Consider the following 288,358-nt stretch of genomic DNA (forward strand, 5'->3'; position numbering starts at 1 on the left):
GTCAGAAGTGGTCACCACTTATCACAAATCATTTAACACCTGTTGGCTGGTGCAGACATTAGCACTGCCACCTAACAACAATACAGTCTGAATCCAACCCAGGTGACTTTGTGTGTGGAGTTTGCATATTCTTCCTCTGTGTGTGTGGGTTTTCTCCCACAATCCAATGACATGCAGATTAGGTTAATTTGTGACAATAAATTGGTAGGCGTGATTGTGAGTGTGAATGGCTGTCTGTTTATATGTGTCAGTCCACTGATATACTAGCAACCTGTCCAGGTATACTCCGCCTCTCACCCAGTGTGAGATGGAATAGACTCTAGCCCTGTGACCCTGCAAAGGATACTTGGGTAGAGATAATGGATGAATGGATGGTCCTGCACATCCTCCAATTCCAACCTTGCCCCCTACAAATTACATTTATAGTCAATTAAACTGCAACACCAAATACATTTTGAAAGCAACTATAGTGACCAAATTACATTTGCTATTAATGTAACAAGGATATGTTGTTATTTTCCTAATTGACAAGTCGCAAATACGTTGATACTGAATGTATCAGTAAAATATTCACAGATAACTTATTTGTTTTCCACCAAAATATGCGATCTTGAAGTACAATATCCACTTGTCATGACTCCAGCATTATTAAAATGTTGGATGGTTCTGTTTAGACTCTCACAGCATTTCTTCTTAATACAGAAGAAGTTCACAGTGACTTCAGACACTGTTTATTTACATTTTACCAAAACCACCCTCATTCCCAAACCCTAACCAAAGTCTTCTTGTTGTCTAAACCACAGTCGGAACTATGGATTTGAACCCTGGTCGCTGATGTGACAGTCGTGCATTTTTTTTGCCCAACCTGGTGACTCCACAGCCGTTAATAAATGTAGCGTTTCATTCATTCAAAGAAAACGTTACCTCTGAACATAATCCAGCCAGATGATCGTTTGCTAGAAAACATATTTGCTGTTGCAGTTTAGTTGTATATATAGAACTTCCATTCCCTTTTCTTGTCAATTTATTATATATACAAAAAACAATAGATGAAAGTTGATGCTGACAAAGTGTGTTTGTTAATTTTGTTCATCCTTTGTTCATTGACCACAAGAGACATCCACAGATACAGGAATGCAAAGATAAAGGAAGGTTCACTGATTCACTTACATTTGAAATCTCGGTTAATTTATACTTCAAGGTTAATAGTGGATCAAAGGTTCAAATGGCTGCCTGTATTGTGAAATGGTTACTTGTTCTGCAGAAATGTCTAAACTCAGTCCCAACGCTCTCAGATGCTTTCAGCTTATTGTTGTGGGAACTGTGAATCATCAAGGGTGCCTTTTGTGAGTACATTGAGTTTATAGTATCTCTCAGTAATCCAAATCCAAGATGAGGTCCAGCGGTACATCCTAAACAGCTTGTTTTACAAAAGTCCTTGTTGCACAATGTATTTTTGACATAGAGGGCTACTTTCTTAAATCATTACACTTTCCTTCAATCCCCCCACACATTAGTGTGACTCTATTCTGCTCTACAGGCCTTAAGAACAGTGCCCTACATTTGTATACTTACAGTCAATAGTATTACTAACTGCACTGTATACTGCTGATGTGTATTGAGTGGGTGTTTGTCTACTTCGTAAAGAATAAAGTCTCAAACTATGTGTGTGGTCTCACATATGATATGCCTTCAAACCCCCTCTGAATACTTCATAACAGTAAAAGGAAACACATTATACATTTTAAATCCTCAAAAATAGAAGATTTATTAACCAAAATTGGCCTAATTATTAAAATTACATTATAACTGCCCAATAACTGGTACAGACAAATCCCACTTAAACCAATACTCCAGTTAAGGGTTTCACTCTTTTCCCTTCTGTGGGGAAGTATTCTACTCAACATCACATAAACACCAGTAGAGATACAGCCAATGTGCATTAAAAGCACAACAAACACTTGCACCTTCAATTAACATTCTCAAAAAGTTTTAACAATATAAAAATGCATAAACAATATTGGGGGAACCTGATCATGGCTAGTGTGCGCTTGGCCACCCATAAGATGACGGCCACTGAATGTACCCCTCAGGTCCACGTTATCACAGTCTTTTATCCATTGGAAAGGCAATTCCACACACCAATCCCTAGACAAATGATGAAGAAAGTTCCTCCTCCCCCATTGCCAGAGGTGCAGCTGGGCTTTGCCTGGTCACCCAGTGTGCTATCTGGTTTCTTCCTGTCCGTTGTCAGGACTGATGATATCCATTAGGGTGTTAACTGAAGGTTAGCACCAAAGCTAATGAAGTCCGCAGTCCACATATGCCACACATGCCCAGTAAACTGTAAGGTTAGCCAAAAACACAGTAATCTTCGACAATCTGAAAACACTGCATTTAACTTAAAATAGCAGCGACTGCAGCTCACTGTGTGCCTGACCCTCTGTTGTTGTTCTCTCGACCCCCAGCCAATCAGTAGCCAAGGAACTTGACATTGCCTCATGACTGACTACTAAGAAGTAGAGTGCAACAAACAGCATTATAGGATGCAAAAACGGCAGGCTAGGTTTTAACACCTCACCACATGTAAAATTGTACCTTTCAAACAAACCTTTTATGTTGCATTCCCTGTCATCAGTAAATTACACTCCCCCCAGTATTGTACATATTGTATGGCTAAACAAATAGAAAACATGGAAAATATGCTAGGGTTTGTGAGCAAATAACCAAGGTGGTTACATCTTCCTCCTTCTAGATGTCTAGATGTCTGATGGTGATTCTCAGTCCACAATGTAACACTACTATTGGCTGGTCAGTGGAATGTCCAGGTTTGTCATTGCTTAGCTGGATGACTGGTTTCACCTCTCTCTGGGAAGGATGGTCACATATAGGTTCTGCACTCCTTTCGAACAGTCTAGTAGAGGGGAGCTCTCCCCCTTCTAGACCTGTGTCTGCCACAGGGTCCTCAGGCAGCTGCAGCACATCCTCTGTTTCCCCTCTTTCCTGAGTTGTTTCCATCAGTACCTCCTCAACATCTGAAGTGTGGGAAGCAATGTACAGTTGTTCTGGGGCAACATTGTTTTGTTATATGTCAGAGACCACATTGTTATGCAGTACATTCTTGCTGAATTAATCTGTGAGAAGATCAAGGGCTTGGAAGACATTTCTTCGAGCAGCTGGTAAAAGACTTTCATCTTGTCGCTCCGACTTCTCCATTTCCTGCTCCTCCTCTGATTGTTACTCCTTGGTCTTATCCACATTTTCATTAGACTTTTATTGGGCCGAGTCACAGATCTCTGTTGCCCATTTCCCTTCTGGACCAGCAGGTAGCCTTACCAAAAACCCTATATGCAAGAGGTGATCTCGGTGCAGCGTCTTGACTATGACCCTTCCCTTTTCAGGCTTTAATCTGTACACTAGCAGTTTTCCAACCACCACTTATTACCAAGTTTGTGCCTCCCTGGCAAACCAGGGGCTCATACGAGCACATGGTCCCCTTCCTCTATAACTTGGTTTCTCACTCTGGTGTCATAGTCACTCTTGTTTCTTTCATGTGTTTTGTTAGCTGCTTCCATCACTAACTCGGAGACCCATCTCTCCACTCATGTTGTCAACACACTGCAAGTAGGTTATATGGTCTTCTCCATCAGGTGATGTCCTGAAGCACAAGCTAATGGGCAGACAAGCCTCAGGACCAAACGTTAAGGAGTACAAAGAGTAGCCAGTTGCATCATTCCGTGTGCAGTTGTAGACGTGGATGAGCAGATTGACATATTAGCTCCTCTTCTGTTTCTTGCCGGGGCTGAGTGTTCGGAGCATGGACAAGAGAGTGCCATTAAACCACTGTGGCTGCAGGTCACCTTGGGGATGATAAAGGGTTATCCTGGATTTCTTAATGTCTAGCATCTCCCAGAGTTTTTTGATGAGGCAGCTCTCAGAATTTCTCAACCACCGCTTTGTCCACCATTGATGCTCTCTAATCTTTGGTTGGATAGGCCTGGGCATAGTGGATAAAGTGGTCTATAACCACTAGGAAGTTGGCCACTCCCTTTGAATCTGGCTCAACTGACAGGTCAATATATACTAGGTCCAGGGGACCATTGCTGGTGATTTGCTTCAAAGGAAATGCCCTGTGAGGCAAGGTCTTTTAGATACTGACAGATATCAGAAACCATCTTGGCCAATAATATTTGTCTTTCACCTGCTCAATGGTGCATTCAACTCCCAAATGACCTGAGTTATCATGCAATGACTTATGCACTTTGAGGCAATGCTCACTTGGGAGGACTAATTGTAACATCTGCTTCCCTGCTGGTGGCTAGTGGCCTTCCTGTACAACAGGCACACTTTTATCAAGAGGTTATTGCTCTCTCGCTGTAGTAGAGCCGGATTGCCGCTTTTGCTCGTTGCAGGCCAGATTCCACCTCTTACTGCCTGTTTGGTGACAATGATCGCTGGTTCCCGATCCTGTGCTTTGCTTATTTCTTCATTATTTTTGCTTTTCCAGTGAGCTCGTTTCCAGATGAGTAGTTTTGGTTGAGGACAGCTCCAAGCCCATCCATCCATTGGGCTAAATCCTTAATTTTTTCAGGATCAGTCGCAATACCTGCTTCTGATACAATGTGCAATATTTCATGTACAATATTGACTGGTCGAACTGACACTTGTCAATGGAGAGTTTTAAGCCAAACTCCTCAATACGGCCAAGAACTTTCAGAAGACGTTCTTCATGTTCTTCCAGGGTGCGACCAAACACAGGTCATCCAGATAGACAAGACACTACAGTAAATTCATATCTCATAATGCCTTTTCCATTAATCTCTGGAAAGTGGCAGGGACTCCTGTGATGCCTTGGGGCATGCACATTATATACATCCTTGGGGCCACTGCTGAGATCCAACATGGAATACCAGCAGCTTCCTGTGAGGCATGCATCATCGGTCCAAGGAAGGGTGTCTTGATCTGGGATTTTTTTTTTCATGTTAAGGGTGCAGTAATAAATGCACATCCTTATTTTGCCATTTTTCGTTCTGACAATACAGTGGGTGAGGAAATGGGGGCTGCAGGATTCTTTGATGATTCCCACTCCAAGGAGATCTTGCAGTTGTCGGTGGACATCATCAATATCTGCTGGAAACCCGGCAACGAACTCTCTCTCTAAAAGGGCTAGGGTCTTTTAGCCTGATGTGATGCTCAACCTCATTTCACCAGACCAACACCCCACTCTGATGTGGAGAAAACGTCAGGACAGTCCACCAGTTTTTGTGCTTTTTTTTTTGTGCCGTTCTCAGAAATGGGGGAATTACCAAAATTGCAGAGAGCTGAATCAAGTCTTTTTGATGTGGGTCAAGTCTGCTGCAGTTGGGTGACTATATCTGCTTTATGAACATGGGTGATAGCAGTGCCCTTTGCAATGGCTTTGGCCTTGAAAGACTCATTCCTTAACAACATAGAGAAACAGTTGGGATTTATCTCCTAACTGATAGGAGAGTGGAGAGCAGGACACAAGGTGGCATCAGTGCCCCAGCTGGAAGTGCTACCATAGATGGGGATTCAACTATGAGGATACTGTTCTTTAGCTGCTATTTAAAACAACACTTTGCAAATGGCTGACCACTCGCTATAAGGAGGTATCATAAGAGTTCAGGTTCAGCCCACTTAACAACAGTCACAGGATCACTTTGGGTTGATAGTGATGTGAGCAGTGGTTTGGGTGCACACTCGCAGGTCTGATTTAACTTGTTGTCTCCTTCAACTCTCTGGGGCTGGGGCTCATGACTGAAGGCTCAGGCATTAATAACTGGCAGCTGATTTGGGTCTTCTGAGCAGACCACGGCTAGCACTAGCTTAGGCTCACACTGGTCCTTATGTTCGGGAAACTGTATCTCAGCTGCAATGAAACCTTTATATGGGTAGCTAGTCTGACCAAGGCTATACTGGTCTAAAGTAGAAATAGAGTGAATGGGTAGATGGGACAGGTGTTGGGAGTACCACCCTTCAAAAACTATTGAGACAGTAGAGCCACTATTCATTAAAGCATCACAGGTCTTGCATTCTATTATCCATTTTCCATCAGTGGGTTTCCCTAGTAAGCCTTTCGGGACGTGTTGACTGATGAGACCCAACTGTACTTCTTGTGACCTGGCCACCCTTGTCCTTCTGCTCTGGGAAACTGACTGAGGCCCTTCTTTGGCCTTGCTGGGGCTTTTGAATGGATTGAATTAGCTTTCTAATCAGTTTTGAGGAGTTCTCAAGACCAGTGCAGCTAGTGGCAATGTAGCCATTTTCTCCACAGCAATAACAAAATACATCCTGTCAGTCTTATGAAAACTTTATGTTGTCCTTAACTTTGCTTGGTATCTGTCTGCTACACCTTTTGGTCTCCTCTAGTATCACTGGGGTGCTTTGTGTTACTGTCCTCTCTCTGAACTAATTTTGCAAACTGGTCACTTGTTCCCTTAGAGCCTGCACTTCAAGATCTGTCTGGGGTGCAGGTGTTTGCCTTGTCTCTCTGTTAAGGGGATGGAAGACTTGTATTTGACTGTCAGCTGCTGGACCTTTTCTTGTAATCTTAATCTGACTTTTGAGATTATTTATTTCAGAGGATTTGGTGGTACTGTCCCGAAGTGCGTGGTAGTATCCCAAGAAATAAACTCTGTGTGCCAAGGTATATTAAGAATATATTGTGTGTTACAGTACAGACCAGAATGTACTGGACATTGATTTTAACTTTTAACATTGATTTTAATGATAATCAGACTCAATCATTGGGCTTGAAATGAGTAATAGAAGTATTGTGATTAACCTGAGTTAATAAAATGATTCCTATAATACAGTTTGGAAATATTAAGTTTTAAAAAAATGTGGCCTAAAACACCTTAGAGATGTCAGGAGGTACCCAGACTTACCCAGGCAGGCCGGGAGAGTTGGGGATTTTCAAAAGAGACTGACACCATTATTTCCAGGTGGATATGGAGGATGTAACCAAATATGGAAGGCATGACACCATTATTTCCTGATGAAGTGAAGTTCATTCTTTAGAAAAGAAGGTGGAGAACCAACCAGCAAGGAGGAGCGATTTGGGGTATAAGAAATGATGTATTGCTATGCTATCTTCGGATGGTTTCCGGAGCTAACTCGGGTTTATCTCTTGTGAAAGAATAAACTCTATTGTATTGAACTCTGATCATATACAGTGATTTTTGTGAACTTTTAGAGACTCCAGTAACTCATCACCTTCACTGAAGTTAAGTGTTGGAAGAGAGGTCAAGAGATACACTCTGGCCCGGATCTGGGCATATTTTTCTCCAACAGTGTACATGGTGCACGCTGGTAGCCGGGTTTTGTCTATTCTCTTTCTGATCTTCTTCTGCTCAAATTTCACTTACCAGTTCGATAAAAGAGGGCGGTTTAATCAATTTCTCTCTCAAACACAACTGCAACAGCATGTTGTCAGACTCAGTCATAGATGGAAGAGTGCTGAAATTATGTGGTCAGTGTTATACGATCTCCTATCACAAGATGGGAGATGCTCATAACTCAGCCTTTTCACAAGCAAAACATAGCAATTCAATAGTTAGTTCATGAAAAAAATACTATAATTATATTAAAAACATCCTTATGTAGACCCCAATTTACCTAATGTGTGTCATTGGAACACTCAAAAAACAGAAATAAACCACTTACAATATTTGTGCTAACACACTACTTTAACAACTTTTATTTGTGTTTGATAATGACGACTTCTAGAACATGCTTATGAAAGATAATGTAACTTTGGTTCATGCCAAAGTGTTATCTACTTCATGGGTCTCAGATTTGTTGGGCAAATTGAAAAGACTTTATAATATGCCCTTCATGTCAGAATGTCTGCAGCATGCCATAATCAGCCCGTCCCCATCTATCGGAGGAACCAAGGGAACTTAGCCATGTTGATTTTGCTGGCCCATTTGAGGAGAGGATGCTCCTGGTGGCAGTACATGCTCACGGTAAATGGTCAGAGATGTCCATAATGAGCTCCACCACAACAGATCAAACCATCGAGAAACTGGGGGAACTATTCATATATTTGGCTTTCCTGAATAGCTGGTGAGCAATAATGGGCCCCTAGTTATTTCACAAGATTTGAACAGATTCCTTTACAAAAAAGGAGTGCAACATATCCACGCTATTCCTTTTCAGGACATTTTCTAGAGGTCACATGAGGGCTCTGCGCAGTATCTTAGCTGTACCTAGGACTGCGTTCTTCTGGACATAGACCTCAGATGTTGTACTCGGAATCTACTGGAGCCATTCTCCCAGTTTGTGGGTCACAGCCTCCAGTGCTCCAATTACCACTGGCACCACTGTTGCCTTTACTCCCCACATCTTTTCTAGCTCCTCTTTCAGCTCTTTCAGCAGCTATAACTACTGACTTCTTCTGTTGTTTGTCGATCAACACAATTACCGGTTGGTTAGCCATCACCAGTTCGTCAGTCTGGATCTGGAAGTCCCACAGGATCTTGGCTTGGTCATTCTACACCACCTTAGGAGGTGTCTTCCATTTTGACCTTGAGACCTCGAACCCATACTCAGTGCAGATGTTCCTCTACACTACACACTTGGTTATGGCGTTCCATGTACGCTGTTCCTGTCTGCATCTTACACCCTGCTACTATGTGCTGAACTGTCTCAGGAGCATCTTTGCACAGCCTGCACCTGGGGTCCTGTCTTGTGTGGTAGATCCCCGCCTCTATTGATCTTGTACTGAGTGCCTGTTCTTGTGCTGCCATGATTAGTGCTTCTGTGCTGTCCTTCAGTCCGGCTTTTCCAGCCACTGGTAGGATTTCTTGATATCAGCCACTTCTTCTATCTGTCGGTGGTACATGCCGTGTAAGGGGCTTGTCCCTCCATGATGGTTTCTCCTCCCCCTCTGCATCATCGGGCTTCTGCTGCCTGAGGTATTCACTTAGCAGTTCATCTTTGGGGGCCATCTTCCTGATGTATTCCTGGATGTTGGTTGTTTCATCCTGAACAGTGGCTCTGATGCTCACCAGTCCTCGGCCTCCCTCGTTCTGCTTAGAGTACAGTCTCAGGTTGCTGGACTTGGGGTGAAACCCTCCATGCATTGTGAGGAGCTTTCTTATCTTGATATCAGTGGCCTCTATCTCCTTCTTTGGCCAGCTTATTATACCAGCGGGGTATCTGATGACTGGCAGGGCCTACGTGTTGATGGCCCGTATCTTGTTCTTCCCATTCAGCCGACTTTTCAGGACCTGCCTTACTCTGTGTAGGTATTTGGCTGTGGCTGACTTCCTTGCGGCCTCCTTAAGGTTCCCATTTGCCTGCAGGATCCCAAGGTATTTGTAACTTACCTGAACATCTACAATGCTGCCTTCTAGTAGTTCAACCCCCTCCATTCTGATCATCTTCCTTCTCTTTGATACCATCCGACCACACTTATTTGGTCCGATTGACATTCCGATGTCGTTGCTGTAGATCCTGGTGAGGTGGATCAGTGAGTCGATGTCTCGCTCATTCCTGGCATACAGCTTGATGTCATCCATGTAGAGGAGGTGACTTATGGTTGTTCCGCTTCGGAATCGGTACCCGTAGCCACTCTTTGAGATGATCTGGCTGAGGGGGCTCAGGCCTATGCAGAACAGCAGCGGGAATAGTGCATCACCTTGGTATATGTCGCACTTGATGGTAGCTTGTGCAATTGGCTTTGAGTTGGCCTCCAGAGTTGTTTTCCACAGCCCCATTGAGTTCTTGATAAATGCTCTTAGTGTCCTGTTGATGTTGTACATTTCCAAGCATTCCAGTGTGGCATTCAGTCATAGGCTTTCTTGTAGTCAATCCAGGCGGTGCACAGGTTGGTCTGCCTGGTCTTGCAGCTTTGGGTGACTGCTCCATCGATCGGTAGCTGGTGCTTCGCACCCCTGGTTTTACTACCAATTCCTTTCTGGGCCCTGCTCATGTATTGGGCCATGTGCCTATTTATCTTAGCCGCTATGATGCCTGCCAGGAGCTTCCATGTTGTACAGAGGCAGGTTATTGGCCGGAAGTTGGATGGCATCGTGCCCTTCTGGGGGTCCTTCATGATCAGGACTGTCCTTCATGAAAAGGACTGCCCTTGGGTTAACCTCCCATCCATCAGCAGCTTGTTCATTTGTGCTGCCAGGCGTTCATGGAGTGCTGGGAGGATCTGTTCTCTTGTTATTACCTTGCCACTGAGTATACACTTTGGATGGTTCGGTGAAGAACATCCTATTTATTATCCTGGCTTCTACTTCCCCTGTGTATCTCTTCAGGCAGGTAGCCAGAGCTGTGAGCCTTTGCTTCGCAGTCTCCAGTGCCTCAAGTATAGACAGCTTGTTGTACATCTTGGGTATCCCTTTCGTTTTGCCGGGTGTCCAGCTTGATAGTCATTCTTAGGTCAGTTGCCCTTGTGTTAAGGTCATAAGAGCTTGTTGGGGCTTGGTACCCAATCTTGGAGTGTGGGAAGGATGATGATATCTCCCCTCTGAGCGCTCGTCCTGGCTCCCGTTGTGTCTCAATCAATCTGTGGTTGTCAAAGCAGCTGCCGTTCGCGGATGTTGGAACAAGGAACCAGTAATTGTTTCTTCTCTTCAGCTTAGATGTTGGGTTTCGAAGCATCCATATATCCCACACCCTCTGCATGTAGCCCCTCTCATCGGGGTTAATTGTACAGTAGCATTCCAACAGATCACTATTGTCTGCCCTGCTCCATCTATGTCCTGTTCCAGTAGCCCATTTCTAATCAGGTTGTCCTGGTTCCCCAACACCTGACGTGGACCCTGTTGACCCGGGCGACATTCGGGCTGGTATCACAGTATGTCTCTCTTGCGGTTTCACTCATACTGAACTGTACTCCGCACATATCCATCTACACACATATATATTCACACATATACACACACACACACACACACACATATATATTTACATATACACATATACATATATACACATATATGTATATACATATATATAAATATATATACATATATATATATATATATATAGTTATACACACAGTGCATTCAGAAAGTAATGTGAAAATCGTTTAAATTCATTTTTTCCCCTCAATCTACACTCAATACTCCATAATGACAGTGAAAATAGAATTTAAAAAAAAAAAAATTACATTGACATAAGTATTCAGACCTTTACTCAGTACTAAGAGTCTTATTGGGTATGATGCAACAAGCTTTGCGGACCTGGATTTTCTCTCATTCTTCTCTGCAGATCACCACGACAATACAGGGTTTGTGATCTGCAAGCTCCGTCATGTTGGATGGGGACCATTGATGGACAGCCATTTTCATGTCTCTCCAGAGATGTTTGTTTAAGTTCAAGTCAGGGCTGTGGTTGGGCCACTCAAGGACATTAACAGAGCTGTCCCTAAGCCACTTCTGCATTGTCTTGGCACATTTTCCTGTTGGAAGATGAACCTTTGCACCGTCTAAGATCCTGAGCACTCTGGACCAGGTTTTCATTAAAGACATCTCTGTACTTTGCTCTGTTCAGTTTTCCCTCAACCCTGACCAGTCTCCTTGTCCCTGCTCCTGAAAAACACCCCCACAGCATGATGATGTCAACATCATGCTTTCCACCGTTGGGATGGTATTGGGCAGGTGATGAGCAGTGCCTGGTTTCCTGAAGACTTGATGCTTAGAACTGAGTCCAAACAGTTCAGTCTTGCTTTCACCAGAGAATCTCGTTGCAAATAGTCTAAGAGCTCCAAGCAGCTTCCATGTGTGAGGAGAGGCTTCTGTCTGGCCACTCTGCCGTAAAGCCCAGATCGGTGGAGTAATGGAGTTATGGTTGTCCTTCTCGAAGTTTCTCCCATTTCCACACAGGATTTCTGGAGCTCAGCCAGAGTGACCAACAGATTCTTGGTCTTACCTCTTACCAAAGCCCTTCTCTCCTGATTGCTCAGTTTGGCTAGACAGCCAGTTGGCTAGTAAGAAACTTTTTCCTTTGAGGAATTATGGAGGCTACTGTGCTCTTGGGAACCTTCAATACAGCGGAAATTTTTTGTAGCCTTCCCCAGATCTGTGCCTCAACACTATCCTGTCTCTGAGCTCTGCAGACAGTTCCTTAGACCTCATGGCTTGGTTATTGCTGATATGCATTGTCAGCTGTGAGACCTTTATATAGACAGGTGTGTGCCTTTCCAAATCATGTCCAATCAATTAAATTCACCACAGGTAGATTCCAATCAAGGTGCAGAATCATCTAATAGATAATCAAGAGAAAGGGAAGGCACCAGAGCTAAATTTCAAGTGTCATAACAGAGGGTCTGAATACTTATGTCATGAGATATTTTGGTTTTTCTTTTTTAACAGATTTGCAAAAATGTCTAAAATTCTGTTTTCCCTTTAACATTATGGGGTATTGAGTGTAGAGTGAGAAGGAAAAAATGAATTTAGACAATTTCAGCATAAGGCTGCAACATTACAAAATGTGAAAACAGTGAAGGGGTTTGAATACTTTCTGAATGCACTGTGTACCAGTCCATCTCCACTTGCACTCTGCCAGATTGTCTATCCAAGCCATTACTTTCTAGCATTTTTGAATGTGCCTGTTTTTGACCTCCTGCATGTTTTTGGACTTCGCCTTTTGCTTGCCCCTTTTTGCCTTCCTACTGACTTTGCTCTTCGCCTAAGCCCTTACCTGCCCTTGCCAGCATTACTTTTAAAAGATGATGAAATGGTTAAACCTTTCATCTGTGTCCCTGAGTAGCTGTGTATGTCATAGCTCAGAACACAGTGTGGATCCGCTGGATGGAAGTGGTGTAAGTTGACACCCTCTGAGGGAATGGCAGCCTGCTAAATGTTTGAAATTGTAGTTAGTGACATACCCAGAGTAATGGGGCTAAATACCCCCTGAGGCAATTTCAGGATCAGAACAGTCTAGTCCCTCAGTTGGTTAAAAGAACATTTTTTCATAATAAAACACAAAAAGGACCAAAAATTGTTTATCTATTGCATCATGCTTTCACACGATTAAAGTTAAGATACATTCCATGATCCTTAATGTTGATTGTAATTGGGCTGTTATTAATTCCAGTGAAAATTTGTTTTGTTGTAGTTGCTGTGCTAATTGCCTTATTGTTTCATTAGATTTCATTCTGTCTTTGGTGCCTGCATGTTCATTATGTCAGAAAGGGTATGTTTTGTAGTTTGATTGATGGGGTCTGTGAATGAAATAGGAGATAACACAAGAACACACAGAGCTTTAGAATATGATGTTGCATAATTATGCAACCAGCAGCTTGTTGACAAAGCCAAATGTCTCAGTTTAATCTGTTGCCTCTGCATATAGGCTTACTGTGTACATCTAATGTACACTTTTATGTACACAGTAATGTACATAAAAGTACCCTCGGTTTTTACAGCCTATGGAGTGACATTATGTAACAAGCAGCCACCTTCTACTCACTCTGAGATGACCAACTATTTCCATGATGCAACTGAGGGATCTGTAATCAGCAATCTGTAGCCTTGGCTTTGTCACAAAAATAATCAAATTACTGTGAATCAGTGCTGAATGTTTGAGCTAGGTCCTGTTCAGGTCCTTTGTGAGCTGATTCATTGCAAGTGTCAATGTGACATGCAGTACGGTTACATGCACAATAATATTCCACTATTATTAGAATATGACAATATTCAGAATTTGGTACAGTTCATGTACCAATTTGGCCTTATCCAAATTTTTCCAATTAGGACCTCTACGCCAATATTATTTGGGTTTTAGGAGCATTCTTTGGACATGTATACAGTGCATTCAGAATATGCGTCTCAGCTGGGGTTTTTACAGCAGTTTGCGACACATGTCCTCTTGCCTGTTTACGGTCAGCTATGTGCATTGTACACAAACTAATTAGACAACAGTTTGCAAGACTGGGGTACGGGGTAGGGGTATGATAAGCAATGGATAATACCCAACCAGTTGTACGTTCCATGATGGTAATGGATGACATGGGGGCTCCATTAATCATGGAATGTACAAACCTGGAGGGTATTACGCGCACCATGCCCATTTGCCAACAAAAAGCCATATAAATCAAATTAAAACTATAATTTGTTTGTTCACTTATACAACTAATTTTGATCTCGCTTGGTTGTTCCAATCATCATGAATTATAGTTCCTGTGCCCTCTATCTCCCCCTCCCTCTGTCACAGACGTGTTAATTGGTTTGCTTTGTATCTTTCCCTCTCCTAGAGTGAGTCTACACTAAGCCATCTAAATTTTAAAACGCTCTTTTTGTATGAACAAAATTTTTGTCCACATTAGCATTTGTAGTTCATTTTAGTAGAGACCTCGGACTAAAGTGAAACACTTGAACAACATAAAAACGGTTGAATCTCTTCTTCTTTGTCCTCTTTCCAGGTGGCAAACAACAAAATTGCATCACAGCCAACACCTGGTGAGGAGAGATACAGACAGCTGGCGGATTAAATCAACAAAAATAGAACATGATGACAACAGCTGCAATGTATCAGCAGCTAACAGTTTACTGATGTTTAAAAATGCATGATTACAGAAAAAGTTAGATAGAAACTTGTTCTCCCTAACTTTGATGCCACAGAGCGCCTAACTAGGCTACAGACGCAGCCAAGGTTATTTTGCAGAGTCTCAGCCCATAACATCTCCCTTCAGTCATTCCTTTAAAATAAAGACCATTATTTTAAATCACCAGTTTCATTTGTCATTGTCAATATGAATCCAGGTGAATTACAAAAGCTCATATGTATTTGGCTATGTTGGCATTTAAAGTGGGCAATCAGAGAGAAAGTAAGAGGTGACTAAAGGTTGTCTTCTTAAGTGACGCTGTGACATACAGTCATCATTTTGGAAAAGCTCTGTTTGGTCTGTACCTACTGAAACACCAAACCAACATTTTAAGATTTCTCTGGAGGCTGTATTGGAAAAGCTCTGTTCACAGATTTAACTTGCTTAATGTGGATGTATTCTCAGTTTTACTGCGACTTCTCCACATCTTTTTATTATCTTTTTAGTTTTGGTTGCATTTCCTCTCTGGTCTCCTCCCCTGCAGCTGTCCCTCCTCAGACCCAACAGGCTACAAAGTTTGTAGCGTTTTTAAGACTCTTGTGTTTCCTTTTCTTACTGTTATTCAGTTTGGACATCCAGATTCAAATTAAATTTACATGGTTCTGAGCACTTCAACGATATCTTTCTTTTCTTTTTATTTTTGGTTGTTGTTGGTTTTGGCTACACAACTAACCTTTGCTCCAAGCTTTGCAACTCAGTCTCCCTGTTGCTATCTTTACCTAGAGTTTAACACTGGTGCATTTATTTAGAACAACAAACACTCACATCATGGGTGTCTGGTTACTAAGTCATTTCACATCTTCCAGCCAATTTTCAGTGGCCAAGGTATAATAAAAAGATAATCATTTAGTAAGAAAAGTCAAACAATAAAACCACCACACAAAATAAACAAATTGAGATCCCCATAGCACTGGCCAAAAATAAATAAACTAACCTTTTAAACTGATACATTTGTTCAAGACAATACAACACCTTGGAGAGTTTTTTTGACACATTTTTGGCATGGCTTTGTAGTATAGATCTCAAAATAGAGTTTCTATACCTTAGACATTCCATTGCAAGGCTAAACCAAACAGCTAATACAAGGAAAATATTTTAGAAATAATTGGAGTGATTGTCTTTGGTCTGTGTCTATTTGTTTGTTTATTTGACTCTAAATAAATACAAAGATAACATTATGGTAAAATTATGCTAATGTTCAGTGTTACCCACCAAAATGAACTGTGTAACAAATGTGTCAAGTGCACTTCCTCATAAATGGACAAACACTCACACACTGATGGCAGTAGGCTATTATGCAAGGGCCTGGACTAGCCACTGGGAGCAATTTGGGGTTCAGTATCTTACTCAAGGACACTTTAACTCAACTTCAATGGCTGACCTGCGCTACCTCCTGATCCACAGCTGCCCAGTATTTCAGTATTTTAAATCCTTCATTGTTTATATCCATGTTTATTAGATTGCAGTCTTTTTTTTCACAGTCTTTGTTGGCGCATTGCTGAATATCTTGGCATGTTACTGCCCTCTGTTGATTAGTGGAATAGTATAACATCATTGGCAGAACTGGGCATTGCCTAACCTGCTTGTGTGCATGCCTGTAAATACTCATGCATGTGCAGAAAAAAAAGGGGGACTCACTCATATAAAAAACAGCTCCTTAGTGCCACTACAGGTAAAAAAAAAGGGAACTTTTAATAAATTGGTATTTATAAGTATAATAAAGTATTTATATATAAAGATTAATGTGTGATTCTGACCACGTCTGTAATCCATGACAATTAGTAGCCTATACTAAAGGCCTTTACTCTGGTGGCTCGTTTTACATCCATGTGAAGGCAGTAGGTATCTGTTCCATCTGCAGTCTGTAATAGGGGTGATGTGCGCTGTCAAGCCACAATTATGCACTGCATATCCGCTGGTTAGATTCTGCGCAAAAAGCACCAGTCTGTTACAAAATAACCACAGAAACCTCCTTGTGCTCATGTGCACATCAAACTTGTCAGCTATGATTAATTATTCTACAGATGCTCATGCAAATCAAGGCCTGTTGAAGTTTGACACACTGAAAACAGTTCACACAGTTCCATGAAAAATCGAAGATCATTTAAAACATCATCATAAACACTGGGTAACTGCGAGGGTAATCTTTTAAAGTTTTTCAGTTACAATACCTGTGGTGCGGCTCTGATGAGTGACATCCTGTAATGAAAACAGTTTCAACATCTGGACAGAGACATAGTAGTCCCTCTGCATCTCATTCAGGGAATCCACGCTGGTCTTCAGGTCTGTTTTTTAATAAAATCCATTAACATTTTGACTGCCCTTGTTGGTGTCCTTATGTTTCTCTTCACTCTCCACTGAGCTCTTACATTAGCTCTTTTTGCCGTTTCTCCTTGGATTTGATATTTTCCATTTCTTGCTCTCAAGCAGCGTCCCAATTTTCAAAAGTTGAAAGTCCACCATACAGGTTAAATGAGATATTAAAATTCTCAAATCTGTGTGTATCTCTTTTCAAGAGTTGTTTTGTGTTAAATAGCCAACTACAAAAAGCCCTTTACCCTAAACTATTCAGTACTGTTGCTACAGTTAAATACAGTTTGGGTAATATAATAGGGGTGCATTATTTTAGAACAGAAAACAAACACCTACTGTATGTCAAAGGTGTCTGGTTATACTGTCTGGTTGCTAAAAGTTAGTAAAACATGTTTACGTTGTTCGCCAGTTTCACTGATTGTTTTATTATTGTCTCTACAGAGTTCTGTCAAATGTAAATCAAAGCCACATTAATGAACTTAATTTCAAATAACTGTTTACGAGTGATGAATTCATAATTCTTTTTATATACATTTGAGCCATTATTTCCCTGTCAATGATCTTAATTTTATCATGAATTGTGAAGCACTTTGTAAAGTCAGTTTCTTCCAGTATCTTTCTGATGTTTAATATTGATCATTGAGATGTCACCACTGATGATGATGTATAGGTACATGTGATTTATATGAATTAGTAACATAAGTGCTCCCAGCTGCTCTGGGGCCAGTGAACCATACTGCTTTATATATCTGACGAATATGCATATTTCTGTCTGTGTGCATACACACCGTTTTAGTCGTGAGTCTACACTCGTCTTATGCAGCTGGCCCCTGGTTACACTCTACTTTTGACGATCTCCAGAAATCTTTTATTAATTTAAAGCTAAACTCCAAAAAGACAAATGTATGCATTTCACAAGAGCACAAACCTTATCCTACACATTGTCATTGTTAGCATGATAACAATTGTTAATTAGAACAAAACAGGGTTAAGGAACAGGAAAACCATTTACCTTGCATGTTTGGCAAAGGCAAATGGGATGAATGATACTGTTTGAACCAGCTTTGATTCATATAAAGTACAAAAGTATGTCAGATGTGTGAGACTAGCCAATGCAAAGTATTATTAAAAAGTATTTAACATGGCAGCCAGTGAACAGCTGTGCTGATCTGTCAGGGTTGATGTATCTCAGACTTGAGAACAGTTGACATGGTGAGCAAGAACCTTTTTATTTTCTGCACTTAATTAAAAAAAAAAAAAGTTTAAAAAAAGCACTCACTGTATGCCCAATTACTGCAGATAGGGGACATATTTTTGACACTGCCTAATATCTTTGAAAACAAACAGATCTGAAAAAAACATTAGAAATTCATCAAAACATCCCAAATGAAAAAAAAAAATGTACAAAAAGATTCCCTCATTTCCATAAAATGTTTTAACGAAACAAAATACAAAACATCTTCTGGGATGTAATGTCTGGACTTAATACTGTGCAAAATTCACCTATAATATTGAAATGGCATTCGTGTGGAATTTAAAAGCAATACTAAAAGAGTAAAAACAACTTGGAGCGAAGAGTCAGTGGTAGAGGAGGAATGATGTGAAAACAATTGATATTCCACAGTCTCTTATTGTCCACATTCACATCAAACAGTCCAAGAGAAAAACTCAAAGGCAGTTCAAGATTGCAATTCCTTATCTACAAAATCTGCATTTTAACAACCTAGCTATGTACACTGTACAGAGATTTAAACAGAAACATACATCTTTTACAATGAAAAGAGGAGCTGCATGCCCAGGTGGATCAGGCAGATTATAGTACAATACAGTGATCTGAAGAAGTTGGATGTGCTGTCTGTCCTGGAGGCCAGATGGAAACTAAGCCATTATTTACCCGCATAAGGGTTTGACTTCTGTCTGCAGACATGGTGAAGATGTTACAAACTAACAGAAAACACTGGAATGCAATATCACTAAAAATGTATATGCTCCACATGGCTTTTTGAAAATAATGGTGTGACAACACTAAACAAATCAAACAAATGGAGGAAAAACAAATAAAAGATGGACATCAACTCAGGCAGTATTATGCAGCTGGTGTTTGTCAATTATTTTTGCCAAAGGTTTTCAACCCTAAACGTCATTGTATCTTTTACAATGTCTTTTCACCATTTTAAGAAGAAAGAACAATTACATCATAAACCGCCACCATGGCCTGCAGGATTTGTGAATATGGCACAAAACTTCATCAAAAACATCATGACAAGCCAAAAGCAAATCACTAGTGCAACAGATAACACAATTCCAAAAGACAAAATGATTGAAGCTAAGAGTAGCTGTGGTTGCTAATATACATTTTTTAGGATTTCCGTCTTTTTAAAAAAAAACATAAACTATATTTTTGTGAAGCCCACATTAATTTCAAAGACTGTTATCCAGTTGTGGATATTGTTAAGATCATTTAAATCCTTGACTTAAATAAAAATATGAAAAAATTACTCCATTGCAATTAAAGGTCCAACAAAATGGAGCAGTGTTAAGCAGTGTTAATGTTAATTCATGCAGTTCACTGAAGTCACACTTGAATGAACTGGTTGGCAGCTACATTATTTATGCTTAACAATAACTGGCTGTCAGAAGTCCTGATCACCTTAAAAGAGCTTTGGGGTAATATGAGAATTAAATATTTATCCTAGGATAATAGTCTTAAAAACTAAATATAAATACTGTGTCTCGTCTGGAGATAAGTTTAATTGATTTGCGATCTTGAGATTACAGGCCTTGAAATACGTTAGCAGCTACAGCAGCTCTTAGCTTCCACACAACACTTGGTACAAAAAAGAAAGATGGAAGATCTATGACATGTTGAACATTTTGGGCTAATGAAGGAAGATTGCTGAAATGTCATGGCTTGATATTTCTGGGAAAGAGTAAGCACATCCACATCAAAACAAATAAATGACTTTTTGAAATGTGGCCAGGACATTATTTCATAATTATTCACATGTAAGGTCATCCTATTTTACAAAGTCTGTACAAACTTGGAGCGCTACAAAGTTTACAAATCCAAGGAGGAAAAAGGGAAAATGGGGACTCGTGTCTTTTTTAGAAAGAAGTGGTCCGATGAGCTTCTCGGAAGGAGCAGGGAACCATACAACCCTTTCACTTTCATGATTGTTCCTTCTCTTTTTTCAAATTTTCTCTACCGCATCTGTAAATTTTAATCTCTTTTGGACTAGTCTTTCTCATTCACATTCTCTATCCCATTCTTTCACGTTACAAATGACACCCTATTGGAACAGCACAGTTCTGTACTATGGATTGACAACATGCTGAGTCTGTTGTTCTTGGTACTTTAAAATTCAACGCTCCCATTTCTGGACAGGGATGCATGGCAGGATAGTACTTAAAACATGTGAAATGTGGTTTTAAATTTGTGGTTTCAAGGTCATTCTCATAGTATATGGTTGTAACAATACCAAGTATTGCTGAAAAAGCATTTCTTCCCCTGTGATAACATCTCCTTCCATCTGCACTGATCATATGCTCCTTCTGGCCCATTCTACCCCCCATACATCTCTGTACTGGTCAATCAATCACACCTCAGTCTGTTGCTGTGAGTCAGTGATGATGGTCACCCCTCGACGAAGCTCGTCCATACTGTCAAAATCGCTGCCATGTTCAGAGTCATCCAACCCGCAAGGGGCTGACATGTCTGAGGCTGATGATGCACCAACAGACAATCGCATGTTCAGTGACACAGAGTCATCCGTGTCTCCACTTCCTGGGGTTTCCCCATAAGTGCTGAAGTCCACATGGGTCGCCTCCCCAAGGGGCAGCTGGTGCGGAGGCAGGTATTGACTGGGGTGGAAGTTTGGCCTGGCATGCTGACGCCCGGTGCTGCCAGAGCTCAGGGTGCTCTCCTTGGAGGCCGGTGGGTTGATGGGCAGCGGTGAGTAGGGCTCAGGATAATCTTCACCTGTGGGCAGCGGAGGTGGCAGTTGGTCTTGGCTCAAGAACTCTTCTTCCTGGGGAGGGGGGTAGTCGCTGTCGATGTCATAGCCCCCCAGGTAGTAGTCTGACTCCAGTTCACGGGTGCTTCCTCCAAGGCGGGGGGCTGAGCCTGCTACTTCACTGCCAGGACCTGCTTCATAGCCTGGCACCTCTTCAATGTCTGACAGCCTGGTGCTTGGCATCCAGTCTGAAGTGTCCCAGTGATAGGCTGGACATTGGAAAGGGAGATAGTTAATAATAATCTTCACAGTGAAAATCAACAGCCCCCAATTTGGCTGAGCCAACAAACTGGTCTCCACAATGTAGAACTGCGCAGCAGACATGCCTTGATGCACCAGGCACACTGAACTCAGTAACATCAACAATACACATTGTTGAAGGTCAAGTACAACCTGTACAGAAAACATATTAGATCTTTGGAGGGTATGTGACATGCACAATAGGAGCCTTTGAGGGTCGGGGTCACAGGTGTCACAGCATGCTGAGATCATCATAAAAAATTGCAGCACTCAAGCCATGTTGAAGGGCTTAAAACACAGCAACATTTGATTTCCGGGTGTTAGAGTGATACACCAAATTGCTGGGAGATTTTCCTCTTGTCAGCGTAGCAAAGTGATAAAATACATCTATGTGTCGTCAGTGGGTTGCTGGCTCTGATGCAACCTGCTACCACTTAAGTACATGCAAATACTTAAGTTTGTAGTAGGAATACAATGATTAAGCTTAGTAGCTGTGCCCCAATTCAGCAACCATAGCAAGACTCCCCTAAGCAGAATACTCACAGGATTGGTTGGTTGCCCTATTTTTACTTTTTCCTGATAAGTGACCTATTGTGGTCTTGCAGATAATGACTGCAAGACCAAAACAGAAGCAAAGGTAGAAGTAGCAAGGAGGATGTGGGGAATGGTAGGTCTCTGACTGTGACACAGGTGACTGAATTTAAGATCCTGTCTGCGACTAACAGTCAACATTGGTTTCCTTTAATCATGACCACAATCTCACCCTAATTTTATCCAAGTGGTTTTTGTCGCCTGATCAACTTCACTAAACTGCAGCCATAAAAGTGATAGTTTATAGAACAGTCATATGGGTCATTTTGGGGTTTTATGTGTTGTTTTTGAAGGCACTGACAAACAATTTTAGTTAGGAATGAGGGCTTGTTGGGTATGCCATTCTGTAGGGGTTAAAACTAATGATTTGATGAATGAATTTACCACCAGGAAGCTACTCTCAAATGACCCACATTCCTACCATTTTTCTATCATAATATGTAAAAGAGATTTCACAGCGTAGAATCAGTTAGTGATGAACATGTTCAGACTACTGACAACAGCCAACGGTATACTCCTTGCTTCCATTATTAACATCCAATCGGTCCAGTTTCTGTGAAGAATTTACTAGTAACAGATGACCACTAAAATGCAAAAAACTGGTGAAGCAAGTTGATGAAGACTGACCCACTGAAGCATAAAGAAGTGTCAGATATGCAGTGAATTTTGGGATCGGGCAGTCCTTCAATACATTGTCTCCTCTAAATTCAAGTTAAACAAGGCTGCTCTTCTTGGCCACATATGTCAGAGCCTTTGGAAAGGGAGACACTTCTTGACCCATTAGAGCAATGCATGTCTTAAAATGAAATAAGCACTGGAGCCAACGATCTACTGACACAGCATTAATGATGATTCTCATCACAAAGGTTTGGCTGACCAAAAAGATAATCTACCAAGAGTTCTGTAGATTAATTTAACGGAAGGCAGATTTCATTGAAGAGCACACGGTGAGTGAAGATAAAACAAAGCAATGAAAAATCAAACAAAAAGACATCCATGCACAAAACCATCTGAAAACTTAGGATGTGAAAATTTCATCAAGCAGTAACTGATGCAGTACCATCACTGTGCTGGAGATAAAAATCCAAACAAAGTGGTATGGTGGGATGCAGTAAGGTGAGAAGTGGCAGGCAAAAGAGGGGGATTCCAGTGACTGACCTGGGCTGCTAAATCAGCTAAACATTACGAATTGGGTTGTGTGTGTGTGTGTGTGGGCGGGGTATCAAATCACACATACGCACAATAAAGCTCCAGCTAGGTAAGGGTATGAGCACAGGAATTTACCTGTGACAGAGTATGGAAATATGAAAGCACAGCTGGGTATACACAGAGGTAGAGAGATGCAGGGGGTAGACAAAATTATTTCAGTCAGGATAGACTAGCTTCGAGATGAAAAGTGGTTTTTGGAGATTTGATTTTCACGCAGACTTTATATGGGGTCAATGCATGACCATTGGCCTGACAGATGCTTGGAAAATTAACCCCTCATGACCATCTGATTGTAGATGGCGTTTTGATGCAGCTGATGTTGGAGCAAGGTAGATGTTGAATATTGGTTTCATTTTTAGGAGCTCAGAGTATTATTATGAAGGTGCAGCTAATTTGATGTTAATTAGTGATTGGCTTCCTTGCAGAAAGATGAGAGGAGCAGTAATTTTAGGCATAAGGCTCCCTGTGCCCTGTTTTCTTGTAAATAACCTCAAGTTATGTTTACATTCAGTATGAGTCACCAAAGCTCATTTTGTGAATTCTTGAAGTCTAACAAATCTATTGAATGATTTTCCTCTCTCATAAAACATTAGAAAAGCTGTTTTTTTTTATTTGAAACCTGCATTGTTTACATCCATGTTTAGTAGCCAGCAGTCTTCTTCTTCCCTGCCTTTTCATGGTGCATTACATTTCTTAAGAATTCCTTGTAAATGCTAGTGTGACTGGGCCATTAGGCCCAATGTCCATTGGACACAACTGCATCATGTTCTGGTTGCACCGCAGCTGCCAGAGACCATAACAGACACTATCGAATGATTCAGTGGGAAGCAAGTCTTCTCTCCACTATCTTAACATAGCTGGTCTGTTTTTACATTTTTTGGTGTATTTTTAGAATGGTTGTGGCCATGTATTAATGAAAAACAACAAACCACTGGCTGTTTTTAGTGGGGACATTGCAGGTTAGCGTATCGAATGATCAAAGAAGTAAAGGGAGAGTCTTCCTGACATAACTTGGACTATAGCTCAGAGCTGAATTAATCAATTTGCACCAGGGGTTAATCATATTAGGTTGAATGCCACTTAGCATAATTTGTTAGCTATAAAAACTGACTGGAAATCAGCACTTAAAGTATCTGAATACAGTCTACAATTCAAAGTAATGCAGGACAACTATGAGCTCCAGCGAGGCTGCAAGTTGAAAAATGTGGCCAATTAAAATACAGCCTAATATTACACACCTTTTTAGCAGTATTTACCATGTAAATTTTGTTACTGCAGAATTCAAGTTAATTTCATTTCATGATTGCTATTTTGTCTACTCACTGTAGATAGATAGATAGAAGGATAGATGGAGAGGTAGGGGTGTGGTGGAGGAGAAGGGGCTGGTAGTCACCTCTGTTGTAGGTTTGACCTTGGTCCATGACTGACACTGTCAGATGGAAGAACAACATAACACAGACGCCTTTAGCAATGGATTCTGAGTATGTCTACTGATCTAAATGTAGTCTTATGGGATAGAAAAAGATTTAAACTGGAGGTGCTGTGGGCTCTCTTCAGTGTATTTGTAATTATACCAATGTAAAATTCTTGATAATTAAGTTGCGTTTCCTAAGGATTTCAGTCCTGATTGACAGTGCTGCTGATCTGACCCCCCTGATTTTGTTATAGGAACTCAGAGGTAAAAGTGTGAACAAGCACCTCATCAATTTACCCAAGATAAAACAATGACTGGCCAACCGTGTGCCATGAAGACCCAACAGCCTGCAGGTTTTCATTCCAAATACTCCATTCACTGATTAACACACCTTGAATAAGCAGAGTAAAACGGAGGAACTCATCGGCGAAATCACCTACTGAAGTGACTGTTGGCTCTCAGTGGAACATGGTTAGCCATCACTGCTCTATGAAAGAAATATACTGAGAACTAAGAGCTAATGGGATAGAGAAGCTATCCTGGAGGTGGGTTGGACCGATTGATCACTGACTGAATGTGTGAGAAAGGAGAAAAGAAACCCATTAACATAAATCCTGACGTGGGAGCTAATCTATGTTCAGAGCCCAGAGGGGTTCACCTACTGAAAGATGCAATATTACACACACAGTAAGAGTGTATTTAGCTTAGGTACTGTATATAACTGAAGACACCTATTTAAGAATAGATACTGCAATGACAAGACTGAGGTAAGAGAAAAGTGGAAGAGTGAGAGGAGAGACACAAAGGGGATGAGACATGGTACCTTCACTTTCGATTGTGTCGACTGCATCATTGACCAGTCGAATTACGGTCACTATGGAGGCTTGTGGAAGGAAAAAAAGGAGGAGATAAGATTTGAAATACAGTCATTCAAAGTGAAAAATGCTCATCATGGTGCTGGTCAGGGGTGGCCCCTCACATCTCTGGCATTTTTATGGCTGACACGCCTGTCCGCAGAGAGGATTGCCTGGTCTGCCTCTGACACAGTCAAGACTTCTTGCTGATTTTGATGTTTGGGGGCAATTTACACACAATATCGTTAATATATATGGAGATAGTTTGCAATACTAAACAAAGAAAATTAACTTCACAAATTCAAAGAAAGCCATGTGAGAACAAAACAATATAAAAGCAAAAAGCCAATCAAACTAAAACATTTCTGCTGCTTTTTGTCATTAAGGTGCAAACAATCTCTCATCTGATGACACCAGTCAGACTTTAGCAAGCACAGGAATGACGATGGCAACAGTGTTAATACGACTAAGGCAAAATTCACACATCTAATCAATTGATGATTAGGGGCAAAAAAGCTGAAATTTTTAATTATGATCATTCTGAAAAGTAAAACAATAAATCTCATGAATTGCAAATAAAATCCAGTGAAAACAGCACAATGCAATGAAAATTAAAACACGAAACAAAATACACAGCTCCAGCACAAAGACCACAACCACCAAAAACACACAGTGAAGCTGTCAAAACCCTTAAGCCTCTTCGAGAATGCTTCCAATGATGCTGTAGAAAAATCATTATAAGGACTATATACAGTTGTGAGAAAAAGCTTGTGAATGCCTAGGATTTCATCCCTACAGTCAGGAAACCATGGGAGAGAGACAGGTTTATGACACACAACAAAGGTCCTCGGCTAGAGTAGAAGTGAGGATGGTTCAGCCATGTGGCATGTAACCCAACTATGCCCTAAATAATCATAAATCATTCTGGAGGAATGACAATGTGGTCTTTAAAATCAGGAGTTTATAGCCTTCTAAACATGAATTTGCTCAACAAAATTCAGTGAAGTCTGCAACATTTGACCTGATTGTGTTGCTAGAGGAGAAAATAGGGCTCACCTCTGGGAACAATGAATATCCACATTAAAGTTTATGTGAATCAAGTCATTACTTTCAAGATACCATTGGTCTTACTAAATCTACATTCCTTTCTGCATTTCTTGTGGCTCGTCATCACGGCTGAAATACTGTCGCAATTTCCAAGTCTGTACTTAGCCAAGTATTGTCCAAAATGCCCAGAGGTGTTGCTACTCTGCTGATTTCAACCAGTAATGCTTTGGAAGCTGATATGTGTGAATTTAGGGTAGACAAGTAATCCCAACGTCTGTTAGTGGTGATGAACGAGGAAAGCACACCCATCAAATTTAGTTTTGAGATTTCTTTAGGCAAGAAGTTAAATTTTTATATTTAAATATGCAGTCAATTTGTCAAGAAAATGCCTGGATGAATATTGCTCCAACATTTTCAGAGACGTGAAAACCTGCTACTTGGGCAAGACGGGCAGGTCTTTTCAGGAACCATTCCCTGAAACGACTGGTCTGTCAGTGTCCATGGTCATCCAAGGAAAACAAACAGTCTTGTCTGAGCAGAGACAAGACTGTTGTTTTCCAGGGAATACAACCTTGGCATATGGGGCCTCACGTGTACCACAGTGTTGCTCCTGTGGTTTAAACTAAAACCTATCATACTCTATTTCTCTCCCTCCCACTCTTTCTGTCTTCTCTTCATTTGCCTTTTCAGTGACACATATCCAAAATGTTTTGGTTTGTAGCAGTGTAAACAAACAAAGAAAATTAACCTTACGGGTTAAAAATACAAATATTTGAGTCTCAATGGTTTATTGAGAGCTTGTCTATGTATTCTAATAACAGGTAGTAGCGAATGCAGCATTTCATAGGCAAGTAATGCAGCAATCTAAGTTACTCCAAATAATTACCCAAACTTTTTCTCACAAATCTATGAAAACTAAGTGTGAAGGATAGCACTGGTTTTGCATGGATCTTGATGAGCAAAATTTTCAAACAGAAGACAAACACCCGGTGTAACAAAATAATAAACAAAGCATTTCAAAACTACCATATGACAAAAAAAAAAAAAAACTGAAACACTGGAACTGTATATTGAGAATCCTGACCTACTCTTGCTGTGAAGGGTGTGTCTTACCATTGTCATCACAGGAGTCAGACTGGAAGGAACTCAGCGATTGGACCTCTGAGTTACTGCCTTTGTTGCTGCCTGAGAAACACGTTACTTCTTCTGCCATGTCAACCATCTTACCTGTGGGGAGTGATTGGGGGTCAGGAGGGCCAGATTCCAAAACAAGTGTAAGAGTGTGGAAAAACTGCCTTTTAAAAAGCTGAAGCTATACTGTATATGATATGAAAAACAGTACTTATGCATGCTCTCTATTTTATACTAATGGCAGAAATAAAAATTGATTGGTAGACTACTAAAGTTTTGACTATTAAAGCAAACGAACGCTTACGTAAAATGCAAGCGTTCATTTGCAGGAACTGGCATCACCAACAAATCAGTAAGTCCTACTACTGATGGCTTTTTTACAAGCTTATGGCTTGTGGCGAAAAGTATAGGCAGAGATGAGGTTGTACGGTTGACATTACTCCACTTGTCTCTGGTGCCTCTGCTGCCTCACTTGGCAAGTTAGCAGGTGAGTCCCCAGATTTATTTTCATTGCAGAGTAAGGCAGCACTTTTTACAAAGTTGGCAAACAAACTTATCTTTGTTAGTAATTTTGCCATCTACAGTAAAGAACCAAAAATACATTTACACACCTGCTTCTTAGATGCTTTGGTGTTGTGATTGTCCAATCAGCGCTGCTTTGCTTGCTACTGCTAGCTTCTCCATTTTTATTAATTAGCTTAGTTTACTGATAGCTCATTAGGGCTGCAATAGGTCAATTTAAAGAGCAGCATCTGCTGGACCACAGAGGGAACTACTTCAAATGCTTTTGACGTTTTGAGTGCAAACAGCTCATTACTCTTCGAATATTTAATTTTGTCCCACATTAAAAAAAAAAAAGTTCCAATTTTGCATAAAAAGCGACAGCCCTAGTTTGAGGTAGTACTGAAACCTTTCTCTGCAGCAGGTGAATCAGGGCTTGCACAGCTAGGCTACTTAATCACAGTACTCAAATGATTTTGTATTCCTATTTAAGTTTGTGATTCTTCCAGTGGCACAAGTTTGTAATATGCCAAATCCAGTAGACTGGAGAAGGTAACAGCTTATGTCAGTAAGGCTGTTTCTATTTCCTGGAAGCAGTCCATATAAGTGCAGGCCAAGTACAGATAGTATTGAACTCAAAAAGTATCAATAGTAAAACTAAGGCAGCCTGACAATGTTGTACAGAGGATGCAAAACTGCTCTTCTTCACGACAGTTGCTCTCTACAGTACTGCATTTCGGAGTGAAAATTAAGAGTTTTTAGGTGCGGGCAATTCTAAGTTCTCACAACTGGATAAATACAAAGATTCCCTGTTCAGTAACAAATCTCTTATCTAATCGTTTATTTCGACCCACTTCTTTAATAAGCAAAGATCAATATACAAAACATTCGGTTAGCAGCTTCTTATTTTTAGCCGGCACTGATCGTCTCTTCCGCTGGTAATAATGACAAACATCTCCAACAGCAAATCATTTTAGCTGTTGCTATTTAACGGTAATTCTGTCAGTAACTTGATAACATTACATAAAGTTGATAAAGATGTCTGCTCTCAGGTTTGGGTGCTCTCTGCACCAGGTGTCTATAATAATTTATTTTCTTTATATACTGAGCATCTCTGGCACAAAAAAAACTTTTAGGGATAAATTCTGTTCTATCTCATCTTATTTTCAGGTTGTAGTTGAGTTGAGTGTGCACAGGCCAGCTGTGTCATTTAAGTAAATATAAGAAGTGGATCTGACTCAACAGATACCTGTTATTAAAGGAGTAAGATCAGGATCGGGGCCAAACAAACTTGATTAGGACATCACTTGTCAAGACTGAACGTCCATGCTCAATATATTAACATTTTAACTTACAGTATGTTAAAGGTATGTCAAAGATTACACAATGTTGTGTTTAACACAAAAAATCTTAAGTATATCTATGTATCGCCATCTAAAATCAAAATGAAACTGTATTAAATCCAAGCATATCATTTAACTGAGACTGTCCATGGTATGACAACTTATATTTTGCACTGCTTTAGGCTAGACAGCGGTTTGGGCAATGTCTGAGTGTTTAACTGTGCAAAGACTCATGAATTCAGTGTCGCTAATGAAATACCAAAACAGAGAGCTAGACTGCTGCTAACACTCTCCCCTGAAGACACAAAATGTGGTAACTTTAGTTTCTACTGCTACAGTAACTTGATGCAAATCTGAGATCACAAATTACAAATTAAAAAAAAACTTCCTGATATCTGCTGGAACATTTGTTATTTGGATTGTAGTTAGTACGTTTCTCCATAATGCATGTACTGAACCTCTATGGTACTCACACAAACAAACTGTATATGCACATAATATTACTTGATTAACCCTCACTTATGGCAGAAAAACACACACACTCACCCTCATCACTGTCCCATGGGCTCTTGCGTATAGAGTCAGAGTCTGAGCGACAGGGAGACACTGGTGGCAGGTTGGGAGCCACACTGCACACTACAACCCCTCTCCTGGTGGTTCCTGACAGGATCCTTGGTGACTCTGGGTGAAAGGTGCTCATCTCCGTATGCTCCACACTGCGGCCATCCACCATCTTTTCCAGCGTGGAGCGTGGGTCTCCTTGGAAACAGGGCGTGTATGCCATGGGCCTCACAGGGACCTGTGGGGGTCCCATCATCCCACCCCCTCCCACCATTGTGGGCCCCAGCCCCGGCTCTGAGTACAGGTTGAGAGGGTCTCCTGGTGTGCAGTGTAGGGTCTTAAACTGAACACCGTTGGCCTTGTTGAGGAGTGCTGCAGTGGCCGGGTCCTGGACCAGAGACAGGTTGTTCCGCGAGTAGTTCTTCTGGAAAACCTTCTTGCGGAAAGCAATGAAGAGTATGATAAGAGTGATGATGACAAAAAGCACCACAGCGATGCCAATCAGCTCTTCTTTACCAACCACAGCATGACCCGCCTGCATGTTGGGGACGACGACAGGTCTCAGGCCGCAGCGCTGTCCAACAAAGCCCGCCGTGCAGTTACAGTAGAAAGAACCATGAGTGTTGACACAGACCCCACCATTCTCACACTCACCCTCTGGATTGTTGCGGTCGCATTCGTTCACATCTTCCTCACAGCTGCAGGATGGAGGGATGGAAGAAAGAGGAGAAGAGACTGGTTTGAAACTATAGTTTATGAATAGCTTTAGACTGCTCAATAACCTGCTCCCAGATGGATCACTTTCCAAAAGCCTGAGGACAGATTGCAGAAGAAGTAATCTCTGTGCGGGCTCACAACACAATTCCTTTGTCTTATTATTCCTTTATAGTATGATTAAGATGCTGTGTGTGGAATTTCAACAAAGTTTGCAGTGCCATTTAGCTTTTCACAAATTCAAAGTGAATGTAAAAGTCAGTAGTGGAGGCTGATGAGGAAATACTTATGATAATGTTGATGAAGTGTTTCGTTCTTGATTTAGGAAAGAAGAGTTTTTGCTCACCAATCCAGTTTTCTAAAAGTTCTTAACCTCTTTAACCTTATTTACACATTAGTAAAACAGTCATTTCAAACTCCGTGAAGCCAAAAAACTTAATCTTAAATTCTCGTAGAGATTCCAAAGTTCCCAAAGATACCAAATCTTATATGCTGAATTTTGGGCAAATGTGTATAAAATGCATAAAAGGCATAAGACATCTTGAATGTTTCCATTTGATGAAATGGTGCAGTCATAAAAACAGTGAACTTCAATGAAGATCTGGAATAACGTGACACAAATATATATGACACTTTGAGACCATGTGGAATGAAGAAGATTTTTTTCAACCTTAAAACTACTTAAAGGTTAAAACAGTATTTTTAAGTTTTAACCGGTCTGTGCAGGAATTAACAACTTATCAAATTGGGCAACTGCCCCAGGACCACAGTCCTACAGAGGCTGGGGCAAATTTGTGCCACTGAAGTGCATTCAACTAATGTATGTCTAGGACTCTAGAAGATTTTGTGCCCATGTCTTGGATGGTACCTTGGTCAAAATCGAGTTTTTAGACCATTATTTTAGTTTATACTTTGCCCAGATGAAGCACATTCCTAAATAAAGTTGTGTTTAATCATATAACCAGTAACTAACTGACACACAAAAAACCTGGGGCCTAGTAGTAGTATTCTACCACAAGAATATGGCTTGGTCTCTGTGTGCATCAGCTTATAGAAACAGTTTAGCATTTTGGGAAATAATTTCTTTCCAAGATGAGATGAAATAAGATGATAGGATGGTTGTCACTATTATAGCTATGCAAGTGCAGAGCTAAAGGCAGGATGTGGTTTCCCGGCTGGATGCAGTGACTGTAAGCAACTTCATGGAATCTTGTTTTCACAGTTGTTGGGTTTGGTACCATTGTGCCTCTAGCATGTTACTCTCCCTAAAACTACAAACTGAATTTTTAACATTTCTGTATACGTATTGGTTAAACAGCAGTATCATGTAAATAACACAACTACAGAATTACTGGTAGGCGTATTTCGACAGAATCACGTTAGCTATTTCCCCTAATCCCAGTCTTTATGCTAGCTATGTGCTTAACACACAGAAATGAGACAGAACTCTTTAATGGGAAGTTGGAGGTGACTGGTTATATAAAGAAGGAAAAGAGGGCAAAAAGTGGAGGTGAGGGTATTGTTGGAGACCAAAAGCTAAATTTTTCCTCAGTGCCCCCTTAAAATTAATCTGATCACGAGGGTCAGAGATGGACAAAGTGTCAGAGTTCACCAACAACACTAAGCTAACTGAATTGTAAGGATTTTGCTGAAATGTCAACAGATAGTCAGACTGCTGCTGCTGCGAAGAGCTACAAAAAGTGAGTATGTTTTAAGGGTGCATAAGAGGTGGAGGACCAGAGACATGATGCATTTTGTGATGTGGGACGTTTCCAGATCTGTGTTGCCTCCTGCTGGTTTTTCCCCTTTGAGTTTTCCAGATGGAAAAAGAGGATTATAATTCGCTTATAAAATTTATTCGGATCTGAATTCATAAAGGATCAGGCTTTGATTAAATAAGTTAATCAGTTTGTGTTTAATTGCAGTGTGTATACAGTATGTGTTCGTGTGTGTGTGTGTGTGTGTGATTAAATTCATCTCAGTGTGTTCTCCTATGTTGTCAGCTGTCACACTGCATTTAATTTGAAGGCAAGGGAATTCTAATGGTATCTGCAAAACGTGACAAACAGGATCAAGTGTTGCGTATGAGAAAGCTGGGAAGCAGAGGACAACATGATGCCTCCTTGTGGCCGTCAACAGTTTTTGCAGTCAATAAAATATTCTTTTTTAGAATATTCTCAAAATGTGGGCTATTACGGCTTGACTGATGAAAAACGTTTTCTGAACTAAATGATCTAAATGTACTGAACTGTCAATTGTAAGCATATTAAAACTTTTTTTTAAAGCAGACTGCAGAAATTCTAAATAATTGAAGAACTGAAGACCAATTCCAGTTTGTTAAGACTCTAACCATAGTTTGTGGTGTTGTTGATACAACAACCTGGATTTGGGTAAAAGCAGCTGTCATACTGTCAGAGTGAGAAAAAAAAGATCTTTTCTAACATTTAATCTACTTAAGGGTTCAGTAGGTACGAAGTCTGACTTACTTATACATTAAATGGGTTACAGTTAATGTGCAACTAACCAGGTGATACAATCACCTGAAATAGGTCACAACCCCATGATAAATAGTGATTGTACAATATATATACTATATACCAATCCTCATAGTATATTGCATTTGCAATTAGTATACAGAAAATCGATCTATGTATTATAATGTTTTACAACTGTGCTCCACAACATCCACGCAAAGTGCACACAGGTCACTTTTCATGTGCGAACTCAAAACAGAGTCAAAACCTTCTTAGAACATGTGTGTAGTCTGGAACTGGGACACAGCTTTGAAGTGTCATATATGATAACTATTCACTAAAATTGCACACAACACTCCAGTATCTGTAGTTATGCAGATAGTTTTACTCTTTTAGTATCTATTCACATTTTGTCTACCAAATTCTAAATTATCTGATATTTTTCAATCATTTAAAAAACAATAGATGTTAATGGCATTTCACTTAAATAAATAAATAACTGCAACATCTTGTCCCAGAATCATTCTCCCTATTAGACTGGATAAGCCACAGAACACACTGTCAGGGTTTTCAAAGGCATTGTTTCTTCCATAAAAAGTACTTCCACACTCTGTAAAAAACAGTCTGCTATTGATTTTTTTAAATGTGATTTTTCAGTGAGCAGTACAATCTACACTGATTAGCCACAACATTAAAACCAGTTACCGGTTTTGTGGCTGATCCATGTATATGTGTGTATATACACACACACACACACACACACACACACACACACACACACACACACACACACACACACACACAAACATAGATATATACATATAACTGGTTTTAATGTTTTGGCTGATCAGTGTAAATTCCATCACCTCTGTTGTATTGAGGTGGAGGCAGAAATATCTGAGAAAGATATTGTATCTCCAAACCTGGATGAATAAATCTAAAACTATGTGCATGGAGAGATACTACTGGTGGTGTCTAACAAAATATAATTTAACAGAATATGGGTGAATTGGCCCTTGAAGGACTTTCAGTTCAGTTTTGTTTGTTTGGACTGGAACTCACGTAAGGCCCTTGAAGCCTCTCCGGCAACTGCAGAGGAAAGCGTTTCCAATGGGCTTACACACGCCACCGTTCTGACATGGGTTGGGAACACACGCTGTTATCTCCATCTCACAGCGCCCTCCGGTGTACTGAGGTTTACAGCTGCACGAGAACCCTGGAAGACAAAAAGGGAGGAGAAAGGGAAGAAGACAGGCTTCATTAAAAAATCAGAGCAATGCTGCTTGGCCAAATGCCAAATTTACACAAGTACTCCCACATAGCATAATGAATGGTAAATGGACTGCACTTATATTTAAACTAATAAAACACATATAAAGCATACTGAGTCACCAGAAAAATAGAAGTGCCTTTGTAATGCAAAGCAATATAATACAGCAGCCCTCTACTATTTTTGTGCTTTATAATATTTAGTCCACCTAATTTACATACAGTGTGAAAAGGAGCAAAAATATTAAAAGCACCTCCAGTTATAATATAGTCTAATACAACACTAAGAATAACTACTACTCAAAAATTGTTAAATCATCAACTTACCTCCACAGTGACAACAACATTAACAAATTATGCCGTACAGTCCTACTTCCTGAAGCACAGTATTATCTTAATAATGCATCAGAGGGTGTAGTAACACAGTTTGTTCTAACACTGTCTTTGTACAGACACAGGGTTTGTAAGTCATCAACAGATGTTGGGGAACTTGTTTGCATTAACTTTCAAGGCTTCTTATACTTCCACTGCTTCATGAAAGCTGTAAGTGAACCAGTTTCTTCATCTCTGAAAAAGGCCTGTTTTCCATTTAATTTACAGGATTTTTCAGTTTTTTTTTAGGATATTCGCTGGAACTGGACTGCTTAAATTTCAATAAAACTTGAAAAATTGGGGTTTTTATGTTAGGTTTGGCAGGTCTAATTTCATATTTCAGATACAGTATGTTTTAGATAAGAAGGGGACCTCAGCTTTACATTATCTAATGCCCAGTAGCAGTAAAAAGCTGCTGTATTTTCTTTTACTTACCACCAGAGGGCAGACTGGTGCAAATGGCTCCATTGCGACAAGGCTGCTGCAGGCAGGCATCGGGGTAGAGGATGCAGCCCAGCTTCAGCTCTGTCAGTCCCACCACCTCTGCATAGCGCGAGCGTTTGTTCTGCAGTGGCAACTCATTGTTATTCAGCATGACCGAGTCCAGGCAGCCCTGGAAACCCTCGAACACCTGTGGGTCCCTCTGGGAGTCCATGAGGCTGCGCGAATTGGGGTGCTGCACCTGTAGTAAGAGAGGTTAGAAATTCATAGACAAACTTCCGAAGACACCCTTAAGATGAGAAAACTGGACAAAATGTACCCAGACTGTTTTTCAGAGGAACAAAAGACAGCTGGCTCTTATCTTCAGAGTTTTGGTCATCATTCCTGTGAACACTACAACCAGAGACCAGTTCCACAGCTCAAGCGCATTCTAATATCCAAACCACTTATTTTAGAAGGGAAATAAAGGTGAACTTTAGTACTGAAAACGTCATCTACTATGCAGTGAACTTGCAGAGCACATGTTAGTTTTTTTGCTTCCTAATGATATGGTACTTAGGTGGTTCCCGCAACACCAAACCAAAACCAAAGTCCAGTTTATTATCATTATTACTATTATTATTATTACTATTTATTCTGTTGTGTTTACATTCTGTATTACTTGTTAAATACATTGTCTGTATCCTTGAAGTCAAACAATGTGAGGGAATGTATTCCCTTCTTCATAAAACACAGTTGATTTTCTCAAAAGTTTGAAACCAGCACACATAAGTGTGCACACATGCATATGTGTGCACATATATGCATGCTCCTGCATGAGACAAACAAAACGGGGACCCACTCATGGAAAAACTCCTCCATACTGCTGGTAGAGGTGAAAGATTCCACATGGAATTTTTAACTGCTATAAAACAGCAAATACACCTTGCTTGAGGAGGCCATCTACGTCCAACTGGAACGACCATCACCAAACAGAGGTGGTGATCTATGACACCACTTATCAGCCACTTACCTTGCAGTCTTAAAATCCCTCCCCAGCAAGCTTAACATCCATTCACACCATTACTTATGTTACCATAAAGACTCAGATGATGGCTGGGTAGGTCAACGACTCACGTGATCTCAACGACTCTCAAGGTGTTAACAACCCCACAAGAGGTTAAATGCCTGGGACTCCTAACCAGTCAGTTAGAACCAAAGAGGCCTTTTGGGTGAGAGATGAAACATCTTCAAGAACCTCAGGCAAGTGCCGTTACATTCGTATAGCACTTCCAAATCCACAAGGAATCTTTAAAACAATCTACTTTTGCTCTTACTATAGGTAAAAAAAATATCATGTATGGTATGTTGAAAGTGGTTATTGCATTTTCTATATCAACGTAAATATCAAAAATTGATAGAGACGACAGATAATGTTGTATTTGTATGTTGTATTTGTATCTCTACTACAAGGAGCTGTAGCATGTTTTAGGAGAATACTAACTGTATTGTTCAATTTAAAAAACATGCAGATGAGGTGGAGGTATGTCTGCAGGTACTCCTTTCAAACTGCATATAGCCCCAAAATATTCAACAAAAAATGTAGGGCAGCCTGTATGAAAGTCTGCATTAAAAGAAATGTCTTGTAGTGTGACAAGTGCCGCAATTAACACACACTTTGGTTCCACATCAAAATAATGAGCATGATACGAAAAACCATTCAGCATTTTACTGGTGCCCATTATAAACTTCTTCTACTAGGTACCAAGTTCTACCAGTTAGAAGGTGTGCTACAGAAATTAAATATGTTAAAAACATCTCTGGATGCCCAAAATGTGAGGAGCCTTAACATGGCCACCATTGTCTTCTTATACAAACCCCCATATGGCAGCTATAGCTACTCATGGACTGACCAGTGCTCCAAAGTAGATGGTTCTGTCTGGAGCGAGTGGTTGTATGAATGGTGGTCCACGGCGTTGCTCAACATAGCTGTCATCCAGTGCCAGGCTGCTGAAGTTGCGGTTCAGCTCCAGTGCCACAGTGTGCCAGCTGCCATCACTGATACGACGACCGGAGATGCCTAACGTGTTGGGACTGTCATCACTTCCACCTCCACCACCGCCAAAGCCACAGGCCAGCTGAAACCAAAGCTTCCCATCCTCCAACTGCTCACACACACACACACACACACACACACACACACACACACACACACACACACACACACACACACACACACACACACACACACACACACACAGAGCTTTAACGTTGCAGAGTATATCCAATCAGGAAATTCACCAAAGGAATTTCATTTTGTTTACTGCACATCTTCTATCAAACTCTCATACAAACATTTCAAATCCCTTGTTAGGATCATTTTCATGCGAAAAGTGTTCTCTTTCCCTTTAATGAATAGCTATGACTGTGCCTAAAAAGATTGATCTATAGTGCATGCCAAATTACTTTAACATAATTTTTCCTTAATTTCCTTCAATTTCTTTTTTCTTTGAAGAATTCAGCCCCCAGAAAGCAGAACAGCAGTTTTATGCCCCTTGTGATAGAGCACTGATTACCCCTTAAAAATGTAAGAGTCTAGACCAGCACCTGTGTGTGTATGTGTGTGAGTGTGTGTGTGTGTGTGTGTGTGTGTGTGTGTGTGTGTGTGTGTGTGTGTGTGTGTGTGTGTGTGTGTGTGTGTGTGTGTGTGTTTGTACCTTGAGCACAGTGCAGGGCTCAGTGTGTGTGTACATGATTATTCCTCGGCTCTGAAGTGTTCTGATCCTCAGGCTGAGTTTCAGATCTGTCTGCAGCTGGTCAGACAGTCTGTACTTGATGTAGCTGTTACCTGAGAAACTCAGAGACGAATGGCCTGCACCCAGAACAATGCAGATGTAAATACATTAAAGAGGTATTTTTCTGTTGAGAAGTTGTTGTTGCATGTATTATTGTCAATAATTAAAAATCACCATTGAGACTTCAGAATTTTATGTGTTTCTTTCTTTTGCTCTCTGAAACACACACCTGCACATTCTCCCAGTTTGCCCGGTGGACACTGGCATGCATATCGCCCTCTTGTGGCCTCAACTGAAACACACTGCATGTCTGCCGGACACGACTGGTCCTCACACTGTTCTGATAGGACACCACAGTTGGCCTCTATACATACACACGCACAGGGAGAGAAAGAAAACACATTTATCATAACACTGTGGAGATAATGCCACGGAGAACATGAACTGATAGTAAGATGGCCACTTTAAACAGTCTTTTCAATCATTTGTATTTATCAATATTTAATATTTATCTGGAAATCAGTACGAACAAATTAAGAAACAGTGAATGAAATAATAAACTGTGTGAACCAATTCCTCAACTGATTCTAAAGTAAGATTTCTGGTATAAGCATCTGCTATACTGTATAGAAGCTTAATTAATCCATCTGCAGATTTCCAAATCAATATATATATATTTTAATTTTAACCATATGACCTTTGTGGGGCTCTGTAGATCATGAATTGATTAAAGCATGTATTTAAAGCATGTATTTCATGCACAGTAAGTGACACTGTCACTTACTGTGTTTTATGCACCAAATGTATGTTTTGCCACAACATGCCTTTTTTTGGCATGAACTGTATTATGTACACAAATGCACTTTGCAGCACTATATGAAAAGTGACACGTTTTTTTGTCATGAAATTACTTTGTATTACATTATGAATATGAATTTTGGAATAAGTATATTACAACTACAACTGAATTGACACCATTTCATTACTATTTGCATCACTATTACATCATTACACTTGACAGGAGATGTCATGGCCCTTAATCAGCATTTCATGCATTTCTGTGACTTTCAGGCAACATTTAATCTGCGAGATACATCGCATGACATGCCTGAAAGTGCAGTTTGTGCATGAAATAGAATTTCATGATTCTTGACAAGCAGCTTGTACCATGAAAAGTAGTCCCATTATTACATGGGAGGTACATTAATACATACATTTCGTTACATATGGGGTATATTTTTTGGCACAGAATACCTGCCAAGTTTCCATTTCATGCACAAAATGTTACAAGTCGACACAGTAATGTACTGTAATGTACAGGTATGATATTGTCAATATAATCAAATCTCTCAAATTCATTTTCTTCAGTATGTGGTACCAACTGCATGCCAAGTGACATCTGGCAGCTCTAATGGATCATGACACTCCTGGCATCTAGGAGGCACATGAAACGTTACACCCACCCCTGCCCTGTGGCAATACACACACATACATACAGTACATACTAATTACTCAATCGGCCTTGTAGCAATCTGTTGTAGTGGGGTGAAGCCATGGCAGAAATAAAGCTCAAATTAGGATCAAAAGATCAAATTAGCTTGTCTTAGTAGGGACAGGCCCATCGTGGCCTTCAGTATTGTATTGCTGCAGGAACAGAGATGAGCCTGACCTGATGACACAACTTTGACACTCAGTCATGAGGCCACAGTCAGGGATGCATTTGCCCTGAATTTAAAAAATGCAGGTGGCTGTGTTGGTGGGGGTGTTGTTTCCTGTACTGGATGATGTCAGGTTACGTTGCACCTTGGTCAGCTTTTTGCTGCACGATGCAGCGTCATTTTAATTTGTGGGCAGAGAGAATTTCTTATGAAATTTTTTTATGTAGTGCTGTGGGAACACACGTCATCACAACATGTTTTAATCCACACCCATAAAACTCATCAATGATCTTTTCTAAAGTAATTTTTCCTGTTTTCTAGTAATCTCCGCTGTCTAAAACCTTCTACACTGCTTGGTCCTCTCCTTCCTGCTGTCATTACAAATACGCCCAAGCTAACCTGCTAACTGCGACCCCTCCACTCACCCATGGACTCTACTCTTTTGTCAAGCTCTGACGTTTGTTAACCAGAAATGTTAATAAACAACAAAATTGCATCATGTTTTAAAAGACTACCCTTCTTATGTAGACATACTAAGCGAGCCACATGAGATACTGTTGAGAAAAAATCTGTTCCAAGGCATGAGTTTTAGTTATCAGCATAATTACAAATGGCAACTGAATTTTGAATGAGGTCTTTATGTTCCAGTTTCACTTCGGCTCTGTATTCTGGGACACCGTAAATACATTTATATGAATACTGACTGAGACTTCAGACTTCCAAGGCCTACTCACATCAATGAGATTCTATCACTCACCATTGCATGTGCAGCGTGAGGTCCGGTGGAAGCGTGGTGAGACGAAGCTGACCCGTGGGGTGCTGTATGTAGCCAGGTTGTGTGAGTCCAGGATGATGCTCTGTTCACACTGTGCCCCACGACACTCCAACCCCGAGCAGTTCTTATCTAGGATAGCTGACACTCTGAGGACCTCCTCCAGCTGCCGCCGTGATGCGCTGAGTTTCTGGGTGAGGTAGGCCGCCTTGTAGTAGCCGCCACCTGCTGTTTCCACAGCAACAAGCATGTCCAGTTGTTGCGTTCCACCGACCGGCTGCAGACTGAGCAGGTGCAGTGTGTCCTGACGCTGCGATGCGGCGGCCTGCTGAAGCACCTTCACCACACTCTTCAGGTGCAACGCCACAAAATCTTTTGGTGCCACGCTCTCAAAGCGCACCGTCACCGCCTCACGCAGCATGTCAGGTGTTGCCTGCTCCACATGCACATTTACGAGCACAGGAACAGCAAAGCGGCCGTCACTAACGCTTGCATTGAGGGAGTACCTGCCTGCATCCAACCCACCCAGGGCGATGATCTTCCCATCACGAGGACTGATCTTAAAGAGACTGCGCTGGGCTGGGGGGGCATGGCCGAAGGTCAGTGCATCATAAGTGTCAGCGTCAGTGGCGTGCAGCTGGCCAATCACACCACCAGGAAACTCGTCCTCCATAGTGATAATATGAACCTCCAGTGGTAACGCCACTGGCCGGTGAAGGCTCTCCTCAATCACCCTGACTGTCAGCATGGAGGAAGAGGACAGGCGAGGCTTCCCCGAGTCTTTCACCTGGAAGGAGGAGGGAGAACAGGGAGAGAAAAGGAGATCAGAGGAAAAGACAGATGACTTGGTAATATCTGGCTTTGGTGATTTCTCTACATCTATTTATCTCTATCTTTACTTGTACTGAAAGCTGATTAATGGCAGGTTACAGCACTCAAATGGTTTCCTGAGGTCGGGGTAGCTTTATTAAAAACTTAAACCCTATATAGCTTTAATTACAATATTATAGGATTATTACAGCCTTACATTTGTTGTTATGTATTACCTTCTTCTACCATTGCAACTCTCATTGTGTAAACAAAATCAGAAGTAAATATCTATCAATGTTGCTGAGTTTGGGATTATCTCATGTACCATGTGAATATCAAAAGAGTTTCTGAAATTTCATCTCCTTTCTGCAATTTTACTTGAATTGATGTTTCAGCTACTTTCATCTCCTACTCTTCAGCTGATATTTCAATTGCTTTCAGTGTTTACTACTTAAATGACACTTTAACCTCTATTCAGTGCACTTCCACTGACACTTCAACTGATACTTGAACATCATTCAGTGCCAACACTTTAAATCTTTTCAGACCTAACATTTTAACTGCCATCTTAACTTCTTTTAGTAAATCTTTTTTTCAGAGCATTAAACTTCGGATGCAACTTTTTTAGCTTGAAAGAGAGACTGTGCAACTTTTGCTGAACAGCAGCCACTGCAGCCACAGGTGACAATAAGGAGATAATGGTAAATGCTAAAACATATAGTAACAGCAGCACAGGAAGACAAGAGTCATAAATCAGGAAACTGACTCAGTAAGGGTAGTTACACAGCAATATTCATCTAAGGTTTGCTGACATTAGCTAACATTAGCCACTATAAGCTACTAGTGATACCAGTTCAATTACAGCTGTAACAGCAAAACCCCTGAAGGTATTGACTTGAGCAAATGTGCGTGTTTTTTTTTTTGCTAATGAATTCAACTTTTTATTTGTAAGACTGATTTTTCTTCATAGTATGACTTTGATATCTTTAATATTTTTTTTTCCATTTTTTTACTACTGCCATACAGATATTTCAAAAGCTCCAATCACTAAGCATATTAAGACACTGAAAATATTTCATGTCAGATTATGCTTGGCAAGAAAATACTCTTATTAGCTTGGCTGAACTTGGCAGTCGATTTTTACACAGGACAATGGACTGTGGATTTCATCCTCCTCCTACTTTGCAGTTGCTTTAAGAGGGTATTTCTTCACAATCAGATCTGTTCAAATCTGTAAAGGTGTTACCACAAAAAACAGACCTACAACAGTAGGTTTGTAGACATTTTGTAGATTATGTAGTGATCGTAAAGAGTAGTTTAACTCTACCTGTATCTGAATAATATATTCAGTTGCCAGGTCCCTCCTGAACACCTGATTGGCCACCAGTGTTCCATCCTTCTCCAGCATAAACTCTCCACCTTCATTTCCTGACAGGATGCAGAAGTCAAAGGGTGGGCCATTGTGGGAGGAGTCCTGATCAATGACAGATAACTGCAGGATGCTGGTGCCGATTGGCTTGTTTTCCTGGGGGAGGAGACAAACCATGAGAGAGAATCTGCCTATTTGGGGGTATATTATGGTGATGTTTTATTATTATCATGATGTTTGTTTCGGCAAGATCATGACGTTCAAAGGCAAGGCAAGTTTAGTTGCATAGCACATTTCATACACAAAGGCAACTCAAAGAGTTTTACATAATACATCAAAACTTCAAACTTAAATAACAGAGACATAACTAAAAAGTGTGTGCGTGTTTGTGTGTGTGTGTGTGTGTGTGTGTGTGTGTGTGTGGGGGGGGGGGGGGTCTGTCAAATATCCTCTGGAAATTTGTAGCAGCTCCGTGGTGTAACTAAATGCTGCTGATGACCTGTTGACCAGCAAGGCAGAGAGAATTCAGATGGTAATATAGTGAGACATTTGTAGACAAGTAGCAGTAAGTGAAACTCTATTCTCTGACACACTTGAACGCTAGTGGACAGACTTGAGAACTGCTGTAAAGGGTTCACTTTTCTTGGTCTTTGTTAAAACTCAGTAGCCGCTTTTTGAATGACCTGAAGTTGCCTCAGAGTAATTTGCGGGAGACTTGGGAAAGGACCAGTAAAGACATCAAACTTGCTGGAAATTAGTGCATGGGTTAGTTTATAATCTAATTGATGTCCTGTGTGGACATCAATCCTCTGATTCTTGCTGTCTTTAAAATGGTAGAATGCAGACTTTGTAATTGATTTGATGTGGCTGTTGAAGATTTCTGACTTGGTTCTGGGTTTTCAGAGACAGAGTGTCAAGCTGAGTGCAAACTTTTAGACTTCCTTGTTTTGCACCAAAGTTAAATATGTCAGTCTTTTCTGCATGTAGCATGAGCAAATTCAGGCCCATCAGATCATTTATTTGTTCAATTCCATTGCAGATAGCATCTATGGGACTGCAGTTACTTGGTGACAGACAAAGGTAAATTTGGGTGTCATCTGCATATTTATGATAGTTGATATTGTCTGTGAAGATTCTCAGTCATCCAGGTCATGATATTCTGTAAGTGCTACGCGAAAGCAACTGGACTTGCTTGAAGTTCTTAAAGACGTTTTGCCTCTCATCTGTAAGGGCTCTTCAGTTCTAATTGACTAGTGGGGAGTTCCAGGTATTTATCCTCTGGTGAGATCAGCAACACTTGTGAGTCGTTGAGGTCACATAAGTCATTGACCCGTCCCGCCATCATGTGAGTCATTGAGGTCACATGAGTCCTGGTGTGGATGGGTGTTCAGCTGTCTGGTGAGTGAACTTAGAACTGCATTGTAGGTGGCTGATAAGTGGTGTCTCAGACCCCCCTCCTCTGTTTAGTTTTTCCAGATTGATAAATATGGCGTCTTTCACTCCTCGTTCAAGCCATCGGTCTTCTCTGGCCAAAATGCGTACATCACTGTCCTGAAAAGAGTGTCCTTTGTCCTTAAGATCCAGGTGGACTGCTGAGTCCTGACCTGAGGAACTTGCTCTCCTGTGTTGTACCATGCGCTTATTTTGTGGTTTTTAATTTCCCCAATGTACTGGTCTGTGCACTAGTTGATATTATTGTGTTGTATATTCAGCCTAATGCAATGTTAAAATATTAAATAAAAGATGTCCAAGGATTGAGCCCTGGGGAACCCCACATATCATTTTGGTCCCTTCAGATGCATAATTACCAATTGAGACAAAATAGTTCATGCCCTGAAGATACCACTTGAACAACTTTAGCGTTTTGCCTCAAAACCCAACCCAGTTTTCCAGTTCAGTAGTATTGTATGGTCAAATGTGTCAAAGGCAGCACTGAGATCTAATAATACTAGAACTGAAATCTTGCCTTAATCAGTTTTCTAAACGAATATCACTCAAAATCTTAGCTGTCTCAGTACTGTGATGGGACCAAAATCAGAACTGAACAGTCATTTAATCTTTAGTGCCATAAAAATAATTTGGAAAACCAGAAATTGTATCACCTGGTCATATAATTGAGTCACTGGTGTTGATAACTAAACTGCCCCACTCTCAAAATGTATCATTTTACTGATTTCCTCCAGGAAATCGTGACAGCAAGCTTGCAAACTGATTAGCACAAATTCAGCCGACCTCCAAATATTATTAAATTGTGCTCAGTCCTTGCAATTTCCACCTGAAATGTCTTTGCAATTTCTGTTACACAAACTTTGGATTACATTTTTACACATAATGAGGACTGTCGAATTTGTATTCAAACACTTACACTGAAATGGCTTTAGGAAGGAATCTCTTAACAGCCAGTATGGACAGGAGGAATGACTATAGCGAGCCAAAATCTATGTACCAATGGACACCTGACTATTATTTTGAAAAGTTGTCAGTCTTTTACTCCAATTTTATCATATTTCATTGTCACACCAGTACCTTACTCAACACATCCCTACCAGTCCCCAAACAGTAAATCATTCAGGACATAAAAGAAGCCAGAAAAAAGTAATCTTCACAGCTAGTTATCTAAAGACTACTAGCTACATACAGTCCTGGTTGACATTATTGGCACCCCTGAATTTCAAGTTCAGGATTAAGAATATCTTAAGAAATAAATGCAAATTAACCAATATTATATAATCAAAATATTGTCTTAAAATTTACAAAGTTACTCAACAAAAGAAAATAAAAAAACTTGTATAATAGTGAAACAATACAAATACAAAAAGTACCCCAGACACAAATATTGGCAGCCTTCACTAATTTCAGAACCTTTGGTTACAATGACAGCCTCTAAATGATTCTTGTAGCCATCTAGAAGCTTCTTGCACCGGTCTGCTGGCAGTTTCTGTAACTCTTCCATTGCTATGCATTCAAGCTCTTTTAAGTTTGCAGAGTCCTTTTTGCAATGGCAGAGTTCAGCTCTCTCCAAACGTTTTCAAGGGGATTTAGATCAGGACTCATTGCTGGCCAGTTTATAACAGTCCATCTTTTCCTTTTCAACCATTCTTTGTGATGCTGGATGTGTGCCTTGGGTCATTGTCCTGCTGAAAGACCCAAGACCCTTGCCTCAAACCTAGTTTTCTGACACTGGGTCACACATTTTGTTCTAAAATGCCCTGGTAATCTTCTGATTTCATCATTCCTTTGATACATTCAATGCCTCCAGTACCAGAGGCCGCAAAGCAGCCCCACTGCATGATAGAACCTCTACCGTCTTTTACTGTAGGTAGGGTGTTCTATTCCTTATGGGCTTCATTTTGTCGCCTGTAAACAAACTGATGCACTGCATTCCCACAGAGCTCTACTTAGGTTTTATCTGTCCATTTATCATTGTCCCAGAAAGACTGTGGCTTATCTATGAAACTTTTTGCAAACATTAGTCTTACATTTTTATGCCTTTCTTTCAGGAGTGGTGCCCTCCTTGGCCTTCGCCCATGGAGCCCTACTAGGTTTAGTATGGTACGGGCTGAAACCACCGCTCCAGATTGGTCTAGGTCCACCTGAAGCTCTTTAGATGTTTGTGTAGTTTTTTTTCCACAATCCATATCAACCTTTGCAGACTTCTTTCATTGAGTTTCTTCTTAGCACCGCGTTGTGGAAGTGTCTTAACAGTTTTATGAATGTTAAAGTTCTTGATGACATTATGAAGTGTTGAAACACAGATTCCAAGATCTTTGGTGATTGCCTTGTAGACTTTGGAATTTTTATGTTTTTTGATAATAGCATTTCTGATGCTCTCAGACAGCTCTCTTGTTTTTCGCCTTTGTGAAAAAGAAACTGGAAACAATAAATACCTTTTTATCCAGTAAAATAGTATTTTGTTTGAGGAACTGATTTATATTCATCAAAAGGGTGCCAATAATTGTGTCAAATGTAAATTTCATGTCTGTATCTTTTTTTTCAGTATATGAAAGCATTTGTTGTTGTTGTTCAGTAGCTTTGTACATTTTATTAAATGTTCTGATTATACAAAATTGTTTAAATTGCATTCATTTCTTAAGATATTCTCTATTCTGTACTTAAAGGAATGCCATTAATTTCAACCAGGACTGTACTAATACAGGAATTACCAATAGCCACTTACATGTACCTACAAAAATAAAACATTCTACACTGAAATTATGTTCAATATATAGTTTGTGGTACAACTCATTACATATTATGGTTAGAGAGATCTTCATTTTTCTCCCATTTAAAAAAAATGCTGTTGCAAATTTTGGCTGCAATAATAACAAATAACAAAACTATGTGAGATCCAGCTGGACAGGGTCTGCAGTGTGGGGAGTAGAGGAACTAAGTGCCCACGGCCCCAACTTGGGGAGGGCCCCTTTTTTTGTATCCTCAATTTTTAATCGTTTACAATGTTAGCATTACAAGTAAATTATTACAGTGAGAAGCGAAAGCTTTACAAAGTAATTACATTATGCTGAAAAAAAAACTTTAACTATAAACACCTCTAAACACTTCACAACTGATATCTCTAATAACCACTACAGATGTATGTGTTTATTTACAGGTTTTACAATGGATACATTAAAAAGGGAAGGGGGCCTACTGAGGCTGTATATTTTGTGCAACCTATCCAACTGCAGTTGGGATTATACTTATCAATGGCTGATGGCTGAATTTTCGGCAAAACTTTCATGAACTAATACTTCACATTCTTGTCTTTGTGTTGTAAGTGAACATCATGTCAATCGTCAGGTTTACCTGTATGACAGTAGTGAGGTTGGCCGGGGAGAAGGTGGGCGGGTTGTCATTTATGTCAGAGATGTCTATATTGACCATCACAGTGGACGACATTGGTGGGATTCCACTATCCAGAGCTCTGATCGCCAATGAGTAGCTGGTAACCTAGAAGGACAGATACAATGGAAGATATATAAACCATGAAAAAAGAAAAATTATCATAGACATAGTGTCGGTGATATCACCCATAGGTTTCTGAAAGCATGACTGGTAGCTTGGATTTTTGCCATTATGGCAGTTAGTAGAGCCAGAAAATCCAGGTTTGATCAAAGTAGCACAGCTTGTGTTGACCTGAAGTTGGATAAACAGATAGCAACCATCACATTATGTCTTTGAGGCCCTTATTTTTTGAGTAATATGAGACTAAGGCTGTGTAGGCTGTCACGTTAATTACATCCCACATTTTAAAAAATGCCTAACAACAACAAAAGTGATGATTTTACTATTGTTAGAGCCTTTCCTTGTGGTGAAAATGTAAAGTTTGTCCTGTGGGTGGCAGTAGAGAATAGGCAACGGAAAATTAAAATCTAAAGCAATTATCCCCGAAGGAGTATAAAGGTGTTCACGACATCTTCCTTTAAAATTTATCCTGTTTAAAAATGGGCCGATGGTTTTGTTTGAAATTCTGTTCAAAATGGTACTGAATTTTTAAAAGTGTCACTCCATTCCTCTACAGGATAATTCCAGTTTATTGCAGTTTGGGGCTTATTTGTGCAAATCATTTTCATCATTTATAATAACATTTTTCTGACCAAGTTAATCAGACAAGTTGAAAACAAGCCAACAGTTTATTTATATTATCTAAACCGCTTTATCATGAGGTTAAACTGAAGGTGAGCACACCTGAAATGTTGCTAATAATCCCTCACTGTACAGGAAAACTGTGTGTACACAAGTACAGTAAGTACAGCAGGTCAAAGTTCCACGCAGATATTTGATCTGTAAACTGTGATGGATGTACATAAAGGACACTTTGGGTGATACTTTTAATGTTCACCTTCATTTTGTCAGCTGAATAAGTTTTTCTAACCTGTTGGTTTGTTTCTAACCTGTCTGATCATCTGTCTGCACGTGTTTCTTCAATTGCAAGGCTTCTTAGTGACTTAGTAACCCTTTCAGTCAAAGGCCAAAGTAGCACCTCCACTTATCTGCATCTTAAAGTATCTCATTAGTTTCTAATATGGATGTTCCCAAATTTACTCTTTAACATAACAATGGGTCACCGGGGGCAAGTAAGGCCCCATAGTGGGATTTTAGTGGCGCTTCTACAGGAAATTAATTATATTCTGGATAAATGGATAAATTCATGACTTAAAAAAGCCTCAACTGCTGTTATTATTTATCGTTATTATACAATTTAAGGTCAGTGGCTGATAGAAGAATTTTAAAATGATGTTTTTTTAAATTGCATTTGGCTGGGAGAGGTCTCTTTATGGGGACATAACCATGCTCATAATGTAAAGAGCCCTGAGTGGGAAAACAACAATACATGTTCAGTCATTGGAAATGAAACAGATGGTACAAGTTTGATGCCAGGTGGAGCTGAGTGCCCGGTGCCACACTGCTAGTGGATTGGTTCTTTGCCAAAGACTGTTGAGGTAATTTGCTTGTAGTTGGTAAAAATTAGTATCTCTTTGAAAGAAGAGAATGAACTCCTCGGTGCCACTGGCCACAGGATATGATTTTTTTACTGGTAAAAATAATCACACATTTAACGTGGAGTAGCTCTCCAGGAAAAAAATGGCTGACTGCTAGCTTGTCAAAGAAAGAGCTTTTCTACGTCCCATGTGTGTTATTGTGTGTTACTCTTGGCTTTACAGGGCTTTAAAGTGAGTTTCAGCTCATCGTTTATCCATCTGGACCACAACTGTACTGATCTGGTTCACAGTCACTGCTCTCGTAAGTTCTTTTTCACCCGAAGCAGACAGCTGTTTTCAAAGAAAAACAGCTGTAAAAAGCCACTGTCCACTACCTGTTCAGTAGCAAAGAGCAGACAGACACAGAGACCATCTGCTGAACATAGAGGAGCATTTAGCAGCTAAAGAGCCAGATATTTCCCTCGGGAGCTGGCCAAGACCAAAACAGAGCTTAAAGAGAGGGAATACTGGACCTAGATTCATGAGGTGGACACAAACACCACTCCAGATGAAAGATCATGTTGCTATGTAACTGCTGGTTGTGGAAATAAGCAGCTGATTGATCACAAGTTCAACATATCAACTTAAAAGCTGATAATATGACAGTGCTGTGCTCAGAGTTTATCCCCACTGCCTCCCAGTGGCCAAGAAATCAGTTATTACAAAAATAGACGGTAAACAGATTGCCAGTGTTCCACAACGGCTGATAGGGTTAATATTGCATACCCCACCAAATCTGTAATTTCACTTCTCCACATATAACTTTATTAGGATGAGATATGTAATCATCTCTTAGCTGGCATAATAGGGTACATGAAGTGTATATTGATTTAATCACATATTAAGCAATAGTAATAGATGCTAATCATGTTTGATTTATCATTGCCTTTCTACAATCACTTGGATAAATGTCAAACAAAAGAGCTCTGAGTGACTGACTGGTTGATTGGTGTGCGGCTTTTTTTCCTTACAGACTGTGCCTGAGATGACAGAGACTCAATGGATTGATGCTTTCATACTATAGAACATAGGCAGTGCTTATGTATGTGGTTTTCTAAAGGAGAGATGAGAGTGTTGAAGTTCACACACACACACACACACACACACACACACACACACACACACACACACACACACACACACACACACACACACACACACACACACACACATACACATTTACTACTTGTTCCACTGCCTTAGTCTTCCCAAAACCTGCTGCAGGATATTTTTCTGCTGTATAATAAAGAGGTAATGAAGCTCACTGAGGAAAAATGCAACAGCAGCAACAAAACAATATTCTGCTGCCTGAGATGTATGAAAAAATAAACCTCAGTAGTAAACAACTATGACCTGCTTAGCAGAGAGAGGGGCAGAGAAAACAGAAGAACCTGTATGAAAACAAGTGGGGGATACATATGTAAACACACACACAAACACACACACACACACACACACACTGACACACAAAGAAAGCTGCTGCTCTTTGTGTGATAACCCCAAACACACTTTCATCAGCCAAAAGCTTTGATCCCTCACAAACCCTTGCACTCGCTCTCTGAACACGCTCAGACGGCTCATCGACCGCACTCATGAATACTTTATGATAGGAATATGTACATTTCTGAAGTTTTCAAGCACTGCAGAGAAGGAGGTGAGGAAGAGGAAGAGTGAGAAAACAACTCAGAGAAGGGGGACAGGTGATGGTAGTGTGGCAGCTGTGGTGGTGTTTTGGGGGGGTTGGCAAACACTCATAGCAAACACTACAGCAGCTCATTTCATATTCTGACTGTTCATGCCTGCATGGAGATGGTCAACTCATATATACAGATGCATATCATGAGAACTATACGGTAGACATTACTAGAAACATGATGCATGAGTAAATAATCCACTGACTAAAACAAAGTCAGAAGCTAGATTTTAGTGAAAGTTTTGACCTTGCAGGTTATAACAGCTTAGCTTGCTTCAGGTTTAAATATTTCATGAAAAAGAAGATTATTAATCCTAGACTGCTGAAATGATTTCCATGTAACTTTAGAGTTAGGTTCTGATGGTTGGACTTCCAGTTTGATAAAATATGCATATTCATTAAGCTACAGGGCTAACAAGTCTCTTATCATTCTTTGTAAATCTCTCGTTGCTCCTTGATCTAGTTAGTGCACCCTCTGCAAAGCCGGTGTCTGTGCTCGGATCATGTGTTTTAGACAAATGCACATTTGACATTTGACGATGAAATCAATATTTGTGCCAATAAATATGACTACATTACACAATCGAGTGTTTACAAGTGTTTTTGCAGATCAACAAAAGAACAATGAGTCTTCACTACTTCAACCGTCAATTGATTGCATCATGTCCATTTCAGGAGTTTGAGTCTCTGCATGCATATCATAAAAATGACTGAAACTGATCAACTTAAATGTTTTCAATCAGGATCTCCAGTATTTGGATTTTATATTTAACATTGACATTACATATGTCCTGCTGCTCATCTAGATTTCTGATTGTATCTATTAACCAAGATTAAGGTTAAATCGTTCAAATCCACATGAAGCTTTTCATACAAAACTCTACTTCACTGATAAAATAAAGTATGACTGTGATGTAGTGATGCTTTTTAAAGCTTATCTGTGATTTTTTCTAGACTTAACGTTGAAAGCATGTGTGTGTGTGTGTCCTCACTGTCTCACGGTCCAGTTGCTTGTTGACCTTGATGACCCCACTGAGCAGATCAATGAAGAACTGGTTGTCTCGGTCTCCACTGACGATAGAGTAGAGGATGGCTCCATTCAGTTGACTGTCCACATCCTCTGCTACCAGCTGCACACACACACACACACACACACACACACACACACACACACACACACACACACACACACACACACACACACACACACACACACACACACACACACACACACACACACACACGTTTTAATTTGTGGGGACCCGTTATGATATAATGCATTCCCTAGCCCCTTACCTAAACCAGATTCTAACCTGAACCCTAAAAACAAGTCTTAACTCTCAAACAGCTTTTTAAAGGCGTGAGGACCAGACAAAAAGTCCTCACGATGATCATTTCAAACCAAAATTTGTCCACACAACCATAGAAACACATATACACACATACACACACACCCACAGGTAGGTGTGGAGTGAATGTTTCAGTTTTCATACAACAGTCACATGTTGTGACCACTTGTTCCTGTCCTATACTTAAAAAACAAATGAAGATTGGATGAAATGTTTTACATCCATATATTAGCAGTTACTTAATAAGCTGTACAAATATGAGCCTTCTCTGTTCCAAAGCTCAGGTTATTTTGGTTACAATTGATCTAAACTTTACCAACTCAAATGCAAACTCCTGAGGTGATCAGAATAGTCTGTGTACTCAGGCTACAAAATACTCTAACATCAGACTTTGTCAATGAATGTCATTATTTTATTTCATTTCAACTGTAAAACTGACTGCAAACAAACACAGTCTTGAGTATGTATTCTTAACAGGACTCAACAGATAAGAGCAGTGCAATATTCAGGGAGTTTAAAGAAATGCTAGGAGACTAACAAGGATCCAAGGAAAAATGTGTGCCTGTTGATGTTTTTTTTTCTTTCATTTGTTGATTTATAAATATAGAGAACTCTTTCGGAAAGTGAATTTGTGTGATGATGATTTTCTATTAATTTACAACTAAATATATTATTTATGCTGCTTTGTTACAACATCCGTATATGTTTAACCCATTTTCCATTACTGCTGGCCATTTTCCTAAGCATGCTGTACTGTTTCTGACTGTGATTTTCCGATGGTATCATCCAGGCAGCCATTAATGTGAGAACATTATGAAAAACCATTTGCACCAGGTTGAAATATGTTTTAGATAAGTAATCCATCATAGTGAATAATGAGTCAGCTTATTTCATATGACAATGCTCCATTATTATTGTGTTGTAAGACTAAATTGATTTTTAAAAGTGTACATTACAAAACAAGGATAAGGTAACTATGACACAAACAGAAGTAGATATGTCAATTGACTGAAAAATACATTAAAATTGTAAAACACTGTGGTATGCCTTGGAAAATGGTCAGCAGTGATGTTCTGAAGTCATAAATGGGCAATAGCATGCAAAGCAGTATTTATTTTAGGCCTAGCCTACTACAATTTTATGAGTTGCTTATATTTCAAATAAATTAAATAAAACATGTAACCTGCATTTGTTTTTTGTATTGTCAAACAACAGTTACCACCCAAATCTCAGATATACACAGTTTCTTAATATTTTCTTAATAGTATATACAGAAAAATAGAGTAATTACTTTAAAGCTGTAACACATTTTTCTTGAGAGATAATAAATCAAATAACAAAAATTAAGTTATGACATTATAAAAGAGCATCATTATAAAAAAAGTTTAATGCTGCCGTCTATTTAAATAATGTCATTAATTAAAACATTAACACATTTTATTATATTATGATCTCATCCAAAAATATTTTTTAAATATATATCCCGAAATTGGTTACTTTAACTGGTTATTAATTATCACCATATCAGTTGATCTACAACTTGTTTTGCATAAAATAAATTTAGATGGGTAATGGTAGCAGCATTGACTATGGTGAGCTTTCATTAGAACATTTAAGGCAATTTAAGACATGCCTTTCTCTATTCTGTTGACAAAAGCAAAAATAAAGTGTATCCAGTTCTTTTTCACATACACAGATCAGCCACGACATTAAAACCAGTTACCAGTTTTAATGTAGTGGCTGATCTGTGTAGAGTGATACTTTTACTATTTAAGTCTATCTTGAGTTTTTGGTGTGCTGCAGTGGATCTGAATGCTGGAAAGGACAGAAGTTGAAGTCAAAGAATTTAGAAAAATAAGAATATGTGACACCATCTCACAAGCTATCATTTTATACCATATAATAGAATATTACTGCATTTTTATAAACAGCGAATACATAAATTAAAGTAGACATCTGTAAAAATGTGATTCTGTCACCTTTTTAATAGTTGAAAACTCACTTAGGCCTGCTGTTGTGTCTATGGAGCTCACTAAATAAAGCTTAAACCAGTAAAGCCTATATATGGAAGATTAGTTGACATTGGAAACTCAGTCATTGCCAACATCTACATTAAACTGATGATAACATCACACAGAGCCACTATTTTACTCTCATGGGGGGCAGTCTTAAAGTGCACAACCTCCACACTAATACAGTGTATACCACCATCTACTAAAAAAACATCGGTATATAAAGGCTCTCTTGCACAAGCACATTCCATTTAAAGTCTCACCACATATTTCAAGGCTTATTACTGAACACTGAAGACAAACCGGAAAGTCTCACTGTATTTCTGTGAAGATTCTGAGTCATCCAGGTCATGGTATTTCTAACAAAGTCAATTTGCTTGATGTTCTTGAAAACGGTTAACCTGTCATTTTTGAAAGGCTTTTTCAGTTCTAACTGACTGGTGAGGAGTCCCAGACATTTAACCTCTTGTAGATTCATTAACAACTTGAGAGTCGTTGAGGGCACATGTGAGTCATAATATTAAGAAATCATGCGCTTTGGACCATGAACAGCCATGTCAAATTTTATGGTGATATGGCCAGCAGTTAAGATATCTTGTTCTGGATGAAGTGTTGCGCAATTCTTTTGGACCACTTCCATCCTCAGGTCTTCCATGCATGCAGGGAAAACCTGACTCTGACTTTGAACTTACCTGGACTACAGATTCTCCAATTGTGGCATCCTCTGACACCACTGCACTGTAGAGGTCACGGCTAAACATGGGTGCATTGTCGTTGACATCGGTCAGGTTTATGTTCACTGTAGTAATTGCACTCAGTGGTGGTGTGCCACCATCACGAGCCTCCACTGTCAGGAAGTAGTCTCTACAGGTCTCATAGTCCAGAGGCTGGGCAACTAAAATGGCACCTGAGGAAGGTGTGGAGAGAGAAGGAACAGACAAGTTTTTGAATAAATGTAAAGAGTAGAATTTAAATCAAAATATCAAATGGGGTAGTAAAGAAAATGTTCTAAAGGTCTACTGTCAAATGCAAATCCTATCCATTTCCTGTTTCTGGCTGCTTGGAGAAGTTAAAGGTCTGGCATTCTTCTATATTTTTATTAACATCATCAACAACTATGAAAAGAGTCAAACCAACAATGAATGTCTCCTACTAATAAGTATTGTGTGTTTATCAAAGCCTGATATATCTTATACCTCTGAGCCATGATGCTCTGTTGCCATCCAAAAACTATTAAAAACACATCAGTGAACCACACTGTTGCACTGGGTGACATGTTCCCTTATTACCATGAACACACACTGTAGTTTATTTGGACTCAGTCCCACACAAACCATCCTGCTGCCACAAATACTCACTACAGCACCAAATGTGGATTAATCCCCAACAAATGCACTATTTCCTCCTCTTTGAATGATTTTTGATAAAAACTATAGTAACCAGCTGTTTTAGAAATTACTGAGCCTTTTTAAAAATGAAACTATATATTTATGAGCCGTTTTTTAAAGATCTACATCTTCATTAGAAAACAAGGGGCTAGGTGTTTAGAGCCACAGACAAGGTAGGGAAGTCAGAAAGTATTGAGAGCTGGACTAACATTTCAGCAAGTGTAAACCTGGCATAATGACATCTGATTCAGCAGACTCGAAAAGGAGGAGTTAACCGTGATTGCAGAACACGAAGAAGTTGAGATGGAAAAAAGATACGCCTATGTTATATCACTGTGATTGGTAGACACTCAAAAAAGAACCGAGAAAAGAGAGAGAAAACACCAAGAGGATCCAAAAGAAAATGAAGCAGAAAAAGAAAAGGAAAGAGCAGAGAGAAAAGGAGAAAGCTCTGGATGGGGGCCATGATAAGGAACTGAAAATTGAAATTGAAATGTATAAAGACAGCATGATAGGATGGCAAGCTGAGCCAGCGTTTGTTATCAAGCATTTGTGCTCTTTACTACCTTTTGAGAGGTTTGTCACTATGAGCAGCATCTTTTACATTACACAGTCTTAACATTCATTTTAAATAAAAAAAATAAAAAAATAATTAGCACAGCTTTTAAATTCTTATGTATAGAATTTGCAACTGTATAATTTTTGCAATTCGTTGTGGTAGTATAAGACACTGCCAAATAGAGAGTAACACATGGCTCATAGGAATTAAGCACTCACAGTGAAAATGACTGAAGTGACTGAAGGAATGTGAACAGTGATCATACTATAACTGACTCTGTACACTGACTATGGTTAACATGTTTTTTAATGCCATGAGATACCTTGGGAGGTATCTTCTGTGTTAATGGAGCTCATTTGTCGGTGAGCAACACATTTAATTTCTAACTGGACAGCTTGCAGTGTTCATGTGTGTGACAGTACAAAAGTAAAGCAGGAGGTGCAGAGATGTGGTCAGCACACTCACCAGTCAGTGGGTGAATGTGGAACTTCCCATGCTCGTTGCCTGATCGGATACCATAAGTGATCTCAGCATTGGTTCCAATGTCCTTGCTGGCAGCATAAACTCTCAGAACCTCAGTGCCCACTCCCACATCCTCCGGCACTGTTGCCAGCTGATCACGGCGCTCAAACACAGGCGGGTTGTCATTGATGTCCAGCACAGTGATCGTGACGTTGACCAATGAGGAGAGAGGCAGCGGTGAACCCTGGTCAGAAGCACGGACTGTTATTTGATATGCCGACTGAACCTCACGGTCGAGAACGCGTTCTAGGACCACGATGCCTGAGGATTTATCGATGGAGAAGGTACTTCCTGCAGAGTCAGCCAGAGAGTAGACCACCATACGGCCTGGACCTGCTGCAGAGCCAGAAGAAGAGTGTCAGGTAAACGTCAGTGGTTTAAAGGCCTCAGCATGCTTGAAACAAAATGCTTGTCGTATCAACCTCTTGTTCCCAATGATTGCTGCTTCTGAAAATTGTATAACGTTTTGAAACAGATAATTTGACAATCATACCAAATTATGTAGTGATTGGCCAGGTGTGTGTAATTGAGAAAGCAGGGAGGTGTTTTTTCGTAACTTCTATCCTAAAGCCCTCTTTTTATATTCATTACACAACTACTTCTGTCACTTTCAATTTTAACAACTAAGTGCAACATCATGAATGCCTTTGACCAGAGACTGTTTGTAATTGTGCTCTGTTATCTGCATTTACACAATTAATTGCGCTCTTGTGTTTTTCCCCCTGTACTTTTAATCTCTTTACTCATCTGATTTCTTCTTTGTATCTATGTATCTGCTTCCGCTTCCATTTTAATGTGCTTTTGAACTGTATTGTTGTCATTTGTCTGTTATTCTAAATTAACGCACCTTGCATTTTCTGTATGAAAGGTTACTAACAAATAAAACATAGTATTGTAACATTTGAAGCAGTTTTTTTAGGAGCAGTAACACTAGCAATAGTAGCAGTAATACTAGTAGTTGTAATAGTATCACCTGCATCAGGGTCAATGGCCTGGATGCGGGTGAGCAGAGCTTTGGTGGCGGTGTCTTCATAGACACTGGCAGTGTACTGTGACAGGGTGAAAATGGGGGGGTGGTCATTCACATCAGTCACTGCCAGCTGCACCTCAGCACGGCACCATCTCCCACCACCATCAGATGCTTGGGCAACCAGACGGTAGTTGGGCGTCATCTCGTGGTCCAGAATCACAGATGACTTGACCTCACCTGGTCAGGTTAGAAACAACATGTGAAACATTAAGAGATGGAGCGAAACAGATGGCCATGGCAGTGTTTCACACAAGTTCTGAAGTAATCACATGAATAAATGTCTGTTTTAACTGTGTAAACAATGTGAAAACCTGGTGATCTGGCCCCATTTCACTCCTGCATTTCATTCCATACTGGTATGATTCTAGTAGCAAATTATGCAAGTTCAGTAAAAAAAAGCCTATGTGCAAAGAGAAATTTACTGTGAGGTGTGTTGTAAAAGCCACACTACATCCATACCGGTGTCCGGGTCCATGCTGAAGTCCTGGGATCCAGGACCATGTAAGGAGTACTGGATCCAGGCACTGACACCCACATCTGCATCTGTAGCTCCAACCCTTAGCAACACACTATTGACTGGGAGGTCCTCTGGAATAGAAGCAGTGTACACAGCCTGCAGAGACGCACACACACATCAAAGAAAGAAAGGTATGTGGTCGGTGGAATGAAATGACACTGAGAAATATTGCTGTAGCCAATGGCTACATTTACATTTAGCTAAATCAAATAAAAGTGGTAGGCCAACAACACATCTAAAACTATTTGTCATTGTTTTTAACCATCACTGTGGTTGCATTTTTCATTTCAAAAGTGCAACTTATGGTGTTATTCATCACCTGGTCACAGATGGGGCTGTTGTCATTGGTGTCTATCACTGTCATTTCCACCGTTGTCTGGGAAACAAAGAGTCCATCACTTGCAGTGACATTGATGATGTAGAGGTTGCGTTCTTCCCTGTCGAGCAGCCCCTTCACATACATCTTCCATTCACCCTGAACCAGGCCCAGCGCAAACATACCACGATAGTTGCCACCTGGACAACACAAAGACAGACATCCAGATGAGTGAAGAAGATTTTAGAAATGTAGGCCCACATGGAATTTGTAACTGATTGTTGATTAACAAATTGTTAATCACCATACTGTACAATATATAGCATATACATAACTTAAGAGTGACATACTTTTAAAAAGACAAAACATCATGTAATGTTACATATACGCCACTTACAATTTATAAAAAGTACAGTTTGAATGTCACTAAATGAAATCTCATAAGTAAGATCAGCACTCCTCACATCACAGGGCACAGAACTTTAACAAAATTGGGCTGTACATATATATTTTGCACAATTGTAAGTTACAGTGAAGTGTTATATCAGTGATCAGATAAGAAATACTCCATTTATTTGCAGAGGTGGGACAAAGTTATTGTTTTCCATCAATACATTTTCAGCCACTTATCCGGAGTCGGGTGGAAGCAGGTTAAGCAAGGTAGTCCAGACTTCCCTTTCCCTAGCAATTCTTTCCCTTTCCCCCATTCCCAGGCCAGATGAGATATACAGTATAGTCTCTCCAGCATGTTCTGAGTCTACGCTCTTACATGTTGGACATGCCTAAAAAACCTCCAATGGAAGATGCCCAGGAAGATCCTGATCAGATCGGAACCACCTTAACTGACTGGCCCTCTGACTGGATGGAGCTGCGGCTCTACTCTGAGGTCACCCCGGATGTGTGAACTCCTTATCCTATCTCTGAAGGTGAGCATAGCCACAGTAAGGAGGAAACTCATTTCGGCTGTTTGTATTTTCGATCTCATTCTTTCGGTCACTACCCACAGCTCATGATCACACGTGAAGGTTGGACCATACAGATGGGTGACAAATTAAAGGAAAAACCTGAAAAACTAGTGGAGAAACAGGATTACATGCCCCCATCCACAGGGCACGAGGGGTCACTGTATGGTTTGATTATTATTATTATGAAATTATGTGACTCATATGTTATGGCCTTCACAGTCACAAGATCTCAACCCAATTAAACAACTATGGGAGATTTTGCACCGACGTGTTAGACAGTGCTCTCCGCCACCATCATCACAACACCAAATGAGGGAATATATTTTGGAAGAATGGTGTTCCATTCCTCCCGTAGAGTTCCAGAGACTTGGAGAATCAATGCCAGGGCGCACTGAAGCTGTTCTGGCAGCTCATGGTGTCTCAGCACATTACTACGACACATTATTTTGGGTTTTCCTTTAATTCATCACCCGTCTGTAGATCAAAAAGCTTCACCGTCCGGCTTAGCTCCCTAAGCTTCCACAACGGCCTGCTTGTGAACATGACCCCAAGATACTTAAACTCCTTCCTAAACCAACTCCCAGCCCAGAGGGAGCTGTCCACAGCTGAGAATGACAGCCTTAGACTTGGTGGTGCTGATTCTCATCCCAGCTGCTTCACACTTGGCTGCAAACAGATCCAGTTTGAAGCCACCTTAAGCCCCTGCTGAAGGTCACAGGTTGATGAAGCCAACAGAACCACATCATCTGAGAAGAGCAGAGAAGCATTTCTGAGATCCCCAAACCAGACACTCTCCTCACCCCAGCTGCACTTTGAGATCCTGTCCACGGAAATCTCAAATAGAATTGGTGACAAGGAACAACCCTGATGTAGGCCAACACCAACTGGAAACATCTTTGACTTTGGTTATATGAGGCCCTCAGCAACTGCCTTGTTACCCCATACTCCCTCAGTGCCCCCACACATATCATTTAATTTTTTTCAAACAGAGTTAGTATAATAAATTACAAGACTGTATTTATATTAAAAATCAAACTAATCTGATATCAAGTCATGTCCATGTCAAAAGGCTATGGTCCAAGGTAAGGTATGACTCACTGGTGTTTAATAAAAGTCAAGTTGGACGTCTGCCATCATATGAGTGGTTCAGCTGTCTTGAGAGTGAACTTAGAACTGCATTGTAGGTGGCTGACAGGTGGTGTCTCAGACCACCTCCTCTATTTAGTGACCGTTGTTCCAGATTGACAAAAATGACTTCTTTCACTCCTCTTTCAAACCATCACTCTTCTCTCACCAAAATGTGTAAATCACTGTCTTGAAAAGACTGTCCTTTGTCCTTAAGGTGCAGGTGGACTGCTGAGTTGTGAACTGAGGAACTGGCTCTCCTGCATTGTGCCATGCACTTATGTAGCGGTTGTTTAGTTTCCCCAGTGTACAGGTCTGTGCATTCCTTCGTCATTGGACTGTATAAACTACATTGTTCTGCCTGATCCTTGGTATTTTGTCCTTAGGGTGGACAAGTTTTTGCTTGGACTTGAAATGCCCAGGGATGTTACGTTTGTAGAAGATCCTTCTGAGTTTTTCGGATAATCCAGCAACGTAGGGAATTACAATGTTGTTTTGTTTATTGCAGTTTTTTTTTCTCTGTCTGTTCTTCCTTCTCTTTTCCCTCTGACCTTGTGGGAACATTCTGAGCTCGATGGTGTAGGGTTCTGATGACCCCGAGTTTGTGCTCCAGTTGGTGGTGAGAGTCATACAGTAGGTATCGATCTGTGTGTGTGTGTGGGTTTCCGTAATATTTCAATGTTGATGCTTCTGTCGTTCTCGATGTGCACCGCACAATACAAGAAGGCAAGGCTATTTCTACTGACATCCTCACGAGTGAACTTGATGTTTCTGTCCACATTGATGTGTTCAGTGAAGGATTCAACTTCATGGGTTTTGACTCTTATCCAGGTGTCATCCACATACCTGAAACAGTGGCTGGGGGCAGCTCCTGCAAAAGAGGTCAGGGCTCTGCTCTCTAACTCTTCCATGTAGGGATTAGCCACAATTGGTGACACTGGTGAGCCCATGGAACAGCCTTGCTTCTGTCTGTATAAACCTTCATTGAATTGGAAATGGGTGGTAGTCAGGCAGTGGTGAAGCAAGGCCCATATGTTGTCAAGGGTGAGGTTGGCTCTGTATTGTAAAGTGCTGTATTGTAGCAGCCGTTTCCTAACTGTTTTAACTGCTTCTGTGGTAGGAATACATGTGAAGAGTGAAGTGACATCATAGGATACCATGGTATCCTCCTCTACCCAGAGGAGGTGGTCTGAGACGCCACCTGTCAGCCACCTACAATGCAGTTCTAAAATCACTCCCCAGACAGATGAACACCCATCCACACCAGGACTCATATGACCACTCACATGATGGCGGGGTGGGTCAATGACCCACTTGTCACCCTAACGACCCCCAAGGTGTTCCATCCACACCTTGACCCATGTGATCCTAACGACTCACATGATGACCGGGAGGGTCAATGACTCATGTGACCTCAACGACTCAAAAGTGTTGCTGATCTCAACAGAGGATTGATACCTGGAACTACCCACTAGTCAGTTAGAACTGAAGAAGCCTTTTGAATGAGAGGCGAAATGTCTTCAAAAACTTCAAGCAAGTCCAGTTGTCTTCGCATAGCACTTACAGAACACCATGACCTGGATGACTCTCTCACAAAATGATGATTGGAAGAAGAAACTACCATTGTGTATACTGGGTGTGTCAATATATCATTATAATGTCAACAAAAGGACTTTTTAGATTTTTTCTTAGAAAAAAAAATTACAATTACAATGGCAATTACAAAAGAACACTAACTGACAGTCCCATTCCAAACTAGTTTGAAAATCAAAACTTTCCATGTTAATTAATATAAATTCTCAATAGAAATAAAGCATTAGTCACAAAGGCAATACAGTTTTTTTAGGACACTGAACAGTAATAACAGGAACTCTCTCTTCATCCTTCTCTCTTCAGTCAGACACACATGCACAAGGGACAGCCATCAGCAAATTAAAATATATAATTAATGGTTTATCTGGACACATGGCACAGGGATGCAGTGGTCAGCAGTGTCGCCTCACAGCAAGAAGGTTTTGGGTTTGAACCTGCCGACTGGACGGCCCTTTCTGTGTGGAGTTTGCATGTTCTCCCCATGCCTGCGTGGGTTTCCTCTGTGTAGTTTTCCTCCAGTAGACATGAATTTCCTACGGCTTCCTCCCACAGTGCAACGACATGCAGGTTTAATTAATTGGTGACTCTAAATTGCCCAAAAGTATGAATGTGAGCATGAATGGTTGTTTGTCTTAATATGTCAACCCTGTGAGAGACAAGTGACCTCTCCAGGGTGTACTTTGGCCAATGTCAGCTGGGATTGGCTCCAGCCCCCTCGGATAAGCAGTATAGCTAATGGATGGATGGATGGATGGATGATCTAGAGAATGGGGGAACTGAGAAATGATTATGCATTTTTATCCTCTATGTGGGGCATGTGTCTCTCTTCTTCTCCTCTTCTTTCCAGTGATATCTCAACCTTGGGGTTATGTCCATCAAATGCCAATTTGTTCTTGGCAACCACATTTTACGGGAACAAGAGGGGTAAGTGCTTAAAAATATGACTTAGGGATGTTGCCAAAGCTAAAATTCGTTCTGTTTCAGGCAAACAAAGGTGATATTGCACTACACTTTAGCCTCTGAATGGGACACTTTTATTCAATGTACTTTGTGGTGTATATGGGGACCAACTTCTTCTATTTTTATGAGATTCAAGGTATTTCAGGAAACTGGGATGATTGAAAACTTTACTGACTTTTTACATTTAGTTATTTTACAGAAACTTTAATCTAAAGCAATTTACAAGTGAGGCAACTTAGGGTTCAGTGTCACGGACAGGAGGAGCCAAGGATCGAATCGCCAACCCTTTGATCAGTAGATAAGTACCCTCCCGAGCCACAGCTGTTGTATTCGTGATTTACAGTATAATTGATGCCTTATATAGGTAATCTCTCACAGTGAATATATTTATGTAGAAGAACTTTGCCTCAAACCTATTTTTTTGACACTGGGTAAAAACATTTCGCTTTAAAATGCCCTGGTTATCTTCTGATTTCATCATTCCTTCGATACATTCAAGTACTCGAGTACCAGAGGCAGCAAGGCAGCCAAACTGCATGACAGAACCTCCACTATGTTTTACTGTACGTAGGGGGTTCTTTTCTTTATGGACTTCACGTTTTAACAGCTTGATGACTGTGAAACTTTTTGATAACATTACGAACTATTGAAACAGGATTCCAAGATCTTTGGCGATTGCCTTCTAGCCCTTTGGAATTGTTACGTTTTTTGATAATTACCTTTCTGATGCTCTCAGACAGCTCGTTTGTCTTCACATTTGTGAAAAAGAAACTGTAAACAATCAGCCTCTTTTTATACAGTAAAACCATCTTTCATTGGTTAATTCAGGTCATGTGAACACTGAAATTAAGTACAGGCGAGTCCTATTTCTTTTTTATTTTGTTTGAGGAACTAATTTATACTTATCAAAATGGTGCCAATAATTGTGATAAGTATATATTTTATGTCTGTATTTTTTATTTCACTATATGCAAGCATTTGTTGTTGTTGTTGTTGTTCAGTAACTTTGGACATTTTATTAAATATTCTGATTATACAGAATTGGTTAAGTTGAATTTTGTTTCTTGAGATATTCTTAATTATGTACTTAAAATTGAGGGGTGCCAAAAATTTCAACCAGGACTGTATATTGCAGTGCTTTGTTTAAAGGAAAGAAAATTGTGGTCATCTTCATGCCTTATTTCCTACAATTGTGATGTTGTCAGATACATTAATGTGCTAGTGGAGTACATTAAGGAATTAATTAGGTATAAAAGCATATAACTCCGTGAAACCATACACGGTTATTTATTACTGTTTATATTGTCAAATACCACACCCATATACTTTGTACCTCTCTCCAAGTGCTAAGATAAAGTTTGCAAAACTATTACCTGCTTCCGTGTCCTGCTTACAGAACGAATTTTAGCAGACACTCATATTTCAGAGCTTCTCAGACTTACATCATAGCATCGTAAAAATAAGAAAAGATACATAAATACATTCACTGTGAGAGATTACCTAGATAAGGCATCAATTATACATGAAACATCAGTCACATAAAGTTAGCTGAATTCCAACTCGTCCGCTTAACTACATTTCCATTCAGTATGCTAGTTTAAAGAGCCATTAAGGGCAGAAATATTAACTTGCTGAACACACTTCATAAATTATCTCTAACCACGTCGATATCTCGAGCATATAACAGCAAGAATGACATGCTCAATTTAGCACAAATAACAGATACTGTATGCTTACATTTCTCATGAACACACACAGGATTCCCTTAGTCCTTTACCGCCTAGAGCACCAATCAGCAACTGGCAGAGCAGACAATTTCTCAATTACCATGTGGCAATGAAATAATTCAACAGTCAGCAGCTCCCCCTACTGGCCAGGATGAGGGCAGTACATGAAGCTTCTGAGGGGAATTCTGAACAAGTTGTATGCATGGGTGAATGTAAAGCATTGCAAAGACCTTTGTCCTGTTCTCAGTTGAAAAGCGTAACGAACGTGCAGTTCTTTAACTGTATTTGTTGCACTTGTCTAAGTTTTACTGGGTGATGGGGTTGTATTTATACTTGTGATTGTCATGTTGTGTCGTTGGGAAGTTAAAGTCAGTGTACTATGGTGTAGTTGTGTGAAGGTTGTAGAAAACCCGGTGCAATCTGACAGTATTCAATCACCTCAGTCATTTGTATACAAAAGTCTATATAAGAGCTAGTACTGGGAAGTTCAAGTGTTTTTTTTCCCCTTGGTGTATACCAGGTCTGGACTTCTAAATGCATGGAGTATTTGAGTATTGAGTGTTGTGCACCTTTTAGGCCTTACTAACATGGTATGACAGTATGATTAAGGTCTTTACAATTCCATTATTTCTCCACAGTGGAGTGAAGAAGATTTCTCAAAGGAGGCAAAGAAACACAAGAGAATCCAAGGCAGAGATCTATTACTGTATCACAACCCCTAATTAAAAGCATAAGTCTGGCAATCGAGAGATAAGAAAAACAGAACAAAGGTGTGGTGTCAAGTGTCAGTTTCAAAATGTTTGTTTTTGATTTAAAATCTTGTTAAAATTAACATTGAAAGAAATGCCCAGCAACTGCTAACCAATAAGCAGAGCCAATAATCTAGCATCACTACAGGAACAAAGTGCAAGGGTGTAACAGAACTAGCTCTAGTAATAGCAAGCTAGCTCTCTCTGTTAGTTAGCCTAGTTAGCAAGCATACTGAAAAGTAGCCATCTTTTGTCTCTGTTGCTCATGTGACCTTTGCCCTACAAGTCGCAGTGGTCCCTCAGAGGTTTCCCACATGCTTCCCTTGACCTAGGACATGTTTCTTGACAAGTTCATCAGCTCTGGTCACCTAATTTGCATATTGGCATTCAATCTCAATGTGGGCAGAATAGAATAAGATGTACAGTCTAATACCAGGTGTAAATACAAAGGCCTGTGAACAGACTTACATATCCTGATGGAGTGGGTTCTATTTTACACTATGACCTCCTAGTTTTGACTTCTTTATAACATTCATCTTGCCGTATTGTCAAGGATTTTATTTGCAAGAGCAAAATTTGGGCAAATCAGAATCAGCCTTACCATTTTCAATTATCCAAATCAGAATCCAAGGTGCCTGTCTCATGAAGGAAGTTCAGTTTAGATGGGCTCTGGATAACCTGTCCCACAAAGGATCATCCGGCTTTTCCAATTTAGCCTTTAGCTAATGTACATGAAAGAAACTGAGCTTCAACAGATCAAAGGTAGTGTATTTAATATGAGATGATATGATGCTGCTCATCCCTGTGGGGAAACTGCAGTAGGAGGAAAGTAACAGAATTGCGGGGTAATGACCCACAATCTGAAAAACACTATAATATAAATGTGATAATATAAATAGCAAATATTAGTAAGATAATATTAAAGTAATATGTGATTACAAAGTTTAAATCTATGTGAAAATTAGGCTTCAATGTGCATTTTAATTTTAATGTAAGTACTCTGGAGCAGTTAAGCAATGGATTGCTAAAATTTATCTAAAAAAAAAAAAGGTCACTCTTTGTTCCTGTGACAGAATTCACATTCCTTAATGTGAATTCTGTATTTTTGCCCACACTGGGACCTCTAGTAATGGTTATAGTTATTTAGTGACAAGATGGTTTTTCCATATGTTCTAAGCTGCAAGCCTGAACAAAAACTGTTCAGGTTATGTGTTAGTTACAATGGCAATAGAACTCAAGGCATATTTACACCAAAAACTCAGTGTAACCCTAGGGCTAGCTGGCTAACCAATAATCCTGCTCTGTGAGATACTGTAAACCCAAGGTTGAGAGAAGTCAGACCTCTGCCTCAAACCTGCCCCCTAAGGTGACTTCTCAAGCAGCTCTTACTTCCAGACTGTTTGCCTCCCTCGACAATTACTACCATCCTTTTATCTGAGCTGTACTCTCTGAAATAAAGAGGAAGAATACCTGGAACTGCATTTACATAGCACTTTCATCCAAAGCACTTTACAATTGTGGGGGTGGTTAGTCGCCCAAAGCCGTGCCATGAACAATGAGTGTTTTTCCACTGCAATGCAGCAAGGTAAAGTTGTTTACCTGATGGCATGTTGGTAGTAAGTAAAAGCCTTTCACCTGCAGCCCTTTTACATTTAGGCAACTGTTTGTACTATTCCTACCTGCAATATTTAAAACTGATCCACTGGCCAAATAGAGTAGAATACTGCCTGTCCATGTCTAGTTGATTAGACCTGTCTTTATTTAAGAATATCACTTCTAATGAAGTACCATTAATATTTTCCCATAATTTCATCACAATAAAAGAGTTACACTGATTAGCCAACTTTAAATGTCAAGCAGCGACAGCAGAAAAGGTTCAGTTTGCTTAAGCAGTAACTTAACATAGCTCCAACAGGGCTGGAAGCGATCAGTAAACAGCAAAATAAGGCTGATGTGTGAAAGTCCAAACAGGAAACACAAGAGTGAAAATAAAATCCAAACCACGGAGATTCAGAAGAAGAAGAAGCTATGAAAAGTATTTAGAGTTGAGCACAGAAAGACTTTTAAAAACAGAGCTTTCTCTCTGATCTCCAGCACAGACGTGCAAGTTTAGCTGCTGAAGACACAGCTGAGGGGAGGAGACCATCACGGGTTGGCCATGGTCAGCCTTGTTACCAAGCAGGACCACAGCAAAGCAGCTTGGCATTGCTGTCCCGTGGAGTGGAGGTGTCTTAGAGCACAGTTGGACACATTTGGATGATGAGGCCAACCTGTTGTTCACATAAATACATGGCTTAATCAAGTTCAAATTCTTTGTTGGTTTTCTTATAGTTTCAAATGAGGTACAAATAGGATCAAGCACAGATCCAAGGGCTTGAGGAGTGCCAATGAAGTCATTACACCAAGTTATAGAATCGTTTACTTGGGCTGCTGTATATAAAAGAGACATAACCTGATAATGTTTTTATTAATTTTGAATGGTTTCTTTGTGTTCAATTTTCATGGAATTAATGCATTTCTCAGAATCACTGATAAAGGAAAATATGATATAGTATTGTCAAGCCAGCTAAAGACATGCTTCATGTTTATCAGGGCTTCATAGGTCTGCAATAGTTAATGATGGATATTAACTCAGTTTTTTTTGACAGAATTTAAAGACTTTCCCAGTAATAATGTGATCAAATGAAAACTGATATTTTCAAGAAGAGATAGGAGAACAGAATTCAGAACTAAGAAGTAAGAAATTCATAAAATCCATCAGCAGCCTCCAGAGGCTTCAGTGTCCACATTCTATGGTCAAATACTTAGTAACAGGTACATGAAAAGGTAAATTAGACAGGCAGGTAATAGGAATGGTTAGAGCATAACAGCAGTAAAGTAACATTGTGGCAAAATGTCACGAGGTAGAAGAGGCAGATGGTGAAGGGGTCACCCTGACATAGACTGAGAGTGGACTGACAAGAGAAGATCTCCTAGCACGTGAACATTCTATATGTTTCTATCTTATTGGATAATTTGCTTGGGTAGATTTAAAGATAACCAGGTAACTAAGTTTTTTATCTTAAAAAACACTATACATGATGTTTGTAAGACCTTTTCTATTGAGAATCTCCTTCGACTTCTTGTGACTTCTTGTCTCCTATATTGTAAACTTAAAATATATTAGATTTTATCCCTATCAGTGACTCGGTGTGTTTAATTGTGTTCAGTTTTTTGTAGATAATCTCCCACAACAAGTGCAGGTTCTTTCCATGATGTTCTACTCATGTATTGTGGCAGTTCCTTATTATAAAGCTGTCACACTATAACTACCCTGTTTACAGGACAATACAAGACCCATCAAAAAACAAATATAGGCTGATATAGAATTAACAGATTTTTAAATAGTCCAACATCCATACTTGACAGCCTCAAAAATTCAGTATTGGTCGAGTTAGTTTCTACCTGGTCATCATTATTCACAACATACATAATCAGTTATATCTTCCTCAGCTCTTTGTAACACCAGATAAATATACACATAAAGTTCAGTAAAGTGCAGCATGATGTGCTGTTAGTAACCAGAATTAGTTTTCTTCAGTTGGGCCTATATACAGTGATGACGCAGAATCACCAAAACAGTCCAGTGACAGTTACTTGTCAATCCGCATGACTTTATCATCATACCTCTTGGTTTGTTTATAAAAAGCCAGTTTGTATGAACCAGACCAGTGCTAAAAGTAAACCATGTTTCTTTTTTCTCTTATCTGGACCAACTGAACTGTAAACAAAGGTGTTAAAGAGACCTAAAATGCTCTTCTATGTTTTATGAAGTTAGTATTTATCTAACCACCTGTGCTGTGGTACAGTATGTTATAATGACACTACATTATTTATTAATACTATGTACTTTGGTATACAATTGATAAAATGTTCATGTCGTCTCTGTCTATGAAAATTCAGACATACAAACACAAATGAGAGATATCCTGAAATTCCTGATTATCATTAAGGTGTAAAAACACCAAAGACACTGCTGAGTCCATAATATATCCAGACAAAATATAATATTGTGAAAGTAAGCAGCTGATATAAATATCTTCCTTTCTGTCCATTTACATCAGTATCACTGAAACCAAGACAATCTTTTCACAGTAAGGAGGTACTGTGTGTTTCTCTATGTTTTGTTCTGACTAGCTCCTGCACCTTTAACTTAAGTAACATCAAGTGGTTCTCTCTTGGAAGTGAGAAATGTCACATTTCCAAGTGTTTTTGACAGCTCATTTGTTTTTTGCAGATATTTCTGTTATCTATATCTTTTAGTCTTTCTCTTGCTGCACTGTGGCAGCAGCTCATTCCACCTAACCTCTTCCTCTTTAGGTGTCAACAATAAAGTTACATCACTCACATGTCTGCTGTGCACTACAGCTGTCTGGCTGATACTCATTACAATCCCATTAGGGGAAGTATTTCCTTCCAATAAAAAGTCTTTCATTAGCTCTGCGTCTCCCGTTGGCACTGTAATCCTCTGTCTTAGCCTTAGTGGGACTAAGGGAGTATTTAGTCAGTCCTTAGTTATTACCTTCTGGTGTACCAATGAGCAGACAGCAAATCAGCAAAGTCAGGTCATTGATCACTGTCAGTATTATTAATGCAGCTTCAGCATTCATCTGGCTTTTCTTTCCTCTTTTTGTTCTTTTGTTTCCCTACTTTGCCTTTGATATGCACATATATATTATGTGATCTGAGTCTTTGTCATGTCACGGAAAAGTCCATATAACAACTCAAACAGTTTATCTCCTGCACTTTTGGAAAAGGTTATGAGACTGACCTCTCACTGAATTCCCTGGGTAAACCATACAGTGGCTTTTTAGAGTAGTATCAAACATGTTCACAGCAGCTTTCGTCAGATGCGGGGTAGTGTTTAAATTGTCTACTCTAACTCTATTTACTACTTCTTTGGTTCATGAGCTGTCGAATGGTATTCTGCCATGAAATGTTATCACTTTTCAATACCTGTTTCTCAGTCACACTTGAAATTCTGGAATACATGTCTCCGTTCTTTGGAAGCAACCATAGTAAATAAGTGAATTTTATACTGGATCACATCTTTAATTTAGTATACAACTTTTCTCCTCATGTTTATTCATGGCTATAGCACTGAGTATATCTTGAGTAAACTGCTGGGGCAAGACAGAGAAACACACATATATGATTGCACACAGATGGGACACAATACAGTGCAGGATTCTGTGATTTATGACTAGACAATTTATGTTGAACACCAAAATTCAGTGACAATGCAATTACAGACATTTACAGTGGTACTCACCAGTGATGTGGTAGCTGACTTGTCGGTTAACAGCAGAGCTGTCATCATCTCTGGTGTTCAGCACAGCCACCACCTCGCCTGGTGGGTCACTCTCCTGAACTGAGCCAAAGTAGTACTGCTCCAGGAACCTGGGCGGGTTGTCATTGATGTCTGATACTGCCACTGTCACAGTGGTGGTACTGGAAAGAGACAGGGTCTCGCCAAAGTCTGAGGCCATCACTGTGAATGTGTAAGATGGATTGGTCTCATGGTCCAAGTCCTTGCGTGTGGAGATCCAGCCTGTGTTGGTATCAATGCTAAAGGTTTCAATGAGTGTGTCTGAATCCCTGTCTATCTGAATTAATGCCCCGAGACTGTATGTTACCTGGCCATTGGCCCCTGAGTCTGGGTCTAGTGCTTGCACTTGAATGATTCTGGTTCCAATTGACATTCCCTCCATAACAGTGGCCTCATAGGAGGTGGCCTCAAAGGCTGGTTTGTTGTCATTTAGGTCCAACACTTTGACTTCAACATCAACAGAAGTCACAGAATCCAGCTTAGCCTGTTGTACAGTGGTAGTGACTTTGAAGAGGTATCCTTTGATCACCTCATGGTCCAAGGGCTTATCAAGCTTGATCACACCTGTATCCTTTTCCACCAAAAACACCCCATCTTGGTTGTTTTCTCCCGTCTCTCCATTAACCAGGGCAAAGGTAGCAGAGAGTGAGACATATCCAGGAGGAATTTTGAGGCGAACCGTCCCTATGACTGAACCTATGGGAGTATCCTCCGGCATGCTAAATAAATATTGATGTTGGCTGAAGGAAGGAATGAAGGCATCTGGAGAAAGGACATGGATATAGACAGATACCAGAGAGTGCCGGACTGGATTTCCTCCATCCACAGCCTTCACAAAAAAAGATAATACAGAGTTCCTCAAGTGGCTGAAACTGCCTTTAGTCACCATCCAACCATTGTCTGGGTCTATCTCCAAAATGTCTACCACAGGGACGTGTGCCTCACTGTAAAGTGAGTATGTGACCTTGGCATTAGTGCCATCATCAGGATCATAAGCCTGAATCTGTGTCACCAAAAAGCCTTTAGCAACATCAGATTTAACTGAAGCTCTGTACTCTGTGGCATGGAAGCGAGGTACATTATCATTATCATCCAACAGAGTAACTTGTACTGTACAGTAAGAGTCACGTCCACCTGAGTCCTGGGCTGCCACTGTCAGAATGATGTCCTTATTGGCTGGGTCCTCGCGATCAAACTTTTCTATGGTGGTGATCTGACCACTTGCATCAATGCTGAATTGGTCCTTTCCCACATCATTAACAAAAGAATAAGTGATGTGACCAAACACTCCAGGGTCTGAATCTGTTGCCTTCACCTGGAATTAAAAAAAATGTCTTAGTCAATAGTCAATAGAGACATGATCATTTTATGTTTACAATACTATATTATTAATGTTTCTGAGAAATTTTAAGAAGGAAAAAACATCCTTTAATGAATTTCAGCAGCACATACCTGTATAACTTTGGTTCCCACAGCAGCATTCTCTCTTAACTCTGCCTCATACGTATTCTGCCCAAACACTGGACTATACAGGTTGGCTCCCAACACCTTAACATGAACCTGTGCAGTGCTTGTGAACACTCCATCAGACACTGAAACATTTAGGCTGTAGGCAGGCTCCATTCTTTGCTTCCGGTGGCTAGACAATGTGATGATTCCTGTCTTTTTGTCCATCACGAAGTTCATTCTTTCATTTCCTGACAAAATGCTGTACTCCAACTTGTCAAAATCCGAACTGTCCGCATCTGAGGCCTGGACACAGGTTACAAAGTGACCCCTGGGTGCTAACTCATTGACGTACGCCTCATAGAGCAGCTGGTTGAAAACTGGAGGATTGTTGTTCATGTCATTCACCATAACTATGACGGATACTTCACTACTCAGTGGTGGGAAGCCATTATCAGTGGCCTTGACAATGAAGTCATACTTCTGGACTAGTTCATGGTCTAGCATACGTGCTGTCAGGATTAATCCACTGCTACTATCAATGTGAAAGTAGTCTGTGCTGTTGTGTGCATCTGAGAAGATCTGGTAGCGGACAACATTGTTCTTCTCTGAGTCTTTGTCAGTGGCAATAACTTGAAGTGCTGGAGTTCCAATCATGGCTGTTTCAGACAAAACTACCCTGTAGGACATTTTCTGGAAGATAGGGGGGTTATCATTTACATCATGGACAACCACATCAACATCAACCTCAGCACGGGCACCAGTCAGATAGTCCGTGGCTCTGATAGTCAGGTGATAAGATGATGCTGCTTCATAATCCAAAGAGTGGATGACACTTATGACTCCAGTATCAAAACCAATGTCAAACTGAAGAGATGTGTCTCCATCAACAATAGTGTATATTATGTTTTGACCTTCAGGACTAGTTGCATTGATGCCGAGGATAGGTGTGTGCACAGCCACATCCTCATTCACAGAGACAGAATAAAATGATTTGTCAAAGACAGGCATGGCTTTATTGACTACAGTGATGGGGAACTCTATAGTCGATGATAGAGGTGGATAACCGCCATCTCTGGCATATATCACCATGTGGTATTCCACATTGGACAGGTCAGACTCGAAAGCCCTCTTTAGGCTGAGACCACCTGTCTGCCGGTTGATCTCAAAGTGACCATGGTCATCCTTGAGATAGTAAGACACTTTTCCATTAATCCCTTTGTCACCATCTACCGCCATAACCCTGAAAATGGGTGATCCTGGCTCAGCTTCTACTTGAACAGCTGCATAATAAGGAAGTCCAACAAACACAGGGGCATTGTCATTTATGTCCTCAACTTGGACTCTAACCATAACTCTGGCCACATGCAGATGGTCATGCTCCCTTCTAGCCTCAACAACCAGTTCATAAAACTCTTGCTCTTCACGGTCAAAGGGCATACCCGTGGTTTGGATCACACCAGAAGTAGGACGGATTCTGAAGCGTGTACCAGCATTCAATAAGGTGTACTTCAATGGTTCATTGAGACGGTTTCCCACAGCATTGACCACAGCCACTTTGGTGATATTTGATACATTCTCTTGAATAGATGAAGAGTAAAGGCTATGGGTGAAGCTGAGACCAGAGTCCAGAGCTTCTCGAAGAAGAATGGTCACCAAAGCCATGCTGGAGAATTTCCCATCTGAAACTTTGACACTGAAGCGGAAACGCTCTTTGGAAAAGTTGTTGTTTTTGACTATGATGACTCCACTGGAAGGTTTGATGTCAAAGTGGTCCAGTACTCCATCAGCCAGAGAGTAAATGAGCTCTGCAGGGACATCTTTGTCAGGGTCTATGGCTGAAACCTGCAAAGCTTCTACTCCCACATAGGTTGGGACTAGGAGGACTGTTTCATAGGCATTCTGGCTGAAACGAGGTGGTGAATCATTTGTGTCTATCACTTGTATTGTAACCTCAGTTGGACTGTCTGCTGTCAACTGTAGCCTGCCATTGTCTCTCACATGAACATGGAAGTGGAAGTTGGTAAATGTCTCATGGTCTAGATTAGCAATGGTTCTGATGGAGCCAGTTCCTGAGTCCACTGTGAAGAACATTTTTGCAGTATCCTCAACAATCTGGTAGACCAACTGAGCATTTTGGTTGCGATCAGCATCAATGGCCTTGATTACTAGAGGTGAGTCATCTGAGTTCAAGACCACACTGTTGACTGGTGCTGCCTCACTGATGCTCCCATGATAGTGAAGCAGCTGAAACACTGGTGGGTTGTCATTCTCATCCACTACCTGGATTAACAGAGTAACATTTGAGGCCATGCCAGCCATGTTGGTAGCCTGGACTATCAGGGTGTAAAATGCTGTATTCTCAAAGTCTAGAGGCTTTTGAGTAGTAATCACTCCACTGTATTGATTTATTTGAAAAACACGATCAGTGTTACCCTGCTTGATGTCATAAGTTAGAGTGGACTGGCTGACTGCACAGACCGTGGTGACAGAAGTCCCAACCACCGCGTTCTCTGTGATCTCAGTTTGGTAATCAGGCTGAGGGAACTTTGGGCCAGCATTGTCAGAGAGAGTGACAGCAATTCGCACTATAGTAGTGGTGGACAGGGGAGGGGAGCCATTGTCAGTGACTCTGACAGTGAGAACATAATGGCCTATGCTGGACAAGTCCAGTTCATTTGCAACGGTGATGATACCCAAAACTGGCTCAATATGGAATGCATTTCCAGTGTTCCCTGTTGGGAAATCAAAAGCAAATATAAAAATGTTATCACTGTGGTACACATTTTAAAGGCATTTATTTAAAGGGTACATACAACATACAAGAGCAAGTATTTTGTTGTCAGAGGTGCCTACCCGCTTCAATGGAGTAGTGTAGCTCGGCATTCTCTCCTTTGTCTTTGTCAAGAGCAGTGACCTGGACCACAGCTGATCCTACTGCTGCTGACTCATAGACTTGGCCTTCGTACAGAGCACTGGTAAAGATGGGTACATGGTCATTTATATCTTCCACCTCTATTAATACACGAGCCAGGTTCTTTCTGTATGGGAACTCTTGGTCCTTGACCTGTGAAGAAAACCAAAAAAAAACATCAAAAAAGCTAACCTTCACGGTCACTATGAACTCAATATAATTTGAAGATCATGCCGCTACACAATCTATAATATGCCAAGTGACCTCATTTTCCAAAGTATAACAAACACAAAAACAAAATGCAAAATACATCAGTCAAGGACACTCACTCTTTGACTTTCCTTTGCCGCTTGTATTTCCCAAAGTTTCACTTTTGTAATAAGAGCAGTTTACTAGTGGATACACAAATCAGTACAAAACTGTCCTCTTTCCTGTGATGAGGTAGATACTGGCTTGGCTTTACAGAGTAACACCTTTATTGCTAAATGATGCCTCTGGCTCTCCTGCTGCTTTACAAATGAGACAGAGGAGTAAAACACTTGGACATTATTTCTATTCTCAAAGGGCTGCTCTTGTTCTGACAACTTAAGGTCAATAACCAATGAGAGTATATCAACCTGTGATATTTTTACATGTCCTTTGTTATTGAAGTTTCTTGATTTTATGAAAGCCCTTTACAGGTTAGAGTGTAGTAGTGTATTTTGCAATACCTATGAAACAATACTGACAAATTGACATTTTTTTTATTTGTTTGCTTTTCTATTGCCCATGTGCCACCATTTTTTCACTAAGAATTATGGCAAAAATAAATAATGTGTTAAATGTTATCTTTTGTGTTTATTTTGTATTTCCTGCTGTCCTGAAAATATATCAAAACCAAACTGTGAGCCCCAAAAAATAAGTATCAAGCCATGAATTCCTCTAATAACTCTTATGCTGAATAACAACTAAGCTTATAGCTTGCAGCTTATAATTGGGTGTTGCTTTTACCAGTCTGGAAACCATCCAGACTATAAGACTATAATTCTATTAGCACAACAATGCAGGCCAGACTGGGCCCTTCAATGGCAAGTGAATGGTCAAAGAATCACAGATTTTAGCAAACGATCCTAACGATAAATCATTGGCATAGATGGTGACTTAAATTTTATACAACCAGTAGCTCATCCTAGACCAAAGCATATCTTACAATGATGGTGAGGATGTGCTTGGAACAGGCCTCGTGGTCCAGCCTCTGAGCAGTGTAGATGGTGCCCAGGGTAGGGTTGATGCGAAACAGACGCATGCTGCTGGGGTCTATGGAGCTCTGCAGAGAGTAGGTCAGCCGGTGATGCTCATCACGGTCCGATGCCAGAACCTGGACCACCTCAGTGTCAGGTGGTGTATCTTCAGAAATAGTGACATCATAGGTTGATTGGGAAAAGATGGGAGCGTTGTCATTGTTGTCCATAACAGTGATGTGCACCTAGAACATGAGGGGTATTGAAAATGAAAAAGTGAGGAGAGGGATGAATGAAATAATCGCTGATTGAGTTCTGTAATCCATATCTTAATGTGCAGAGTAGTTATTTACAGATATTTTCAGTCTGAGCATTTTACATGCGTGAACATTTTGCAGATATGTTGAATATAAATTTTTCCTACTAATGTTGATAACAAGACCTAATTTTGGAATCATTGTATTTCCTAGAAATTGTTAATCTGCTAATGCAGATTAGTTGTGCCTTGAAATCCTGTCCCTGAAGATCGCAAACATGGATGGTGACATGGGACAACCCTGGTGGAGACCAAAACCCACCCCAAAATGCGTTTAACTTCCTGCCAAAATACGGATACAACTCTCGCTCTGGTTATATACGGACCAAATGGCTTGTACTAATGGCTGAGCAGTGTGATATCCTGATAATTCAAGCACACCCTCAGGTCCCCCTTTTTGAAAATTGTAACCACCCCCCCAGTCCGCCAGTCCACAGGCACTGTCACCAACCTCCATGTGACCCTGTAGAGGCATGTTAGCCAAGACAGCCCAAAAATGTCTAGAGCCTTCAGTAACTCAGGACGAATCTCATCCAATCCTGGCGCCATACAACTGAGGAGCTTCCTACCTCAAAGACATCTGCCAGAGAAATGAGTGAGACTCCATGGAGTACTGAAAATCTGCCTTCCCCTTAGAGGACATGTTGGCCGGGTTCCTTCCAGGTTCCCATCAGGAGACCCCTGGGCAGGCCAGGCCCAAAAAGCCTCCTTCTTGAGCTTGACGACTTCCCTCACAGCCAGTGTACACCAGCGGATTCTCAGGTAGCCACCACGACAGGCACCGACAACCCTCTGACCACAGCTCCTGAGAGCCGTGTCCGCAATGGAGGCTTTAAACTTGGCACACTCGGATTCCATATCCCCAGCCTCCCCCAAAATGCGTGCGTATTTCTTCTGGAGGTGCGAGTTAAAGACTCCACGGACAGGGGCCTTGGCCAAACTTTCCCAGTTCATTCTCACTACTCATTTAGGTTTACTGAGTCTGTCCAGCCACTTACCCCACCATCTGATCCAAGTCACCACCACATGGTGAACATTTGACAGCTCTGCTCCTCTCATCACTTGAGTATCTCAGATATAAGGTCGTAGATCAGATGATTCAACCACAAAGTCGATCACTGATCTTAGAACTAAGGTGTTCTGGTACCAAGTACATTTATGAACCACCTTATTCTTGAACATAGTGTTTGTTATGGCAAATCCATGGCTAGCACAGTGTAACAATAAAACACCACTTGGGTTCATATCAGGCAGGCCATTCTTCCCAATCAGCCCGGACTGCAGTGGTGAAGAGGGAGCTGAGCCGGAAGGCCAAGCTTTCAATCTACGACATGATCTACATTCATCTCACCTAGGGTCATTAAATTTGGGTAATGACCAAAAGACTGATTTTGCGAATACAAGCGCTTGAAATAAGTTTCCTCTACAGGGCGGCCTCTACTCCTTCATGCCGAAAGGAGCTAGTTGAGGTGGTTCGGGCATTCACTGGAGGTCTTCCAGCCACGTCCAACTGCTAAGAGACCCTGGGGTAGACTTAAAACACGCTGGAGAGATTATATATCACATCTGGCCTGGGAACAGCCCAGGATCCCCCAGGAAGAGTTGGAAGAAGTTGCTGGGGAGAGGGACATCTGGGCTGCCTTGCTTAACCTGCTGCCACTGCAACCCAGCTCCGGATAAGCGGCAGAAAATGGATGGATGCATGGAGATAAGTTGTGTGAACATAATTTGTAGGAGACAGAGTTGGGGATGGAGTTGTCAGGAACCTTAGTTTTTCTCTCCTCATGACTGAGACGTTTTCAGAAAGACATCACTGGATAGATAGTTGAGGTAGTTTGTAGTCTAGAAAGCCATTACCATCCCAAAAACAATGGCTGTACAGTACAACAATGCACAGAAATATTGTTTCTGTACAGTAGCAGGAAAAAACAGGATGACGCAATTGTCTTTGGTTTGTGCTTTTGTTCAGTTTGTCACTGCTGTTATAACAGTCCAGTTTGACCAGTTCCTGGCTGTATCAGACCCTTGAGGATGAGATGTTTAATCTCTACAGGGACACAAAAGGAAGTTGTACGCAACTATTTTTCCCTCTTTGAAGAAATTCATCATAATAAAATTTCATATCAACATCAATTAATTTCAGTGGAATTACTGCAATTGGTGTAAATCAATTAATTTCACTGGAATTACTGCAATTGGTGTAAATCAATTAATTTCAGTGGAATTACTGCAATCAGTGTAAATCAATTAATTTTAGTGGAATTACTGCATTCGATGTATTCACTCAGAGGAAAAGTAAATTTGTATGTTGCTTTCATGTAGAGTTCATCTTTACCACTCACATCACTGTACTTGGCTATTGGAATTTCAGAGTGTATACTGAACAATAATGAACATATTTATTGTAATTGTAAAAACTGCAGAGAAGTCATGCAGGGTGTTGGTGGTTGGCGTGTTTCATAACTCATGGGAAGTTCCTGAGTCAAGATGACGGTGTTGAAGCCCAGCACAAGTCAGGAAGACACAGGAGGAGAGGCAGAGTAAGACAGGTAGTGAAGCATGAAGAAGAGACAGTAAGGCAGGCAATGAAAGAAGTAAGAGTAGATTTAATTTTATCAAACCCTGTGAGGAAACTGGGCTGTAGTAGTAGTATGACAGCAACACAGAGAAAATAGGTATGAAGAAAGTAAATGACGAGTGTATGAATGCACATATTAAGCGTTTAGTGAGGTTTTACCTGCCCCATTGTGTTGCAATGACCAAAATATATCAACGCGGGTTGAAAGGGCCGTACGTCATAACATGGACTAAAATATTATTTGGCCAGGTGCTGAGATTTCTAAATCTTGAAACTCACCTCATGGTCAATATGCTGCTTAGAAAAGAGCTCTCCAGATTCCTTCTTTTGCAGAAGTGATAAAAAAAACTCTTCATTAGAAATGTCTAATGAATCACTGACTTTAGCAGTATACCTACCTAATGTAAAAAAAAAACAAAAAAAAAAAAACTGTCTTATTAGTGTTGCTTTCAGAGTTTCAGGGCAAGGGTGGCAGGATGCCAACCCTAGTTCAAGTAAGGGGCCAGGGCTGGAAGCCAGGGGTATCAGAATACAATCTGCTGCTACAGTGAGGAGCTAAGCAGGGGGAAAAGAGTTCAGGATCTGCTGCAGTCTGGCACCAGACAGAAATTGATAGAAATTGGCATGCCAGGAAGAAGAGAATGTAGGTCTGGGAAGAGTGGGTGGCAGAGTGTTGTGAGGAAGGGAGGAAGGGAGGTAGAGAAGGGCGACAAATGAAAGGAAAACTCAACATAAAATGTCTTAAGCATTATTAATACTTGATGCAAGGGGTTATAAGCAGTTCTGTTATAGATCTCTATGGTTCAGGTTTGGATTTTTAATTCAGCGTCAGAATTCAACGACTGATATGACCATAACAACACTAGAGGGATGTAACTTTGGGGACAGTCTTTCATTTTCTTGGTGATATACTGTAGAGGGATGTTGGGCTACGACATACATACTTGGAGTTCCATTCAGGTAAATTATTTTGCTTTGCCTTGTTACAAAATAGGAGACCACTGTGCAATCAGCATTCCTTCTTTCACTGTGATAGACAGTGGTGATCATGGCGAGCAGATGGTTTGTTTTTGGCATGTGGTGGTCAGAGATGTGTTACGGTAAAGAAGTCTCAACAAGTGTTCAACAAGCAGCCCAAGCTGACCAGTCACAGTTCCTGGGGTCTCCCAGTGGTAATCACATAGCTATGGTGTAGCTACAGCTGTTACATGTGTATGCTCTATAGCTCTGCTGCAACCACTTAACTATAAACCAAACCCTTAGGTTTCTCAAACCCAAGGGTTTGGTTACAACATGTCTGATGGGATACTCATGTGTCTTAATTCCTCTGATTTCTTTTTTGTGATGTTACCATGTATCAGAATCTCAGCAATAAACTTGGTGAGTATATTCTGCAAGAACTTTATTTGAAAAACCATACTTATACTGTGTCAGGTGGGTGAGCTGCACGTTCATGCCACATCTAAAGGTGTTCTTTTGGATTCAGATCTGGTGACTGGGGGGGGCACTGAAGTACACTGAACTCACTGTCATGTTGATGAAACCAGTTTGAGAAGACTTTTGCTTTGTGACATGGTGCCTTATCATGATGGAAGTAGCCATTAGAATATGGTAAACTGTGGCCATAAAGGGAAGCACGTGGTCAGCAACAATACTCAGATAGACTGTGGCATTCAGACCATGATTGATTAGTATTGAGGGCTCCAAAGTGTGCCAAGAAAACATGTCCCACACCATTACACCACCACCACCAGCTTGGACTGTTGACACAAAGCAGGTAGGGTCCCTGGATTCATGCTATTGATGCCAAATTCTTACCCTCCCATCGTAGCATTCCTCAGAAGTAATCCCACTTCATCAAACCAGGATACGTTTTTTCAGTCTTCACCTGTCCAATTTTGGTGCACCTATGCCAACTGCAGCCTCAGATTTCTGTTCTTGCTGACAGGAGTGGAACCTGACGTGGCCTCTGTTGTTGTAGCCCATCCGCCTCAAGGTTGGAAATCTTGTTCATTATGAGGTGCTTTTCCGCTCGCCACAGTTGTAAAGAGTGGTTATCTGAGTGACCGTAGCCTTTCTTTCAGCTCCAACCAGTATGGCCATTCTCCTCTGACCTCTCACATCAACAAGATCTGCTGATCACTGAATGTTTTTGGTAGCATTCTGAGTAAACTCTAGAGAATATTGTGTTTGAAAATCCATGGAGATCAGCAGTGTCAGATATACCCAAACCAGCACCAACAATCATACCAAAAAGAAAAAATACCAAAAAGTTACTGAGATCACAATTTTTCCCCATTCTGATGTTTGATGTGAACATTAACTAAAGCTCCTGACCTGTATCTGCAGGATTTTATGCATTGCACTGCTGCCACAAGACTGGCTGATTGGAGACTTGCATGAATAAGCACATGTACAAGTGTTCCTAATAAAGTGGCTCGTGAGTGTATAATATTATTAAGACCCAGGTTACATTAACCAGAGTTATCCTTTAAGTAAAATTTGACCATTGATCTTAGTGAGAAAACTCTTTCTCTGTATTTGACACACTGTTATCATGAGTGGTTTCTGAGTCTTTTTGTAAGTCTCGTCCTTCATAGGTTCCTACAACAGATTTCCAAAAGTCATGTCTCCAAAGTGGTAACAGTTCTGGAAATTAGAAGTTCAGTATCTGGGAGCAGTGGGCAGCCATCCTCCTGGGTCTTGAGACAGTCCTGAGGTCAGTCTATTGTTAAATTGGCAGGACTAACCCTATGGGCGTCACTATGCTTCAAACAAAGAGCTTGTAGATGATCTAAAAGAAAAAGTAGAGTTTCAGCATTTTACTGTATACCATATAGTTATTTACTGTGGGAGAAAACCAACAGAAAAATATAGGAAAGTTCAAATCCCTTAGAGAAAACAAAAGATTCAAACCCAGGACCTTCTTCACCTCTATGAAGTGACATTGCTAACCACTGAGCTACTGTGCTGGCTATATCCCTGCCACAATATACCAACTGAACTGTGCAAGGATAACTAATTACTAAATAGCAGCAGCAGCAGGGTTAAGACTTAGTGGGGGAGGAAAGTGAAAACGTGCACTCTACACACATCCAGAAAAAGGGGTCTGAAATTTGTACCGATTCCTATCAGGAGAAAACATATAGCATAGGGAAGGGAAACAGAGAAAGGAGTTGAGTGTTGCCAGGCGCTGAGTCTAAATTTAAACCCTGCTGCAGCAGTTGGGCTTCTGTTGTTCAACTGTGGAGACATTCCCTGGCGGCAGGACGCCATGCTGACTCTCCATCTGGGAGCCTTCCTCCCAATTTACAGGTGTGTGTGTCTCTGTATCTGTTTGTGTGTGTGAATAGGGAATATGTGAATAACAAAAAAACAAAACAAAAAACATAAAACACATTCCAGCTGCATTCCAATAGTGAATAATGTATTAATATGAGTGTTTTTGGTTGACATCTTTCTGTAGTCAAACGCTTATAATAATAATAATAATACTAATAATATTTATAAGTATTATTATTAGTATTATTATTATTACTATTATTAGTGTTGAAGGTGAAAAGCAATTACCTAAGATTTCAACAATGACTTGACACCACAGTGTTGTTATTTCCAAGTGGATGGTCAATCATTTGAAGACCTCATCCATATATCATACACTGGAGCTAATTCTGGTAAAAATAAAAATGATCTTCAAATGTATAAGTGAAACAGAACTTTTAAATGAAATTGTAAGTTTAAATGATGAGGTTAAAGATGGTTTAAACTAAACTAGTTTAGTTTAGTTTAATTTGGTTTTATTTAGTTTAGTTTAGTTTAGTTTAGTTTTGTTTGTTGCAAGGATTGAAAATTTCAAGTTCGTACAAGTTCTTGGCATAGCTGCACGAACATGTATTGCATTGTAAATTGCATCTTGACACCTGCACACAATTTTGCCAACACAGTATCAAAACCAGCAGCAAAGCTCTGAAATACCTTATATTTTCTTAATGCAGATCTATTAAGCTGTGAAACAGTCTGTATCATTTAGATACAGTCTGTTGATAATTGTAAAGTAGACCTAACGTTGTTGATGATATGACATGGAATAGAAGCTGAGTGTAGTTAAAGGAAGTTAAGCAACTAACAGGGACTAGAGGAAGTAAATATAATATACAATATATATATATAGTTTGACAATATAAATATGTCAAACCCCAGCATAATCTGCAGAATAAAAAATAACTTTATTTTGAGGCCAACGTGTCAGGGTCATCACACGGTTCTAACAAGTAGGAACAAGGAATTAGAGGACCTCCTCTCAGGTGTACACAGTAAATGGTTAAATGGCTAAGTTAAGGGTTTCAGTGGTCCAAAAAGAAAAAGACTGCATATATGTTTTTGTATGTGTGCATCTGTTTTGGCAAGCATGACAAAAACTTCCTCCAGGGTAACTTCAAAATGACTTTTGGGACCCCCCTAGTGTGACAGCATGTGTTAGACAGCAGGGTGGGGGCCAACATGACAGAGAGAGGAGTGAGGATACCACAGCAGCGGCAGAATGTGATGAATCTATGTGACTATGTGACTGGATACAAACAGAACGCATAAATATGTCCCTTTTCACTAGCTTTATACTCAGTTTAGGAAATTGACTGTCCTTGAAAATGACAGGATGAATAATGTGTGTGTGTGTGTGTGTCAGGGGGGAATAAAAAGTGTCTCCCTAATTCCTCATGTCAGAACAATTATTCCTGCTTTATAAAAATGCTAATATCATTTTCTCTTTGTGTACGTGCATTTGTGTGTCTGTGTACAGTGTCATATTTTATATTGCACACTCAGCAGATTTCTAAAATTCTCAGATGTGTAAAACCTAATCTAAATTCTTAGCATTGTTAGCAAGTGACATTTTCTTGGTTTTACTGAAAAATAATTTTTGGTTGAAGCTGGAAGCTGAATTTACTTGAGGCCTTCTTCTGCACTGAAACTGGTCTGAAAAAGACTTTCTGCTTCATATGGTATTCTGTATTTTTACCTCCTTTATCTTGAAACAGGTAGGGTCCACATGAAAGAGCTGACCAAAATAGAATAAATCTGGGTGTTTTCATTCGGCCTGCTTTCACAGAGGATAGTGTATATAATATCAATAAAGGGCACACCATATCTCATAATAGTGTTACAACAGAGCCTAATGTCACTCAGAATGTATTATATATTATGCTGATGGGGCAGCTGTGGCTCAGGAGGTAGAGTGGGTTGTCCACTAACTGGAAGGTCAGTGGTTTGATCCCCGGCTCTTTCAGTCCGCATGTGGCCCAAGTGTCCTTGGGCAAGTTACTGAACTCCAAATACCGATCATCAGTGTGTGAGTGTATGTATGTGTGTGTGTAGAAAGTGTTGTACATGTAAAAAAGCGCTGTATGAATGTGTGCGTGAATGGATGAATGTGGCAGTAGTGTAAAGCGCTTTGAGTGGTTGATAAGACTAGAAAAGCGCTATATAAGTGCAGTCAATATACCATGGCATGGAGCCTACTGTTTGTCAGAACAGTGTATGCTACATAATAGGCATGAATTATGATATATAAACACTCAGAATAATGTTTGGTTAAAATCTTAGTATGGAAAAGTGCAATCAGCAATTTTCAGGACCAATGGAAGACTTTCATATAAGAAATAATTCTGTCTGATTGTTTATGCTTGTGTATTTTACTTGGTTATCATAAATAATAGAAATGATTGGGGAAAGATTAAAATAAGAGACCAGATTATCCTTTTGATAGTTAAGGTCTGAGTGTGTGAATCTCCAAAAACCTCGACGTGAGATATTCGAAAAATTAAGAATATACAGAGTACCTATAGAATATACAGTAAATACCCCTGCTTGGCTTTGTAACTGAAAGGGTTGTCTGTATTGTTAATCCACTTTATAGCTGCCATTCTTGTAATCATTAAAATAAAAATTTTAAAAATGACCATATTTCACCTTCAACAGAGAGATTACCTGATATTTGTTCAGCCTCTCAATCGTCTCATCGCCGAAGATAATCCCTGTGATTTGGTCAGTAAATCTGAGTGAAACACAGACTTTACTGTTCTTTTTTTGCTTTCATCTTTTCCAGGCTGCTTGTATATCATGGGCCAGAAAGCCACCCTACACATTCTCTGTTCAGAGGAATCCTAGTGTTTGTAATTGTACCTTGTACCTTGTAATGTGATCCAGTCATTATGATTCATGGACAGTGTGTTCAAGACAGTATTTTTGAATGGGGGGAACAAGCCAGGCCCCAAGAGGGGCTGGATAAAATTGGGTTAACTGTTACTTAACATTTTGCTAAAATTACAAGGTATGGTTTTTATCATATGATGGCACAGTAACATAGCAAAGTTTTGGGATTGGCATCAGCACCCCCCCCGCAACCCTCAAGGATGAGATTGTATAGCTAATGGATGGATGGACAAATTATCATGTTTAATGCTTTTTTCACCCTTTTTCTCATTCCTACCCTCTACCTCTTCCTCTGTGGCATCTGATGCATTAGCGTTTTTAAATTGTTCCAAAACCAGTTACAAGGTATAACTGTAACCCACCAAACAATGAAAGGTTGGTAAATAAAGGTTATGGGATACCTGTGTGTATGCAGTGTTGGTGCCATCTGTGGCTTGCACAGTCAGGTTGTAGAAGGAGCGCTGTTCAGCATCCAGAGGTTTTGCGATGATAATGGTGCCCACAGCCTTCTCTACGTCAAACATACTGTCACTGTTCCCACCTGCTCCACAGGAAGAAGGTCAGACAGGAGAAGGGAGAGGCACAGTGTCAAACACAGTGTCAATCGTGCAGATACACTCTGAACACACAGAATTTATGATGTATACGTGAATATACACACACACACACACACACACACACAAACCAGACAGTTTTATTTATTGACCAATGGTTTTCAGTCATGTGTGACCGTGTGCTGAAATGTCCTGACATTTAAATATAGTATACAGTAACTGTAACTGTATTTAAATGTCAGTAACTGTATAATCTCATTCAGTGAAGTGAGCAGCTACAGTAATCACATAGACTGAGCAGCACATGACTGGAGACCACTGCTGCACACACACTCTTCATTGATTTGTCTTGGAATTTGTGATAGAGTAGAGGAGGGAGGGATGGCTGTTGAGAGGGTTAAGCCCCCTCCTCACAAACAAACACAACAGTTGCACACACTCAAACAAACCAACAGTAAAAAGCACAAGATCACAGCCACACAATGAAGCAAAAGCACTGGCCATGCAAGCACACCAGCAACACAAACCCTCTTTGTATTTGTGTTCCTATTACTGTCTGCACTACATATGTACTCATTTGATTTGAAACATATGGCATGTACAGTTTCAACGTGTGTTTGTGTGTTTGTGTGTGTTTGACTAGGTATTCATTACAACATCTGCCATACAATCCTCCCAGCCCACTGGTGATATTTTGAATTGGAAACCAGTATATGATAGACAACCTAGTGACATCCAAATTTCTTTGTGGAATGGAAGCACACAACTCCACTCAACTATGTGAAATAACTTCAAACAAAACGGAGGGTTAATAGAAAAAAAAGTTCACTGTTGATAATCTTTATTTCACTGAGGGCATGATGGGGAGGTCTAATGAAGTGTTTTGGTCTTGCTGTATTTCTCCTACAGATATAAAGCTGTCCTTTAGGTGGTGCTGTGTTGGTGACCATGTAGACATCAAGCCTTAATTCTCATTTTACCACTCACATTGAATTAAAAGCTTCATTTAGTCTTAGCTGGACTGGGTGTGCTGTGTGCGTTATAAAATAGTGTGTAATAAGAATCTGCAGTAACGATCTGCCATCCACATGCAACATGTCTACATGTCTATGTTGGTGTGTGTCTATGGTAACTGTTGATGGCTGTTGATGACTGCAGAATGGTCAGTGGAAAGCCAATTGTATTTTTCCATTGGCTTTTGGATGATTGCAGAAAAGAAGCTCTGTGACAAACAAAAGTTTATGATACTTATATGTTTTGTTCAGCAAGATAATCTTCACAAATGAACACCACTTTTATGATTTCTGAAGCCTGAATACAATTGCCGGAAGTAAAATGCTAATGTTAGGCTATAAACAAACTACTGCACGGTCGCATGACTTTGACATCATCACCACTAAGCCTCCAACTTGTAATTTGAGTTAGCGTACTTAACTTTTCTCTAGAAGCCTTCCCTCTTAGAAAGTCAGTAATAGTTTGCAAGAGCGCGAGTATAAACACAACAAGGCTATAAAGGCGGAGCGGTGAGTAGATCGGTTTTCGTGTTTGGCATGATGACGTTTAATATCCTCGACAACCTTTATTGCCGTATTTTATGTCGTAGAATAAAACTTGAAAATGTTTTGAGCTTGTGTTAACCACAGACCTTATTTCAGGCATCTAACCAAAAGCCCATTCAAAAAACCCATTGACTTCAGGACAAGGGTAAGTGCAAAAATGCTAACTCATTCCTGCAACGATCTATAGTAATATAGTACACAAAAATAAGAACATCCTCAAAGACATCTTGTTTTGCTATGTAGTAGCATAAACTAGCAATCTCCAATGCAACCAATCTCTGTGGAAAATAGATATAACTGACCTACAGATTAGCATCAATAAGTTATTTAGTCTAAACAGCTAAACGTACTCTTACAAACAATGGCCTATCTGATGGAAATCTACAAGATTAGCTGTTTAAACTAAAACCTAAAACATGACACCAATCCTTTTAAAAAATCTCAACATGAGCTTCTAACCAGATGGTCAACAGTCCTGACTGGACCTTCTTTTGCCAGGAAGAAATTATTGTTTGGCTTCTCTATTGTCGAACTGCTTTGCCTAATTATGTACATAGATATGAGAATTTTTTTTTTTTTACTGAATCATTAACTAATCCAAGAGAAGCAGGACTTTAAGTTGACTGTGATTGAGAACAGTCCTTGTAAGTACAATAGTCTTCAAACAGACAGTTACAGACATATTTTGCAAATAATAAGGGTTTTTAAGTTGGGCTGAGGTTTTGCAGTACGTGCTGTAACCTGCGTTGTGCTTTGTTGTGTAGACCACAAAAATATTAATGACCAAATGAAGACAGAAAAGACACTAAACTATACTGTGATCACAGGCAGCCTCAAGCAGTCATGCCTTCCATCCAATCTATTCATCCTCTTTTAGGACATTAAGAAGAAGAGAGTTTGGCAAGAATCCTTCTGAGGCAGAAAAAGCCCCTTGTCTGCTGATGCCAAATTACAGAGAGACAATGAGTTTCTACGTATTGTCTCAATTGGACAGTTGTTTCACCACAGACCACATTGCTGGACACATTGCTGTCCTGTCATCCAAGAGCTGAGATAAAAAGAGAGAAATACTGTTTTTCATATCTGACAAGTGACAATATTTTCTACTCTCTTTCAAACTTGCTTGTCCAGCCAATCAGAAATAAGTATTCCTGTGACTGTGATGTAAGTGATAATGGACAATTAAGTGTCCTGATAAGAGAAAACAATGGATAAGGTACATGCTAGAAATAACAAGGCAAGAAGCAAGGGTGTGCTCTTTCTGAAAAATGAGGCGTGATCCTGGGGTTTACATTTTATTTTTGCCTACATTTGTGTACTTTTTGGTGAAGCTACACCATGAAAATTGTATCAGTTATTAGCAGTAACTAAATACTAACTTACTTAGTTACTGAATTTATAAACATTTGTCCTTGAGGAGTACTTGTATGGCATCTGTGTGTTTAGAACAATGTTATAGGTCAGAGAAGAAGAGTTTGACTTTTTAGGTAAATTTTGGTAATTTGGTTCAAAGGGTTAAACAGCCAGCCGATACAGAATGAACACTGACCTGACATTAAAATAGTCACTAAACCGTGAACTACAACTGTTATTAAAGTGTCCCAATATACAGTTTTAATGAACACTATTGTCCATGTCTATATAAAGTTTAAAGATGCGTACATATGATGCGTTTGTGTGGTTGTATACTCTGTATATTTTAGCTGGTGAGTGTGGGTGTGTATAGGCACCGTGGACCAGACTGAGGCTTTCTGTGTTCCAATCTGATCACTGCTGTCTGGCTGTGTGTCTGTCTGTGTGTCTGCTGGGTGATGCCCGAGCAGCTTCAGGTATAAACGGATCACTGGTATGTGTTAAGATGCCTATGTTATGTTCTGTAATTTAAATCTGGGTATGTGTGTGTGTGTGTATGTGTGGAATGTTTAAGTAATCTTTTCTATCACACATATGCTCCAGCTTCTCTACTCATCAATCTATAATGTTTGTTTCTTAGGTAAACTGCCTACTCTCTCTTGCTGTCTCTTTCTCTCTATCTGACCTTCAGGAAAATCAACACCACAGTCTCACAGAAAATATATGCATACATTTTTACAAATGAATCAATAACCACCAACTCTGAGAGACACGTCACAAGTGACCCCCTGCATTTTTATACACTCCGAGTCCAAGTATTGTTATTTACTCTGGTGCTCAACAAAGTGAAATCTTCACACACAACTCAGAGTTGGTGTGGATTAAACGGATGGATGCCTCAGCATCATAGGCTGCTGACATCTCTTGTTTAGTGTGAATTTAGGGTTATACTCCAGCCTTGCTTTTCATCATTTTCCCTTCTACGCTATTAACTCCGCATACAATTTCTTTTCCGTTTCTTTTTTCACCTCCCTTTGTCTCTGTCCCCCTCCCCACATCTGCTTCAAGTCACCTTGTCTATATTCCCACAGTTCAAATTTTCCCTTTCCACTTGCTGGGTGTAAGGTGTGGGCATTGCATGCTGAATGCTGAATACTGTCTGCTGGCTTTGAAGCAATGCTTTGTACACTGAGGGCTGGGTGTTTATTACATGGTGCTGGGGTTTAGGCATTGTTTGCTGGGTACTGGGTGTTTGGTGTTCCTGCTGGATGTGGGGTGCTTCTTCAGTCCCAAACCTTCTGCCAAACAGTCAAGTGCATCCATTAGTTTAGCTAATGGGTCATCAGATAGTGGAACATTTCAGTGCATGTGTGAAGCTTCCTTTGAAAAGTTCTGCATGAAGGCATGCATTAATTCCATAAGGAATGTGTGCACAGGTGCTGCTAACAGCAGGTCATTAGACAGAGCTGTCAACCCGGGGGTTGTTTCCATGGGAGCAGATAAAAAGGGTTGGATACCTTTTTACCAAACCTTCAACACTTCAATTAACCTTGGTTGCAGGGTAGTCCATTAATGTGAAACATCCACACACACACTCTCTCACACACACACACACACACACACACACTCTCTCACACACACACACACACACACACACTCTCTCACACACACACACACACACACACACACACACACACACACACACACACACACACACACAGAGACACAGGATAAACAAACACACACATCTGCTCAGGCTGAGCTTGTGTAGTTTAATCCACTCATCCAACCAACTAATCAGAGGACAGCACCAATGAGAAGCACAGGGGTGGACGATGAATGCCAACAAAAGAGACAAGGAAAAGGCAAGAAAAAGGAAAAGAACGGAAAGGAAGTGGAAAGAAGACAGCAAAGAGCGGTAGTGGAAGTTGGAAGCGAGATACCTTCTGAGGAACAGTTCCTGCCACAAGCGCTCTGCAGAATATAGAACATCTCACGGAAAGACCTGGGACCTTCCAGGCATGAAGCATCGAGGAGAGAGAGGAGAGAGAAGGTGAGACAGGAGGGAAAGACAGGCTTGAGGAGGACGACAGGAGGATGATGTGATGAGCAAAGGAGGCACACAGACTGACAAAACAGGACAGACAACTGCTTCTGATGAGCTCAACCTATATCAAATTATTTGTACATCAGATTGGGTTTTAACCACAATGATGATGATATGTTTGGATTAAAGCTGCTAAAAGACAATATTTTATGGACATTTAATCATTGCTTATCAAAGGAAAGTGTTCAGTCTTATTTTTTTTTTCCTTAGGACATAACAGTTCAAACCAGAGAGAAAATGGGTATAAATTACCTAGAGTTATTTAGATATAGCTGTTCTGTGATTTAGACATTAAAAAAAAAATTCTAGCGATTCAAACAAGTTATCTTATGATCACAGCTACAATCATTCCTGAAATCTTTCTGCAGCACCTTTAGAGGATTATTTATAAAATGATGATGACGATGATGATGATGATGATGATGATGATGATGATGATGATGATGATCTGACTCTGGCCTGCTAGCTGTACCAGAAAAGGGCCAGAAAAAAAACCCTGGGGAGAGCAGCTTTTACAGTCTACACTTTGGAATATTTGGAACAGCCTGCCAAAGGATACTGAAGACAGTAGAGAGAAATGATCTGAATTGAATTTAAAGACTGTCCTCACCAGAAACACATCATTGGTCATTCAAATGTTCAAATGATTAAAAAAACCTATGTTAACGTTTTCCTTTTTCATTAATGTTCTCAGAAGCAAAGCAACAACAGCATGATATTGTTTTAGTTCCACAAAACCTCTTAGGGATGATGCAAGGGGTTGATGGTTGGACATGCAAAGTGACTCACTTTGACAAGGGGCCCACTGTTCACATCTCATGGTCTCTTTTTACAATGACCAAAATCTTTCTCTAACCTCAACCAAGATATTTTAGTTAAGACTTAACCAAACCTTAACTGTAGCAGTGGCAAATCAGAAAACCCTGATATGAATTGATTTTGACCAGTCATATGAATCTGTTTGGAGGAAACTGACAACCTTTTTGTCACTTTGGTATGACAAAACAAAACTGTCACATAACAGCCCTAAATCATATATATATATATATATATATATATATATATATATATATATATATATATATATATATGTATATTCATATGTGTATTATATCATTTTGATCTGAAAATTGAAATATTGGTTTTGCACACAAATTATATTTATGCACAGTCTATCCTGTGCCTACTAATCTGTCTGGTCTATTTCTTGTACTGCTTTAATACTAAATTGCCTTCCTGGGATCATTTAACTTTTATCTTGCTTTTTTTATTATTGTTGTTGCTGTTGATTAATAAAATTAACAAATTAATTTTCAATGTATATTGTCTCATTAAAACTAGTTTATGAAAAGATAAAATGTTTGAGAAAGAAAGAAAATAGCTGTGATCGCAGAGAAAGGATGTGTACACAGTAAAAAATAATTCATGAAAAACTGAAGAAGATCGTCTACAGAGAGAGAGAGATGGAGACAGACATAAAGAGAAAGGGAAACAGAAAAAAGAGAGAGAAGAGAGAGAAGAGATGGACAGTGCTATGGAGAGCCAGAAGCACGAGGCAGAAGGTATCTTCAGCTGGATACACACTGACTGTCACTGCTCAGTGACAACGAAAGGAAAGATGGATGGTGCATTGTGGGAACCGTAGTCCTTCTTGGTCGCCGTTGTCCATCTAGTTCGGACTGTCTTGTAGCCCACAGTGCATTCATCACAGCTGGGGAACTGTCAGTATACATTGAATTGAATGGCGTTAAAAACGAACTGAATTTAGAGTCTGATTAAAGTACTGATTATTATAATTCTTAAATCACTATTACTACAGTAGAATCGTTACAATACATAATGCTTATAAATTGAGTTTAGCGCGCTGGGCATGACATAATCTAGGTAAGCCTTTCAAGTGGGTGAAAGTGAACCTTGGATCAAAGGGATTTAAGTGTGCCATGTTGGGCATTTCCCTCTTAAAAGAGAATGTCACACTGGCTTTAACATCTGTCAGAATGTTCTTTATTGAGAGCGAGCCAGCACCTCCTCTAGGCAGAGGCTTTATAAATGGAACTAAATAAGTCGTTTATAATATTTATAAATAAAACTAAATCTCTTTAAGGAGTCTTAGGATAACAAACATTAAGAAACTGTTTTATCTTGAATTCAGTCCATATAAGTTCTCTATAGGCTGCCCGCAGTTTTAATTTTTCATTGCATAGGGCATACAGACCGGGCAGCTGGAGAAGCTGTCGCCATGGTGACTGGAATGCGCAGAGCATGGCGCTGGGTGTCCATTAGCATTTTTCTCTGGCAGAAAGACTGGCTGGGCGCTGGAGTGTGCTTCATACCAGCACTTCATCAAAAACAACGATATCTTGACAACATATCACCACTGCTGTTGTATAATAGACTAGCGTGTCCAGTTTGCTTTTTATCACTATTTGTTTATTTAATTCAGAGACTTTCAACTAGAAACACTCAGAGTGGCCACACAAAAAAGGTGGAGCACTCTGAAAAATGATACTGGGTGCATCGCTTTTTTTCTAGGCGGCTGCATGCAGCCACATAAGCTCTGTCCTCATTGGGAACAACTGAAAAAAGACGCTGCCGCACAGAAAAATAATGCTATATGGACACATGCCCTAACAGATCATGCAGCAAGTCCACAGTACCTGAGCTGCACTTCATATACACCAACAAACATCAACACTGTCAGCCCAATACAAACCATGCACCGAGCCTGGGCACACTTGCTCACACTACACAAAGCCCTCCACTGGCTGACAGACAATAGTCCATACCCGCAGGGGGATTTTACCTGTGACATCAAACCATAAGGGGGCAGAACTCTGCTGCAGGGACACTACACCCACAATCTCAGCCACCTTGTCATTTTCCATGACAGTGAAATTGTAGAATGGCTCATCGAAGAGCAGTGGGAGAGTCGAGGGAGGAGGTCGACGGACCCACTCAATGTGGAGGCGAGCTGTGGAGGACTTCTGAGGACGCCCATTGTCTGTTGCTTTGATCTGAAGAGAAAAGCATAGAAGTTAGATTGTAAAGTAGGGAAAAGACTTACAAAAGAGCCAGTCACACAGAAACATCATCTAGTAAAACAAAGAACAAACTCGATGTATATTTCTGAAATTCTTGTTTACATGCAATGTAAAGTGAAATTTGGCCAACCCAACACTAAACTGCTAGGTCAGTGTTGAGGGATTAATTAAAACCCTGGAGTAAATTTAATGCCAATGATTTAAAAAAAAAAATTGCTATCAACTAAACTAATATAGTCTACAAAAAATGTTAAATCATGCTAGGAAACATGCTTAATAAATGATAAAAGTTTGCGCACAGTCAGGATGTCGTAGTTCCCCGCAGTGAACGCCTTGCGTGATGATACCACTGCTGTTTTGGGGTCGATGAAGAACTTTCCATCCTCATTGCCATCCACGATGCTGTAGGAGAGATCACTGTTGGGCCCGTCATCGCGGTCGTAGGCGAACACCCGATAGATGGGCTCGCCCTTCTTCCTCCGGTCTCTCTCTGGAAGTTTGACCTGGTAGACCTTCTCAGGAAATGTGGGCTTGTTGTCGTTTTCATCCAGAACCTGAACCATTACCCACACTGTACTCTGTCTGGGACTAGAACCACCGTCTGACACCAACACCTGCAAGGTCAGAGTTAGAGATTCAAGACAAATACATACACACAAAATGTGTTCCAATTCAGGGACTGGAATTGGGTTGGGTTGAACCTGTGTCTCCTCCCCACTTTAGGCAGTCTAAACTCACAGAGACCTACAGTAAATGAATAGTGCATTCAAGTTCTCCTCTTTAACTTGTAAAGTATTAAATTACCTTGACTTTTGACCTTCTGAAGAAAAATACCTGGTAAGTCTGACATGGTAACATAATATATGCTGGTTTTGCAAGTTGATGAGGATCGCTTGAAAAAACGGTTATCCAATTAATTGAAAAAGAAAGCGATTAAAATTTTGTGAACAATGTCCTGTTGAAGTGCTATTTACTATTACGGCTATTTGTGTGGCCAAACTGGGATGTAGCCAAGAGGAGGCTATGATGGCGGGCGGGCTTCTCACGTCCCCTTCAAATGTGGCCATTCAGAGCAGTTACAAATACAAATTAAAGTTGATAAAATTCTTTTACATATATACCTCAAAGTAAGACAAAATATACAGAGCTGAAACAATTATAAAAATAGAAAATGTGCTCAGTAGGGTAGTGTAGTAGTAGTAGGCAAGTGTCAAACAACATACACCGAGCTTAGAGGAAAAAATGAATGAACTGGATCTGCCCCAAAAATTAATGGTTTCTTCCCTGGCCCATGCCCTATCCCTCCACCAAGTTCGGTGCAAATCACTTCATTAGTTTTTGCGTAATCCTGCTGACAATCAAACAAAATCACAAACCAACAAACAAACCAACAGGCACGGGTGATTACGTAACCTCCTTAGCAGGGTTAACTAATAAAAAGGAAAATAGAGAGGAGTGTAGAGGAGTGTGCAAATCTGCAACTATTTTGATAACCGATTAATTACTTAAGTCCCTTTTAAGCAGAATGTCAACCATTCTCGGGCTGCAGCTTCTCAAATGTGCTTTTCTCTGTTTTATATCATTGTAAACTCAGTATCTTTGGGTGTTGGACAAGACATGAAGACATCACCTAGCATTTTTAACTATACTCATAGATCATTAGCAGATAAATCTATAATGAATCTTGTTTTAATGTTTTATACTCACACACACACACACACACACACACACACACACACACACACACACACACACACACACACACACACACACACACACACACACACACACACACACACACACAAACTGAATGTTCAAGGTTAGTTGTAATTAATTAAGAATTGCCACACATATATATATTCAAATTCAAAGATGCTTTATTGGCATGAAAGTTTCAGAAACAATGTTGCCAGAGGATCAAACAACAATTTGGTCACATACACCATTACAGAAAAAAAGAGACCAAGATCGATATACATATATATTAATTATATATATTTACAGTATATTATATGTGAGTGTTTGTGTGTGGGTGTGTCTGTATCTAGGTCATTCACCGTCCCTCAGGTTGTGGCATGTTGATATTTATTAGGATATTGGGTAGCAAGATATGCCTTCCTTTTTAATTTTGAGATGTCATTTAGTTCACTGAAATTTGGATTTACAGAGTTGAATTGGTTAAAGTAAATGATCCTTATTTCACGGAATAATTCAAATATTTGAAGGAAGTGCATTTGTGTCTCAGCCTCCCTTGTTGAACAGTGACAACATGTTGTGTCTTCTTATGATTGACATCATTGTTTGTTTTCCTTGTTCGATTGCCAGGTTGTAGTCATTGAGCCTAGACTTGCTCAGGACCTGCCTCTTCTTTCTACCTCTGACAGTTTAGAGATATTCTGCCAGTTCATCATCTCTGTTTATGGACAGATAACATTCTAATCTACTTTGGCTTTTAGTTTCCTCTTTCCAGTGTTTTGAAACAGGTTTCATTACATTGTGTTATAATTTGGTTTACTTTGATTGGTGTTTAGAAAAGTTAGTCTCAGCTCCAGCTGATATAGGGGACACACTTCTGGGCTTTGGAATGAAGGGTATCTGGATGACCGGATTTAAGGTGCTCAAAAAATGTGAGTGCTCTCTTTTGAATGTTAGTTATCAGTGGGTATCTGACAAATTCTGCTGTTTTTCTTTGTATGTGTAAGATGTATCTCCAAAATTCTGCATGTAAAGATTCTGTTGGGTGTTTATCCTAATAGGTTGATGGTGACTGAGTGGACCCCATACTCCACTACTATATAGCGCAATGGGCAGGATAACGCTATCAAATATTTTAAGTCAGATTTTAATTGGAATTTGGAAGTTATAAAATTTTCTTTTAATCACATTTGGAACTCTTAGAGCTTCTTTTTTGTTTTAGTGCCTTCACTGCCATGTTGAATCTTCCTTATGCTGTTACGGTTATAGGTAGGTATAGCTCATACTGCGTTCAAAACTTTTATTATTAATGGTGAACTGGTATTTGTTTTCCTGACATCTGGGGCATTTTTGAAAAACAATGATATTAGTTTTCTTCATATTTACTGCCAGGGCACAGTTCTGGTATGTACTAAGTCCAGCTATTGCTGTAGTCCTTGTTCAGTAAGAGATGGTAGAACAAGGTCATCAGCATAAAACAGAGACTTCACCTCTCTATCTAGGAGGGAGAGCCCAGGAGCAGCAAATTGATCCAACTGAACAGCAGGATCATTTATATACAGATTCAATAACATCAGACTGCAACCCTGATAAATACCTCTGCTCTGGATGAAGAATTAGGTTTCTTTGTCTCCAGTTATAACAGCACACCTGTTTTCTGAATACATTGATTTAATCAGGTCATATATTTTACCCCCTTTTTTGTTTGGTGTATATGTTTAATTAAAGTCTGAAAGGTTTATACATGTTCATTGGTGCCGTGCTTTGGGGGGAAGTCAATTAGATTTTTTACTCAAGATGGAGTGTTCATCAAGGAAATCTATTATTCTTTTATTTAGAATACAAAAAATAATTTAACTAGACAATTGCTGACACAGATGCCACTGTAGTTACTCAGGTCTGATTTGTCCCCACTCTTAAAAAAGGGGGAATGTGCTAGATATCAGGAAAATATCGCGACCATATACTGAATAGCTTCAACACTGCTCTCTGCATTTATGGGGTACTGTAATTAAGCATTTAAGTTTTAATGCTATCTGGACTACAGGCTTTCTTTGACCAGAGAGATGTAATCTGTGTGGTTTGTGTAGAAGTTGATCCACATATCCCAGAATTGATTTTGGTTAATGGCATTCTCTATACATTCAAGTTTCATGTTAGTATAATTTGTTTTTTGTTCCTAATTGCACATTCTAGATCAAACCGTTTGTCATTGTCTTGCCTTTTATCAGGCTTCCATTTTTGGATTCCATCTTTAGATTTTTGTTTTATAATGTCAGCTTTAATAGCGTCCTTATGAAATATCATAATGGTATCATCAGTGACATTTTTTACACCTTCTCTGGAAGGGACACATTGATTTTGGTCATATATTGACATGTCATTCATCCGATCTTGTGAGTTTAAGGCCATGATGAATTTGTCTCCACTGTTTGGGGCCCATCTGTAAATAGGATTTAATTTATACAGCTTACTGGGCTCCCTTTTTTGTCACTCATTGGACCTGAGAGTTTAAAGAACAAATTTATTTGGTTGTAGTCTGAAAGGGGGGACTGCTGTCTGAAAGTGAATGCACTGATAGTCCATATCGGTGATTATATAGTCTACTACACTAGATCCAAGCACTGAAAGTATGTGAATCTAAAGAGTCCCTTCTGAACCTACCATTAACTATGTGTAGGCCTAAGGCCCAAGAGGCACTACCTCCCTGTCACTTTGGGGTGATGGTTGGATGGAGGGCCAGGTGGACAGTGGAAAACGTGGAACTTCCTCTTCTGATCTCCATACTAATGTGATGGATGACATGAGGAGCTATGTATGTCCTAGGCAGTAGGGTGGAGACCACAATCTGGGTGTCAGGGAAATGCCTATTGGCTTACTCTGCCATCTTCCTCTTTGTCTCAGCAATTTCCTTACCGCGGCTGTGCAGGTCATTTGTTCCTGTGTGGATCAGCAGGTATTAAGGGCTTCTGGGGCTCTCCTTTTTCAACAGTTTCACTGCCTGGCCTGTAGTGCTGCAGGGTTTAGACAGCAGTTTCTTACCAGGAAAAAGCTTGTTCCTTGTCTAGGAATTTCCCATTAGAGTCAGCCAGGATGACCAGTTGTGGGTCTTGCTCTTGAGGCTGAGTGGAGGGAAGCTGGGATGAGCAGAGCTGGCTCTTCGCATGCTGGCTGTGTGGATATATCAGGAGTTGCCAGGGTTTAGTTGTGCTGGGTCCAAAACACAGAGGATGGGACGGAGACAGGGGAAAGGTTTGGCACACAGGCAGGGAGAGTCTGTGTCTCTGTACTTGTCATTTTGGGGACTATAGAGTAGGTCTGTCAGGTGTTGGACTTGCCTTGTGAAGCTTCTTTCTCTATTCTCAGCATCATCTTTCACTTTGGCTACCTGAGCATGGAGTACACTGTTCTTCTGTTTGAGTGCCTGTAGACTTCCTCTGAGGTCAGACACCAGGGGCCTGGTTGTTTCTCTTAAGCTGCTGGGACTCTTCTTTAAGCTGTTGAAGAGTGTTGTCTGGGGGGTCAGACAGCCTGGCCTGGGTCACCTCTTTCAATTCAAGTCCAGCTCTAGCAGAGCTATACTCTCCTTCAGCTGGTTGATGGGGCAGGCAGGTATGGGAGGGGCCGACATCAACAAGGTGGTGGGGTTCTTTGCCTCTTCAAAGGACTCTAGCGTAACTTCATTTCCTTGGAAGATGACTTTTCCTTTCGTGTAATATGTGATGGTGATCAGAGGGTCATCCTTATATGCATTTTTCTATATATATTGCTGTTACTATTTTTGGTAATTAATGCTGTTACACATCCAGTCCAAAAGTACCCAGCACCTCCCATCCTTCCATTAGCTATACTGCTTATCCTTTGAGGATTGCAGGGCTTGAGCCAATCTCAGCTAACATTGGACTAGAGGCGGGGTACACCCTGGACAGGTCACAAGTATATCACAGGGCCGACACAAAGAGACAAACCACCAGTAATGCTCACATTTACACCTACGGACAATTTAAAGCCATCAGTTAACCTAACCTGCATGTTTTTGGACTGTGGGAGGGAACCGGAATACCTGGAGGAAACCACACAGACATGCTGAGAACATGCAAACACAGAAAGGACCATGCAGAACCAAGGTTTGAACCCAGAACCTTGTTGCTGTGAAGTGAGAGTGCTAACCACCGCTCCAATGTGCCACCTGTACCCAGCAACTGTCTGTGTTAATTCTCTTCTCTGTCATTCTCTGATATGATGGAGAGGAAAAAAATCTGGCTTCCTTCGTTTTGACAGCTAATTCATTAAGCTTCTGTACCCCTGCAATGATACAGAAGGTTATCATTGAGGGGTGGAGCTAGCCATTGAGAGCTACAAAGCACGCTCTTCTCTATTGTCCTAAATGTATATTCATTTTGCTAGAAGTGCAATCACTCTTCAGCTTGTCTAAAAGTGAAGGCGCAGCAATGATTCATTTCCCCCTTTGCTCAAAGCTAACTACATTTAAGAATACCATCTGTCATTTTAGAAAATGCCTGACATAAGAAGCTATATTGTTTGTGTAGGAGTTATCCCTAAACTGGCAAGATAGCCCGCTGACTGTGGAAGGCAACAGGAGGTGGAGAGAATATATCCATAATCATTATTCAGTTAGATTTTTTGATCCAATTGTTTCACTGATACATTGAGTAAAAAAAAAAAAAAAGCTTTTTGTGCTTCATATCATTGTCAGCTAAACCTTGTCAGACAAAATAGGCTAAAGATATCAGTTTGAGTTCATTGGTGTGCGTTTGTCTTTATTTTTTACATCGTACCACAAATGATCAATTGATTAATTAAAATAAAACATTGTAGTTACAGTTAGTTATAAAATCTGTTTTAATTTGTGAAAAAGATAAGGACAAATCACCCAACAAATTGTAATAATCAACCCAACAAATGGCTTAGCTTCCTTACATAACCAGTTCTGAAAAGTGATGAGTGTCTTTGAAGATGTAAGTAAAAAATCTGTTCACCAATGTGTCCAATGTGCTGGTTCTAAAACACCTCCAACTATATAGATTTTTTTTTATTTGTTAGTAGAGCTAACAATAGCAGGCATACCTCAAGCACTCTACTGTCTGTTTCTGAAGCACCAATGAAAATAAGATGAAAGGGTCTAACAGCCAATCAGTTATAAGAGTTTGAATCTGTTGTACTCAAAAGAGATAACTTCATCACTTTTTGGTGTGTGCACTGCAAAATATCAAACTTTAAAGAATGTCAGAAGACATTGAATTCACAATATATACGTATTCATTCATTAATGGTGATACAGTTTGTGTTGTTCTAACCTAGTCATTTATTTTTTTGCCTCTGTGCACAGAATAAAAGCCTCAATTACAGGAAAAGGTCCACAGCACCAACAATGGGAGCCATACAGACTGCATGGCTACCAGTGATTATTACGACTGACCCAACATACAGAGGTTCATTAAATGCTGGCAACTTGTTTAGTCATGAGTTTGAGTTTTCCTTAGATAAGTTGTCTTTACCAGGTGTTTGTCTTTAAGTGGTCAATAGCTGTTAAGTCTATCACAAAAGAGACTGTCTCAACCTTTACGTACATTATAAATGGAATTTAACATTTAGTGCAATTTGTCCAATGTGTGTTAATGTGAAATGTCACATTAGCAAAAACTCTGATATGATAGAACTTGCCTGAGTTCATAAATAAAGTGTGCCACTTTTTGGCAGTTCAAGTGCATTGACCTGGTGGTGAACTCAGACACTCTGGGAACTGTTAATGACTTTATAGCGAATCATCTGTAGACAATTTAAGGATGAAGTGTCGGTTTAACACATGTCTTTAGTCCTGCGAAAGGCTGCACTTTCTGTCCCCTAAAGGAAACACATCCTGAACTGGGAGACAAACTTAAGTGTTGAGTAGTCTAATCCCTAGTCTTGTAGTATGATCATAAACCTTAAGTATAAACCTCTACACATATGTGGAACCCTAGGACCGTTGAAATTTTAGACGCTTTAGATGCTGAAAAGTTAATACATTTTTTGACATTAGAGACAAACTCAACATATAATGTTCAGTTTACATACACAAACACACACAACATGCAAAAAAAAAGGCACACAGTCTTCACATGCTAGACTGTATGAGTCAATGGCACAATTTATCTCCGATCAGGGTAGAGCAGAGTAGAGACAGGTTCTCATTATTGTCTAATAGAGACCAATGCACACTCACCATCTTCAGACTACCTCTATTACCAAGCTAATGCAAACCTCAGTGAGGAAAGCAAAGAGCAGATGGGGCAGTGCTGTTTGTGTGTGCGTTTGTGTGCGTGTGGAGGAGTAGAGAAGATGGAAGAGGTGATTTATTCTCTAGATTATCCCCTGGATTGGAACACAAATTCATGGGCTTAAGACACACTGGGCAATGACAACCTTGTTCTACTCATTATTAAAGAAAGAGCATCAGTGCACCATCCCTGTGAGTCCTTTGTTCAGCAACACAACTAGGACTGGGTATTGTTTAAAACTTTTCAGTGCTTATGGCAATATGATGCCTGGCTTTTGGCAGGGATATCAAAACAATACTTTTCCATACCTTTCTTTGAGAAATATAAACATATCTTCTCTGTTATATTTAACAAAATAAGCCAGGATTCTCAAATATTTGGAAGTATAATCTTTACTCAAGGTTCATATACTAAAATGCCATTTCCTCATTTGTCATGGAGTTGGTTGCAATACACTACTCCAGTCTACCTCCAGCAGAAATTTGAAGGTCCTGAATGGTTTTTTTAGTTAGTGCTGACTCCTTGTTACTTGAAGAATTGGGCTAGATGTTCTGACAGCTTAGTCTTGTAAGAAAGTCTTACTGGGATGTTTCTGGTGGTCCCAGTTGATTTTGCGTGTCGGTCCTGGTTTTAGGGCTGGGTGGGATTAAGTGACAGTAGCTCCATATATAGTGAACTGAACCAACTAGGCAAAAAAAATATTCCTTGATAAAGACCATGAGATAAAGTTGAAAGCTCGGGAAAAAGTTGGTGAGTGATACTCACGACCATTTTGTCAAAAATGTTAAATGTCACATTTGCATGTACAAAATGTTAAATGTTGAATGTTGTCTTAACATAAGTAACTGTATAAGATCATAACATAATGTAAAATAAATAACTGAAGAAATTTGACAAGATTCTTATAGAAAGTAGCAACTACCTGATCAAAGAATAAGTAAACAACACGTCAAAGCCCTTCTCTGATACCTTTCATGACATAGTCCATTTTTGTACTATAAGTCAGTACCAAAAATGTGTTTGATTCAATAACGAGCCATAAATATGAGACACCTGATCTGAACACGCAGACTTGAAATAATAAGTGAAAAATTAGCATTTCAACTTTTGATTGTCTGCTTTCTGTGCGTGACCAGTCAGCAGAGTCATTTTTTACAGACTAGAGAGATATGAGCTTACTGTTGAGTCATCACTCATACACAAAACATGGAAGATAGTCTCTAGTTCCCAGCAGTATATGACAAAAGAGACAACACCCATCAGAGCTGTGTCTATCTTCTACCCTCTTCTACCCCAGCAAACTGAGGTTTTCAGTGTTTGTCCTCTGTCACCTACTGTGTGTCAAGCCTGCACACACGCACACACACATTTGTACTTCTATCTTTGTGAGGACACTCGTTAACATAAAACATTCCCTAGCCTCAACTAACACAATTAAATGCCTAACCCCAACCCTTTACCCTTGCACTAACCTAAACCTATATCTATCCTGAACCTGAAAACCAAGTCTTAACTGTTCCTTTGAAAGTGTGTCAGAAAGAAAAGACTGCCAAAATGCCCTCACTTTCCCAAATATGTTATCATTCTGTAAAGTACATAACTCTCACACACACACACCCACCCACACACACACCCACACACACACACACACACAGTATTTCCTCACCTCTAAAACATGCTCTGTTTGTTGTTCGCGGTCCAGTTTCCTGGAGGTTGTGGTGATTAGACCTGAGACAAAAAACAACAGAGAAAACAATTAGAAAAAAGACTAAACACACACACACACACACACACACACACACACACACACACACACACTGCAGTGCCACTAAGCCAAATGAGCAAAGTGACATGGTAATTAGTTGTGGATGTCAGACAAAATGACTGACTCGTTCCTAATTAAATGAAAAGAGAGAGAGGGAGAAAGACACAGAAAAAGCATACAGATGCAGATCTTAGTTTATTAATACATAGTAATGATTTAGTATTTCAAATGTCACAACACCATGTTATCTTCTTCATTGCCATGACTGGCTGTTAGTGGGGGGGGGGGGGGGGGGTGCCTTATGTGCTTGAATCAAATACTGAAACGTGTAATGATGAAGGGTTTCATACCTCATCGCTGAATTCATGTTTTAGATACTAGCTAATTCTGTCACTTAAAAGGGACAATCCAGATTTTGGGAAATGGGCATGTTTGTCAGTAAAGCTGGATATTAGATTGATCTCTGTATGTTCATTACAGGGATAGTTCTTAGACGTGTATGCTCTAGAACTTTAAAATGTTTTGTTCTATTTTGTCATTCCATGAAACATTTTCGAGACTGGAAAGCTTCATTACATAAACTCAAAGTTTTCCACAATATGTGAGAACCTATTAGTTGTGAAAGGTCCCAAAGCCAAACTGGACTGTTGTCTGATATGCTCATGAGTCATCCTCACAACTATTCAATCAGTCTATTCAGGGTTGTTTGGTCGTCATATATTACATATCATAAGCATAGTTATTCAAGCATGTCATTATGGTGGGATGTAAAAACCTTAAATCTGGCTTTGGTAATATCATTTCTGATGATTTTTGGGGCTGAAATTAAAGCTGGAGTGAAGTTAAAAAAAAGAAAGAAAAATGGATTGAGACTTAAGACAAGAAATAAGTTTTAAACTAAGGGGAATAAACATATTTATAGCAGAGCTATAAAAAATACTCTCATCAGATTATTGTCAGGCTACAGCATGGTGCGGATGTAGCATTCTCATAACAGTTCCAAATTAAAGTTTTAGCTGGAAGGTCACCGGATTCAGTTGGTTATAAACTATAACTCCCACTGGGGGAGTAGATAATGCTAACGCAATTTTCCAATTAAAGAACATAATATCTCAAAATCAATTAAAAAAAAATACTTCATGTTACTAATTCACTTATAGATGGTAATGGAAGCATAAATAACATAAGCCACGTCAATAAATGCAGCTATGCCAATGTACTCTGTAGAGGAATCCCCCTTATGATCTGGGGTTGATTAGCCTTTGTATTGTGCATAGTTATGGATACCCTCATGGCTTGCTGTGGATTAGCCCTTGAACACAACCAAGTAATCTTTCAGGAAAAAGTAGCATTTCAGTTTGGGAGCGAGTCATTGCCCTGAGTAAAGGAGTTCAAGTATCTTGAGGTATAATTCACAAATGGTAAGAATGACAGATGGATAGGCTCGTATAAGCATTAATGCTGACGCTGTACTGGATTGTTCAATCTACATCCCATGGTCTTCAGACTTGGGAAATGACTCAAAAAATGAGATCGTGAATACATGCAGCCAAAATGAACTTCTTTCCCAGGGTGTCTGGGCTCACCCTTACAGACAAGGTGAGGAGCTCAAGCATCCTGAAGGAGTAGAACTACACATTGAAAATGAGAAGGTTGATGTGGCTAAGGCATCTGAAAGATGCCTCCTGGGCATCTTCTTTTGCTTGTATTCCTGGAAAATCCCAGGCTAGATCCATAACACACTAGGGGTGATTACCCAATCTAGCCTTGGAAAACCTCAGGATTCTCCAGGAGGAGCTGGAGAGAATGGCTAGGGAGAAGAATGTCTAGGCTGACTTGCTTACCCTACTGCCACCACAACCATAGACTCAGATAAGTGGATGGTTGGATGGATGGATGGAATTGTCCACAAATCCCCAAATCACCTAGTGGCAATTAAGAAAAAATTCTAGAGAAGATCCACCATCTTAAGTAGCAATATGCTATAATTGTTAGCTTTCAGTTCACCCATAGTAGAGAGAGCAGAGGTAAAGTAATTGCCTAGTCAGAGGTAACAGGTAATTTGAAATCCAAACCCAATGATCATGTTGGTTTTATTTCACAGCTCCATTCTAATCAACTGTAAAGTATGTGCTGCTGAGTACTAACCAAACACACAAAAAATGAAGGAAAGCACATCTTATTTGAAGTACAGATGACATGTGGCTAAATGTATCAGCAGTATGTCTGAGTCGTTTTATAGATGTTTTGTTTTTGAATGAGAAATATGGCAGCAATGTCGGCATCTAATCTCCAGTGCTGAGCTCTGTCAGAAGTGGGTTTTGTTTTTTGGGGGCATCAGACAGTGAATTAAATATAGAAATGTCTCTGAGCACACTGAAAGGAGGACAAGTGCTCTGTATGCTGTGTGTCTGTGTGTGTGTGTAAAGTTCACATTACTATTTTGTCAGCTGGTAAAGTCCACTGACATCTCCACATAGATCGAATGGAATCAGAACAAGAAGAAAAATCAGAAACATTACTTTTAAGTTTGACAAAAATATCTTATTACAAGGCCCAATTGTTAGCTTTTTCTGGTTTTCAACCACATTTCAAAGTCTTCATCAACCAAAAGACTCTGCTCAGTTGTCATGGAGTCGGTTCAGTTGATAATGTGACCAGTCTGGTGTTCACAGATAGCTGATGCCATTTATCTCCAGTGTTCATTCATGGCTGTAGGGGGATCAGGGAGGCTGATCACATCCAAGCCTGGGGGCCATCCCTGAGCCGAGGTGGTGGTATATAGTTCTTTTCTAGCATAACCCTTAAAGTAATCCACAGCACTGTGAGACAAAGATTACACTCTGCATGGAGCCAATCACAGTCTTCCGATCGGCTGAAAGTGAGCTGCAGGCTGTGTGGTTAAAAGAGTTCAGGCTTCATCAGACAGTTGGTGACTTTGAAATAAAGACAAATGGAAGAAATATTTTCATATCATATTATGCTCTGCATTTAACTGAAAGTAATGCACATTTTCAGCCATTTGAGTATTTGTCACGATATACATAAACTTAATTATTTAAAAAAAATCAAAAAGATCAAAATACTTTGAAGAACACTGAATAAAACTCAACCTTTGTAGCCTGTTTCACTTACAGAAAATATCAAACATCAGTCTTAGAATTCTGCACTTTAAATGGCATATTTCCTCCTTGTTAACTACACATTTCTTTCCCTAAATGATTGAGTTATGGAGCAATCAGATCAGTCAGAGAAATGTACCTTGCATTTTCAACCCTAGAAAGATCACAATGATTCTTCACAGCCAACACATTTTTATATAAAACTATATGAGCTTGGTGCTGCAGAGACCCTTTCTGAGAGGTCTACTTTTGCTTTTTGTTCATTGTAAATGAGTTTTAGAATATAACACTATAGCCTTTTTTTCCATAATTGTACTGTAGATGAAAGCTTTTTTTGTTTTTTGTTTTTTGTTTAAGAATTTAAAAATATACGAGAGCTCCTCATCTTTCCTATATTTTAGCTTTCTCCTTGGGTACAACAAAATATTTATCTAACCTCTCAGCTGACACAGCCTCTTCAGTTGGAGAACTTGACAGGAGGGATGGAGAAGACACAGAAAGATAAAAAGAAGTAAGGGAATGAAAAAATAAAAGTGGATGAAAGCAGTGGAGGGATGAGTGCAGAGATGTGGTGCTGATTGGAAAGGACCTAGAGGGAAGTTCAATTCATCACATTAAAACACAAAATGATATTGGCTGTTGGTCGCTCACTTTTCTTCCCACACTGAATAGTTTTTTTCTGAATATAAACATTTATACAGCTGTATGACAGCTGTGCGGTGGTTTTAGCATCGTCAGGTACAGCACTCCTTCTGCTGCTTTCTGGGTACTTTCTCTTGAACACATATGGAATTTAACACTTGGATTATATTTAACATATTGTGGGACAAGAAAAGAAAGGACTAATGAACAATGCATATTGAGTGAAATAAGCAGCAGCCACATATAAATAGTGTAGATACTCTTCCTGTAGCATCACCCTCACACTAAAGCTGTCAACTCTGCACACAAGATATCTGGCCAGAATTAAGAGTTCTTTTTTGAAAGTTCTCTGGAGCATTCTACACATCATCTTTCATCTGTGTAGATCTTAAATTGCAGAGATAGAAGTCTCCATAGCAATTACGCACCACTGATACAATACTTCTTGTTAGAATTCTGGATATTTAATTTGCTATGAATATTTGTTGAGCCTATCGCTCCCAAAGGAAAATAAAAAACCTCTCATACTTGTGGCCACACTACTGGTAGGGTTCTAGGGAAAGTAGGTTCTGCCCAGCATTTTGGTATTGTAGTATGTAATATCAGAACACATATATGGTGGCATCATGGAAGAGCAACTTTGCTGCTCTGTGGTCAAATTTGTCTTCTGTTAACATTAAACATTTTAAAGTGGATTGATGGTGCTGTGCTTCAGATCATAGAAAGTTCTCTAAAGGTTTGACCCCAGTCATGAGAACCAGGGTCCAACCTGTTAATAATGTTGATCAATACTTACCACTTAGCTGTAGACTGTTCCAGTCATAAATGCAAGCTTAACAATCACAAAATGTTATAGATTAATGAGAACACAACTGCTGGGTCTTGCTTTATTAGCCAGGCAGACTGACATCCTAACAACTTCAGTTCCTGTGTACGTTAGTGCCATATTATTAGCTTCGACAAAGAACAGAATGTGACAGCACTCAGCAACTACACTGCACAACACACGCATGCACGCACGCACACTCACACTTAGTCTATAAACTATTATCTCCCTGTACATATCCAGCTGTTATGTCACAGCACTGAAGTGACAGATGACAACAAACATACAAAAACCCACAACATTACACACACAAAATATTAACAGTAATGTTAACTGTAACTGACACACCTATACAAAGTCCAAGACCTTGAGACACAAATGCACATTGATGCAGTAACACACAAACTCACACCACCTAAAAATACACCCACACACCAAGACACATAGACATGCATGTAATTCCATAATTAATATAATAAAAGCTCACAGAACTTGAGTATATTAAGACATAAGTTTCTTCATCTGACCACACAGTCATACACCATCTGTTGTGAAATGCCAGCCAGACAGAAACCTAATTGACAAAGGCCAACAAAATCCCTTTTACACAAATGCTCCCATGTAATCACATTGCATGTTGCATCATTGCATGTTATGAGTGTGTAAGTTACAAACAGTTGTAGTGAAGCTGAGTCTCATCAGCTGTACTATCTACAGTAACATTTCACTAACTGGAATCCTTATCAACACTAATCACAAGAGGAATCGCAATAATGAGATCAATAACTTCAGAAGCAAGCCACTAATCACAAACCAAAGAAGTAAGCAGGCGGATTACAGTGAAGACACCTACAGTTAAATAATATGAAGACACTTTACATACAGTGTCTCAGCCAAAATATCCATGTGGGCCCCACATAAGATAGTGAGAGGTTAACATTTGAATATTTATTCATTTTGGCAACACGAATAGGGTTACCAAATGAGACCCCTAAAACATGTCCATGTTGGTTGCCAATGGGGTTAAAGTGGATGATTTGAGTTAAGAACAATTCAGGGCCATATGAGCCGTCATCCTCAGACCCCATATGGGCTTCAACTTGCTGGTATTTTTTCTTCCATCATAATCAAAAATCCTAGGGGGGCCATGCCAATCACTATTCTATATACTGTTACTGGAACACCAGTGAGGCCCATGTGGGGCCAGGGGATGACTGCTTATAAGGGCCCAACTTGGATCTCAGCTAGGTTCAATTACTAACCCACATGGACAGACAAATATGTTTATTTGTTTTTTTTGTTGTTTTTTGGTTCCCCTCCTGGTTACCCAAATGGGGCACTAATGACAACCTAAATATTTTATCTTCACTGGACTTCAGCTTTGTTTTTATCACCAGCAACATGGTGTCACTGTTGAACTACGGTTGTGTAATGACTGCCACTTCACCCTCTCAATAATCTACATCGGATTCATCATTCTGTTTATCTGGTCAGTCTTCTCTGCAGACATTTCACTTCCTGCCTTTCCAATCTCACCTACCAGCATCTCAGTGTGATTTTTTGCCAATCACCTGATCCCCATGCTGCCTGCATATCTGCCCCCTCATTACCCCCCACTGTATATACCTGCTCATTTGCCAGATCTTCTACTGCCTTTAGTGACTTTGGCCTCTGATAGATTTTGTGGACTTTGCCTGTGTGCCTGATCCATTTAGGGCCTATGCTGACTGCTACTTGTTGCTGACCTGTATTCTACCTCTAGACAAGGTAAAATTTGCTTTTAACTATCTGCTCCTGCATGTTGACCAGTGTTTACGAAGTTCTTTTTATGGGGACAACCCAAACTGTCCAGCAGGTGTCTGGCAGCTTTGGTTTATTTATGAGTGAAATGTGTGTGTGCAAATACCACAACTGGGGGTAGGAGCAACTGCACCCATGCCCCAGATCCCAAGAGATCTAATTTATTTAGATTATTTAGTGTTAATTTAAGACTAAAGGACTCTGTCAAAAGTGTCTACACAGAATAAAAACAAGAACTGAGAATGAACAACTGATGTTGTTTTGTCTTTCGGTGCACACTATGAAGCTTTGTGTACCGCACTTACTGTGATATAAGAGGCACAGATTACACACACAGTGCGAAAAGGGCAGTAGGTGGTGCTGATGCTGGTGTTGAGGGGATGTTGGATAGGGGCCCAACAGCAAATGTTTCCCTTGGGGTAAATTAACAGGTTAAACCAGCCATGTATGTGTAGGACCATACTCTAACTGAAATTCAGTAGTAGTCAGTAGTAGATCAGGAGCCAAGAAAATTGATTAAGTGAATTAATAAAATAAATTAAAATACCACCTCATTTGTGCCCCCTCTAGCTGGCAATTACCTATCCCGTCTTCCCATATCCCATGTATTACTATGAAGCAGGATGTTGCTGAATGGAACAGCCTTTTATATGAAGAAATCGAGGCTAAAGTTGTTCCTTTATTCAGGATAAGTAACCCTGCTTAACAATGAGAGAGCCTGTCCTCCCTACAAAAGCTTTCCTCACAGTAATCCACAAACACGCACGCATGTACACACACTCCTTCTCTGTACTGGTCTCGCCTTTCCTCCTGGTGTGTACCAGCCTTATGAATGAAGCAGGAGCCCATTAGCAACACAATTATGCAACATTTTCTAAAACACCCTGGCAGCCAAGAACTCAATTGCTGTTGTAAGATTGTGAAGGAGAAAATGATAAGAAACCCATGGAAGAAATGGGGTAGGTCAAGGGAACAGATTTGACAAATACGCCAAAAACTTAGGACAAGACATGAAAAGAAGGAATGAGGATGCATGTCATCAAGTGTTTTAATCGCTGTGAAAGGAATTTAAGTCAGTCAAAGTGAGTGTCTTCCTCAACACCCACTATCATTATATACATTACCTTCTAACATTCCTTTGTTGGTCTTCTCTTGACTTCGTGGGTTCCACTTAACTGCCATTTGTTAATGAAACTTCAAGCTAAAAGCCCTTTGACATCTCTTTATAGCCACCACTGCTTTGTAGGCATTACTTAGCCTCAGTCAGCTGCTCAGAGGAGCCCAGATAATTTATCATCAGCTGACGATTTTTCATCCGCCTTACAAGATCTGACAAGTCAATTATGGCCTAATGAGTCAATTAAGTTCTGATACTTTACAAGTAGAAGGGTGCCCAAACTTTTGCACATGCCACAACTGCTGCACAATCCTAATTTTCCTAATCCTAGTTTCCTGAATTATTATCGACTGTTCTTGTCAAATATGGAGTCATTTTACTGAGTGATTTTAACTTGCATGTAAATGACTGTTCAAAATCTAGAGCAGTTGAATTTATGGACCTTGACTTTACCCAACATTTCAAGAATTCCACTCACAATCGCAGAAATACGCTGGACCTAATTTTTACAGAGGGTGTTGATGTTGACTTTTCATCTATTTTACAGGTTCCAGTTTCTGATCACTCCTGTGTCTTTTTCAGTGTCTCTCCCTGTACTCAGTGAAAGTGTTCAGAGCCTCATATATTTATCACTGTACTGAAGGCAATGCCAGATCTGTTTACTTGATATACTTGACTCCTGTAGTGGAATTTCTGATTCCCTTAATAATCTAACAGACAGATTAAATAGTGCCTTGTTCAAAATGCTTGACTCTATCACTCCTTTTACAACCAGGAGATACACTCAATTGAAATAAGCGCCATGGTTTTCAGGTGACACTCGTGAACTCAAACAGATTTGTAGAAAACTTGAGCATGGGTGGCGTTCGACAAAACAAAGAGACCTTTTGCTCTCTCTCCTGGTCATTCCTTCGGTCACCAAAAATTCAGTTGGCTTCAGAGCATTTGCCTACCGTGGCCCTTTTTTCTGGAATGGCCCTCCATTACATGTTAAAGAATCACTTCTTTTCACTTCAAAAATCAACCAAATAAGCAATTCGCCCAGGGGTGTCGAAACTTTTGCATTAAACTGTATGTCCAAAATGGATAACCTGACATTTATTTCAGTGATGCTACATGAGGTCAGGGAGACATTACATTTCATGTATATCTGTCTTCTTTCTGATATTTTGCAGAGGTCTTCTTGGGTCCACTTAGTCCCTTATATCCAGATCAGTGACAGACTGGGTCCAAATTAAATTAAATCTAATCAGATAGGGTAAGGTGCAATTGTACTGCTGCGGGATTGAGGTCTGTGTGTTAATATGTCTAATGCCTGAGTGAATCCACACAGACTCTGCATAAGCTCTGATCGTGTGGTACATTCAGTTAATGGGGCAAAAATATTCAGTATGTAATGTAAGATGACTGAAAAAATTGTCTTTGCCTGAAAACCTTTTTTCGGAGAGTGAAAACTGTTGTATGATGTGACAGTAGAAAAATAAAACTTTTAGAAAAAAAAATGTGAGCTGGAATGATGACAGTGAAAGAAGGCGCACTAACTGCTATAGGAGTTAGGCAAGAATATGCACCAGGATTTTCAGAATCAGAATCAGAAAAACTATATCGATCCCCACAGGGAAATTTTTTATGACAATTGCTCAACACGCAGTTAGGAAAGAGGAAGTAAAAAGTATAAAAGTAACAAGGCTAGGTCATCACCTAGGATATGGCTGGCCATGTGTGGTCAATATGGGAAATTGTGGATGTAGTTAAAAACTGTAATGGAACCGCTGTAACAACTACAGCTGTAACAACTACAACCTGGGTTCAGCCCTTTATCTGTTTGCTTCTCTTCTACTGTATGTGCTCACATTTACGGTATTTTAATACTGCTAAAGTCTCAGTGTTCACATTTTCTTTTTCTGTTGTCAGACAACAGAACAAATATACAATAGTGACTGAAATGTGGCCCATTAAGACTACATTTTAACCAGCTGTCACTCCCAAGCTATTGCCAAGCTGCTGCTCTGCACTTCTCAAATCCTGATTTTATAACCATGACGTCGTCTGACAGAATCACACATAATTCAAATAAGTTAAAGACAACAGCTGTGCTATGATTTGGGCTATATTTACTTGTAAAATGATCACTGAGCGAGAAAGTTAGAAGCTCATTCACGTCTGTGTCAGCTGCTGCTGTGGTCAGTTGAATGAGATGCATGGAGAGGTGTGTCTACGGAGGGAAAACCTGACCTTGCGCTCGCGGGGAAATACTGACAACTCTCTTCTATGGAAAGTAGGTTTGTCCAGAAAGTCGCTAGATCTATCAATAGGTGCTTTTTTGAAAAAGAAAAAAAAAGTTAAACGGGTGTGAAAAGTCGGTAAATCTATTGACAAAGGTGCTATGTTGGCAACGCTGCCTGTAAACGACCCCCTGATGACACAATAGAAAACATTTGTACCGATTCATTTTGAAAGTGCAACGGCTAGTGGGGAAACTCCAGCACTAGGCCAGCCGACTAGTTGTATAAATTCATCACAAACCCAACTCTATCACTCACTCACTCAGTCAGTCACAGACATTTGGGGATGTATCAAACAACTATTAAATAGTAATAAATACAGAGTAAGTGAATAGAGAAATGTACAAATGCAATTGTGAAAAAACTAATGTGTCCAGTCTAATGTGTCTTGATTGAACTCCCCAGAGATCACGAAGAAAGCAATGGGGTGCAGAGTCTGGAGACTCACGGTAAGAGATTGGATGATGTCACACGTGGTTGCTGGGTTAGCGGAGGGGAGGATGTAAATAAACAACCAAAGTTGGCATGTGAGAATTCCCTGGGTAAATAGTATGGATGTAGCCCCACAGCTAACAGTTCAATGTCTGTTGCTGCAGAGACGTTCCTTTACTATAATGTGACCAGGGTGGCACCATCTGTTGTTAATAAAAGCGGCAACCTCACTTCCTCTTTTCCTTCTGCTCTCAGATTTATTCCTGTCCAGTCAAAACCTCTGAAAGCTGCCATGGTAGTGATTGGATCCTGAATAAAACCCTGTAGCCATGTCTCTGTGAGTACACAACACTATACTCAAGAAGTCCCTCTGATTCCTCACAAGGACCGCTAGCTCATCCATCTGATTTTCAAGCAATCTCATGTTGCCCAGGATGATAGAAGGGAGATTCGGCTCATATCCCCTCTTCTCCATCAGTCTTTGTTATTTGGACCCAGTTCTCTTCCCCTGTCTCTTCGTTCCTCCTCTGTATACTCTCTGTGTGTGTCAGCTGGTTGTACTACACTACACTCATAACAAAGTCATTCCATGGTGGGTAAAGACTAAACTTCTCTACTAGCATGTTTAAAGAAGGCACAGTTTAAGTAAATTACTGTAGAAAAATTAAACAATTATGACAAAAAAATAAGAAAACGAGCAGGAGAAACTGTAACAGCATCTGCCCCCAAAAAAAGAGATTAAAAAATGAAAAAAAAAAAAAAAGTATATATATATATATATATATATGTGTATTAATATAATAATATATAATATTATATTATATATATGTGTGTGTGTGTGTGTGCGTGTGTATAAGCAACAGTAGGGAAGACACATTTACAGTACTTGACTTTTCTAGGAGAGGGAAGAAGCAAGGATAGACAGAAGCAATGAGGCACATAAAGAAGACAGGAAGAAAGTAAGGGATTGAGGAAATGCTAAAGGTAATTAAATGGGAATATTTAAATACACTCAAATCTCAAACAGTGACATTAGTCAATGTGTGTTTTGATTAATGTATAGGTAGAGTTATTGAAGCCTGTGTGATGAAAGAAGGCCTAAGGCTCCACAATAGCTGTAATTAACTGACAGTGTTAACGTGCAAAGAAAGAGGAGGCAGGCTGACAGCAGAGGATTATCACAAAGTGATGGTACAACTGACACAAATCACATTCTACACTGTGTAACATGTGACAAGCTAATGATGTCTGGGATGTTTGGGATTCACCTTTTAGCAACATATCAATGTCCCAGGAGTTCCAGTGACCTTTGGTTGTTGATGAAAGTCACTTCCCTATCTCCTTTACTTTAGAAACCACAAGATCATCTTTCGTATTTGAAATTCTGCCATCCTAGAGTTTCTTGCTCCACCTCATTGTGAGTCCCAGCATTCTCATTTCTATCTGGTGTCTTCAAACAGCTCAAAAATGAAGAGAAAAGCTAAATTAATGATTAAAGTATGAATGATTCATTAATAAAAATTATCAATAATTTTATTTCTGAGAAGCTGAGAAGCAGCTATTTTTTTGGCTTTTGAACGGACACATTGTCTACACCAACCTCACAGTGAAAGCAGCACAACATCCACATCAGCTTATGTCCCCCATTTGGGTCTACACCGGACCCACAGCACTATTGTTCACTCCTAAAGCATTTTGAAAGCAATCATAGCCTAATACATGATAATGTACTTACACATGTTAGAGGGCAGACATGAATCTAAAGCCTTAAAGACACTTCAGATCACAAGGTTGTGTTCAGACCAAAACTAGCACTGCATCCAAACAGGACAGCTCCCTCATTAATTTCAGTGAGACCACTGTGCTGGTACAGCAGAAGTGCTGTCTGGCAGAAAAATTGGGCCTGGCTCAACTTTTGCCCCAATGCAGTGTGACTTAATACAGCAATGTACGGCACATACAAATCTAATATGTACAAGCTCCCATTTCTGGTTGATTTTAACATTAACAAGTTATTTTACTGTCCGGTGCTGTAAATTCCATTCATAAACATCTGTGCACTAGTACCTGTAACAACATGCTAACACCAAGGCAGTGGTTCAAGGCAGTCCCTGTACACTCATGCCTTGCAGCTTAACATTCTTCAAACTCACAGAACTTTAAAGTAATTTATTTTAATTTTTAATTTAAATTCTAGTGTAGATCTCAGTTTCAAAAGGTACCAAATCTGTCTTTTTACAAGATGATTCAGAAGACATCTAGAATATTTCTGTTTGATAGTATAGTGCAGAATAGTGCATGTACAGTAGCTTCTATCACTATGAAACCAGTTACTGGGAGAAAACAGATTATGCAGGTTACTATAAAATCTGTGATCAACAAATCAGGAGTCAGATTTGTCACCTACCCCCGCCCCAATCTTAATTAGGAGGCATAGAAAATGTATGGCCAAAAGGGAGCTTTTCCCCGGATAAATCTGACTAAGGAAATGCGGTGTCCCTAATCCCCTACCCTGATTATGGAAACCAGGTTTCTCATATGTTTAAGAAATCAGGTTACTGCAGGAAGCAGACTGTAAGCCAGTTACTTAAGTGCTTGTAAACACAGTTGAGCTGAACCAGTTAATCCACAATATACGATATTCACACTGTCAAGCAGTGTGGAATAAGATGATTCTGCTACTTATGTGGAAAAGAGGGGGAAATTTAGATATTAAGGGTTTAACAGTCTGAAGACCTGCATACCCATTGTGAAAGTTATATAGAGTTACATACTGTAGCTCCTTTAAGGAACAGCTTGTGTGCAGTTTGTGTGTGTAGCGATTGTGTTGTCGAGTGGGAGAGATTGAGGGTGTGGGTGTGTTTGGAGCAGAGTATAGCAAGGAAAGAAACAGTGAATGTAGCTGGGAATGTACAGTTTCAGCTACAGATTATCAGTAAATAAGTTACAACTGCTCCCCAAAATGCCAGCCAAGTTCTCGTGTCTTGCTTGCCAACTGCTGGGTAATGTAAACCAGGTTAAACCTAGAGCTAGCAACAACTTTGGCCCTGCTTCAGAAGACAAAGCAGGAACGGTTAACAGTATGATAAAGGTTCCTTGTTATATACAGTGTTTCTCACCAAATGTGCTGTTGGGGATGCTTGAGGTTTAACAAATGAGATAAACGCATGTCCTTTTCTTTCTTACACCTGCAAAGACATTATTTCTTATAAGTTTAAACCTGTATTGTTTACATCCATGTTTACAATCTAATCTAATGTTGTTGGCACATTGCTGCATATCCTGGCACATTACCACTACCTGTAGATCAGGGGAATAGTTTGAAACCATTGGCGGGAATGTGTATAGCATCAACCACAGGTTATCTTTAAGTGGGACTGATATGCGAGGCCTTATGCAGCTGCACATGACTCAATAATATGTGTGATTACAAAATTAGTCTTGCAAAAGCCTCTGTAAAACAAGCTGTAAGAGTTACTTCATAATCACAGCTTGTCAACTACTGCTGTAGTTACAAAAACATAACATCCAATGGTCTGTGCTGTGCTTCATACACTGAGGCTCAGTCAGACAGATGGACAGAAGAAATAAACCCAACACAAACCTGTATATCAGAGAAGAAGTGTGCTACAGGCTTAAGGATGATCTGCAGTCCCTCATCAATGTTTCGTAACAGCAAAATCAAATATTCAACATCCGCCATTGAGACTGAGAGAGACAGACACGTGGCTAACAGTTATTAAGAGAAGAAAGGAGACAGTCGGAGAGAAAACATGTATGTTATGTAAACGTTTATGGGAGGATGACAGAAAAAGAGAACACGAGGAGATAGAAGATGGCAAAACAAAAAAGCAAACTGGAAGAATCTCTTCAATAAAGGCAGAAAGAGAGAGGGAGGAGTAGTTTCTTGAAACAAATGGGTGGACTATTATCAAATTTAAAATAAAGTAAATATAGCAGCTGCCAATTATACAGTATCTCTCCCTCTCCAGCACCACGAGCCTTATCTGCAGAGTAAACTGTGTGAGGCAGCATGCAGAGCTGCTGTTGCCCCCCCACACGTCTCCTCACTCCTTCTGCTTCATCCCACACACACACATACACACTATACAGATGCCATTATTCTAACATTTCCCTCAACACAAGAGCTGCATCAAATACCTCAAATTAGATATATGTACTGTAGTGTTATCATCACTCAACTAAACGCCAGTAATGATGAAATCATCATGAACCCTGGAGAACTTGAACTGTTGATGATGTGAGGACTAGAAGAGAGGAGTCATATAGTCTATCTACAGTACATCATAATAAAAGCCTCCGTTTTCCACTTATGTGTAAGAACTGTCTTGGGATTCATGCTACTGTTTGAATAAATGTACCTCAATAAAAAGATTATGGTATGGTATGCAGAGCCCTCCATACAGGGCATGAGTTCTTACTGAATGATTTGATGATCCTTTACAGCCACAAGATCTCAACTGAACACCTATGGGCGATTTTGGAGCAATGTGTCAAAGTGGAGGCACACATATTATATTTGTTGAAGCAGTTACGAATATGATGTGGGCTTGATGACTGATCAGGCAAAGTTGGGCAAGTCTGGATCAGTTTGTGTTGACAACTGGCAGATAAAATCATACCGTGTCTGGAGTTGACACATTTTTACATTTTAACATTAGCATTTTAACTCACTTTCTATTGGGCTAGATCACCCTGGTAAACAGGGTAGATCACCATTGTAACTGGTGAAGATCACCATAGTAACCTATGCTGCAGGGCTAACGTGCTCTGGAGCAGGTTAACTTAGGAGGATCAGATTACAACCTGTCAACAGCCCAAATACTGACCAATCAGATCACTGGAAAAACAAAGTAATCATTCCTAGAAGGGCCTGACAGGAAAAAAAACAGTTTGGAATAAAGTGACAAATAATAAAGATCAGTAGATATTTTTATAGATCAGTTGAATTGTTTTGCTGTTTGAGGCTTTCAGTGTGTCACTCAGTTTTATAACAGTGCTTCTAACCAAAGGAGGGAGAGTTTATCACTAAATCTCTACATGATGCCAATTATAGCTGCTTTTAATTATGCAAAACTGAACCCTCTGTTGTCTTTTATTAGAAAAATAATCCAGACGGTTAATTAGCTCCAATGATTATAAAAGCAAGATTTCGGTCAGATAGAGCTCATCACGCATGAACTATTTTCGTCCTCTTTTTAGCTTTTTTGTGTTCATCATATTCATAATAGATTGTTAAAAAAATACTTTATAATAAAAACATATGTAATTTCCACACTTATTTATAAACTTAGCCTTACTTTTAATAGTTATTATTATATTATTATTTCTAATGCTTCTAGAGCTTCTTATTTTATTCTAGATTCTATTCTTGTTCTTATTTACATTTCTTGTTTTTTTCCTTTATTTGATATCCAACTGTAGAAAACTGACAGGAAAGGAGGGGAGAGAGAGATAGGGAATGATGTGCAATAAAGGTTCCTGTCCAGAAGAATCAGAATCAGAATTAGAACATTTTTGACGATCCCCACAGGGAAATTATTTTGTTACAATTGCTCAACACTTGGTTAGGGAAAAGTAAGTAAGTTAACAAGTTAAAACTACTAATAAACCACTATAAAACAGCAATAATGATAAATACACAGTAAGTGAATAGAAAAATTTGCAAATGCAAATATGCAAAAAGTAAAAGTAATGAGTGAGGTGGAACGGAAACGAGCAACGTAGATTAACTGTTATTTAACAGTAAATTAACTGTAATGTACAAAGGTAAACTGAATGAAATGTATAATGTGGTCAGCAGTAAATTAATACTGGTTTAACAGCATAGTACTGATGGAGGTGTACAGAGAGGGAGGAAGTTGTATATCTGGATGGCCACAAGAAGGAAAGACCTCCTATGGCATTCTGTTTGTTGAGTCTGTTGGTGTCAGCCACCCTCAGGCTACTGCGTCAGCATTCCACAGCGTAGAAAAAAGCACTGGCCACCACAGACTCATAAAACATTGGTAGCATGGTGCCAGAGACATTGAAGGACTGGAGCCTCCGGGTGGTTAAGGTTAGGGAAAGATACTGTATGGTTTAATACACAAAAAGTACACAGTGACTTGAGACACGTGTTTATTATTATGTAACCAAAACCACCATCTTTCCCTAACCTTAACCACCTCCTGGAGACTGCTGCCATAAAAAAAAAAAAAGAAAAGAAAAAAAACATGCCTGTCAACATAACCTAGCCAGCGATTACGTTGCCACCACAACAGAATTGGGAAATGGAAATTGGTAGTATATGAACTTAATTTTCAGATGACAGGGTTGTCTCTATGCATGATATCATCCAAATTTAACATTTTTCTGTCATTAGGTTTCTTCCCCTTTTTAGCACATAGTGCTGTGTAAGTTAGCATCTTTTTCATGAATATGCATTACGGTTTTGGTAGAGGAACATGCTAGAATTTGTGCTCTCACAGGATTTAAACACTTGCCTGGTGGGACTGTAATCATAGCTTACTTATCACCTGGTGTGTTGTCTCTGTATTTACACAGTTGTTCAGTATATGCTCCTTTCTGACTGCTAAAAAGAAAAAATATGTGTATGTTGGTGAAACCACTGTGTGTGGAGTCCAGTCTTTATAGGTTTCAGTTAGTCTTCAGGTCTGTCCGCAGTTTTAAATAGCGCTCCCATCATCAAAACAGCAATGAGGGAATATATTTTGGAGGAATACTTTTCATCCCTCTAATAGAGTTCCACAACCTGGGGAATCCAAGATGAGGATCACTGAGGCTGTTCTGGAGGTTCAAGGTGGAACAACACACTTTATGTTGGTTTGTCCTTTACTTTGGCACTCATTTGTATTTTACAGTGTATCAGTTGTCTATAGAGTTTAGTACTGTCTGGTGACATTAATGCAGTCATATTCATTTGGTGAACATCTAGAGGAAAATTTAAATGATTTATAGACACACACGCCGTTACTCACCAGTGCGGGTGTTGATGGTGAAGAAGTTCTGTGGGTTTCCACTGATGATGCGGTAGTTGAGCCTGTCAGCAACAGCGGGGGGCGTGGCATCAGGATCCTGGGCCTGAATCTGGATCACAGAAATATCACGTGGAGAGTTCTCGGGCACTGAGGGCCGGTACAGCGGCTCTGAGGTCAGTGGGGCATTATCGTTAACATCCTCCACCTGGACAAACACCTCGATAGTGGCAAACTGGGGAACCACGCCATGGTCACTGGCATACACTGTTAGCCAATACGAGTCCTTGGTCTCGCGGTCCAACATATCGGTGGTGTAGATCACCCCTAGTGGAGGAGACAACGAGAGCAAATGCTTTCTGTTTATTTATTTGTTTGTACTATATTTATCTCTGTTAATTCTCATTATACACACATAGCTTTGAGTGAGTAAAGAACTGGCTTTAATGTACACCTAGTACAAAAAAATATACACAAATTAACGTCAAGAGAGTTTTTAACTGCAGCAGTTCAGCCAATTACCTTTATTTTCAGCCAGAGTAAAGAAACATTTTACTGTGTCATTTCCTTCTAATGCCAGCCATCCTCAACACGACAAGAAGGGAAATGGTGAGGCATCAGGGAGAGAGAAATAGCATGAGGACGTTCCAGTATGAACACACTGCCACTGTAATACACCAACACATCATATGGCCTATAGTATATCCACAGTTTTCACTCTTATCAAAATGTTCTTTTACAAGCTCAAGAGGTAGGTCCTTGTTACCCTGAATATCCCACAGAACATACTGTCAACAGGTTCCATAGGGACTATTTCTTTGGTAGAAAGTAGTTCCTAAGCAAGGTCTGTGAATTATCCGGAGTAATCAGTAAAGTCATCTTCTTATTTCTTTTCACTACTGTGAGCACTGCAATTTTAATTCTGACAAATATATATCTGTCTTTTCACTTCTGGCCAATATATCATAAAACACAGCCATATAGTATAAAACCAAAATTATCAACATAGATACATACCAATTGTTTTTTTTTGTTTTTTTTCCCGATATTTTGATGGATGTTCTTGGTGCTCCAAGAAGCTCTTTGCTTTGGTTGTTGCTCGAATTTTATTAAAAAGTGTAAAAAATGTAGCTACACGTTTGGGCTATGGTGGCTACAGATACACAGGTGACTACAAGAACTGTGAGCATAGTCTGTCAAATTTGATATACTTGTTTGTTGTGGTGGTGATAACAATTAGAAAGATCTGACAGTGAACTATAAATCAGAACCTACATCGTATGTATCTACAGCAGTGCTCCTGTCAACTCTTTGTGTTGACTATAAATTCAGCTTATAGACAAGCAAGGGAGACACATAACCACCGAATGTACTGTGTAACCTTTTAACTAACTAAAAATAACTACCGATGCCATCCACCAGCAAGCCTGGTCCAACATTTGGACCTCTTTATGGAAGGGACAGCGAGTGCTGTCGATAACATTTTCTGAAAAAAAAAAGTTCTCCTCAGAAGATTGTTGAAATTATACCTAGTAACTGCTTCAGTACATTTAGTCCCCTTAATCTGTCTACTGTGAAGGCTACACTGTAATTTTAACTAAAACTTCTCTTGGTTGGGAGTGGATACCTGCCATCGTACATCTGCTCACCTTGTCTTCCAGATCATCTGCCTACTTGTCTTTATAATGATCACCGGTGACTACCAGTTGCTTTACTACTTGTTGCTTCAGCCAGAAAACTCAGAATTTAATCTACTTCTTTTGGTTATGGATATCACTTAAATGGATATCAGATAGATATATTAGTCCAAAATTCTTGTCATATCCGTGAAACATGAAAATACACTTATTAGAAGGCAGTGGCATGTTTCTGATAGCAGAAAAGCTAATAGGTGAACCTTGAGTTAAGATATATATATATATTTAATCACAAATACCTCACAGCAGTTTAGTTCAATGTGGCATAAAAACCTGAAGTCACATGAAAACTGTTGGTAAGTGCCTCAGTAAGACATATGGTTTCATCCTTAAACATTTTGACTTCCAATGCCAAAAATTATTCTGCACTAGAGGGGGTCTCATTCTGGAGTCTTCTCATCTCTTCTGAGACTCTAAAGTTACAGTTAATTGCCTTAACACACACTCCCACTATGTCTGCTATCACTTGACACCATGCTCATGTCTCCAGCAATGAGCTAACCCAGCAGAGCTAAAACAGCCCACCCCATGTTCTAATAAAGGACTTTATTCCTTTAATCTAAACACAGATTGGATGAGTAAACACTTGGCCGGACCACAAGCTTTCAGACAGACCAGTGCGGCTATCAAGGCCAAAGGCAATGTGGTAACACATGATCAAATCCCATGATGCTTTGCCAGTGGGAAGTCTAATCAAAACTCCTGTGACCTCTGAATTCAGTGTATGTTTGTTTGTCTGCTTTTCTGTGGGTTGTGCGAGTCACTGTTTGCGGCAGCTAATATTTGCCTGATGTGTATGTGTGTGTGTGTGTGTGTGTGTGTGTGTGTGTGTGCGTGTGCGTGTGCATGTGTGTGCGTGTGCGTGTGTGTGTGTGTCTGTGTGTGTGCATGTGTGTGTCTGCAACAAGTCCTTCAATTTAAATGACTATAAACTGTAGGTTGCTTCCCTCAGATATGACCTGTGGGAGTGTACCAGCAGAAGATATACTGTATCTTTGTGGTCATAGTAACAATAATACACGAGGTTAAGGTTGTGGAACGATCACAGTCTCTTTAGGTTTAGGCATAGAAACTACTGGTTTGTGTTAAAATAAGTACTTCATCAGGGTGAGAGCTTTGTCATCATGGTTACCATAATAATTATGCAGTTAAGCTTGTAGAACAGTCATGGATAAAAAAACAATGTCCACTATTGGTTTCACAAAGGAAAAAAAACAGCGGACTCCTGTGTGAGACTCCTGTTTGTCGCCCCATCCATCCACCCAAACCTCATCCCAACACAGACTTTGTCATTCTTTATAATACGTCAACTGACTTCCTCCTTCACTCCTGTCATAACTACTACGGCCACTAGAGGTACCCTAACAATAAAACGGAACTATGAGTCGACCTATGAGCTCATTTTTTACAGGACAGTCAGACAGTACGAAGAAAGGATTGCGTGTGTGTGTACACACACGCGCATGTCTGTATTAGAGAGTATTAATCAGCCACTTACACCAGGTAAATATTACCATCAAAGTTGGCTAATAAAAACTACTCAACACAGTCTCATAGACACATATCCACCCACACAAAACACACGCAAACACACACACACACACACACACACACACACACACACACACACACACACACACACACACACACACACACGCAGACTAAAGTATCTTTAGCATGGTAGTGTAAAGCCACCATGCTCCCATGCTTTAGAGGAGAAGCTCGTATGATATTTAGACTGTGTGGAGGCTCTGGAAAAAGAAGACACAACTGAGCATTACAGGAACTTTTACTGCCTCCTGTCCCGAATAAACCCTGCGGTATGTATTGTGAACGTGTGTGTGTATATGTGTTAAGAGAAGTGAAGTGGCAACCTGTTCTATTTGTTTTTCCAACTGGAAATGCTACTGAGGGATTTGCACTGTGTTCAGCAACATCAAGCCCTCAAAGAGCAATTGAGGAGTAACTTATCACTAAATCCATCTTTTTGAGTTAGCAAAAATTGCTAATGTGCAAATGCACACTCATTTCACCATAATTTCAGCTGATTCTGGCCAGTCTACACTGGTCACTGCCATGGCAGTTCTTTGCCGTTTTCCAGAAAAAAGAAATTAATAGTTCTATCTTTTAGACAAAAAAAAACAAAAAAAAACATAAAAAGAAAACCCCCATCAGTAAAAAGCTAACTGCAGGTCTCTGGTGACTTAATCTACAAGAATTCGTCATTGTTTTTAAGATGATCATAACAAGTAAGTACAGCTGTCATATAAATGTAGTAAAAGTTATACCACCTTTCAAAATTACAACTGTAACCTTGAAAGTTACAACTTTCAAAGTTACAACTGTAATCTTGAAAGTTACAACTTTCAAAGTTACAACTGTAACCTTGAAAGGTATACACTTAATTTCACTAACTCAGACCGTTAAAACTTTAGCTGAACTTTAGAAGGTATTTTACACAGAACGAGGACTTCGGATTTTGTGCTTCATCAGTTCCACTGTACTGTAAAAAAGGGGTCCAATCACCTAGAGCATTCACACATAATTAAATCCTACTGATTACAGAGATTCAGTCTTGACCTTGGGAGTACATAGTAACAGTCCAACCTGTATAGAGGCAGTTTATTGTCCAGCTCTTCCCCGTATATAATAGATACAGAATATGTAGAGCTGCAACAACTGATTGTTAGAAAATTAATCAGCAACTATTTTGACAATCATTTAATAAAATTTTCAAGAAAAAATGCATCTCGTTTATTTTTTGCTACTTTGTCTTATGTGATAGTAAGACTGTTGTTCAGAACTAAAAAGTAATTTCAACAAACTGTGATGGGTATTTCTCATAATTTTTTGACACTTGAAATACATTTGATAGACAAAATGAAGCAAGAAAATAATGGCCAGATAATTGGATAATTACTGTTAGTTGCAGCTCTAGCTATAAGGTTAAATTTGCTTCCATTTTTTTTGGCTTTTTATTATTGTTTAGCTGTATATCAACATTTATATCATACAGTATATAACATGAGCTCCTGTTTACAAGCCTGCTTTCCAGTTATGAGTGTGGAATTAACTACAAATGTTACAGGAGTGCTAGACATAAAACACATTGGAGAGCGGGGAGTGACACATTGTGCATTGCTCTCCAATCAGCTTCCTCACTGCACAGAACAGAAGCACTTTCTAATACGTGTCCCAGAAGAGGACATTTTACAGTTAAAATAAACCTTTAAGAAAATACTAATAGCTCAACAGTAAATTTTAAAAAGTTAACTTCACTGGAAATTACATCAGTAATGACATAATGAATGTTATTTAGTAATGAACAGAGTGACAACATAAATACAACAAAAACATCTTAAAGCGGAGATAAGTCAAATAAGACTCATTGACTTACAACTTTACAACTTAGAAGCAGAGTGAGAACTAACTGAAGTAGTGTGTGGTGTTGGAAAGCTTGTATTATGAACATTCAATGAATCTGATTTTTGAGAAATTCATCTTAAAGTGTTAATTTTTTATTATTGTTTAGCTGTATATCAACATTTATATCATACAGTATATAACATTTAAAAGTATATTGAGAGCTTTTGACAATCAGAGTTGAATTCCATGTATGTGTCAACATACCTGACCAATAAATTTTTTAGTGTGTGGTGTGGGCAAGCTTGTATTATGAACATTCAATGAATCTGTTTTTTGAGAAATTCATCTTAAAGTGTTAACTTTTTATTATTGTTTAGCTGTATATCAACATTTATATCATACAGTATATAACATTTATAAGTATATTGAGAGCTTTTGACAATCAGAGTTGAATTCCATGTATGTGTCAACATACCTGGCCAATAAATTTGTTTCACATTCTGATATTCAAGATTAACTCTTGTAATGTAAACGTGGAGATGTGAGAGTTGTATTGAGACAGACCTGAAAAAATCTGAACTTATCCTTTAAAGATTTGCTCATCCACCTGCTGAACCACTTCTCAACATAATCAACTTCTCTACTTTCCTTTCATAAACTCAGAAAGATCAACTTGTATTTTATAAATATAGATTTATAAATACACTGCTTCCATTCATTGCTCACAGGATGAGCTGCTAATGTTGGTCATGAGTGACAAACAGCTTTTAAGTTTCATGAATTTAAGAGAAATTAATGAACCTACCACAACTTACACTTGATCCTATTTTGCATAGAAAACACAAACACTGGGCCTGAATTTTTTTGGTGCTTCTGCTGAATAATTCAAATGCAAATGGCAATTTAAACTATCAACAGTACACGTACTGAAGCTTTCTCTCTCTCTCTCTATGCTGACACACAAACACACACACACACACACACACACACACACACACACACACACACACACACACACACACACACACACACACACACACACAACTGAATGTTCAAGGTTAGTTGTAATTAATTCAGAGTTGCCCTGTGCTGTGTTCTCTCTGCCTCACTGTTCATTCATCTGTGCCTCCTTCTGGCCCCTTGGCTGCACTACAATTAATAGCTATTCACCATGCTACAACATTGCTTATAATAGTCTGAGCTCCTGTTTACAAGCCTGCTTTCCAGTTATGAGTGTGGAATTAACTAAAAATGTTACAGGAGTGCTAGACATAAAACACATTGGAGAGCGGGGAGTGACACATTGTGCATTGCTGTCCAATCAGCTTCCTCACTGCACAGAACAGAAGCACATTCTAATACGGGTCCCAGAAGAGGACATTTTACAGTTAAAATAAACCTTTAAGAAAATACTAATAGCTCAACAGTAAATTTTAAAAAGTTAACTTCACTGGAAATTACATCAGTAATGACATAATGAATGTTATTTAGTAATGAACAGAGTGACAACATAAATACAACAAAAACATCTTAAAGTGGAGATAAGTCAAATAAGACTCATTGACTTACAACTTTACAACTTAGAAGCAGAGTGAGAACTAACTGAAGTAGTGTGTGGTGTTGGAAAGCTTGTATTATGAACATTCAATGAATCTGATTTTTGAGAAATTCATCTTAAAGTGTTAATTTGTATTTAGCTATCCTCTTTTGGGATTTTTGTACCTCTTACTTACTGGTTAAAATATTAAGCAATAGAATATATCTGTAATCTGTGAAGCCAAACTACTGTATCAGCCAGGGGCTGATAATTATCAAAACCGACAGAATGCTAACATTTCAATTCAATTCCAAACACCTGCTCTGTTAAATCCAATGCTCCCTCACATTCCTCATCTATTCACCATAAGCACTATCAGAGATATCAAACAGGCAGTACTGTGTTTTATTGGCCTATTTCAAGCCTCCATAACTTTCTAGCTGCATGCTGTTGCCAGAACCAGCAGCCTCAGTTTCATCAAGTAATGTCAAGCTGTAACTCAGTTCCAAACAGGTTTCTCTTAATCTAAAATCTTAATGGATATACAGTAGCTGATAATGGGAAGAAAAATTCAATCTCATCACCATTTTAACAGTCCAGTAGGAATTGCCATATGGAAATAACTTCGTTTGTCAATCAAATAACTTCAAAACAACTCATATTATATTTAATTAGATTTACATGCAATGGAGTTGTCTGCTCATGTTGGACTCTATCTCCAAGTGAAATCCAAATTGAAGAGGAATCTATCATTTTAGCTAATGCTGTTTCAGACACTTCTTCTTTGGTAAATTAAAGAATCTAGAGCAAATAACTTTCTGCAGTAACCCCTACTACATGATCAGATAAATGCTGTAACCATGTTCTTTAAAGCCAGCTACTGGTACTGCCTGGTCACTCCCTCTGGTGGGACCAGGCCCCTATACAGGGTTTTTTTTCAGAAGGAAGACTGATCTCAAAAGCAAACGGGAAAATTATAATTTGGCACTGTATAACATGATTTAAAACAATGAGATTTCATCATATTCACAACTGTGGATTCTATACAGTACATTACAGTACTACATATCTGGGCATAGTTCATGAGCACAGCCTTATGTGACACTGACTAAGGCTTATAAATTCAGAGTCCAGAAATGACATTCTGCCCATTTATAGTGTCTGAGAGCTTCAACTGAGATTTTCATTTCGTAAACCACATAATATTTTCTAATTTTCCTCTCAAACTTTGCTATCGGATGATACTAACTCAGGGTTGAGGGTCATTTTGTGCCCACTGGTAATCCAGAGTTAAAAAGTTCCATATCTGGCTTCTGACAGATGGTATGGGATTCATTTTGATGGTGGACAGTTTTTGAGTTACCTGTACACATGATCTGAAAATCACATTCAAAATCTCCTCTATCACAGTTATGTTGCAATAGAATTCCTGAGACACTAGAGAAGGGGCATGCTGTAGACCTACATTAATTGTTTAGGTAATCATAACAACATAGTGAGCAAATTTTGCATTACAGATGATTAGATCATTGCAGAACATCACTTCATCCATTTACCGTGAGTTCTGAGGCAGAACAAAGTCTATTCAAATTGACACTACTATAGTCTAAAAAAGCATTTCTGTAACATTGAGACCAATAAGAGAGATGACTATGATAAAATACTGAACTGAAAGAGCTCAACCTACTTCGGTCCTAATGCTACTGTAACTGCAGTGAGGTGTCAGAGTCTTGCCCCCAATGGGTTTGAGGGCTGCCGAGTATCTGGGGAAGTACATTTCAAAAAGCCAGATGAAGGGAGTCTCAAACTTAATTGGGATTTAGGAGAAGATTAATTAAGGCAGTGATTAGCATTTACATTAATCCAAGGGAGTGGAGGCCCTTTGTAATTCACGAGGTAGGCACTCAATGTCTTTTATTGCTGCGTACTCCCAAGACTGCATGCCTTCTAAAGCTGCAGTGCAGTATTGCTTCGTGTAAACACTTACTAGTGTCTGAGTATCACTCTGTGCATTAAGAATGCATACATCATTAGAATTGTCTCTGTAATGAGTCTTTAATAAAGTCTAAATGAGTTAGTCCATGCATTGCATACTAGCCAACCAAATCTACTAAGTGTCTCAATAGCTTCACTCTTAATTTACAGCTCTGCATAATATAATGTACATGGTTTTGGTTTAATGATAAAGCCTACATGTTCACAAACATCACTGTATCTGTATTTGTTAAGACAGTAAAATGTTCGAGTCTGTGTTATTATAAAACCAGCAGTGTTTTGTTTTTTTTTGTAACGAACACTCCTGTATTGATGCACATTGATGTATCTATTCTAAATTCAATCATCCACTACAGTAATGCAGTATAAGAACAGCAAAATCAACTCTCAAACTCACTTTTCCTCTTCTCTTGTGTCTGGTGAGTTTGATTTTTCCATAACAGAACTCATCTCTCCAATGCTGTTCAGCAATAGACACTCACATCTAAGAGCTTCTCAGACTTGCATCATATCATTGTTAAAATAAGAAAAAATATATATACACATTTACTGTGAGAGATTGCCTAGATAAGGCATAAATTATATTGTAAATTAAACATACAATGGGGCTCAGGAGGAAGAGCGGATCATCCACTAATCTGAGGGTCGGTGGTTTGATCCTCGGCTCCTCCAGTCCAAATGTCGAAGTGTCCCTGGGCACGATACCGAATCCCAAACTGCCCCGAAAAAGTTGCCCAGATTACCCAAGAAAATTACATCAATATTCAATAGGTGAATGTGTGTAAAGCGCTTTGAGTGGTTGATAAGACTAGAAAAGCGCTATAAAAGGGCAGAGAATCTGCAGTCTACAACACTATTGTATACTGGATTGGATGTAAAGAACAAGTGGTTTGTAGGGCTACATTATGCAAAATACCATTTTTGTCTTTTAAGAAAATGGACACAAACGTTATTTTGAGTGAATTACATATCAATACGCCTTCCAATGCAAATGAAATTGAACAAATTCAGACAGTGCACTAATTTATTAATTCCATATTTTAAACTACCACAAGGCTTATTCTTGCTTAGACTCATTTACAGTAAAGAACAAAACTGACTACACCCTTGGTCATTATCACTACAACATTTAATAGAATTTAATTTGTTTTTAGCCAAAGCCCAAGAAGAATGAAGCCAATTCATTTGAAAAACAGAAATGTTTGACTAATTAAATTATAATGAAAGGTCCATATTAAAGAACCAACTGAGACAAAAGTCAGTAGGCTAAACCCTTCATTGGTGTGAATCTATTCCTTTATTTTGTTAATATTTATCTTGCCTTCATAGTGCCAATGACAAATGTCACAAGAAGCTGTGGTGTTCACAAATTACTTTATAACCTTGTTCATGCAATTAGCCTTAACTGGAAATCACAGGTGTACCCACTTTTGTAGCAATGAGGTTGCACTTTGGGGCCCGTATTTTCAGTGTCGTCTATCTAACCTGTTTGTTTTTAATTATACACGAGATAAAATATCCTACACTTCAATGGAAAAATAACAAAATAATTATAAGATGATACATTTTTGAATCATTTAGCATTTTAGTGATATTGCACAGGGGTGTACTCAGTATTGTTGTATACTGTATATGAAGCTCACTGAACAAAGGTACATTCAAAGTCAGTCCAAATACAGAGCATTACTGACTGGACTAACCTTAAAGGTACCTTTGCTTAGAGGGTAGAAGTAGAAGAATCACCTGTGGGAAATAAAAGCATTTTAAACTGTATTTTTGGGGTAAAGTCACCAAACTTTTTAAGTGTTTTTTATCAGATTTGACTGTTGATTGTATACATGCAGTTTTGTATGTCCTGGAGACCATTGAAATTGAAGTTATGGCTTTTTCCCCATTCAATCAGACAGGGGCCTTGTCTTGTTAGCCTGAAATAACTGCCCAGGGGCATTGCCAAGATGGCTGCCAAGTGGCGAGACTAGCCTATAAAGACTTTGGTTGTACTTAGGCAACATGCTCTCAGTGACTATGCCAACATGCTGACATTCAGCAGGTACATACTGTATAATGTTTACCATGTCCATTATTATGGTATAGCTTTGCATGTCAGTATGTTAACATTTTCTAATTAGGACTAAACACAGTATTTAAAGTAGTGGACAAATAGAAATTTTGACGCGGTGAAAAGTGAAAGGATCACCAAAGTTATAACAATTCCCCCTCAGGGAAATTATTCATGAATTTCATTGCAATTCATCCAAAGGTTGCCAAAAGATTTCAAAACCACAAATGTGAACTTCATAGTGTTGCTAGAGGAAACATCCAAGGATCACCAAAGTCAGTCGAGCACTGTTCCGCTGCGAACATGAATGTCCGGACAAAATGTCATGGTAACTTATCCAATAGTTGTTGAGATATTTCAGTCTGGAGCAAAGTGGGGGACATACCAACTGCCCAACAGACCGACATTGCCATCCAAACATAAACATATTGTTGTTGCATGAAGAAAGAAACTGAGTTTGGATTTACTGCTCATCACCATCTCTGTCAGTAGAGCCAGAACATTCTCATTTGAGATAAGCAGCAAAGCCAGTGTAATCTGTTGTACAAGCAATCCCCAACCACAACAGTGACAGTGACCGTCTCAGATGCCTGTAAAACATGCATATTCAGAACCAGGCGACTTCCCTTGGTGCGTTAATATCACCTAGACACAGTAGGTCAAAATTTTTTTAACCTCTGCACCTAATGCTGACATCAGACAACAAAAGGTTTTTGTCTTATCAGATGGTCCTTGTGTCATGTTAGTCACAAAGTATTGCCGTGATTTGGCATAGAGACATGGAAGACTACACATTGGACCCCTACCAATCATAGCTTACCATCATTACTGACTTGCATGACGGACAGAGGTGATCTGTGAGGTGCACAAACAACTAACTTTTCTGTATACAAGTATGTAATCAGGGTTTTCTAAAGAACAAAAAGTAGAAACATGACATAATCTTGTCATATACAATCAGCATCACAGGTATATTAGATACCAGTCCCCACCTCCACAGGTCTCCGCAGGTCGAGCTGATGTGAACCAGCAGAAACATCTCTGGCAGGAATACCACTGTCAGAAAGAAGCCACTGTAGAGCTTAGTTTATCTACCAGCCTAGAGTACAGTTTAATAAGGTTACTGTGTATGATGAGCACCACACTGTGCAGTACAACGCTCTACTACCATTGGAAATTTCTACAGAATAAACAAAAAACGTGGACACTATAACATAGACGGGCTTGTCCCCCCATCTCAACAGGGATGAAAGATGACAAGGGAAGTCAAAGGTCAGAGGAGGACGGTGGTGAAGGTGGGTTATGAAGTAAGATTGGGAAATAGTGGAAACAATAAAAATCTAGTTTAATCTGTGCAGTCAATCCTGTTTCTGCCAAACTGTTATTATCTCAATTCTTTACTCAATGTCAAAATAAATCTCACCTCTCACAATACTACTGATGGGCAGGCATCAGCAAATGTAAGACTTCTTTACATCTTCAAAATACCACTTGAAGTAGATTCAAAAGCCATACAACTAAAATAAAGAATCAAACTCGTCTTCTGGAGACCATCAATATCCATAACAGATTCCATGGCAGCCTGATCTGTAATTGTGGACATATGTTACTTTTGATATTTTGTATATTGAGCTCTCTACATATGAACAGTGGCAGAATTGCTTTGCCTCGCATCAATGCTAGCATTGCGCTCATAGTTCAGCCTGTCTCAACTATAATGCTATACTTCTTTGCTATTGTGTGCCGTGGATACTCAGACCGTGAGTGGTGCTGAGATACAGAAAAGTCATTCAGGACAAACATTCAGTTTGTAGAGGGATGGGTTCAGCCTTTTTTACAGAGAGACGGTCTCGCTCTCTCCACCACAGTCAGCATTTTACATCTGCTACCTCATTCATCATTCAGGAAAGGCCAGAGGAGAGAGGGAAGCTGAAGAGATAGAGACAAAAGGAAAGAAAGAAAGAAAAACAGAAAAAGTGAGAGTTGCTGCTCCAGCATTAAACTTAAACAAATAGTGCAGAACCTGCATCAGTAAAATAGCCACATCGTTCTGTGGAGTTTGGCAAGGTAATTTAGGAATCAGCAGTGACTGCATGGAATGGGAGAACTGTAGGTGTGAGAGGTCAGGAGGTCAGTCATGTCAGATTGTGAGGAGGCTATTAGTGAGAAATGAGCAGCAGGAATCCTTTATCAGACTTCTGTTAAACTGGCCTCTCTGAGGGTTATAATGAGTCCTCAGTTAGTCCTTCAGCTATGCGCAGAGATTAGCACCTGAGACCCCACAGGTAAAACCCTCATTAGTCAACTAGCCTCAAAGTGATAAAGTGCTGTGCCACAATGTTCGGAGAGGAGCAGTCTCTATCAGCACGAGAGAGAGAAACACAGCAGGTGATTGAAGGAATGTTGATGTTTTGCTTCCAACTCAATACAATGGATTTAGAGGTGTAGTGGTGCATATAGGAAGGTATATAGTATATACCCACCTCTGGGCAGGGGGATTTACCAAATACCTACTGAAAAATAGGAGGTGGTATACAGTATACCCACCTACCATGACCCTACTACACCACTGAATGGAGGTGACTAGGATTTAGTCTGTGGTGCTCAAAGCATTAAAAATTACATCAAAACAGTTAGATGAAAATAAGAAAAAAAAAAAAAATCAGTAGTATATCTTTACAGAATCATTCTAAAAAGATGTACTCCCTGTATAATAAGGGTTCCCACTGAGGTGTTTTTTAGACCATTTACGGTGGCCTACAAATATTGTAATAGCTGGATCAAAGCAAAAAGTCAGTGTTAACTATCAACACTAACTATTGTTACTTACACATTCTTTCCACACCCTGTGTAGCAGTGATGTTCTGTACATCTGTGCTGGGTAACATAAGTATAGTTTGGGAACGATTGTTATTTCTTTTAATAAAACAGCGATCCTTAAATTCAGGTCCATGACACTTTTGGGTCACAGACAACCTACAATTCAGAGATAATAAAAAAAATTTAAAATTAAAAAATATGTATGTAAAATATTTATTTGAAGTATCTTTTGCACTTATGCATTCTTTTGGCTGCTACTTCAAGTTTAAATGATCCAGAAATGCTTCCACAACATAGTTTGGCAGCTGAATAATGTGGCTGTTTTGAAAGTGAGACTGTTGGTCCTCTTCTCCAAGATATCTCTCAATCCAAGAACAAGCTGCATTCAGGTAGAATGTGAAGAGAACTTTTATTTTCCTTTACTTATGTAAAATCTACTGATTTGATGATTTGATTTGCTTTTTGTTTTGTTTTTTTGCAATCGGTTAATTTAAGCCACAAACAACCAAGAAGGGAAAAAAAAAGCAGAAGGAAGAAGAAATAAAAACTTTGGAGGACAGAGAAAAATGGGAAACATAATTCTACCTTATTTTTACAATTATTCCCTTTCCTCCATGTTTGTTTCTCTTACACACACACACACACACACACACACACACACACACACACACACACACACACACACACACACACACACACACACACACACACACACACACACACACACAAACACAGACACACACACACACAATTATTCCCTTTCCTCCATGTTTGTTTCTCTTACACACACACACACACACACACACACACACACACACAAACAAACATCCTGAGGCAGAATCTTTAACACACATATGAATATATTTGTCCTTCACCTCAATATCTACTTTGTGAAGGTAACTGGCCTGATTGGTGGCTGCCATGTTAACTACCTGCTGCCACTCTGATTTGTAGAGGGGGTGATTAAAAGACTGAGCAATAACAATAAAATATCAGCCTTTTTTTAATCGGACATTAAATGATACAACAGATTGTGTGAATTATACAGGTGAGGGGAGGAGGCAGTAACACAGGAATGAGTAGGTGAGTATATGAAATGAGACAAAGGGCTAAAAATGAAAGGAAAGGAATGGTTTGTGTGAGTTGGGTGAGCCAATGTTTCTTCATTGTCGAGACAAGACAATTTTGCATTGTTAATCCAAAAAAGTATGTGTTGTAATTGCTGTGTTTGGAAACAATACAAATCTGGGGCATCACGCCCGCTGACAGATGTGTGTTTGTAAAGTGTCAAGCTTCAATCTGGGTTTGTCAAGTAGAATGCACTTTTTACTAAATTTAGAGAGAAGCTGCAGCCTGAGGGAGGACTGACTGATGGATCTGTGTGACATGACATGAAGAGAAGGTAAACCCTCTGACTAGGTTCTATCACACCCTGGTTACTAGTGCCTTTAAAAGGAGTCATGCTTTACCATTTTTTAATAAGAAGCCTCCCTGTTTTCTGATCTGCTCCCATTCAGAATTATTCTTGGAAGTGTTAGAAAGTCAACACTACCTCCATGTTTACCTGTTGATTTGATAATATCATTACAATAAACATATCTACAGCACTAATTCAATCAGTACAACAACAGAGTCCCATCATACTCAAAACTCTGCTGCTCTCACTTTCCATTTTTAACACAAATACTATTCTCATCTGCTAGTAAATTCCAATCGCTTCTACTTTTGTTTTTCTTGATAGCTTTTAAGTTATCGTCATAAAACTCAACACTTCCTGCACTTTCACATTAAAAGCCTTCCGACAATACAAGGCACAATCCCTCCCTTTACTGGTGTAAGGGAAATCATGTTTTCTTAATCTATTATTCTGATTTGGTGTATTAAATTGTATTTAATTGTGTGATAATTGTGTAGGATGTTCTCTCTGTCCAGACCGAGTGCATGTGTGTATGTTTCAATGAACTGTTTAAGTAAATAGTACTGTACTCAATGACTGGTCTTGGACAAACTGAAGCCTCTGCATCAGAGAACAGCGGATGGAGTTTGAACTGTCTATGTACGAGTTACATCACAACATGCATCTACCATCTACTTGTGTACGTGACAGCTGCCTGGACTTTCTGCATTTAAGGGCCGTGATTTCAACCTCCTGTGTGTCAGTTTCTTGAAGCCTCCAGGCTGACAGACTGCACCCTATTCGGCCGAATAGTTAGACTCTGACTCTGTTTGCTGACTGTTGTTGGTTGTTCATTTTAATTTGACTCAATACTCTGTAATAAATTCTTTAAATCTGAGTTTGAGCTCAGTGTTATTAATGCATCTGTAATTTCTTGTTCCTCACCATAGAGCAAGAGGTTTTTTTCCTCAACAACTGGCAGGCTTTTATTTTGAAACAAGAACATTTTATTGGTCAATACATTATTACGAATAGGAGTAATGGCCAATCCTAAAAAAAATGTAAAAAACCAGCATTGGCTTCCAGCACTCTTCCTTCAATTCGAGAAAATCAACCAGAGTCAATTCACTTTTTAGCTTTCTCTTTCTTCATCTCCTGTGCAAATGAAAGAGCATACAGCCTTTACTCTGACACCTGCTGGACACACTGCCTCTGCCCTGTACCGTATTCCACCTTTTAACTCCACCTGCTGCAGCATTGATACCCTCCACTACCCACGTGTCTGCCTAATCAGCTCCCCTCTGGGGCTTGTTTACAGTGTGTGTGCCCTGTTGGCAGGTTGTGATTCCTAATTGGTGTTTTCACACAACTCTGAACAAACCTGAAGAACACAGGAACACAAACAGAATGGACACCGAGATGACTGGGACAAAGTCAAAGCAATGAGCAATGAGAATGGATGGGATGAAAGAGCAATGTGGCGACAGTGTGTGTGTTCAAACTGACGGAAATGGAGAGCTACAGAGAGTGCATTTAACAGGGATGTACGAGTGCAATGAACCTTTGTCCTTCATTTGAACCCTCTGCTTTAGAGCACAGATACAGCAGGCTAGGTGCATTGATCATTTGAGTGCAGGAAGTACAAGCATTTGGGAATTTCCTTTAGCGAAATTATATCATCTGGGAATATGAAGTGAAAACTGTTTCTCTTTTGATTCTGAAGCTTCCTTACAGGAGAAACTGTTTTCACAGCTAGCCAATAGCTGGCTGTTATTCAAGTAACATTCTAATTCCTCTGATTCAAACTGACAGTTTATTTAAATGGTGGTGTTAAAGTATATTCACCCATCTGTAAGGTCCTGTGGAGGGACTGGGAGCTGTAGCATATCCCAGAATCCATCACACTGCCAACCGAAGGAGTGTATTCAGCTCACTTGAGCTTCACTAGAAGTCTGTCCAAACCTCCCCACAAACCGATGACATTAAATACCTGCCAGATGTTGAAGCTTGCAGTCACACAAACTGTATGTGTACTGTACGGCCATACAGCAGCATTAAACACAGCGAAAAACAGCACTATTCACTTCTTAGGCCGTGTTCAAACCAGCTTTGGCTCCAAAGTGGACGCAGTATTTCTACTTGTTGTCTCCTGATTGTCACGACAAAAGACAGACGTTGCAAAAATGCCCGATCAAATTTAAGTTTTTTGATATAAGCTTTCTTTTTCTTGAAACAAGCATGTTTGGCTGCCAGTGCAGTTAGTGATTTTCACTTGATATGATCTCTAAAAATAAGTCTGAATGTCCAGCTAGCAGAAACATTATCAAAATTATTTAAAATAAGATTAGTGCTATTCTTTTTTCTAGATAACAAAACATAGGAAATGTCTGTATAAAGCCTTTGTGAACAGGACCAGATTTGAACATACAATCTGAAGGTGGGAGACGTGCTAACCACTGAGCCACCATTCCAACTCACTGCCCACTACAAGATATTAATGGTCTCCAGAGGATGACTCTCAATGTCTGACTTCATCAGGTCAAAACCTTAATTTGTCCAATACTTGCAAAACTAATGACATTTTCATCAGTGTTTCTTGTACTTTGTTTTTAGTACTAAATAACAAACGTCAGCATATTAAGCATGTTAACATCAGCATTTAGCTCATTTAGCACTGCTGCACCTACAGCCTTTTGAAACTTTTGACCAATAATGATGGAGCTACTTTAAAGTTATTCCTTTTTCATTAAGTGTCTACATAATTATGTCTGTCCCCTTCAGATGTGTATTGATTGCTGTAGATATGCTCTTGTGATTTTGTCGGAGTGTGGTGATCTAATTAGTATTCTGACACAATAGGTTTGTAGTGTACCAAATGGGATGTACTGTAAACCTTTTTAAACCTTGGAATTTAGATATTTTGTCTCAGGATAAAGTTGAGAATATACTGTCATGCAGCTGGAATCTTAAAACTTGAAATAAAATGTTTTTGTCTTGAAACTTCAGAGCTTAAAATAGGTGTCAAAGCAGACTGGAGGTCCTGTAACAGATATGTCCTTTGTATCTAGCTAAACAACTCCAAATAATATAAAATTGCTAATTAAGACAAGGCAAGTTACATTTACTTAAACAAAATTAAGTCAAACAGTCATGCATAGTCACTACTAAAACACTTGGTTAAAGTTAGGAAAAGACCAACATTAATAGCTGGTCTGTGAAAGGATGTGAACTGTGGTCATCATGAAAACTGGATGTGCTATACACATCCACCACTCTGACCTCAACACTATTGTTGGCATTGGATATAAAACCATGTGCTACAGAGTCAGCCAAAATGAAAATGATTCATAGAGATACTGGACTGCCAGCATTATTCACACATATAGGCATACCTAAAAGCATTCTGTACATTGTTTCAGCTCATAACTTCTCATCACTTGTTAAAGTCAAATTAAATAACTCTGATGTGTGTATAATATATACAACGATTAGCCCCAACATTAAAACCAGTTACTGATTTGTGGCTGATCGGTGTACAAACAAACTACCATGGCTGCCCCAGAAATTTGTATATTCAACTAGTTGTACTCTTGCAGGCAGCCATTTGTTAAAGGATGACCTTAACTCAAGTAACGCTGATTTTATAACAGAATATAAAAAAAGAGAACTGAATACATTTTTTTTTTCTTATCTCCATCAGTTCAATGAATCTGTTCCGTTGTTTCGTGTAGCTCCCAGCCACTCTGAAAATACAAGCTTCATTAGATCTTATACATAATGAGTTTACATATCCGGTGAGTACAACAGGAACTCACTGAGTTTGTTATTTTATTATGTAACAATGAACAAGGACACTCACACAAGCGCGCACGCACACACACACACAAAAACTATATTTGAACCATGACAGGACAGTGTCTCAAATTCACTCACTAACAAGACCATACATGAAGGTATATATCTGATGGCATGAACACAATAGTACAATGTAATTTTGTCTCTGTGTGTGTTTGTTAGAGAAAGAGAGAACACACACTCCTCTGATTGAGGAGTTTGACCTGTGGGTAAAGTGAGAACACAGTGTTGCAGGGCAAGAGAGCTACAGTCTGAATGTAATTCTTGTCTCTGTGTGTGTGTGTGTGTGTGTGTGTGTGTGTGTGTGTGTGTGTGTGTGTGTGTGTGTGTGTGTGTGTGTGTCTGTGTGTGTGTGTGTGTGTGTGTGTACTATACTGTCTGTTTGTGTATGTGTGTGTTTTGAGATGAGCACACGGTGCGCAGATTATTCACACAGGTTTAATCCCAAGGGCTTTCCAAGCTGCACTGCTCAGTCACTAAAATGATACACTACCAGTGCACAGTGTATGCATACGTGTTGGCTTCCCCCACAGTGAGGGCAAACACAGGCTATCATTACCAATGTTTTGTTTTGTGTTGTTTTTTGTTTTTTTTCCTCAGTGCAGGAAATCTAGACTACATTTTGCATTATGTGTGTCTGTGTGTGTGTCTGTCATAGGATACTTTTGGGGACAGATTTCAATCCAAATTGATTGAATGTTTTCTTTAATATTCTGCTGAAAATGTTTTTAAGCCAATCACAGCTAAAGTTTTGTTTTTTCTTTTTTTTTTTTTTTTACTTGAAAGTAATCAAGTCTAAAGTGTATGAACACTGGCCGTTAAAATATTAAAATCAGCCAAATATGGGTTTAGTCAATAAGCACCAAAGCACCCAAACATCAGTAATTCATGATCATTCCCTACCACTACCTCTACATACACACACAAATGCTCGAGCACACACATACAGAGGCTCAATCCATATCCCAGCTGACACCTCAACACAGCAAAGTACTCAAATTGACACTCGGGCTTCTTCCCAGCCTGCAATTATGATGAATGCAGTTATTAATTTACTAATTATGGTGATAGAAGGAGTGCAGCTCTGTGTAATGTCCAGTGTGTGATTACTGCCTGCTGATGGTTAAACATGTTGCTGTGTGCTCCCTTAAAAAAAAACAGGCAGTAGAAAGCAGCTCCATGGTGTGGGGATTGCACTTTAAAGGCCACAGTCTCAAGCAAGGACATGACAAAGACATGAGTGCCATATGTGCACATCCATTACAGAAGAAACACCTTTAGAGGGTCAGTTCACCCAAATCGAAACAAGACAAGCCATCCAACTGACCTACAGCAATCTTAGTGTTACCTTACCCACATAAAGGTGCATTCAGATCCCTCAGCAGCTGTTTATTCACTACAAACAACCAGCGTGCTGACTGCACAGATGTTTGCTGTTGCCACACAACAACAGCCATACAGTTTCAAGTTTTAAAACTTTCAACTTGCATTGAGAGAACCATCTTTTAATCTTGAGATTGAAAGTTCAACTTAATAGTTCACCTTTGTCAGATATTGTTGGTTCTTCTACACCCTTTTTTGACATTAAATTAATTTAAATTAAGTGAAATAACTAAACTAAACTTAACTAAAGTGAAAGTGGATCTGTCTTTACTCACATATTTCCATTGACTTTTATTGCATGTAATCGCACTGCCTCCAAAATGCACTTCACATTCTGAACACAGTTATGGTTAAGCTTAGCCATATCCAAATTTTCTTTGATCTGCACTAATACAGCCAGTGATACTAGCCCGTTTACCTAGACAGGTTTAAAAAGGTTCTACATGAACCACACAGACTTTTATGTGTGCAACATCCAGCCGAGCATTGCTAGTTCTGAGCTAAGTTAGCTTACTTGTATTGAAGCAGTGTTTTTAAGCTCTCTGCACAGCATTTAAGGAAACCCCTCAGTTTACTCTGATGCTGTGAATGTTTTGTCTCAAGATGTCTTCAGTTATTTTAATTCAAAAATCTCATTGATAAGCACCTTTTCATACTCACAACACATCAGGGTTGTTCTCGATTGTAACTTTAGGTCTACAAATACAATGAATTTGGCAGTATATTTAAATTTCAGCGTGGTGGATAGATTGTAGATGTTGCTGCATGTGTGAAGCTTTCATCAACAGCTACATAGACCTCCGTGGCAGGGTTATCCCGATCCCCTCAGTGCATCACCTCATCTGATGACTTTCATGAGATGGACATTTTGTGCTGTGCTGTCAGTGCATACAATTGTACCACAAAGCTGAATTCAGTAGAGTGATCACTGCTATTAAAGTGTCTTTCATAATTGAACACTTGGAACACTAGACTGTTTAGTGTGGCTTTCATTCACTTTATTTACAGTTCATGGCATTGTCATATACAGTTCCTGTATTGCTTTATGTGATGAAAGCCAAATGTGTAATGTTAACATGGAGTCAGCCAGTTAGCTGCCTACACCTTAGCTCTCTTTTTCACATTATATTTCTTAAAATTTTGGGGAATGTGTAGCATGAAAAGTCCTGCTGCATTAGCTTAAAGTAGTTCCTGTTTTAATCATAGACGAATAGACAACAATCAGTTGGAATCATTTGGTTCTGAAGAAGTCAAAACATGAAGATTATTAGGCAAAAAATGAAGTTACAAGGAGGCCCTTTTTTCTGATGTGGATTTGGGAATATTTTATCACTGAAAAGAGTCACTGTTAGCAGTTCATGTCTACAACCACACATTCTCTGATGTACTGTACTATGCATGACTCAGCGGGTGACATCTTTAACCATACGTGTATTTCAACAACAACATTGCCAGACAGGATGACAAAGCAGAAGAAGAAATTACAAAAGTTTAAGGGTAGCACTGGAATATTGCAAGAAAATCACCAGGTCAGTACTTTTTATGTTTCTAATCTTTGCATCTGTATGGACTCCTGGCTGCACATTCAAGGCTGTCCACAATGCTGGTTTTGTTGGGAAACAAAGCTGCAGGCCTCCCCGCTTGTTAGGAATTAATCACTGTAGTGCTGGGAGCCATGAATTCTCCTTCACCTCCTCCTCTTTTCTTTTTTTCTCTCCCATAACACACCAGTTCCCAGGGAGAAGTGACACTGTGATTAACAGTAGTCTTGATGTGAAGAGCTTCTTGCTGAACACAGTAGGCAGGAGAATGGCATGAAAGGTTAGGCTTCCAAAGTAAGTGTGAGTGTATGCATGTGGGAAGCAAAGGCGGCCATCTAATGTTAAGCCTCTGCAGTTACAGCAGCCACTGGCATATTACAACATATGTATATCAACACACACAACAAAAACAGGCTATGATTTTCTCTCTCCAGCATTAAGCTGCCCAGCACCTCATAATTTTAGGGTGGGAATCACCAGGGGGGAAAATCCTACACTCAGAAATTACTCACTTTGAGAATGAGCACACATGCTGAACACACATGCTAAATACACACTTAAAGACCAAAGAAAGACCCTTTTCAGGCCAACAGCCTAACCAGGTCGGTCCACAGATAAAGGATCAATGCAATTCAACGGTTTGCAGTTTGTTGAAGTCTGACACTGAAATATTTATCCTGTTCCTGCAAATAGTGCTTAGTATCTTTAAACAAATGACAGTTTTCATGCCACAGCAAGTGGTTCATGTCATCTTGAACCTGCATACCATTGTCACTACTCTTCTACCATTGCTATGCTGATGACACCCAGCTATCCAACAGAGCTGAAGAGACACTGGCAGACAACTCTGAGTTGTTGTCAAGACACCACCTTAAGCTTAACCTGGTAAAGACTTGTGTTCCTTCAAGGAAGGATAAACAAATTCACCCCTTCCTCACTAGGGAGGCAGATAAAGTGCTCATTCAGGCATTTGCCATGGCCCAAAACCCCTACCTGTGCATCAGTGCAAACATTTGTTAAATTCTTGCATTCTACAATATCTGTGCATGTCAACTACAGCAGACTTAAGGTATGGTTAGGGTTAGGCAACTTAAGGCTAAGGAAAGATCGTGTTTAGAGTTAATATAGGAAAATCGTAAATATATGTCCGTGATGTGATACAAACTCTATGCTCCTGCATGAAAGTCTGACATGCTATGCACCCATTCACAGTATTTCCTATAAAAGGATTGAGCACTGGACATATACCATGACATGTGGAATCATCCAATTTTGTTGTAATTCGTAGGGATACTGGTTCCTCACCTGGATTACTGCGACTCCCTCCTCACCAAAGTCCCTGCGTCTGCCACTAAAGCTCTGCAGCTAGTCCAGAATCCTGCAGCCCTCCTTGTGTTCAATAACCTAAAGTTTTCACACACCACTATGCTTCTCCATTCACTACACTGGATCCCCATTGCAGCTGGTGTTAAATTCAAAACTCTGGTGCTACCTCCTGGCCATGGCCAGACCCTACACTAGAGCACTGCCCTGCCTCCAGAACACTGACCACCCCGTCACTCTGAGGGCCCTTTGGTTGCTCATCTCCCTAATCAAGGCCCCACAATGGTGGAATGAACTCCTCACTGAAGTTGAGGATTCCCATTTTCCTCAGCAGGCTGGAAACACCTCCACAACCCATGCCCAATATCAAAGTGAATAGTGTAATATAACGGCTATAATGTATCATTTCAAATTGCTGCAGCAGGCAAATGATGTTTGACTTAACCAGCTGTAGCCAATATGTTTATTCATAAAACATGATGACAGTGTATGCAGTACAGCCAGATCAACCACTTATTTGTATATATTTCCTTGATGGTCAATAAAAACAAGCACATTTTGCTAAGGCAAGACTGTAAGCCAGTAAAAACCTCCCCTTTGTATCATTCAATCTTAAGGACTATGGAGCAGCAGGGTGAGCGTCTGAATCAGGTTATGATCTGCTTAGTGTTATGTTTGTTTTTGATATCATGTTAAAAAAAACGTCCTTAAATTGTTCGTGTTCACAGAGCTGGTCAGAGGGTTTGTCTCTGTGTAACGACTATGTATGTGTGAGAGTGTGTGCATATCTGTGTGTAAGTGTGTGTCAGATGTATAATAAGTCAAAATATTCCTATTCGCCAGCTTCAGTCAGGGTCTGACGATGTATTTAGTATGGGCCAGGGGGGTCAGGGGCCAGTGGAAATAGGCTGTGGACAAAATACACTGCGTATTTTGTCCACAACCTATTTTCACTTGACAGGAACTATGAAAAGAGAACATATTTCTCCTGTGTTAGCATCTCTCCATTTGCTCCCTGTACAATTCAGAACAGAATTTAAAATCCTCCTCCTCACCTACAAAGCCCTTAATGGTCAGGCACCATCATGTCTGAAAGAGCTCATAGTCCCCTATTACCCCACTAGAACACTGAGCTCCCAGAACTCAGGTTTGCTTGTGGTTCCTAGAGTCTCCAAAAGTAGAATGGGAGGCTGAGCCGTCAGTCATCAGGCTCCTCTACTGTGGAACCATCTTCCAGTTTGGGTCCGGGAGGCAGACACCCTCTCCATATTTAAGAGTAGGCTTCCTTTTTGATAAAGCTTTCAGTTACGGCTGTCTCAGGCTTGGCTTGAACCACCCCCTAGTTCTGCTGCCATAGTCTTAGACTACCAGGGGACTTCCCATGATGCACTGAGCTCCTCTCTCCTCCTCTTCCTCTCCATCTGTATGCATTCATATGGCATCATTGGTCGTTACTAACTTGACTTCTTCTCTGTCCAGTAGTTTTGTGCTTTCTCATCTCTCTCCTCTCTCTTACTGTTGCTTTCTGCAGGTATTTCTGCTGCTGGTGCTGCAGAGTCTGGATCTGTGACTGCAAACCACCTACTGCCTCCATGATCCCGCTCAACAACCACTGCTTCAATTATTATGATTATCATTGCTATTATTATATTTAGTTTTATTAGTATTATTATTCACCCTCTTATTATAATTATTAGTTTCATTAGAAGTTTCATTATTGTTATACATCTTTATGTGGTACCTGTACTGTTCCCCCCCCTCCCTTAAAAAACGTACTGCAATATCATGCAGCCATGTTTTCCAACCAATAATGCACCGTTGTGAGCAGTTTCTTATGCACACTACACATGACTCACTTTACAAAGCCAGTCATAAAGTATAAAAGCAATGGCAGAGTTTTGTCCTTCTGGGTTTAACTGTCCAATCATATAACTCTGATTCAGTGCTGTTTAGCAGCTGACTCTTAAATGTCAATTTTGTATCTTATCAGTTGAACACATATGTAATACCACTTGATTACTATTTAGCTCTGAAACATAAACCACAAAGTTGCAAGAATTTTGCACTGAATTGCCTACCTGTAGTAAATTTCAACTTTCTGCAATTTCAACTGACAGAGTGGCTGCCTAGTATGAAGGAAAAACATGCTCATCAATCTACAATACTGGATACAATAATTGAATCATCAGTAGTAAAGTGAAGATAAAAACTACATCAACTGTAGGCATTTAATTAAAATCAGCAGAAAAAGTACTTTCCTTTAACAGTATATTTTTTAATGCTATTTTTTTTATTGTGCTTGCAAGTTTGCACCTTCCACAAATGGTTAGGGAGCTATCCTATAAATTGGCATGCAAGGCACATGGTGGGGAGTAGGCAGATTACAGCAGATACTATCATTGACCTCAGCCTTAGCAGGTGAATGACATTTGCAATGCTACAGTTAAAATTCAATGACACTGAAACAATTGCATATTATTTTCATATTGTGTTAAATTTGCAATGAATTCAAACATTGAATGGTGAACACTCTTTGGAGTTATTTTTGAAAAGAAGGCTGTGAGTCTGACATACTGCAACCACACTCTATGTAGGAAAAACATTAGGAAATTGGAATAGGGGTTAAAGGAAAAACCTAACCTTAAATCTTTTGCCACTTCTATTAAATACACTGCTAGCTACAAACCTGCCCATTTTATGTGAACACAGGAATAGCTTGATGTGATAATCCTGGTTCAGCAAAGCATGGCAATAACAGTATACAAAACATGCCCAAGAACCACTTTTTTTTCACTTTTTTTAAACCATCATGTTTCAATTTGAAATAGAAAGTTTTGGAATCACAAGGCTTTCCTGCAGCATATAGCAGAGACCCACGACTTTAATTTAAATTGAGCCAGCCCCAATATCATCAAAGACATGATTAGACATTTGTCATATATAACATTAACCTTTATGGGAAAGAGCAGAGGCACTATATTGCACAGGAAATGTCACACATAAAATTGAGTAATGCCACCAAGTCCTTGCCAATTGCATAAATGCATACCGCCTCTGCTAAACAATTTTCTGGGAGAAACCCAGCGTGAGTGTTAGGCTATAGCCATTAACATGAGATGTTGGTAAATAGAGATCAAAAAGAGGTTATCCCCTTCATCTAGGAGACTGGGTTGTGACAATAACCAGCCACTACAAGTGGATGTGGCCTGTTTAAATGCAATGTTGTATGTAAGCAGTACTGATAATGCAGTGATGCTTGCAGTGAGCTAGTATCACCAGCAGCCAAGATAGAACAAAACAGTGATCTGATGATGAGACATGAAAAACACACAGCTGTCTGCCTGAACTGTCTTGCAATCTTTACTTTTTTTTCCACCAGATTTCTAAGACAGATGCCTTGATATTAGACTGATAAAATTAAGTGTTTAATTATACAATCCCCTTTGTCCTACCTCCATGCATATTGCAAAACAATAGTATGTACTTGACAACTTGACAACAGTATAATTGGTAAAGTCATGAATTTTTCTGCACCCAGCCATAAAACAGGCCATTTGATTCACAATGTTATACAATTATTCTCATTTGACAGTTTCCCAATGTGTTAAAAAAAATCAAGCTCTCTGGGTACATTGATCTATAGGTAATTGCAAGACTCGAAATGATTCACAGTATCCATCAGACAATGTGAGATAATAATTCAAGTATACTGTCCTTCCTTTTAACACCGTGCTATGATTTTCTCTAAAACTGCCCGATTTCAAACATGAGCTGAACATCACCACTAGCTCATGTAGTAGGATGAAGTAGACCACATAACATTCCAGGTCCTAGTAATTTCTGTTTATCTCTCTCTTTATCTATTTTATTTTATGTCTTCCACCTCTTGAATTCCGCCTCTGGTCTTGGTGACTGTACCTCAGAATAAGAAATGGTTCTCCAAGTCAGAGCCAGAGAGACGACAGGAAAAAGGTTTGGGACATAAAAGGTCAGGCCGATATGACCCTATAACTGGTCTGTTGTTATCTTCCACTATCTTTAATCTGCAGTTGTATATACTTTTATCCCAAGAATATAGCAATATTGTTTAAAAGCAGGATACACATAGCACAGTTTTCAAAGAAAACTCACCCGTCTCTTCATCAATGGCAAATCGTCCAAGCCCGCTCCCATCATGAATAGAGTACTGGATTTCTCCATCTCTGCCAGCGTCATCATCATTAGCGGTGACTTGGAGTAGAGTAGTTCCAATCCGGGCATTCTCTTTAACTAATCCTGTCAAGGCAAAGTGAGAAAAGTATGGGGCGTAGAGGTTTTCGTTCACATCTACCACCTCCACCTCCACATATGTAACAGAGAGCAGAGATACGGGCCTTCCCTTGTCTTTGGCCTTCACAGTGAGGTTGTAGAACTGCTGGGTCTCGTAGTCAAGCTCCTTTGTCAGCCGAATAGCCCCACTGGCCCTGTCTACCTCAAACCATCCGTTGTAGTCATTGGCTAGAGAGTACCTAACCTGACCTCCCAACCCCAAATCTGGATCCTGGGTTTCTAACCAGGCCACAACTGTTCCTACTGGAAGATCCTCCAGAGCCCTGGCTTTGTACACACTGGGGATAAATAGTGGGGGGCAGTCATTTACATCCTCCAATATGATTTTCAAAGTGGTCACAGAAAACCTCTGGCTCCCTTTCTCTGCCTTGTCCCTAGCCTCAATCTTCAGGTTAAAAGTAGAAACAAACTCCCTGTCTAGTTGGCCAGCAACGTACATTATCCCATTACTAGAGTTAATACTAAACTGGGTAGTACTGGTCAAAACATAATACACAATCTCCCCATTGGGTCCAAGATCTTTGTCAGTGGCCTCAACCTGGACGAGATCTGTACCTATGGCAGTGTTTTCAGGTATGACAATTCTATAGCCTCCTTCTTGCAAAAACTGGGGTGCATTATCATTAGCATCTTCTATGTAGACTGTAAGCAAACGCCAGGCAGTTTTCTGCGGCAGGCCAAGGTCATAGATAGTTAGGTTGAGGAGATAGCGATCCCTCTTTTCTCTGTCCATGGAAAGGAAGACACTGATGAGACCAGTCTCCATATCAATGCTAAAACAGCTGTCGGTGTTTCCATCTGAAATAGAGTATAGAATCTGACCGTTGAAACCTGTGTCACCATCGTAGGCATTCACCTTGAAAACACTCGAACCAACCTTTAGGTCTTCCCCCACAGCAATATCTGTGGGAAAAGCTTTGTCAAACTGGGGCGTTTGCCGATTGACAGAAAAAAGGTCAATGAAACCTTCCTCAATTTTGGGCTTGGCGCTAGCTTTGGACTTTTTGAGTAACTTTTCAGCTAACTTTTGGGCTACCCTTGTTTCTTTACAGTTGAAACCTCTGGGAGGAGATTTCCCATGAACAACTGAGATGTTAACAAACATGGGATCGGAAAAGTTCTCACCATCTGTGGCAGTTATTTTGAGACTAAAGACACTGTTCTTTGAACTGGCTGTGGCAAGGGAACGTCGCAGTGCAAGGACCCCTGAATCTGGGTTGAGGTCGAAGTACCCCCATTCGTTCCCTGAAATTATCTTATATTTCACTAGTTCTAAATCATCTATATCAATCGCTGACATTGTGGTAATTGCTTCATCCACCGGGAAATCCCTAGAGATCGCCCCCTGGCATGCTACCTTCTCAAACAATGGCTGGTTATCATTTACATTTTCCAAGTGGATTGTTACATTGACTTCACTCTCTCGCCTGTAAGGTGACCCCCAGTCAGATGCTCTGACAACAAACACAAAGCTCTCTGTTGAGGATTCAAAGTCTAACTCTTTAGTAGTGCTGATGATACCAGAAAACTGATTGATTTTGAAAGGTAATGGCTGAAGGCTGGAAATACTGTAAGTTATGTATCCATTTTCTCCTTTATCCTCATCCACTGCAGAAACTATTAAGACACTGGTCCCAACTGGTACACTTTCATTCACAAACAACTCATAAGAGGACTGAGCGAATGTTGGTGTGTTGTCATTTGCATCCTCAATGGTCACCTGCACTTTAACTTTGAGCTCACTATCTATCTCCAATACCTCAAGATTAAAGACATCCTGGGTGACCTGAGTGAACCAGCGAGTTGTGGAGATGACGCCTGTTAAGGTGTTCATTTGAAAAAAAGCTGAATCTGCAGAAGGTGTCAAAATGTATTCTGCATCATCAGGCTCAGGTTTGATTTTAACGGCCTCTACAATTGTGCCTGGTGGTGAAATTTCATTCAGACTAATTTCATACAACTCCCGCTCAAACTTAGCTTCTCTTGTCTGCTGTTTGTTGACCATAATGTGGACAACCTTGACAGCAGAGAACTTCTGTGGGGTTCCCTTGTCTTTAGCCTGCAATGTGAGGTTACAGCCATAAGGGTAAGTCTCCCAATTTACTGACTCAGAGGCCTTTATGGCAAACTCGCCTTCCTCAGATCTTTCCAAGAAAAACTGCTCTGAGGGGTCTCCACCCACAATGACCAATGATTCTATTTCTCCATTTAAGCCTTCATCTAGGTCCTCAACAGTTACCATGGCATACACCGGGTTTTTATCAAGCCACAAGGGGCTGTGGGTGACCACATTTATCACTGGGGCATGCTCATTCGAGCGCTCTACATGGACAAAAAGCTTGGCTGTGCTGCTGACCCCATTATTTCCATAGAGCTTCATGCCACGGTCCACGGCCAGGATTTCTAAGTCATAGCGGCTCTGCTCATCAACGTTAAGCTTTCCACTGAGAGAAACCACTCCACTGGTTGGGTGTACTGCAAACGGCTCCATTTTTTCCTTGAAAAAATAGTAAAACTCCCCATTGGAACCAATATCTGCATCTGTGGCAGTAACTTGTGCTATGCTAGTCCTGAGAGGTGTGCTCTCCGCTATGGTGACGGAGTACGTGGTGGGTGAGAACAAGGGCCGTAGGTCATTCATATCCAAGACCTGGATGCTGACTTTAGTCCATGTCTCAAGAAGGGCCTCTCCCTTGACAGAGGCCTTCACTGTCAATACATAATTATCCTGAATTTCTCGGTTCAAGATGGCTGCATTTCCACCCTTAGTCCTTATGCGCAAGAAGCAGAAGTCACCCAGCACATACTCCTCTGCCTTGAAAAGCCCTTCATCATCACCTGAGGTGATTCTGTAGCGGATCTCCCAGGAGCGCTGGGCCAGGTGGATTCCCATTTTAACTTTACTGTTGGCATAGGTGCGTGCTGCTGAGTTTTCGTAAACTGTGGCATGGTAGACAGCCTGAGTGAAGCTGAAGTGAGGTCCATCCTGAGGGACCCCTTGGATGTTCTGGCTGCAGCAGGGTGGTGGCTTAAATAGCAGCAACAGCAGCATCAGGGCCAGGCCGAGGAGAGGGGCTCGCATGCCTGCCCACTGGCCCATATTCACATCCATCCCATCATCACTTGATCCTGAAACAGAAAGACAGACAGAGAAGTGGAGAGAAAAGTTAGCCACAGGGGGAGGGATTTACAGCAACAAAAGGCATGCTGCATATCCATGACTTGACCTTTCAACTCCCAGGCCCGACAGGCTACTATTTATCCATTGGACTACACAGATTGATTGGAAGTAAGGAGGGGAGAGGGTGTCTACAGTTACCGGGCAACCAAAATGAAGGCTGACATCATCCTTGTGTGGTATTTGGACACTGCCAGTCAATTGCAAGTTTCTGAAAAACCAGAGGTGGTTTGAGACGGAACAAAATAATTGTGCGGCTAGGAAGAGGAGTGTAGCAACACCAAAACAAACACTAAAGAAAATAACTGCAGAGGACGAAATGATCGGCTGCTACACCATGACCCCCCCATAACCCTGTTCTTGAAATACATTACAACTGAAGCCCTGCGTCTCTAAACCATGTAATATCTCCAGAGGCAAACCAGATATGGTTGTGAAACTGAGAGTGAAGTAGCTGCTGGGTTAAGATTTTGTTCTCTTTTTCAGACCAAAAAACATATTCTGAAATTAAGCAGCCACAAATATGTGCCAATCTGGGCTTTGGGAGTAAAGCTTGATCCGGTAAAAGCCATGTTGTGGCCATAGGAGTCCCAGAGTGGTCTGCATTTTGAGGACTCAGCACTTTCCACCACAAGGGATGGAGAGATGGGGCGGGAAAAGATAGACTGTGTCCGAGTGCACTGATAATAACAAACTACTGAAGCGCATGGCCAAATTCTCAACAACACACACAGTTACACGCATGTGTACACAGTTCCTGCAAGAGAACAAGCTGTTTTTATGTTTCAAACTGGTGTCTTAACTTCTGACTGCAAAAAAAAAAAACATTTGGCTTTGTGAAAGTGACCAAAAACCACCTCAGCTAAAACAATGCAAACCGATGCCTAAGCCTGCATTTAAATGCAATTCAGCAGTCATCCAGGGAAGAAAGGCTAGAATCTACCCGATTGAAATGCCAAAAACAACACTTCAGTTTTCGTCTGACCTTAAACTGTCATCCCAACTTCATTGAGTGTGTGTGTATGTATGTGGTGGTGGTGGGGTTGTGGGCGGTGTTGGTGGGGGGATCGAGGACTTTCCTGCTGGAAGTATCTCAGAGCAGTCTCAATCAGATTTACTGGGTCATTACATCAGTCCTTTGAAAAACTGGTGCTAGCCAGAAGGTACAGTAATGATGCTAACCCTTTGAACCCGGTCTGTTCTTGTTCAGTTTTAACTCTTTACTTACTGACTTAAGGCAAAATCACTACATGACTACCCTAAGTATATTGATACTAATTATTATTTCGCATTTTACTTTACATGGTCTAGGATTCAAAAGTGTTTAGGTTATTTGCCTGTATATCCACACTGACAATATCTTTAATGGATACCGTTAATGGATAAAGGAGTGTTACAGTTCAAGGGATATAAGAACCTTTAGAACTGTCAAAAAATGTTGTCAGTGTGAAAAAAAAAAGTTTTTGTCATCCCTTTTTGTTTCTTTTTTATTATTTATATTTTGGATAAATATGATTTGAGTTTCCCACCAGAGGTACTCCTGCAGTTACCACTGAGTAAAATGAACTGTGTGGAGTAGCACAGCCAGTTTGAAATATAGAGCTGCCAAGATATACCAAACAAAGCATTGGAGCTACTTTAGGTAAGGTAAACAGGAAGTGTATTTTTGTAATGGAGTCAGTCAATTAGTAGTAGGTTAAATCTGGACCCTTTTTTTTACCCTAACATTGAATAATGATAAAATACATAAATATAACATTTTGGCAAATCTGCAGTATGTAGGGTCATGCTGCATTCGCTATACTAGCAGTTCCTGTTTGCACTGTGGAAGGGATCAGGATTGACTCCTGAGCCTAGAGAAAACATTTAAACATGAGGTTTATAAGGCAAAATGTGATGAGGCTAGGTATGAATTACATGGAATGCTTTCTTTTATACAATTTCAATTCCATCCATAAATCCAACTGATTCTAGCACTATTTCTGTGTGTTCCAATTTGACTAGCTTGTCATTCTCAGAGGCAGGGCTGGATCGCCCCCTCTCTTTTTGGTATGAATAGGCATGGCAAGGATGCCTATATGTATAACAAAACAAACCATGATTTTGTATCATCAGAGGTTTGATAGCCCAACAGCTACTGTGTGCTCATTTCAATATATCTTATAAGCAAGACACTGGACTCTTCCATGTTGCTTAGAATCCAACCGACAAGTCAGTCAAAGTTAATTTATTTCCTAACGGTGTTTATTATTACACGTATGGTGGAAGAAATGGCATGTGTCGGGAAAATGCTCAGTACACTGTAGCAGCCTGTGGCACCACCACTGCTGTTACTACAGTAGAGCTTGAATTTAGCCTGCTGTTATTCTCAGTTGTTACAATCCCACAATACCCGAGAGGCAGCCAGATCTGGAAGTACTATAAACATACATCTGGGCAAAGTGTTCCCTGCTATGTTTGACATCACACACACACACAGACACACACACACACACACACACACACACACACACACACACACACACACACACACACACACACACACACACACACACACACACACACTTGTGGCCATCAGAGCTCATTCCTGTGTAATTCCATATGTATAGCTTTGCCCTGAGGGCCGGCTGGAGGGGAGTGTGCAATGCGTTGATGTCGCGCACATGTATCTGATAGGCTCCCCTGCTCTCCTGTTCAGATAATACTATTGAGATCAGTGACAACAATGTTCACCAAGACTATCTAAGATCTACCAGAGAGAGAAGCCATGGGGAGGCTAGAACTGCCATGACACGCCCTGCGGCGAATTTGTGCTTAGGCTTGTGTTTTCTCTGAAGTGTAGCTGTAAAGACTGTTCCCTTGTTAAGATTTTTTTAAATGTGTGTGCATGTGTGTGTGTGTGTGTGTGTGTGTGTGTGTGTGTGTGTGTGCGTGTGTGCTATGAATGCATGTAGATAGAGGTAAAAAGCTAAACAGATTGTGGGAGAACAAGGGGAATAAATGTAGCTTTGTTTTTTTCTGGCATTTCTGGCATGATGCTGGACCATACCAGTACATGCATATTTGAATAATATTTACTGTATTTTATTATTGTGTTCACTACACAATGCAGCAGAGACTTGAAACCACTGACTTGATGCAAACCGTAAACCAAGCAGATGTGATGTTCACTGTGATGGATGTTTTTATTTTGTTGTTCTATCAAGTCATTGTTATATTACTTTTGTGCAGTAATACATTTTTACAATCATATACAAGAGTCTGCACTATATTACTATGCAACACAAACACAACTTTTACAGCAACAAAAATAGGGAATGGTCTTTACCGTGTGATGGGTTACCTATATGTATCAAAAGCAGGTAATCTCTGCAACTTAATTGTAAAATTGTACTGCTGCCTTGGGGGTATAAAAACACATTCAGTCAACAGGAATGTACAGTATGTGTGATTTGTAGTTCACTATAAAAAAATCTGCCCTCTTAACAAATAATTCAACCCTTCTGTTGTATCTGATATTTTATTTTCTTAAAAGAGGGAAAACAATCAGCTGGTTTATTCACTCTGTAATTCCTGTGTAATGCCTTACTCTTTATAGTTTCATGATACTGAAATCAGTAAACAAGCGAGCGAAAATGTGTAACAACACTAATCATTTCCTTGACATTAGACCTGTTGAATGCAAATTTGATGCACACAACAGTAGTCCATTGTAGTATAATCTGTCTACTATACCAGAGAGAAAAAGCAGTAGGATCAGAAAGGCACAGAGAGAAACCAACACAAAGAGCTTTGACACTACTTAAGGGTCAAGAGAGACCTGTGTACAGCAGCGAAAAGACAAATACATAGGGCCTTAAATTCATTACTTGGACTCCTGGTTCTTCCCTTATACTCCTATTTAAGCATGTGTAATGTGATTTTCAATACGGCAGTACCTGTACAGTGCATTCAGAGAGGTGCAGCCTTATGCTGTAAAAAAATATATAATAGTTTTTCCCCCGATCAATCTACCCTCAACATAATGACAAAGTGGAAACATAATTACACAGAATTCAATTGATTGGACAGGATTTGGAAAGGCACAAACCTGTCTATATAAGTTCTCACAGCTGACAATGCATATCAGAGCAAAAACCAAGTCATGAGGTCTAACGAACTGTCTGCAGAGCTCAGAGACAGGATTGTGTTGAGGCACAGATCTGGGGAAGACTAAAACAATCAGTTGAATTTACCAGAAATTGGCTCTGAATTAAGGTGTCGAAACATCTCAAAGATGATCAAGAGAAATAGGAAGCACCTAAGCTAAATTTCAAGTGCCTTAACAAAGGGTCTGAATACTTATGACAGTTTGATATTACTGTTTTCTTCCCATTTCAATAGATTTGAAAAAATGTCTAAAATTCTGTTTTCATTTTGTCATTATGGGGTATTGAGTGTAGATTGATGAGGGAAAAAAATGAATTTAAAAGATTTTAACATAAGGCTGTAACATAACAAAATATGAAAAAAGTGAAGGGGTCTGAATACTTTCTGAATGCACTGTATCATTCAGCCTTACATAAACAAACTACGCTGATGAAGCCAGTTGAAAGTTCTGGAAAAACCAAATAAGTGGATCAAGAATTTGGATTATGTTGTCAAACTGACATATACAGTATCCTTGGAAAATGTAAGATGTCTGCAAGACTTCAAAATAAAGTTCTGTTGGTCTGAGCAAAGCTTGGCTGTACTGGACTTGGCTGGTCAAGCAGAGTTAAAGGGGTAAATAATTCTAAAAACTTTATATTCCTTTGAAGAAACTACAGCCACTCTGGAAATTGAAATCATTTACATTCATCTGCTTCTCTGCTTTTAAGTACTTAATTGCCATGTTGTTTCTATACAAGGAAACACCACAGGCCTGTCTACTAAATGTTTGCCACACACATGCGCATGCAAACACACACGCGCACACACAAGGGATAGTGACACAGAAAAACACTATCATTCTCCAAAGAGAAGCCTCACTTACTGTCAACTCTAAACAGCCTCTAATTAGCTTTTCATTACAGGCTAATTTGCCTTGAATTGTGTGACAAACAGCAGCCAGCAGCCTCCACGCCCCTGGACACACCGCTGCCACCACCAGTTCTGAGCCTGCTGATACACAGCTATACTGTATGTTAACAACTAACAGAGAGAGGCAGGCCAGTTGGTGAGGCTGCAAGTTTCATCCTGCCTTAGTTACCAGCTCACATGCTGACAAAGCAACACACACACACATGCACAGAGTGAGGAGCTGAAAGGGGCAACAAAATAATGTATAGCAGCAGGCTGAAAACAGTTCTTTACCCACGCAAATCATGACTCACAGCACACAGACAACAGTAATCATGACCTCCATTGGGAAGCGCTAGAAATATCTCTCTGATGTAAATTCATCTATTAAAAAAAGTTTAATAAGTGAGGGAAATCAATCAAAGATATCTTTCATCGCCTGATCCATCATGGCTACCCTGACTTCTACCACTCTAGTGGAAGTCAGGGTAGCAAAGACGGACTCTTTTAGCCTGAAAATCCCCCTTCACATGTATTAAAATGCCTTCAAACCAAGACTACATGACTACCCTCCCTCACTGCTCTGTGAAAACATTGTTCCAGTGTCCCTCTATCTTTTCCCTTTCTGTCTACATTAGACACATTTCAGCCATGTTAATAAAGCCTAAAAGATACCTTATGTGAATACCTAAATATTTCTGTACATCTTTTAATTTCTATCCACCAATGCAATAGCAGGAATGTCACTCCGTAACCCAAAGCATCTTTTTTACCAGCCAACATTGAAAGCAGTGATCGTGGCACCCACTAGTCTCTACCTTCACTGATGGTCAAGAGTAGGTTTGGGCCAATAGATGATGACCCATTCATCGCCAATGGCTGACAGACCCGCCCCATACAAAAGCTGTCCATTTTAAAAAGGGATTGCAAGTCCATATTTTACAGCAGAAAACACGAAACATCAGTGCATTTCTTGAACACAACCCAGTTAATTTATTCAGTAACAAACAGAAGAGGAAAGCTGAAACTTATTCACACGATGTAGCAAAAAAAAGGGTGTTATAGTGGTAAAGGAAAAGATCCCTCCACTAGTTGTAAATTATACTCAGAAAAAGTTTGTCAGGCGTCTGCACTGTCTACCGAGGATATAACCAAGATAAACCAAGTGCCTTATTCCACAAAGAATATAGTAAAACAGGATGCCAATTTGTTGTCTTACAGGGATACAATGTCAGACCTAAAGTGGATAATCCAGCAAAACACCAAACAAGGGATCTCACTGTCAAGTACTTAGTTCTGAATTAGACTGGGAAAATACCTGTCTGCAAAGTGTCACTTATGGGCATTTTTGTACCTATTGAATATTGCTAAATGTTTATGATTATATAGTGGATAATAGATTACCTATTATTTTTATAAATTGTTTTGGGCATCATTCATCGCAATGGATGATGACATCCTCCCCCAGGACAAGAAGTCATTTGGGGAGATGTCACTGTCCACATGCCATCGTCCATATGCATATGATAATGTAGATAACATCATATGTCAATTCGGTATATATCCCCCAACCCTAATCTAGACAACTCAGAGTCGGAACTGGTTTAAACTGCTAGCTTACCCTAGCATGGTTTCAGCAGCCGTAGAACAGGTAATGGAGAGATACACAATAGGGGATATGAATAAGTGGAGGGGAGGACACAAATTTGCCCCACAAACACTGTAACAATGATTAACATTGTACATTTTTTTGTTTTTGTTTTGGTTTACATGACAATATTACTGTATTTTCTATTTTCTCTGGAAAAACACAAATAACTGCCATATTAATAACACACCACTACCGACTGGGACCAGGATCTTGTTAACTCAGAAAACTGGATTTAATGTTAAGTTACTCTCACAACTGTTGAGCAGTATCAATAAATCACTAGATTGGAGCATGCCATTTTGACTGGTGACTTTTTATCGCATATAGGCCCAATTAGAGTCTTTTTTTTAAAACTCTAAACAGCAGGAACGAGCTGCAACACTATCTGAGTTACCACATGTGACAAGCAGACCCAAATCCTTTATTACATACACCGAACACCAAACCTGATGTAAATCTATACTCAATGCAGAGCTAGAACAGGTCTATATCTGGACTGTTGTTGAGTTTATTGTAAAATGTGATTTAAGCATCACCACCATAACCAGACACAGAAGCATAAACCATCTGAAAATTGCATTTTGTTAGTGCAGCAAAACACTGGGACTGGTTTCTTTCCTGCTGTGATAATTACAGACACCTCTATCTGGATGCAGTCAGAAAGACAGACTGGCAGATGATAGGGAATAGAGAGCATGAGAGGTGGAGGAGAAAATAAACAGCAAAACAAGACAGGAGGAGGAGACAGAGGAAGAGAGAGGGGGGCGGTGTATTATCTCATCCATACAGAAAACTACAGCACAATGGTGCCTACAATCACGACTGTCAACTCTGGTTAAAACATCAATCAGTAGAAAGGCATCCACCAGGCCAGAAAAACTCAATTATCCACGATCCATCATTTGTCTTTCTGCTACCATTTCAAAAGACCATTTCAAATGCATTAGGCACCTCAAAGTGTGACTACTACAGAAAGTTTTGCTGTTACAAAGCAAAAATTGAATAGCTTTGGTTATACAAATACATTCATACATTCATACTCATTGAGTGAGCCAAGTGGCTGTAGGACATGGTGAGTTCCATTACTTGTATACTGGATCAATCTACACAGAATAAGGAGAAAAATGAGAAAGCAGTTTGAGACACAGTGAGACATGACTATGTAGAATTACTGACATGGTGAGAGAGAAATGGGCAGAGGGATAGAATGGCTACAGGTACACTGTATTATCCAGTGCTAAATGTAGAGCTGTAAGGTGTACCAGTAAAATTAGGAATCATTAGGGAAGACCTGAATCAGAGTTCTTCAAGTTAACTGTGATTCAACACTGTGGGCTGATGCTTTGAATATTTTCGGGATCACTTGATATCGGACTTCTTGTTCTTGCTACGATTGTTTTTTGCTCGTTTTTTTGTTTGTTTGTTTGCTCGTGCCTTTTAAACATTGGTGCTTAAAAGGCACGAAGTATTGAGTGTAAAGATGCTACTGCTGGTATTATGGTAAATGTAGGAAGCAGTGTTTATGGAGCTTGAACCAAAATAATGACTAAAACTCAGGATATCTCAGCTGTTGCTGTTTTATGACTGTTTTATGTTGCTGAAAATTATGAAAAAAACTATGTTTGTCATGGCTTCCACCCAAATACGCTGCAGTCCAGTGCACCTGCATAGCAGCCACCCCATGCTAAACTCCCCTAACACCCTGTGTCAAGTCTGAGGTTTCACTGCCTTTACTATATGTGATGTTAAAACACTAAATTTCAGTGTACATCCTACACATAGTTCAGGATAGTTCATATTCACATAGGTCCCTGCGATTCTTGAATGACTCCTGACAGCATTGTCATCTTAGATGTTGATCACATGGCAATACAGAAAAAAATGAACCAGAGTTTTGTCTGGTGGAAGTGAAATTCCATCGGCTCAACAGCATTCAGGTTTGTAAAACCTAGCAGCCTGTCGTGCTTTTATTCTGTGTTGAGTCAAATCATCAGCATTGAAAACGACCCCAAAAAAGTTATCCAATCACCCAATATCAATCTTCAGTATTTATTCAACAACTACTTGACAAATACAAACACACACACACACACACACACAAAGTTTAAGTAAGTGCCTAATCTGTCCTTCATCAGAATTGTTTTGTCTTGGGAGGAGGATGGTGGAGACCCACTCTAATCTTGCCCATTCACATTCCAGTTTTTTGAAAAATTAGTTGTTTTAATGGCTTTGCCTCTGTAGTTTAAGGCACATGGCACCTTCTTAATTAGAGTTGCAGTGAGCAGCACACACACAAACACACAACTTTTGCTCTATGTGTTATCAGGCGGATATGGCCCTGGAGTAATGGTGACACAAAAAAGTGGTTTTATAGAATAACTGAAAGAGCAGAGTGCAGACCTGCACCATGATTATTAATGTAACCCCCCCACACATACACACTCAACATTATCTAGTTTAGAATAATAGATGAGCAATTAACAGTGAGATGAGCAGAGCAACACAATTATTCAATCAGACTGCTCAGCACCCCCTCACATCAAATTGTTGTCCAAAGCACACACTGAACACAGGTATAGATTTTCATACTTTTTATTAGTCTGAAAAAATCGGGCAGGAAATGTCATAAAGAGGCTTACAAAATTTTCCAGTTTTGATGTGTGTCCACAAAAATTAAGGAAGAAGTCTGCTTTTAAAACTCTACTAATCACTGCTCTCTTCAAGATACAATAATCCAGTTCAGAACCACTGTTATTACCCCACATCAAATAAAATCAAACCTTTACCTCAAAAAATCAACTTACTAATGTATAACAACTATATAACCTCTGACCTAAACTGATCTACTGTATCTCTGACCTGAGAACCTCTTGATAGAGTGAATTCAGTGTAAAACAAAAAGTCTCTTTATGACATTTATCTTCCTGGTTAGATACAGTAACTACAGAGACAACTAAATATTACAGGAATACTCACTAAGGTGATGGTTTTTACTCTCTCTGGTAAATATTCGGATTATCAGTGCATTCACTAAAAAATCCTGAAAGTGGGGGACCATGCTCCCTTATAACCATTTCATTGTTTTCTTGAAGCATCACATTAAGATGTCCATAATAATAATGGATCAAATGAGTAGGTATAATGTAGTAAAAGGGGTTGCTCACAGATAAACCCCCCTTTCTCTAGCTGCCCATAATAATGATACAAATTATAAATTATTGCCCAGCTCTATTCTGAATCACACACAGCTGCTAGGGGGACAAATGTTAAAAAAACACTGGCATGAAAATCTGTTGGCACAGATTGATAAACCAAGTGAACAGAACAGGGGGAAACTCGGGGCAGTCAGGATACTCATCTGGCATTCACAATAAAACTGGGGAATTCTCATTATTCTAAAAACTGTTTAAAGCTATTTTATGTATTGTTTTATGTCAGATCAGCTAAATGAAGGCCCAGACTTACAACTGGTCTCCAAAATAGTGAAACTATTGTATAATACACTATATGTTGGTCTTGATAGACTCAAAACAAGTGAGCGGCAGCATGTTAGCTATGGTACAACACACTAAAGTTATATCTCAAAATAACATGACAAGTACTTTAACCTCACATATAATTTAAAATAGGGCTTACACAGTGTTTAATGCATATTGTGCTCTCATTGACTGATGATCACTCTGTTCTGTGAAGCACACAAGACAGCACACTTGTTGCAGTATTTTATTTTTCTGACAGCAATTACTCTGTGCTTTCATTTCTCACACCAATTTTACACTAGGTCAGAGGTCCAGAAGTGAAGTCTTCGTTTCCATGACTGCAACTTGACTGAGCCCTCTGCAAATATTTACAGTTTAGAAATCCATTCACACAGATTTCCATGCTCATTGCAGCATGTATACAAGAAAAATAATTTGCAGGTAATAGGAGAAATAGTTCATATCATTTTTCCTTATGCTCCAATTTTTGAGGGTATCGACATATTATAAATATAAACCAGACACCAAACTGAATGATTCTGTTCCATTTAGCCTGGACTACTGGGTAAAATAAATTCAGCAACATTGTGCTCCATACTGAGAGATGTGAGAAGATCTGGATCCGGACACTCCTGGGGAGAAGGAGAGGGCAGGACCCCACCAACCAATCACACTCAGGAATGCTTTTTTTCTTAACGTCCTCTTGGCCAATAGGAAGGTGCCAACCAGCTCCTCAGTGTTGTTACAGTGAGAGGCACAAAAGAAGAATTCCTTCTGTCAGCATTCACACACACACACACACACACACACACACACACACACACACACACACACACACACACACACACACACACACACACACACACACACAAACACACACACACACACACACACACACACACACACACACACACACACAGAGCTGTAGTGTTGTTACGCTCTTGTATTGTCAGCTTTGTTCTACTGCTTTCATTTGATGTGTACCACATCACTCCTCCCTGCTTTTCTTCTGTTTTTTTCTTCCCTTCTTCCCTACCTCTTCTCCCACAAAGCTCAACCCCCCTTCAATTATTTCCTCTTCCTTCTTTCCCTTTGTCTGTCCTTTCTTCCTTCCTTCTGTCCTTCCCTTTTACCCTCCACTTGCTCCTGCTAGTTTCCTTCCCAGCTGCAATCATTATTTCTCTCTCCTCTATCACGCTTTTTGTCCTTATTCTTCCTTTTTATCAATCCTCTCTCATCACTGCCTCCATCCCTCCTTCACTATTTTCCTCTTTCTCCTTCTCTGCTCCCTCTTCCCCCTTTCTATTGCCCATCCATCTCCCTCTTTTTTTTTTTTTTTTCTTTTCTCTTTCTCTTTCTCCCTTTTTTTTTTTCTCCTCTCTGCTCCTCTCTCTCTCTCCTCCTCTTTTCTTTTCTCTTTTCCTCCTCCTCCTCCTCCTCAGAGAGAGTGTGTGTGTGAGAGGTAATGAACTTTCACTGTGAATGAAAGCAGGTCTTTCCATTTCCTTAATTTTTTTTTTTTTTCCTCTCCTCCTCTCTCCATCCTAATGATTTTCATCCATGTTTCAGTTTTTTTTTTTCCCCTCATCTCCATGTCTACACACAAACACTTGTTAATACTGAGCATTAATGATTTTAATTGGCCCCTGTCTGTGATGCATCTTCCCTTCCGGCTGCTCTCAGAAAAACTGTGTGAACTGAAACTGCTACTGACAAACTCTGGTCAAGTTCACTACAGCAGCTAACTTCATTTGCACAGCAGCCACAATGCATGTTATTTAAACTGAATCCAAAAGGGGGCAGTATGCTGATGTTTTTTTTTTAGTTTTTTTTTTTTAAAAAGGATAAGTCCAGTTTATTTCAAGTTATTTTAAGAATGTGACCATTGTTCCGATCAGCAACCCTGTCTCCTAGAAATGACGTTCATATACAACTAAATTGCAACTGGAAATATGTTTTGAAGGAAAATAATGGCAACCAGATCACTTTTTCTATCAGCATAATGAGGAAATGTTAATTTATGTATCTGGAAAGTTGAAAATGTGCTGATACTGAACATAAAACTTTAACAGACAACATATTTGTTTTCCACCAAAATATCTGATCCTGCATCACAATATCCACTTGTAATGACTCCAGCATCATTAAACTGTTTATGGTTTCTATTTCCTTTATAGTTAGTTACAGATACTGTATGTAATTCTGACACAAAAAAACTTTGAGATTTGAAGATCTAATGATCAGCATTTAGGGCGCAGCCCTACTAGGGTTTTGTCTCAAAATTATTTAACTGCAAACCTACTGTAATATGAGCAGAGAATGGTGATGGAAAGGAGGGCAGAGCAGTGCAATGTGAGCCAGCCTTATTTCTACTCGTCACACAGATGCTCTCAGCTCTGGTCCTGAATGTTAGCAAAACTGGCTAAGCTACAAATTAACCAGAAGCTTATACTGCTTTCTCTACTGCTGTCCAGTGCAAGTGATTCTTCAGCTTTCAGCAGCCACATGGAAGAGGCGGAGTGTGTTAGGATTTTATTACTGAGCTATGAGCAGGACACATACTCGTTATTTATTTGATGGAAATCTACTACTTTCATATCACAGATGATGATCAAAGGTACAGAAAACTTTTTTCTGTCCAGTCTTTCAGGTAAAGTGTCAGCCTACCTCTACAGAAAATCTCTGTCTCTTATTTCTAAATTCCATTTTTCATGTGAAAATTACTTGTGTCCACATCAGCGTTTCAGGGTTGTTTTTGTAGAGACATCAGTTCACAGTGAAACACCTGAATAACATAACAATTAAAAAGCTAAAGGGTCCCCTTTTCCATTGGCAAACAACAAAACTGTTTCACAGCCAACATCTGGTGAGGATTGAGAGACAGCCTGCTGATAAAATCTTTTTTTTTTTTTAAATGGCAACATCGTTTCACAAAATCAACATAAATACAGGTTCACGACAACAGCTGTAGGATCAGTTGTAGTGACATTTATAAAATGTGATAACATGCGAGAAGGAGATGACAGCAAGTTGTCTTTTGACTTCATTGCCACACAGGCCCTTCCTGAGACTGAAGGTTTTGAAGAAAATGGAGAAAAAGTTGCAAAATTTGACATTTTTAGAGGAGAACACCAATGAAGCAAAGATGCAGATGAATTGCGAGATTGACATGAATAAAGAATTTGAGTCTAGGCCACAATTTTTCTTAGATATGAGCCAAAATGCAAACTTGATTATTACAGCACCACCTATGGGTGCAGTTCCTCATGTTTTGGCCTGAGTAGTGGGGGGAATTTGGGACCATGTCGTGAAGTTTCATCTTTCTAGGTCTTATGGTTTTTGCTGCACAAACATTTTTAGCTGAGAAGAATAAGAAAAACTACAATACCTGCATTACACGCAAGAAAATGCATGTAATTGCTGCATCTATTGCTGTCTTTTTTTTCTGACATTCTGACCAAACAATTCTGCAATCTTACCATTTCATGTTTTTGCATTATTGGTGCAGGAATTCAGTTCATGTCACCCTGGACAGCCATAAGAGGAGCAAAATTATTCTAAAAATCATACAAAATAGTTTTGTAACTGGCCACAAGGTGGTTGACTATGTGAAGCATTTCACTATGAACCAGCTGTCTGCCAAGTTTCAATTCTGTAGCCTTCATAGTTTTTGAGATATTAGTGAATTTATGCACTCCTCATTACCAAATTAATAACTCATTAATTATAAAAGATATCAACAAGCTGTTTACCAGCTACTATGGCCTTGTGATGGTTGACATTTTAAAAGTGAAACCACGTTTTTTGTCATAACTGTCGGGGAGTAATAACGATTTGCATTAAGCAATTTTCAATTTTTCACTAAAGCGCCCTCTAGTGCCAAAACTGCTCGAAACATGAAAAAGCAGCCTAATTCATGGTCTCAGTCTGCACACATGACTCAAAATTGATTGCAAGTGGATCCATTTAAGAGCCATAGCAAGTTGAATTGATTTGACCCCACATGCAAAAGTTTGTTAGCCAATCTTGGAAAACAATACATGATATGTCAAATCAAACATATGGACAGGGATCGGGGTCATCAAAGCACGGCATGTATCAAATTTAGTGAATCTTGGATTAAAGATGTAGGATCAAAAGTCAAAAGTATGTCTAGCAAAAATTTCAAAATGGCCAATAAATTTTTATGAGATAAATGGACGTGGCCTATATCAATATCTTCTGTAAGATCCACTGAATCCGTAGACACCAAGCACCCTTTTTCTTCTACGCCTCACAGTGGCTGAGATATTAGCCAAAACATTTTTCAATAATTGTTAACTCATTTCTCACCACTTGATACTATGTAAAGCAATCAAGTATTGGAAATCAGTTCACAAAGTTTCAGTCTTGTAACCTTTACAGTTTTTGAGATATCCATCATTATTTATCGTGTTTCATCATGTTTTGCTCATCCCCCATAGAAAACCATTAAAAAAAATTCATTAAAGAAAATCATATAAAATCAAGTGTTACGGATATCTGCACCAAAAGACTTTTGAGAACTGAGTTTCAAATAATTGATGAAAAACATAAACTGGGTTGAACCCTCAATATTTGGATTGAGAGGCAGGCACCTTACCACCCAGCTAATAAGCAATTCAGAGCATCTTGCTCGACAAACACTTTTAGCAAAGACAAATAATTGTAAAAATAAGTTATATTAATTATATATTTGTCACAGGAGATTGGGAATTTGAGCTTGGAAATTGCAAAGGTAGCACAGGATATGGCATGTCAACTATTAAACTAGAACAGTTGGGCAGAAACAAGAAGATGCACACATCTTGGTGCCAGGCTGGATTTGAACAAGTGACTTTACTGTTACAGGGCACGTGTTAAGATCACTAGCCCATCAGGAAAAACACAGCTATTACTGACAGCAGTTGACACCTAAATATTAACATGCATACAGTTATTGAAGTACAGCATTGAAGTCAGTGAGAGTGATTAACTAGCAGACCATTGAGCAAAGATGCAGATGAATTGAGAGATTAAAATGATGAAAGAATTTTACCAAGCTATTTTCAAGATGATTGTGAAAACATAAAATTAATTTTTTCAGCAGTACCTTGAGGTCAATGAGTGTCATTTTTGGTGCCTGAGAAGTGAAATTTGCAACCAACATGTCAATTTTGACAGAGAAAAAGAGCAGCTTTGCTACATGGACCTCTAAAAATCTGAGTGATTACAACAGGGTTCCCAGCATCGGTGGTACTTAGCAAGCCCACCTGGGCTTGGAACCCTTATAAGAATCATCAGAACAAATGCAAAAGGGTTCCAGCAGCTTTGCTTCTTGGACCCCTAATTACTCTTTATATCTTTGGGTTTTGGACTTTTGGTCAGACAATCTGTAATGGACTTTTATTTTCTTTTGCTGTTTTCTGATATTTCATTGGCTAAATACTAATTTGATTAACTGGAAAAAAACATTGTCAGATAAATCAAAAATGAAAATATTCATTTGTTGAAGTCCTAGCATGATGTTTTAATGGTGGGGGTCACAGGAGAACTCCTGATATGATACAACATGACAGGTCATATGATATATAAGGATATGGAATGGAATAGAATTGCATACAAAAGTTACTGCAAGACCATCATCAACAATGCAACAATATCTGTGCAATGGAGAAACTTATAAATAAGGAAAGGAAAGAAGGATTTAATCAAATTCCGTTTTTTCACTGTGTCATTGTACATTGTAACTAATGCATGTATGCAGGACAAGCTGTTCTAATATGCTAAAGGACATGAAGCAGGGAAGCAGAGTAGACCATTTCTTGGCTCTGCTTATTACTTTCTAAGTAGTGTATATGCACAACAGACGGCTTTTTTTGTACTCATACAACAGCAGCTTATTGAAGAAAACCAAAGAAAGTGAAAATCATCTTCTATTTTTAAAAATACCTTAGGCTAATGTGGTGAGAATCTTAGCCTTAAGCAGTGTTTAGTTTAACCACAAATTGGGAAGCCAACCGGAGAAAGGAGGTTTACAGGAGGTGTGTGTGTGTGTGTGTGTGTCAGCCCTGGATTTAAAAAACCACACAAGTGCATTATGTGGCAAATCCCACACACACACACACACACACACACACACACACACACACACAAATATACACAAAACCAATGTTAATCAAATAATGCTGCCACAAGGACAAAATGGCTGCAGAGAATGAAGCAGTGTTTCACACACCGTCATTCCCCCCCTACTCCCCCATCCAGCTGCCGTGGAACATGAGAATCCCCATGTTTACCCAGTACAACACTCTGAGAGAGAGTGGAGAGAGAGATTGGGCAGTGGAAGATTAGAGAACAAATGCTTTGGGAGAGGAGGAGATGTAAAGACAGAGTGCAGATCTGCTAAATCACTTGCAGCACAGCTGCCCTGCAGTTCTACACAACGGGATAGAGGAGGCGGCAAATGAACGGGTGGGGTCTTCTCTGGTTACCTGCTCAGTCCTAACACACTGTATAGTAAACATTGGTTCATTTCTATACTTGACAGAGAATATGACTGATAATGATGATAATAATGATAATGATAGTTGATATTGCTTTATTTTACAGGTTTATAATTGTTTCATAGGAATTTCTGTGGAAAGAACTATGTAATTTAGTTTGGGTTAGGGTAAGGCTTTTCATTTTTTTTTTTTAAAAAAAGGCTTCATTTAAACCATCATATCTTAAAAGTAATTAACAATTTTTTATGTATCATTATTGGAAATTTTATTCTCCATGAGAATAGATTTTTTGCCAATATACACAGTTACAACAAAACTACATAGTTGTTTTCAAGAAACAGCCAAGGATATAATTAGCAAATTAAGGACCCATAAAAGTCTTACTGATTTTTTTTCCATACTATACCAGAATTTCAAAACCAATATCATAATGATCCTCTTTTCAATACCTATGCCGTAACCTTTTAACTTGTGCCTGAATACAATCAAGCAAAATACAAAAACAGGTTTGCCTTAATAAAATGTAGTCCAAAATTGGCATAATTATGATTTAAAAGGGTACCCAAAAAGATAAATATTATGCTATATAAAGTTGGGGGACACACAAGACACAGATCATAAAAAGAACAGTCAAAATCAATGATGCCGAGGCAGACATCCTGACTTTTAGTTCCTAAATTAAGTCAAGCTCTAAAAACACTGGATCCTACATTCCCCATAATGCAACCAGGAACACATTTTTGTCTGACCTTCCCAGCCTATTAAATGCTTAAGAAATTGTTCCCACAGGTTGAGTACATATATCTGAGCAATTATTTGATTCCAGCTTTCAGCAGTTACTTGGTGATACAAACACATTTTGGTTAATACCAGATGATCAATTTTCTGCCCTAACTGGACATTATTCCTAGTTATGATGTCTTTATGGAATTTTTTGAATTCAATTCCTGCCTTTATATCGTGTAACAATAAAAAAAATCCTTGTGAATTATAGATTCAAACATACATCAAATACAAATCTTTCTGGGCTCTAATCCACTGTGATCCATTAGGTTTGCTGAGAAAAGGCAGAAAATGACAACTTTCAGTGGGAAACAACAGGCAGGCCTACATCTGTGAACTGTAAGTATCACATCATGTGAAGTCTGCAAAGAGATGATTACTTTTGCGGATTACTGTTTGACTTGTTTAAATTGAGTATCTTAGAAAAAGTGGTTTCCATTTAACAGGAAATACTTTTCTAAATCTTGAGAAAAAGCCACATAATGTGGCTTCAAGTCAGAGCTGAATTTATCATGATTTAACCTAGACCATCACTTTCCCCTAACCTTGTGTTTTAGTAACTGAAGCAACATTAAATGCTCGTGCTTTTTTTGGCATAAGTGAATACTGTGGGAAAACAGAAAACAAATATTACAACAGGCAACATTTTAATGGCACATTCAATATAAATCTTTCATTATAATATAAAATTTATTTAGTAATATTACATATTTACAAATGAGATATACAGTTGCTGAGCAGAACAGGATTAGAAATTATTTTAAATATAACTAAATGTTTCTACAGCAGCAATAGTAATGTTTACGACAGCAAAGTCACTCTATAAACTGAATAATATCATACTGGAAAATGTCATTAACATAAGTAATATTTCTTATATCAAAATACTGACTGAAGTTTAGAAGACCTGCCTACAGAGACCGCTAGGGAGGAGGGGCCGATTTTTGTCTCAGACTGTAGCTAAGTTTACAAGACTTACTTATTTCAAGACTTTGAATAGTTATAATATACGTTACAGTTCTGCTACATACAGACAGCTTTGGTTAAATTAAATTAATTTTACAAATTTAAAAAGCTAAAATAATTGATTGTGTTGTTTTTAGAACTCAGCCATATTATCACCGATCAAGGCAGAGTAGTTCAGTCCAATTGCTTAATAACCATCAACAAACTTACGATGATATCAGCTAGAAACTGGTGAATTGATATTGCTGAATGCCAGCACAGAATACTGTGCGCGAGTTTTGAGTCCTCTCAGCAACTTACTGTATGGTTTTTTAATACTGGATTCTACCACCGCCAGTTACTAAGGAATGTTGGCATGCACATTGTGGTTGTTATTTTTTAAAACAGCAAGTAATGTTATGGATTCAGATTTTAATTTTAATCTTACTGCCTATACATATCTGGAGAAAGGCAGAAATACACTGCTTTCTTCCAGATATTCAATAAGCATTTCAGCCCTTCAGTAAAATTAAAGTCAGTGACTCAGAACTAATGGCTGTAATAAAGAAACAATACTGGCTCTTTAATTCAAGTTCAAGCACAGTAAATCAATTTCTTTAAACACAATGTGTTGATTCATATTTTTACCATATTATTTTGTAAAATAAAAAATAATTAGTAACTATTAGCTACTGATCACCTGTTTTTTTTTACACAGCTAAAGTTAGACTGCTTGTTGTACAAGCTAGGGGTTAGTAGAGTTTACTGCAGAAAAACCCCTTTTTGTTGATGTGAAACAGACAATTATGGAAAGTTAACAATAAAGCTACAGTTAAGGAAAGTTAATAAAAGTAAATCTCCTCTCGACGTTCCAAATCTACATTTCCTGAAGAGAAGTCCCCAGGTGCCTCTGCAACTACTACACACAGACCAGCTGTCAATCATGAGGTCACACCCCTTTTTTATAGCATGGAATAACTAATTAAAACCAAACTTATAAGAAAAATGAAAGCTTGTACATAATCAGTGTGATAAGAACTACCTAAAATGACAGAAACCATCTTTGGGAAAAAATTAACTGGATGTGTATTTGGATTTTTTCAGTTTTGCCCATGTCCCATCCACTAACATGGAGAGGGCAGGGTTAATGATCTATACTGAAGCAAGCCACCAAGGGGCTATCAAAATGTTTTGGCTTCACTTTTGGGGAGCTGTGATGTCGTCAATTTCTATATACAATCATTGGCCGGCAGTGAGTATAACTTTTGCTGTTGGCTACACTTCCAAAAAAGTGTAGAAATGGTTTGATAATAGTAACCTCCGAGACCTGCATCATATAAAAAAGGCCATGTAATTAACAACTGAGGCAACTGTTATTAGTTTCCATCCATCCTTCCATTAGCTATACCGCTTATTCTTGAGGGTTGCAGGGGGGCTGGTCTATCTGATTGAGCGACACATGTGACAGTAACTGATCAATCAATCTGAGAAGCTCATTACAATATCAGGAGGAAGATTTTTCATGTAGGAAAAGGGCCCAGTAAGTCATATTAAGGTGAGGATTTGTGAGGAAGCAGAATGCTAGTCAAACACCATGCTGGCATGTTAGTTTGCTAATCACTAGTTGGAATTAGTTTAAAATTTTGTTATTGACCTTGGCCTTCTTTCAGAAAGCTTCTCAAAGGTGCCATATGTAAGTTTTTGCTACCACTATAAAGCCAATGTGGAAAGCAACACCAATAATAACTCTTATTTTTCTTTTGCCTCTATTGCTATCACTTATTTTCTTCTACTGAAGTTAGCATGCTAACCAGCTAGCCCCGTCCTGTCTAGTAATATTATTTTGTGATAGTGAGTCACTGTAGCATCCAGTCTGCCCTCAGTCCAACTTAAGAGGATGAAGTAGTGCTGCCGAGAGGGCATTTTCTAACCTCTTGTCTTGTAAATGCAATGATGGCTGAAGCTCTTGGTAAGCAACCATCACCACCACCTGCTCCTGACAAGAAGCCACATTTGACGGCAGAGAAAACTTATATATAGCACCTTTAAGACTGAGATGGTGGTAAAATTCATTTTAGGGAACATCTTAGGCTCAAGAGGTATTTCCCAAAAGCACCATAAATGAAGACACTCTTAGAAATGATGGTAGATTAATGAGTGACTCTGCCCCACTGCAAAAGGCTCAGTGCATCTTAAGAAGATCCAGAACCTGCAGGAGGAATCAAAATCTACACATTTTATTCAAGATTTTATTATTGTTGTTTGTTTTTAAGTCTGTTTTATCATAAGTTATTTTTTGTTAAGTGATGTTTGAGTGTTATTGTTTAAATTAGAAAATAACATACAATTAAAGTAGCACGCACACACACACACACACGCACACCAACATTAGCTCTGTCACGTTGTCTTCATCATCACAGTCCCCTTCTCCCTCTTCTCACTTGATAGCTTCATTTCATCTTTCTTGTTTACAACACTTACACTTTATGATTTATGTATTCTTAATATACAGCACAGCTTACAGAAAGTTAAATATAAAAAGTTACTTGAAACTGTATATATTCAGCACCACAGAGAGCTGACATTCCTATTAAATGCTGCAGCTATTAAATGCTGCTTTGTAGAAATTAAGAGGTCTTTGTAGAAAAGCTCTAAATTTCAAAGATCCATAATTGTCAGGAAAAAGGGCGCAGCTCAACTATTTAGTGTCAGTAACTCTGTGTGAATTTAATCAATGACTAGGATTACACATATAAATACATATGTATATACAGTATATATAGTTGATTTGCAACTTTTACCAAGATGACCTAATAAATTTAGACATGAAAAGAATAGCTACCTCAGTATGAGTGCTATAGAAAAGTCTAAAAAAAAAGTTGACAAATTGTCTCACACTATGTAGTAACTTATCACCCACCTCTAGTCATCCCACTCTAAAATAATGGCAAACTCGCTTTTACCTATGTGGTTGTCATTGAAAGCTTTGTCCATAGCACTGACAGCTGCTTAAAGGACTAAACAGAGAGAAGAATCCATATCTGTGTCTCCAAGCCTTTGCTCTATGAGAGAAGATACTTGAGCACCGAGGATGATTGCTACTATCTCCTCACTACTTCAGTAAGATGAGCTGTTCCCTCTCTCACACATACCCAGTGTCTGATATTAATACACACATATATGCACACACAGCATGTTTGACCTTGAAGATGCCTGAGGAAGTGCTATTTGTGCTTATGGTCATCTGGCAGCTGGATAAGCAGCATTCCACAGTCACTCAGGCAATTTTCTGATCCATACATGTGTTGAATAAGAGAGAATCTGACTCAGGCTCATACATATTCACGCGGTGCAGCTCCCTCTAACTAACATTGACTGTGCTACTGTATTTGTGCATGGGATGGTTCACACTCGCCATGTTTCAGTGGTGCAGGAAGCATTCATTTTTCACTAGAGAGGCGTGGGTGCCGCTACGATGCGAAGAGATACCCTTTATCTCATACAACCACACAGACACACTTAAGAGTGGGTGCATTGCAGAGAAGCAGAAATAATTGCATAAGGCTGACTTCGACACCCCATTTACTTCAGTGGCTCTGAAGAAAGGCAGGGGGACAGCTTGAGGATGTGTGTGTGGCTGTGCATGTGTGTATGTGTGTGAAAATCCTCAAGTGCTACAACACTGTGTGTTTCCCTGCTTCACCTCACATGATAGAATACTAAATCTAATCAACCTGACCTTTTTTGTCAGAGGGTGTGTGTACTTCAATGGCTATACATTTTGAGGACCAGTTTCAGTTTTAGACCTTTGGAGTAAGCACATTTTGGGAAAGTGAGAACATTTTGTCTGGTACTCACACCTTCCAAGGGTTGTTTGAGGGTTAAGGCTTGGTTTCAGGGTTCAGGTCAGAATCAGGTTTAGGTTAGGGTTAGGGTAAGGGTTGGGGTTAGGCATTTAGCTGTTATGGTTAATGTTAGGGTAACTAGCTAGGGAATGCATTATGTCAATAAGTTGTGACAGCCTAAGGGGTTGCCCCTATCTTGTCCTTCCTTGATGGGTGAATTTGAGACCTTGTCAGAGTTGTAACACACCTGAGCAAGCTGGGCTCTATAAATCAAACCTGCTATGTCCTCTAGCTCTCTTGCCCTGGCTTGCAGACTGATTGTCATTTGTTAATACTGTGTGTTTCACACTCATACACACATTCCTCACCACTCAATCACTAGATGGTATGTCAGTATGTATGCAATAGACATTGCATACATACTGACATGCTGACCAATACACCCTATTGGATTTATGTAATTTACTTAATTAAAACATTTAGCATTATTTACAGACTATGTATGGTCTCGCTCTTTTGTCTTTGGCTACATTGCAGAGTCCAAGTGACAGAGTTGGTGAGTTTGTAGTTTCTCCTACAGTAGCTTTAACCTTTGAGCAGCAAAAAGAACTCTTACTGATGCAAATGGAGAGAGACAAATTGAGCACAGAAAAGGAACGACTAAGGCAGTCTTAAAAAGGAAAAACTCCTGGAAAAGGAAAAACTGGAGTTACAGCAGTAGTAGTTAGACCTAATTAGGGCAGGTAAGCTGTCGATTAATGCGGATATTGAGTGTTCAGATGAGTCTCTAGCATCCGTTTCACAAAGTTTGAAAATGTTTGAAGTGGTGGGCAACTTGCGTCTACTACTGAAGTATGATGAGAGAGATCCAAACACTCTTTCTCCCTTTTTGAACATGTCACTGATTTCAGAGGTTGGCCTGAGGCTGACTGTAATTATTATGCAATCGGTATTGACAGGAAAGGCCCAAGAAGATTATTCAGTGCTTAGTGCAACTGACAGCTAGAAATATTCTACTGTTAAGGAATGCAGTTTTGAAAGCTTATGAGTTGGTACCTGAGGCCTATCGGCAACGTTTCAGGTCCTGGAGGAGGTCTGATAAGCAGTCACATGTTGAGTTTGCAAGGGACTTAACTAAACATTTCAACAGGTGGTGTTCTGCATTCAAGGTTACTACTTTTAAAGATCTGTGTGATCCGATGGTGCTGGAGCAGTTTAAGATTGCATTCCACCTGAGGTGCCACTCATATTGGTGAGTGTGGACTACAACCTATCTCTGAAGCTGCTACTCTGGCAGATAAACATGTTCGGGCACATAAAAGAAATTTGGAAAAAACTGTATGTCAGATAATGTTACTGTTAAAGCTGTTGGTCACTCTGCCAAATTTTCTTGGTCTGAGAGTGCAAAGATGAGTCGTGGTCTACGTTCTGTTGGTTTTGGTCTAGATGGTAATTATTGCCATGATAGGGGACATTGGAAAGCAGAGTGTTAAGTACTGAAAAATGGGGTAAATCGCTCAACATGTTAAACCAGCCACTCTCAGTGCGCCAGTTAGGAAAATTCCAGTTCTCTCTTAGTAGGTGCTTGATTCAGTTAAACCTGAAACTGAGAAATATTCTGGTTTTGAAGCTTTCATGTCAGATGGGTTTGTATCTCTCACTGGAAGTGATATTAAAGTGCCTGTGGAAGTTCTACAAGATACAGGAGCAAAGGATTCCTAAATTCTAGATTATGTGCTGCCCTTTTATCAGGACATGGGTACTTCTGATTGTGTGCTGGTACAGGGAATGGGTTTAACCACTCCGTAGGTTCCTTTGTACTAAGCCAGTCTGTCTTGTGGCCGGTGATGTCCACATTGGGGTTCGGCCTACCTTGTCTATAGATATAGTGGATGTGATTCTTGGGAATGATTTGGCTGGCAATCGTGTCTGGGCTTTTTGCTGATCCCCACCCACTAAGTCTACACCTTTGTTAAAGGAACCAGATATTATTTGTGAACATGAGTTCCCTGATGTCTTCACATCTTATGCTGTGACAATGACTAGAGCTAAGTCGGATTTTACAGTTCAGAAGGAATACTATGATTTGGAAATTGATTTGTATGTAGCTGAATCTTTTCTATCTCCCAGCAGGCGCTTATTATGAATAGCAAGCTTAAGCTGCTGTGTAGACTGTTTGACCAGGTGTGGCCTAGTATTCTCACAACCAGACGGGGCATTTAGGAGCTAGGAAAACTGTCAGATTTTGTGTTACTTCTTCTGGCCTCATCTTAAGCTTTATGTTGCATCTTACATTAAGACTTGCCATATATGTCAAGTAACAGGTAAGCCAAAGCAGTCTATTAAGCCTGCCCAACTTTGTCCAATCCCTGTAGTGGACAACCCATTTGATCACCTAAACTTCAACTGTGTTTGGCCTTTGCCTACTTCAAAATCTGGACTATGTATTGACTGTGATTTGTGTAAGGCATTACCTGTTACGGGTGTGTGTGTTTGTGTGTGTTTACTTGTACTTCTATCTTTGTGAGGACCAGTTTAAGTTATAGGTCTTATGGCGTGAGGACATTTTGGCTGGTCCGCACTTTCTGACATACCCTCAAAGGGCTGTGATTTTAGGGTTCAGGTTTAAATTAGGCTTAGGCTAGGGCTAGGGTAAGGGTTGGGTTTATGCATTTAGTTGTGATGGTTAAGGTTAGGCTAAGGGGCTAGGGAATTTATTATGTCAATGAGTGTCTTCACAAAGATAGAAGCACAAGTATGAGTGTGTGCGTGTGTGTGAGAGAGAGAGTGAAAGAGAGAGTGTGTCCCTGCAGAGCTGTATACACTATAAGCGTGAGAGCTCCAGTTCAGTCCAGACCACCCCTCGCCTCTGCTTCTGTTCCTACCAGGCCCATTTGTTCTGCTCTGCAAGCTATGATCCATTTAAGGTTTATGTGTGTGTGTGTGTGTGTGTGTGTGTGTGTAGTGGTTAATTCTCTAGTTTTGGGCTCACTGTGTAACACTATCCCCACCATGTCCCTCCAGGAATCCCCAGAGGTTTCAGGCAGCAAAGACAGAATACAAGAAGGGGAGGATGGGGAGTTGAAACATGAGGAGGAGGAGGAGGAAGAGAAGGAGGAGGCATGTCTGATAAAGTGTTTAGGACAGAACAAAAGAAGGGTTTAAGATTGAGCAGTGAAGTTAATGCAATTCCTTGATGCTGGCTCCAAAAAATCCTAAACTGTACTGAAATCTAATCAAAAGTTCAAATTTCTTGCTTGAAAAACAGCATTCATATTATATGGAAGATTGAAGTGGGAAAGATTCCACTGTTTGTTGCTTGTGAGTGTTCACATCATCAGACAACTCAACACGGCTGTATGCAGTGGTGGAAAAGGTACTATGATCATTCACTTTAGTAAAAGTACAAATACAGTATTCTAAAAATACTCCATTGGAAAGAAAAGTCCTGCATTCAAAATTCTTCTTAAGCAAAAGTGCAGAAGTATTATCAGAAAAATAATAAACTGTAAACAAAAGCTATATATACCATAGGTACTGTAGACTATAACTATATAACATACTGTAGCTTCAGTTCACCTAAACCCCTGGCCCCCCACTCTCCCTGGCCACGCTTAACTCTATACCTTGTTTAATTTGAAGGTACAGCTTTAGTTACTATTTTCTTCACTTGTTAACTTTTTACTCAGAAAAGAAATGATGAGCTGATAAAATCTGATGCACTGTATATTGAATACTTAGTATATTTGTACTTAATTGATTAAATACTTCAAAGTAGCTCCAATTCCACCAACTACAATTGTAAAATGCTGCTTACACATTAATGTATCACTAATAATAATTCAATAATATAAAATATAATAGTATCTGTAATACAATAATACAATATATAATAGTATAATAGTCACGTGGGGCATTTTTTTGAAAATAAGAATATCCTACTTTTACTTTTGATACTTTAAGTACATTGTTTAACATTTCCAGTGAACAAACTTTTACTTGTAATGGAGTACTATGTTTATATTGTAGCACTGCAGCATTCAGGATAAATACTAAATACTTCCTTCAGCCAGATCAACACACTTCTCCCGTGGTGCTTTGGTATAACATCATCAAGGTCAGATAACAAAAGTCTCCTGTTTGCAGTAAACACCACAGGTCACTGTACATGAAAGACTGTGACATGACTGTAATATTTAAATTGTGTATTGATATGTATCTGTAGCTATTTTTAAGGAAGTATAAAGTCCCCTGCCCAGACGTGGGTTTACGCCATATACCTGCATATATGCATCACTACACCTCTGTTTATATAAAATTAGCTAGTTTATTCCAGTGATTCCCACCTCAGGGTTGCGGCTCTTCCTTAGGGCCAGAAGAAAAAAAGGCTAGGAACCTGTAGTTCTGTTTTTTATAAGCATATTTTATTTTTTTTTTATGTAACATCTGAATCTGCAAAGAAAGTCATAACTAAATAGATACATTTAGTTAGATAAATGTAGTGGAGGAAAAAGTATGATATTTCCCTCCTAAATCTACTGGAGTAGAAACCTAAAGTAGCACAAAATGGAATTATTCAAGTAAAGTCCAAGAACCTCATAACTGTGCTTAAGTTACTTAGTTATGTTCCACCAATGGCTGTATGATGCCAAAGTTGGTTCTGTGAAGGTAAAAAATAATTTTTCTATAAGTGCCAATTGGAATATATTGGATCTTCATGGGAGTTTCCTAGTTGTAATCTTAATTTATTGATCAATCTTGACATGAGAACTAGAGATAAGTAAGAAACTGATAATTACACATTTCCCAAGCTAGAATATCTCCCACATGGTGAGCAGAACTACATAGATATGATGGCAAAAAAGGCTGAAAACATCAAAATAAAATCCAATAGTAACACTGATTACAGCGATTTCGCTTATCAAAAAACAAACTGTACACTGTTTGTGATCTGGTCAGTTAATTGTTCAATAACCAATTAAAATATTGTCCCGAGCCGATCTGACGTCATCCTAAAATATGCCCAGGGCCAATCTGGGCATATTTTAATGGATCATATCAGTTAAAATAAAGCCGATCAAATGCTGATTCAATTCAATTCAAAGGGGCTACACACACACACACACACACACACACACACACACACACACACACACACACACACACACACACACACACACACACACACACAAACAAGCAGATAGTGTTATATCAATTTCAGGAGTCACATTCTCCAAATTAAACTTTTATTCATATAATATCAATAATTTAGGTTGAATTTATATCAACTATAGATTCAATCTATAGATTCAATGAATAAAGACTGTGAGATGTGGTTGAAAGCTCTGGAAGAAACCAAGTCAAGTGGACCTTAACTTGACATTATTTTGTCATTGGTTCACTGCATTACTTTTAATACTTGATACAAAATCTGATGATAATGGAGGAGATGGGATGTCAAGGATCATTTTTATATGATTTCTAAACCATTGGTTTACTTTATTTGTGTTCCCACCTCCTGTGTATAGCTGACATCTTGGCTGTGCATACACACGCATGGTTAGGGTAGCAGGTCAAAAGTTCAGCTCTAACCTAAGTAGCAATAAAATCTTCTTGCTGACACTCCAAAAAGGCAGCAACTTATTAAATCATGACAGACACCTACCTAGGCTGGCCTGCAGTGATGTGTGTATGCATATGTGCGTACATGTGTGTGTGTGTGTGTGTGTGTGTGTGTGTGTGTGTGTGTGTGTGTGTGTGTTGACTCTCAATCTGCAATTCATTTTTAAAATATTAAGCAGTGACAGGAGTTACATTAACTGAGAACTTTCTAAAAAATAATTCCACATGCTGAATTGGTTTTCCAAAATTAGGCCAAATGTAAGAAAATGTCATGAAAGTTAAACAAAGCGTCCAACGAATGAGTCAACTGATGAATGATAAACAGAGCCTCTTTATGTAGAAGCAGCTGTTGAAGTGACACAGGCCACCCACAACATACTGAGGAAATTTACATTTTCCACCCTGGTGATGATTGGAGCACAGAAATGAGCAACCAATCACAAGCTTAGGCAACCCTGCTGGCAGCCAATCACAAATGGATCAGCTCAGTGCCCACAGCTCCATGTAAGCCAGGAGCTGAGTGTATTCTGCAAGAGGTAGAAAACTATCTGTGGAGCCCTGCAGACCTGGATCAGCAGCCTGTGTCTTTCTCCTCTTGTCCAACACTGTCTGCAGGAACACCTGATTTATCATAATTTTACACATACACCTGTTATCTTCACTGTAATGTATATTTACAACAAAATGCAAATTGATATCATACAGGACACTGCCTCTTTTAGTTTTCATGTATATTCTGTATATATTTAGTAATTTAGAGTAAGGCTACAGAGGCAGCACTATTGTGAAACTGCCCAATAAAAACACCAATCTTGCCTTTACCTTCAGACAAACCAATTTGGCAATTAAAACACTATGGAGACGTTAGTGTTACTAGTAGATTACTAGAGGCCCTCCTGAGACGAGACTGTACTCCCGGTATGACCATGTAAGTTGTCTGGCCAGTCATGACTCACTGGTCCTCAAATCTCTTAAGATGTTATAGCAAAAGCTTTATTTTCATAAACTGAAAACATTTTTAAAGTATAAACACTTAATTTCAGACCTATAAAAGTCACTTAACTAAATTTGGTATCACAATATCAGGTGTAGAAAGAAACTTATCACAAGTCACCACCCTCCACTGATCAATGGAAATGCATGCTGGAGTAATTGTCTACTTCCTAGTTAACACAAGAAAGCTCCCAAAGCATATTTGATTAAGTGGATGGAGCAATAAAACTTCCTGCATTAGGACTGTACTTGGCTAGATGCAGCCTTGAATAGTACTTGAGTTATGACTGATGAGTCCACCAGAGCAAAGGTGAACAAAAGACTGAGAAAGGTCTAACGTTAACATGATGAATTTTAGCAGTTATAATGTTTACCATGTTCACTATCTTACTCCATCATTTTAGCATGCTAACAATTCTTAATTAGCAAAAAACAAAAAGTAGAGCTAAGGCTGATGGGAATGTCATTAGTTCTGCAGGTATTTGTCAGGTATTTTATAGGTATTTGTTCATAAAGCAAAATACTGACATGAAAAGTTTGAGGATCACCAAAGTCATTAGAATCAACCCTATCTCCTAGAAATCATGTTTCTATAAAACTACACTGCAGCAGTAAATATATTTTATATATCTGAGTGAAATTTCTACACAAATATTGGAGATGGTGGTGGATCAACTGAGTGACATTCTCTAGAGTCATGGCACTGGCATACTACTAAAAAATGCATCACTTTCCCCTTCCAGATGTGAGGTTACAGCATGTTAAGCATGAGCCTTGTAAAGTAGCATATTGGGGAATGTTCTACTCTACACACGCTGATGTGAAGCAAAATAGGTCATATAATATTGGTAAACATGATAATTAATAGACAGAGGCACAGAGCAATTTCTACAACATTCCCTTTCACAGTGACTGCTTATGATTAGTTGCTGAGATTGTAAATTTCTATAATATTTCTAATATTATTCTTTTTTAATGGATAAGTGCAACCTGACATTTCCTGATTATGACAGCATCCTTCTTAAGTGGATGATAGGATCCTTTTGTTTTACTAAAACCAGTTCAACTTACAGGTTTTCTTGGCCGCAGTTTAGCAGCTTGAGCTTTTATTCAGTCTTCATATAGAAGAGATCAGCCATATACTGCTGACTGGGCCCCCGGGGTCCAAAACAATGCTACACTGATGTAAGTGGTTAGTGTACCAGCACAATGCCTAGACAATAGAACATAACTGGCTGTCGCTGGAGCCTGAGGCAAATTTAAATGCTAATGTAGCATGCTACCACGACATAGACTCATCTAATTGGTCAGTGGAGAATGCTTTTTTTTCCAAATTTAGTCTGGAAATCTGTGAATCACATGGTGCAGAGAGGCAAAACAGACGCATAACAGACCTATTCAGGGTTCTGATGGAGAAACCTGAAAATCAGCTAAAGCCTGAATCCTCAGGTACTATGTGTGTATCAAAGCCTGATATACAGTGGCTAAATCTTCCTGAAGGTCTTTTGCAGTCAGACCGGGGCTTTGATTTGCCTTTCTACCAGTCACACGAGCAGTTCTTTCTGAATGTTTTCTTGGCCTTCCAGACCTCAACTTGTCATCCATCAGTCCTGTGAACAGCCATATCTTGATTACATTAGGAACAGAGGAAACGACTACCTTGAAATTTGCGTCACAGTAACAGAAATTTTGAACAGGGGTGCCTAAACTTTTTCATGCCACTGTATCTTATTCCCCTGTGCCATAGAGCGCCTTTGTTGTCAAAAAACTACATCAACACATCAGCGAGCCACGCAGTTGCACTATGTGACATGTTCCTTCATTACCATGAACACACACACGCAAGTTTATTTTGACTCAATCCCACACACATTGTCCTGCTGCCCAAATTACTCACTACAGCACCAAATATGGATTAATCCGCTGATGAAGCCTCATAGTCTTTCCACTCTCTTTTTAAAAATTAAAGTCCAACATGATTATCTAAGAAACTGTTCAGGTGTAGCACACACACACCAGTTTGCAGAGTGCATGTAGCAGACAGCTTAGAGTTCCACAGCCTGGCCAGATTATGGAATTAAAGTTAATTAGCCTCCTCTGATGAAAACTAAAAAGGACCACAGTCATTACAGCAGACAAAATCAACACTTACCTGGTAAATATATGAATCTTAGAAGAAAATGAAAAGAGAGATGCCAACACATCTTTATAACTCTACACTGGAATATGACTTTCACTCGTATTACTCATACTCAGCTCATTTTCTTTCTTTGATAGATTAGAGATTAAAACTGGGGGAATCAGTTACATGGTTTCCCCTGATAGGCCTCTAGTTTTTCCTGAGGCCAATAAACAATGTGCCGCTCAATAATTCATCTGTTCTCCCACAGCATGGCTAACAAAGCAGGAGAGACTGGCTGAGACATAATGCCCAACCACCCTTCATCGAATACTGGAGCAGACCGAATACACTGAGGCTTGAGAAAATATATACACACATATACATACATATACATATATACATACATACATACATACATATACATACATACACATATATATATATATATATATATATATATATATATATATATATACATATATATACATACATATATACACACATATACACATACATACATATACACACACATATATACATACACATATATATACACATATACATACACATACATATACACATATACATACACATACATATACACACACACACACACACACACATATATACATATATACATATATATACATATACATATACATACATATACATATATATACATATACACATATATACATGCATATACATATACATATATACACACATACATATACACACATATATATATATATATATATATATATATATATATATATATATATACATACATATATATATATATATATATATATATATATATATATATATATATATATATATATATATATATATATATATATATATATATATATATATATATACATATATATATATATATACATATATATACATATATATATATTATATATATTATTATTATTATTATTATTATGCGTGTAAAATACTGTATCTCTAACATAAGGATGAATGGTTGGCTTCATGGTAAAGACACTATGGAAGTAAGCATTACCTTACACTTGTATATCACAGTGTAGAATGTCCAGACTAAAACACTGACGCTGTGACAAGTCTGAATCAAAAGACCTACAAGAACTAAGACAGGTCCAACATAATCCAAGAATGTCTCATGACCAGAACTCAAGACTGAGACTAAACTTGTACCTCAGCACTTTCCACAAGTATAAAATAAACAGCCATGCAAACATGTCCAAATGGTATCTGTGCATCCATGAATACCATGAGTCACACACTCATTGATCCATTAATGGACTTTGATTCTCAACAATAAATTTGTGACTTTACCATCCAAACCCAGAATTTCTTCATGTACACCTGGTAACATTTGAATCCGCTGTCACAAGTGTTTGACTTTGACAACTCCTCTGAACATTCAGCTGCTCTTTCCAAGCCTATTCTCTTCATGCCGTATAATTTTCTTTCTTTACGCTCTGGAGTATTCTTGGAGTGTGTTCATCCACGTGCTCTAGCTGTGACTCTGTTCAGTGAGGGGGGGCATAGGGCATGAAAAACAAAAGGGCTAATATTATTGAGCAGAGAAACGTGTTGAGTCTGAGCTGAAGTTGGTAGCAGATTCATTGTTCCATGACTCAATTTGCATCTTTGTTTTTATCTAATGCCATGAATAATGCATTCTCGGGGTCTGCCGCTCTACTGTTAGGATGCCACACAAACACAAACACTGCAGATATTAATTTAGGCATTGGAGACTACACACATATATAAACAGATATATGAGTGACACATACAGAGCAACAAACAAGAATACACCCACTCATGTATTTCTTATGCTAATCTTAAAATAGATTTCTCTCTCTCTAACTCACTATATCTCTCTGTTTCGTCAACCCACACACACACATACACAGTATACTCCAGCCATGGGAATAGAAAGGCAGCGTGAATATGAATGGAAGCGAGCAGATTAGCATGCTAACAGCTACGAGTCCCAGAGATTTCCAGGTAGTGTTCTAACAGCAGAGAGAAAACACCATGCAGACCTGACTTATTTATAGGCCTTGACTCTTACACAACACACACACATAACCTACACACACATGCTTGCACTGATAACCGCATGTGTCCTGACAAGTACCCCACAAAAACCTCACCCACTCCCAGCCAGCTAGGAATTCACCATTTATCAGTTTGCTTTTCCAAATTTTCCTTTCTGCTGAACTTGCAAGCTCAATCTCTCACGGACATTTACTTGTTAACTACAAATAGTGAACTCTCTACCTAATGAGCTACCTGGCAATAGGTTTTTTGAGACAGGGGAATTAATTAAAACAGCTTGGTGCCATCAGATTGCAATTTGCACAATATGAGCATGCCAACATTACTACTGAGCTATTGACCATAAATCAGCATATTGCTGGGGGAAGATTCTCATCAACTACCCTGAGTAACCAGAATTGATTTCCCAGTATTACTACCTCCTGCTTGATCATGCATTCCAGAGTACACAGTTGGAAAGTTTGCAAGTTAGAAGCTGGTGAGAAGACTGTGAGAGATCATTACTTTGCTGTTGGAGTAGAAAAACATACTACATGATGATGGCATATCTGATAATGAATAACATATCTGCAAGCTAGTCTAACCCAGCAGTGTCAAAATAAGAATATTTGACATTTTGCTCCAGCCAGCAATTTGACATTGTCAAGTAATGAGTGTATGTCTTTTAAGCTTTATAGTATCCTACATCTCATATTCTGTAGCTATCGTTTTATTCCTTCAAATATAGTGGGACCAACTAGGCATTTTTTTTGTGCCGTTTGGCAGCTGAGTGGACTTACATCATACAAAGACAAAGAATACATTTTTTGAACAATTTTTTGGTGTCCCAAAGCAGTTTTTAGTTTTGTTTGTATATGACGACTCCAGCTCTATGAAACAAAATCTGGGCCAAAAGTTTTGTTAGTTAAAAAAAAAAAAAAAAATGTAATTGAAAAACTAAAATTTGAAAATGAAAGTTCAAGTTTTGATCTTGAACACAATGTATTCAAACTAATAATAAGTGTAAAAAAAGTTTTGATTCTGATTAAATTCTGGCATTCTTTTGAATAAATTATTTATTTTCATCCTTTTAGACCGCACTTGGCACCAATAAGAGCAATAAACCGCCAGATTTTGCAGTTCAACAGCCACACTTCAAGTATTGACCCTTCCCACTTCCACATACCACTGTGAATGCAGCATAGTGTCTGCTTGCCATGGTATCTGCTCCACCAGGACAACCTGTGGCATTAGCGTGCAGGTAAAAACTGTTAGCTGTTTTTGAATGGATATGCTGGGTAATTATCTTAAATATAATAATGATGGGTAATTTTTGTAACACAGGGACATACACGGGAAAGACATCTTTAGGTGGGGTATTGAAATGAAGCATAGGACTAGCTTTAACTAGCTTTATGCTATTAGCTATTAGCTATGCTATTAGTGTTCATGAATTTTACACTCCTTAGTGTCCAGCTCAAGTTTTACCTTGTGTATTGTATTTGTTAACATCTGTGTTTACCACAATGTCGACTACAGTTCATAGGGGCTGCAGCAGCACAGAGTCCTATGTATGTGCTCACACCGAACCTTTCATGTTTTAAAAAAAAATGATCTTTTTTTTTTTTTTTTTAAATCACGCAGCTCTTTCCCTGGGTTTTTCACAAGAAAAAGTTACCTTGGAAGCAAATGATGAGTCTAAAGACCTATGGTACAACATTTACAAAACCCTGGATGCCTTTCAGTTTCTATGCATACCTGTTAAACATTAATTCAGAGACAACCCAGCCTCAACCAAAGAGACTGAAATTGCCCAGGCAGGACTTGGAAAAAGGCATCTCACCATGTCCGGGGATAGGAGCCAGGAAGAGGTATGCATAAAGTTAACATACTAGTTACAAATTGTAATTAAGTGTTTATATTTGAAACATGCCATTTTATTCTAGTGTTAGGCTTTTTCTTCAAGCATTTAGACATCCACTAGTCCCTATGTTATTGTTCTCTTAGTTCTTTAGACTACTACTAAATGAGTATGCTATGATGCAGGGGCTGATAGATGGGTATTCTATGAGGCTGCAGGTAGCGAAAACTAGTAATATAACATCCACTTTAATTCATTAAAATAACTCACCTAAACAAACACAGCTGAAATGATCCATACAATGTTGCATTTACAGGTGGTCAAGGTAAAAGGATGCTGATTATGATTCCTCATGATTCTTATGGATACACCGGGACGGAATTTGCAGTGCAACAGGGGCAGGGAAAATAAAAAAAACTGTATATTGTGCCTTTACAACATGAGTTTGACCTAACTCTGTTACTTCCAGATGCCATTGAATTCTGAAGTATGCCAAAAGCACAATGCCGAAAATGTGCAAAGTGAGTTTTCCTTAGCAGATTTTGGCCCTTCATGTTCAAGAGTGCATGGAGTCTCAGTCAGCAGTAGAGGACATTGAGGTAAATGTGGCTATGAGATAAATGTGATGTTGGATTGTGCTATCGCAACTTATTTTAAATTTTGATTGTTGTTCAGTAAGTAAAACACAGAATATTTGTGGGTAAAAGTGAGGTCCAGATAGTTTCTGTGATAGCCCCAGTAATGCATTGTGAAGTGCCTACATTAAATTTTTTTTTGTATGAGGCAATTGCTAATATTCAAACTGTTCTATCTCCATCAGAAAGTTCCGTATTCTATCTTTTTCTTGAAATTCACACCACAGTTCCTAGAGACCCATGCTAGCATGTTTGGATAAAGGTATTCGAGATGGTGGACATTTATGTTAATTTTAAATATTAATGTTACTTACAGTACGTGTTTTTTGTTTTTGTATTTTTGCTTTTAGTACACATCTCCATTGTACTTTTGTTTAGGAGAGAAAGATCTCTGGATGGCTGATTCAACTGCTTTGAGCCAGGACTATACAGAGGAACAGAAAAAAAAAAGTAAATACTGTGTTGTCTAAATACATAAACTTCTTCATCCTAAAGGGATCTTCATTGTACACAGCTTTTGTATTCAACATTTGTAGTTTACATCCATGAATTCTGAATTTTGTTTGGCAGTGTTGATGATGTATGAGAAACCATTTGTCGAAGAGTTGACGTGAAGAAACAGTTCGACATCCAAATCTCAAGAACAAACATTCTGGGGAGAGGCCTGCTGCAGTGGCATCGTCAAAAAAAAAAAAAAAAATTTCTCACAGGTAAAAAAAAAGGAACATATTTGCATTATTATATAGACTCTTATAAAGCATGTAGAAAATCAGGATCCATTGAAAACGTTTCAGATTTCAGTTTATGAATGGTTTCTGTCATACTCCGGTTAAAAAGGGACTGCTAACCCAAAGAAATTTTACACTTTTATCAATAATATATCCTACTTATTGAAGGACCTCTGCCTTGATTTGTGTGTTATGCTGTTATTTGTGTGTTAGATTTTCTATAATCTATACAGAAAAATTGAATATAATCCCATTAATTTAGAGTAGTGGAAGTCTTCTAAACAACCCAAATTAGACAACACCCTACTAAAACTATCTGGTCTCAAGGATTAGAAGCACAGTAATGAAAAACGACTTGACACAGAAGGCCCTTGAGCATCACAGTAAATGCTGTTTTTACGTCTGTGTACAGAAATGGTGGAAGAGTTGTTTCTTTGAAGGACCACAACATCAGAGGAGCCCACAATACTCTCTGATTGACTTTGACAGTGGCTTCTACAGGTGTGTTTTTTTTATATGCAAGCAAGGACAAACTGCTACTTTTTGTTAAATGTTTTCTAACATAAGTAATACATTCATCCTCAATTTTTTTAAATAGGACTGGTGGAGAGGTTTTAACTGTTAGTTTGGTGTAAGTTCGGCTGGCTCCTGCCTTTTCCAGCCCCTGGACTTGCAGTTAACTCTGTAGTGGGTAGATAAATCCAACAGCTCTCAACAGTGATGCAGTGGCTGATGTCCAGTTGTGAGAGTTAATTGACCAGGTATGCCCTCTATATGACGGAGATGCTGTGTTAATGAAAAATAGCATTCTTTGCCAAATGATAATGTCATGTCTATACATGGAATAAGGGACATAAATTTTCTTCCTGGTAATTTTCTTTTAATTGTCAGGTTGAGTTGTCAACTGAGCGTTCAAATGAAGGCCTATCTATTGAAATGTTAAATACTGGAGCTATTTCCGTTCAAAACAAGGAGTCCATTGTTCGGTAGGCTAGAACGTGTATTTATGTTTTTATAGGAAAATAAAATACACAAGTAAGGTTTTGTAGGATTTTTTTTTTTCCTTTCTACTGTTATAGTGCCATCATACTTTCCGCAGTGCTGAGGTTGCAGCCTATGTCGGGACAACTAATGGAAAGCCTGCAGCTGTATGACCTTCTTTCACTAATCGGGCAGTACCCAGATATCTGCCAGCCCCTGTTTGTTCCTAGAGAAAATGTAAAAGTGAGAAAAACAAGAGTGACCATTTATTTTAATGAAGAAGACTTACTTGCTATGCAATTTCATAAATAAGCGTGATAGTATTTACTTCTTGATTTTATCTCATCATAGATCAATGCAGAGTTTGTCATGGCATCCATTCTTCCTCAGCTGATCGACAAAGGGGCCAGGTTGAGCTGGAGATGATGACTTTATTCAGCACTTCCTTTATGAAGCTGAAGGGATAGAGTTTTTTTTCAAATTTGAGTGTTTTCGTAACTACATTAAAGATTGAAGTTTGGGACTGCTTGTAGTCTTTAAAAAATAGCCAGCGGCCGGCTGTGGTTACACTGAAATTGAACAGGTTAAAGTTTTATTCCCCCTGAAAAATCTTGACAATGGTAATAGGTAGGAAATAGTTTTTGTTTCTTTTTAATTCTTTTTACTGAGCAAAGCCATAATCACAATAAGTATACATATAGATGTACATTCAAATTATTCATTTTTTCCTAAACCTGTGGTTCTTAATGAAAGCTTTTACAAAGGCCTGTCTATATCTCCGTTCTATGTAGAAAGACTTGTTGATAATCATAAAATAACACAGAATGCCATTTATAACCATTGTGCTTGGCTACGATAGTCAATTATCTCCAAACCTCATGACCTCACATTTTTTGGATCAGCTGTTCTTTTTTGACTGAGTATAAATTTGTATATTACACTTCTTTAAAGAACTTGCAGTAAAGGAAAATTACATTTTAAATTGTCACATAACACTTGGTTTTATCTATTTGCTTCATAGCTGAATATCACGGGCATGTAGATGACAAAGATGGACCACATCCCATCACACCTGCCAGGTTTCTGCAGGCGATCACAAGCCAAGGTCACATTCCACTTATTCCCTCAGATAAGAAGGATTGCTGTAATGACCAAGTTTAACCATGACTGCATTGTAGACTTTGGGCATCACAATGTCTGTTACCCCGTTGTGTCAGCATGTGCCAATACTTTTGTGATAACTGTAAGACATATGAGGTCCTATGACCAATTCCAAAGGTTCTAATGGAGGCTTTTCATCAACTGCTTCTGTTTTTCAAGATTAAACTAAAACCTAAATGTTTACTTGATAAATGTTTAGCAGCAACTACTACTGTTTTACTACTCTATGACAAAAATGTCTCAGTTATACTTTGTTCCAAGGTCTTATCATATTGGGAAGGAGGAATTAGTCAAGTAAACATAAAAATATTGCATTGTTTAATGGCAGCACTGTTGAACATTTATAAATGATAGAGAAATGTTAATGTTTGGAAATAAATCTTGCTATAATCCTGGCTGGATTATCGTCGTCATGTCTTAAAAACATTTTGAGGGTGATTTTTTTTTTCACCATGTGGCTTCACTGTTGTCAGTAACAACAAATTACCATTCAAAACACATTCATTGTAAACATGTTGATGTTAAACCCTTAAAACACATAAAATATTTGCATTATGGGTTGCCTACATGATATAGTACATAGTTCAATTAAGCTAAATAAATGACTTGGTCGTAGGATTCAAAATATCTTGTAACATCAACGGGGGCACTAAGGCCTGCCATATCCTGCTCACAGAGTGGACATTCAATAGGTTGAAAAATCACTCCAGAACTGGTCAAATCTAGCTCACTGGCAGTGTTGAAATCAAGATCTCTATCCTAGGTATAACATTATACATAATGCATATTTAATGTTGTTACCTATATTCTGTGCATATGTTGCATATTAATAGTTTCAAGCATCAACTTGATATTAGTAAGCATCTTCTTTAAGTTCTCTGCAATGTAAATTTGAATAAAATTAGCTCTGTAATCTTTTTAATTTAGTTGATGCTGGTGATTGGAAACCACTTTGCGCCATCTGTTTTTATAAATGGAATAAAATTATGTCAATGGGCGGCTGTGGCTCAGGAAGTAGAGCGGGTCGGCCACTAACTGGAAGGTTGGTGGTTTTAACCCCGGCTCCTACAATTAGCATGACAAAGTGTCCTTGAGCAAGATACTCAACCCATAATTGCCTCCGATGTATCATTGGTGTGACTGTGTGTGTATATAGACAATTGCTATTTTTATAAAAAAGCACTGTATGAATGTGTGTGTGAATAGTTGAATGTGGCAGTAGTTTAAAGTGCTTTGAGTGGTCAATAAAAACTAGAAAAGCACTATATAAGTGTAGTCCATTCACTGTAATACTAAAAAAAAAAAATTATAAATTAATTACATTTTCTTATCCAAAAGTTTAATTAGTAATGTAATATAAGCTAAAAATAGAACTGTACTTCTAAGTTTTTTCATGGTACAAGTTTTGAGGGCTTCCTTTACAGAAACTGCTTTCTATAATCTGTCATATGAAATGGTGTGAGCATTTTTATTCTATAACATAGGAATACTGGCCGAAACTATAACAGTTTGCTTAAAAAGCTTTAATTAGTACCTCTGCCAGGTCTCAATCAATAGGATTCTGGAGGTGTACCATTGTCCACAGTTGTTGTCGGGACAGCTTTTGCTTCGTTCTTAGAGGGTGATTATCCCAATCCACCCTGAAGACATTTAGATCCCTCTGCTGACGTGGAAGAAATATAGGTTGGTCACAGAACAGGTGGATGCTATCAGAAGGAACTAGATCACCTTCATCCTCAAGGCTGTGAGGAACCTCATGCATCTTTGAAAGTCATCCAAACAACTTGCCACAAACACTCTATATTTTTGAAAGAGAGCATCAAATTACCCTCACGTTTGTACAGTATATTTGAAATTTCACTTTGACTCAGTAGTCACAGAGTCACTGAAGTTTGACTCTTTGGAAGGCAACATCTGACATGATTAACTCTGCTGAATATTATAAAAAAAATTATAGCTTTGATTGTGCATGATCTTTCCTGAGAAGAACCTCTCTCTTCCACAACCCATTGTGGATATGCATTGCATTATGCCAACATTATCCGCTCCTTGGACACCTCTTACTCTAAAAATAATGTATCACACACAAAGAAATAAAAAAAATTAAATAAATGTGCCGTTTCACTGTCCTCTCAGATACACCCAGAAGTTTTGCAATGCATGACAATGGTAGGGATATTTCTAACAGGCTTTGTAGTTGCTGAGAAGAAGAAATAATTTGGCCATCTAATTTCTCCTTGCAACACTGGCACCTGACTAGGGGTCAGATTAGAGTTGTCCTCTAATCTGCAACTGTAAATATTCCACATCTAGGGGCAGTCTTTGGGTGACCTGGGAAATTTTCATCATTAATCTCTGAAGAAAGTTCCTTTTCAGTTGCTCCTAGAATAAATAAACCACTTTACATTATTGCGCTGGCTTGATTAAATTATTATAGCAAAGGCTAGGCTATTTAAACTAATTCTATGACTAGGTAACACAAATAACTTAGTTATTACCGAGCATTATTATATTTACAGGTTCTGCTTTATGCACATTTCTAAAGGCTCTCTGCAGCTGCAACCATTGATGGCTGAAACACAGATGTTAATAAATACAATACACATTCAAGGTAAAATTTGAGCTGGAATGTGATATTCATTAACACTAATATCATAGCTATGAAACTTGACTCTATTGCCCCTCTAAAAACGAAGATAACAACAGAGGTTTACCTCCCAAACCGGCTTATTAAAGCAAACTACATGAAAACTTGTAAGGATATGGAATTCTACCAAACTGGAAGAATCCAGCTTAGCCTGGCATGATAGTCTTAAAACATATAGGAAGGCCCTCTGTAATGCCAGAGCAGCCTATTACTCATCTCTAATAGAGGAAAATAGAAACAACCCTTGATTTTTTTTCAGCACTGGCTGACAGAGAGTCATAGCTCCATTGATCCATGTATTCCTATAGCTCTCAGTTGTGACGATTTCATGAGCTTCTTTAATGCTAAAATTCTAACTATTAGAGACAACATTCACCACCTCCTCAACTGGCACCGACTCAACTGGCATAGACTTATTTTCAAACACAGGAACCATAGAAACAGCTGTGCAACCTGATATATACTTAGACAGTTTCTCTCCCATCGCCCAACTAACTTCAATAAGTTCTTCATCTAAACCATCAACTTGTCTCTTAGACCCCATCCCAAGTAGGTTACTGAAGGAGGTTTTACCCTTAGTTAGCACATCTTTAATAGATATAATCAAGTGCGGTCTAAAACAGCGTGCTAATCGGAACTTTGTCATTGGCAGCAGTTTTTTCACTACCAATCGCATGAATATGGTGTACAGAAAGTGTTGAATCGTACGTCTCACAGTACCTATGGTTCCCGAAGGCAACATGATTGAGGTCCTCAGTCTTCTTTGTTATGCTATCACTCATGATTCCACATCCTCTCTGTTGATGCCATGCTCCCCATACCAGATCAAAGCCAAAAGCTGAAAAAATATGAAAGATTTGAAACTGTAAAAAAATAATATCTGAATCTAAAAACATAAAATCTGCTACTTTAATAAATAACACCTCAAATATCAAAATCTATATAAAAGTGAAAAATGAAAATAATTAATTTATTCAAAACAACTCCAGAACCGAATCAAAATTATATTTAAACAAAAAAAAATCTACACTTATTTTTAGTTTGAATAAATTATTTTTTTAAAGTTCAAGATCAAAACTTGAACTTTTGTTTTTCAAATTTTCTTTTTTCTATTACACTCTATTATATTTCATACTAACAAAACTTTTGTTCAAGATTTGACTCCATATAGCTCCCTCTGAATGTTGACTGTCAAAAAAAAAAACTAATGAGGACCTGGACATCTTTGTTTATCCAACAAATGTTCTCCATTGTTCTTCTTTGGTTCCATTTTGCTCCCTTGGTACATACAGGTACAGGAGTTAAAAGGGTTACAATTGCATCTGTTGTGGTCATCCTTGTTTTGGTTTGAGATGGCAATCTCTCAAAGCACATGCAACTTGCATTAACTGCAAAAATTACCTCCTGAGCAGTGCCCAAATTTAGTTCCAGCAACTCATCCCCAAAACAGGGCTGGAAACAAAAAAGGAACATGTAAAAATGGACACATTACGTTTTGTTAAACTCTTGCAGTGGAATGTGTTAAATGCTGACTGGTCATTCCCGTCATAAAGAGAACACTGACTGGCTGGAGTCCCCAGACGAACACAGTGCTTGTTGACTTCTCTCTAAACTGGCAGAGATTTAGCTACATCATGATATTTTTAAAAAGTCAAACAACAAATTTGTATTAAAGAAAGTATTTTAGTACATAGACTTTGGGTTGAAGGTACTGAAGACTTTCAGACTCCACTGAGAAACTGCAGCCAGCCTCCACAGTATGAGGTATAGAGTGTGTGCATGACAATAGCATGCCTATTTTAGTCTAGAGTGTGGGTGGATTTGTGACTGGGCTGCTTGGTGCAGAAGAAAAGCCTGCAGCCATAGCAGCCACAATGTGTTAATGTGAGACAAGATGTTTGGGGCCCAACCAGGACTGGCTGACTGGATACAAGATGAATGAAGTGAGTGAGAAACCAGGAGGGAAGGAGAAGAAAAGGATACTGAAAGAGAACAAGATACTCTTGAGCCTGGTTCTTCCTAGAAACCAATGTCTAAGCTGACCATGAGGCATTTAGAGCAGATCTGAGGGTACGAGATCGTCCCGGGTGTAAATTAGAGCCATCACCATAACTGCTGTATTTTCCCAGTGGGATTATGCCAAGGCTGAAGGCTTCAGACCTGGCCTCTGTAGAGGGAACACAAGCAGAATCAGGCAAGCAGGTATTTATAGCAAACGGCATTCTTGTTCTGGCCTGAAGGAGCTGCTATCATTAGAAGAAAGCTTCTGTTTCTTAGTATATCGCCTGGGGGTGTACACACATAATAATAAAACATATATTCGCACAGATTCATATGTGCTAGCACACATACATTTACACACAGCTGTTGTCTTTGAGGATAATTGAGCAGGAACATCTGGACAGGAACTTAACTGCGAGTAAAAAAAAAAAATCCTCGATTTTCTTTTCTACCTCCATCTTAAATCCCCTTTGTGCGCATGAACTGTATGTATGTTCATCTCATTTTGCAAACTGTATCACTACCTCCTCCATCACCTTGTTGTTTCCCATTGCACAACAAGGTGACATTACAAGAGCAGATTCCAGGTCAGGAAGACTTTATTTGTTCTCAAACAAGTGTTATGCAGTCTGGAAGCATCTGAATCTCAGCCACACAATATCGCCACAAAATACAACTACAAAATGCCACCACTTCATACAACATATCAACACAAAGGCTTGAATTGGCTCGTTGGTAATCCTCCGTAGTTTAACCACAAACACAACACAACCACCCACAATAATTTGTGTTGTTTACCATTCTGATCTGCGCAGTCAGCCAAGAGGTTGGATGAGAAGCAAAAAGAAAATGAGAATAGTTTACTTTACATAAATAGAATATGTTCAGACTGTTTAAGGAGTTGACAGAGAATGGACTGAGTAAAACTATAGAGAACAATGCACAAAAAGTAACAAAATAGTCTCCTCAACCATGATTTTCCCCATTTAACCTCTTCAGCTCTTCCAGATCCATCAGTGGGCTCCATCAACAGAAATAAAAACACAGCGAAGCACTGTTGAAACCTGCACAATGTTAGTTTAAATTCTTGTACAGATCTCAAAGTTTCCACAGAAAGCAAATATGTCAGGTTGAATGCTGGAGAATGTGAACAAACTGATGTTCAAAACATCAAGATTATTTCCATTTGTAATGGTGCAATAATAATACAATGTCAGCATCACACTGAAAGCATATGATGCCGTCAAAGTGTTAAGTCTGGCATACTTCTACCTAAGATGGACACAGAGCCTACACTGTAGCCTACGCAAGTGGCTTACGCTGTTGTGAGCATTGGTGTATCTGTGTCGCTCTGCAATTACACAGCCAGAACATTAGTTGGTAGTGGGGTTTCCATGCCACTGTGTTGAGTTTCTTTGTATACCTCAAACAATGGCGACTGAAACTGAGAGCATCATGTTGGAGTTGGAGCTACCAAATGTTGAACAAGAGTTACTTCTACTGAAATTACTGCGACACAGAAAACAATCCCACTTGATGCGGTCTGTGTTGCTGTGAAGTTGCTGAAGTTTGAAGGAAATCAAATAAAACCAAGCCCATTTTCAAAGTTATATTATAGTCCATTCAGTTGGCAGGCACTTTAATCCAAAGTGGTTTAAAATTCCATGTAAACACATCAGGATTTGGAAATTTGGGATTAAGTGTTTTGCTTCCAGACATTTTGACATTTTTGGACAGGAGGAGATAGGAGTCAGGATACCAGTTCTATAATTATCTGCTGGGCGGCTCTACCAACGGAGAACAAATGCAACTAGCTGCAGTGACCTTTTTGATGTATAAAAAACATCACTGTATGCCACATTTTATGAATTTAAAGCTATAACAAACCTCCACAAAGAATTAAAATTTGATATACATTTTTCTAATGAACACACTAAAAACTAAGCTTATTTAAAACCTCTTCCAAAATCATTTTTGAAAAAACCTAAGAAATCTGGAGAGCGAATCAAGGGAATTTCAAAAACTAAAGCAACTGATGTTATGTTATATTAGTCAGCTAGCAGATCAATTTTCAGACATGACTATTCCCTATCATACATACCGGTGCATTCACATCACATGTAAGTTACTTTCCTGCAACAATTGATGTCAACAGCTATTTATACTACTATTTGTACTACTAGGAATGTTTTTTTTTTTTTCTGAAAGCTCTAAACTTGCATGTAAATGCATACAAACATAGAGGCTGACATCTACTAAATTCCATCTTCCATGATACCTAAACCACATGAAACGCTTTTATTTCATTTTTTAATCATGTATACTTGTTTTTACCTCTACACTGACAGTTCTGCCTGTCATACTGCAGCCCTGCTACAGATACTGTAACCAATCATCTATAGTAAGTCCATGAGATCCCTTTCCATTGCTACAGTATAGTCCATTCCACATGACATGAAAGCAGTACTGATATAACTGCAGTTACTGTACCCTTCGAACTGTAAAATTAAGTAATTAAATTAATTAATATTCAATTTTGAAAAAACAGCAACAGTACCACAGCTGTCTGCCTCGCAAGTTCTGGCATAGGCCTTGGCTGCTGCACTGAATGCACTGCATGATTGATGGGAATCAACCAACCTCACTTTCACTGACTGAAATGAGAACCCAACTCAGCCGCAGAGAGAGTGATCTGCACTCAGAGCAATCTAAAAAGCCCCATTTGGAAATACTTCAGATTTTGGTCAGTGGATGGCAAAATTGTGGAACCTTGATATAAAGTTGTATGCAAGCTGTGTAAGCTACAGTTAGCCTAGAATTCCAGCACTAGCGACCTGAGGGCACATCAACCAAGTAGTTATGTCCTTTGTTGTATTGGATTGCCCTCTTATTGGCATAATGCGCAAAAATAGATATTCAAATTGTTCGAACCAATGTGTTTTTTAAGAGGGAATAATCATTTTGGCCAATATTGACAGCGCTAGAGTTTGGATGAATATTAATGAACCAGTGAGGCCATAGTATGTCTGCTCATCTATCATGGTTTCATTGGTCGCGACCTCCAGGGAAGACTTTGGGAACTAGGGGGTTATTTCCAGCCTAGTTCCTACTTTAGTGGCAGAGGAAGCACTTAAGAGGAGAGAGAATGGAAAATGAGCTGAAGAGCATCTGAATTGATGAGTGGATGTTACAGATCTGAGCCAAATAACTCATTAGAGGACATGTTCCTTTGCAGTTCTGACCTTTGCTTTCTTAAATTACTTACACCTACAATAAACATATACCCTATCCATCCAAAGCTCATAAGTTATTAATTTGAATTTTTTAATACTGCACAAGCTGGCAAGTTAAAAATGTAGATGGTTTAATAACTAATTCTTCTCCGGGTGCCTCGTTAAGCACAGGCTTTAAAGCATTAGCTACTGGTTACAGCTCCATGCGTTGCGCTTTTTTTTTTTTTTTTTTTTTTAAATAGATGTAGCAGTAAACTCCAACCAAGCTAAAGACCTTTTCATGAACAAAGAAGAATTCTACATCAATGTAAGGTTGCAGCTAAAGATTATTTTCATTATCAATTAATCTTCTGGTTATTTCTTCATTTATTGGTGCGGTATATAAAATGTCAGAATAGTCAAAAAGACCTTTCACAATTTCCTAAAGCCCAATGTGAGCTCTTCAAATTGCTTGTTTGACCGGAGGTTTTCAGTTCAATAGGACATAAAAGAAAAGAAAGGCAGAAAATCCTCACAACTGAGAAGCTGGAAGTTGAGGGTATTTGATATTTTTGCTTCAAAAATTAACTTAAATTATTAAATTTAAATTAATCCATGATCCAAATAGTTGATATGTAATTTTCTGTTAATCGACTAATAATCAACTGACTAACTGTTTCAGGTCTAAAGCAGTATTTCTCGTTTTCTAAAGCTGTTGCGTGAACATGTTCCTTCATTTTCAGGAAGAAAATGCAGTGCTACCAGATTATAAATCCACTGGTGATCCAAACAAGCTAAATTGGGTTTAAGGCCACAGCCACATGTGAACTACCAAAACCAACAAATAACAAATGTCAAGTTCTATGTTAATTATTTGTCATAATTTATATCAGGTGAACTCAAATTTAGTAATGGAAGCTAACAGTTTATTTTGTTACCACCTGTGTGAAACACTGAAAACACTGCTTGACAGTCAACTGAAATAATCTACTATTTGTATGTCCTTGTATATTACCCCAAGTTAGACCATAGGGTAGCCATGATTCAAACGCTAAAACTGGTTGAAAAGAAAGTATAGAATCATTTTTTATGACACAACATGTTTATTTAGATTAATCAAAACCACCATCTTTCCCTAACCTTAAGCGCTTGTGTTGTTTAAACCCTTAATAGGACTACGGATGTGAACCCCAGCATCTGGTGTGATGGTTGTGTGCTTTGTGCACCCACCATCCACCCCAACCACCTCCTGGTGACTCCGCTGCCATTAATCATTCATTCAAAAAGACGTTGCCTGTGAACATAATCCAGCCAGTGATTATGTTTCCTAGAAAATGTATTTGCTGTTGCAGTTTAGTTGCATAGAAATGTAATTTGTAGGAGAAAGGGTTGCTGAGGGATGGCAATGAGCTTTGAGTAATGACTGAAAGAATGACATCGCAAAAACAAGCAGCAAAAATGAGTTTTCCTCCCTCCACAGGGTGTCTGGGCTCACACTTAGGGACAGGGTGAGAAGGTCAGGTTTTCTGGACACATCCAAATGGTGGAAGATTCGGGGCAGACCAAGAACACAATGCAGGGATTACATGTCTTATTTGGCCTGGAACACCTTTGGAACGTCCATGAGGAGCGAGCAAAGGTCAACGTCACGCTTGGCTTGTTACAGAAAATGTATAATCAATATCAATTGTTTACCAAAGTTGAACTCAAGTGTGCAAGTGAATTTACATCACATCTGTGAGCGAATTCACTGACTGCAATATCATTGAAATAAAACAGATTTTGAGATCTCACTGTTATAAATGTTGATGTCACTGAGCCTTTGCACCAACTTTACTGTCACGGTCTGATTTGAAACAATGGGCATCTGGTATGGACATAGTACATCGAGTGTAATCCTGTTCATACGATTCCCCCAACCAGAAAATTCCTCCTCCTCAACTCATGTCCATGGTGCTTTCCATCCTGTCTGAATATCTGCAGCCAAAAACTACACTGACCTGCAGCGCCTCTGCTGCTCTGTTGTATAGTGTGACTGAGCCACTGACGAGTACACACCAGCTACACTCTCTGTCTCATTCTGACTCTCCATCCCCTCCCATTAGGCAATTTTCTTTTTTTTTTTTGCTTTTTTACTTTGTTAACCCCCCTCCTGTTCCCTGACTCATTTCTGTCTGAGCTCAGGGTTCAGGTCTAAAACTCATTAGTTCTGGCGCCTTATAATCCGTAACAAACAAACAGGCAAACATCCAAGATTAATGGCAGTTCAGTGGCTGAGAAAACGACTGGCTAAGATTTAAGGCTACCGCACAGCTTCACACTCGGATGCACTTTCCCAGAGGACACACAGACACACACACATACACACCTCTGCCTCAGTTCAAGTATGGAAAGGACTAACAAACTAGCTGTTATTTTACCTCTGTCTCTATCAGTTGTTCAGCTTGTCCATCAGGCTTTTGTTTTTTCATTCCACCTTCTCTTCTATCTACAGCTATAAATGGAGGTCAGGGGGGATGGGGGGGCGGTGTTGCCATGACAGCGAATGCCAGGGACTCTTCTGGCCAGCTCCCACTGCCTTGCATTCCTACATCCAAACACTGACACTACCCCTCTTGGCAACTGCAATAACAGTCAGCAACAAACTTAACGGTTTAGCAATGATATCATCATTAAACATCCTCTTCACAAGTAACCAGTAGTGTGGACAATATGTGAGTGCTCCTTGGTGCTCACATACACTCCTTCAAAGTGTATGTGAGAACCACTTTGAAATTGAACCCTGCGGAGTCTGTTTTTCAGTTCAGCACATGTAATCTGCACTTCTTCAAGGCCTTAGTTTAAATTTAGAATTAGATTTATGTCTTTCACTAGAATTATCATTCATTATATTTCATTCCCATTGGAGATTTATAACAAAACCTTACAAAACTACGGAGACCAAATTTGAGAAAGATAATTTATAGATTATTTTTTAATCCTTTGCAATAATTCCTGTGCACTTAAATTATTGTAACTCTAATGATTATTATGTGTGAACATCATTTTTTTTTTTTTTTTTCACACAAATTGTAAACTTATGTGTGGTTATAGATCCACTGTGGAAGATTATGTCTTTTTACATAAGATATGAATTTCATATCTTATCCAAACAAATTTCTTGGTGGCTGTGCCCAAAATGCATCAATTAAAAATTCTTCCCCATGGAGCTAAAAATAATGCTGGTTTTCTTAATTCCTGCAAATGACACTTTAAAGAAACAGTGCTGTAATCTGACTGCAGCATTCATTTCTAACTGTAATTTCTTAATTGTACAGTTAAGAAAGTCCATAATTATTTGGACAGTGTCACAATTTTCGTAATTTTGCCTCTGTACACCACCACAGTGGATTTGAAATGAAGCCATCAAGATGTGATTGAAGTGTAGACTTTCAGCTTTAATTCAAGGGGTTTAACAAAAATATACCATTAACCATTCGGGAATTACAGACATTTTTATACATAGCCCCTCATTTTCAGAGGCTCAAGAGTAATTGGACAAACCAACATAATTAAAAATTATTTTATTTTTATTTTTGATACCTATTATTATGATTAATAATAATAGTAATACTTATGATTGTTTTTATACTTGTTGAAAACTCTTTGCAGTCAATGACTGTCTGAAGTCTGGAACCCATGGACAGGAAAAAATACTGAGTTTCCTCCCTTGAGATGCTTTGCCAGGCATTTAATTCAGCCGCCTTCAGTGGCTGCTTGTTTGTGGGTCTTTCTGCCCTCAGTTTTGTCTTCAGTAAGTGAAAAGCAAGCTCAGTTGGGTTGAGGTCAGGTGACTGGCATGGCCATTGAAGAATATTCCATTTCTTTGCCTTGAGAAGCTCTTGAGTTGCTTTTGCAGTATGTTCTAGGTCATTGTCCATCGGTACAGTGAAGCACCGCCCTATCAGTTTTCCAGCATTTGGCTGAATCTGAACAGATGGTATAGCCCTGTAAAACTTCAGAATTCATCCTGCTACTGCTATTAGCAGTCACATCATCAATAAAGACCAAGCGACCCAGTTCCACTGGCAGCCATACATGCCCATGCCATAATACTGCCTCACCAAGTTTGACAGATGCAATTTCCATCTCCATGCTCTTCTCTTCCCATCATTCTGGTACAAGTTAATCTTGGTTTCATCTATCCAAAGAATCTTATTCCAGAACTGGGCAGGTTTTTTTAGATGTTTTCTGGCAAAGTCTAATCTGGCCTTTCTGTTCTTGTGTGTTACCAGTGGTTTGCACCTTGTGGTAAACCCTCTTCTGTGGTCTTCTAGGCCTTTTGGTTTTGCTGAGCTTGCCAGTCCATTCCTTCTTTTTCAGAATGTACCAAATTGTTGAGTCGGCCTCTTCCAAAGTTTCTGCCATCTCTCTGGTGGGGTTGTTTTGTTTTTTTCAGCCTAATGATGGACTCCTTAATTTGCATCGTCACCTCTTTGGACCACATATTGAAAGTTCCGATGAACAGCTACCAAATGCAAAGTCAACACTTGGAATCAACTGCAGACCTTTTATCTTCTTAATGTGTCCAAATATTTAGGTGCTTAAGTGTATTGGTCGTGCAGCAGCTTTAAATCAGGCAGCAATAAGCTAAGGAAAGGAAGGCAGGAAAAGTCATCAGGAGAGGGAGAACACGACAAAAAAAAAACTCTAAATCCCTTTTTTGGAACCAAGCCTGGGAACAGTTTTCTTGTGTTAACATTTTTTCTGGAGTTAGTTGCTATTTAACACTGAATCTGTGGCTAAGTGTGAAGCACCATGTTAATCTATATGCAGACTGATCTGATCCTGTTCATATTTAATGTTTGTAAGCATATCTGTGTTCATAGAGCTGAGTGACATGAAACAGGTGGAGACACTCGAAAACTACAGGCCTTCTGCCATTGCCCTTCCATAAATATCTGCATCAATGCTTAAGCATATTTACTACAAATCCCAATGACTATCAAACTACCTATGTAGAGACGTAGTCCTTCTGTGAGAAAGGTATGTCATTATGTGGAAAATAATTTTTGGTTATGGAGTTTCAAGTATGAGCAAGTTGTTTTTCATAGTGTTATGAAATGAAGTGAAAACAATGGCTGCCTGAAGCCATAGAGAACACATTCAAAACACTGCAGCCGTCTATAAAATGCTAAGCAGTAATGCAAACTTTCATCAGTCACTTTCATAATACCCTCATGTAAAAAGTAAAAAAAAGGCCACATTTACTAAAGCAATATACAGCATATCAGTTAAAATAGTTGATATAAATCTTCCAGGTTCCAAAAATTATTAAAAGTGGACCTGCACCATTCAAGCATGTTGCAGCTGCTGTAGACTATACATTACAGTGTGTTCTTTAAAAGAACCATTATGACTAAAACAGATTTCCTGTGGCTGGCCTTCAGAGCCTGGCTCAGTTTTCTTACCACTGTGGCTCATAAACGTATCTTAAACCTAGAAAGACATTTACAAGGTGGCTCCATTACAACAGGTTTGATGAAAAACATGACGCTGTCATGTTTGTGGTATTGACACCTTCTGGCTGTCTTGTTGGGGCTGTGCAGGAACACAAGCCTGCAGGGTACATCAGCACATCAGGCTCGGGCATAATGCGATTTTCCATAACTCGGTTTCATCAGTGTGGCCTTCCACTCAGGGCCAGATGGTGATTCCATCTCTAAATCACATAGTGCTGACAAGATTGGAGGGCTCTCATAATGTAATGGACTAATACACACCACTTATGTAAACCTTGTTAGAGCTGCTATTGCTAGCCTATGTCTCAGCAGGAACACACATTTGTACTTTGCTTTTTTCAGCCAAACTGTGGTAAATTTAAAGTTCCAGTGCTTTTCACCTTGACCTGCTAATTAAGTACAGCGAGGTTTTACACTGATGACCCTTTATTACACATACCGAGGCAACCAACCCCAGTACAGCAATGACCAAAAATATCATGTAAAAAAATTATGCCAATGCACAGTACATAATCTAAGTGCACTCTCAGAAAGATGGATTCCAGAAGGTTACCTCCCCAAAGAAACAGGAAATCTGAGAAACCATTTTCTACTGGCAAACTATTGGAAAGGTTTATCAAAAAGTTACTGAATGTAAAATACCAATTTTGCAGGAATGAATTTGTTTTTTAACCCCTGGAGGGTGACAAAATTAGATTTCTACAAATTAACATATTATATTAACTTCCCGTTAGCTTGTTAGCTTTAATTTCACCTGAGCTTCCATTCAGTAAACCCAAAATAAAACTACTTTACACTGTAAAAAAAAAAAAAAAAAAACATAATATAAGTGTACAGATGCACAGAATTCACCAGATTGGTGTCAGCTCTGATCATACTGACCATTGGCCAGGTGTGACCCATCCACATGAAATCCACATATTGAGGTGCTAGAATCTGTGATAGAAAAAGTTCATGAGTGCTCCCCTACTGCTACCCCTACTATTGTGGGCTATCAACCAGATATGACCCCCTAAACATAGGGATAACTGGAAATTCTGTATCATAATAATGGAACCATAACAGAGCTAATGTCTTACAAACATGGGAAAGTACAGGGTTTAAATTAAACCTCTATTAGAATGTGTTCTATAACACACCTCTAGAACGAGAACATTTGGTGTAACCCTTTTATTTGTAAAGGTTCTCCATGTAACTCAGATAAATGGCTATTTTTAGAACTGAACACCTGGTTCACACATATGGAGATGCAGCAGGATGCTGTTCATTATGAATTGAACCCATCCACCGTTACTCAAGACACAAAAGGCAACATGATGTGAGGAAGCTGAGAAATGTTCCACTTTATGCAAATGTCCTCTGAAGCTAAACAGAACCACAGCAGTGTTTCTGCTCCACTCAACTACATAAAAAATACTTCAAACAAAATGAAGTAAAAAGCTAGGAGTTGTAGATGGAGGCCTCAATTAGACTTCCAGTTCTTCTAGAACTTGCAGAACCACTTAACATTAGAGATGCACCAATCCATTCAACTTGGTCTGATATCAGTACCAATACTGACCTGATAAGTGGATCAGTTATCAGCTGTTACCCTTACAAGTCAAAGTTTATTTGGCAATGTTATAGAATTTAGTGGGTTCACTTTCAGTTACATTCATTCAGTCATGGCAGGTTGCCCACTTAACCTTTTGTGCTACAGCATCCTTGGTACATATCATTTCCTTATTCATCAATATCAGGATCAGGATTGGTCCTGAATTTAGGTATCGAATCGATGCATCTCAACTTAACACATCATGACACAAAGAAGTACAAAGACTTCTATCGGGACAGGCTGAAAAACCTTAAAAAAGCAAAAACTTTGCATTTGTGCAAGTTCAACAATTTTGGTATCACCATTTAATGGATTGAATTGCTCTTCATGTAAACAGAATCATGTCCACATTAATGCAGTTACATTTGAAAACACTGTGCCAGTTTGTGTTTCCATCCACAATATCTGTTTGATAACGTTTAGATGTAAGAGTTTGCCATCCATACTGAAACACCAACATGAAACAAGAACAACAGAAAAGGGCATTTTCAAATGTATCTGTGCAGACAGGTCCATCTGTGAATGTCATTACCAAAGGAACAGATTGAAAAACACAGATGTGTGAAAAAGCTAGGCCAGTGTGCTCCTGTAGACAATGGTAATGATCCTAACGGTAGCCTGCAAGCCCCCGAAGAAAAGGTGACCCGCGGTGCGCAGACAGCGGTGAAGAATGAATGTGTGAGGAAGTGAATCGAGCTACAGAGCTGTTCTCTCCTGTGTTTAGTATGCACGGCCACACTCCTGGCTGTGGCATGGCAGCAGAGTGTTGATTCAGATCAAAGCTTGCTTCTGAGCTCAATTCAGTCACTTATTCACAACTACAGAGCTTGCATCCTAATAGCCTCTGTGCCCTGATGAACACTTCTTTACTTTCGGCTCAATGTAGTTGGCTTTGAATGAAGTGAAGCTCATATTTCACACCCACTCTATGTTAGTTCTTTTTGTTTTGACAGAGTCACTTTCAGTTTCTTTTACTGAGCTCAGGCTAACTTCGCATTATTCGATTTTTTCTTTTTGTCTGTTTTTTTATGTATTTTTTTCCAAAACGCCAGCGTGTCTGACATCAAAGTCAATGGGGAGCATTAGGATTACTTTGGAAAGATTCTGTGTCTACGAGACTTTAGGCAGATTTACTTTATTTTATTGAAACAACAGGTTACCAGCTGAACATATAGATATCCAGTCACAACAAAGACCAGGAGAGATGTCAGAGGAGTGGAAGAGGTTGATGAAGACTGTATCCTCAACCCATCCCACTAAACAGTGTTCATATCCTCATCTGCTGCCATCAAGTCAAGATGAATAATGGTTCTTCTGTTATTTGATACACAACCAAACCAAGCGATAGGTCTGATACTAAGGAGACTGGCTGGTTACCTGTGTTGTCAGAATGGTAGCAGTGTCGATGTCAAAACAGAGCTTGTCTGTATGTATATTGTGTAAATGCATGTTACAACTAGCTACTTCTAGTCAGTCAGTTAACCTAGTTAAAGTACCATAAATACTAAGATAAAATCCAGTATTTAAACAATCGCCAAGTCCCAAATATGACCACAAAGAAATAAAGGCCAGGTAAAAATCAGTGAGGGGGTTGTTATTACCTTTTCAGTAAAAACATACATCTACAGCACTAATTCCATCAGTACAAGAGTCATGTCACACTCATCAATCTGTTGCTCTCACTTGCTCTTCTTTAACAGAAATTCTGTTTTCATTCACTTATTATATGATTTTATGGTAATCATTTTTTTTTTTTAAATTTCTTGTTAAGTTATGTTGTGAAAATGCAATTCAAAACTTCCTGGATACCTTTCCCATTAAAAGCCTACCAGGAAAGGGATGGATTATGCCTCTTAAGCAGATAGAAGGCTTTTAACATGAAACATCTGCAAGGAAGTGTTGAGTTTCACTGAACAACAAGAAATAGAAAAATGGAAGCAACAAAAACAGGCATTTTTGATTTTTTGTTAAAGAGGAAAACTCAGCAACAGATGTAATGACTCTGTAGCATTGATGGAGTTAGTGTTGCGGAAATGTTCATTGTACTGAAGTTATCAAGACAACCGGTAAACATAGAAGAAGTGCTGAGTTTGCATCGATGGTATATTAAAAAAGGAACAGATCAGAAGACCATCCAGTCATCTTATTAAAATATGATAAAATATACAAAGGCCTGTTTCTAACAAAAGCCTAGAGACAGACTTCTTTTAGTTTCAAATAAAGTGCCTTACCAAAATTTTCAGAAATTACACTGTTACTTTGATGATATCCAAGGCAAAAGTTGTCAAAAGTGGGCTACATTTGTTCAATAATTTGGAGATATTTTCTTGTCTAGGCTACATATACTCCTTGTCTCAACAGTATTGTTATGACTACACTTTAGTCTGTAGTTTGGACCTGCAACACACTGAAAAATAGTCATTGAAATGCTGTTGAAACAATGGTTGTGGGAAATTAAGGCATTTGAAGAGCTTTCATTTTTCAACCAAAATGAATCTAGTTGTAACCAAGATGTCTAGATGTAGTTTGACCTGCAAATTACAGAATCAAATCTTCATTAGCTCCTGATCATTAGTGGCTTTCAGACATTGCAAGAATCTTCCCTCTCCTCAGAGAGTGTGATCAATGGAGACTGTAGGCTGGATATGTGTTACTAGCTGTACGCTGACACATCACGTAGTTTTACTCCACACATCCACGAGAGAGGAAGAGAAAGGCAGACAGACAGGGAGTGAAAGAGAAAGGCAGACAGACAGGGAGTGAAAGAGAGAGGCAGACAGACAGAGAGAGAGAGAGCGAAAGAGCGAGGCAGACAGAGAGTGACAAAAGGAGAGGCAGACAGACAGACACACAGAGAGAGAGAGAGAGAGAGAGAGAGAGAGAGAGAGAGAGAGAGAGAGAGAAGAAACAAGGCTAAATTCAGTATGCATGTCCAGTCCAGTTAGCCTCTCATGTTTAAATATTCACAACACATACCTCAGAGGACTGAGCCCAACAATCAGTGCCCCCTCTGCAGCGCTCAGTCAGCTTCACACTGGATTGCAAGCCTGCCTACCACACACACCCTGCACTGCAAAATAAACACTGTGCAGAGGGCCAGTGCAGTTTTACCCACATTTGATGAGGTCTACTGTTTAACTCTGCTGCTTTTTCCATTCAAATCCTGAAATTCTTGTTGCCCATATCTCAGCAATTTGCATACCAATCTCAAAGCCAAGTTGAGATAAAATGATACACATTACAGCCACAAGCAGATCCTTAAAGTGTTTTACAGTATCGTGAGACCAACTATTTTCTCTCATATACAGTAAATTGTTGTGGGCTGCACAGAGACAGCCAGGACACTACCTAGCCAGACATACACATCCAGAGTAGGGCTGATGATTGATTGAATGATTCATCAGAATATCAGGACTTGGGACAGTGCAGTGGCCCATCCTGAGCTAAAACATTAATATGCAATGTTAAAAAGCAATGAGAAATGACATACATTGTCATTTAGCTTGAAGGACTTGCTATATTTTTTACCTTGTCTGGTGTGATTAACCAGTAGATGAATATGCTGTTATCAATAAATATACCAGCACTTTTGAATTTTTCAATTTAGTTGAACATTGAGTTTTCTCTGACTGTGTGGCCCGGAAAAAAGAACCCTAGGAAGACCCCAACAACAAGCAGCTGCATCATTTGTCACTCTTTTCCTGTAGAAACATAAATCAGATTTAGAAAAACTGTATTGATCCCCGCAGGGAAATTGCTTTGTTACTAATGCACAACACACAGTTAGGAAAGAGGAAGTAAAAAAGTAAAAACTACTATAAAACAGTAATAATAATAAATACTCAGTAAGTGAAATAGAATAAATCTATAAATGCAAATGTCTACAAAAAATAATATTTTATTAAATATTTATTTAAACGGAAACAGTGATGCGTTGAACACCCTGTTGTGTTATACATGTGTACTGCCTTTTGTATGCAGGTGTGTTTATATAAATGCCACTGCTGATTGGGTAACTCCTCTGATACACCAACCCAATGAGAGAAAACGTACCTTAAAGGCTTTTGCACACCGTTACATGCCGTTTCAAGGAAACGTGTTCAACCCGGAAACCGTGCACACCATTTTTAGATTGAACGTGTCCCTGACCTCTTTCACATTAGCAGACAGCAGGTCCAGGGTACTGTCCCCTTTAGTAATATGTGATTGTAGACACCCAATACCTTGAGTTTGAATTTATAAAAAAAATAATTGCAAGTTAACTTCCAATAAGAGAAATAACTGTGGGCGAAAATGCAGGATAGTTCATGCATAAAACACTAACTTCTTGGTTAAAACTTTAAAATCATCTAACATACTGCCTTGCAAGATGAACCAAACAAAACCATGCCTGAAACCAAATTCCTCTTATTTTCTCCAATCCACTCTGCCTCTGTCTCCGCTGTGCATAATTCATGGCCGTGGTACTAATACATGCATGTTTGGTGGCTTAGTGGAGCATTTTAAAGAGAAAGGCTGGCCCGGCCCGGCCCGGCCAAGCTTACTGTGTTAGCCCTGCTCTCATGCTCTGCTGGGAGCCTCTCGATTGTTAAGTGGCTGTTTTAACATCCACGACAAGCTGGAGAGCCTAGACGCAGCGCGGCAGCATGTCAATATTCATGCAGCGCAAAGTGAGGTGACATTTACAATGTGACGAAACATAAAAGCAATGCGGAGTGATGCTCGCAGTCTCAGGTTGCATGCACACTGTTACACAGCAGAGTAAACACACAGTGACTTGCCCCCATTTCTAATCCCTGACAGTATTTCACAAACAGTATTTTCTCCAATTTCTTACACTCAAATCATAGTAATAGAGACCTCTTTTACACGCACGGACACGCACACACACACAATGAAAATCTCATTGGATACATGCCTTCATCAGAGGTGTACAGAGGTCAGATGTCACGGCTCCTCCTCATCACAGCCACCAGTCAGGCCTCCTTTGGCACACTGTGGCTCCAGAATGGATTAGAAAAACATCTATGAAATGAGGCGAGGGCCCACCACTGGCTGTATGCTACAATTTGGGGCCAATTTTTCATGTTTCTTAAATATCTCATTTATATGCTCTATCCTCTACTCCCTCCAGCAAACCTAATTTGTCACCATCAGCCAGAAAGCAGTGGGAGTTTCTCGGTTAGTCATCTCCTTCCTCCTGCTGGCCAGCCTTTCTCCTGTTAGACCCGATACTCCCTGTTTTTCTCTCTATCAACCTCTCCTGAAAGTTCTGCAAGACAGTGAAGCATCACACCAGGGCAAGAGACACAGAGGGAGGAGAATCAACAGGATAGGGAGTGTTGGGAGACTGCAAGAGGGAGTGAAGAAGGGATATAAGAGCAGCAGCAGAGGAATATAGAGAGGACATAAGAAGGGTTCTCCCTGCCTATCTAAAGCTTAAGTGTTTATTTTGACTACCTAAAAAGCTGAGGGAAAGACACAAGCTTGAGCAGAAACAGCACCAGAAAGAAATGTAGAACTGGAGCATAAACATTGTTAGAATGCTGGTAATGCCAGTCAACACTGAAAGCTTGTCACCAGTATTGAAAAATTTCAAACAATACATAGCCCTATTCAGCACTTCCTCTATCTGTTCTTCAGGCCCTGCATCTGTGGAAATGATGCCTTAGTCTTCATATACTTACGTACTTGCTATACGCACAGAAATCACCATTGTTCACAGAGCTTTTATTAATACTACTCCATGCATACACACACACACACACACACACACACACACACACACACACACACACACACAAACAAACAATCATATGTGTATGGTTCCGCCACATCTCCAGGCCAGTCACACTCACACTCTCTCTCTATCCCTTAAACAGAGGATAAGTAATAAGGGGGACAGGGGGTAACAAGTCTCCCAGCCAAACTTGTCATTGCCTTCTAAAACAACACATGTGAGTGTTTTCTGATCATGCAACCCTATGGTAAGGGTGACATTTTTTATTAATGTTTTTCAAAGTGCAGTTGATACATTTTCCTTGTTCTATAACAACATCACACTATATCCACTATGCTTCAAAGCAGCAACTGGTTTTAATGTTGTGGCTGAATGGTGTAACTATAAAATGAACTATTAGTAGAGCAGAGAAGCTGCTTGGACAACAAGCTACACTTCAGACCAGTGCTGCAAATCATAATTGAGAAGGACATTTTTAGTGACACACTCTAAATGTAGTCTTAAACTCATCACAGGTCTATCAGTATCCTCCCTAATTTAACTGTGATTCTAAGATTCAGTTCACTTAAGCTGTTATACCCAGCACCTTCACCCATCATGTTAGCTAGGCTTGACAGCCTAAATCTACAAATCCAATCTCCTAATCAAAGATTCCTCCAGAGATGGTAGACTAGACTGTGGAGTGGAATGCTGCCAAAAAAAGCTTCCAAATAGACTTCCATTTCTATTATCACATATGTTATTCACTTTGCTGCATAAACCAATGTCATTCCACAAGAATCTGTGTTAAGAAATTGCCAATTTATACAATTCACAAAGTCCCACTCTTGCTCCAATATCTTCTTGTTTTCGTCCTGAATGTGTAGCACAAACCTCAGACCAACCGTCACAGCTGCCCCCCCCCATCCTTACACAAACAGCAGGCACACTTTTAACACGGACCAAACCAATAGCTGCAGATCAGCCCGCTAAATAAAATTAGAACGTGTCATATTCCTCTGTCTTTTACACTTCTACCATGCCTTTAGTGGATGTGGTCTGTCAGAACCAGTTATCAGAAACACACTGACAAAATACAAACTGATGTGATCAGATTGCATCTGTGCTTGCTGATATACAGTACTGTGTATAAATTAGCAGGAGGGGGAAGTCAACAGAAACAGCTGACACCATAGGAATATGAAGCATCTAAAAAGAATCAGGACAGTTTCACTCCTCCATGGAGGATGTCATCAGGCTGGACCATCCTGTTGTTGTTTGATTTCATCACTTGGAATGTTAGTTGCTTCACTTTGCACAAAAATTCACAACTAGAAGTAATGATTACACATATTTAAAACCAAGGCTTTGCGAGTTCAACAGTCACATGGGAATGTAGAAGCAACGATGGTAGCAATAGGCAAGCACCACCAAAGAATAATACTGAGTATCAGCAGTAAACTGGACATCTGGAAGAAGCAAATTCCTGAAAACACAAAGCATCCAAAATTACACCTGCGATATGGTAAAGTGGGAGTATTGTTGTAGAGTGTGTAGAATAGCCAACCAGCAGGAACAGTAGGTGGCTATTATTAGAAATTCAAGAAAAATGCCAAAATACAGGTTCAGGCCAATGTCAAGACTTATCTCATACCATTATAAGCCATACAAATCTCAAAATAAGAAATTGAAAGATAATGCCTCAGCCTCTAAGAACTTGCTCTCGGCATTTGTCCTTATTTTCTGATATGTTCTAGATTCAGCAATTAATTCAATAAACAGAAATTCTGGAATGCGATTACTTTACCTTACTTTTTAACTTTTTGATTGAAACAATCTGCCTTAGGACAGTTTGGTCATTCAACTTGAATGTGTATAAAGCAGGTTTGTAATGGCTTAGACCTGGTCACGCCCAACAAACTCAGCGATGTAATGATTTGGGATAGACACAAATAAACTCAATCCCAGGGGGACTAAGAATCTGAGCCTATAGGCCACAGAGTGAGCAGTGTATTGTCAGCTTTAACGGATTTAAACAGATATTATACAGAGTGTGTTAAATGGCTAAAAGTATGTAGACACTTTCCATTTGTGTACTTGTGGCCCCTTAGATTCAATAAAGGGAAATCTGCATAATTTAACCCATTAAGCATACTGTAAATATCTGTAGTTTTGGAATGAGATGTTCAGTAATCACATATGTGGGTGTAATATTTGGGTGTCCACATACTCTCTAAGGTAACAATCACACGCACAGTCATTAAGATTTTAATGATTCTAAGCTACATACCATAGTTACTGGTGTTTGTGTGTCACTCAAGGTGGTGTTAGATGATTTCACATGCACTCCCCCTTTTCTACATGGGCTTGGTGGCTGGGTGCAAGCATGCTGCAGTCATATAACTGATACACCTGCAGTGCTTCACACATGCACCACAACCCTGAAATTATCGAGATGTTACTCGGGGACCTGTATGTGAGAACACAAATGTCTGAATTACTCGGACCGGACATTAAACAGACTTTACCCTGCCAGCTCCCCAGTACAAAGTCCGTGTAATGTCTGATTGAGCCCATGTGTGAAAAGAGCCAGTCACTGGCTGGAGAATTCACAGTGGCGAAGTGAGTGGGCGTGTTAATGATGTTTCTGTCCTGCCTGCTGCACAGTCTACCCAGGAGCCAACCCTCGTGTAAACCAAAGGAGTATTTCCAGTAGGTGTGAACACATCTCACATGGAAAATTTGGTTGTGTGCTACATGTGTGAAAGGGCAACTCCAGACAATATCTGGAAAATCAGGTCATATGAGAAAATGGATCAAGACTGCTGTTCTCATTACTTTTACATGTTGGCACCACTAGAATGAATAAAAAGGTCACTGTTTGTTGCTTATAATGGCTTTCCATGTTTTATATAATTCCTGCTTACCTTCTTGTTAGCCCTTGTTTCTATTTGCCTTTGATGTAAATGACCTGTAGACCACAGGTGCTGAAGACTGAAATGTAGTTTCATCAAAACAACTTTTTCATTTTGTTTCCATGTTGTTTTCCATCATCACTGTGTCTTTATGTGAATTTCTACAGCTGTATTTGAGTCCTGGACAAATTGGTTTTGTTATTGTCAGAATTAACTAGGAAATCACAGTCAACTTGCATTGTACAGTGGAGATAAGCGGCAGAAAAATGTGAAAGAGAGAAACAAAGCGGGAAAGAATGAGAGAGTGAGAGAGAGAGAGAGACAGAAGCCTCTTTTAAGCAGAAATCCTGCTATATTGCCATCAAGAAGAATCCTTATTTACACTGAACCAAGCAAAGCATGGTGGCGTTCTGGAATCAGAGGCATAACGTGTAACACTAAATTACCACCACTGGCGTCTGTCCCACCATGCCAGCTTTTCCTTTTACACGGACGTTGATCCGGCTCTGTGACTACATCCACTGCTCTCTTATTGCCGAACAACAATGCCCCCCAATTCCGTTTGTACATTTTATACAGAACGCCAACACGGAATAAAGGCGCAACATTTGCGCCTTGAACAGGCAGTAAGAAAGGAGCTATGGACATAGTGAGACAGAGAGAGAGGAGGAGGAGGACAGGAACTCTTACTGCAATGTTGTTCAACTGCCTGTCAGATAATCAAGAGCCCACGGTTACCATCACACTGTATGTGTGTGTGGTGCGTGTGTATGTGTCTCTGTGTGTGTGTGTACTTGCATTTAAAGGAGTGGGAAGGAGTGAGAGAGGGGCAGTGAAATGTTAATGAGGACAGTGGGATGTGAACAAACAGCTTCCATCCTGATGAATCCATTCAGACAAGGACAGAGACACAGAGAGAGGGCTGCTGCAGATGGAACTTCTGGGGTCAAACACTCAAATTTGAATATAAATGGACACAGATGACCCAGCAACATAGTGCTGTGTATGTGTGTGTGTATGTGTGTGTGTGTGTGATTGTGTGTGTCCTTGGCAGTAATTCTAACAGTCCTTCCATCACACGGGAAGAAAACACCTGATGGTTCTTTCCTAGGAGTCCTTTGGGACATTGTTTGCAGTGAACAGAAGATTTGAACAGTGATAACAACCCAAGGAATCAGCAGCAGCTACACAATCTCAAACTTCATCAAAAATCAATCCAATGCAGGTGGCAAATTAAACATTCAGCTAACTAAGCATTTAAAGTGTCGTTGATGAGTCGGTTCTTCCTCCAGTTCCACTGTTAACAATGAACCAGTGAATTGTGTTGGCTTCTATCAGGTGGTCAGGGTCCATACAGTATTAGTCAGATTCATTTTGTCCCATAGTCCTTTTTGGGAGGATTTCCAGCACTTGGACGGACAGAAATCTCTCCTGGTTGACTCATCAGTATGAACATTCCTGCATTCTGCTGGCAAAAATCTGCTTTGTTGGAAGAAATCAAAAAGGTACAAGACATTAGCAACAGCAACTACAGGGGAGAACTCAACAACTCCGTGGGAGTTGCTGAGTTATCCGCTGTATTACTGCATTACTGCAAACATCCAGTCAGTGACCTGCAAACTCTGATGCCATGTGGTTAATGGTCACACCTGACATCTGCTAAATATGTTTCTTTACTACTGACTTCCTCTTCCAAATATATTTTAGAGGAAACATAACTGGATTGCACCACATTCTGTAATCAGCCTTACACCCTCTATACCAGGTCTTTTCCATTGTTCCTTGTTGGATTGTCTCTATTTTCCTTAGTGTTTCCCTGTATATCTGCTACCTGTGTTTAGTAACCCTGCTGTCTTTATCTGCCTGCTTGCTCATCAGTCTCCCGTTAAGCTTTTATTAAAAGCAACTTCACTCCATCAGCCTGCCTTTGTATCTGCATTGGGGCCTTCCTGATCTGGGCTATTATCAGAAAACCTGGACATCATAACCATAAAAATATTAATCATGCTGTAGTTGACGGGAGCAGATAATGACCGGATATAAAAAAAATAAAATAAAATAAAATCTAAAAAAAAAACAACACATTGGCAGTGATCAGTTTCCAACATTGACTATAAATGTGTCCTCATCAAAATAAAAACAAAAAAAACAATATGGGTATTGTTATATTTCCTATAAAATATATTTGCTACCACCAATTAAATCCATGAACGTAATTTATGGGAGACAGGGTTGTAAAGGTGAGGTGAAGTCACAGATTGAATCGAAGTTAGACTTTAACTTAACAATTTAAATCAAGTTACTTTTTGGTTTGACTTTGGAAAATTCCCCATCTGTGGTGCTGTATTTTGTTCATGATTACAACAAGGCTTTCTGTATGTTCAACCTCTGGCTGGGATACCTTGATTTTCTGTTTGAAGAAATTTTGCTATTCATCCAAGAGGCTTTATCAGTTCTACACTAAAATGGATTTTAACATACAGACGGGTGACAAATGAGAGGAAAACCCAACAAAGTGTCTTAGTAAGGTGTTTGGCCACCATGTGCCACCAGAACAGTTTAAATGCTCCTTGGCATGGATTCTCCAAGTCTCTGGAACTCTACCCGAGAGGTGGAACACCATTCTTTCAAAAAACTTACCCTCATATGGTATTTTGATGATGGTAGTGGAGATCAATGTCTAACACATCGGTCCAAAATCTTCCATAGGTGTTCAAGTGGGTTGAGATCTGGTGACTGCGAAGGCCATAGCATATGTTTCACATCATTTTCATACTCAAAAAACTATTCAGTGACCCCGAAGACAGGAAAACAATGCCCCTATCCCCAGTGCCCTAGGGATGGGGGCATTGTCTTCCTGGAAGAGAGCACTCCGATCAGGACAGAAATGTTTCATCATAGGATTCATCCTATGATGAAACATTTCACTTTCAGGTGATTACTCAGAACAATTTTGTATTGATTGAACAGTCTTTGGGACTGAAGCTCCAATCCATGGCCCAACAATGAACCCTATTTCAAAGTCACTTAGATCTTTTACTCTTGACAACTTGTTACAAAGTCAAAATCAACTGGGCCTGATCAGCATTTTTATACATGCTACAGAGCATGACTGGATGTTAATTCTATAATTGTACCATTCAGAGCAGGTATTTCCTTTAATTTGTCACCCGTCTAATTTGTCACCCCGAAGATAAGAACTGTAAGTAACTTGAATAAGCTGGGCTCACTATCCTTTACATCCTGTCAGGGTTTAGCTGCTGTTCACCCATTTAAACTATAGCTCCTGTTTCTCTGCATTTAAAGACAACACAGACTGTTCGTCTTTACAGGTTTTGATACCTCTGCGCTCACTTGACAGGCCTTTCATAAATATAACCATACATACACACACCTCAAAGTTTTCTCTCTCTCCCACCAAAGACACAGAGACACAAATACTGTGTGTGAACTACTACTATCTGAAGGTGCAGTGAGACTGAAATGTCAACAGATCAGAGTAACTGTCTGTCTGTGTGGCCTGTCAATGAAGCCAACCTCCCCATGGTATTTTCATTTTACTTTCCTTTACTATACACCTCTACTTATCTCTGTTTCCCAAGGACATTCAAAATCACAGAATGACTGAAAGAGAAGGGTGAATATAAATAGAAAATGCTCGTTTCTTCCTGGTCAGAGATTGGGGGTAGATACATAGGTGGTAAGGTTTCATTGTCCTCTTAAGGACACTTCAGTGGGAACTTGAACCTGGTTCCTCTTCTTGGAGTGGGGTCTCTTTATAGATTGGATCATTGTACTATTCTCAAGTCTTTCATCAACTTCCAGCAAATGGATTTTTCTCTGTAAGTACTAAAGTGACAATTTAAAGCATGTGTCTATGACTCCTACTCTAAATCATGGCTAATGAGTAGAACAGTGAAAATAAAATATCACAAAAACTACAAATTATTAGGAAAGGGTTATTCCAGTGATCTTGTGTGAATAAATACAACAACAATGCTACTTTTTGAGGGGCACATGAACTTTTTCAGGAACTCTGTAATAGTGTTTGGAGTCTCACTTAATTTCTTCTGTAGTTCCTGTTGCCAAAAAAAGTCTGTACCCCTGGGGTTTGTACTTTTTGATGGCCCAGGAACTATCAAGGCAGAGTTTGCAGTGCTGAACATCTCTGACTGGTTAAACACACCACTGAGAGGTAATAAAATTTGTGTAAATGTTCAATCACATAGTAAAAAGGACTAGGTGCCAATTGAATTATTTGAATTAGGGATGAACATTTATCATGTTTATTGACATGTATAATAAAGTTATAAGTATTTCAATTTCCAGACTAGTAAAAACAAAAGAAAAGAGAAGGGTGGTGATCGACAAAACCTGTGATTAAGAAAAACAAAACTTAAACTTAACACCACAAAGTCCATTGTAGTATGTGGTTACACACTAGAGCAGAAAATAAGTAACCACTCAGTAAGTAACTCTTACCTCACAGGTCACTATTTCTAGTAAAATGGAAATACAAACAGGGACATGCAAAAGGGACTTTCAGTGGCTCCTTTGTACTTAAAACTACTTTTTCATTTTGCCAATTTTTAGGCAAAGTTATTTTACAGCCACATTGTGATTAAACAGTATTTAACATTAAATCTTTTCTGTTGAAAGTGTCTTGAAAAAAACAGTTATCAAAGCAAGTTATTAAGAAATTATTGCTTTGGTACCAGCACTGAAACGCAACATGGTAATATTTTAACAACACCCATTCCAACGCCTGATTCACTTTCATAGGTAGGTACATGTCAGCACTTTCAGTTCCCTTCACATAGTTACTGTCATTAAATGATCACTGAACATTTTTCCTGGACTAAAACTAATCATTTTTTCTGTTCCTGCTTTTCTCTGATTCATTTGTCTTCCTTTTCTTTCATATATTCATCCCTCAGTTTCAAACCAATCCACTCACCCAAATCTTTGAGGAAATGGACAGCGGGGAAATCAGGTAAGTGCTGCTTCTGGAACTTTATGCCTGTGTGTGTGTGTGTGTGTGTGTGTGTGTGTGTGTGTGTGTGTGTGTGTGTGTGTGTGTGTGTGTGTGTGCGCGTGCGTGTATCAGGTCTGGGGGTGGGGGTAGGTATAATGGTTAAAATGAGGCCCATTTATTTCTCAGCAGAGCCTGTAGACTCTCTGTACAGGATGTAATTTAAGCTGCTTCACTCTCCTCATTCCCGTTTCCAGTCCTGCTTCCTTGTACTGCTCTGTTAGGACACTGCTGTTGGATTTCCATTAGGCTGGATACTTGGGCCATGCCCCACCGCTAACAACTGTGATCAGTACCTGATTACCCTTTGCCTGATTATGATGTTTAACATTTGCCAAAACTGTTCCCTGCATCACTTTACCCTGGCTAGTTTTTGTCAGCTTAATCTTCTACTGTAAAGAGTGGAGAACGCCACTCTCAGAATACTATATTCAGTCTTTCACAAGTGGGTGTTTGGAAGCTAAATTAAATCTGCTCGCATGCCACACATATTGATCTCCAACGTTTATTGCTAATTGGAATATATAAAGACACAGGTGTTATGTTGTAAAACTCTGCAGTAGGTGAGATGTGACTACATCCTCTACAGAGAAATTAAGTCCAGTTTGTCCTGTATAAGTCAGATCCTGTGTCAGCTCTGCTGTACTTAAGCACTGATCGATGTTTAAGAGCACTGCTTCAGATCAATCTGTGCTGGATAGTTCCATTTATAGGAATTAATCAGCAATATATGCAACCTCTAGGCCAGTTACTGGTAGTATCTTATCACATTCAACATAGTTAGCACACTGGCCCAAAGGCCTTCATCCCTGGTGACTAAGCACCAGAATAATGGTCCAGACTAAATGACTCTGCAGCATTACTATGCTATATCAATAATATAAACATCAAGTTTTAAAGAGTATTCCATGTTTTGACCATCATTTGTATCGGTTATGATAACAATTACTAAGATCTCAGCAATTAACTTGGTGAGTACAGTGTTATTATTATAAATAAAAATGATGGCCTAAACAATGAAAATAAGACCCTGGTTGTTTGGAACTGTATTTTTTCTTTAAGCTTCATAGCGCTACCCCCAATTTATCCCTGTGGCCCCAGTTTAAACAAGACTAAGTCAAAACCTAGTATGTGCCTGGACCGCCCTTTATCTGTTTCCTTCTCTTCCCAAAATTCCCAATAAAGCTGTTCTCATTTACACGTTTTTCTGTTTCTGTTGTCAGACAACGTAACAAGTATGAAATACTGACTAAAACGTAGCCAATTAGACTACATGTTAACCAGCGGTCACTTCCAAGCCATTTCCAAGCTGCTGCTCGGCACTGCTAAAATCCTGATTTTATAACAATGACGTCATCTGACAGAATCACCATACACATAAGTTAAAGACAACGGCTGTGCTATGATTTGGGCTACATTTACTTGTAAAATGATCACTCAGAGAGAAAGTTAGAAGCCTATTCACATCATCGTGTACCTGTGTAGGGAACTCTACCCGAGAGGTAGAGCTCGCACTTGTGGGGCAATACTGGTAACTCTCTTCTACGGAAAGTAGCTAACGTTTGTCCAAAAAGTTGCTAGATTTGTCGCTAGGTGCTTTATCATAGAAAAGCCTGTAAAAGGGGTGTGAAAGGTCAGTAAATCTAGCGACAAAGATGCTAAGTTGACAACACTGCCTGTAAACGTCCCCCTGATGATGCAATAGAAACCGTTTGCAACGGCCAGGGGGGAATCTCCAACACTGCTGGCCAACCAATGGTGTAACCTCAGCACTCAGTCATGCAGCATTCGGCTAACCAATGGTGTAACTTTATCAGTCAGTCAGTCAGTCAGTCACAGACATTCGCAATTATAGGGCTGGCCCCACTGTTGCAGTCCATCCCAAAAGAGGAAACACTTATCAATACAAGATAATATAGCTAATATTAGAGACACTATATACTTGCCATAACTACATAATCCAACTTTATTCTGCAGTCAAAATAATCAAATTTTAATGTGTGGGAGGTTACCAAAGACTTTAGGATTCATCCCCCTGGGGACCATGAATATCCACATTACACAAGAAGACAATCTGCCCAGTAGTACAGATATCAGTCTTTGGACCTAACACTCACTGACTTTCTTTTTTGGGGGGCCAGGGCTGGAATACCAACTAGGGTATGTCATTTTTTCAAAAAAAATTAATCTCAATTGAATTTAAACCAGCACGTAATTCATTCAAACTATTCAAACGTAATCCTTGTCACCCACCTCCCACATTAATTACTGTTAAACACCAAAAGCTCAAGTTTTACAAAAAATTGTATTGTTTGTTGTAAAAAAAAAAAAAAAAAAAAAAAAGACATTTACAATGACATTTACAGTGACAAATAGTGATAAGTAAGTTTTTATTTGTACACAACCCATGAAGCTTGATATGTAGTATTAAGTCATTATTCAGTCCCATTTTACCTCAGTCCCTCTGACAGTCTGTGAAAGTAGTTTCAGACACTTCTATTCTAGACAAGTCTTATATATTTATCTACTATTGTATTCATATATTCCGCTAATTTTGTGAACCTAAGACTTTGGTAAACCAGTCTCAAGCACCGAGACAATCCATCCATGGTAAGATTTTAAGTACTTCAGAAATCAGACTTCACATTTTTAGCTTTAGGGACAATTCATCTCTTTACACAGTGCTCTAGGACAAATGGGTGCCACATTTTAGATAGAGATGAGATTTTTCTTTGAATTTTGATATAAAACACTTGGGTATCATGTTATATGCAAGTACCTTTAAAATGTGAATTTAAGAAGATAAGTAAAAGTTAAGGAAATGCCCTTAGACCTCAGAGGGTTAATTTAAAGTCCATTCAGAAAGTGTTCAGACCCCTTCACTTTTTCCATGTTGTTATAATCCTGCCTGATGCTAAAATCGTTCAAATTATTTTTTCCCCTCATCAATCTACACTCAATACCCCAAAATGACAAAGTGAAAACAGAATTTTAGACATTTTTGCAAATCTATTGAAAAGGGAAGTAAACAGTAATATCAAACTGACATAAGTATTCAGACCCTTTGCTAAGACACTTGAAATTTGGCTCAGGTGCCTCAGATTTCTCTTGATCATCTTTGGAGTCCACCTGTGGTAATTTCAATTGATTGGACATGATTTGGAAAGGAACACACCTGTCTACATAAGGTCTCACAGTTGACAATGCATATCAGCGAAAACCAAGCCAGGAGGTCTAAGGAACTGTCTGCAGAGCTGAGAGACAAGATAGTGTCGAGGCACAGATCTGGGGAAGGCTAAATAAAAATTTCTCCTGTATTTAATGTTCCCCAGAGCATAGTGATCTGCATAATTCTTCAATGGAAGAAGTTTGGATAAACCAGGAATCTTCCTAAAAACTAAGCAATCAGGTGAGAAGGGCCTAAGTAAGAGAGGTGTCCAAGAATCTGATGGTCACTCTGGCTGAGCTCCAGAGATCCTGTGTGGAAATGGGAGAAACTTCCAGAAGGACCATCACTTCAGTCCTCAGCCAATCTGGGCTTTATGACAGACTGGCCAGAGGGAAGCCTCTCCTCAGGGAAAGACACATTAAAAGCTACTTGGAGTTTGCAAAAAAAGGACCTCACACTGTGAGAAAAATTATTCTCTGGTTTGATGAAACCAAGATTGAACTTTTTGGCCTCAATTCTAAGCATCATGTCTGGACGAAAGCAGGCACCGCTCATCACTTGCTCAATACCATCCCAACGGTGAAGCATGGTGCTGGCAGCATCATGCTATGGTGTCTTTTTTCAGCTGCGGCAACAGGGAGACTGGTCAGGGTTGAGGGAAAGCTGAACAGAGCAAAGTACAGAGATATTCTCAATGAAATCCTAGTTTAGAGCATGCATGACCTCAGACTGGGCCAAAGGCTCACCTTCCAACAGGACAATGACTCTTGAGTGTTGAATTGAATTTAAACAGTTTTTGCATAAGGCAACAGAAAAAAATGTGGAAAAGTGAAGGGGTTTGAATACTTTCTGAATGCACTGTATATTGTGCTCATGTGGCGCACATTGCTACGTAAAGTTGTGCTTCAAAATACCACACATTGACACACTGAAAATTTGGGGCCTGGTAGCACCATAGAAGTAGTGGGTTGTCTCTGGGTCTCTGGGCAAATAATCAAGGCCTGTGTAGCTTCTACTGGCTGCACTAAATATAGTTGGGGCTTGGAAGCTCCAAGAATAATATAAAATGTACAAGTAGTTGGGGGGTCAATAGGGGCACTGAAGCTCTCGGACAGAAAAATTCAGCCATATGTGGGGCAAAGATACTATGTCTAGATTAGTGTGTGTTTCAATGGCTAAAGAATGCAAGACAGATAAAGACTGTTTATATCATGAACCAGTCACATCATCGTGAACAGTGAATTAAATTTTGCTGTGTAAGAAAAAAGTCTCATTTTACTACTAAAGCCAATTAAGCATATGGGCAAGTGTCACTTTTCTTAAGTACTTTTGAATTGCATGTTCATTTTTGTGACAGACCCATTCAATGTAGATCAATTACTGTGTTTTAACACAAATCTAAAGGATTGGCCTGGTTGTCTGGCCCTATTTCAGCCACAGTAGTAAATGAAAAACAGGTCAGAAAAAATGCTTAAATCTGTGTGTGTGTGTGTGTGTGTGTGTCTGTGTGTGTGTTTGTGTGCGTGAGTGTTGTCCAAAGCAACCATTACCAAGTCAAGCACATAGTAGAGGATGTACAGATTCCAACAATAGGTAATTACTGTTACCAGAGCCTTGCCACGCTGAAGTCACATCTCCAGTCCTGGAGCATGGTTAGAGCTGCACTCAGGTCTCATCCACACACACACAAACACACACATATATACACTCCTTGTATTAATCCATCACACCTGTCGGGATGTAGTCCAGCAGTAGCAAACCTCATGCTGCTTGAGTCTGCAAAGGGGTGAGGTTGAGGAGGACACATTTAGGGGAGATGCATGGGTGCAAGGTTGCTGAAAACTGAGACACTAGGAGCATGCCTTTTAACATCAACCAACTTCCTGTTTCACAGCTCTACGCAAAGAGAGAAATGGTAAGTCCTGTGAATGACACCAACAACCTCCCGGTCACAAACCTCTCTGATCTCTGGGTAGCTGCTGTCCCACATGATCACATCCAAAGTGAAAAAAAAGGACGTCATAGCCTTCAGGCTACACAGCCACAGAGGCTAGTTGCAGGGCTGCATAGATTTATGACTCACTCAAAGTTCTCCCAAAAGCTCCAAAAAACAAAGTCATCAGGAAAATAAAAGCATGTATGAATTGCTCAAATAAGCAGAGTAAACCTCCAATTCAGCCGCTGTGCAAGTCAGAACAGATCAGGAATGTTTCCTTTCTCCTCACACTGTAAACTAAATGAAAACGGAATTGAGTCCCAAAATGTCATAGCAGAAAACTTACAAATAAATGAAAACTGTGTGAGGGGAGCTGAGCAAATCAGTGTTTCCCACACGTTGAGAACTTACTTGTTGTGGTGGATGGCAAAGCATGTAACCGATGCGCATGCAGAGAGTCGTAAAGTTTAGAGGGAGAGAGTGTAACCCAGGTTATTTTCTGTAGCTAAAATTTACAGATGTCGTCTACTATTGGTAGTCTCTACAATTTACCGATGCTCCCTAAATGCCTCATGTGCAGACTATGTGTAGACACTAGTTAGGTTGTGTGCTATACTCAGAGAAGCCTATAGTCCCCACTCAGTTACTGCAGCGCATGCAATTCAGACAGGTGTGTGGCCAAAAATTTGTTAGAGTGAAAAGAGTGACTGCCACCCTCTTGTGGTCATCCCCGTCATTACCCCTCTCTGTACTTGTTGAATCAGGAGCTGATGAAAGTTTTATGGATTTTAAAGTGGCCTGGCAGATGGAAATAGAAACTGAGCTCGTTGACATCCCTCTAGAGGCCAAAATCCTTAATCGACTATTGCTAGCCCGAGTAGCTAACCAGACGGTTCATATTACTGTCTGGTTATCTGGAAATCACCAGGATGAAAACCGATTCCAGATAATAGAATGCCCTCAAACCCCTCAGGTACTCAGAATCACCTGGCTGAAGACACACAATCCACACATTGATTGGACTACACATAAAACCATTTCATGAATGGCTCACACATTAACTATCTGCATTCGGCCCTTACCAATTCTGAGGCAAAACCTCCGCCTGAACATCCTGTCCGCTCCACAGTAATGGAAGTATATCATGATCTCCCCAGTGTTCAGTAAGCATAATGCCTTGGTACTTATCGTCCCTGTGATTGTAAACTTGGCTTTACAACCTCTACCGACCAGAACACAACTCAATGGAAAAGTACATCCAGGACTCCCTCATGGCTGGAATAATATGTCCTTCCTCCACTCTGTTGGGTTCTTGTTTCTTTTTTGTTGTACATAGACTGTCATGGCCTTGACACAACTGTGAAAAACAAATACCCTTTACTTTTGCGCCTCTCCATGGTGCCACCATCTTCACAAAGTTAGACCTGAACAATGCTTATCACCTTGTTTGCATACATTGGGAGATGTATGGAAGACAGTGTTCAACACTCCTCTGGGCTACTTCAAATATGTAGTTAGGCCATTTGGTCTCAAGAATGCCCCAGCTATGTGTCAGGACTTTGTGAACGATGCCCTCTGTGATATGATCAATAGGTTTGTATTTGTTTACCTGGATGATATCATGATCGTCGAGGTAAACAGCATGGGCGCCTGGTCCACCAGCGCCTCTTGGAGAACAAGTTGTTTGGAAAAACTTGAGAAATGTGAATTTCTTGTCCCTAAGAGTCTTGTGTCTTTGTTACATTATCGTACAGGAAGGGTACAGATAGATGGTAAATGGACTGCACTTACATAGCTATTTTCTAGTCTTATCAACCACTCAAAGTGCTTTACGCTACTGCCACATTCACCCATTCACACACATTTATACAGTGTTTTTTCTATAGGAGATTCATTAAGAACTACAGTTGCCTCACTGCTCCTCTCACTGCCCTCACCTCCACCTCCACTCCCTTCTAGTCCCCCCTTCCACCTGCAAAACCCTCTCAACCTGATCAGTTCGTCATAGAGGTGGACAATTCAGATACTACGGTAGATGCAGTCCTGTCAGAAAGTGCCTTTTCTAATAGAACTCCACCCCAGTGCCTCTTTCTCCCACAGACTCTCCCCTGTGGAGAGAAATTGTAACATTGGTAACCGGGAGCTCTTGGCTGTCAAGCTGGCCCTGGAGGAGTGGTACCGCTGGTTGAAGGGAGCAAACCAGCCCTATGTTGTGTGAACAGACCACACAAAAAGCTCTCTTACATTCCATCTGTGGAGCGACTAAACTCCCAAAAAGCCAGGTGGGCACTGTTTTTTTGGCATATTTAACTTCACAGTGACATATTACCCAGATTCCTGCAACATCAAGCCTAATGCCCTGTGCTGTCAGTTCCCTGCAGAAGGAACAAGCACAGATCCTGAATCGATCCTATCACCCACCTGCTTTGACGCCGCTGTCACCTGGGAGATCGAGGGGCCATGACTCCAGTTTTTTCCCCTTGTCTTTCTAGTGTTTCCCTTTTCCCCATGTTTTCTGTCTTCCCGTGCCTGTCCTTGTGTGTTTGTGTGTCTGCATCTGGGGCATGCCACTCCACCTTCTCCCTCTTTCCCCCTCTCTCGGCCAGCTGTTGCCAATCAGCCAGCATACCTGCAGTCCATCAACTCATCAAGTCAGAAGTATATATTCCGAGGTCCTACATCCACTCTTTTCCAGATTGTTATTTTCACTAGTCTGGTAGATTACACTCAGGTGGTTTAGAAATCACATTCGAAGTTCTTGTTCTCCAGTGTTTTTTGCTACTGTTAACATATTTCCTTGTGCTCAGGATCACTACTCGCCTGCTTGCCTGCCAGCTCGTCAGGGTGGGCAACCTCCATACCACCCGCTTGCCTTGCCAGCCACCAGCCCTGAAAACCCCACCTGCCTGCCTGCTCATTTAATCTTTCCCTAGTTTGCAAGACCGCTGCATTCCCTGCTCTCCATACAGCTCCCTCTCCGTCTGCTACCTGCTTCCCTTTGCCCCTCCCTGCCTGCCCACTCATCTACTCATTACCTGGCTTCCCAAGACCGCTGCATTCCTTGCTCCCCTCACAGCTCCCTCTCTGCCTTATGCCCGCCTCCCTCAGCTCCTTGCCCAAAATCCCCTCTCATTCCTGTAATCTCACTACAGCGCTATCAATAAACTCACTCTTGTTGATTTGAACTCTGAGTTTTGTGTCCTGCTTTTGGGTTCTTCTGTAGATTGTGACGGACGCAGAGAGGGCCGTTAAAGAGACTGACAGAGCCGTGTTTTTTTTTTTTTTTTTTTTTTTATTTGATGGTCCATCGATGCAGCGGCCCACCAGGATTTGTCCTGGTATGCCCATGGCCAGTACACCACTGAGTGACATTATGTATGCCACTGCCAATCAGATTTATTTACTTATTAATCGAAGGTGCTGGAATGCCATTCCAGATCGTTCCCGGCCCACCCTACTAACCCCCAAACGGCATCCTATAGCAAAAACTACTTACTAGGGTATGTCCTGGTTATTTCTAGCTATTAAAATGGAAGCAATGCTATTCTCAATGATATTATCAAATTCAGTCTTTCTCCGCGTACACTTACATTTAACTTACATTCACTCGAAAAGTAGCAAACCAGGAACAATGAGCAGCTATAAAATAGTCAATATCACATAAAAGAAGGATGAGGTAGAACAACATATAAAATCGAAATACAATCAAAAAGAGAACAAAGTCAAATCACTGGAGAACAATGACCAGAGCAAAGTCAAATAATACAAAAAAATACAGACTGACTCTTTGAGAAAAACAAACCCAAACTCAGGACACGGACATAAAGCTTTGAATATATAATAGAACCAAATAAGAACAGTGTCAGTGCTGGAGGATGGGAGTGGGTACAAAACACTGGGAGTGTGAATGTGTAATGCAGAGACAAGGAGGAGTGAGGTTGAGAGAGGAGAAAGACAGAGGCCCTGTTAATACCTGGCATTAACATGCATCTCAGGTGATCTGATCACAAGTGGACAGCCCTAAGTACATCAGTTCACACCTGCCATTAGAATGCGTCTCTACATGCATCCTGAGGGATCACTTGTGATCGGATCTCACCTCCCCACTCTATATGCAAATAAACACGTACATCATTTCTGTTTGCAAAGACCAAATGTGTTGTTTTTAACCATTGGGAGGCAGCTATGCACTTCTTGTGCCTAGTCTGCCAGAAATTAAAGGAAGAAGAAAAAGAAATCCAAACAAATAGAGACCGGGTCTATTCTTTCCTCTATTCCATTTTCTATTCCTTGGCATGTTCCAGACAAACCACCGTCCAAGATGTTTGACACACTCCTAATATATCTCTATGGGCTTTTTAAAATTTTTAGATGTCAAGGACAAAGTCAGCTTATGCAATTTGTACGACTTGTATTTCTTTGCGAATGAGTGCCTACATCCGCTTATGCAGAGGACGGTCAGTTGAGTAAGTTGTCCTTCAGTGTGGCCCAGGATACATTCACGTACACACTGCTAAAAGAATGTGGCTATACGTGGCCCAGACCACCTTCCAATGTGGTCTGAGCAATGGGATCTCAATGCGTCTTGGCTGCATTCAGACCTGAACTTAGAGCTGACCACTTGTGATTGGATCACCCAAGAAGCATGTTAATGCCAGTTATGAACAGGGCCAGAGAATAGAAATAGAGTAGTAGTAGAACGGTAACAAGGTTAAGTTTTACAGAGAAACGGAGACAGAATGACAGAACACTGGGCCACTAAATAATCACTGCCATCGAACATCAAGCAAAAACGTTTTTACTTCCATTACTGCAAGTGCAATGATGGATGTTAGCCTGCGTGTGTGTGTGTGTGTGTGTGTGAGCTCTTTACTATATTCGTGGGGTCCGAAAACCGGCAGCTAACTATACTTGTGGGGTCCGACAGCTTTGTGGGGGACCAAAATGCTGGACAAAGCTTAAAGGGCTGTTTGAGGGTTAAGACTTTTTTTTAGGGTTCAGGTTAGAATCAGGTTTAGGTTAGGGTTAAAGTAAGGGTCTGGGTTAGGCATTCAGTTGTGATGGTTAAGGTAAGGGGCTAGGGAATGCATTATGTCAATGAGGGGTCCCCATGAACATACTAAAACAAGGATGTGTGTTTTCTGTCCATCTTAGTTGTACTAATGCCTGTTTTTTCATCATTTGATGTGTGCTCATCTGCACCAATAGAGACAGAGTGAAGAAGTGAGCATTCTGTGAGTATTTGCTCCCATTACACATATCCACATACAGCTGATTTATGTTGAACTCCAGATAAGTGTGAGCAAAACAGGTGTTGGTCAAAATAAGGGAAACACCAGTTTACCAGAAAACATAATTCCTGCTCCAAAAAAATTGTTCTCCAAGGAAGAACCTTCTGATGACCAAGGAACTACCAGGGTGAAGTTTCCAATGCTGAATGTTGATGACTGGTTTAGCTTGTGTAAAACCTCTATTCACACTGCATACAAGCTTTGGGCCTTATTAAGATTGATTATCAATGTGTAGTCTAAATAAAAAAAGAGAGATGAAACTAAAATGAACCTTTTTTATTCAATGATCCAATTATGTATTTAAAAAAGGATGAAAAACACTCAGCTTATCCTCATTACATTTTAGATAAGACATCTTCCCTTTCTGTCATTTACAATCTCCCTTTCCCAGGTTTGGGTTCAATAGCAGTTTATGTTTTAGATACAGTTCCAAGTTGAAAAAATAAACTCAGCTTAGAAATGAACAAATCTCTAATCAATCTCTAATCAGCTTTTATGTTGTTGCTCTTTTTTATTAGAAGTAGAGTAATGTACAACACATTCATTTACCAGAATTCTTATTTTTAGCTGACTTAGCACTTTCTCAGTCTGAAATGACAAACCTCACAAGCAGCAGATGACCAAGGCTAAAATGAAACTTTTCTGTTGTCTGGTCAATGCGCTCTCTGCAAGTTTGTGTCAGACTACAGAGACATCACTCTGTAGCGTTACTCAGTGACTACAAGTTGACTCTAGTTCAACAAGACCAACAGAGTGGTGAGTCTTCTCTGATTGCTTCTTATTCAGAAGTCTGAATCTCAGTTTATTTTTCATTCATTCATATCCATATTTTATGCTGATCAATTTAATAGTTCTGACTGGGAACCTCTAGTATTTGGAACAAGTAGCTCATGAAATACAGGCGCACAAACTAAGTAGGCCACACCGGTCATTACAGTGTGTGTGTGATAATTTATCAATTTATCAATCAACATTTCATAAAGTATGTTCTGCTGCTCATCCTAACATCATGTTGGCTCTACAGTTTGCCAACATTAATTAGGCTGACACACTAAACCATTTCAGACTTGTCAGCAACATCTGGTAAGCAGATTTGATGCTGGATTCAGATTTAACAAAAAGCTACTGAACCCAAACTCTAAACACTAGTCACACAACAAGAGGTTACACAGAATGGTTTTTTGACATCATATGCAAAAGTTACAAACCAAGGCATTGCTTTTTAATCTGTTATCAGACGATCTGACTAATCTTTGATTTTCTTAAGATCCAGTGAAGTTTGCACCCTGACTTTGATGGCCAAGTGTCCTTACTTCTTGAGAGCATTTGGTCAAAAAGTAGCAATAGAGAGCTGACAGGACTCTGCTGAATTAACACAACACCACAGCCAATTACCCTTCACGTACTCACTTACTCGCACAGAACTCTCTCTCTCTAACACACACACACACACACACACACACACACACACACACACACAGAGCCTCAAAAAGATAGGTAAGAATGATGTATTAACCATCACGCACTACTACAGCCACTTGGTTCCAAACATCACAGTCAGTGAAAGGTAACAGCAGGACTGCTAACTACTCTCTGTCACACACTCATAAACAATGCACACCCACCAAACTAAACACCTACAGTGAAATGAGCTGACTAGGCAGCTCATCGATGGACCATCAAATAAAACAAAAAACAAAAAACAAAAAAAAGCACGGCTCTGTCAGTCTCTTTAACGGCCCTCTCTGCATCTGTCACAATCTACAGAAGAACCCAAAGGCAGGACACAAAACTCAGAGTTTACATCAACAAGAGTGAGTTTATTGCTAGCGCTGTAGTGAGATTACAGGAATGAGAGGGGATTTTGGGCAAGAAAAAACATACCCCAACAATCAATTTTTTTCTGATTTTGTCAAGAAGTGAAAGATGAAGGGAGCAACAGAGTTTATATCTCAGTTCATAGCTGAATTTCATTCACCGGAGCTCATCAAACACTCCCCTAACGAGCTATCGATCCCTAAAACGCCACCATGCATATAGAAACGCAGAATTTTCCCATTTCCTGCCGACAAGGTCTCTCGCTCTCAACAACAACATCTATCAAAGGCAGAAAGGGATCTGGTCACTGCAGGGGCTGGCTGATTGGTGAACACCTTTAGCAACAAACCAGAAAATGATTGAGAGGTTGGCCCTGACAAGCAGCTCTGCTCAGAAAAAAATAGTCACAAGCAGTTTGGCCGGCGCTGTATCACTGAGCAGACTCAAGACAGCCACATGGTCTATTTGCTAAAGTTAGCAGCAGCTCTGCATCTGCTTCACAGATCTGCACTGAAATTCAACCTTTTTCTGAAGGCAAAAATATGAAGTCCTCTCTCTATATTTCTTCTCAGCACACCTCTTTCTCCGTTTTTTGTATCTCAATGAGTGGGGGATGAGAGTCTATGCTAGCCAGTAAATGATGCCACAGAAAGACTTACTCCACTGAGTCGCAGCTGTTTCTTCTGGACTTTTTCATTTCACAGGCCTATCAGCATAATTTCAGAGAACGTTGCACCACTGAGCAGCATACTTATAACAAGAATGCATCTCCTCAAATAGAAGGAAAGACATAGGGCTTTGTGACCACAAGAAAAACAAAAATGCAGCTGAGAGTTATGGTGAACAAGCCAAACTACAGTTCTAAAGCAAGCTGTGTCAGGACTAGATTTCCAGATTTCCTCTCTGATAAACAGATAAATTATATATATTTATCAACAGCTGGGCTACAAGTCAAGCTGCAGTGTTCACTACTAACATGCTAGTGTTGGACACAGCAGACTTACTGATGATTCTGTTACTCTGCGAGCCTTCTATGAGTATGGCACCCCATCAGAAGTCATGAAATCACCACTCATCAGAATATATGGCAGTCTGCCCATTAACGTTATTCTGTAAGCAAGTGAAATTTTTATTTGAGGGTTCTTATATACTCAAGTTTATTAGAGTCTGACACATAAATCAGTCCACTGTTTACTCATCACAAAAATATCACCATTGACACATATGTCAGCTGTTGGTATGTTTGAGGTCATTTAGAAACAGTGTCTCAAAACTGTGTAATAGTCTGTCCATCGGAGAGCACTGACAAGTTTATTTTTATACTTTTTACAAATACGGGATTTTGGACTGTTGGTAGATAATTGGTAAATCAATCAACTTTTTACCTACATTTACTTATACAAATGAATTATGTCTATATAAAATACAGTCTGAAATTGGCAAAAATCAATGCCAACTTTGACAGTTTTCAATACTGACGCATCCTGAAGCTTAAGTTATGCTTTCTGTATCTGCATAGGTGCAAGGTTCTCAGTGATGTCAATTTTATCATCTGCCTATGTGTGCAAGAGCCCCATGGACTTCTGTGTGGATGTCCACATGCAGCCCAAATTGTATGACATTGCTGATTGTACGAGAAAACATCATGTGTAAGACATGTCACCCTACACAGACACTAAATGTAGAAATAAGCAGATGCAGAATGTTTTGTCTATCTGGCCCTTAACAGGCATAGGTATCCTAAGACCTCATGACCAGTGGAGAAAAATGAAAAGAATCCCCAGCCTCTATAACTGACAAAAAAGAAATGTTTGCATATTTCTCCACGTGTTGGTGCTGTCCAAATGGCAAGGCACGTTTTCTGATTGAAACCTCTGACCTGCAGCTCTGCAAGTGCCTGGCCGACATGCCAGCACTAACCTGCCACACATGGGATCAATACCCATCTCTGGCAGCACTGAGTGTCGGTTACACATAGCAGGCAAGAAGGAACATGACGGGGCACTGGGGACATCCCTGTCTGTGTGCGCACTGCAACATGCTGCACTCTGTCTAGTTGTCTAACATTACCAGAAATTAGCCATAATGGGCTATTGCAACTGAAAAAGGATTTGGGAATGCAGGAAAGAACCGATCAAATGGAGTGATTTCAACACTGTGATGATACTGATGGGATGTAAAAAATAACAAGGGTAAGTGATGCGGAAAACGATGAGGATTAAGTCTAAAATCACAAACGTCAAAACATGTGGGCACTTGACAGGGAGTCCCCTCCTCTCTTCACACTGTGTAAGCATGGCGCCTCCTGCTCAAATTACTGCTCGTTCAAGACTTGGAGCTGAATTTTCAGCCCAATTAGATACACCTCGAGGCCAGTTACATGATCCCTTAACTGCCCTCTGGTTGTATGCACATGCATATTGAACAAGCAGTACAGGAACTGTGCCTTCTGCTCAGATCATACCTCATAGAAACTCACGGAACTCTGCTATAGGACCTGCCCTCTATGTTAGAAAATAAAATTGGGTATCTTACAGTCTCCAAACACATGCCTCCTTAAATAATGATTCTTTTTCTAATTATATTAGCAATTATTCATCAGTAATGACTTGTGTCAGCAGTTGCTGTGGCTTGGTGGAAAAGAAATGTTTAAATTCATGTGGATGTAAAAAGGGGACTCCTGGCACTATGTCAGCTAAATCTGACAGAAATGAATAGCAGTGGACATGATTTAATATGACAAAGAGATTAATGTGAATTATTCTGCTGTCTTATTAGAAAGCTGCCAAAGAAAATGGGCTCCTTTTGAAGGCTGAAACAGTAATTAATTTGAACCTGGTGGATTCAGAGTTTCATTTCCAGGTTTGGCTCACGGTCAGGTTAGCCCCGGTGTGGGATAGGAGAGGTGTGCATACTGCTTGGACAGTTGGGTACTATTACAATGTTGAAATGCGTACCCAAATAGGACTAAAATGATTGGAGAGACCTTGAATTTGAGAAAAGCGCTGACATGGATGATCTGGATTTGGTTAATAACTTAATAGTTAAGTTATGGTGAAGTGCTGTGAAAATGAAATTTCAAAGGTTCAGTCAAATCACATAAAAAATATTAACTTCAGATATTTCTGCCGCCAAACCAATACAATGGAGGTGAATGGAATGCCCATGATCCTGCTCAACACCCACTGCTACTATTATTATTATTATTATACATCTCTGTGGAACTTGCATTATGCTACATTCTCTTTCCTCCTGCTCTCTCTCTTTCTCTCCCCTTCTCTCCCTCTACACCACTCTACACCCCTCTCTCTCACCCCTCTCTCTCTCTCTTCCCATCTCTCTTTCTCTCTCTAGCCAACCAGTTGAGGCAGATAGCTGCCCAACCAGAGCCCTGTTGGTTGTGATGGCTAATCCAAACTGGTTAGTTAGCAAGCAGGTACCTCTGTCACTTTTGTGTGTTCGGTAAGGTTAAATTACTTGCCCAAAGATTTTCAGCTTACTTTCTAATTTGCAAAGATATGGTGGTGGTGTGATGTTAGCTTTAGTAGCAGGAGAGTTGCGAGTGTCACTGTCCGCAGCTGGCTGTGGTAAACAGCCAGCTGTGCTAGCTTTGGTAAACTGTCTCGTCTTCTCTGCATGTTAGCTTCGATGCAGCAACTGTAGCAACAGTTTGCTAACCCACAACATAGTCAACGTTAGTTACATTAATTGCTGTCTTGTTGTTTGGTCTGTATCATAGTATTTGTCCATACAACTTGCAAAGGGGTTAATAGCCACACATGTATATATATATATACATATATATATATATACATATACATACATACATATATATATATATATATATATATATATATATATATATATATATACATATATATATATATATATATATATATATATATATACATATACATACATATACACATATACATATATATATATATATATACATACATACATATACATATATACATATATACATATACATATATACATATATACATACATATATACATATATACATATACATATATACATATACATATATACATATACATACATACATATATATATATACATATATACATATACATACATACATATACATATATACATATATACATATATATATATATATATATATATGTATATATATGTGAATATGTGTATATATTTATCTCATTCCCTCTTCTTCCTATCCAGTCTTGCTCCTCCCCTTCCTCTCCACTCTCCCTACAGAGATTAAAGAAGAAATAAATCTTCTGATTTTTTTTTTTTTGTTATATTCAAAGTCTATAATTTGTAAAAGAAGTTACAGAGGTTACCCACATTAGCCCTCAACTCCTGCTAATCAGATAGCTTGTTAAATATGTTAAATTAAAAATGATGCACTATATTTATAGATCGCAAGGTAGCCTACATCCAAGTAGATTGTATGCCTACAAATCAGCTACCTATCACCTGGCAGTACGATTGGTAGATCCTGTAACCCAACCCCTGATTCTACCCCTGGGTTACCTCCTAGCTTGAAAAAACTTTTGTGGTGAATTTTGCGGATTCACTTGACTTGCTAGTGACACTTGCTGCCCCTCTGCTCTCCTGCCCAGGCTTTCTTTCCGGTCTGTCTTTAATTCACAGTTAAAAACGGGGACATTCCTGTGGACAGCTCATGCCAGGGACAGGCCACCAAAAAAGGGAAGGAGCAGTGAAAAGAGGCGTGTATTTGTTTTTCTGCTGAGTTCAAATATCAACAGTCTTTCTCCAAAATCGCTTACTCCTCCTTTAAAAGGGAGGTTTTCCATGCCACTGTCGCCAAGTGCTTGCTCATGGGGGAATGTTGGATCTGTGCAAAATAATATCATAAAGAGTGTGGTCTAGAACCTGCTCTATATGAAAAGTGTCCTTAGATACCTTCTTATGATTTGATTTGGCGCTATATGAATAATACTGACTTGACTTGACGTTCGTGGTACTCAAAGCATTGACATGTAATGAACTTATGAACCATGTCCTCATTCTTCAGAAAAAAATCCAAATCAAAGCAATATGTGGATTATCCAGGACATTCTGAAAAGACGCATGTTTTCTTCAAATCTAATTTTTTATTACTATGAACAGTGCAAACATAGTGCATTACATGCATTATAGGTACTTCTAGAGTAATTGAAATAAAATACAATACTAAATACTTTTTGTGATTTGATTGAAGTGACCATTTCACTGTATTGTTCTTAGTCGTTAAACAGAAGAACATCAATTAGGGATGTCCTCATCAAGTTATTCTCACCTGATCCGTGTCCTTTAATATTAGGTATCTGCCTTGTAATTAGAACTTATATTTATATAGCAGCAAAAGATATGCCATGTTGGTTATATATATCTGGCACACTGAAATACAAGCTGTATCCCACTGACTTTGGCACTCCTTATTTGATTTGAGTTATTTGATCCAAATACTGAAGGTCCTGGGTCGCAAATATTAAGTTGATCATTTTAAATTAATATGATATAAATCAAAGCTCAACAGGAGAATGCAACTCCAGAAATTGACATGACATGATCTCTAAGAGAAAATATGTCTCATTCTGTTGGAGTTGTTATGGAGATGCTTTTACTTCATAAACATAGTAGTTTTGGCCTGTCATCAAATTATTCACAGAATTAAAAACAATTTAACAGCATTTTAACCATTGAAAGCAAAGGTCAGTGCTGGCTAAAAATAAGACGCCACTTGCTGAATGCTTTGTAAACTGCTACTCTGTACAAAACAACAAAGGGAAAGTTTTTTTGAAATTTTGTTAACTTGGACATCCGAATTCAGAGTAACTCGCACTGGCACGCCCAAATAGTTTTTCACATACACACACTGTAATTATCATTTACATATACAAGCAAAATGCTCACCCTGTGGGTTGTTGTAAAGACGAGCAGCATTGCAATACTAGCAAACTAAGGCCGAAAAAACACAGTCGACTATAGTAATGCAAGGATTGGCATTTGATCGGCTTTATTTTTACCGATAACCGGATCAGCCCCGATAGCGAGCTTTAGGATTAGCTCAGGATTTGTCTAATCTCAATCTAATACACCTAAAATCCTGTTTTTCAGGAATTTCCAGGCCAAAATTGAAATAAAAAAAATACTAAAAAAGAATAAATAATCCAGAACAAAAATCATAGATTAAAAACACTTTTAACTAAAAAGAACAAAAAATTAAGAAAGCCACCACCTAATCAAGAACTAAACATACGGTTCATCATAACATCTTAAACTAGATGAGACTGCCTGGACTCCTGAGGAAATTTGTCATTTCTGACCACATATCCAGAAAAAGCTCTTTTATCCAAGTTAGCACAGACCTTGGGGACTGCTAAACAAATTAAGTAATAGCATACCAAATATCATTCTATAAATAACTGTGTGGCAGCACTTTAGGCTCTGAGATGCTAAAGAGGGCCATTCAGCCAGAGTACCACTGTAGTGAGTCAAGTCTCAAGTGTTCATGAATAAATTGCAATATAATGACGAAAATTATCAAGATGCTAGTCTTTCAGGTCTCTGAATGATCAATCATGACACAGCATTGGGTTCATTGCATCTGAACATTTTACTTTTAAAGCTATTAAATAAAGCTTTTAAATAGCTGAGACTACATCCCAGTCCCTTACATGCATGTATCCAATGTATCTTTATTTTATAGAATTTGTGTGTCAACGGCGTCTGCGATAAAATACAACAGGAGCAAACATCAGATGTTGATGGACTTGGGCTGACCCGAGTGCCTGTAAGCTTTGAAGCTTCTACCCTTGCCATGGTAACTGACTTCAGAATTTAGTGCGAATACAGCAGGGTTTTTTTTATTATTATATATCTGCATTACCACAAAAAAAAAAAATCACAAATGGCCAATAAAATAAGAAATAGTAATCCAACATCATTCATTATACATCAGTGGTAGTTATTACTAGTTATTCTCAGACAAGGACATTTAATCTTAGTGATAGTTGTGTGTGTCAGAGCTCTCACCTAACATTACCAGCACTGACACTGGGATAATGCCACATGACCACATGAAAGGCTTAAGTTACCACTACACTAGCAAGATATCAAAAAAGTCAAGCTTATGGAAAATTCTAGCTGCCTTGCAATTGCTAAAATTTGATTTCTTTTATTTCCTTTATCCTGCAAGGGTCAAGTTAAAACCCTTACCTGCTCTGCTTCCATAAAGATAAGTGCTGCTGACGAACAACTACCTGCAATTTTATGTTAATAACCCAACCCCTTAATGTAAGGACCATGACCTGACCCATAGTAAAATACAAAGGCTACACACTCAGTCACTTTTGTCCTTTTTTACTTTTGCTTGGCCAACAAACAAGGCAAACTAGGCTGAATGGAGGAATGTGTAAACTGTTCTGAAATAAAAAAAATGCTTTTAAAAATCATCAGTGTAATTGTGTACAGTGACAAAATGATACTGGCAAGGAAAAAAAACTGCAACGCTAGACATGATTTAGACTCTTATTTTTGTTTCTGTTTTTCCTCCTCTTGTGTTTATTTCAGCCTTAGTCTGCCTGCATCTCACCAATTTTTACCTGCTCCCTCTGAAGCCCACAGGAGCGTATACGCTCCCAAATACCATGTTGTCTTTAGAGCGTCATTACTCCTCAATGGTTTGAGCTAGAGACATTTTTCCTGTTAAAACTAAAGATCAGTGCTTCTCCAAAAGCTCCTGTTTCTCTGTGTGAGTCATTTATTTCTGTCGATGAACGAATGCCTACAGCATCTATAATTTTAATGGTGTTTGTTTTCCCTGTAAGCAATACTGATTATTATAGCATAGTAAAGTAAATGTGTAGTATGTAAACTATTTTTGTAAAATTGTGTATGGTGGAAGTAAACAGTATGTGAAACAAACCAAATACTATTGTAAACTATTTTAGTCATTTCAATCAAGAGAAAGTGCATAATGTATGAAAAAAATACCCCATGCCTTGCCCCAGCCATGTTGGGTGCCCCTGTGTGCGATTCTGGACAGGAATATTTACAGAAATTACATTGTGCTGTTTTATTTTAAAGGCAAAAGTCACAAAGTAGTGCTTTGTGCTAAATCATCATTTAAGATGTTTGGAGGGTGAAAATTGGATAACAATAGCTTTCATTTGGTTTGCTTTGGATATGAATTATTGGATTTGAATTATATAAATGTGTCTCGAACACTACATAAAAATAAGCAAAATGTGTTTTATACAATATTATAGATATATACACCATTCAGCCAAAACATTAAAACCAGTACCAGGTTTTAATGTTGTTCTACAACAGGCCTAATTACCAAAGAACATGTATCTGTGGTAATTAGGCCTACGTTGTTTGAATGTGATTAGGTCGGTCAGTTTTTTTTTCGTGTTGTACAGGAAAATAATGCTAATCCTATCCCGGGCACAGTGGGAACTACCTGCTCTTCCTCTCTCATCTCCGTCACCTTCTCTCTTTGTTTTTCTCTCAGTCTCCTCATCTTGTTTTGTATCTCTTCCCTTCCCTTCCCGTCTCGTCCCAAAGCTGAGCTTTGATTGATGAGGTGTTTTCACCTCTTTCTTTAATATGTAAGCACTAGTTTGGATGCTTTCATCATCTGACAAATTTCTGTCAATATACAACTTGTATGCTGCTACACTGCCCTGTTGCTTGGTTTACCTTAATGCTACTGTTGTCCTGTTGCTCATATCTGTTTTTGATTATGTCCACTTCGCTTATGTTTGTCTTTGCTCATATCTAAGTCTGTTTTTGCAAAGTTGTTCTGTAATTCAAGCTGCTCTCTAACTGTGTGCTGTTGTTCTGCTGAACCGTAAAAATGCTCTCTTAAACTTTGCCGCCCATGTCTGTGTTCTGCTTCTGTCTGTCTGTGTTCTACTTTTATTGTAATTGACATGCTTTACATTATGATTATTGTTTTGAACTTGTTTCTTGTTTTTAGCATTGAGTGGATGGACTAAACGCTAGCCAGGTAGCTAGTTAATTCACTCAAGTGAAGGTAACTAGCCAGCATCATGACGGATGGTAACTGTTTAACAGGAGCTACTCATCAGATGATTTCCGGGGATGAATGGCATTGAACTCAAAGCAGTCTGCTAGGCAGATTCAGCTGCCTGTCTGGTTTGTGTTGAGTAAAGATTATGTAGTAACGGCAAGATCATTCACTCTATCCATCCACACACAAGCAATGACACAAGTGATCAGATTACAAAGTATGTAGGTTATTTTAGCATTGTACAAAATCTTTGCAGCACCAAAGTAGTTATTTGACAATTATTTCATGACTTTTATTATATACAACTCAGAAAAAATACCGAGGTCCAGACAACAGTGACCTCAATGGTGGGTACAGCCATGATGTTAAGAGCCTTGCATTAGCTCTCCTCTCTAATCACTTTCTATCTCACTCATTGACTTACACACGCTTGCACGCGAGTGTGCACACACACCTATTCTCGCTTGCTCCTTGTGTTTCACGCAATATACAATGATGATTTGAAAAAACAAAAAAAACATAAGTGGGAGCATATTTGCAAGTCACACTGGTGCTCCTAGTTGTAAAATTCAGTAGCAGTGTCTGGTCACAATCTGGAACCTTTGCTTACGCTGATTACACTTCAACTAATTTCAAATGTTCAGTTTGTATACTTTAAGTGCTTACGGATCAACTGACACTTCAAACCCTTTCATTGCTAATCTGTAACTTCCATACAACGTCTCACATGTAAAAAAACATTTTACAACATTTAAACTTGTTCACAGTGTTTTGCACCTCAAAAGTAAAAAATTTTCATAGACAAGCGCATTTTTACATTTTCAGGTTTTGGTTATAATATACATTTTTACCTAATGCAAAACTGAGACAGAGATAATTATAGGGGATCAGAATTATAAAAAATGTTTGAGGTGGTACGGTTTCACTTCACTTTTGACTTTACCAAAAATCAAATTGATTTTTTTTTAAATCAATTTGAGTCCTAATTTCTGTGATTTTAATCCAACATAGATCCAAGTATCAACTCTCAACTACAGATCTCTGGGAAGAATACCACCCTCTTTCCATTTTGTGCCATGCAGCAAAAAGTAGATTTCCCTCTAAATCTGACCTGTTGGCACACACTGTACTATGCAGTGTGGAAGCCATTGAAGTCTACTGGCAGCAATATTCAAGAAAATCATCTCATGCATATTGTTCAAAATAAATTTTAACATGATTTATTGATGGTAAACTGATACAGCACCTTGAAATTGTCCTACGAACACGACTAAATCTAGATTATTATCTTTCCAGATGCTACACACTGTTGACTTTGTCCACGTGCAGACAGCAAAGTCAGAGCAGTGAGCAGAGAGGCAGGGTGACGGTGAGACCAGGCTGTCGTACACACGAGAGCAAAAAATGGACCGTACACAGATGAAAACAACAAAGACAGACGATACTGCTGGGCATCTGGGCTGACACAACCACCATTCAACAGCATTCCAGCAGTCGCTGAGAACAATAGCAGGCCCATTCACACACACATGCACCAGCCAATTGCACAAACAGTGAGAACGAAGCACTAGCACACAACAGACAACCCCCCAGCCTGGATGAAGAGGGGGAACCAAAGAAATCCCCCCAACTCTCTCTCTCTCTCTTTATCTCATAATACACACAGAGAGGGAAGGAGGGAGGGGGGCATGCAGAGTGCTGGCATTTGGCACGAACAGACGCTCACAAAGCCCTCGGGACCCCAGAGATGGAGGAAAAGTGAGGGGGAGGGTGGAGGAGGAGGAGGAGGGGTTGCAATGATGCCATTTCCAAGCAGGCAGCCTGTGGAGCAAAGCACTCAGGGAGAAGGAGAACAAAACGAACAGAGGGAGGGCCTCCATCTAACCCCCTTCATGCGGAGGTCAGTTTGCTCGGGAGGTACAGCAGCTCTTCTGCAAAATCGTATGCACATGTTATATTGCAGTGATGCAGTCAGAATCCAGATAGGCTACATGCAACTGCAGAAAGGCAAAAAGGTGACTTGAACAGATACTGCAACCTCTATCATACAAACTTACAGTGTACATCAATGTAGGCACTGTCAAATTGATCACATCTAGCCTCTTTAGCCCTGCCAGGTCCAACAGTGGGTTCTCATGTTGTGCAACCACATCAGTTTATTTTAAATGGAAATCACCAAGTTTCCAAAGATATATCAGATCGATCAGGCTGAATTTTCGAGAAATGTGAATAAAATCATCCACAAGCATAAACATGTTTGATGAAATGATGCAGCCACATTACATAGTGTCGCATGGTGCATTTCACTCAGTGTAAACCTCATAAAGCTGAAATACAAAAATATGAAAAGTGATCAAACAAAAAACAACTCCTCTAAAGCTCATTAACAAATCAAAAAGGGATATTTACCTGCTATAACTTGTTAGCTAGAGATGCTAATGCTGCATTTATGGCATGTCAGCAGAGAGACCAAGAGAAAAACATCCTGTTAGTCCATCTTGGGGGCATTGTACTCATTATTCCAACATAGTTAGTCCATTGCTAGCCTTGTAGTAACACCATATAAATAGCGTGAATTAGCCAGCAGCAAAAGCTCTGGCAGCCATTTTCCTACTTGGTCGTTGATACTTCTGTAGTACTTTGCTGTCAGATAATCCCAACATCTCAACTTAGAATGACAACTAGGAGGCTCACATGATTTTTTTTTTTCCCAGTCAACTGCACAGCTGGTTTGGATGTGAACACAGCATAAAACTTGACTTCTGAGATGCTGCATGTGGTCACTGTACCCAGCAGTTGTTGGTCTAGAAATCACTTCACTGAAGACTGCTCAGTTTATATCAATCACCTCATATGACTGTGGGTAAGTAAGAGAACATCTGTAAAAACACCAAAAAGACTGAACTTTTGCTTTAATTAGTTTTGATAAAAGAAAGCCAAAGTTCTGACAGCATCTCCAAGCTAGCCTCTGTGCTATTAGCTTGGGTTAAAGGCTGTTAAACACAGAAATGCGCTTGTTCCAACACTTAATTGAAGCTTCGTGAGTGAAATAATCAAACCCCGGACAACATTTTGTTTATTTGTTTGTTTAATGGCTGCTCCATTCCTGCAAATGGAATATTCTAAATGCAAACATGCTAATTTCCAAGTATGCCAGGCTCTTCCTTTAACAGAAACTCTGAGGGGAAAATAGGATTTGGGAGGTTAATTAATTTAAAAGACAGCCATTCAAGAAAAGAAAGGCCAAATGATTGTTTTTCCTCGAATTAAATTGCCTTGGTATCTCTCCAATGGTAAGCAACTGGAGGTCAGGTCTTATCTTCCATGTTAGTCATTAGCTACAATTAACAGCAGCAAGAAGGGCCAATTCTATTGGCTACAGTAATACACATTAACATGACAGTGTACAGAGGGCCTGGCTGAGTTCCAGTCAGCCTGTACAAAACAAGTGAAAGAGAAGTGATGAAGGAGATGTAGGGATGAGAGGTGATGAGGAGGAGGAAGAGGAGGAGGTGTTGGGGAAAGAGGTGAGTAGGAGGAAGAGGAGCTGTAAGACAGGCCGGCACAGCAAGTAAATGGACAGCTGTATGGCTGCTTGGCAGCCTGCCTGCCAGCCTGCCGAAAGGTGAGAGGAGGAAGCATCCAAACACTCTCTCACACACACACACACACACACACACGCACGCGCACGTGCACGCGCACACACACACACACACACACACACACACACACACACACACACAGACATCACAGACACAGAGTAGCAGATGTATGTGCATGTGCGGTAAACAGGTACCCACAGCCAGGTCATAGACTGAATGCTCCCTTCAGTCTCATGTGAAATCACTGTCTCCTACATCCTGATGGCTCTTGCAGAAACCTCCCCAGAAAAACGACAGTTAATGGAGCTCCACCTTAACAGAGCAGCCCTTCACTGAATGCTGGTAACCTTCATGATGCAGTCTCCCTTTTTGCACACACACACACACACACACACACACACACACACACACACACTGATTATGAACATGCACACCCATTGGACACTTCATCTGTCTGTCTGCATCATTACACATATGCACCTCTAAACTCTAACATGTCTGCATTGCCATCACATTCAGCCTGCAGGATTCCTTCACTGACAAAAAAGATTGAAGGTTTTTTTTTTCTAAGTGCTTTCAAGCTTCCAGCTGATGAAATGGCACACTAATTATAATTTCTTTATTTCACTCCAAGAGCATTCCAGCTGGAATGGGATGTGCCATACTGTAGGTGTTATGGAGGTAATTAACATAAAGGCGCAGGGAAGGCCTGCTTTATAAGGCTTTTTGGTCAAAAGCAGATACTGAAGTTGTTGTAGCCTATTTGATGCGTAGTCGATTACACAAACATGCACCTGCCTCCATAGAATATCTACTACATGGACGAAGCAAAACGTTAATATTAATTCATATCTGACTAGATCCACCCTATTTAATAATGCAGGTTTTAATGCAGGAAGAAAGCAATGACAGCTACTCTGCGATTAGGTCCGGATGGCTGCAGCGGAGACCGGACTCTCAATTGTCCCATGCATCTGAAGCTGGAGCCCCGTAGCCCGCTGTTCATCAGCAGTCACCGCTCAACTGCTTTCCCTCCACACGGTTTTCTACAGTTAGCGCTACGTGGAGCGACACAGCTGCAGCACATCAGTAACAGTGGCAGGCTTTTATAGCCTACCAGATGTTACATGGCTCACGTCAATCACCTTGCCCGACTGTGTCTTGCAGATCAAAATAGAAAACACATCACCGATTGTGGAAATCCGTTCCCCGCATTCCCAGCTAACGTTTTTCCGCACACCTCTAACTTTGCCCCCGTATCTCAGCTTGGACTCACCCGGCCATGCTGCTGAATATCCCGGTGAAAAAGTCCGTCCTACTCAGTACCATCCACACCAGTAGAGCCGCTTCGAGACTGACTGACTGACTGGCTGATTGACTGCACACTCCGCTCCGCTCCACGATCTCTACTTCTGCGGCTGCGGCTGGAGGTGCTGCGCGCTCACGACGTGGACGGGTAGCGCGCAGATCTGCGCGGGCACAGCGCAGCCTGCCGGAGACTCCACAGATTTTATTTGTCACTGCATTTTTTAATACCTTAATGAAATTAAACTGTTCAGTTAATTCTTTAATTATTAAATAACTAAATATAGCCAGCACTCTGGGGAGACCAGGGCTAGGTAGCACACATCTGAATAGATCATAACAAAAGATACGGCCCTGTAAAATATAGTTGGTCCACGTTACTTTCATTTTCCCAAATTAACTTGTATTTCCTCAATCAAGTTTAATAAAGACACTACATTTGTAAAATAGAAATAGGTTGTCTTTATTAACGTCTTTAATTAAAAGTGTACTATGCAAGCAAAGACACCTTTACCCCGCCCCCCAAAGTAAGGCTGGTTTACCCCATACTTTTCAATTTGAGGATTTACATAGAAGTTTAAAAAAAAGTATTATTTTTTAATTGACATCTTTGAAACAAAGCTGCTACATCAATATTCAAAGCGACATACTGTTAGGTATGGTGTTCTCTTTTTTTGTGGTTTTTATCACTTCCTCACAGTTTTGCAGTAGATCAGTATTTATTTTCAATTATTCAGTAAAGGAAACACAATAACATTAAACTGACTGGCTATCACTGTCACTCCTGGAATATTATTGTATGCCCTTCCTCTTTTGTTTATGGGTATAATAAACTTAGATTATTAAAGGTTACAGTCACTTAAATCACAAAAAATTAGAATACAATTGTCTTCTGGGATTTGCCTATGATAGATTAATTTCAATCAGTTTTTTTTTTTTTTAACCTGTAACTCCAAAAAGATGCAGGTAAAAAATATTGTAGAATATTGTAGAATAAGGAATTGAGACTCAGACATTTCTGGATATTTGGAGTACACAGCCTTTCCCTTTCTTTTACAAACACTGCCAATACATGTTAAAACAATGAAAAGTGGTGCAGTAATAACAAGAGTAACATGTAGAACTAGACCTGCAGGCAGGTATTAACAGGGTCCAAGCCCCCTGTGCAATTCATACCTGGTGGCCCATTGAGGCGATGCAAGTTAGACTTGCAGGCTCAAGGGTACAATGTAAGTCTCAGGTTGAGAGCAGCACGGACATTGGAAAATGTCCAAGGTTGGAATGTTTCTGACGGGTATTCCAGAACGTGTGGTTGACCTAACCTGGCATAAACCCTGGACGGGCTTGAGTGAACCTGTTGCAACTTACTCCAAGTTTTGGGGTGCAGTAAGAACTACCCCAAGTGTTGGGGTAAGTGATCTGACAATCATATTGGGCATTTTTTGGATTATCAAAATCATTTCAATAACTTCTGATCCAGAGACTTTGCATATAGACCATAGAGTCTCTGAGCACAGTTTTATTCAGATCAGACTCGCGGGCTAGTAGAAGTTCGAATAAGTAGTTTTCACATGTTTTGCAATTTAGTAAAAAAAAAAAAATTATAGGCAGCAATTGGCCTGGCATATGTCACAAGATTCAGATCCATTCAGGGTATGCATGCATGTAAGGTTTTTGAATGTGCAATATATAATGTTGGAGTTACTGGACAAAATGCACTTACCTCAATTTTTATTATTAGCACCATCTGCTGGTGGATATGTGTCATTTTTGGTGTTGATATTTGTGCACCATTCTATACCTCCCCTGAAAATTTCTCATAAATAACTTTTACAGTGTATGCTGCAGTACCACTTTTACCAACCGAAGAATAAAAAATAAATAAATAAAAATCTGAATAATTACAATAGGGTTCCTAGCACCGCTGGTACTGGGAGCCACGTTGCTTTGCATGCGTGGACTCCAGCCCCCTCGGGCTTTAACCCATAACTAGACCTGCAGGCAGGCATTAAAGGGGTGCAAGTTCCCCACGCAATTGGTGCGATGCAAGTCAGACACACAGGCCCAGGGGTGTGATGCAAGTCTCAGGTTGAAAGCATCACCATATTTTTCACAGAGCAAGTTTAGAAATTTGCATGGCCTATATCACACGATTCAGCTTAATTCAGGGAATGCGTGCATGTAAGGATTTTGAATGTGCGATGTATATCCTGGGAGTTACTGGATAAAAAACACTTACCTTGATTATAGCGCCACCTGCCGGTGGACATGTGTCATTTCTGGTGTCTGACACATGGGCACCATTCACCATTCATTCCCTCCCTGAAAATTTTCAATAACACAACTTTTTACATGCATGCCCGCTTTACCGCTTTTACCTCCAGAAGATTACAATAGGGTTCCAAGCACTACTGGTATTGGGGGCCATGCATGCAGCCCCCTCAGCCCCCCAGTCCTAAGAAAGATGAACTGCAATAGTCACGTCTCTCACATCAGTCATTACATCAGTTTAGGAATGTATTGCTATTGTCAGTTCAACATTAAATATGTTTTCAATACCCACACTTTGAATGCAATGCATATATTGAGTTTGTTTTAATCACATGCTGTTGCACATGATATTAAAATGGAGCAGTCGCTTCATGATTTAAAATGATAACGGCAGCACAGCTTCATCTGCTCCGGTCTGGTCCAGGTTTGCACTCAGTTCAGCGACTGACTTTGCCACTGAAATGACACTGAAATTTAAACATGTGGCTTCATTTGAACAACTCACTACTCTGTCATTTGTAAGGTACTGAAGCTCTATGGATATTTAAATATAGGATATTACAGTACAGTTGATATTAAAGTTCAATATTATGGAGGAGTGTTAGAAATGAAAAATATACATTGGAGTATTAATTTTCAATCGAAGGCACTTTTCTAGTCTTATCACCTACTCAAAGTGCTTTACACTACTGCCATATTCACCCATTCACACACACACTCATGTAGTGCTCTTTCTACACACACACACACTCACCGTTGATACAGTTTAGTGGCAGTTTGGGGTTGAGTATCTTGTCCAAGGACACTTCGACATGCGGGTTGGAAGAGCTGGGAATTGAACCACTGACTTTCCAGTTAGTGGACGACCTGCTGTACCTCCTGAGCCACAATCAGTGCCAACTAGCAGAGTGGTAGCTCCATTCTCCCAAAGCTTCATTTACTGTCCATGAACTGAAAATACAGCAGTAGAGTGCCAAAAAAAAAGTGGGTGGAAGCAGCTCCCCTACATGTAAAGTTTTTGTTGATATTATTGACACCCCTGAATTTTAAGTGCACAATTTTGAATATTTTCAGAAATAAATGCAAATCAACCAATTTTATATAACCAGGATATTTAATAAATCTGTCCAAAGTTACTGAAAAACAACAACAAAAAATGCTTTCATATTGCGAAATAAAAAATGCAGACATAAAGTGTATGCTTGGCACAATTATTGGCACCCTTTTGATGAATTTAAATCAGTTCTTCAAACAAAATAAAAAACTAATAAGACTCACCTTTGCTTTATTTTCAGTGTTCAAATGACCTGAATTATCCAGTGAATGATGGTTTTACTGCATAAAAAGGGGCTAATTGTTTCCAGTTTCTTTTCACAATGGTGAAGACAAGGGTGAAAAGAACACTTCCAAAGGCTACAAGGCAATTTCCAAAGATCTTGAAATCCCTGTTTCAACAGTTCATAATGTTATCAAGAAGTTTCACAGTCATCAAACTTTTAAGACGGTTCCAGGATGTGGCGCTAAAAAGAAATTCAATGACCGAAGTCTGCAAAGGTTGATGTGGATTGTTGAAAAAACACCACGCAAGACTTCTAAAGAGCTTCAGGCTGACCTGGACCAATCTGGAGTGGTGGTTTCAACCCACACCATACACTGCACACTAAATCAAGTAGTGGGCTCCATAGGCGAAGGCCAAGGAGGACACCACTATTGAAAAAAAAGGCAGAAAAAGGCAAGACTGATGTTTGCAAAAACTTTCATAGATAAGCCACAGTCTCTCAGGGACAATGATATATGGACATATAAAACCAAAGTAGAGTTCTGTGGGAATGCAGTGCATCAGTTTGTTTACAGGCGACAAAATGAAGCCCATAAGGAAAAGAACACAATACCTACATTAAAACACGGTGTAGGTTCTATCATGCAGTGGGGCTGCTTTGCTGCCTCTGGTACCAGAGGCATTCAATGTATCAAAGGAATGATGAAATCAGAAGATTACCACAGCGTTTTAGAGCAAGATGTGTTACCCAGTGTCAGAAAACTAGGTTTGAGGCAAAGGTGTTGGGTCTTTCCGCAGGACAATGACCCAAGGCACATCTCCAGCAGCACAAAAGAATGGTTGAAAAGGAAAAGATAGACGGTTTCAAACTGGTCAGCAATGAGTCCTGACCTAAATCCCCTTGAAAACCTTTGGAGAGAGCTGAAATCTGCGATTGGAAAGAGGACTCCTGCATACTTAAAAGAGCGTGAACGCATGATAATGGAAGACTGGCAGAAACTACCAGCAGACCGGAGCAAGAAGCTTTAAAGGCTGTCATTGTTGCAAAATGTTCTGCAACCAAATATAAGTTAAGGCTGCCAGTTTTTTTTTGTTCAGTATCTTTGGACATTTTAATAAAATATTTTGATTATATTGTTATTTAATTAAATATATTAATATTTAAATAAAATTGGTTAATTTGCTTTTATTTCTGAAGATATTTAAAATTCTGTACTTAAAATTCAGGGGTACCAATAATGTCATCCAGGAGTGTACACTGTAATTGAACTGGAACATACTAGAAAAGGTGTGAACTGATGTCTATACCTGTAAATAAAAATAATAAAAAAATAAAATTCAGTGTAATTGAAAGCAATTTAGCATTTAACCTGATGGCAGTTTAAAGGACCCCTTTGTCCTTTACACCCTAATGGTTATTGAATGAAACAGGATATCTCAGAAATGCCTTAATAAATAATAGACTCTTAACTATTGGTAAATGTACAAACCCTTAACTGCCATCTTTATCTCAGACCAAATTAGACTGTTACATTCCCATGGCAAAAGCCTGCGGGCCTTCTACATCAAAAACAAAATAACATGGCCTCAGGCTGACTCCAAAAAAAGTATACTCACTTAGCTCTGAATCAGGATCATCAAACTGGCTTCCTGCAGGAGCCTGAATATTTCAGTCACTCAGATGTTCATAAATACTCCTACAGGAAGAATACTGACAATACAAAGCACATACAAGAAGGCAGTCTGCTTATGTTAGCTATGTGTACTGTAAAGTGCCAAAAACATCACTTATCAAAACAGAAAGGGGTGATTTGTGTAAAAATCAATAAAGCTTCGCAATTTATTTAATGTCTCCTTGCTCCTCAGGTGACCTGGAAATCCTTCCAGTGCACCACCATGGAGGACGTCACAATTCCCTTATTTCTGTTCAGAGGAGGGAGTGGGGATCTATAAGGAGACATGAGCAAGGATACAAGAAATCAACCATCACTGCTGTCCTTTATCAGACTGACGCACCTCTTTATTATAAATAAGTTAGTGATTGGATGCTGCAGCTAATCAGACTGATCTGATACTACATCACCACATTTTTATACCAGAAAAAATTAAGCTCAGATAAAATATCACCACCAAGTTTAGATTTTATTTGTGTCAGAGTTCAAATGACTAGATATGTGGTAATTGTAGGTCTGATTAATAAAACAATTTCAATCTTTCATCAGAAAGATTTGTTTTTTCAGGAGGAATAATATTATAGTCAGGGAGAGGATGTCAACTCTGCACACACAATATTTCATAATTCACTACATTGGTGGAGTGTATTTTCATGGAATTTGTTGAGCATCAGACCTGCTCCTGGTCTTTGTTTTAGCACCACCATTCTGTCCAATACTTTTGTATTGTGGGATACAAAAGCTCACATGGCTGCAATCAAGGCTTCAGACTTTTAATCTCATTACTTGAAATGTAACTGCGCATACAGTACATCTGGATGCAATGATTTGTCTCTTTACTGACAACTTGAGTGATGTTTAAGGCACATTTTTCATGTTCGTCATCAAGTATGCATCCATTGCACTTTGTTATATCTTTCTTGATTTATACACAAACTTTTCCACCCTAGCCAAGCATAAAATTGTATTTTAAATTTTATCATAAAATTTTATATATATACTGAGTTTTTTCATTATGTACTGCGTTTCGACTCAGGTTTTTTATGCACTAAATACACATATACAAGCAGGTGGAAACACCTACTGTTCTCACAGGAATCCAAGATGACTGTGGCTGCTGTTCTGTGTGTTAACAGAAACTAACCACTTTTAGTGTTTGAGAAAGATATCAGGTCAAAGAAGTCCCGCGTCCATGGGATGCAGCAGTGTTCTGGCTCTGTTACGGCTGCCAGTGATAATCCACCATTCTAGCCAATGTGCCGATGTCCACTGGATACATCAAAAGACAATCTTATGCACAGCTGTTTTCTCCCCTCCACTATCTTTACACATTAAGTACCAGCACAGGTTGTGTCTCTGTAGCATGAGTCATCTTTGACTGTATATAAATGCCAAAATGAATGACAACTGATATGAATCTAATATTTAATAGTTACTTACTTTGTCTTAACGTACATACAGTAAAAGTATTTTGCTGTATTTATTTGCACTCAGTTCATCCAATTGACATCAAGGTTATGGGAGTAAAAATGATTTTCAAAGTACAAAAACAAATGAAATGGGATGAAATAGGATCTTCTTAGTGGGAAGCAAGGGGGAAGGGTTTAAAGTAGCGAAAAATAAAAGGTTTGGGATTTCCATTCTTCCTAAATATTAATATTAAATTTTCATGGAAATCTGGCCAGTATTTGTTAAGAAATTGGCTGTGGACCAAAGTGTGGGATGGACGGACAGACTAAAAGACTGACAGACTTTGCCATCCCTAGGCCATGCTCCCTCTTCAGACAGAGCCTCATGAATCTAAGCTCAGAATATAATGTTTTGGAGCAGTTCATTCTATTCAGTTAAAAGACTGAGCCTCGCATCTTCCTTTTCTTTTCCACTTCATGCACTTTAACAACAAAAGCAGCACATACTTGGCATAATTTCTTTTATATGACCATTATCCCTGCAAACAATTTCCAATAAGGATTTATGTACAGCTCAGTCGGTGATCTTGATCTTTAAATAGAACTGCTGGATAACAACAGGGTAAAATGAAGTGACCTTTGAATCACATTTTTGTCTCCACTATCATTATTTTCACTAACTGGTGCAGAAACCCCTGCATTTCCTTGTCTTGTTTGACATAGCTGGTTGTATGCTCGCTGAAGCCACAGCAACCGGAGAAAGTGCTCTAAAAATTATAAGCTTCTCTGTCTCTCTCTTTCTCGCTCTCTCAGTTCCAATTTTAACTTGCTTTTTAGGCTGACAAGTACACAAATGCCTCTCTCTTTCTCTCCCTCTCTTTCAGTGTTTCAATATGGATCTTTCCAATTCAGTGAATTTCTTCACTGATGACTTCTGTCACCAGACTATCCCTGCCTCCCTGACCTGAATATCCACACCATCTGACACTCTAAATTAAGAATATGTATTATTAAATTTAACTAGACTAAGGGTCTACAGCCATGCTTCGGCTGCTCATCTCTCTTCTCTCTGTCTCTCCTGTGTTTACTGTGACTTCTGTATATCATCTCCTCTTTGTATACCATGAACATGTTTATTTCCACCTAATGTATTAATAATTAGATATATGCTGAACAAATATAATATCATAATTTTTTAAGCAATATTTTGAGTTATAGTAACAGCTCTCCTTCCCTGGCTGGCAGTGTGAGTCTGATGGTTCAGGACCAGAATCACTCAAGTAGTTGACTTCATAATGAGATGCTGTCTTGGTAAATCAGATGCTGAATACACACAGATTACGGTCTCAAACTCAATGAAATCTGCAACTCCATTTTCTTAAGTCCAGTAGGTCTGGTCCTTAAGTTGAAACAGGCATCTTTCATGGAAGACATTTTGACGTCACAGTAGAAAAAACACAGGTGCACATAATGAAATCAGTGTTGGTTGAATTCCATTTAGCTGCTTCAGTTTCAGGGTCCTGGTATTGTTCGTGCTGGTTCACTGTCACACTGTACACTCGAACAGAACAGAACCATTTTTAATGTTCTTAGAAACAACTGTGCTTTTACTACTATAACATGCCAAAATTCCTGCTGTGAAAGCCCTATTGGGACAACTTTTTTTATCATCACCAGCTCAGCTGGGCTCTGGCCATTGCACTTAAACACACCCACTGCATGATAAAGTAATCTCAATTCAAGCTTTCAACCACTATGTAGCTTAAAACTCTATGGTGACATAAGTGTCACAGGTAAATCAAAAAAGGGCCTGCCAAGATAACACTGCTCTCCCCATGATGACTGTTGAGCCTGACTGGAGTAAACGCGGCACGTACAGCTGACGAAGATGTAAAAGTGAGGTTAATATTTTTGTGGGAATTTTTCTGTCCCTATTTTTCATGTATTTAGCTGCTTAGCTATCTAGCAGTGTAGGCAGAAGACTTCCTATTCTTAATCCCATTTACAAAACTATGATAAGTAAATTTTGTTGTACAACAGAGAATGGTTCTGTTCAGTACTAGAATCACTGAACAAATTGCAGCAATTCAGAGGTCTGAAACCAGGTTAGTTTCCCAGAAGATGGCTGCTATGTGGTTGCTCAGGAGGTAGAGCGGGTCGTCCACTTACCGGAGGGTTGGTGGAGCGATCCCTGGCTCCTCCAGTCTGAATGTTGAAGTGTCCTTGGGCAAGATACTGAACCCTAAATTGCCCCTGATGTATCATCGGTGTGTGAGGATGTGTATGTATAGTAAAGCGCTATATGAATGTGCGTGCAATTGGGTGAATGTGGCAGCTTTGAGTGGTCGCTTAGACTAGAAAAGTCTAATAGACCTCAAATAAATGGTAAATGGCTCAGAACATCATGTTTTTTGGGGCATTAGCCATTTGTATTTTGTCCTGTAAGAACCGTCAGGACCTTTTACATTTTTAACCTCACTACTGTTAGGACTCTAATAGCACATTTGTCAGTATGTTGTTGGAACTGTCCCAGACTACTATCGTTAGGTCTCTGTCTGTTTTAAATGCCCACTGCACTGTAGAGCTTTGTTTTGAAACAGCTTTACTTAAGATAGTTAATCACAATCACAATCTTTTACTTATGTAAAAGTACTATCAACAAAGTGTAGAACTACTCGGTTACAAATAAAAGTCATGCACTCGAAATGTTACTTGAGTAAAAGTACAAAAGTATTAGCATCAAAATATACTTAAAAGTACGAAAAGTAAAAGTACTCATTATGCAGAGGTATTTCAGAATCATTAAGAATCATTATAGTATTAACTGCTATTTCTTAATTACATTACGAACTGAGGAAACAGCTATCTGAAAACACTTTGGGACAAGGTTTTGAGGAGTCGGAGTATTCATAAAGCTTGGATCAATTGGGCTTTCCTAACGATGAGTGTGAACAAGCCATAGCCCTAACAAGCTAATTAAGGTCTGAGACCTTGGTAAGAGTTATTCGAGAGCTCAAATCTCTTGGGGTGCACAAACTTTTGTATGGTGCTCGTTTCCTTTTTTTCACTTTAAACTTGTACAAAACAAAAATAATGAACTAATCTTGCCTAAAATGTTGAATTTTTGAAAGATTGTATGTATAATACATTGTAATTAAAAACATATACTTTGTATTAATAATCTGAATCGGCAATGTAACGAGTAACCAATACTGTCAAATAAATGTAGTACTGTAAAAAGTACTATATTTCCTTCTGAAATGTAGTGTAGTAAAAGTATAAAGTTGCATTAAATGGCAATACTCAAGACACACACACACATATATATATATATATATATATATATATATATATATATATTCTTGCCTCTAAGAATTCTAAACATTTTTCTCCATCAAGATGGATACAAGCAGGTAGGTAGGGCCTGATTTTCCAAATAACATTTTGCTTGGTTTCCAAATTAGCCATTTCCAGTGTCTTGCAAAATATTACCTGTAAATGCATATTTTCCATGGCAGTTTAAGAGGTCAAGGGTAGCAGATGAATAATCTGAAATGGGCCAACAACAAGGCCAAATCTTGTTTTAGCTTTAAGTTTCCCCACTGAGTGTTACTGTGTTACTTACAAATGGTGAACAAAACCCTCTTGACTCAGTCCTCTTGTTAATGGCTACTTCTGTTACCAGAAACACCCAAACGAGAGTCACAAGGAAATCAACCTTCGTATTGACATTATTGTTGTGAGTTTTTGTGAGGGTGAACGTCTTACCCTTCGTCTCCTCTGGCAAGCCCTCTACTTTGCTTTTTGGACGACAGACTCCCCAAGGTTCTGTGGTAGCTGTATGATGTAGGTTCTTCGCACAGTCATAGTAGCTGTAACCCAATTAACAGCAAGCATATAAAGTTATGCATACATACATAGTAAGCTAACACTTTTTCAGCTAGGCAACAGTTCCTAGCTAAGCAAATGATAGTTATTCTGTCACGTACGTATCTTTTACTGGGAGAACCTGACCTTTACAGTAGTCATCTTCCCAAAGAATGGGATATGGAACATCTCTCTGGTATTTATTCAGATCAATTTTCTTTTTATTAGAAATTGGGACAATGGCTTTATACCATCTGTGCATCTTACATAGACAAACATCCTGACTATCTAAGCTTGGTTTTGCGCCGCTCAGCAGTCTCCTCGCCCCGCCTGTCTTTTTTGGGCACGAGGCAAAGCTCTGGAATCTTCTCGTCATGGCTGTGGTTTGCTTGCATTCATTGCTTTAATGCTACTTGGGAGGCACAAAGATGGACTAAGGGGGACTAAGGAAGGCTGTGGACTTTGAATCTGAGAGTTGTCATCTGACAACAAATGATGTATATTGTTAGAATGTTCTTATTATAGGTTTAAAATACAAGATCTCTTCTCAATGACTTTGAAATATCTGAATTATAAAGAACTCTTAAAATGGGATTCTCAACAAACCTGTGTAAATATGAACAGGGGACACTGACTTTACTTCTGACAGCTATTATTGCATGTTAATGGTTGTTAAAAGGTTGATTAGGAATGGGTTTATGGAGATTAAATTTGGTTAAATTAATACACAACATTAAGAGGCAAAAATACAAACTTAATATTATAACCTTTGCTTCATTGACTATACCTACCGGACTGGTGCTGTCCATATTCTTCCCATGCTGGGAAGATGGAAGGCATTAGCCTGTCTTCAGACATCATTTTGTGGGATGTTTTTTTGTCAGATCTTGACACGTCTTGATCAGGCAAAGGGTTTCACTGTGTTGTATGTGATCCACATGGGTCCACTAATGTGAATGTAATAATTTAAAAAGGAGGAGAGCCTGTAAAGTTATTCACAAGAAATGATAGCTGGGGCGTAAAAATGACAGTCTGCAACTTGTTATTGAAGTATGTAATCTCAAATTAATGCCACCAAAGTTTTCGCTATGTTAATTCAGTTGCATTACTGGAAGTTGTCTTGTAAGTGTTACACATTGCTTTTATAAAGTGTATTATATCTTGATAAGTATGAGGACGCCTCAGATGATTCAATACAGTCAAGAGAAGAAAGTGGACTTGAGAGAGGGTGAGATAAATAAAAGTTGAATTAGCTGTATTTTCTGACTGTATTTGGGAAAAAAAAAAACTTTTTAATTGGCTGGAGTATAATACAGTTTTTTAATTAATTCAATTATTGCGAAAATTCAGACTGATCCATGTAATCTTAGTAACATGTTGAGCACTGCCCAGAGAAGTCAGAAGTCAAATTACAGGTGTTGCAATTTAATTAGCTACTGAGTCCAAAATATTTAATAACATATTTAACAAAAATATATCAATTCTTTTATTTTAAATCTTTGGCAAATTAAACATGGTATACAAACAGAATAGTGGAGGTGCAATGATTAGTTGACATAATTTTCAATTCAATTAATTTCAATTTTATTTATTTAGCGCCAAATCATAACAGATGTTATGATTGTTACAGAGCAGGTTTAGACTCTTTATAGTTATAGTTACAGAGACCCAACATTCCCCCATGAGCAAGCACTTGGCAACAGCGGCAAGGAAAAACTCCCTTAAAACAGGTAGAAATCTTGAACAGAATCCGACTCATGGTGGGCTGCCGTCCGCCCTGACCAGCTGGGTTGAGAGAGAAAGACAGAGAGAGAGAAGAAGAAAAGAGAGAGACAGGGTGGAGGCTTAGCACAGTAGACGTATAACATAAATATCTGTAACAATAATGGTACTAATAATAAAACTAATAATTATAATAATAAGGTGAATAATAATACTAATAAAACTAAATATAATCATAGAAGATAATCATAGGGAGGCCTGGCCTGGAGGCCAGGGCAAAGCCATCCAGAGTAACTTTATCATTAGATAAGGTGTTTCTGAGGTGTTGGGTGCCAAGCAGAATAACTTCAGTTTTGTCTGAGTTTACCAGAAGAAAGTTGCTGGTCATCCAGGTCTTTATGTCCTTTATGCAAGCTTGAAGTTTAGCTAACTGATTGGTTTCACCAGGCTTCACCAACAAATACAATTGGGTATCATCTGCATAACAATGGAAGTTTAAGGACTGATTCCTAATAATATTGCTTAAAGGAAGCATATATAAAGGTGAATAGAACTGGTCCAGCATAGAACCTTGTGGAACTCTGTGACTAACTTTTGAATATATGGAGGATTTATCATTAACGTGCACAAACCGAAATCGATCTGATAAATAGGACCTAAACCAGCTTAGAGCGGTTCCTTTAATGCCAATTAAACGTTCCAGTCTCTGTAATAGGATATGATGGTCAATGGTATCAAATGCAGCACTAAGGTCTAACAAGACCATTATAGAAACAAGTCCTTTGTGCGATGCATTAAGAAGTCATTTGTAACTTTCACCAGTGCTGTCTCTGTGCTATGATGCAGTCTAAATCCCGACTGAAAATCCTCAAATAAACCATTATCATGTAAAAAGTCTCACAACTGGTTGGTGACAGCTTTGTCAAGGATCCTAGAGAGAAAGGGAATGTTAGATACGGTTCTATAGTTGGCTAAAACATATGGATCAAGAGTATGCTTTTTAAGAGGTTTATTTACAGCTGTTTTAAAGGACTGCGGTACATAGCCTGTTGATAAAGACATATTGATAATATCTATTAAGAAGTGCTAACTAAGGGTAAAACTTCCTTAAGCAGCCTAGTTGGGATGGGGTCTAAGAGACAAGTTGATGGTTTAGATGAAGACATTATTGATGATAGTTGGCGAAGGTCGATGGGACAGAAACTGTCTAAGTATACATCAGGTTGCAAAGCTGTTTCTAAGTTTCCGGTTGAGGGCAAGAGGTGGTGAATTTTGACTCTAATAGTTAGAATTTTATCATTAAAGAAGCTCATGAAATCGTCACTACTGAGAGCTATAGGATAACATGGATCAAGGGAGCTATGACTCCCAGCCTGGCTACAGTGCTGAAAAGAAAAGTTGTTTTTATCTTCCTCTATTAGAGATGAGTAATAGGCTGCTCTGGCATTAAAGAGGGCCTTCCTATATATTTTAAGACTATCATGCCAGGCAAAGCTGCATTCTTCCATTTTGGTAGAACGCCATATCCTTTCAAGTTTTCACGTAGTTTGCTTTAATATACGGGTTTGGAAGTTAAACCATGGAGCTAACCTCTGTTGTTTTATTATCGTCTTTTTTAGAGGGGAAATAGAGTCGAGTGTCATTGTCATTGAGCCTGCAACTCTATCAACAAGATGGTCAATTTTGGAGGGACTAACGTTAGCATAGGAGGCCTCTGTTATATTGTAACATGGCGGTGAATTAAGTGCTGATGGAATCAGTTTCTTAAATTTAGCTACAGCACTATCAGATAGACATCTAGAAAAGACATTTTTGCCTATTTTTGCCATAGTGTGCAATCCAGTAACAGGAATTCAAAAGTTATTAAATAATAGTCCGATAAAAGAGGATTCTGTGGTAAGACTATTAAATGTTCAATTTCGATGCCATAAGAACGAGGTCAAGGGTGTGACATTAGATAATTTACTAAGACGACTTTGGACTGGAGTGATCTAATGTTTAAGAGTCCACATTTAATTCTCCTGTTTTGTTGTACTTCTGCAGTGGTGGTCTTAATATTTATTGAGTTTCTGTGTACAACTCCTCTTCTGTTTATTTTTCAGTTAATTGATTTAGGTGATCGGGGAGCAGGCACAGTCTCTATGGGGGTTTGGTTGGGTGACTGCTGTACTGGAAGCACAGAGAAGCGTGTAAGACTGCATCTCTGCTTCCTGGTCTCAACTCGGGGTTGTCATGTTTTTGGTCTACTAATAAACTCAGTCCGATTTCTAGATACGAGAGCTGCTCCATCCAAAGTGGTATGATGCCATCTCTCCTGATTAAACCAGGTCTTCCCCAAAAAGTCTGCCAGTTATCTACAAAGCCCACATCATTTACTGGACACCACCTCGACAGCCAGCGGTTGAATGATGACATGCGGCTATATGTGTCATTGCTGGTCAGATTAGGCAGGGGCCTAGACAAAACTACGGAGTCCAACATTGCCTTTGCATATGCACACACCGACTCAACAATAATTTTTGTAACCTCCGATTGGAGTAATCAGGTGTCGTTACCGCCGACGTGAATAACAATCTTACTATATTTACGTTTATCCTTAGCCAGCAGTTTTAAATAGGATTCAATGTCGCCTGCTTTTGCCCCAGGAATACATTTGAATATGGTCACCGATGTTGCTAACTTCATGTTTCTCAAGATAGAGCTGCCAATAACCAGAGTTGGTTTCTCAGCTGGTGTGTTGCTGTTTGAAACGTGAACTGGTTGGTGGTGACCCAGGGGGCTACTGCTTAGGGCTACGCTTCTTGTTACGGACAGTCACCCTCACCCAGCTGCCCTGGTTTTCCAGCTGCTCGGGAGCTGCCGGGGTGAGAGAGGGAGCTACGCTGGGTCGGCTCACACCAGCTACTTGGGGATGGCTAACTACAGCAGCTAATGATTTGGTTTCCATGGTGCAGAGACTGAGCCTCGCCTCCATCACTGCAAATAAACTACATTTATTACATGTACCATTATTGCTAAAGGAGGCAGAGGAATAACTAAAAATGAGACACACCGAGCAGGAGAGTGAGCAGGAGAGAGAGAAGCCATAGCTAACTGCTAAGCTACAGTAACTAGTAGATGTAAAATCATGTAAACAACTGTTAAGTAGCGAGAAAATCGCTAACAGAAAGACAGAGGTAATAGTGCTTAAGCAGAACTACTGTACGTTTAAATGTGCAGCGGGTGATTAGATGCTGTAATGAAGAAAAATAGTAAAATTAACTGGGTAGAGACAGAGAAGCAAAACTTGCTAAAAGTAACACAGAAGCTGCCAGCAGGAAATGACACAATACGCTTACCTCAGCACATAAGAGTCAGTTGAGAAAAAAAGTCTACAGCACAGAGGAATAAGATACAGTATATCAGGCTTTGGATACAAACACAATAGTTGCAAAGTGAGTAGACAGTCAACATGGTGGATCAATGTTTAATGGTAAATGGACTGGACTTATATAGTGCTTTTCTAGTCTTATTGACCACTCAAAGCGCTTTACACCATTGCCACATTTACCCATTCACACACACATTCATACAGCCCTTTTCTATACAAACAGCGCTTTCTATACTCACACATTCACACACTGATGATAATTTGGCCAAGAAGACTTCGACATGTGGACTAGAGGAGCCGGGGATTGAACCTGCCGGTTAGTGGACGACCCACTCTACCTCTGAGCCATAGCCTCCAAAGAAGGAAACACAGATGAACCTGTTTGATGTTGTGAAAGTTGTCAAAATAGAGTTTAATATGTCACTGTTCTTCCTTTGCTTGGACTCCATCAGATGATAACGTAGACATATTGCAAGTGACCTTCCTCTCAGTTTCTCTTTGCAGGTCACCCATGAGTTTGACTACCAGCGCCAGTCCAACATATGAAGCAGTGATGGCTGAACAAAAGAGGAGCATCGTCTGGAGCTATTTTACAGCCATAAATGAAAACATTGCAAACCATGATGTATGTTAGAAAGCTGTTCGCTACTGTGGCAACATCCATCCACCAATTTGTTTAAACAATTTAAGAAATCAGGAGAATGAGAACTCTGAGCCAGAACAGAAAAGAAGGGAGGGGGGGGAAATGCCTCAGACAGACCCCCCACACAGAGGCAGCGAACACTGGCAGAGTCTATACTGAAAGGCAAGGAATATCCTAGTAAATTACTGTAATTAATATTTTAGTCAAACCTTTGGTATTGGTTTATGTTACATTTTTCAAAATGTAACTGGTCATCATTGGCTCTTACTTTAGCAGACTGATTAAATATAGACTATATTCAGATATTCAACTGAAACATGATATCTAAATTCATTATTTTAATGGAATGTATGTGTTAAGATTTAGCCTATTGATGATGCATATACTTCATAAATCATGACACACTGCTCTCCCCTACATGAAAGTACATAAGCCACTTTTAATAATAAAAAGTATCGGTATCGATAACAGTGTTTGTGCCCTGTATTACTTGGTATTGGATTGGAAAGAAAATTTGCAGTATCTCCCACCACTACCATAATGCTAAGAGTGATGCGCACTGATACAGCTAAACCCAGGGCCCTCTGCAGTCCTTTTACCAACCTAGTACATACACATAGTCATGTATAAATAACACACTAAAGCCAGAAAACAATTCAGAGAACCCACACAATGTCTACAGGTTTTGAAATGGGGGGCTACTAATATAGTTTAGTGTTTTCTAACTCAGTCTTCACAATGTTAAATTAATCTAAATTGTTCTGATGTCATTGTGTGGTCTATTGAAACCAATTATTGGCCACATATAAATGTTAAAACTGATTAATAGTCATCGCCATATTATGCCAAGCTAGCTAATGTTAAAGACACCTAACCAGTTAGCATTACATAAGGGGTAAAAAAAAAAAAAGGTGGACAAAAGGGTGAAATATGCTACGTTAGAGGTTTAAATTTAGCTAATGCTAGTACAGTTAGCATGACTAATGCCGACAACTGCCACTGATCTAACTAACATAACCGAAAGACACACAAACCAAATATTAATTTAGCATTTGGTTAATACTATATCACCGCCAAGTCCCATTCTCCACATAGTAATTCACCTTAACGTCATCTGCTAGGCTAACAGTTACACACAGAAAATACTGTGTGTTAGCAAAGTCAGTATTAGCTTTCAGGGGAACAGCTAACGTTAGCTTTGCCTGATAATAAACCTATTACATAGAGTTACTACAGAACTAAGCTAACATTACACACTTCAATGTTAGTGTTACTAGCTTAATGTTAATGTAACACAGTAATTTACCGACATTGATGCCAACTTTGCTCCTCTTTTTCTCTCTAATTCTTGTTCTATCACAGTCTCAGATAATGCTTGCTTTAAGGTTATAACCTCCTTCTTCAGGTCCGTGATGTTGTTGATCAGGGGTTCAATGGCCACACTAAAAGCTCCTTTTAGTTCGTCCACAATTAATTGTGTCTCCTCTCGTCTAAAGTGGCGTGTGCTGAACCGTTGGCCTGGCAGACAAAGTTTGGGCAGGTCCACGGGCTCTCTGTGGTGCTAAAAATGATGTTAATCATATGCTCACAATGTGCCTGTTTCTGAAATTAAAGCATAAAACAAATGAACAATGGGATAATTAAAAAAATGAATTATGGAATCTTCTTGCTGAAAGAAAACTAAAGAATTTCCCATAAATGTGTTGCACTTGTAGTCTGCTTGGCTTTCACCTTCTATCCAGTTCATCCCAAACCAGCTCCATGGGGTTTAGGTCTGGAGACTGTGTTGGTCTTCCATCATGTGAAGTCACCAACTAGTTATTTTCTTCTAATGTTTTGGGTCAGTATTTTGCTGTAGAATGAACCACGGACCAACCAGTCTGTCTTCCTTTGTTGCTTGTCTTTTTTCTCACCTTTCTGATAGCAATATACTGTACTACTTCCTGCAGCACAGTATTGTTCGAATACTGCATTAAAGGGTGTATTAACGTAGTTTTATCCAACACTGCCTTTGTACAAACAGAGGGTTTGAAAATAATCAACAAAAGTTGGGACACCTGTGGAAATTGTTTGCATTAACTTTCAAAGATTCATTTACTTCCACTGGTGCATGAAAGCTGGAAGTGAACCAGTTTCTTCATCCCTGAAAAAAGCCTGTTTTCTAGGAAACTGACATTTTTAGGGTTATTCACCTGATGGGGGTGTTTGAAAACTTTTGACCGGTAGTGTGTCTGTATGTATATACTATTATACTATATATAATATGTATATTCTGTTGGTCAAATTTGTTAGCACCACTTTCTGGTTAAATTTGGTATGAAAAGGAAACAGGAAATAGGAACATATCTTGTTCTAACATCTTTTGTAATCCTTTGATTTAGCCCATCGTAAGCATTGCCTTTATGTACATTTTTATTGTTTGTAAGGTTATTGTTCAGTGTTGAAGAATTTTTGTCTTCAATGTGATGTTTTTATGTTTGTATTAGATTAATGCTAGTTACTGTAGGAGCTAGCAGACCTGAAAGTATTCATTGATAACCACTATAGCCAGTGCAAAATGGATACCCCCCAGCAAGAAGCATCCAACCCAAATACTGATAAAGGACTTCATGAAAACCCAACTATAACTCCCTCCTGACACCGTATAAACTAGACCATCTTCCACCGCATTCACTGTTTTGGTTCTCATGCTAAGAAATCATCATCGCCAAACTGGAACATTTCAAACAGAAGGAACTCATTAGCAAACTCAAAGCAAAGAAAATGAACTCAATACGGACTCAACGACCAAATTCCCTTGCAAAATAAACAAATGACCTAAAGTTCTCTACCCTATCCTGAAACAATACAGACAAAACAATAAACGTGCTAACTTGGTTGTGGACAAACCATGCATTGAGGGACAACTTTCTTGTGATTCTAACACCACCCATGGCTTTTCTAACCTGCTACGTTACATCTAAAACTCATTGACTGTTACATCCCATATTAACTTGATATGACCTCTTCCACCACTATCCCCTGTAAAGCTCATGCTCATACCAGACCCCATTCCACAAGGACTCTTGTGTGCACAGCCACCCTTTCATCGTCTCTTTTGTTGTGCAATATCATCCTTGTCTACATTTTTATATGTAAATGCGTGTTCATGTTGTTGTTATGTCCCCTTCATTACATGTATAACATCTAGCGACTGCATGGGTAAATATAAACAAAAAACAGATAAGAAAAAGATACACACACAGACATACGCACACAAAACTAAAAGAAAATGCTGTACATACCAGGCAGTTTTACCAATAACCCTCAATCATGGCTCCACTTAAATTCCTAAAGTGGTATATCTGCGGGATTGGCTCCTAAAATAAAAGGAATAAATTATTTAATCACTTAAATCAATTAAATCCAGATATATACCTACTCCAAGAAACCCACATGCATAACTCTAACTACCACAGATTAAAATCACCAGAAATCAGTCAGGTTTTCTCTGCCCCTAATAATTCATGATAAAGATTCACAGGAGAATCCCACTAACTAATTTCTCTTTCATTACTAACCCTAATGGCAGATTAATTATCTTAAATATATCAATCAACGATACAAAACTCACCATAGAAAATATTTGCAGATCAAACAGATGACTGTCCTTCATGGACATAAATGACTCTCCAAATAGCATACAAACATTAATCTTGGAAACCACAAAAACAGTAATATGATGGAAATAATCTTGTGTTCATCTAACAAGAAGAAAACAGAGACAGTATATGAAAACAATCTACTACTAAAAATCGAAGCGCTAGAATATACTGATGCGAAATAAGTTTCTCGCATAATAATGTCAAGCAAGTTCATTTTTCATGCAGTGCAGCCTGGCGTTCCTTCCAACCGATATATACTTGACATGCATACAGTAACACAGGCAGGCTATTCAACATAATCCAGTATGACAGAAACAGATGAATAAATCTACCTGTCTCATTAATTGAAAGAATCGTTATCACCAATATGACTATACTCCCCAAAATAAATGACCATTTCTTAGTCATCCCAGTACACCTACCCCTGGCATGGTTCAACACTCCAGACTCAACACTAACAAAATTTTACTGGAAAAAACAAAAAACCTAGAATTAAAATGACCAGATTAGAAAAAACAGAAAATCTCTGAGGTCTTGGTGCACCAAACGTCTACAACTGCTTCCTGGCCAATCAATTAAAAAGCATAACCAAATGATCCACCCAACTGAACAATGCAGACCCTGTCTAGATATTGAACAACAATGCAAATAACTAGACATCTCAACGCTGCCATTTATCAGCACCTCCATAAAACACCATAGCTGCTTTAAGAATACTATGATATCTATGGCTCTGAGAGCTTGGCGGAAATCTAAAAAAATCCTGCATTTAACAAACACAGCTGGATTATGGAATAATCTGGATTTTGTTCAGAACAAAAAATCACTTAATTTCACTACATGGAAAGACAAAGGTATCACCCTGCTACAATAATTATCCAAAACCCAGCTTTCACTCCTTTTGAAGAACTGACTCACACATTACACAAAATGCATGAAATGGGCCTCTCGGATTTGGAACTGCCCACTCTGCCTACTCAACACCTTAGATGATTACATCAGCGCAATTTGGCAATACCCATCCATACAAAACTCACTGAGAAACTGTCCCTCACATTGGAGTCTCACTGTCACTCTGCTTGTTAGGCGCCTTGTCTTCAGTCACACTCCTCAATCACAGCACAAAAGTAGTACGCATTGCTCTAACTGTCACCAAGAAACCATCCTCCTATACTGGAAAAGCAGTAAAAAAATCAAGCATCGCACTATGGATAGACCTCTTTATAGAACACATAACAATGGAAAAACTGAATACATCTGTTATCCACAAAAGACATCAGTTTCAGAAAGCTTGGGAGCCAATCCTTACTTGCTTCCTAAATGACATTCACAGCACATCACTCATCTACACACCTACCCCTTAATCATTTCTTTCTTTAAGTCTTTCTTTCTTTTTACCATTCTAATTTCATAATAACTACACCCTCTTTAATATATATACACACACACAATTATTATTATAACTTTTTTTTGTTATTGTTATTATTACTAATGTTATGATTCATTTTGCTCTTGTAGTTGTTGATGTTGGCATTCTCGCTGTTAACAGCATGATTAATGGTGGTGATGATGACAACAATAACACTTGTTTGCAGGTACACTGTGTAGGATTTTCTTAAAAAACAAGGGTCTTGCATAGTTGGCTTTTAATATTATCACTGTTGTCAGTATTCTCTTGTTATTCTTATTCTTATTTGTATAAAAATGTATAAATGTATAAAGACTGTTACAACTTGTGAGATGCGTGCTTTTATTTTTCTGTTTTTATAAAATAATTTTAAAAATGTCTGTAGACTTTGAATATTTCTGCTTTTGTTTTTAAATAATAAACAAATGTCTGTAAACTGTTGAATGTGATAAATAAATGCTTTATTGGAAGAAGACAAAAGAATTGACTAGTCTCTTACTTAGATTTAGGAGGAAAGTTGATCTAACAGGGAGATTTTGTAGTTTTATTCATCCTAGTCTGAGATCTTTAGAGCCTTCTTCTTCCTCCTCGGATCTAATCCAACACGGGGAAAGGATTAGTTTCCATTTTACGGTCTCCATGTTTTTCCCTTATAAATAAATTCCCTTTTTGGAATCCACTCCCGATGCTCTTGAATATTTTTTTCGTGATGTGCTTGGCGTTATTGCAATCATATGGGGTAAGGCTTTTTAATACCTTGTGGTATTAAAAAGCCTTACCAGGTGGCGTGGTACAGAGCTTATAGTAATTCGTTTTTTAAATGTGCCAACATGATGTCTTATTTCGTTTTGGGAATATAAATGACCAGCCACTGGTGAGGAAGTATACCTAACCTCAGGCTGTATCATTCTGGGTAGGCGGGTGTGAGGACGACGATTAAATATCCATGGGGCTATTTGGTAGCATCTTCAAAATGTTCTAAGAAAAAGGCCTTTTGCGAAGGGGAGATTTGATTAGCTAATACTTTCATCTGTAATTTGTTGCAAAGGGTTTTAAGCATCACCCCATAATTGCCGTTCAAACTAATGGTACGACCGTGTTTACCCTGATTAAATAAATTTTTCAACAGCATTGTGATGCTCATATTTAAGATGTTTGTACTGTGTAAAATTTTAACCACTTCAGGATTGTCCGAGGCTTGAAAAATAACATCTAGAATGATCAAATAATTTTGGTTGAGAAAAATCGGATTTTCATTTTCAAACAGAATTAGGTAGTCCGACAAATTTTATAGTTTTATTCATCTTTTGCAGTTCAGCACAAGTTAAAAAGAAGTATAAATCCACACAATGTCTTCCGGTATTGTATCCATCACATGTTCACAGTTTTCCAGTACACTTTTTACAAAATAGGTTTTTCCCACAACATCTAGGCCCCACAATCAGACATGAAAAGGAATGCAGAGTCTATGATCAAAATCAATATCCTCCATAGCACCAAGGTGTGACATTTTTTTTTTAAGCATATCCTAATAGCTGAAAGCCAGAGCTTTTCCGTCGGCAAAGAGAGTTCTTTTGTCATACACCACTCTAAACTTTTCAACAAAAAACCCCTTTTATCACATGTAATGTTAGGTTGAGGGGCATCAATCTCTCCCTCGTTATTCAGATAACCCACCAGCTCTCTGACACTGTCAAAGTTTACCAGATTTCAGTATTCCTGGGTCTGCAGGATGCCTTTTTCGTGTAGTATTACTTTTTTTTAGTTTTTGGATTGATAGGATAATCCTTGGGGCCAGCAGCCAGAAATTCCTGAATACTGTCACCCCCCCAGCTCGTCTGTCAACTGACCCAAGTCATCCCCCAGTTCAAGGGCAGTTTCCCCACCTTTCATCACGTATATCAAGCTATCGGTTTAAAGAACATTCTCTTGCAACCGTTCCAGATAACTGTACAGCATTACACGTGCGTAAGCTGTGGTGAATACGCCTATGAAAATGTTATTTACCTTTGCTGGGAGGCACAACACAACACTTGTTGTAATCCAATGAAACCAAAGTGGTTCCGTCATTAAGGAAGGTAAAGTACTTGACATTAAATTTTCCTGAAAAAACATGAAGTGGAAAAATTCTTCAGGTTCACTGATGAGGGTGGACTGAAACAAATTACTTCTCTGCACAAAGACACGGTTTAGACACTCGTCTCTTGGCGGGGTTCGCCTTTGACTTAGCTGGGGTCTAATAGAATGCCCTGATTGACTTGATAGTACTTGATGTACTTTTCCCTGCTTTCCTGATCCTTTGCCTCCGGTGGAAATCAGGGAAAGCAGGCTTCGTGCTTACCTCTCAGAAAGTTGTGTATGTATTTGACAAAAATTGAATCGCTCCATTTGAAAAAGTGCAAAACTTCTGGAATCTTGGCCTTGTTAAATTTGGCAGTGACCCCGGTCAATGCTCTGGCCTCTGTCATTGTGTCTGCAAGGACCCCCCGATTATTGATTTCGGAGCAGGTTAGGCAGAGGGTGAATACTAATTTACCTCAAGACGTTTTGTGATGTAAAACGGGGAAAAAACCTGTGAGAGACGATGGCCCTGAGTAGGCCAAAGTAGTTTTTGGCCTAAACCTACCATCCTACCATCATTTGCAAAGACTTTGACAAGTCTTTGTAAATGATGATAGGATGGCCTAGAGGGTAAGGAAAGCTGCAGTTGATGCTTCTTCTACAGAGAAGTGATGTCTACGTACAAAACACATTCCTTCTGACCCACCGTGTACCTCGAGCTGACGGTGCTTGTCCTACCTCTGAACATCAAAACTGGTAAATGGACTGGACTTATGTAGAGCTTTTCTAGTCTTATTGACCACTCAAAGTGTTTTACACTACAGGCCACATCCACAAACACATTAATACAGCGCTCTGCTCTTTTTCTAAACATACCGTGCTTTTTTACACACATCGGAGGCAATTTGGGGTTCAGTATCTTGTCCGAGGACACTTCGACATGCAGGCTTGAGGAGCCAGGGATTGAACCACCGACCTTCCGGTTAGTGGATGACCTGCTCTACCTTCTGAGCAACAGCTGCACCTTGGAGAACTCTTTCACCCCAGGATACAATTTCTTCATTTCCGTCCACTCATGTTCTCCTGTGACAACCATGCGGACACTGTAAAAAGACCCTTACGTATGTAATTTCTCCTCGCTAGCTGAATGCGTCTCCTCAAAGGGAGCGTCTGTCAAAGGGCAAGTGTCATGAAATTGAAAACAAGACGGACAGGCCATGATAAAAGCATCCCAGAGACTCCCAAAGATTACTTTACACCTTTGATCTAGGTGTAACCGTCCACATAGTAATTACCAATATGTTTTTCCCCTGCATTTAAAGCGTGTTGGATAAGAATGTTTTTGCTGTGCGCTACCCACGCTGACCACTGGATGGAGGTGTTTGACTAAGTTTTGCATTGGAGCCTGTAGTCGTCAGCAGAAGGTATCGCTAGGGTGCAAGGAGGCAGGAAATCGGTGACAGACACCTTCATGCAGGATGACGCGATGTTTATGCAGCTTAAAAGGTCCACGCCTGTTTCACAAAGAAACTTGTTTCTGAATTTGATAAAACCTGTGAAGAGAATATAACATTTTAACAGTAATTTAGAGCTTCCCTCTCAAAGTTAAAGTTGCCCTGGCTCATTTCTGTGTACCAGCTATAAAACTCTTCCTGCACTGGCAGCGTCATGCATTCTACACTGTCATCACGTGGCGGGGGTAGGGCACTATGTACTTAAAACGTTCGTCTGATATGAATCCATGAGGGAAATAGCCCTTGGATTTTGTCACTGAAACCTAATGCTTTAGGCATAGTGCTAAGACGCCTGGCAAGGAAAGATGGAGGAGACTATGTATTTTAACCTGTAATCAGAGTTTTCGAAACAAATGATTTTGCTTCTTTGCATGATGAAAGAGGGTTTTAAACCCAACTCTATCATGCTGTTGAGGATCAAGTAGCTGTCAAATCATTTAGAATTGTGCACTATAAATGTAGCTTCACAGTGCAGAGGTCTCCTGAAATACAGGAGAAAGACTTTGATGCAATCCAAACCATAAGTTGCCCACTCTAAACCTTTCAGTGTTTTTGTACACACCAGAAAAGAGACTTGCATGCTGACATGACTGACAAATGTTTCTAAGAAACTTAATTTCTTAGTGTGCTCTGTGGCTGCAGGAAGAGGTCAAATGTAGCAGTGATGATTGCTAAGGGTTAAGTCAGAGTAGGGCAGAAACCTTCATATCTGTATACATATACATCATAGCATCTGTAACAATAATCTCAAATGTATCTGGTCCCTATATAAAGGCTTTGAGATTTTTTATACCGTAGTAGTGTTTTTTAAATAAAAACAGAAGAAGAGCTTTAGAAGGTTTGGGGAAGTCGGTCTCAAATTGAGAGAGGGGTTGATTGTCTGTGCTTCTGTAAAACTCCACAATTTTACATTTTAGAACCTTTTCAAATTTGTTGAGTTGCTAAAGGTTATGGAAGTCTAACCATTCAGACCGGCGAGATGTCTCCCAGTTGCGTGGCCCTGCTTTCGGTGAGATTAGGACCAGTTAGATGAGCTAAACTGATGGCAAAGAAGAGCTTGTCTTGCATACTGTTTGTAACATACAAACGGTGAGATTTTTTATTTAAGATTTTGCTAGTTTTCCATATTGACATGTTTGATTGTACTAATCGGTCCAGTAAGGCTTGAAAAGCTGACCGGACAGTGTCACTCTCGCTGTTGACAGTGACAGAAACGTGATTTTGCACTTTATTTCCTACTAACTCCAGCTGTATCACATCATCGCATCTGGCCTTTGAGATTGCTCTATCGGCCAGAACATGAAGGCTGTCCATGATGTTTGAGTAAAAAAAAATGTACTTAGGCTTGCTTTAAGGAGAAGAAATATTCATGAACCGTCTTATTTCCAGATTGTTAAAGCAGGTGCATGACACCATTCCAGGAGGATCAGGTTCTACCTGCTCTCTCTGATTTTGATTGGAGGTGGAAGAAGAGGGGTCTGCGGTTGGTTAAGCTTCCTGCCTCAAATTTCCTGCATGTTCCTGAGAGGGAGAGTTAGGTTCAGTATCAATGTCACTATCGAGTGAGGAGAAGGAGTTGATAACACGTTAACTGTGGTGGAGGGTTGAGCATCAGAATTCAGTCAAGCTGAAAATGGGAGAACATGGGGTTTGATTTAAATGTTGGAGAACATCTTGTATGGGTTTTTGATGTAACAAATCCTCTGGATTTATCAAAAGGATCAGAGTCTGAGGAATTTTCATGTGCGTCTGCGTTATTGACTAATTGTACCAGAAAAGCTGCTGAAATACGGTTCAGTTCTTTTGCGGCTATCTCTAATTTACTCGGCACTACATCAGACTGACAAAGATCAAAAAAAGACCCTAAATCTGACTCTTCATCCATGTTAAAATGTCACCTTACTTTACAACAGTTTCTCACATATCACTGAAATCGTGCAAGAAAGGGTCTGGCTCACATTAATGAGTGCTCTGACTAGAGTCAGCTGCTGCTGATTGTCTTTCACTTCTCTGAAGTTGAGGGAGATGTCTCCTTGGTGAAGCAGGTGAATCTGTTCTTTCCTGTATACCACCTCTGTGTGTGTGTGTGTGTGTGTGTGTGTGTGTGTGTGTGTGTGTGTGTGTGTGTGTGTGTGTGTGTGTGTGTGTCTGTGTCTGTGTCTTTGTGTGACCTACAATTATTTAGGCTACCTAAGATATGATGTAAAATATTTTTTTTTATAGTTTCTTTCGTAATCTCCTTCCGATGAGTGCCTGTGCGGTGGATCTAATTACACATGGCCTTTTTACTGGTTGAGGATCTATATAGGTAAGAGAGAAAAGAAAAATAAAGGGAGGAAATTCTTATCAGGTAAATGTTTGTGATGATGACCGCAGCTAATTATTAGTATTTAAGTGGACTCTACTTCAGTCATATAACATATGTTAAAATGTAGAGCAGCTTTACCCATTTGAGATGCTATTACTGCCCCCTGCCTCAGATGGCGCTGCCTTCCTAGCTTATATGTTAAACGCCACCAGGAAAGACTTTCACCCTCTCTCATAAGCTGTAGACAACAGGAAGTAGACTTATTCAAATCCTTTAAGCTTACCTGTTTCAAGTTGGCTGTTGACAGGCTCTGTCACTGGACCTTCCTACTTCCTGATGTTAAAGGAGGATGTGTCTGCTCCCTGACCCAGATCCGGTCTTTTACCAGAACAAAAACCACTGAAGGATGGACGCGCTAGGCTCTGTGACTGCGCTGCATTCTCATCTTAGATGGGTCCTGTAGGATTTATAACCTGGAATAAATGGTCAGTACTTTCTATTAAATCTGTAAGAAGTTTTCATAATAATGACTAATTTTGTAAACATTGTTACCTCTAGGCTGGATTATTGTAATTCCTTATTATCAGGCTCTCCCAACAAATCTTAAATACTCTCCAGCTGATCCAGAATGCTGCAGAACAAGTACTGACAGGAGCTAGGAAAAGAGATCACATTTCTCTCCTGTGTTAGGCCTCTCTGCATTGGCTCTCTGTAGAATCCAGAATAGAATAAGCCCCTTAATGGTCAGGCACTATCTTATCTTAAAGAGCTCATAGTACCCTATTACCCCACTAGAACACTGCGCTCCCAGAACACAGATACTTGTGGTTCCTAGAGTCTCAAAAAGTAGAATAGGAGGCAGAGCCTTAAGTTATCAGGCTTCTCTACTGTGGAACCATCTTCCAGTTTTGGTCCGGGAGGCAGAAACTCTCTCCACGTTTAAAAGTAGGCTTAAAACCTTTGTATTTGATAAAGCTTACAGTTAGGGCTGGCTCAGGCTTGGCTTGAACCACTGCCTAGTTATGCGGCTATAGGCCTAGACTGCCGGGGGACTTCCCATGATCCACCAAGCTCCTCTCTCCTCCTCTCCCTCTCCATCTGCAGGCATTCATATGGCATCAAGGATCGTTACTAACTTGACTTCTTCTCTCTCCCGAAGTTTTGTGCTTTCTCGTCTTTCTCCTCTCTCTTCCTGTCACTTCCTGCAGGTATTTCTGCCCCTGCTGCTAGAGTCTGGATCTGTGACTTCAAATCAACTGATTGCCCCATTACCCTGCTCAACACCCACTGCTTCAAATATTATGATTATTATCTATTATTATATTTAGTTTTATTAGTATTATTCTTCACCCTATTATTAAAATTATTAGTTTTATTATTAGCGTCATTATTGCTACACATCTTTATATTATATGCCTACTGTGCAAGGCCCCCCCCACCTCTTTCTCTCTCTCTTTCTCTCTCAACCCAGCCAGTCAAGGCAGACGGCTGCCCACCATGAGCCAGGTTCTGTTCCAGGAATGTTGGGTCTCTGTAAATATAACTATAAAGTGCCCTGAGATAACCTCTGTTGGGATTTGCACAATATAAATAAAATTGAATTTAATTGAAATGAATTTAATTATTGACATTGTGATTTTAAAAAACACAGAGCAATGCTTACTGTATTGTGAATGTGTAAAGTAGATATCTTCCAGCTCCTCCGCAGTGACAGCTAAAAGAAAGAAATTGTAATTAAAAAAGCGCAGTCTTTTTGAAAGCCTAAAATAAAAATTGATTCAGAGAAAAGAATGGGTCTTACTTATCAGGATATGGATATGCATTCCTTTTAGGAGGAGCATGGATCTCTGCACAAACATACATTTCTGAAAGAAATTAATGCTTTAATTAAAAGTTTTATTTTTAAAAGACAAACATGACAGAATAATCAGTTGAGGTTTATCGCTTCTAATTTTGCTCATTTGGTCTCCTCTCCTCTTCAGTTAATCCCGTGAGGGATCCTCATGGTAGGCTATTTTATGCCTTACTCTTACACGACATTTTACATGAAAAACAAATACTGTTGTAGTAAACTGAATCTTGTTAAGACCGCAAAAAATGACGGCTTGTCTACCAAGCTGACGAACCTTGGCTAAAAATAGCAGAATGTCTCGCAGCAGAGTTTAGTTTCAATTTCAGGCAATTTCCTTTTATTTCATCCCTCTTTCTATATTTATACATTATTAATGTATCACAATCTTGTTAAATATTCCTGGAGACTGAAATATTTCACACTAAAAAATTGAACTTTTTTAAAGGATGTACAATATGACAGATGTAGGGTTGCTCTATAGCTCTGAATTCTCTGAGCAGACGTGATCAATCATGTCATCATTGGCTGGAAATAGGAGGAAATCACTGATAAATGTTGCTTATTGCTCACACTCTGCCAACGACTTTTTTACTCTTAAATTGGCACTTTTTTTAATTTTGAGAAATACAGTCCCTGAACAGCACTTCCACTGGATGGGGGTGTAAAGATTAGTCTCACCAATGCCCACATTGGTGAGACTAACCCTGCATCTTCAGTATGATGTCATCAAGAGTGGCAGATCTAGCTTCATAGAGGCAATTGAATTTCAAAATCAGAGGAAGGCATCCAGCTCAAGTTTTAACCACCCAAAAAAGGATTTTTGGATTTTCATTTGCATTGCTGGCAACATTTATACTATTGATAGAATTCTCCATATACAGTGTAAATACATGTGTTAACAGCTTGGACAACACTTTACTCTTGTAGAGAATATGCAGTTTGTGATTGTTGTAGTCTTTGCTGGTTTTACATTACAGCCCACATTGTCAAATAATCAATGATTTATTGACTACCTTTTTCATTTGCTAAAACCCAAACTGCACAGGTTAATCCCTTACTTACATCCTCAGTGATTTTCCATCTGTTACATGACCTTAGAATCATTCAAACATCAGTATACGGCAACCTGGATATTGTTATGTTTCCTGCCTAGAACGTTCTACCTGTGTGTACTTCACCACAGAGAGAGTGCAGATGCCTCTCCTCCAATCCACACAATTCTTTCCTATAATCAAAGCCTTGTTGTCATGTTTCAGCTTCTATTCTGAGCGGCAGTGACCAAATTGAAGGGCTGAAGGTGGAAGAGAATGGAGTAGGAGGATGTTTGGTTACACACACGCAGCCTGTATTGCTGTTTTGCCTTGGCTATTATGGACAGGGATGTACTTCTCTCTCCAGGCCATTGACTGCTGCTTTCCCTCCTTGAAGGGCTCCTTCAGGGTGACAACTGCTGCTGGTGAAAGGTCTGCCATTATCGTACAGTTTGCTTGAAACTGTCCTCTAAACATATGCATTTACTGTGCTGACCATAACCCCTGTCAGTCACTTTCATTTGAAAAACAAAAGCAGTAAATTACATTTCAGTACACCAAATTCCCAAAGTCAATAGAATGATCCAACAATATCACTTGTGTAGCCCAAGTTAACAGTCAAAAAATCTCACAACACAAGGGACAGAAAAGAGCATGTAGAGCTAAAAGTTCTGATATTAAAGTAACATCAATAACATCCATAACATCTATACTAGCTTGTTTAAAGGTGGAAAAAAAAGGTTGCAGCTGCAGGAGCATGGTTCAAATGGGTTGCATTTAGTCTCTTAATTCATCATGGTTGTCTTTTGGGCAAAACATGCAATAAACCAATCAAAGTGCCATCTCCCATTCCCTTTAAAAGCTAGGTGCGCTTGCACCATGGCGGATTGCTACTATAATAGTTAATTTGCCAGGTAATGAGAAAGAACACTTCTCTGCAGAGGTAATGGATCTGCTCATGCGTAAAGCGGAAGCGCTTGAGCAAATCATCTATCGCAACAGCAGGATTATACCAAATGGACGGCACTTATATAGCACTTTTCCAGTCTTATCGACCACTCAAAGCGCTTTACACTACATGCCACATTCACCCATTCACACATACATTCATATATGACCACCTACGATCACAGAGGATCTGACGTAAGCGGAGGACATCGCTGCCTGTACCCTCAGTGCTGAAAGCATTGAGGGATTTGGGTAGCTAGAAGTATGCATCCAAGGTAATGGAATGATAACAATAAATCAATGTGTACAAACCATGCAGACTGATTGCAAAAATCATTTATTTTAAGTAAACACCTGCAACAAAGCCATACAATAAATTAATTGTGAATGTCATGCAGCTCCGCTGCTGGAGGTCCTGAAGCCAGATCCAGTAGGAAGGAACAGGGGGTAGTTGTGGAGGAAGAACAGAGGAAGAACAGATGGTTGTTCCACAGAACAGTGGAACAACCATCATCGAGGTCGAGAGGAGAGATGAGCTGACCCAGATCACGACACAGGAACATCACCAGGCAGGAGGACCACCCATTCCTGCAACTCCAGCAGGCTGGATTTGACATTCAGGGCAGGGAATTGGGTGGAATCAGGCAAAGCCCACCTGAGCTGCACTGAGGTGTTGCTGTGGCCCCTTGGATGCATCACGGAAAATGTAGGACGGTTCACTGAAGCAGTTGAGCGCCTCGTTCCTGCAACACCTCCTCCTCCATCCACCCGGTCCAGTACAAGCACACTGGCCCCTGCTTCTCCTGGACCCTCCCTTGGCCAGTCCTGTCATGGTGCTCCCTGCCTGCAAACCCGAGGAGGAAGACTACCACCAGTCAAGATCCTGTTCATTAATTTGGTGCAAAGCCTTTAATTATAGCTTTGGCCCTCTCTCTTTGGTCATGGAGTAACAGGTGAAATCAGGTCAGTTTAATTCCAGAAAGTATGGAAACCTGATCATTGTAATCTTAAAAAATGTTAATAAAGAATATTTAAAAAATATTTTAAAAAATTGTTTGAATGTAAAAAATCATCATACATAGTGAATATCGAGGTCACATTTGAAAAATATTTGTAAAATGCAATATGATTTAAAATGTCAGAGTAAATGCAATATTTAGATTTTCTTTTTTTTTCAATCAAACCATTTAGTTTGCTTACCGGGCTACAGATGTCGCAGCTCCTCTCTCACCTGACCTCTCCTGACCTGTGCTGCTGCTGGCGTATTTGGGTTCATTGGCATCAGCACATGCTGTTCAGCATCATGCCTTCTAAAGTCCTGTAATGTGTACTCATTTATGTCCAAGAGAAATCCATGATGCATGGCAAAGTAATGCAACATACAACATGCCAAAAAGAATGCTCTGACATTCTGAAGGCTTTATTGTAATGTTCCACGTGACTTATGGAAACATCTGAAGCGCATTTTCAGAAATCTAAACATTCTTTCCTGTTACAGTTCATGTTTTTGTGTGTTTTCGATTGAACGAAAATTCATGCACTGTTGTAGGCATGATATATGCTGTAATCATCCACGTCTTTAATGGATAGCCATTGTCCCCTAATAGCCACCCCTCTGGGGGGGGTCTCCTTGGAGGACTGCAGGAAAAACAGAGTTGACCACTATAAAGGATTCATGGCTTAATGCAGGATAATTTGCCAATACATGTGTAACCATACATGTTGCATCGCAAATCACCTGGATGTTGATGGAATGGGTGCCTTTATGGAGCATGTAGTTGTACATGTTTGCAATCCAAGGACCCCAGGGAACCCAAAGTTTTCCCAGAATTGCTTTTTAAACCACTCTTGACTGGCAGGCGTTATGGGGAATTCAATGAATTCATTAGCATGTTCAAGTAGGCTTGATGTAACTGCATGTATGGCCAAATTTACGACAGATTGGGATATGCCGTCAATTGAACTCTGGATGCTAGATTGATGACTACCAAAAAATGTAGTGCAGTAGTGACTTTCACAGCAACGAGAAGTACAGAGATAAAGCTGGCCTTAGTCTCCAGTTCATGTGCCAGGAAATTTCAGATGTCTGTTACAGCCTGGCAGGATAGGCGTAGTTTACAGTTGCATTCTTCGTCGCTGAGGAACAGATATGTGGTCCTTGTGTTGGTGGACCCTCTGCCTCCACTGTCTCCCAGTCCTCTGTCCCATCAGGTACTCCATTTGGCTGTATGAATTGAGAATATATGAGCAAATGCACTGATATTTAATTGAAGAGTTCAATGAGTGATGTTTTGTTCAAATTACATTGTACTTGTATTGACGTAGCAGGAAAGTCGATCCGTATCTGATCCGTTGTAGATATCTGTTTGCTGAGTCTTGACAGACATCCTCAGCCGGGTGGGGCTGTTTAAATACTCATGTATATTGCCACGATTGGTCGAATAATTAGCCAATTTCATTTGTCATTACTGCAACTAGCTAATGACTGACCATTACAATAACAATCTCTCACATTGTAATCGTTTTATTTTTAATCTTTTGCATGATTGTGCACTACTGCTTGTCCCTGTGTGTATAACAAGCCGACTATAAGTGTGTTGTGCAGCCACCTAAGTAGGCATATTGCATAATGTGCCCTTGAAATAACAGTGAAATACTATTGACTTCAGACCAAGTTTCTGTTGGTCAATCTTGCAATCGCTTTCCCATACCTCAACAATGCACCAACAATGTTCCTGACCACATATCATTATAACATGCTCATGCACGGTCAGATGGGCGCAAGTGCATTTGTTATTCAAACAACTTGGGTACTGGATGGGAAATGACAACTGCATCTGTCTGAAACTAGCTAAAAAGACAGTTCTGTTGTGCTTGGCACGGCTGTGTGCCAGGTGTAAAAAAGGGCCCATTATGTGAAAGACTAATGGATGCATTGAAAAAAAAATGCTGTGATTCCCAAGGGGACTAATCCTTTCCATTTTGGACACTCAATGAGCTTTTCTCATGTACCGCACTCATTGACAAACACCAGTTTTGCACACAAGACACTGCATGTCATAATCTGAGTGGCAGATTATGCCACACAATGTTCTGTGTAAGGCCTTTTCATTTTAATGCCCCTTTTGTCTTTTCCCAAGCAACACCATCAGGACAAACTCCAGGAGTATCACAATGAAAATGTGTGTTGTTTGGTCGGTGTCCAGAGGGCAAGATGTTACGGGATAAGAGGGCAATGACTTTGTCTTTAAAATGGTGTTAAAAATGATTTACACTGTATGTATTTTTCAAATTATTGAGTCCCAACTGAATAATCTCAGGTTAACAAGACAAAAAAGTCTTGTTAACCTTTTTTGTATACCTTTATAGTGAATACCTTTATAAAACTAAGGTGAACAGTAGTCGGCGCTGTAAGTCTTGATATGACTGACTGTACCTGTTGGTTTCCCCATAGTAAATATTTGAGTTGAGATGAACCCAGTGTGTCCGCATTTAGCTCTAAGTGTGTGTCAAATGTACAAAATGTTCAATTTTGAGCAATATATCCTGGCTAATGAGATCAGGGATTCTAAGAAAGTGCCAGTGCGGCTCAGTGTGTTTGGGCCAAAAACTTATGGATTACTGCACAGTCTGATTGCCCCTGCAAAGCCTGGGGATATGGACAATAAAAGTATTATGGATGAACTACAGGCCCATTTCACCCTGAAGCCCCTTGTGATAGTGGTGAGGTATTGCTTCCACAAACACAACCAAGAGGATGGTGAGTGGCAGTATTGAAGAGACTCTCTGAACATTGTGAATTTGGTGTGCATTTGGAGGATGCACCACGGGATAGATTCCTTTGTGGACTTAACACTGAAGCAGTACAGAAATGCCTTGTGATGAAAGAAAAACCTTAGCTCCCTGAAAGCAGTCAGTTACACTGTTTTGACCGAGATGGTGGCGCGTGACACATAGCGGCTGAGCGGCTCGCTCAAGGTTGACGCTGTTCTCTCTCCAAAACTGGGAAGAAAGGCCATGTCAGGTACATGTGTAAAAATAAGATGAAAGCAACCAAGAGAGAGAGAGAAAACCAAGAGAGGGATGAACAGAGTATAAAAGTAACTTCACCAAGCTGAGAGAGTTAGTGAGAGGAGTGCGCATCATGAGGCACGTGATAATGAAAGTGAAAAACAAAATCTGACACAGATTAGGATCTGGGACTGAGCACACTTTCTTTAAAATGGAAATATACATGCATCTCTTTGTTGCCTATGGCTGATGGAAAAAAATTGAGATGGAAGTGGATATCAGAGCTGCTGTTTCTTTGATTTCATGCGGACAGTACAAAAGTCTCTGAGACATGTGTCCTTGCAGCCTACTGATGTCATGCTGAAAACATACAAAGGAGAGCCTCTCGCACCAGAATGGGTTAAAGTGCAAGTAAGTCTAAACAAGCAAACTGCTGAGTTACCCCTGTATGTAGTGAAAGTGAATGCACCACCATTGTTGGGTAGAGAATGGCTGAGAGCCATTAGGCTGAACTGGAAGGAATTAAATGCAGTACAGCTGGGAGGGAAACACAATCTAGGGAGTGTGTTAAAGTGGCATTCCACTGTTTTCTCTAATGAGCTTGACACACTGAAAGGATTTAAATCCAGAGTGACTCTCAAACATGAAAGCATGCCAAAGTTCTGCTCGACACGTACTGTGCCTTATGCTCTTGTACCTAAAGTGGAAGCCAAACTGACACATCTTACAGAACTTGGAGTTATATCACCAGTGAAGCACACTGACTGGGCTACACCCGTGGTTCCTGTAAGCAAGAAGGATGCCACAGTGAAACTCAGTGGTGGTTTTAAGGTCACAATTAACCCAGCTCTCTGCGTGGACAGATACCGTATTCAACGTATTGAGGATTCCTCAGCTGGGGGGCAACACTTCAGTGAGGTAGACTTGTCAAATGCTTACCTGCAGATGGAAGTTGAAGAGGAGTCAAGGAAGACACTGACTATCTCCACATAGAAAGGACTTTTCTGCTACTAACGGGCTGGCCGAACGCTTTCTGCAGACTTTTACACATGCTTTAAAATCTTCCAGAGGCATCGCACCTGTGAAAGGGCAGCTTGACACGATCCTGTTAATGTACCGTAACCTTCCCCACACCACAACAAAGGAGCCGCCAACTATGTTCTTCCTGAAGCACAAGCTGTGCTCTCAGCTGGAACTCCTTAAGCCCTGTATGGCTGGAGCAGTACACTGATCACATGATTCCCAGCATCAACGCTGCCAAAAATACTCCAAGGCCAGACACTTTGATAGTCATGAACAAGGACAGCCTTTCCTTGTTCATGACTACTGAAAGGGGGAAAAGTGAAAACAGGGTGTTGTAATGGCACAAACTGGACCAGTGTCGTACAAGGGAAATGTGGGAGCACAGGGAGTATGGAAAACTGAAACACGTCACTCCACTGAATTCAATTCAATTAAATAAAATTTTATTTATATAGCGCCAAATCATAACAGAGGTTATCTCAGGGCACTTCTCATGTACAGCAGGTCTAGATATATAGTTATATTTAAAGAGACCCAACATTCCCCCATGACCAAGCACTTGCCGACAGTGGCAAGGAAAAACTCCCTTTTAACAGGTAGAAACCCTGAACAGATCATGGTGGGCGGCTATCTGCCCCAACTGGCTGGGTTGAGAGAACAAGGGAGAGAGAGAGGGAGAAAGGGGGGGGGGGGGCATAGCACAGTAGAAGTATAACAGAAAGATCTTTACCAATAATGAGACTTATAATAAAACTAATAATTATAATAATAAGGTGAATAATAATAATAATAAAACTAAATATAATAATAGATGATAATTATATTATTTGAAGCAGTGGGTGTTGAGTAGGATCATGGGGGCAGTAGGTGGTTTGCAGTCACAGAACCAGACTCTTTAGGACCAGGGGCAGAAATACCTGCAAAAAGTGACAGGGATAGAGAGGAGAGAGACGAGAAAGCACAAAACTATCGGAGAGAGAAGAAGTCAAGTTAGTACCAAGTGGTGATCCATATAAATGCCTGCAGATGGAGAGAAAACGGAGGAGAGAGGAGCTTGGTGCATAATGGGACGTCCCCTGGCAGTCTAGGCCTATAGCGGCATAACTAGGTAGTGGTTCAAGACAAACCTGAGCCAGCCCTAACCGTAAGCTTTATCAAAAAGGAAGGTTTTAAGCCTACTATTAAATGTGGAAAGGGTGTCTGCCTACCGGACCGAAACTGGAAGTTGGTTCCACAGTAGAGAAGCCTGATAACTGAAGGCTCTGCCTCCTATTCTATTTTTTGAGACTCTAGGAACCACAAGTATGCCTGTGTTCTGGGAGCGCAGTGTTCTAGTGGGGTAATAGGGTACTATGAGCTCTTTCAGATATGATGGTGCATGACCATTAAGGGCTTTGTAGGTGAGGAGGAGGATTTTAAATTCTATTCTGAATTGTAAAGAGAGCCCGTGCAGAGAGGCCTAACACAGGAGAAATTTGATCTCTTTTCCTAGTTCCTGCAGTACTCATGCTGCAGCATTCTGGATCAGCTGGAGAGTATTTAAAGATTTGTTGGGCCAGACTGATAATAAGGAATTACAATAATCCAGCCTAGAGGTAACAAAAGCATGGACTAGTTTTTCTGCGTCTTTTTGAGAAAGGATGTGCATGATTTTTGCAATGTTACATAGGTGAAAAAAGGCAGTCCTTGAAGTTTGTTTTATGTAGGAGTTAAAGGACATATCCTGATCAAACTCTGAGATTCCTTAAAGTGGTGCTGGAGGCCAGGGCAAAGCCATCCAAAGTAACTTTATCATTAGATAAGTTGTTTCTGAAGTGTTGGTGGCCAAGCAGAATAACTGAATAACCCCACGCTGGAGATACTGGTAGACTATATCCCTTGACGATGACTAAACCACCTGAACGTTACAAAGCTAAGGGAAGGACTGAAAAAGATGTGCAGTAACACAAAAGACTGTATTTAGTTCTAGGAGATACTGGTTCTAAAATACAAATAATAATGTGGAGAGAAATGAAACTCCCATTTCCTTATTTTGTGTAAAAGAAATATTTTGGTCTAACCCTTGGTATGACTGTCTGTACCTGTTGATCTGTTTCTCCAGAGTAAATCTGAGTTGGGATGAAGCCGATGTGTCTGCCTTTAACAATTGTGTTTGTCAAAATTGTTTGCATATACACATATAAGGAAGCAACATAACAATTTTGTCCATCGTTTCCTCTAATAACACTATACAGTACATTATGCTCACCAAGTTAAAAGCTGAGATCTGGGAACACAGTCACATCAGTAAAAATAGGTCAGATGATCAGACAGGTTGGAAACCAACCAAGAGTTTATTTAGATTATCCAAACAACTTTATCTGGAGGTTAAACTGAAACTGACACACCTGATTTTTTTTATTGGTGCAGAATGACAGAGAGACAGAAAGAGGCAGAGACATGAAATACAAAGAATTAGACGGAGGAAAAAGATACATTATAAAAAACATACAAAGATACAGTATAACATAATGGTCATTCCATACCAACTCACTTAGGGCCTCCAATTCACCCCATGGATTTTCTTTAAAAAATTTATGTATAAAAACATCTAATCAAATTACCTTTTTTACCCAAATGAATAATCTTTAATTTTTAAAAATTTCTGAGTGCTATCAATTAATCATGGTAATTATTATTAATTCAATATCTAAACTAGTTTTCTCTTTCTTGCAGCCAAACATTGATTCTGTGTAGGGTTAATATAGTTTTGTCACAACCAGAAGTTATTTGATCCTGCATAAAAAACTGAGCACCACAGATTTTGCTAAATATAGCTTCGGAACTGAAAACCCCACTTTTAAAGATATTCTGACTGTATATTTTCCCAAGAAGGATTATTCTAATTTCCTTGAAAGTTTTTTTTATGGGAAAGTGCTAATATTCATTGCAGATATAGAAAAAATTCAAAGATATTATATTACTCCTTAATCATTTAATATTTTTTGAAAGTAGCTAATTTTTTGTACTTTTCACTGGCTGTGATATTACATTCAGTGGTTTTAGTTCATAGGTAGATATTTATAGTATGTTAACTTAAATGTTTTCTATCTCTGTGTGATACCTACTGCAACTGTTTTTCTTTTGATTCAGGAAATTTGCAAGTTACAGCTAGTAATGCCTTGGTTTTTTGCATACTAGATGATGTCATCTTGTTCCATGCATCTGGACAAAATATTAATCTTAGCTCCTTGATTAATACACATATATTATTTTTTTACCTTTGCGTGTTGTAAGTTCAACTTGCTTTTTCTGGATTTATGATCCTCACTTGCTGCTGAAAATTGAAGGGATCACAACACCGTGTCAAATATCAATTTCAATTTCAAACTTTTCTGAAGTAATTTCTGACATCATCAACTAATAGCTTTAGAAAGTACAGTCAAAATATCTTAAAAAATGTGTTTTTCAACTCCGAAACTATGTTTAGTAAGATGTGTAACAGTCTTTTATGCAGGACCAAATAAATATCTAGATGTTGATGTAGATGTTATACGTAGATGTGATAGAACTATATTATTATTAGTTTTATTATTATTCTCATTATTATTATTACATCTTTATGTGGTACCTGTACTGTGCTATGTTCTCTTTGCTCCCTCCTGCACCCTAATGCGTACATTCAAACGGAGCAAATAATAATAATAATAATAATAATAATAATAATAATAATAATAATTTTAATAATATCATCATGCAAGCCAGTTATCCTTGATGAGAGTAGTTGTGCAGGGCACATGTCTGATCATCTGACCGCTGACTGCTGCTTAAAAATTTTGCTGCATTCCCAGATCTCAGCAATTAACAATATTATTATTTTTATTATACATAGAAATGATGGCCAGAACTTTAAAAATAAAATTGAAGTTGTAATATACAAGAATTATTCATAAAATTTTCACAGGGCCGCAGAAAAGGCTGCTAAAGGCTTTATTTCTGAGTTAATTCGATGTCTTTTTCTACCTCTGGGGATATATGAGGAATATACTGACTCTGCACTTTGTCAGGTGGAAAGAGACTTTGACATAGAGATGGGGAAATGGAGAAAGGGAGAGAGAGAACAGATTCAGAAGCAGAGAGATGATTTGAGGGAGTCAGCAACATGGGGCTTTCAGTGGGGAGGAACTGAACTGCCACCTACAGAATTATAATGTGAATTGATGGGGGGGTAGTACTTAATTATCTATACTCTGTGCCATTATTGGCAGAAATGTAGCATTTCTAGTGTAAGCCAAACACTTCCAATTCCTTGAGAGCTCTGAATTGAGATGGATGAGGATTAGATTTACAGTACATGAAGAACAATGGCAGCATTCATTGCTTTTGTCACACTGCTAGACCCTTTTTGTGCATATGCAATTCAGCTAAGCTTAGCTGCAGTGCACAAATTAACTGCATTTATATGAAACAGTTACTGTGCATGTAAGAGGATACACACATAACCACACATACACTTACGTGTTACTTTTTTACACAACTACAACGTGAAGCTACAGTCCTAGTATTGAGCAGTAAATCATTTACAGAGAAACTGTGAGTCGGTCAGGGAGCTCAAATCTCTCAGGCAGTTTAACTGCAATGATTATGAGGCAATTTGTGGTCCTTTTCAACAGTGGAAGAAGTGAAGCAATGATGTCTTCTCAGACATGACAATGTGACAACCTCCTCAGTCTGTCAGACAAGAACCTCGCTCTCTGACTTATAATAAGCTCCATTCCAACAGGATTAATATTCAGGGGGAGGTGGCTGATAAAAATGTGGCCATGCTCCTCAGTAGCTGGGTTCTTTGTTACAGTTGACATTGTGGCCAGTATCCCGTTACAGGGAGAGGTTCAGAATAGAAAGCACATTCTCCAGCCACAGAGAGCACGTTTTATCCTGTTCTTCATGTGTGATCTGTATCTGGATATCTTATCTGGATAAGGACAAAGAAAGAAAGTATTTGTATTGGCCAGACCACATCTGGAGGTACACTGGTAAACACTGTGATCTGATCTCAGTCAGTGTAAAGAAAAAAATTGAGCCAACAAGTTGTAAGATAACCTAACTCCACCTCTTCCTGCTATCAAAGCTGCAAACCAACTCTTCTTCTGTAAAAGAAAGGTAAGAGGTGTCCACACAGCAGCATTGTTGCAGGAGACTCTTCAGCAAAGACTCAGTGCTAGCAAGTTTTTCCACTGGAACCGATTACCTTTATACTAGACTGTCCTCCCTTGAAAAACAACATTACTTGTTTGAGCAAATGCCTCAAAACATTTCTTTACTTTCAAGTGACAGCACCCTCTAGTGGCCGCAGTAATTATGACTCTTGTTCGTCAGGAGGTAAGGAGGTAGTCAGGTGATGTTATTATAGAGCCACAAAGTCCAAAGAGGGACAGAGATGGGTAAATTCTTTTTCATTATTTTCTCCTTTTTACTGTAGTCATAATGACGAATGTCCCCTAATTTTAACTAAGCACTTATTTTAACCAAAACCATGATCTTTCCTTAAACGTGACCAAACCACAGTACTCTCAAAGGATAGAAAACATTTTTCAGATTTTTCATATCAGAAAATGCTTCTATGTGTCGTTCTGAAGGGCAGGGTTGGCCAATTTGTGTTACTGTCTTGTAGCAAGTCATACTTTAAGATACAAGTAATGTTACTGTTAGTATCAACACCACTCTGTCACAGTCTCAACAAAAATATAATATTTAAACACCAAAGTTGTATTAATAAAAAGTTATATACTGTAACTGTAATATCATATCTGCCATATAATGTTACTATATGAAGCCACAGTGTAATACAGTCCTTACAGGTGGGTAACAAAATTAAATTATTGACATTTTAGCATGAGGGTGATGCTTTATTATTATTGTTATTTTACTTTGCATACATTACAATTAATTAACCATAATAATAGTTATTAATTCATATTATTATTAATAATTTTAAATTCATATTACACCTTTTTGTGTGTCGTTAGGTAGCAAAGCCATGTTCAGGCAGCGTTGTGTAACTTAAAGTGGGACAGTTGGATCAGGTGACCAGGTTGACCAGGTGTTGTCATGGTACCAGTAAAAAGACTGCAGACACATGAAAGAGCTGATGGAGGAGGGAATGCCACACTAATGATGGCATCCACTCTCACCACTAAACCATTGGCTGTCTGACAGTTTATCAGCTTGGAGTACTTCCTTCTTATTAATCATTCATTCATTTATTTATAATGAATAAGTTTCAAATTCACTGAGACCACATCCTATGCATCTTAACTGTGTGGTTAATGTTATTGGATTAAGGAGGTGATACTTTAGTAACCACGTCCCATAATATGAAAGTCATTTGGTTTTGGCAGAAAACTGCATATGCCAGTGTTAAGGTCACGCTGATCAATATTATCCTTTTGTCTGCTGTGTAAGTATTTTATATTCCTGGATGTGATATTTACTTGAATAATTACTAGTACCCAACTTGATTATTTTACTATAGCTTCTTTGTTACACAGATTATTGAAAATAGACATACCATGATACTAGAGCTGTTCAGAAATTCCTTTTTTCATAACACATGTAAGCTGTTTAGTATCAGTCTAGTATCTGCTGTATAAAAGCTTTAAATTGTATCTAGTTTTAAACTGATTCATCACTAAAGATACAGCTGGTATAAAACCCAAAAGCGTCTTAGGGATACTTTACTGCCTTTTTAAAAAGTATTGTGTAGCTACCTGTACTCTAAGCTGTCAACACATATCAGCTCTGCACCTCATATGAAACAATTGGTTATTCGTTATCAAATTAAGAGCACACACTGAATTCCAATTACTTTATTAAATGTGGCAGTAAATCAAATACCATTTTACAGAAGGATGCACTTTGTCTGTTTGTTCAATTCAAGCTAAATTTGCCACCAGCTGAAGCAGTTGATACAGATGGATGCTCTTTCACCAAGGCTGGTCTGTGGTCTCTGCTGCAGCCCAAAGCCAGTGTAGATGTCACCTATACCCCAGAGCTTTGCTGTTGATGCAAAATACAGTGTTTCACCAATGTATTTTGAGGTTAATAAAACTGAAAAAATCAAACTTGTAATTTATTTACACACTGTTTAACACAACTCACTCATATTACACAAGTTTAATATCAGATTATGATAATCAGGTTGTAAGGCACAATTGATATATGTCTACTGTACATGTTGATAATGGCCATTTGGAGACAATTTTAGCAAAGGCAAACATTTTAGTCCCATGTATACTTTTACCCCAGTAGGTTGGGGCCTGTGGTTTCCAGGACCAAACCTGACTTCACGACATACAAAATATGATGATCAAATACTCAAATAATATATGCTTGTTCGAAATTTTCCCGAGGTGCTTGGCATACCTGTCATTCTGTCAACCTCTCCATTGAGTGAATGCCTGTCTGAGGGTCACACTTTTTTTTTTTATCTGGGCTTCTATCACTATCCCTCTTTACCTTCTTTGCCTCCTCTGACAATGGGTGCTCTTTTTCTTTTGCTGGGTAGATTTTCCACAGTTACTCTGGTTGTTCCACTGTCTGCCATTTCTGCCACCTGGGGAAAGCTACCAATAGCTACC

The 288,358-nt window shown here is 39.4% G+C and overlaps 1 protein-coding gene and 1 long non-coding RNA gene across 7 annotated transcripts; one reads left to right on the forward strand and one right to left on the reverse strand.

Annotated features, from left to right (window-relative positions):
- Nucleotides 1–19,279: 19,279 nt before the first annotated feature.
- Nucleotides 19,280–151,480, reverse strand: fat3a (FAT atypical cadherin 3a). 5 transcript variants are annotated; one of them, XM_040122998.1, is made up of 30 exons: nucleotides 148,171–151,480; nucleotides 121,071–121,394; nucleotides 103,747–103,808; nucleotides 94,404–94,718; nucleotides 93,867–94,077; nucleotides 90,900–90,968; nucleotides 85,892–86,031; nucleotides 76,356–76,631; nucleotides 75,109–75,319; nucleotides 72,259–74,987; nucleotides 70,750–72,121; nucleotides 58,323–58,519; nucleotides 57,946–58,099; nucleotides 57,430–57,663; nucleotides 56,400–56,789; nucleotides 54,680–54,894; nucleotides 51,619–51,756; nucleotides 47,258–47,401; nucleotides 42,413–42,610; nucleotides 40,261–41,062; nucleotides 38,075–38,209; nucleotides 37,768–37,922; nucleotides 36,964–37,215; nucleotides 35,066–35,312; nucleotides 34,052–34,205; nucleotides 29,787–30,499; nucleotides 27,379–27,492; nucleotides 25,188–25,247; nucleotides 24,344–24,379; nucleotides 19,280–21,119 (listed from the first exon to the last, which is right to left on the reverse strand). In XM_040122998.1, exons 1-30 carry the CDS (start codon nucleotides 151,478–151,480, stop codon nucleotides 20,494–20,496), a joined length of 13,983 nt encoding a protein of 4,660 aa, XP_039978932.1. In that variant the 3' UTR covers nucleotides 19,280–20,493. The 5 variants fall into 5 exon arrangements, with proteins under 5 accessions (XP_039978932.1, XP_039978931.1, XP_039978933.1 ...); XM_040122997.1 differs by having other exon boundaries at nucleotides 56,400–56,792; nucleotides 148,171–151,468; XM_040122999.1 differs by lacking the exon at nucleotides 90,900–90,968 and having other exon boundaries at nucleotides 148,171–151,468.
- Nucleotides 151,481–174,969: 23,489 nt separating this feature from the next.
- Nucleotides 174,970–190,298, forward strand: LOC120787380. Of its 2 annotated transcripts, XR_005706906.1 has the most exons (10): nucleotides 174,970–175,044; nucleotides 185,658–185,824; nucleotides 186,208–186,434; nucleotides 186,894–187,023; nucleotides 187,245–187,321; nucleotides 187,438–187,509; nucleotides 187,630–187,769; nucleotides 188,200–188,288; nucleotides 188,386–188,548; nucleotides 189,790–190,298. It is a non-coding gene; the product is annotated as an uncharacterized LOC120787380 (long non-coding RNA). The 2 variants fall into 2 exon arrangements; XR_005706905.1 differs by lacking the exon at nucleotides 187,245–187,321.
- Nucleotides 190,299–288,358: the final 98,060 nt, after the last annotated feature.

Source organism: Xiphias gladius, unplaced genomic scaffold, assembly GCF_016859285.1.
Source record: "Xiphias gladius isolate SHS-SW01 ecotype Sanya breed wild unplaced genomic scaffold, ASM1685928v1 HiC_scaffold_1472, whole genome shotgun sequence".
NCBI lineage: Eukaryota > Metazoa > Chordata > Actinopteri > Istiophoriformes > Xiphiidae > Xiphias > Xiphias gladius.

Bases quoted from the DNA above. Each gene is read 5' to 3' on its own strand.
- fat3a (XM_040122998.1), bottom strand. From the start codon at position 151,480: ATGGATGTGAATATGGGCCAGTGGGCAGGCATGCGAGCCCCTCTCCTC. The intron at 90,969-93,866 runs GTAAAATCCCCC...CATGCCTGGAAG, and splicing joins CTTATGGTTTGATGTCACAG to GTCCCAGGTCTTTCCGTGAG. The intron at 27,493-29,786 runs GTGAGTGTGTGT...CACTCCCCACAG, and splicing joins CCCATGGGACAGTGATGAGG to GTAAGATGGTTGACATGGCA.